At 37.9% G+C, this 288358-nt stretch overlaps 1 protein-coding gene across 1 annotated transcript; it reads left to right on the top strand.

Moving 5' to 3' along the window:
• Positions 1–8306: 8306 nt before the first annotated feature.
• Positions 8307–239226, top strand: ABCA12 (ATP binding cassette subfamily A member 12). Its single transcript, XM_036755721.1, has 53 exons — positions 8307–8375; positions 23351–23444; positions 82617–82770; positions 103008–103099; positions 105170–105270; positions 109846–110031; positions 111652–111830; positions 117447–117559; positions 121274–121349; positions 128949–129067; positions 130167–130273; positions 136279–136535; positions 136635–136747; positions 138354–138478; positions 142958–143131; positions 146875–147039; positions 149117–149330; positions 149619–149758; positions 152028–152147; positions 156045–156135; positions 159353–159532; positions 160634–160949; positions 163539–163653; positions 172526–172855; positions 174675–174744; positions 174830–174964; positions 177827–177973; positions 179364–179550; positions 180930–181148; positions 185143–185339; positions 186100–186260; positions 187365–187601; positions 187967–188120; positions 191880–192132; positions 193177–193263; positions 193673–193766; positions 196999–197126; positions 200047–200134; positions 201048–201153; positions 209579–209633; positions 210196–210373; positions 212658–212773; positions 213891–214050; positions 215758–216011; positions 216787–216991; positions 220593–220702; positions 221257–221398; positions 224697–224831; positions 230173–230276; positions 232829–232921; positions 234624–234729; positions 236965–237102; positions 239119–239226. The coding sequence occupies exons 1-53, from the start codon at positions 8307–8309 to the stop codon at positions 239224–239226; spliced, it is 7797 nt and encodes a 2598-aa protein (XP_036611616.1).
• Positions 239227–288358: the final 49132 nt, after the last annotated feature.

Below are 288358 nucleotides of genomic sequence, written 5' to 3' on the forward strand. Positions count from 1 at the left end.
GCAGGATATGGCTTGTGTTTGTCCTAAATGCTGCAATGTAAGAGAAGCATTCCACAAAATAATGTCTTGTTGCTTTTGGATGCACAGTGAAAACTAACTTCATCGATTGCTTTATTTGCTTCTCTGAGATAAGTATGTGAGGCATTCTCCCATTTAGCTGTAACTTTCTTCCGGTTCATTTATATTGGAAACGTCAATATTGATACGATTCAGTTTCTGCAGTAACATGTCCATTTGTTGGTCATGGAACAAGGATCTCACCTATAGGTTTAAAGCACCAGTAGTTAGTTAATTTTTATAGATGGTCTGAAAATTGTCTAATTCCTAGTAAACTAAGCCCGCTTTCCCGCCAGTCTGCCCTCATCATTGTAAAAGAGAAAGGGGCCAGCACGAAACCATTTGCCATTTTGTATCTTTCTTTGTTTCCTGCGATGCCATGGCCAAATAATCCATCACCAAGGGATCAGTCTACTAGCTTACCAGTGAAGAGCCTCTCTGTATTTACATAGACTGATCATTGAAAAGCAGACACAATCTGTTCTTGGGGCCATACTTAGAGCCTTTCCCAGTGTGGTAGAACCTTACAGGGATTGTCCTCTGATGATAGATCCTTGAGCACTGAGGGTCACTTTCGTGTCATGGTGAGGCATTAGAGAAAGTCTTGTAAAGGTACTGGAATACAACAACAAACATTTTCACCTCAGCCTTCTGGGACCTTACATTCTCCTTTGGGGATGGGGGTTGGGATCAGAAAAAGCTTTATGGATGAAGTGAAACATATTCTTACCTAAAGGAATATGAGGATTCTGGAAGATAAGAAGGGGGAAAGTGTTCAAATATCAGAGGTGGGAGACGGAACTTCATATGTGAGACGTTAGTAGTAGTCAAGGTCATCTGAATAATAAAAGGAAGAATGTGAAATAAGGCTGAAAAGACAGATTAGAGTCAAATTTTGAAGCACCTTAAAAACTCAGCTGAGGAATTTGCAATGTATGCCAGAAGCAGCAGGAAGTTGCTGCAAGTTTTTAAGCCAGTAATTGAAGTAGCCAGATCTATACTGTAGGAAGAACATTTTGGTCATTGCGTGGAGAATGGATTGAAGGAGGGAGAGACTGAAGCAGAGATACTAATTATGATGTTGGCAAAATAGCCCACGCAAGAGGTGATGAAGGCTTTATCATCATGTGGAGAAAAGTAGATGGATACAAGTGATCTTAGGACAGTAGGATAAAGAGAATATAGCAGCTGATTGATATGATAAAGAAGAATAAACCCTAGGGTGACTGGGAGTATAGTGGTGTTCTCCATAGAAATAGAAAAATTAGGAAACATGGTGGGTTTAGTGAGAATGATGAAATACATAAAAAGATACTATGATGATGACATTCCTTACCTATATGTGGTTTGTACCCTTGGCACAGTTCCTAGTACATAGTAAGTGCTTAATAAATGTTTATTGATTTGTTGATTCATACGCCCAAATTTCCTCCCACTGTAGTAAAGTTGTTATACTGCACAGCTGTTGTGTGAGATGAACAGTAAGGGACAAAATGTGGAACAGTGATGTAATCAGAGAAACCATTTTAAGTAGAAAAAGGATAGACTTAGAGGTGAGGCTTTCAAAGAAAAACAAAACTACACTACACTTTAAAGAAAATTTCTTGTGGAAAGCAACAGCAAAAGAGGAAACATGCCTTGCGGGAAGGCCCAGGTCAATGTTCATATTCCAAATTATTTATTTGTTTTTGAATTCTTTCTAATTGAGAATGTTCAGCCTCTCACTGAGCTAGAACTCAAAAAAAGGTACTGATGAGACGTTGCGCCAAGTACCAACATGTACAGATGTTCCCTCTCTCCCTTCCTGCCCTATCCTGGCATTTCCTTCTAGAAGAGAACTATCTTCCCAAGCAAACTGCTTCCTCCCTCTCCCTAGAAGGTCACTCTTCACGATTCCATAGACATCCTGAACCTCTCTCAGGTTCTGACTATCCCCCAGAGCAGAATACCTGTAAGGTTCCTTCCAGCTCTAAATTTATAATCCATTTTTTCATGACCCCCAGCTTAAGTGGTCACGTCACATGCAATGATATGGAGCTAGCTCATCATGGCTCAAATTGATTGTTAAATTTTCAGTGTAAGCATTTACACATTCAAAATCTGAAATACTACAAATCATGTCTTGATTTATTGTCTTGGTGATTGTCTAGACTTAAGAAGGTGATAGAAAAAATGTAAATAATGGGGGACAGTGGATAGAGCCCTGGCCCTGAAGTCAGGAGGACCTGAGTTCAAATTTGGCCTCCAATACTTCCTAGTTGTGTGACCCTGGGCTTGTCACTTAGTGTCCTGTACTTTAAAATTTTTTTTTGGAGAGGCAGTTGTTAAACATTTAACCTGCATACTCCTGCATGTGAGCCACCTTGGATCCGTCGTAAAAGTAGCTTTCTGCCTGCCTAAACCCAGATGCTAACTTAGCTCCTTCTAGTCCCTAATGTCTTCTGACCTCCCTTTCTACTCATACATACCAGAATCCCTCTTCTATTGATAAATTCCCCTTCATTATGAGGTATTTTTCCCATAGTCTTTCCATTTTCTGGTTCTTAATGAAACCTGACAAGGAATCTTATTTGGAACCTTCTCTAAGGTTAAATAACATGCAGGCCCAGGAAGAGGATATAGGATTCTCTTTGCTCCCCAATGCCATTTTCAGACCGTCTTTCTTGCACCTATCACTCAAAAGACCACTTTTCATCCTTTCAAGATGATTCTATCCTGCCTACATTCCCGTTATTTTCACCTGCAGGCTTCCTAGTCACCCTTGCTCAGTACGTAGGTCATAGTCTTCTCCACCCCAACCCTTGCCTCCTTTGGCTCAATAAATTAATCAGCAAACAGCTATTAAGCTTAAGTTCCAAGACACCATGCTAGACACTGGGGAAATCGAGGCAAAAATGAAACAGGCATGAAGGAACTGCCAATGCAAAAGCTCGAGATGGAAAATGTAATATCATGTGTGAGGAATAACAAAATGGTGGGTTTGGCTGAACCAATTTGTCAACTTCCCCAGCTCCCATGACCTCTGTCCCCAAACTACTTCAAGCATGCCTGCTCGTGGTTATACCTTGGATCTCCCCCCTCCCTCCAGGTTAACCCAGGTGCTATAATTCTCATTTATAATGCCATCCTTTCTCAGAATGTGTGACTGCAATGGGGAGATCTGTAGCTCATCCAAAGCTTTGCTGCATTCAAGCTTTTCTGCATCCTCTGCTCTGCAGTCGGGCTTCTTCCTCCGCCCTTATAGGCTTTAGTGTTTTTGTTCTAAACTAACTCCTTGTTAATTTGAATTTACCCAACGTGCCTCTGAGGGGTAATTACAGTAATAATAGTCTTCATTCTCCCTCTGTCCCTACCCTTTATTCCCAATCCAAAAGTTTTCACCTTTATCTTGTTACTTCCATATTGCGGTTGGTTTCATACAGGTAATCATTGGTAACCAGCCAATCAGGTAACCTGGACAACACAATGTTGACCTTGTTTAACATCCTGTAAATGATTCTGGGTGTACTGAAAACAATTTTAGTCTGAATCTAATCTAATCTAATCTCAATCAGAGTACCTCCTGGAGAATTGAAAAGCAATGATGGCATAGCAGAAAGGATACTATATTTAGAGGCAGGTGGCTTGGGGTTGAATCTTTGCTGCAATAAATAACTCCCTGTTTGTGTTTGGGCCCCTCTCTCTGCCTCAGTTTTTTTTTCCTTTGTGAAAATCAAGAGGTTGGACTAGATGCTGTCTACAATCCCATTCAGGTTCAATTCCTTTGATTAAACTTCCCATTTAACATGGGGACCAGGCAGTTTGCTGAGACGGCAGTAAGTGCAACATATCCTAGTTAGGACAACGGCGAGAGTTTTGGTATGTCACCCACACTCCTGGTAAGTTCTGAAAAACTGTAGATGGCTAGCTAAAGAAAAGTTAGAAATCTTTGGACATAGGACTAATCCTCAAGGATAAAATCACAGTTTGCTGTCACTTCTTTTTTTTGGCAGTACATCTCCCCCTTTTTAAGCTACTGTTTAAAATAGAATTTTGGGTTGGATGGATTTTAGCTCCATCTGGGATAATTTTGAATATTTTTGTAGCAAAGGGAGCTTGTAAAAGAGCAGATGAGCACACCCCTCTGTTTGGTTGCTTTTGGGAAACCTGAGAGGACAAACTTGATCTACAGAGGGATTTGATTTTCCTATACAGCCACATTGATTCTGAGATCACCTGCAAAGGTTTCACTTTGTTCTAATTCAATAAGGAGTTAGCTCAGAAGAACCCAGGAAGAATCACACACAGTGCCTGTCTTTTGAATAGATGGAGAACAAGAGTCCCTTTAGAACCTTAATGTCCCCAAAGGATATTTAGAGCATTATATAAGAAAAAGAGAGGTCCTGGGGCAGATTGGTTCTATTCTGGGAGTTTTAAGGAGAGAGAAGGGAGGACAAAAAAAGGAACGCCTTAGTGTAGAAAGAAAGAAGGAGATGGAACTTGTATTTCTTATATTGGGGGTATGTGAGAAGAAAGAGGTAGGGGAAGTGATCATCAGATGAACTCCATTCTTATCTGAAATAGAAGAGGACTGAGCACACACACACACATACACACACACAGATACACACACACACACACAGGCACACACTCACGCACATGCACACAGTGTTTGGGGTGGTAATATTTCAAATTCAACCAGGAAACAAAGAAGGGTAGAAAGGGGGATGATGCTAAAAAAAAAAAAAGGTGATAATACTTCTCTGTGAGGCAATAGCTTTAAGCCAAAAAAATTTTCTGATCCTGATGGGAGATTGGAAGGAGAGTGGGGAGAGAGAAAAGATAGAACTAATATTTAAGAGGATGCCTTAGATCACCTCTTAGATAATTGGGAAAGGGCTAAATAATTTGTGTTATATCTATCCATGTTATGGAATATTATTGTTCCATAAAAAATGGTGGCGACAATTTTAGAGAATCCTGGATATTTGCAACGAACATAGAGCGAAATCAACAGAACCATGAGAACAATTTAAACTAGGACAACAACATTATAAAAAAAAACAAATTTGAAAGACTTAAGAACTTCAATCAATGCAATAACCAACCATGTTTCCACCTCTATGTAGTGAGGTGATGGACACAAAGTCCAGAAAGAGACTTTCAATTTTGGACATGGTCATATACGAATTTATTTTGCTTGACTATGCTTATTTCTCATAATGTGATTTTTTTCCCTTTCTTTTTTGATCCTGGTTTTCAGGGAGTCCAGTAATTCTTAAATTGTCTTTGATCAATTTTCCAGATCAGTTGATTTTGATAACATATATTTTACCCTTTCTCCTGTTTTTTTCAATCATTTGATTGAAAAATTTCTTACTGATTGAGAAATATCTAATAGAGTCGTTGATTTCTGTTTAATCTATTTCAGTTTTCATGAGGCACATTTCTTGGGTAAGGTCAACTAATTGCTTTTTTCTTCTAGGGTATTTATTCTCCTAAGTCTTTCCTACAGAGTTTTATTTTTTTTTTTGAACTCTTGAGTCATTTCTTCTAGATATTCATTTCATCCTTGTGAAAGATTCATTTTTTTTTCCTTTGAGTTTGTGCTTGAAGTTGTTATGGGGTTATTTCTTTGGGGGGGTGGGAGTCTCTAAATTTGCAATAATTTTTGATCCTAATCAGAATTTAGAAAAAAAAAATTGCTAATCCCTCCAGCTATAGTTCCTGAATTGAGGCTTTGTGCAGAGCCTGTTACACTTTTGCGTGGGGTAATCTGCTTTGCTTGTGTCATTGTGTTGTCACTTGGATTCCTGTGCTAACCTCTACCTACCATGGTTAAGCTCCCCTGAAACTTTGAGATTCAGAACACAAGATCTTCAGGGCTAGATGTGAGGTGATAAGGGTCTTTACCAGGGTGGTGTCAGTCTCAGAGAGAGAAGGGGGTGTATTTGTGACATCTTGCAAAGGTGAAATCAATAGGCCTTGGCAGAGATGGGATATGGTGGGGGCAGGGGTTGGTGAGAGATAATGAAGAGTCCCACACTTGGGCTCAAAAAATCAATTTTGCCAGTATAAGAGGAGAGATACAACAGCTAGTAGGAAAAAGATTGAAAGGTTTTAGTGGATTGGAAGCTCAGTAAAAGCAACATTTTGAAAAATAATGAAGGCTTAAGATGCATTAACAGAGACATAGAATTGGGGAATGACTTGACAGTACCCAAGTACTGTGCTATGGTCAAACCACATTTGGGGTATTAAGTTCAATTCTGAGTATCGTATTTTTAAAAAGACATTAAAAAAATCTAAAAAGTGTCCAGAGCAAGGTAAACAGAATGTTGAAGGACTGAATTCATGCCCTGTGGGGTTTGATGGAAGGAATTGGGGATATTTACTCTAGAGAAGAGAATATCAAAGAAGGGCTTTCCAGTCTTTGAAGGGTTGCTTTTGGAAGAGGAAATAGATTTGGTTTTGTTTGGACCTGGAGAGCAGAAATAGGGACCGTGAGCAACAGCTGCGTATAGAGGTAAATTTTGACTTGATAGAAGGAAATGCTTTCTAATAGTTAAAGCTGTTTAAAAGAGAAACAGATGGCCTTTTAGAGATCTTTCGGTAAAAGCTGAATAATCTATTGTTGGACTGGTTGTGGAGGGCATTCTATGGCTGCTGATATCGTTTTAAATCCTGAAATTCTGTGAAAGTTATTTAGGACAATATCTTTTATTTACAATTTTTTCTTAAAAAACAAAAAAAAAATTGAAGACCAAAAGAACCCTACGAAGAAATAAAAAGCAAATAGAAGGTGTTCATTTAACATTGAAACACCCTTTTAATTGTAAAGTTTTGGTTCTCCTTAGAGTCTTTGCTCCTATATTCCACAAATAGTGCCTGGTTCATCACCTCAACTTTTTACTTTCCGGTGTGTGACCTAGTCATGTGAAGATTCATTCCTCACATGGGGGAGCAGCCCAAAACTGCATTGTCACAAGGAGCTTTAGGCTATAAGAAGTCTTTATTCCCTCAACTTCTCCATAATATCTGCATTTGTCAACTCTCCCCATCCCTCATTGTATTGTTCAGCAATAAAAATCACTGCAAATGATTCAAGAAGATAGCCTGGCTTTCTTCTATGCAAATTTTATATTAGTCATTCATTGACACCAGGTTTCTTCTCTTAATCAGTTTGTTTAAATATGGTTCTAACTTGGTTTTTAGGACACTGGACTTAGAACCAGGAAGACAAATTTCAAATTGCACCTCAGATGCCGACTGTCGTCTGAAGCTAGTGCTGCCAAATTCTTTCCCTGTGCACCATGCACGTCACCTAGTAGAGATCTGCAGATCTGTGGATTCACATTATAATTTCACATGAGGAGCCTGGTAAACTGTAATGACCCCAAATAGAGAAGAACCCCAGGCCATGAATTTATATCTTCAAATCATGCCTTAATATATTTTAGGATGAGAAATGTCTTCTGCCATAGTGACAAGCATTTAATACATACTTGCTTACTCAATACCCCTAAAAAACCAAAATAGTAGACCTAAAGAAGAAGATTTTCTCAATTACATTCAACAGTGTGTTAAAGTTCAAGATAGAGATTTCAGGCTTAACTCTGAGTTTATTGACTCAGAAGATATAATGCCAGTTCAATTAGTACAAAAGGAATTATGCCCAAAGCCAGTACTGGGCAATACTTTCTGCGTTATGCCTCTCCTAAAGCAGACGATAAAGGAAGGTAAGAAAATCCAAGACAAGTCATACTGGCCTGTCAAGGTTCCCACCTAATTCCTTATGACGCGTCTTATGCAGGTGACACGTTCTTGAAGGTGTGGATAGGCAGTTAATTTCATGTAGAGTAGGAGGTGTGTTTTGCTTTTTTTTTTTATTAACAGTGAGAACATTATCTGAATGATATTCATTCTCTTTGGAGCCTAACATAATGCAACTCACAGCAACTGAATACTATTCTTGAATGAGAAAAAGCCACTTAAGCCTCTGATTTTGCCTCTCTCTTTCTCTCTGTTTCTCTCTCTCTGGAAGCAGAGCCCATCAAGAATTTCTGTTGGATGAAAATTCAGTATAAGAAGAGGATAAACCCAGAAGAACAGTGCTGTGGATTTCTGTCCTGTCCCTTTCCCACCAAAGCTATGCCTTGAAGAGGGTTCAATTCTGCTGGACACTGCAAGTGGGACAGTGAATCCATTTTATATATAACTTTCCAGGAGTGGTGGAATAGAAAGAATTGTCTCATTTGGTGGTTTGAAAGATGGCTTCACATTTCCATCAACTACGGATTTTAGTTTGGAAAAATTGGCTAGGTGTCAAAAGACAGCCGGTAAGTAGAAGTTGGAGTATTTCTTTCAAGGCAGTCACAAAACCTATTGCCATCGGGAGGTCAAAAGAAAAGATGTGTGGAGTAGGCTAAGGAGAATAGCAAGTTCTTTAGAATTCATTCTTGTGTCTCTTTGTAGTCAGTAGGACAAGTCTAAACATGGAAAGGGAAAAAAAAGCTTGGCTCCCCATAGACTCAAAGAATCAGGCAATGCATTACCTCAGCAAAGGAAAACATTGTCCATTTTATACTATTTATTGTGGTGCATCTAGAGACCAAGTTAAACCCAATATGTAGAGCTAGAGATGAGTTCCAGTTTTAGGCCAAAATGCTTTTGAATATTTTCTTTATAAATTCAGTTAGAAACAGGATGAAATTAAGGAGTCTTATGCTTCTTCCCTGCAAAGGTACTACCTAAAAAGAACAGATTTGAAAACAAATGGGGAATAATATTCAGTAGAGAGTTGTTAGATCTGAAGTAAAATGAGGGGGGCATATAGGCAACTTAAAATCAAGACTTTCATAATAGGATATTTGAGGATTCTTAGAACCAAAAAATCCATTCTATGGAAATGACAAATAAAAAATCAAGATGGTCTTGCTGAGTGGCTACCATAGTCCTGTCTTCCTCATGATGTTCATTGCAAAATCCTTTTCTGTTCTTCCACTGATGTTTACTTTTCAAATTACAAAGTAGGCTACTAGATTCTTACCAGATAGTAACCCTGGAGACTGGGAGTAGAAATGGCCTGTGCTTATTACATGTCACAAATTCAGAAGAAGTATTTGAAAACTTGAGTAATTCAAAATGGGAACTCTATGTGCTTTGGTCAAGTACAGTATTTTTCAACTTTTGTTGAAAAACTAAAAAAATAGCTTAATAGATTATAGATTATGAAAAAATAGCATTTGTATGTATCTCTTATTTATTTCAAGGTATTTTTTTGTGGTGGACAACATATTACATAGGTACTGAAACATAAATATGCCAAGGGAAGGAGGTAACTGACCACTTGGCTTTCTGAATGTGGTTGAGTAAAGGTGGCTGACAGAAATTATATTTTCACTCTAGTTGATTATAGGCATGGGATTATAAACTCATTAGAAGTTTGGTGGCTTCTTTGCAATGGAATAAGTACCAAAGAATAATTCCCTCTATTTGTCAGGGGCAGCTACCATGGAGAAATTGGCACAGTTATTTAAGGGCAAACTTTAACTCTTCAAAGGGGTTGCAATAAGAGTTATTCAGAACAATTGTGCTTATGTGGGAGTGTGTTTGGAGGGAGGTTTGCATGAAACAAAGTTCTTAGTGTAAAGACGAAACAACAAGGTAGGGTCCTTCTTTAGTCCAATGCCAATGTCTATTAATGATAGACACTGCCATTAATAAACAGACCATTGAATGTAGACTCTTTCTTATAACCTGAGAGACCTATGAGTATTACCTCCTGGTAAGAAAAACTCATAAAGAAGAGTTTCTTTTGGTGACTGTGTTTCTGACATTTTGATAACAATATCCCTCCTTATCTGGGAAGTTGTAGTAATCTTTCTGTACTCTAGGGCCAACATTTATTTAGGCAGAGTAGATTGCTGTCTGCCTGATGTGATTTCAGCAGTGACCCAAAAGGTGAAAGGAGTCATAGGTGAAGGGGAAGAGAAGTTGGATTTGGAAACAGATGCATGCAATGAGGTTGGATGGAGAGGTAAGAGGTTTTAGAAAGAGATGAAATGTATGGTGCTGCCTCCAAATAACTCCCTCACCAATCTACCATTTTGCCTAAAATGACCACCTTTGAAGCAGCTCCAGAAAGTGTTGTCTTCAGAAAGTCTTTGGAAAACTCGCTCTTATTAATAACTTGGGAAAGAAAAATACATTCATCTCAGTAATTCATTAGGTTGAATTAGCTTATCAGATGGAGTGAGTGTCACATGGAAAGAGCAGGGTCTTAAGGGAATGTGACCAGTTTCGATGGCAAGGAAGAACCAAGGAAAGGCACAAAACATGAGGTACTTACTGCCAGTGAAGAAAAGACCTAAGTCACTTCAGGGAAGATCCCTTGTGAGCTAGGGGGCAGCAGAAGGGAATTAGGTACTTGGAGGAGGGGTTAGTGGTACTTTTCAAGGGAGGGACCCTGAAGGGGATAAACTTTATGTTTGAAATTTAAAAATTTGAAATTTGAAAATTTAAAATTAAAAAATTAAGGTAAACTGAGAGACAATGGCCCGAGCATGATCAATTTATTAGTTAGGCTAGCAGTAATCAATAGATTGGGTCAGTGGCCTCTTTCAGTGACCAAGGACCTCCCTAATGCCATGGTCCTTTTCAAGAACAAAGGACAAACAACAACCCTGTGAGAGGAGGAGGTGTCCCCCTGGAGACACAACAGAATTGGCCAGTTGGGCAATATAGATCTTTTCATTTCTTTCTTTTTTTCCCTTTGGAAACATCCCAAGATATCTTGGGGTTTACAAGGCTAGATTTCTTTCTTAAAGACCATTCCTTAAACCCAAATCACTCTGGCTGTCACTGATTGGCCAACAATAGGTCCAAGGCCAAACCCCACTTGGTCATTGTTTGGGCCCTGATTGACTCAGAATGAATGTAAGTAGGAATTGTTTCTATTTTGGCCAAAAGCCCTGAGGGTCTTCCCCTCCTAGTTTGATTTTTTTTTTTACACAAGGTTAAAGAGGCCATTCTTTGCTTCATTTTTTTTTTTCCTAGCCTTAGTCATGGAATGGGCTTTGCCTCAGACAAAATGAAACCTGGGAAAGACCTTAGCTTTAAGAGGCCAAGGTCTTCCACTGCATCAGGGGCCATCTCCAATCGTCCTTATTTGTATCTGGCCACTGGACCTAGGTGGCTCCAGAGAAGAAAGTGAGGCTAGTGACTTTGCACAGCTCTCTCTCACTTAAATCCAGTTTACTTGCAAGTCATGGCATCACCTCCCTGATGTCATGGTCCTCTTCAAGAATGAAGGACAAACAACAACCCCAATGTAGGACTCACCAGCCTTACAGTTTTGGGGAATTGTATAGGTGGAAGGGAGACAATATGATTAGTCACAGGGTAGAAAGAACCATGGGGTGTAGGTACATGATTGGTTAAATCAAAGAAAGTGGGCTAGCATACCTGTGTGGGCTAATGACCACCACTCTCTGACAATTAAGAAATGTTAATTGTTTTATGGGACCCATCAACATCTTGTAAGCCTTGTTAGTAGACCTGAATTATCAAATCCCTAGATTTGCAAAGAGGGGTAAGGATGAACAATATACCATTTTAAAAAGTTAACTTATAACTTTAAACTAACTCAAAGGAAAATCTGTATTGCTGAGCTTAGTTCAGTAAGGAGAAATGGGGCTTGAGCAACTATACAAGATGGGGCAGTAATACAGAATGGGTAGCTAGGTGGCATGGTAGACAGATTACTGGGCCTAGAGTCAGGAAGACTTATCTTCCTGAATTCAAATCTGGACTCAGATACTAGCTATGTGACTCTGGGCAAGTCACTCAACCCTCTTTTCCTCAGTTTCTTCATCTGTAAAATGAGCTGGAGAAGGAAATAGCAAACCACTCCATACCTTTACCAAGAAAACCCTAAATGGGGACACAAAGAGTTGGATATGACTGAAAAACAAACAAGCTAACAAAGAATAACTGAATACAGAATAGAGCCAATTACAGAATAGAATCAATTTTTAAATGATACAGAATAATTTTAATTTCCTCACTTGGAGGTCAAAGGGTTCCACCATTTTGGTGATGTATGTTTATATCTGTTAGATTAGTTGTAGGGGCTGTTTTATCAATAAGGGGATTCTTTACCTATTATCCAGTCAACAACACTGTTAGCAGCCTGGTGCAGTGGCCTTTCCATTGATTCTAGAATCAGAGGAAATGAATTCAAATCCATTTTCTGGCTTTTACTAGCTGCGTGATCTTAGGCAATCATTGAACCTCACTAGGTGTCTATGTCCTCATCTATAGAATGGTGACATTGAACTAAAGATGGCCTCTCAGGTTCCTTCTATTTCTACATCTTTGATCCTGTATCCCCATTTCCTCCCCCTGCCCCAAAGACTGATGATTTGGTGCATCTTCTTTGCCAAATTCTCTCTTTGTTCTTAATATACTTTGTGTTTATCCTGAAGGAACAACAGGACTCAAATATAGAAAAGTCTTTTAAAAGTTCTCTTCTAGAGACTGGAATGGAATTTAGACATGTGGAGGCAAAAGAGGATTGTGAAATTGATTTTCCTCTTTTCTTGTGTCACTTGTGGAAGTTATGGTTGCCCTAGTGGCTCATAAATCTCCTTTTTTTATATTTGATATCAGAGCATATCAGGTGTTCTTCCAGAGCAGTGGTGTCAAACACAAATAGAAAAGGGGCCACTAAACCATATATAAGGATCCCTTCAGGCTGCATATTAACTTAGAAAACCACATTTATTTTATTGCATTTTTATTTACTTTCTTAAATATTTCCCTGTTACAATCTAATGTAGTTTGGTCCACATTGTGTCCTTGTCCTTGTGTTTGAAACATCTTTTCTAAATCTCTGGTCAGATCTATAACAGTCAATAAGTTGTCTACTATCCCCATATCTGAGTACATGGTGATCCTTGGTGATCAGCCAGAAAGCTACAGAAGAGCCCGCATCAGAAAGACCAACTAAGCAAAACTCTTCCTAGTCTCATAAGCTGTCAAACCCTGTATGTGGAAGAATACAACAAGAAAGTTGGAGACCAGGTCATAGGATTGGCCAATCAACAAGTATTTTATTAAGCACCTACTCTGTGCCAGACACTAGGATTAATGCTGGATCCTCCGGGTCAGAGTGACTCCAGTGATCGAAAAAGACAGAGAAAATCAAGATTAAGATAGGTGAATTTGATTGGAAAAAAAGGCTATTGGGCAATACCACTAAGCTCCATTTCAGGCCAAGGATTCTCAATTTTTCTGCTGATTGTTATGACTGACTGCCAACAGGCAAGTCACTTTACCTCTCTTGGCTCAGTTTCTTCACTTAAAGATTAGCTCATTGGATGACATGACCTCTAAGTAGTCTTATACTTACATGTTCTACAGTTTTCAAAAGCCACCTCCATTTTTGGACATTGGGGAACAAAAAGGAATGACTGTTTTTATGTTTTGGCTTAACACAGTGCCTGGCATAATAGTGAGCACTCAATAAATGCTTGTTGATAAATGGATTGAAAGAAGGGAAAATTTTCATAAGGAGAAAAGAAATGGAAAATAAGGAAACCTCAGAGATAAAATTAGAGATGTTGGAGAAGGAAGGGAGATGGAGAGGTAGAATTTGGTCATGGGTAAAATGAAGACAACAGAAAATAGTGAAAGGGAAGTGTGTAAAGAGGTATAGAATAAATGAAAGTCTTGTTACTGCTATCATGCTTTATAATCCAGCAGGTAAACATATTAAAATGAAATAAACATAATCCCTGAGAGGGTCCTGAATTTGTTACTCCAAACAGAAAACAGGGCACTAATTTTTAGCATGCAGGCAATGATGAAATTGGGCTATAGCTGATAACAAAGAGCTGCACATACCCTTGCTTCATTATCCTCACACCAACTTGGAGTGAGGTCCTACAGGTGTTATTTACAGGTAAATAAACAGAGGTTTAGTGAAGTTGTGATTTGCCCATAGTCACATCGATAGAAAATGTCAGGGTCAGGATTTGAATCAAGGTCTTTCTTGACTCCAGATTCAATACTTTTTCCTCTATATAGTTATTCATTTTATCTTAAAGCAAAGCACCCTTTTATTTTTCAGTGAAGAAAGCCGGGGGAAAACACAAAATATAGGAACAGGGAGTGCAAGGAGGAGGACAATGAAGGAAAAGGGAGAAAAGGGACTGAACTATTAAGAGAGAGAGAAAGATCACGCCTTCATTCAAGGTCTTTGAGGGCAGGGACTATATTATTATTATTATTATTATTATTATTACTCTTGTGTCAATCCCTAGCCTGGCACCCAGTATATGATAGGAACTTAATTTGTGTTAATTAAATTGAATCGATTTCATCCATTCGACCAACAATTATGGAGCACAACCTATTTTTGGAGATAGTCACCGCTAGGTTCTGAACAAAGAGGCTAAAATTTTAAAGTGAAGAAGCAAAACTAATCATAATAAAAATGTCCCAGTAAATTGAAGATGATTAGGGCACCCAGAGGCAGCTAGGTGGTTCCATGAGTAGAGGGCTGGACTTGGAATCAGGAAGACCTGAGTTCAAATCTGCCTTCAGAAACTTATGAGCTGTATGACCCTGGAAAAATCACTTAAGCACTCTCTGCCTCAGTTCCCTCTTCTGTAACATGGAGATAATAATAGCACCCACCTCCCAAGGTTGCTGTGAGCATAAAATGAGATAATATCTGTAAACATTACACTTTGTGAACTTTAAACACTAGCCACTGTTATTATTGTTAAGGAAGTTCGTTTACAGTACAAATCCACACTGGATTAGAACAGTAAAGAAATAGACGGTTGTATAGATTGTCAAATAGAAGCTCAGTGATTGGAATTGACTGGTAATATTACTAGCTGAGGTTTATATAATAATATATATATATATAATATAGCCAAGTGATTTCCTCCCAATGACTTTATGATTTACACAAATCAAGTGTTACTATCTCCATTTTACAGGAGACTAGAAGTCAGAGAGGTTTGATGATTTCCCTTATTCACTCAACTAAAGGACAGGAGCAGGCCTTCTGACTTGGCTCAGGGCTCCCTCCACCATACCATGCCATGAGTGGGAGGGATTGGCAGGATCATAAGAGCACAAAGTTTGGAGCAATATTTACTTCCCAATCCTTCTTAGCCAGAAGACATCTTCCCCTTGTGTTAGTCATCAAGGGTATACTTTTACCTGTTGGAAAGGCTACAAAGATTACAGTCTGCTAATATTAGTTGTCAGGCCAATTCATAATTTTATGTCACTATTTACTTGGAAATGCTGGTAAAAATGCATCAGGCATCCGCAATATGATAGATGCTTTGTAATATCAGCCAGGCACAGCCCCCATCTAGTTGGGATTAATAGCCAGGCAGAAAAACAATAGGAGAGTAGAAATACATTCCAGGAGGAGGTGGGTAGCAATAAGGAGGCTCGTTTAATGAGGTGCTTATTAAAAACAGGAAACAGTCATGAGATGGCAGAGTTTGCAAGGTGAAAGACAGCAGGAATGAGACACAAGGTAGTCATCCTTAAAGAAAAATGGTCTTTAAGAGGAATACCAGGGGGTGGCTTCAAATCTTGGTTAGAAACTCTATCCAGTTCTCAACCTCTGACCTTCGGATGAGCATTTTCCTTCAATTATTTATCCTTTAGTGTAATTTAGATAGTCCTTCAATAAAGCCCAGAGTCTAAGACTTCCTTGTGACAGAGAGGTGAACCAGGATTCTCAAGGGTTATGTCCAAGGACCTCGATTTCTATCATAGTTCTCCCAAGATGGAAGCTCTTTGAATGCAGGTTTGGAGGAAGACTGAGAGTCTGTCACAAGTATTAGTCTGACTAAGCTCAGAGAGGTTGTTCAGCAGCTGTTGGATATTTTTGGCCACAGTGACTCAGGAAGATTGTTTCTAAACAGAGAAATTGTGGCCTGAAATGGTAAAGGGGGCATCCCCACTGATGAAACTGAAAACATTGAAGTAACTTACTGGACGTTTCATTCTTAGGGTGATAGTGGATCCTCTGAGTCTCAGTAGTCCAGTGAGTACTTCAGGTAACTCATTTTGCCATCAGCTTCTCTGCTACACAGATTACCTACAATTTAATAATACCCTGATGCTTTGAATTATTTTATCTTTCCTTCTTTCCTTCTTTCCTTTTTTCTTTCTTTCTTTCTTTCTTTCTTTCTTTCTTTCTTTCTTTCTTTCTTTCTTTCTTTCTTTCTTTCTTTCTTTCTTTCTTTCTTTCTTCCTTCCTTCCTTCCTTTCTTTCTTCCTTCCTTCCTTCCTTCCTTCTTTCCTTCCTTCCTTTCTTCCTTTTTTCCTTTCTTTCTTCTTTCTTTCCTTCCTTCCTTTCTTTCTTCTTTCTTTCCTTCCTTCCTTCTTTCCTTCCTTCCTTTCTTCTTTCATTCCTTCCTTCCTCTTTCCTCCTTCCCTCCCTCTCTTTCTTTCTTTCCTTCCTTCCTTCCTCCCTCCCTCCCTTTCTTTGTTTCTTTCTTTGTTTCTTTCTTTCTTTCTTTCTTTCTTTCTTTCTTTCTTTCTTTCTTTCTTTCTTTCTTTCTTTCTTTCTTTCTTTCTTTCTTTCTTTCTTTCTTCTTCCTTGCTTTATATCATATTCTTTGATAGCTAAGAATCTCCCCTGTCTTTTCCTTCAATCTCGGTGATCAATTGGAAAGCTAGGTAGCCTACATTTAGGTTGTTAGTGCTGGTTGATGCAGGTCTAAATCATAGGTGAGTCAAAATGAATTAGGGTCTCTACACATAGGGAGCCTCTCTCTGCTTGTACTGACTACAAACCCATTAGAACTCTTTAATTACCACCCAAATTTTAATATAGTCCTATGGTGACAAGAAAAAAAATATGGATGTTGTATAGTTAGGAAGTATCAGCCAATTGAAAGGCAAATTATTTAAGTATTTGGTAGAGAAATTTGATGACCTCATGAGGATCCAAGTAAAGTATACAGCTTCTAGCAACTTAGGATTCTGGCTGCTATTTTTTTAGTTGGTCATTGTGATTGGCAGGGAAACTCAAAAAAAAAAAGCCATAGCCATCCCAGATTGTAATGTGGACAAGAGAATGAGTAAAATAGAATCCAAAGAGTCAGGGGCTACAATTTGTAGCTAAACCCCAAACATATTATGCCAAACTTTCTTCATAATTAATTCCTTTTTTGGTAGCCAATTTCTTTTATTTTCCATACAAATTTATTAAGCATATGTTATTTGTTAAGCATAGGCTACCCCAGAGGGTATACAAAGATAAGATGGAATAGTCCCAGCCCTCACAGAGTTTACATTCTATGGGGAGGAAATCACCTAGACTGTAAAATCATATGATCACAAAATATATATCTGGAAGGAATCCGAAAAATCATCTGGTCAAAATACCTCTTGTCATAGGTAAGGAAACTGATTGTGAGAGGTTAAGTCATTTAGGTAGTAATAACAGTGTCATTTCAATAGTGCTTTAAGATAAAAAAAAATAACAAAGCACTTTACATGTGTTATCTCATTTGATTTTCACAACAACCCTCAGAGGTAGGTGCTATCATTATTCCCATTTTACAGGTAAAGTAACTGCGTCTGAGAGAGACTGAGTGACTTCTCCATAGTAACACAGCTAGTAAGTGTCTGGGGAGGGGGGAGCTTTGAACTCAGGTCTTTCTAATTACAAGTCCAATGACAGTCTTCCATACTGTACCACCTAGCTCCCACCGATACCCGGATGGTGCTGAGAGCATTGGTACTAGGAGTTGAGACCTAGTTTCCCACATTATTATGGACCAGTCTCTCAACCTCTATAGGCCTCAATTTCCTCATCTGTAAATTTTTAGAAAGTAATATTACTGTTATTGGGAATGAATGGGAAGCATTTATTTACTGGGAGAAAAGTGTGTTAAGTGCACATAATTTAAAAGTGGACATGCTTTGCATTTTAAAATCATTGTTTGCTAAGACATACACCGTGTGATAAAATAAAATTTTAAAACATTTAAAAAATACAAAGGGGAAAAATGAGGGGATTGAGCCAGATAAACTCTGAAGTACATCTTGACAAAAAAAAACCCTCCACAATCTCACTTTTTATAATGTAAAGCTTACTTTATACAAATCTTGAAGCATCTTGTTTTCATCTGATAGTGATGTCACACACATGCTTGCCTTTTAACATGATTTCGCTCAGAGTAAACAAGGGGTAGGGAAAGAAGGAACAAGATACATTTTCTGTGGGAAGCTTTGAAAATCTTTTCCAAAATATAAATCAGAAGTATTGCTTATCGATTAGAGGAAGTCAAAGACTGAAGTTTGACAAATGACCATTTATTCCATTTTAGGCTGTATTAATGAAAGTGGGATGATGGTAAAGAGCTGGCCTCAGTGCTAGGAAGATTCGGATTTAAGTACAATTTAAACACATACTGGATTATTGGACAAGTCAATCACATAGGTTCTTAGTGTTCCAGACTGTAAGTCTGGAATTTGCAGATTATAAATTGCTGAGAAGGTGCCAGTCTGCATTGATAGAGGGAGTTCACTCATCTGGGAGTTACCTATACCAATGAAATTATAGGTTTAGTCTCTATCCCTCTTAACGAAAGTATTAGTTTACAGACTGAGGGAGGTTACATTGTATCCTGTGCTTGCTAGAACATGTCTGCAAAATTGCCTTCCATTCTGGGCACAATAATTAAGAGAGATATCGGTGAATAAACTCACTGGGAAGCAAAGGAATGTGACATAGTGAGGGGTCCAGAAACTGTCATATGAAGGGCAAAGAATTGAGGATGTCTAGCCTGAGAAAGAGAAGACAGGGAGACTATGGCAGTTTTCCAGAGGCTGGATGACCAAATATTATAGATGTGAAATGTATAAATTAGATGCATGCCATCATTTCATAATTTCACAAATTATCAATTCAAAATGTACCAGTCACCACTAAAGGAAAATTTCCATGTTTCAGATATCCAGGATAGTAAGAGGACAGGGGATTATTTAAATATACAAATAATATCCCCATTTAATTTTATATTTTTTTGGGAGTTTGCTAACAAACTTGACTGATTAGACTGAATTATCTTTCTATTTCCCCTTTCAAACTCCCTTCTACCCCCAATCTTGACTCTGCTTGCCTGTAACAGAAGAGCTAAGGCTATTGCTGAAGTCATGAGTACAAAATGGAAGACTCAGACAGCCATGTGAAAACTGGAACACAGGAAGAGCTGAAATGGTGCATTTGGGTATTCACAGGAAAAAATATCAGTAGGAAGAATGCCTTTGGGAGGGCAGCATAGCATATAGGAAGACCACTGTACTTTGAGTCTAAGAAATTGGGTGCAAATCTTTGCTTTGGAACTATTGGCTGTGTGATATAGAAATCACTTCCCCTCTCTGGACATCAGTGTCCTCTTCTACAAAATGAAGAGGATTGATTAAATTACTGCTAAGTTTCCTTCCAGGGCCGTCTATGATTCCATCAGCCTAAGTTACAGAATTCTCTTTGATCTTTTTCAAAGTCTAGGTAAGAACAAGAATTCTAAGGCTGGCTTAAAATCCCAGTATTGGTATACACCAGCGGTGTCAAACTCATAGGACCACTAGGCTGCACATAGGAATTCCTGTGGACCACATCGTTTCAAAATATGTTATCTGTGTTTTTTTTTGTTTTTTTTTTTTGCTTTTTGGCAGGGCAGTTGGGGTTAAGTGACTTGCCCAAGGTCACACAGCTAGTACATGTGTCAGGTGTCTGAGGCCGGATTTGAACTCAGGTCCTCCTGACTCCAGGGCCGGTGCTCTACTGACTGCGCCACCTAGCTGCCCCCGTGTTATCTGTGTTTTATTGTATTGTTAACTATTTCCCAGTTATGGGCTTCATTCAAGAGTGTTGTGGACTGAATAGGCGTGTTTGACACCTCCCGACTATAGACTTAAACTTGACCTAGTTACCAAATAATTGACCTGTGACTTTATTGACACAAGGCTTATCACAATGCCTGGCATGTTAGAAAGTGTTTAATAAATATTTATTGACAACAAATAAGAAATATTTATTGACTGACTATTCATTGAAACAAAGCCAGTCAAACTTTATTTTTCATGGAACCTACCCTGGGTAGAATATTCTGGATGATGCCTTAGTGCCTCCAAGTGATTGTTTATCTCCCTAGCTTCTCCTTTTACAAATATTTTCCTATATTTTATTGTTCCTTCATTTTCAAGAAGTAGAAAAACTTTGATATGGGACAGGAGGGAAATGAACCCCAGAGAAATAAAAAGATGCAATAGACACTTTTCATAAAGCATAACAAAATGTTCTCATGTTCCCTGAAGTTAGATGCCAAGGGGCTGTGGGTTTGGAAGGCCAAATACAAAGTCTCTAGGGGAGATGTGGAAAAATTAGTTTTAGTTCAATTATAATATTAATTAACTATTTCCTCCAAATATTCTGAAATAAGTCTGATTTCAAGAAGTTTAATACCTAAACCTTTACCTTCTAAAAAATACATTGCCCAAATACACAACTCATAGATTTAATATATGAGTGCCTACAGGGTTCTTGGTACCACATAGGTCTCCGGGCTGTTTATGATCAAGGTCAGTTCACTTTGGGAATAATGCTGCTGTTAGGAAAACATTAATTTTTTTATTTCACATTTAAATTTGCAAGATCATTATGTGGAAGGCTGTATGTTTATTATATGTAATATACTCAGGTATGAACAGGTCCATCTAACCTTAGAATCCCGAGAGAAATCTACGGATGATGGGTTTCTTTATGAGATTTCTGGTGGTTCTTGACATTAACATAGCCTGGAATAAATTAAGGCAGTTTAATCATGTATAATAGCCAGTTTGTACTTAAGACCATATCTAAAACTAATTTAAAATTTATGAAAAATGACCAAATAAATAACCTGAGCCAGCCAAAATGGTGGCCTAATCGATGTGTCCTACAAAATTTGAGTCCTGTTTGTATCTGGAACAATGATATGTTGTTACTTATCTTATCTGAATTACTTTGTTTATTCTCAAGATCTTACGAGGTTATCATTGCTTGGAAAATGGAGAAAATATTAATATTGTTAAGAAAATTGCCTGAGGGCATTGAGGTTTAATGAATTGTCCATCATCTCTCAACTAATCTTTGTCAAAGGTAGGACTTGAAGCCAGGTTAATAGAACTCCAAGATCAGTCCGATATCTCGTATACCATGCTGACTCTCAGAGATTAATGAAAGTGAGGCCATTGAAACTGTTCGTTGTGCTTAAATAAAAGAAAGTGCTGTATATAATAGAAAACTAGAAAACTTCCAAACACACACAAATTAAAAGAGCTTAAATGTTTCAATGTTAATGGTACGACAATATGTCAAGAATCCTTGTGGGGGTAAATGCAGATTTCTTAGTGAAATGGAAGGTAGACAATAATGAATGAAAGAATGAATGAAGCATTTATTAAGCTTCTATGACATGAAAGGAACTATGCTAAGTGGTAGGGTGTGAATAGAAGAGTAAGACACAGTGCCTGCTCTCAAAGAGCTCACATTCCAATGAGGAGACAACATATATGGAAGGTTTCAATAAAAATGTACAAAACAAAACAAAGTTTTCATGTATATAAAAGTTTAAGTATACAAATAATAACCTCATTTCATTTTACAATTGATTGAAAGTTTGCTAACGAATTTGACTGATGAGACTGAATTCTCTATTTCCCCTTTCAGACTCCCATCTAACCTCCAACCCTGACTCTACTTGCCTCTAATTACTTTATGTACATAAAAGGTACAGTGGCAAAGCAGGCAGTAATGTGTTTTCTTTTAATGTCATTTGCACTGATAAAATCATATCTGTTTTTGATGTTGAAGCATTTAACATTGACCTGGAAGCCCTGATATTCCAAAGACTCTTGTGCTATCTTCATGAGGGTCTGAGCTGAGAAGGTGGTCAAAATGGTGTTATCCCTTACATTTTTCTAGGACTTAATAACTAAACATTTATTAAGTACCTACAATACACTGGCAGCTAGATGGGGCAGTGGATAGAGTGACAGACCTGAAGTCAGGAAGACTCATCTTCATGAATTCAAATCCGGCCTCAGATACTTACTAGCTGTGTGATCCTGGTCAAGTTACTTAATCCCGTTTGCCTCAGTTTCCTCATCTGCAAAATGAGCTGGAGAAGGAAATGGCAAACCACTCCAGTATCTTTGCCAAGAAAACCCCAAATGGGACACTTGAGATACAAATATAAAAATTGAACAGTCCCTGCTCTCAAGAACCTTATATTTCATGCATTGCTTTTCTATGTTACATCAAATTTGAACTCGTTGACAGTATTCACCTCTGATCCTAATTCAGAATACAATTGTGGTCAAGTGAATTAGAATCATAGAGTGGTATATCTGCCAGGGACCTTGGATGCTAATCAGTTAGTCTTAATCCTTCATTTTAGAGATGAAGAAATTGAACCAAGGTCACACAATTAGCTGATTGCAATAACCTAAACTAGAATTAAGGTTTTTTTTTGTTTTTTAGTTGAGCCCTCACAGGACCATGCTACTGCCACAGTATTGACTATGAAATAGAGGGCATAATAAAATATCCCTGCAAAGATAGTTTGGCATCAGATTGTGGAAGGCCTTGAATGCTAGGCTGAGGAATTTGTATTTTATTTACTAGGCCATGGGTTGTGACTGAAGGATTTTGTGTGAGAGAGTGATATCGTCAGAACTATACATTAGAAATATTACTTCTGAAGAGAAGTGAAGGATTTGTCGTGGAATAGAGACCAGAGGCAGAGAAATGTGTTAGCAAGTTATTAGAGTGGTGCAAAACAGTATTTTTTATAGTTCCCCTATGTTTCTATATCTGCTGCTGCACTGTAGCTAATCTTTTTGTAAACACATTTTTCTACTGCTCCTCATTATTAATTTTATAGATCTATAAAAATCACAAGCCGTTAGTGTCTTCCTAAGGGAATCTTCTTGGCGTGGGGAGGAAAAAAAAATTATTCATCCCACCTTGACTTTGAAATAATTCTTTCTAGAGAAGTTTCACTGTCCTAGACAGGATTGTGGTCATCCTTACATCCTTTTGGAAGGGTAATTTACATACTTTAGGACTCCCACCTATTTACCATTAATCATTCATTACACATTGGAGGCAGGCAGATGTCTAGCCCATGGTAGGAAGGTTATAGTACAATATACCTTTTTGCACTCAGGTTTTGTGGTCCATCAATAATTAAGACTTTTTAATATTATTTTACAGCTTTGGTCACTTGTCCTGATTTTATGGCCCGTCATTATTTTCATAATTTTGGCTATTACCCGGACGAAATTCCCTCCGATAGCAAAACCAACCTGTAAGTACCTCATCTAGGTTTTCTTTTTTTACCTTCTGGATTTGGTTTCAAATTCTCGTGACTTCTGTACCACTTTGGCATGTTATTCTTAAGTTGACTTCTTTAGAAACTAAATTTCACTTAAGCTTTTTTTTTTCCTTTATGAATTGTGGTTTTCCTTAGGTTATTTTAAATGGTCCAGAAAGTTGCCTTAGAAATATTTATTATCCTTGGTCGGGGCAGGGGCAGGGAGAAGAAGAAGCACAAAGATCCAAGATGTTTGCTTATTTTTAGTTATAAAATTTTGACTCATCTGTTATATATGTGCAATTGAAATTCAACTTGGCCTGTACAACACAACTCGGAATTCTTGAGAAGGATTATTTCCTACCTTTTGCAATAAATAAAATCGTATTTGGAAAGATTCAGCAGACAGCATTCAGATTGTCCCAGTAGTTTCTTGCTCTTGGAGCCGTAATTTAGAATATTGTGTTGGTGAAAATTAAGTGTGTGGGCTGGGAGAAGGAGGTGAAGAGTGGAGGGGGGTAGTATGTACACAAATTAGTTTGTGCTAGAAGTATAGGCATTCTGTCTCCCAGAGAGTCTGGTCTGTGCTCCTACATATGACTGATTGTTCCTAATACCCGGGGGAGGAAGCGGAGTGACAAGACTGAGCCTGGAAGAAGGGTACCATGGAAATGCAATTCTGGGTGTGTCAGTTTAATGGATGTGTAAGGGATTGGGAGGATAGTTGCATCACATGGTAAGGACTAGTGGAGGACAATGAAGTGCAGGTTTGTCGAGCTGCAGGGTGGCTATGTTGAGCAATTACCTCAACCCTTCTATGCCAGTGCCCTGAGGCAAAGCTCTGATCACTGCATCCTAGTTACACCTCTATTTGCTGTAAATGAAATTTTGAGAAGCATAAAATGTACTCAAGTTATCAGAGAACTCAGTTGCCTGGTCAGGACTTTTCCCACAGGTGTCTATGGTTAGGGGTGTAAAGTTGATGATTTATCTGTTCTAGTCCTTTTTATAGACATTTGGAAAGAAAGGGGTTCATAAAACTCTTAGCTAATGCTAAGAGAGAAATAACACTTTTAAAGGTATGTTTACCACTCAAGCTTTGACTGGTGTTGATCTTTTCTCTTAGAGTCAGCTAACTACAACCAATTCTCTTCCAAGACTTTAAAGCATATAAAGGAAATTGTGCCTTACTTCATATTAGGATCACAAAGCACTAAGGAAACTTTGGAGATCACCCAGTCCAATCCCCTCATTTTATAGCAAGGTTAAGTGACTTACTGAAGTTCAAGGTAGTTTCGGATCCAGGATTTGAGTTCAGGATCCTAAGTTCTCTGTCTTCAAATCCAAGGAACCTCTCCATTGTGCCATGTTGTCCTTCCAAAGACTGACCCGAAAAGGTTGTAAAGTTAAAAAAAAGTTGTGAGTAAAGCAAATTGTGTTTCAAATAGATGAAGAGAACTTGCAATTTAGTGGAATCTCTTTGTCCAGTAAACAATCACCACCTCGTCGTGTGTGTATGTGTGTGTGTGTGTAGATTGGTATGATAGCCATGATGTGAATATGGAAAGTTCAATGGGCTTGGGAAAGTCCCTTAATGTATTGCTTATTTGTTTCACTATTTCTCAAATAAAAAACATTTAGAATCACCAACTAAGTTACTTCAATGGGATGTGCAAATTTTGTCAAGCTATTCAGGATGACAGTCTATGCTATTTTATAATGAATACAGTCCATCTTAGCCATGATTTGTCAAAGATTACTCAAGTTTTTTAATGAAAATATAAATAAGAGGAAACGTGCTATCTGGGGGAAAGGCATTGGGCATTGAGTCAGAAATCTTGATTTGAGGTCTGTGCCTTGCCACTTATTGACTCTGTGGGGTCACTTAACTTACTTGGGCCTCATTTTCCTCATGTATAAAATGAAGGGGCTAGCTAGATGAACTCTGAGGTGCTTCCAGATCTAAATGTATGATCCTGTGAATTTGGATTTTAATAATCGCAATGTCATCTGCACAGATTTGAAAACCAATAGTGCATAGGTGTGCAATTCAGTACGCTTGCTTACTTGTAGATTTGTAGACCCACTGTTTAGTGCATGGCTCCCTAGAGGTCCATGACATATAATCTGGGGCCTAGTTCATTGAGCAGTATTATAGGAGATGACAATTGTGTCTCTAAGCCCTGAAACTAACAGGCAGAAATAGCATTTGCTTCCTTTTTTTTTTTAGAGTAAAAAATCCTTTTCTTTAGGAATATAAATGAATGGAATAATCACTTGATTTTCTGTGTACTTCAGATGAAAGCAAATCATTGGAAAACATTTTAATACATGTATAGGTTGGAATTAGCTTGGTTTGTTTTGGCAAATAGGATAAATCTGTTGTCCAATGGATTTGCTAATTCTACAACTCACTTTTTTTAAAAATTTAATTTATTTAATATATTTAGTTTTCAGCATTGATTTTTCACAAGAGTTTGAATTACAAATTTTCTCCTCATTTCTACCCTCCTCCCCACTCCAAGATGGCATATATTCTGGTTGCCCCGTTCCCTAGTCAGCCCTCCCTTCTGTCACCCCACTCCCCTCCCATCCCGTTTTCCCTTCCTTTCTTGTAGGGCAAGATAAATTTCTATGCCCCATTGCCTGTGTATCTTATTTTCTAGTTGCATGTAAAAACTTTTTTTTTTTGTTTTTGAACATCTGTTTTTAAAATTTTGAGTTCCAAATTCTCTCCCATCCCACTCTCTTCCCACCCACCCTCCCTAAGAAGTCAAGCAATTCAACATAGGCCACATGCATATCATTATGTAAAACCCTTCCACAATACTCATGTTGTGAAAGACTAACTATATTTTCCTCCTTCCTAAACTATCCCCCTTTCCAATTTTCTCCCTTGACCCTGTCCCTTTTTGAAAGTGTTTGTTTTTGATTACCTCCTCCCCCTATCTGCCCTCCCTTCTATCATCCCCCCTTTTTATCTTCTTCTTTCTTCTTTCCTGTGAGGTAAGATACCCAACTGAGTGTGTATGGTATTCCCTCCTCAGGTCAAATCTGATGAGAGCAAGATTCACTCATTCCCCCTCACCTGCCTTCTCTTCCCTTCCTACAGAACTGCTTTTTCTTGCCACTTTTATGCGAGATAATTTACCCCATTCTATCTCTCCCTTTCTCCCTCTCTCAATATATTCCTCTCTCATCCCTTAATTTGATTTTATTTCTTTTAGATATCATCCCTTCATATTCAACTCACCCTGTGCTCTCTCTCTCTCTCTCTCTATATATATATATATATATATATATATACACATACATATATACATACACACACACATATATATATACATACACACACACATATATATACATACACACACACACATATATATGCATATTCCCTTCAGTTACTATGATATTCATGAATCATACACATCATCTTTCCATGTAGGAACGTAAACAAAACAGTTCAACTTTAGTAAGTCCCTTGCAATTTCTTTTTCTTGTTTACCTTTTCATGCTTCTCTTGATTCTTGTGTTTGAAAGTCAAATTTTCTATTCAGCTCTGGTCTTTTCACTGAGAAAGCTTGAAAGTCCTCTATTTTATTGAAAATCCATATTTTGCCTTGGATACAACTCACTTTTTAAACTGGTTGGTACCACTGTATGCTGCTTGGATTTTGGGTACTCTGCTGTACATTAAATTCACATAAACAATTTAAAATTTGTATTTTCAATGTAGGCAACAAATACATATGACAGATGAGCCTTAAGTGCTATAGTCTAAGAAGCTAATTAAACAATTTACTAGTAAAATGAAGAAGGCCAAAGTAACTTGAATCAATTCGTTTCTGCTTTTCTTGCTTTTTTGGGAGAATTTTTATTTTTATAGAATTCAGAAAGGAAGATAATATCTGTGAGTGAAAGTTTTTAAAGTAGTCTGTCTCATTTAGAAGTTTTGAGAAGTGTGTGGAGAGAAACAGGGAAAGATCATGATACTCTACTGAAGTAACTGCTTTTAGGAATGAAAAAAATGGGGTAATATTTTTTTATAAGCTAGGAAGTCCTTCAATTAATATAAAGTGCCAGTGTATATACACAGTGTCTAGAAATGAAAAGGAAATGACCCCCATTCCTCATCACACAACTGTTATAATCCAATGATGAGTTCTGTGGCTATTATCTTTCTTTGAGTGTAGGAAGGTACAAAATTATAAGGTGATCGGTCCCCAAATGGGGGTTGAGTTAATATTCATAAAGTACTTTGTAGACCTTAAAGCACTAAATAAATGTTAGTTATTATTATTGTTAATCCAAATTATGTCTCGAGTTTTAAACTCATCAAGGAACCCATAAATTAAATGCTGGTGTGTGTATAACGTCACAGAGATTTGTCAAATTTTGGTATACTTTGTAGCATCCTATTCTATCTTCATTTCAGTATGAATTAAACATAGCTATAGGACCAAGTGCATTAATTACAGACTTGGGGTAGTTAAACCTCTAACTAGGATTTTTGGGGAGCCATCTGGGTGCTAGAAAAATGGAATTTAATCCTTAGATAAAGTGACGACCTTGCATTAGTGGCTCAGACTATGTGACAAGGAGAGATCTGTCCACATTATGTTCCAGAAGTAGCCAGACTGATAAACTGTTTGGTACAAATGAAATCTGTAGCCCTGACTTATTCTTTTCCTGGGCATTCTGTGGCATGGTGCTGAGGGTAGAGCTCTTGTTCGCACCTAGAGGATATAGATTTAAATCCAGGCTCTGATGCTTACTACCCAGGTGACATCGGGCAAGTCACTAGATCTTTTTTCTTATCTGTAAAATAAAGCAGTTGGATTAGATGACCTCTGAGGTCTTTCCAGTTCTCATTCAATGATTTTGGGAATCCAATGTCTAAGGTAGAGATCTGATAGAAAAAAAGTCAGATGGTTGAAAAGTACAGTTGTTGGTTAAAGTTATTTCTACTATATGGGGTTGTAGATCTAGAGATGGTCAGACAGGTAAGAAGCAGAGGCAAGATTTGAACCCAGATCCTCTCACTTTGAAGTTGGTGTTGTCTATCACATTGACTCCCTTGACTTCATCTCAAAACAGGATCCATATCCTGTGTATCCTGCATTTACTCCCTCTGGGTTGTGAGAGATGCTTTGGAAACCAGTACCAGCAAGCATAGTACATCAGCTTTCCAAACCTGGCAAGCAGGCTTTGAATGCTCTGAGGACACATAGGGAAGGAATTGGCAGAGGCATTGAGTTGGAAAATGTTCCAACCACTTGTACTCACCACATGCAGTGACTTGTCAACAGTCAAGAGTCATGCTGTAAGAGCTGATACAGCAAGCTAGGAAAGTGGAGGCAGCTGCTGCCTTCCTTGGGTCCTGGGATTTTTCTTATAGTGAAAACTACAACTTGGGAGAAGCTCAGCTGCACTCTAAGGCTGGGAGATTTTGCCTGAATTGCATCTATGTCTGAGCAACAAGTATGTCCACACAGAAAGGCATTTAAGTAACTCTTAATTATTCAGAGGTTGATTGTCTGTGGTAGAGTTGCCACCCATCCTGGTGTGACTCAACAGGGGGAATTGTGAGATTTCCCCATGTTCCTGGCACAACCTTTGCCCGACATGTTCTGGCCTTTGTCATTAGGGATGCAGAGACCCTTAGATTTGTGCTAGGCAGAGGTTTGGGTACCCATAGTGGCACTCATAACTTGAGAATTATCCATGCCTTTTGATACTCTTTTTTTCTCTCTTTTTCCTGGTAGTCTTTGGTTGGTTTCATAACTCATTAAGCATGTCTACCCCTTGGTGGACGCCAGGTGGAAGGAGGATTTAATCTATTGATTTTTCTTCTTGTTAGTAGCAATCATGAAGTGTCAACTTGGAGGCAGCAGGAGGGAGAACCAAGCTATTGGCTAACTGGAGGTTTGGGGATCCACATCACCAAGGATGATTAAAAGGTGGTTACCAACTCTTCTCGTGCTGAATTAGCTAATGATGCGCCTACACCTTGGAAGGGTTGTGGAAGCTAGAAAAACCGGGTCAGAGAGGTCATGTCTAGTTATGCTATTTCTGTGACCTCTTCTGTGCTACTTAGTGGTGAAAAAAGAGGGGACGATGGGGATGCATGGAATCCAATTCTAGAATGTTCTGACTCCTCTCCTGGGCAGATGGTTTCATAATAGAAATAAAGGGGCCCATAGTCAATAATTTTTAGCTTCATTAAAGAGAGTAGGACTAAAGGTAACATTTTTATTTTTAAAATACTATTACTAATACATCACTTTAAGATTTGCATGGTGCTTTACAAGTATCATCCCATTTGATCCTTACGACAGCCCTGAGAGGTAGGTGCTATCTTATCTCCATTTTACAGATGAGGAAGCTGTGGCAGACAGAGGTTAAGGGATTTGCTCAGGGTTACATAGTTAGTAAGTATCTGAGACTGGATTCAAACTCAGGTCTTCCTGACTGACTCCAAGTTACACGTTCTAGACACTGTATCACCCAGTTCATCACATTTCCCTGTCCTGTGAGTGTTCCCTGGTGGAGAAGCAGAGAGAGCCTTGCATGCCAGGTTGTGCTCCAACCTACTTGAAGTTGTAGGGTTAAAAGATAGGGAACTGGTTTTGAACATATGCTCTTCCAAATACCACCAGCTTAACTTTGAGCAAATCGCTTAACATCTCTGGGCCTCATCTTCCTCACCCTCAAAAGGACAAGCATGAACTATATTGGTGGAGGGGGTTTCCCAAGCCAATTGAATCACAGTGAAATCCCCCTTGGGCTGGACTATGCCACCTCTGCAGTCTCTTCCAATTCTTAATCTGCGATCCTATCACAGGCTTCCTGCCTGTATTTCTGCAATAGCCTCCTAGGGAATTTATTTAGCAATTTTTCTCTGATCTAATCCATCATCTCTATTGCTTTCGGTTCAATTCGGCTAGTATTTAATAAATACCTTCTAAGTGCTTAATAAATATGTGCTAATTAAGTACATAGCCGTAGTTACTGTGTTCAGTCCTAGAGATAAGAAGCCAAAAATCAGACTAATCTTCCTAAAATGCTTCAGAATCCAAAATGGCCCTATGTTGCCTACAACATCAAATTTAAACACCTTGGACTGGCTTTTTAGGCATTTACGGTCTACATATACCCCCATCTACGTATTTTTGTTTCCCACAACCCCTTGACCTGTAACCAACCATCACTCTAGTTGGCCTCACTGATGTTCCAAACGCATACAACATTAAGTCTAAACCAGCTTCTTTTCTTCGTACAACCTCAACTCGTATTATCTGTTTTTCTAAATCCTACTCATCCTTCCAGGTAACTCCGCAAAGCCTTTCCTAACTAGTTTCCTTTCCCCTACTTCTCTAAATTTATATTGTACTTAGGTATACTTACAGTACACACTGTATGATGCAATATAGAGTGGAAGTTTATGATTCCCATTTTACAGGTGAGGCGATTGAAGCAGGTAAAGGGACTTTCCCAGGGTAACAGAGTGAGCTTTCAAGTCTTCTGACCCCAAGGCCTATGTCCTTTCCACTACGCTATGGCTTTTGACATCATATTCCTTGTCCCTTGATGATATCCTCTTTTATGTTATTCTTCTTCTGAGTGTCTCCTGCACATCAGTTTCATCTCTTCAAATGGATTATTAGCTTCTTTTTTTAAAATTATACTTTATATATTTATTTTAACTTTTTAAAATTTGAGTTCCAAGTTCACTCCTTCCCTCCAATCCCTACCCATCTATTAAGAAGGCAAACAATATAATAATTATACACATGATGCCATGTTAAACATAATTCCATATTAGCTATGTTGCAAAAAAAGTTAAGAAAAATAAAGTGAAAAAAGTATGCTTCATTCTGTGCTCAGAGTTCATCAGCATTCTCGAGTTCCAGGGGCTCACAGAAGACCTGGGCTGAGGTAGCTGGGTGGCACCGTATATAGAGTGCTTGGCCTGGACTCAGGAAGACCCAAGTTCAAATCTAGCCTTAGGTAGCTATGTGACCTCGGGCAAGTCACTTTACCACTATCTGCCTCAGTTTCCTTATCTGTAAAATGGGACTAACAGCATTCACCTCCCAGGGTTGTTGTGAACATAAAATCAGATGAGATTTGAAGAGCATTATGCAAACTTTAGAGTGTATATAAATGCCAGCTAAAAAAAGAAAAATCCCACTGCTTATGCTTATTCACCTGTGTGACCTTGTACAAGTTATTTAGCCTTCTTGGGCCTCAGTTTCCTCATCTGCATAATGGGAGAGGTGGACTAAAGGGTCTCTGAGATCCCTTCTGGCACTAGATGTATGATCCCATGACTTCTGTTGTTTCTATGTTATTGCCACACTCCTGGTACAATGCTGAGTACAGAGATGTGTGTTCTGTCATTTCGGTGGTGTCTGACTCTTCATGACCCCGTTTGGGGTTTTCTTGGCAAACATACTGGAGTCATTTGTCATTTCCTTCTCCAGCTCATTTTACAAATGAAGAAAGTGAGGTAAACAGGGTGAAGTGACTTGCCCAGGGTCACATTAGTGACCTGAGGCCAGATTTGAACTCAGGTCTTCCTGACTCCAGAACCAGTGTTCTATCCACTGTGCCACCTAGCTGCCTGTGAGTACAAAGAAGAGCTCAGTAAGTTCTTGCTACTGATTAATACGGAACATAGCTTTCAGACTCTGATTAGAGTGATGACCATTTCCAGGAACCTACCCAGTGGCAGACAGTAGAGACCTAATATGAATCTGAGACAGGGGATGAACAGAGAGTGAGTCTGTGATACTACTTGGGTTTGATCTTTACTGCCTTGATGCACATAAAGCCTTGCTGTGTCTTCTGAGTCTTTTGTGAAGCCATTGTTTGGGTAAAGGGAACAGCGAGCAAAGCCCTTAGGAATTTCTACTATGAGTATCTATGCATGCACATGAAAGATTTTTGTGTGGGAGAGACTTTACCTTCTGGCTCTTGTCAATGAGAATCCATTAGAGACTTTACTATCTGGCTTTTGTCTGTGAGAATCCAGGAGATGTTGGAACAGTGTTAGAATTCAACGGGAAGGATTAGTGTGTTCTGTCAGTGGCAGTGCTGCAGGTAGCACGCTAGGCACTAGTGATACCAGTAATCTCTTATAACAACATGGAGCTTGTTAAAACTGCAGATAGGGATAGGGACTGGGTCTGTGATTTTGTAGGAATAAGGAACTCCCAGGTGAGGAAACTCGCTCTACCCATGGCAGGTCGGGGTTTTGGTATTAAAGCACTAGGCAAGGGTCTTCCTGGCTTCACAGCCAGCATTATGCCACACTTCCAGAGATGAGACTTAAAACAAGACTTCTATTCTTCATCTACTCATGCAACAAGGAAGAGTATGGAAACATGGAATGTGGGTGGGACTCAAGCTATCTAGCAGTTGATGAGATTGTTTCTGGAACAGTGGCCTTCTCTAGCAATTCTTTCATTGAAATTCTGGGCTTCATTTAGATAGTACAGATGGTCACACCCAATATTAGTTGCCAGGCCCAAAAGATTGATCAGTTAATACTCTCCTGTATCCCAACTGAACACCCAAAACAACAAAATCCCAACACTCAGTTATGTCAGAGAGAAACACATGACTCGAAGGGCTGTTGTTACTCAGTTGTGTCCAACTCTTCGTGATCCCATTTGGTATTTCCTTGGCAGAGATGCTAGAATGATCTGCCATTTGCTTCTCCAGCTCATTTTACATATGAGGAAATTGCGGCAAACAGGATTAAGTGACTCCCTCAGGGTCACACAACTAACAAATGTCTGAGGCCAGATTTGAACTCTGAAAGATGAGTCTTCCTGACTCCAGGCCCAGTGCTCTATGCACTATGGTATCACCTAACTGCCCAATGTGAAAGGCAATGCAATGCTAAGGACAAAGAGCTTATTCATAAGAGCGTAGATTTAGAGCTGGGAGGGAATTTAGAAGCCACCTATTCCAACCCTCACATTTTACGGATGAGGAAACTGTTGCTTGGAGAAGTTAAAGGATTTGCCCAGGGTTTCACAGAGCTAGTAAACAGGAAGACCAGGACACGATCCCAGGTGGCGGTTTCCAGATCCAGGATCCTTTCTTTCCCCTTGACCATTGAGACATGTTCATCCCCACTGCTCTTCCTGCCATTGCCGCAGTCAGGTATAGAGTCTTCAGAAATGACAGCCTTGATGTAACTGAGCGTAGGTGAGATGTGTTCACATTTGATGCTGCCAAGATACTGAGCAGAATTCTAGGATAACCTGTGACCTATATTTCTGTTCATGTGGATTTGATTATCAACTGAGATTCCCGAAAATACTTGTGTTATCTAAAAAGAGGGGAAAATAATGTTACGTTGAAAATTTTAGTCTTTCATCCGTGCTTTTGAATATAGGCATTAGTGAATTTTAAAATAAAATAGGGATAAAATAATATGCATATTTATCTATCTGTCTGTCTGTCTATCTATCTATCCCTCCCTCTATTCATCTTCCTTCCTTCCTTCCTTTGGACTCAGTAGCTGAGAGATACAACACACTGAAGAAAGGCAGCTTCTCCACTTCAACTAGGACACAGACATTGGAACCCAGCAGAGAGCTACTTCTTTCTAAGAGAACTTCATGAGAATTCCATAAAGGGACAAAACCAACTTCTAGGAGCCAGAGGCTGTGAGCTTACCCTTTGGCCACTTGTTCCCTGAATTTGAGCCTATCCTTCCCAGGAACTTTGTGTGTGCAAGAAGAGATTATACCCCTTATTTCTTCTGTGACAACTATCCTCCTATATTTGCTTACTAAATACTCTTTCTAAAAGGTAATAAATTCCTACTGATAATCTAAAAAAGTATGAGACACATTTACAACTTTACAAATAGGTTGCAGAACTGAAGGAGGATGGAGCTTAGGTAATTTAAGAATCATTGTTGTCATGTGGCAAATGGATTAAAGTTGGATGGGTCAGAACGGTTTATGATACAGCAGAAGTTCAGCAGAAAAGGGTGTGGGTACATAGCATTCAGTCAGGGCTAGAGTCCCATGAGGGCTGGCTCCCTTATCCCCTCAATCTTGAGCCACACCAGGGTAGCATAATGGGTGGTGGCCCAGACAAGCAGAGGGATTTGGGCTCCGCTCAAAGGCATGGCACCTTTACTTCCTTCTGACCATGTGATGGCCATCAGAGATAGAACTCTTCAGCAGTTGCTACGAGGTGTGCTGATGACTCCATACTACCAGAAAATTGTGTCAGAGCAGCCTATAAGGAAGTGGTCAGAATTTCCCTGGGTTGCCATCAATGTCAAAGGTTAATGCCAGGATGCTCCCCCACCCCTCAATTCCAGGATAACATCATCATCATAACAGACATCCAGGGGAATCTTTTTTCATTTAAAGGAAGTGTTCACATTTTTCAGATGAAGATGTGGAAGTGAGTATACCTTCATTTCAGCAGTACTGAGGGAATAGCCAGATTCTACCTAATTTTAATCACTCATTGATTTGGAATTACTGTGCTCAATGAAAAAAGTTACCACTGGGTTAGTGATTCATTCTTGTGTTTCTCAAGTAAATACCAAGTGCTATGGGGGGCACAGAGAATGTAATACCCCTCTCCGGATTTCAAGGAACTTATAATCAGTCTTTCTGGATTTATAAGAAATATGCGTGTGAAAAGTTAAACATTATAACACCACTTTCATGCTTCAGGGTTCTATGACTTCCATGGTATTGTATTCCATCCGCCTTGTCATATATTAATAGCACAATAATATTCCATATTACATCCATATACCCGAACTTATTCAGACATTTTGAGCCTACATGTGTATGCCAGAGATATGGACATATCCTATATACACATATAAATATAAAGTGAGTGAATACAAATATGTACAAATAATTAAACACAAGTTGGTTTGGTGGGGAGGGCATTAGTGCTTGGGGCAATCTGTAAAGCCTTCATGTATAACTTGATAAGCAGATATTAGTATCCCCATTTTGCAGTCGAGGAAGCAGAGGCTTGCAAACGTTGGATGACTTACCTATGCTAATACGGCTTAATACTAAGTATCAGAACGATGATTTGAACTCGTATCTTCCTCACTCCAAGCCCAGAACTCTGGTCACCACACTAAACTGCTTCTCAATGAGTTAATGTTTACATTCAAGCATTTTATGCACGTAAAATGCTTTACAAATGTGAGTTACTATGACCGGAGTAGCATTCCAGTTCAGTATCCTCTTCTCAAGCCATTTATCCTGGTAAAGATTTCCGTAAATTTTGAAAACAACCTTAAAGAGAAGCTGCTTACCTCCTCTGAATCCAATTAGCTCTTATTAGCTACTTTTGAAATAGCTTGCTAAACAAATCCACCCCCAAAAAGCCAGGAAAAAAAGAAATATAGTTTTGTGTATATAACCAAGCTCAATTCAAGGCATGCAAAAACTTAATGTGTTTCCTGATTTATTTTTAGTTTTATGTAGAAAGCTGGCATTAAATACCTAATCCAGAAGGTATATGATCTAGGGCAGTGAGTTTCATAGGCAGATTCATTTCTTGGGTTATTGCACACTCTGCGATAACTTTGGGTAATAACATTAACCTCCCAGAATGATGAGTAATCAGTTTTTCTTCAATTTTTACATATATTCTCTATTCGGTCTTACCTAAAATCCAAAACAAATAAGTAAGATTAGGATTAATATCAGGTATAAATAAAGATTGTTGAAGTTAATTTTAGTGGTGATTCTAAATCCCAGTTTCATTACACCCCAGTTGTTACTTAACTCAAAGGATGAATATAAAATTCTCAAAATCATTTTATATTTTGTTAGTTTTTTTTAAAAGAACATGCCACGTAATCATTTTAGAAGGAAGAAGACAATGTCAAAAGAAAGCACAATGTAATGTGCATAGGCATCACTAGCATGGAAAAAAAGCAGGATAATTACTAGGAAATAGAGTAATTGATCAATATATTCCCATTGCACATTTTATTGTACTATTCAGAGACTTTCATCGCAGGATTTGAAAATAACACTTTTTAGAAACATTAGCTTATTAACTTAACACTCAAACAACTTATTTCACACCTAGTGGAGATAGGATTCATTGAATATCGAGATGTTAAACTTGTAGCCCGAATGGTACACAGCATAAATAGGAAATCCTTAGCAGCATTCAGTTCTGAGGGATAGAACCTTGACCAGCGGCAAGCTCTGTAAGCAGTAGCTAGAGCTCAAAATTCAGTAACTACTTTTTACACACAGCAAGGGTTCATCTCTATAGGTCTTTTTTTATAGGCCCACATTCACAGACATGTGTTAATCATGGTCACTCATAATAGAGGATTCATAGATTTAGATTTGGAAGGGACCTTGGAGATCATCTCTCATTTTATAGTTAAGGAACCTGAGTCCTAGAAGTCACTAGGTGGGGCTGTGCCTGGATATTCTAAATGCATTTAATAGCTTTTCTCGATCTTCATTCACCTGGAACCTTTCTCTCTTCTCATTCTCTCCTGCTCTCCTTTTTTCTAGTTTTCCTTTTATCTGTCTTTCCCCCTCTTTTCCTGTCCCTGAACTGTTGGGGTCTTTTATTACTCACTTCTTGACTCTCTCCACTTCTTTTTCTACAGTCACTCCCTTGGGGAGATCATTCCTTCTCTTGATCATCTCCAGTGATTATTTCTCTGCTGCTAACTTGTAGAACTATATTTCTTCATCCTTATTCTGTCATCAGAACTAGTGTCCCGTGTTTTCAGTGAAGAACTAATGATTCTCTCTTCATCAAACTCATTATGTTTAAAATCAAACTTCCTTTAAAAAAAACTGGTACCATGATTCTCTTGGTTCTCTAAGCTCCAAATCATGAGGTCTCATTTCAATTTCTTCCTTTCTCGAGTTTTCTATATCAACTTGGCCAGCAAGCGCTATTGATTCTTCGCTCCCAATATTTGTCCCTTCTTTATTCCTAGTACATATGATTCAGGCAGGGCCTTCATCTCCCCAATTCTGTAGTAGCCTTCTAAATGCTCTATCTCTGGTGTCCATCTTGTGTGTTGCTACTGTGTTGGTCTGTTTTTCAAAACAGTTTTCATTGTCTATTTGGCTATTTCCCATTACCTATCCCATTGAGTCCAGGTTTCTTATTTTACTAATTTAAGGTCTTTCATTTTACCTATCCAACCTCCACTACTCCCTAACACAGACTTTTCATGTCAGTCAGATGATTTCATCATCCAGAATCCACGATTTTACTTATGCTATTTTTTAACGGAATGCCCTTTTTCACCTTTCTGCAAGTTCTATTTTTCTGCTTCTTCAAGACTCAGCTGAATACCAACATTCACTATCAAGTTTCCCCTAATTTCCTCAGTACATGAAGATATTTTTCCTTTTCTGAATTTCTGTAATATTTACAGCTTGTACAGCCAATTACATAATGCATTATATTATTCTCTAGTTGTTTTGGCCATCCTGACTAGATTGTAAGTGTCTATAGGGCAAAGGCCCTGTCTTTTATTTCTCTGGATTCCACGCATTGCTTAGCCTGCCTAGGCAGGCCATAAGTATTTAGTGAATGTGTAATGGTTGTATGTTTTAGGAAATATGCATGTCTTTGATTCTGGTTGTCTGTGCAGCATTAACAGAATGTATATAGAGTATTGGAGTTGGAGTAAGGAAGATATGGGTTTGACTCCCACTTCTAACACCTACTAGCTGTGTTATCATGAACAAATCCTTAATGCCACTTGGTTTATTCTGAAATGCAAATATGTATAATACCCACCTCACAAGGAGTCATCAGGCTCAGTAAGATGATGTATATAAAGTGCTTTGAAAACCATAAAGTGCTACATAAATGTCAGCTAATATTTATGTTTGCATGGGAACTGTATTGCATTAACAGCTTTCCCTATTTGTTTCACTCAAGTAACTCTGAGATGCTTAACTTTCTAAAGAGGAAAATGGACATGCACTTTGAATTTAAACTCATTTTCCCAAATGAAAAAGTGATTCTTTGGGAGACATCATGGGAATTGGCTACTGGTTTGCTTGTCCCAAGGCTCTAACCCTTCCATCCCCCAACCTTCTCTTTTCCTATGTTGTACACCTCTGGTCCTGGATAGAGGATTGTAAGCTATTATCATATGGTTATCTTTGGCTCTTTACCAGATAAAGGCTGACATTACTTTTAGTGGAGGTCATTACATGCTATTAAAGTTAAAAAGGCATTAATTTTTAAATGCTTATTATAAGCCCTTTATATAACCTCTCCCTGTCCGCCCCCCCCCCCACATTTCAAGTCTCTTTTACCTTGTTATGCCTCCCCACCATGTACTTTTCAATCCCGTGACACTGGCCTCCTTTCTGCTCAACAAGCAAGCTGTTGTATCTCTTGGCTCTGGACATTTTCTCTGGCTGTCTCCTACGGCTGAAATGTTCTCCCTCCTCACTTCCTCCTCCTAACTTCCTTCAAGTTCAAACTAAAATTTTACCTTCTATAGAAGCCTTTCCCAAGTCTTCCTAATTCCAGCACCTACTCTCTGTGATTTACCTCCTGTTTATCCTGTATGGAACTTGTTTGTGCCTATTTGTTTGCCTGCTATTTCTCTTCTGTTAGATTGTGAGCTCCTTGAAGGCAAGGACTATCTTTTGCTTTTTTTCATATTCTCAGGGCTTAGCACAGTGCCTAGCACATAGAAGGCACTTTATAAATTTGTATCAACTAATTGACCAGCATGCTATCATACTCAACATTTTAAAAACATATGTTAGAGAGTATGCCTATCTTCATGCATGACTAAAACTTCTCTCTTAATAACTTAGAAACATCTGTAAATGATGTTTCTAATAACTAGTACTCCCAAACACGAGAGAGCACAGTAATCCACAGGGGATGCAATTTTTAAGCTAAATGACAAAGGCAAACTGGGTTCAGATCTATAGTGACCAATTTTATGGAAGATGAGAAGGATATTGAGCGAAATGATGATGTAAGGTACTGAAGCACAGTGATTCAGAGATTTAGAGCCGGAAGGAACCTTAGACATGATATATAGTCCAACTTTTTCATTTTACAGGTTAGGAAACTGAGCCAGAATGGCAAAATTATTTACCCAAGGAGTCCTGGATAGTAAGAAGAAAGGTTGGATTTAAACACAGGGCCTCTTACTTTAGAAAGTTAGCATTTATAATCACTTCAAAGTTTGCTAAATACCTTAATGCACTTTACATTAATTACCTCATTTAATCCTCAAAATCACCTAGTGAGGCAGGTGGTATTATTATCCCCATTTTGTAGACAAGGAAACTCAGACTGAAAGAGGTTAAATGACTTGCGCAGGGACATATAGATAGTAAGTTGTTTGAAACACATTTCGAACTTGGGTCTTCCTGATTCCAAATCTAACATTCTATACACAGCACCAACTAACTGCCCCAAATCCTGCATTCTTTCGATAGCATTAACCTGTTGCTATTACCACTTTAAAAATGAATAAAATTTAAGTTTTTTAAAGAAGAAAAGAGTGTTTAGTAGTGCCAATGAAAGCTAATAGTAGGTGTTTGGACAGAAAGTGGTCATAAGCCAAAGTAACAGAATGATCACTAATAGTGAAGGGAGCAAAGGAAAAAGTGAAGGAGATGCTATAATAGAAAATGTATTAATTTAGCCAAGAGATCACTTAGAAATTATAGGGGAAAAAGTTCTACTGGACGGAAAGAAAGAGATCCAGATGCTAAGAAGAACTAAATGGTTAGATTTTTTAGTACATTTTAGACCCTTTAGGTCATGTGTGTTGTGTGCACATGTTTATTGATTTAATATCTTATATATAGCTAGGTGATAAGAAAACACAAGTAAAGGATCACCCTGAAATGATTGGTCTCTGAGCATTTTTTTGTGGGTTTTACTGACTCAACAATTGGAATTTGGATTGGAATCAGGAGTCAAACCAGGAATCAAACTCTTGGGTTTGTTGAAACACATCTAATAATGCTGAGTGTTTAGTTTCTGTTGTTTCTTCTATACTTATTATGTTCACTGATAATGCACAATCTTAACAGTTGGCCCTAGTCCAGCCAGAAGCATTAGGAGAGAGAGCAGATAGAAAGTAAAGGCTGCCATTCCAGCAAGCATGGATGGCAAAGAGTATTCGTCAATAAAACATAGAGCGTATACTATAGAATGTCGGAAAGAAGACCCAAGCTCAAACCTTGCCTCTGTGACTACTAGCCATGTGAACCTGAGCAAGGCACCTAACCACTTTGTGACTCAGTTTCTGTAACTGTAAAATGAAAAAGTTGAACTCAATGGCCTCTGAAGTTTCAGCTAGCTCTTAACCTATGAGCCAATTAGACTATACTTTTGCTAGTAATAGATGAACAAAATTAAGATGAAAAAGGGCTGGAGAATACCTCTTTTTTCCTAGGTTATCAGGGAAGATGAAATATTCCTTCAAAGAATGGAAGACAATCCACCAATAAACATTCATTAAATTCCTACTATGTTTTAGGCACTTTGCTAAGTCCACAGGATACAACAAATATGAAAAAGAAATACGGTCTCTGCTCTCAGGGAACTTTCTAATGGAGGAAGACAACATATGTACTTAAAAGCGATAGCCAAGAGAAAAAAATTATCTGAGGAGGTATAGGGAAATCATAATCTACATTGGGAAGTCAAAAGGTAGAAGAATATGACCCAGAGGAAAAAATATAATGAAGATCACTGAAACTTTGAACTCTGTAATAGCTACAAAATTCTTTCCATAGAGACTGGAGCTCGAAACAATTTCTTGTGTTCCAAGGAATGATTGGGTGTATCCATTATGGAAGAAGAAGAGATGGGTTGTAGCAGTTGACAACTTCCTGCTGGGATATGGAGGTAGTCACATATGTTGATCCCACATGATGTATAGGGAGGTATGCTGTCTTCCTGAGGCATTTATCTAGGGCATGAGAAAGAGACTCCCTAAACCAGTCAGACTTGATAACCTCTATCTACTTCTGGTGATTCATGTATGGATGAATGATACCATCATAAGAAGACTAAAAACTCATTGATAGGAATTATAAGATCCTTGGCAAGAAATCAAAGATATTAGGTGTACAAATCTCATCTTCATTCCTACTGTCGACTGAAGGAAGGAGCTTCAGAAGGCATAGACAAATTTAAGAAGTGAGCAGCTAGATAAGAAGATGGACTCTAAGAAGATTTGGATTGTAGCAATGATTGATTTGTGATCAGGAAGTGCATCTCATAAGGTCTAGCAAGATATATTTGTCTTGAGACACAAATATTGTGAAGAGAGTTCTGAAGTGAGTTAAGAGAGGGAGGAAGAAATGTGCCTATATATATACTGCCAAACTAGATACCACAGAGAATATGAGGTGGAGATGACTAGCCAGTTTCTGGATACAATATTCAAGAATATGGGCAATAATAAATCCCAACATTTCATATTTCTAGACACTATTTTACAGATCATGGGTAATATGCTTCCATTCTTGACACAAGGAGGTAAATTTGACCTATTAGGTAACAGCTGTGTTACTTTTTCATGCCAATGAGGTAATCCTGAGGTCCTTCACTAGAGTGTTCTTGAAGGCCCTGAAGAAAGAATTGTATTTAAGACTATGTTAGCAAGCTCTGACAGACCTCACCAACTCAAGGACTATGAGTAAAGGTATGTCATTCAAAGACCAGGTTAGCTGATTTCAGAATTGTTCATCACCAGATTGAACACTAGATGATGAAATTTTGGTTCATCAAAACTTATGAAAGCTTTCTACTTGAGTACATGGAGAAGGGCTGTGATCTCTTTTAGCAGAAGATATTTGAGATAAAGCATCATTGAGATTTTGTGGAATATAACTTGATTGCATGAAAGGAAGTATATCCCTTATTCCAAAGCAATAGATTCCACCACAGTGGTGGTGGAAGGGCATTGTATCTTAAGAAATTATATGTATATATGGAAATCCATGAGCTAGAAGAGGAAGCATGGTGATAAATATTTAGGTGCTGATTGGAAAGAAACAGAACTTATTACTGGCCACCTGACCAGATGGAGGTAATAGATGATAAATCTAGCAAACATTTCACAAACCTGGCACAGCAATTTAGTGGAGCAATTATGTGGATATCTCCTGTTTGAGTTCTTGCTTTGCTAAAAGTAGAGGAGCTGATAAATTCTTGATAGTTCTGTTCTTTAAAAATTTTTTTTGTTGTCATTGAGTCATTTCAGTCATGTCTGACTCTTCATGACCCCATTTGGGGTTTTCTTGGCAGAGATACTGGAGTGGTTTGCAATTGCCTCCTCCAGTTCATTTTACAGATGAGGAAACTAAGGCAAACTGGGTTAAATTACTTACCCAGGATCACACAGCTAGTAGGTGTTTGAGGCTGGATTTGAACTCACGAAGATTAGTCTTCCTGATTCCAAGTCCAGTGTTCTATCCACTGAGTGACCTAGCTGCTCCCTCTTTAAAAGGTAGAAGGGTAAATTAGGGGACCTGCTGTTCTAGATCTGATTCTGATTAATAAGGAAGAACAGACTACTGAACATTAAACCTTACCCGCTTCCAAACTTTCTTATAACTGTCAAGGGCATCACTATCATCCAAGTATCCCAGGCTCACAGCCCAGATGCCATCCTTGGTGACTCACCACCTTTTATCCCCCACTCCCACCCCCAACATCCAGGCTGTTGTCAATTTTGGCATTTCAACATCTCAAATATGTCTTATCCCTTTCCCTCCTCTGATACTGCTACTACTCTAAATCATTGTATTTGGAACACTGAAGTTCAGTATGAACTGAGGAAAAGCAGTGAGTACCAAAGATAATAAAAAAAGAGTTCGTAAAAGGGTTAATATCACTGCTTTTAGAGATGAGTGGGATGAAGAAAACAGACAAAAGAGGGAAGTCAGAACTATTCAACTATTATTTGACTTCTTTTTTCCTTACCAAAGAAGACAATATTGAGGTTAGGGCAAACTTGGTTAACAGGAAGTTGAAAATTTAGAAAAGTGAGGAGGTAGCAAGTGAACACATAGCTGCCTTCAGGGAAATGAAGTCATTAGGCCTAGGTGAACTCCATCCTGGGATGCTAAAAGCCTTGGGAGATATGATTACTGAGCCACTGTCAGTGATCTTTAAGTAATCACGAAGACTCCCAGGGGTGCCACAAGACTGACGAGAGGCAAAATGATGCCTTTATTCTCCAAACTTCAAACTATGGTCCAGTGAGCTTAATCTAGACTTCTGTCAAGGTTCTAGAACTGAATGGTTAAAGAGATACTTCTTTAGCAATTAGAAACGGATGTAGTAATCACCTGGAGTCAGCATGGCCTCATTCAAGAAAAAGGGATTTGTTTTTTCTTTTTCATGGTTCCTATCATTCGTTCTAATTCTTCTATACAACATGACTAATGTGAAAATATGTTTAATAAGAATGTATATGTAGAACCTATATTGGATTGCACACCATCTCGGGGAGAAGGGAAGGGAGGGAGGCAGAGAAAATTTAAAACTTATGGAAGTGAATATTGAAAACTAAAAATAAGTAAATTAATTTATAAAAAAAAGAAAAGGGGGTGACACATTAAACTCATTTCCTTTCTTTTGACAGGGTTTCTTATGCCTAGAATTCTGGGTCAGGAAGATCTGGGTTCAAATTGTGCTCCTAACACTTACTAACTATGTGACCTTACTTTAAACAACTCCATAGGACATATCTACCAAATTGAGTACAGATTGTACCCGAATTTCCAATGCCAGGAATTTCCTTTCTGTATTGCATATTCATTATATGTATAGATCTGTGGGTACTATAGACTGGAGTCTTCAAACCGGAGGCCCTGCAGCTCAAATGAAGCCCTATCCAGATTAAGATGTAACTGGGAAGCATTTGGCAAAATAACTAAAAATACAATAAAACATAGATAACATTACATCTTAAAAACTAATTCAGTATGTGGCCTGCAGGGATCCTTATGCGGATCAGTCATGCTCTTTCTATTTGACACCTCTGGGGTAGACATGGTATTTGACTATATTTCAGAAAGGCACTAGAACAAGTGTTTATAATGTCCTTATGTATAAAACTAAAAGATAATAATAGCTAACGTGTATAGAGCACATATAAAAAAGTGCTTTACAAATGTCATTTCATTTATCCTCTTGAAACCCAGCTAGAATTAAAGGCTATTATTATCCACTTTACAGATGAGGAATCTGAGTCAGACAGAGGTTAAGTGACTTGCCCAGGGTCTCCCAGCTGGTATTTGAGGCTAGATTTGAACTTAGGTCTTTCTGATTCCTGGGAGTGGGGAGGGGGAGCAGGTTTGGTTGGAACACCAGGCCTGGAGTCAGGAAGATCTGAGTTCAAATCCAGCCTCAGACACTTCCCAGCTGTTTGGTGCTACTTGCCTCAGTTCCTCATCTTTAAAATGGGGATATATTGAAGAAGGAAAATCACTCCAGTATCTTTGCCAAGAAAATTCCATGGACAAATACATGGGGCCATGCAGAGTCGGACATGATTGCACGACGGCAGCTTTTTGATTGCAGTTAGAGGCTTTATCCGCTGTACCACCTAGCTGCCTAGACTAAGCTAGTCGGTTGCTGAAATTCCTTCCAACTCTGGAGATTTCATGATTCTATGAGATTGGGGAGAGATGTATTGTTTTTCACTTGGGGAATGTGGAGGAATCATTAAGGGTCTTGTGGAAGAGCAGATCCTTGAACTGGGTCCTGAAGGAAGAATTGTTTTTAAGACGTTGATATGCAGAAGGAATTCATTATAGGCAAATGCACCAAAGTAGGGAAGAATACAGTGAAATTTGGGAGTGTGCTGGAAGCAGCTCAAACCTGTTCAGAAGAACAGATTATTGTATTTTCAGCATGAGTCTTTATACCTCAGAAACTAGCAAACCAAATCATGGCTTGTTTTGTCGTTTTTTTGATTGCCTAGACTTAAGAAAGTGATGGCGAAAATGTCAATAATATAGATTAAAATTAATGGATACTTTTTTCTTGGAGAGCCACTTGTTAAACATTTACCAGCACAGCACTGGAGCAGTACAATTTGACTGCAAAGAACTACATGAAATAGAAGAGTGTGAATGTAGGAAAAAAAAAGAGTCAGAATACAGTGGACCATGAATGTTTGGAGACGAAGATCATATTTTACGGGCGGCTAGGTGGTATAGTAGATAGAGCACCAGCCCTGGAATCAGAGGTACCTGAGTGCAAATTTGACCTCAGATATTTACCAGCAGTGTGACACTTAACGCTGATTGCCTCTAAAAAAAAGAGAGAGAGATTATATTTTATCTTATGGGTGATAGGGAGCTATCAAATATCTTGGAGTGGGGGAGTGACCTGATAAGAGTCATATGTCAAAAAAAAATAACTTTGGCAGAAAAGACAAGGCTGAAGGCAAGGAGACCAATGGAACAACTATTACAATAATCCAAATGAGAATTAATGAGGGACTGAATTAGGGTGGTATTAGTGGGGGTGGGAAGGAGGTGTCAAATTGCAGGCCTATTGCAGAGGTATAGAATCTATCTGGCCAGATGCAGGGTGGAGTAGGGTGGGAGGAGGGGGTGGCATGAAGAATTACTGTCATTGCTAGGAATTTCTAATTGCTCCACATTCTGTAAGAATATTAGCCCCTTGGTATTTGTGTTTATGAGAGCCTGATACTTTTGCTATCCTTTAACTCCCCTAACTTCCCACCCCCCTTTTTCTATGTTTCATTAAATTACTTCTCGGTGTCTCATTTTAGTCTTTTTATAAAGGACAAATATTGCTTGGCTTCGAAGGGCAGACCTGGCAGTAATGGGGTAGCTTTGTTGCCAAACCCTCCCACTCAGCCTATGCAGTGCATTTAAAAATAGTTTTAGCAACTAAAACCTTATTACTCTTCTATACAAAATAAAGCAACCCAAGTGTATTGACTAGAGGAACAATTAAGGAAATGGGTAAAGTAATGCGGCCTATGTGGGCTTGGTAAAACCTAAAGGTGCCAGATTGTTCTAAAATAAAGATTCCCTCTCTGGTACCCTTGAAATATTAAAAGTCCTTGAAATGTTAAAAGAGTGTGCTTAATGTAAGTTCAGGGATCTAAAAATGATATTAGGCACCCCTGAGATTCATGGAGAGATACCGTGGCACGGTGGCTAGAGAGCTGTTCTTGGCATTAAGAAGACTTGGGTTCAAGTCCTGTCTCTGACATAAGCTTCCTTTCTGACCATGAGCAAGCTACTTAATTTCTCGATGGCCCCAGGAAATTCTCCAAGACTAAGTTTTAGAAGAATTGCTTATCTGCATCAACAGAGACAATTTCATCCCTAAAAGCTCTGTAAATTACTATCTGGACCAGAAAAAAAAAGTTATATAAAGCTAAATTAGACAGTAAGTTCTCCTATATAGTAGTCAGGCAGATCAAAGTTTGAATCTAGCCTCTGACCCTTACTAGTTGTGTGATCCTGCGCAAGCCGCTTAACCTCTGTTTGACTCAGTTTCCTCACCTATAAAATGTGGATAATAACAGCACCCCCTCTGCAGGTTTGTTGTGAGAATCAAACGAGGTAATGATTGTAAAGCGCTTAGCACAATTCCTGGCACGTAGTAGGCACTATATAAATGTTCGCTACCAGCTATTATTATTATTAATTATTAACTATATATATATATGTGTGTGTGTGTGTGTTGTTGTCGTCGCGTGTGTGTGTGTTAACATAATGATACGGTCTATGATGACTTCCTGGCTCAACAGTCAGCATTTCCCTCATAATGATAAGTAAACATGTTAACCTGGAATATGAACTGATGAATGATAACAAAGCTTCCCTTACTCCGCTGAAAGATTTCTCTGTGGAGCCTTTCCCATCACCCTTGGCTGTTACATTTTTTTCCTCTTGAGGTTATGTTGCATGTATTTTGCATTTATTTACATATGCATTTATGTTCCCCGAGTAGAAGGTAAGCTTCTTGAGGGAAGGAACTCTTCCTTATTTATCTTGATATCACCAGCACCCGTCAAAGGGCATATCATAGGAACAGGCGCTTGTTTCCGTTCAATTAAACTAAACTTATTGTCATTCAACTGTTTCAGTCGTGTCTGACTCTTCATGACCCCATCTGGGGTTTTCTTGGCAGAGATACTAGAGTGATTTGCCATTTCCTTCTCCAGTTCATTTTAAAGACAAAGAAACTGAGGCAAACAGGGTTCAATGACTTACTCAAGGTCACACAGCTACTAAGCATATGAGACCAAAATTGAACTCAGGAAGATGAGTCTTCCTGACTCTAGGCCTATCACATTATTCACTGCACCACCAGCCTGCCCTAAACTTAGTAATTGTTAATTTAAAAATTTAAACAATTCCACACTCTATGATTTGCTAGCTAACTCACAATTCTACAAGTGCTCCACTAAGAGAACGCTTAATCCTCGTCTCCCCGATAAGGTGTCCATACAAAGAAAGGAATGTAGGGCGACTCCATTTTTTCAATGGTTCCGTCTTCACCCAACAATTCAGTCTTTTACTTTCAACTCTTCTTTCTTCTTTCTTTCTGCTGTCTTTGTTCTCTTACCAGCCCCATCTTGAATCTAGATTATCCCCTTATGGTTCTGCCTTCATTCCTGGTGTCCTGACCTCTTCCTCTTTTGTAATTATAGATCCCATTGCTTTGATCTGCACCAGAGCATGCTCTGTTTTCTTTTGCCTTGGGTGTCAGCCAATTCACAGCTGCTATTTAATGCCTTTAGATATAATTAAGTCACTCAGGGAAGTTGTTTGGAGCTTTGTTTGGCACTTCAGCTGGATCATAAATGCCTCATGGAATGGGAGAGATAATATGATAACACAGGGAATAGGTCGATGGGGACAAGTATGTGCCAGGACATGTTTTTCTTGGGCATTTATATAGACTCTTGGTTCGAATATTTCTTGACTCACTATAGTTCTAACTAAATGTAAAATTTTCTATTCAGTGCTAAACAGTATCAATCATATTTACTGCAAGCCTCTTTATGAAGAAAGGTCCATACTCAAATTGAGCTATCTTATAAACAAACTTAATTCTTTGGCAGGATTTCTGTTGTATAGCATCAATCAAACAATAAAGATTTATTAAGCACCTATGACATGATGGGCACTGAACTAGGCCCCGAGGAAACAAAGTCAAAAGTCTAACATGCCTGCCCTTAAGGAGCCTACAATCTAGCTAGGAGAGATGACAATGTATATATATGAATGTGTATAAATATACATATATATGTGTATATATATATATATATATACATATATATATAAAGATACAAGGTAAATTTTGGAGGAAGGCACTAGTAGATCGGGAAAGGTTTCCTATAGAAGCTGATGTTTGAGGTGGGTTTTGAAGGAAAGTAAGATTTTAAGAGATGGAGTGAAGAGGTAGCACATTCCAGAAATGCCAAGGCAAACGGATGGGCATGGGGTATCACGTCTGAGGCATAAGATGAAGGCCAGTTTGGCTGGACCATCATGTTTCTGAAGGGAAATAATATGCAATAATGTTAAAAATGAAGTTGGGGCCCACGCTGTAAAGTACTCAAAATGTCTAACACAGGAATTTTTATTTGACCCTTGCAGCGAATAGCAAGCCCTTGGTGTTTATGGGGTAGAGAAGTGACATCATTGTCTAATCCTCTGCTCCCTCACATATCTTGGAAAAATACAGAATGTGCAAGTTACTCCCTAGACCATTGAACAAATGCTCAATTATCCTCTTTGATGGGCTTTGAAGTGCTACCGTTTTTCTAATCACTTAGGCTCGGCATCTCAGCCATCCTTTATGTCTCTTTTCCCTTTCTCTCTGTCCCTAATTCAATGTTCTATGGATTATTCTATTATGATACAAACGAGGAAATTGAGTTAGACAGAGAGTCATAGAGCTAATAAATCTCTGAGGCAGGATTTGAACTCAGGTTTTCCTGATTTTAAGTCCAGCATTTTAAGTCCACTATGCCACCTAGCTCTCTATAGTTATTTGCATATAAATTTTAACTGTCTGCTTAGATTAGCCATTCTCAAAGTGTGGTCCAGAATCCCCTGAAGATCCCCATGACCTTTTTAGGGTCAAACTATTTTCACAATAATACTAAGACATTTTAATTTCCAATACAGTAATTATTGATAGAATATCTCACATAGATAAAAGCCCTTTGAGGTCCTCAATAATTTTTAAGAGTATAAAGGAGTCTGGAGACCCCAAAAGTTTGAGAACTGCTGACCTAGATTATGAGCAGTGCCTCTCATACGTTATAGGCTTTGTCAACGTTTGTTTAATGAGTAAACAAATGAATAATAAAAATAGAAAATAGGTTTGCCCCAAAACTTATGATATAATCGAGAAATACAAGACAATAGTGGATGAAAACAAATTAATATTTGTAAATAGTAACTGTTTCTCTTTTGGCCAGCAACCCTGAGGACTATTGCCTCCCAGTTTGATTGGTCTTGTCCTATTAAACCGAATATCACTGGAATGGAAAATTGCACCATAATAAAGATTTCTAAATCCAAGCTATAAGTTCACTTATTTCAACCACTACTTGATAGCATAAGATTCCAGTCCCTGCAAAAACTTTGGAAATCCCCTAGAATTCTCTGGAGTGGCATTTGACCTGTATAGCACAACTTCAGTACATAAATATTTAGAGCCAAAAATACCTGGGCACCATGACAGTACAGAACCTTTGTTTGCTACATTCTATTCATAGAAAGCCTATACTAAATTGGAGTCAGAAATATTCCATTCCATCTATGTGCCAAAATTGGTTTAGCCATTTCCCAACCATGGGCATTTTTGTATTTTTTAAAATAAATTTTATCTCTATCTTTTGTTTTTACATTGCCTACATTGCTCAACATATCCTTTCCCCTCTGCCTTCCAGAGAGCCACTCTAACCAATAGAAAATATGTACCCATTGGTACATATTATCAGGGACTTTTGGGACTGGTCTCACCAAGCCACCCCTTGAGTCTAGCAACTGGTAGGGCACATTGGGCATGATCTGAGATGGAGCTCCTATTGCTCAGTCCTTGTTATACTCATAATAAGAGGATGAAGACTAGACCTGGTATTTCATCAGCATAGGGAAATTTAATAAAAAAGTCAAGAGTGGAAAAAATAATTTAGCAAAACTGATGACCTTCTCAAAAAGCATAATATAATAATAACAATAATAATAACTAGCAACATATATGCGTGTATGTACATGTATACATACACATGTATATGTATGTGCATGTGTGCGTGTGTAGTTTTAAGGTTTGTAAAGTGCTTTACACGTGTGATTTCATTTGATTCTCACAATAACCTTGTGAGAAAGGTGTAATTATTACTGCCATTTTACAGAAGAGGGAAACTGAGGCTGAGAAAAGTCCAATGACTTGCCCAGGGTCACACAGCTAGTAACTAAGGAAGGATTTTAATTCAGGTATTCTTGGTTCCAAGTACAGAGCTCTATCCACTGTCTCCTATTTGTAGTACTCCACATTTACATTTCCCTATTGCTACAAACAAGGAAGGGAGGTACAGTTTCATATTTCTTTGAGGCTGAACTTGGTTAGTCAATCAACAAGCATTTATTTAGCGCTTATTATATACCAGGCACTCTGCTTAGCACAGGGAATACAAAGAAAGGAAAAAAGGAAATACAACCCATGCCCTTAAGGAAGTCATGCTAATTAGGGAAACAATATGTAAAAATATAAAATATATGTACAATTCAAACTGGACAAATATTATGGGGAGAGGGAGGGACAGGAAAGACCTCTTGCCTAAGATGTGATTTGACCTGATTCTTGTAGGAAGCCAGAAGGTGGAGGTGAGGAGAGAGAGCATTCTGGGCATGGGGGACAGCCAGTGAAAAGGAATGGTGTTGGGAGATCCAGTGTTGTGTTAAGGAACATGGCGACTAGGGTAAATGGTCCTAGGGTATGTGGAGGAGGGTCAACTAAAAAAAAAGACTAGAAAGATAGGAAGAAATCAAATTTGGCTTATAAAGCCAAATGGGATTTTATATTTGGTTCTGAAGATACTGGGAGCCACTGGAGTTTGTTGACTGGAGGAGTAACACAGTCAGACTTGTACTTGAGGAAGGTCACTTTGATAGTTGAGTGAAGAAAGTATTGGAGTGGAGAGATGCTTGAGTCAAGGAGATCCTAGTAGCCCATTGTGGTAGTCCAGGTATGAGGTGATTAGGACACATATCAGTATGGCAGCTGTGTGAGGGGAAAGGAACAGACAGATATGAAAAATATCTCGAAGGTAGAAATGATGACTTGGAAACAAATTGGATATGTGGGATGACTGTGTGTGAGGAGTTGAGGATGACCCCAAGGTCAACTGGCAGGATGGTGGTACCCTTGACAGTAATGGAGAATTTTGGAAGATGAGAGGTTTTGAGGGGAAAGATATGGAATTCTATTTGGGACATATTGAATTTGAGATACAGGTGGCAGATCCACTTCAAAATATCCAATGGACATTTGGAGATAGGAGACAGGAAGTCAGGAGAGAGTCTGGGGCTTGATAAGCAGATCTGAGAATTGTGAGGATAGACATAATAATTGAACCAGCATTCAGTTTCAGGTTTGTTATTGTTGTTTGTCTTTTTACATTGTTATAGTCACTGTGCATATTCTTTTCTGTATACTTGACTTTGCATCAGTTCACCTAAATTTTGTTGCTCTCAGTATTTAATTCATCATTTCTTAAGAGCAAGGTAAGGATTCCATTATGTTCCTGTACTATATTGTTTAGTCATCCTCCAGTTGATGCAATTCTATTTTGTTTCTGGTCTTTTGCTAAAAAAACAATCTGCTATAAATATTTTGGTGTACATAGCGCCTTTATTTTTTTTAGTTATTGATCTCTTTGAGATATTTGCCCATCTGTGAAATCTCTAAGTTTAAGTATATGGATATTTCTCTTTGCCTAATTTCTAATTGCTTTTCAAAATAATTAGACCAAATCAGAGCTCTGCCAATCAGTCATTAGTGGACCTGCCTTTCTATAACACCTTCCAACATTTAACCCTTCCCCTCTTCTATCATCAACAATTTTTTATGTGGAAGGTAAAACCTCAGAGTTCTTTTGATTTCCATTTTCTTATTATTAGTGGTTTGGAGTAGTCTTTCAAATGGTTGTTAATAGTTCTCACAAGAACTGCAAGTGTTTGTTTATATCTTTTTACTGCTCACCCGTTGGAGAACAGTTCTTGATCTTCTATACCTGTTAGTTCCTTATATAATTTAAATCTAGGTCTAAAGATTTTTAGTGATTTGCCCAAAGTCACACATGTGGCTGAATAAAAGATTCAAACTCAAGGTTTGGTGACTCCAAGTTCAAGATTCAGAATTCAGCTCTCTTTCCATGATGCCATGCTTGAGACAAAACAGAGGAAAGCAAATGCAAAGTAATTTCATGGAGCAGAATATTAACAATTCTGGTGTCAGTAAAGACTTCATATGACAGGTAAGATCTAAATGAAGCCTGGATGGGAATTAGAGATTTCAAATGGCAGAGGTGAGGATGGAGAACGCTTCATATATGGAGAAGGCAGGGAAGCAGGAGATCGAATATTGTTTTTAGAAGCAATGATAGACTGGTCTTTGTAGCTATTCATTTTTACATCTTTCCTTTGTCCCTAAAGGAAATGGAAGACATTGCCAACCAGGCCAGCTCTCTATGATAATTAGAAATCACCTGTCCTCACATAGATCAACAGTTGATAAGCTGAATCATGGCAATTTTTACGATGAATGAGCCAGTGTGAATTGTAAATGTGAACCAGTGATTCATGAGTGATTCATGTGGAAAATTGCAGATTGGTTTCTTGAGGATCCATATGTAGAGAGGGTGGAAAGGGAGAACAACTATAATTATACATAGAAAAATTACAAAACACACACACACATCCAAGAGCCTCATAGGGTGTGCGTATGAGAGAAAAGTTGAATAAAATGTCCCTACCAGAGAAGTGACATTAATGGATGAATACTGCATGGGATGTATACTAATGCCAAAGTGACTGGGTTGAGCAGCAAGTTTTCTGTTCCCTTATAGAAAGAAGGTGGGGAAGATAAAGGAACAAGCATTGCTGAAACACCTGCTGTGAGCTACACTGTGCACAGGACATTATGAAAGCCCTATCATTTTCTTACAGAAAGTTGAAGGATGTAAATTCAGGAGGGTCATTGAAGACTTGGTTTTACTGGATTTTTTGTACAGGTATTATTTCGTGTCACATATAATGCAACCTGAATCTCTCTGCCTCAAAGCCCCTATATTAGGTCAAGGTTCTAAGTTATCTAATGTTCTCTTGGGGTTCTCCATTGTGAGATGGCTGACATGCTTCATTGTCACAGCGAAAAGCGAAGTTATCACTCCAAAGAATAGTTGGTTGGTTGTTGTCCTTCGTCCTTGAAGAGGGCTAAAATGACAACCCTACGCTAGAGTCAAGATTCAATGTGTCTGACCATGGCTGATCAGGCCAATATGAGCTCAGAATGTTCTACCACAGGTTGGGCACAAATAGTCTGTGTGAACATTTGGGGTGGATGCTCCAAACTTGTGCAGCCTGCATTTCCTTTGAACTACTTCAATTCCGCTTTGCTCATAGAGCACAGTGCCTTCTCTGATGTGGGCACTCTGTGCTGAGTGGTCCTGTGCCAATGTCTCGCGTATCACACAATCAAAGAATAGTTAAGCCTTCTAGAAAAGCCAACACTATTCTAGTACTTTCAGTGTTGGAAAGGAGTGAAAAGCAAGAGCTTGCAAACCCAGGGGCCTTCCATAATGAGGACTGAATACGGAATCCTACTGAGGGGTGCCCGAAAGTTCTCATCTTCATTCTGATCAATGCTTCCTGACCACATAATCACCCTCTCCCTCTCTTTTGGATTTCAAGTTAGGTCTGAATATCTCTAAGTCATCCCTGTAAATTGTTCCATGGTTGACCCAGGTCTGATATGGTGAAAAGTGCCCTGACAGTGGCATCAGAAGACCTGTCTTCAAATCCTATCTTTTGACCTTGGACAAGTCACTCAACTTATTTGAGCCTCAGTTTCTCCATCTATATAATGAGAGGGTTGGACTAGATGACTTCTGGGATTCTTTTCAACTCTAGAACTATGATGCGATGATTCATGTTTTGGAGTGTTAGCAAAGCCTCATGCTCTGGTATTTTCCCTACATTATTTCTTCATCAGAACTTTATTGTCCCCCGCCTCATTACTTCAGTCACGTACTCTCTGGTAAGTAATAACAGGAATTAATGACTAGGAGTCAATTAAACCCTCCTGAATCGTTAGGTAGCTAAGGTCTTATAGTATCAGGCAACCCAATGCAGTAGCTTGATTCAACTGTATCTGAGTCAGGGCAATACAGGGGTAAAAACACCGGACTTGGAGTCTGCAGAATCCTGGGTCTACCACTTACTTGTTGTGTGATCTTAGGTAAGACACAAACTCTCTAAGCCTTAGTTTTTTCATCTGTAATATAAGGCAGCTAGATTAGATGACCTTTAAAATGCTTTCCAGCTTTAGCATTCTGTGATAGAACTCTGGAAGTCCCTAAAAGAAGTCACTCTTATGTTGGGAATCTAAGACCCATGGCAAACTAGTAAGGGAGGTATTGTTAATTGGGTGGGCCTTCTAGCAACTCTAAAATGATACCACAGAGACAGGTGCTTACTGTAACTCTTTTCATTATAGTGATGCTGCAATGAAAAATAGCATGAATGACTTGTATATTGTGCTCATTTTCAGTAATAGGTTCCAATTTTCAGAGCTATAACTAGCTCAAGGTAAACTGGACTTTTCTCCAGGGTGTTGATGTAGGTCATGAGAGCATACTATTTGCTCCACTACTGGAAGAAAACTTCCAAGACCCTGTTCTCATTTCAAAGAAGGGTAATGTGTTCAGATACGGGAGCTGTAGTTTGGGTACCTAAATTCCAAGAGAGAGCAGATGGTTCCCTTAATAAAAGCCCTATTATTTTCTTGCAGAAAGTAAAATTGTGTAAATTCAGGAGGATCATTGAAGATTGGGTTTAACTGGATTTTTTGAATCTCAATTAAGGCAATCTCAGTAAAAACATATACACAGAAGTTGGGAGATCCCTGTCCCCAACTAGAAATTTAAACCAAGAAGAATTGTTATGGAATACCAAAGATGTATGATAGATAACTAAGTGACCATTTCTCTGGTTAACTGATGAGAGGCAGAGTGGTGAAGTGGGAGATTTCTTTATTTTGGTACTCATCAAATTCCAGATCATTTTAAAGAAAATTATCTCATAATTTAGTGAAGGTAATGGATTTCTGCTCCCATATAAACTAAACATGGGCACTTTATATGAAATCTATTTTGGGGTGGGTATTGGGGATGGAAATTCTCATGCAGAGGACATTATGAAAGAATAGAATTATGAAAGAATTATAGAAAAGAATAGACACTGTTCACAAGCAACAAAATGGAGTCACTGAAGGTAAGAGCATGGTGATTCCTGCTAAGGCCATCAAACTAATCATTAAAAAATCATTAAAAAAAACATTGGATCCTATTTTGGGGTACATGTGGTATGTGGCTTTGGGCATATCATCTTTGTGTCTTTCAATTTAAAAATGCATATAAATCATTTTCCTTGCTTTCCTGCCCAGGGCAAGCATTGACCAGATTTAAGAATCAGTCTTTTCTGGGGGAAACTTGAACAGAAGCAACTTCATTTTGGAGGGGAAAAAGACATTTTCATAAATCATGGTAATTGGCATCATCTTTTTGAGGGGCAAGAAGATCAGAAGAAGGTTAAAGACTCAGATTTTTGAGCAGCATTTTAAAATTTATTAAAATAGAAGAGTAGATTTAGAGCTACAAAGGACCTCACAGGTCATCTAATCTAACTTCTTCATTTTACAGATAGAGAAACTGAAGGTGAAAGAGATTAAGTGACCTACTACCAAACTATAAATATATATGTTGTATACTATAAACTATAAAGAAGCAGTCATTAAAACTACTTGGTACTGGTTAAAATAGAAAAATGAATCAATAAAACAGTCTAAAAGAGGGAGAATCAAAAATAATAGAACTTGCACAATAAACCTGAAAATATAAATTAGTTAGGAAAGAACTCTCTAGTTGGTAGAAACTGTTGGGAAAACAGGAAAGCATTTTGGCAGAAATTAAGCCAGCAACTTACACTATATTCCAAAATGAATACATCATCTGAATGTTAGTGATGATACCATAAAAATTAGAAGTGAAACAAATCATATGCTGTTCACAGCTATGAGAAGATAAATTTTTAACCAAAAAAAGGGATAGAGACAATTATAAAATATATGTTTGATGACATGAAACTGAAAAGCCTTTGTACAAGCAAAATTAGTGTATTCTAGGATATAAAAGGAAGAGTTGCCTGGGGAGAAAACATTTTTGTATCAAATATCTCTGGCAAGTGTATGGTATCCTCAACATAAAGACAAATAACAAAAATACATCTAAACAAAAGCCATTTTTAATAAATGAATGGTCAAAGCCTATGAAAAGGAGCAGGAACAATCGCACACTTTAAGTACCATATGAAGAAGACTCCAAATCACTAATAGTAAGAGAAATATAAATCAAAACAACCGAGAAGTTTCGCCTCTTACCAACAAATGGCAAAGATGACAAGATGGGAACAGTCAATGTTGAAAGGGTTGTGTAAAGACATAAACACTGATGCATTGTTGGGGAAATGTGGATTAGTCTAATCATTCTGGAATGCAATTCAGGATTCTGTAAATAAAGGTTTTAAAATATCCATACCTTTTTAGGCCAGAGATTCCACTGTGAGGCATGTGCTTAAAAATAAAGGCTCCATATATATCAAAACATTTACAGTCACACTAGAACCAGTAGAATTTGAACCCCAGTCCTCTGACTTCAGAGCTAGAGTTTTTTCCACTGTGGATATTGAGGTAAAGCAAAGTCTTTGATTGATATAATTGGGGGCAGGGAGGAGGGGAGGAGTTAAATATGGGAGAGGAGGGTTATGAACTGGCTAAGAGTTAGATTAGCTTCTTACTTGAGGATTTACAGATTCTAGGTCTCCTATCCTCACTACTAGAAAAGTTTTCTCTTATTAAAAAAATTTCATACTACACTTGTTTGTGGCTGAATGTCAAAGGAAAAAGCTAGATATTTAATGAGGGTTTTTTTATTACTACATACAAAGCCTCAAACCAAAATAATGCTCTTCTAGGCACTGAGGTAATTTTTCTACTTTGGCTGAGGGCCAGTAAGAATCAAATTAGAACTAGCGAGACTGAAGCTAGCTGGTGATTGTTTCTGGAGGCATCCTGCTCCATTTGCTTTTTGTCGTTCAGTCTTTTCAGCCACGTCTGACTCTTCGTGACTTTATTTGAGGGCTTTCTTGGCAAAGATATTGGACCACCTTGCCATTTCCTTCTCCGGCTCATTTTACAGATGAGGAAACTGAGGCAAATGGGGTTAAGTGACTTGCCCAGGGTCACACAGCTAGTAAATGTCTGAGGTTGGATTTGAACTCAGGAAGATGAGTGTGATTCCAAACCCAATGCTCTATCTACTGTGCCACCTAGCTGCTCATTTGTGAGAGCTCTAATTGAACTTAAAAATCTATCTCGTAACTTCCATCGTTTGGTCCTAGTAGTCTTGTTTGGGTCTGAGCAGAGCTTGTCTACTTCCTCTTCCATGTGGCAAAGCATCAAATAGAGAAGATATCCATTAACCTCTACCTCTCCCCACAACATACCGTTTTCAGTAGGCTAAGCATCCCTGGTTCCTTCAATGCACCCTCATCAGCCCAGTCACTCACCTCTGGCCATTTTGTCTGTCAGCTTTGAGAAATACTTTGGGATCCAGTCATTCTTCATCTGCTCCTACTTGTTTATTTGACTTCTAATTCCGGTTCTCATTCTATGAGGTTTAATTAAGACTAACAATGATCTTATGGCCATTGACCTGGAAGAAAACTCAGTTGCTACTTAATCTAATCCCCTCACTTTACAGATGTGAAAACTGAGGCCCAACAGAATTAGCTTACTTTCCCACAGTCACACACGTAGTAGGTGTTAGAGGCATAATTTGAACCCAAGTTCTTTGATTTAAGGGAAGGGGTTCTTTTCACTGTGCCACACCACCCAGACCTCAGATAGGTGGAACTTAAAAATCACAGTCCATTTCATAGGAGGACAATACATTAAACAATGTGTAGCGCATGAGGCTGACGTGTATGTAAAAAGGAATAGATATTTATTGGGATGTCTTAGTGGGAAAAGCTTGTGATTTACAGAATTGCACAGAGCAAGACAAAATTGGCCAGATCATGAAAATGAAATGAAAAGATGAGCGCAACCACCCCCAATTAAGCTGCTTCTCCTGATCCTCGAAGCAGTCAATCCTAAAGCCACATGAGAGGTCATCTTTGAAATTGCAGGTTAGCTTTGAGGTCTCATTTCCATTATCTACCAATATGCCAAGGTGTTGGCATTCTAGCTTTGCTGATCAATATTTTAACAAGGCCATATCCTTCATTTACAGGTCAAGATATCTCATAAAAAGGAAGAGAGGGGCAAATATTTTTCCCCCTGGCACTTAGACTCTTATACTTAAAACATCTATACTAGCTAAGACTGTATCTTTGCTGTAACTTTTGCTTTCTTACAGTCAATCGTGATTTCACCCGAAAGAAAACTATTTTATCTTTTAAATTTTTTTATTTCTCTCTTAGTTTTTGCAAACTGTCAAAGGACATTACTACTCCACACCATCCCACTTTTTTTTTTTTAACAAAGACTGTGATTGTGGATAGAAAGCGGACCTCAGGGCTGAGAAGACCTAAATTCAAGCCCCATCTCTGACATGTCCTGGCTGTGCTGCCCAGGGCAAACCCCCTAACCTCTCAGTTTCCTAAGCAGCCCTCCAAAGACACTAAACCACAGAGACCTCCATTGGCAGAGGGTTTTCTTATCTGCAAGTTCCTTATCTCAATAAAATCGTGAATCCAGTCCCTATTCTTTATCTTCATTTCCAAATATCTTCATTTCCAAATACATCCCTTCTGTCTCCCTTACTCTCAGCAAGCCATCTTTTGTACCAAAGAAGAAAAAAGTTTGGCAAAAACTAGTGAACACATTAATGGAGTGTTATGATATACCTAATATCCACACTAATAGATCCCCACCTCTGCTGTGAAGGGAGGGTCAAGCAGAAAGCAATCACTTTTTGGTTTGTGCTAAGTTTTATTCTTGTAATTATGCCTAGGACACGTTAGATACTGAAGAGAAAGAAAACAAGGGAGAAGCTGGTGGGAAGAACGTGATTTCGGCTCTTCTCTAGGCCTGAATGCGGAGTATCTAAAACTGCTTAATTTCCTTCTGTTGCTCTCCATGCTATTAGGCTGAGACTCAGAATCCATGTTTCCCATAGACAGGCCGCCCCAGAGTGCCCAAACAAAAACAAAGCCCATTAAATCTGGAAGAAAAAAAGAGAGAGAGAAAGAAGAAGCAAAATGCATTCATTTTCTCATTTAATCTACTTCCTAACTCATTCCCCACTTTGAGCTCCTCTTAGGTACCAAGTTTGCTAGCCGGAGCTGCTTTTCCTGACTGTACTAGAGGCTTCTTTTCTCCTGGGGAGTGTGGATGCCAGTGGGGCAGCCTCAGGAGGTGGAAGATAGAATAACGGTGGGGTTGACATGAATTAGATTTTATTCTTAGAGCCTCATTAAGGCAGACACTGCAAGTTACACTTTCCTATATTTCCCTATGCAACCTTGCGTTGCAGTGAAAAGACTGCTAGATTTAGAGGTGGAGGCCCTTGGGAGCTGAATCCTGATGCTGAAAATTACTGTGTGACCTTGGACAAGGACAGCTCTGGGTACCCTCTCTGGGCTTCAGTTTCTCCATCTGTAAAATGAAGGACTCGGACTGGACGATCCCTAAGGTCCCTAAAGCTTCATCTCTATAATCCTCTGATTGTGTAAAGCACAAAGTATATACTTAATAAATATTTGTGGAATAAAGGAGTGAAACATTATCTATTGGATTTGGAATTAGGTGTTGCTGTTGGTCAGTCATTTCAGTCATATCTGACTTTCTGCTACCTCATTTAGGGTTTTCTTTGCAAAGATATTGTGATGGTTTGCCATTTCCTTCTCCAGGAATCAGATCTGAGCTCGAATTCTAGCTTTCCTATTAGCTACTTATGTGACCCTGGCCGTATCTCTCTATATCTCCAAACCTCTATTTCCTCAATGTCATTATTAACCCTAATAATTATTATCAGGATGCTAGGTGGAACAGTGGATAGAGTGCTGGGCCTGGAATCACGAGGACTCATCTTCTGGAGTTCAAATCTGGCCTTATACAGTTACTAGTTGTGTGACCCTGGGCAAGTCACTTAACACTGTTTGCCTCAGTTTCCTCATCTGGAAAATGAACTGGAGAAGGAACAGTCAACCACTCCAGTAACTTTGCAAGAAAACCCCAAATGAGGTCACAAAGAGTTGGGTATGACCAAAAAACGACTGAGAAAGAATTATTAATAGAAATAATATAATTATCAAAAGAGAGAAGTCTTTGGCTTTGTGATCTCTAATGTGCTTTCCAGATCTCTATCCTATGATCCTATGAACGGCCCTTGGATTCATCGTTACTAGCCTAGGTCAATGAATTGGAATAATCCCTTATCCATCAAGCAGAGGGTCAGAGATTTGCATCCATATGAGGGGTAGGGGGTGTATAAAGATTGGGTTTTGAAAATAGTATGGGTTTTGAAGACTGAGTAGCCAAATGTACAATATAGGGACAGCAACAAGACATTTCCAAAGTTGCCAGGAGGCTGCTGAGGAAACATGCAGAGAGAATAAAAGCTGAAGTCAATGCGGTCGCTCCCTGCATCATTAATCTCTGCCCTATGGGGGAGGGGCAGTTGCTTTGAGATTGCCAATGCAAGTGGGCACAGCAGCAGCAGCAGCAGGTATGGGATATTAAAACAGAGAGCTTGTAACAACCAAGGGAAATGAAACTGCAGTGTCTCCCTAAGTGCCACACGGCTGTTGCTTGAAAAAAATGACAGAAGGAAGCTGTGGAAAGAAACGGAGCTGCTGATAAAGCCCCATAATTTCCCATCAATCACTGGCACATCTCTAAAGAACTGCCAGCTGGCTAATGGCTAACCAGCCTTTAAAAATGAAGGGAGGGAGATCCTGGGAATTACACAACCAGCTTCTGCAGAACTTTCCTTTAGTACAAGGAAAGCCGGGGGAGGGGGGACCCTACTATCTATTCGGGCTTTTAAATTGAATAACAGGAAATTGTGTTCCTCTAATATGATAATTTTTCTTTCTTTTGACTGATGTTCATCTTGACATCGCTCTTATTTCCCTATATTCTCCTCAGCTTCAAGTGTTACCTTGTGAAAAGAGAAAAGCAGTTATGAAAAACCTACCAACATAACGATACTTTCCAACACCGTATGCAAAATTCTGCAACCGTAGTCTCCCACCTTTTTAAGAGAAGGGATTTATGCTTCATCCTCTCTTCTCTGGACCCAAGATTATTCACTGCAACTAATCTGAATTCCCTGATGCTAATTTTCTTGAAAGAATTACCTAAATATCTGTAGTTAGACAAACCAGTGAGTAGCATATCTATGAGTGGTCTGTTAAGGCTCGGAATGAAATTCCCACGAGGTAAGTTAGGAGACAGTGTGATACAGTGGAATCATATCTATTTGGGGGCCACATAAAGAGTAAAAAAAATTCTAAAATGAATAAGGGATATGAGGAATATGTTGATAGAAGTACAATACAGGAAATGGCAAGATAATTTTTGGATACTTAGCAGCAGTAGTATTCTTGTAGTAAAATCTGAGTTGGTTGAGGGAGACCTGCGTTCAGATCCTGGCTATGTGACTTTTAAATAAGTCACAACACCCACTGACTCTCAATCTTGTAAAATGTTGTGACACTTTAGCCTACTTGTATCACAAGGAAGGTGTTTATAAATAGTAAAAGAAAAAAAAGAAAAAAGAACAAGGGAAAAAACAGTATAAACTGTGAGCAATCATGGTTATTATTAAGGGATTTATAAATATGGAATGAAAAGTCAAGGCCCATAACAAGTTAAACCTAGTTAAGAAAAAAAAATGAAAGGTAAGTGTCGAGTGTGGGTAGAGGTTAAATAAGAGATTCCTTGTAAGAGACCTAGAAATGAGTACATTAACATATTTATTAATATTTAAGAAGAGATGCAAAGAAACGGTTTTTTTGCCAACAGTACAAAATCACTTAAGTTATTCAAAGCTATGGAGGATTTTGAGGAAATTCACAAAGGACTTAATTAAACCAGGTAATGGGGTAACACAATGGCAGATGATACTCAATGGAGATGAAAGCAAGGTAATATATAATGGAAGACTTTGCATTTGTGCACATTAATGAGCTCCAAATTGGCTGTGCCTCTCAGGAGGAGAGATCTCTTAGTAAACAGTTTAAGGGGTACATAAGGTCAAAAAGTTCCAAAGCTTTAGTCAATAAGTTACATGGGAAGTGGCCAAGCCAAAGCATTTTTGGGTTTATCAAATAGAAGATCCTTATGATCACGCTTTCCTTGGGCATGTTAGTAAAGCTGCCTTACAGCGAATGAGGGCCCTTTGTGACTGTAGTAGCTAAACCCAGTGTGGCATGCTGTAGTCAGGGAAGAATGCTATATTTGCAATCACTTCATAGCTCAATAGCTTCAGTCATTTCAATCATGTCCAACTCTTCATGACTGTGTTTAGGGTTTTCTTGGCAAAAATGGTAGAGTGGTTTGCCATTTCCTTCTCCAGCTCATTTTACAAGTGAGGAAATGGAGGCAAACAGGGGTAAGTGACTTGCCCAGGCTTTTATAGGTAGTAAGTGTCTGAGACTGGATTTGAACTCAGGTCCTCCTGACTTTAGGCTGGGCAGTCAATCCACTGTGCCATCTAGCTGTCCCTGGCAACCATTTATCCTATTAAATAAATCCTGGTTCTGCTTTTCACTACCTGTGACCTTGGACAAGTCACAGCATCATTCTGTATCTAGAACTGCAAGGGGCTTCAGTGTCTATCAAATCCAATCTATTCATTTTTTCACCTAAAGGAACTAAGGCTAAAAGAAGTTAAGTGACTTATCCAAGATCACACAGGTTTTAAGGTTGAGAGATGGAATCTGAACACTAGCTGATCCCAGATCCAGCAAATAGATGAATTTACCATGTGCAAGGCAGTGTGCTAAGCATTGGGGATACAAAGAGAAAAGATAGTCACTGTTTTCTGAAAAAGCAACTATTAGGTGCTTACTAAGGTCCAAAGACAGTCACAAGACCCAGAACAAATATAAAATTGCTAACAGTCCCTGCCCTCAAGCAGCTTGCTTTCTTATAGGGGGAGATGATGAATATCACCATCAGAGCAGATGGTAAAACCTACAGCTTTTTCCACTATACTGCACCCTCATTTTCCTCTCTGAGCTTCTGTTTTCTTCCCTGTAAAATAAAGAGGTGAATCTGGATGAATTCTGAGGTCCCTTTAAGATCTACGAGCCTATGAAGTCCAAGACAAACTTGACTTCTGCTCAATTCTGCTCAATAGCATGTTGTATTAGAATGAGTTTCCTGTGTTATTTTTTGTGCATGAAATAATCTTTTCTGGATTGAGGGAATGAAATATTAGATTTCTTTAAACATTTTTTCATCTTGCCATTAGAACTTGAAAAACCCTGCTGGTTGTTCTTTGCACAAGAGGGCAATGGATTTGGAGGAGAGCGGCTTGATGTCGCAGGAGGAAGAGACCAGTAGCCTTGGCTGTAAGGCCAGAGGTCACCCAGATTGTCTCTTTACGGCTGGCAAAGGTCTGGGTAATGGAATCTTTTGTCTGGGAGGGAAAATCAAGTCTGACAGGAAGACAGCCATGCTCCCTATCAGCGGCTCCGTTTGAAAGAAAAGGTTGTGACATACATTTTCTTCTGGCAGGTTGTGACATGCTTCTGTTTGTAGATAGACATCACATGAATACCAAAGACCTGGGGATGGTACAGGCTGTTGAGAAGTGATGGGATCTGGAACCCGACTTCAGGCTTCCCAAGTGAATATGCCATCTGTTGAGTAAAAGAAGTTACTGAGCTCTGGCTTCTTGGGAGAATCTTTAATTTCAGCCACAATCCCTTCCATTAGACTTTATTATTTTTTTAAACATAGAAAAAATTCTCCACGGAATTCTCCATGGAATTATCTGAGTTGAAGATAACCTATATATTTTATAGTGTATGATTTATTCTCCTTTTTGAGGTACTAGGTTCATTTGTAATTCACATAGCAATCATGTTAGATAAATCACAATTATTCTTATAGGACAGTTGAGAATATGAGTCACAGTAAAGAGAGCAATTTGTCTATAGTTGTATAGTGTGGCATTTGCAAAATGAGGATTACATCAATTTTTTTGACCCTGTCCTTTACTCACTAGCAGCAAGGGTTTAAACCCTTGTCAGTAAATTATTACAGGCAGGTGAAAATGTAGAGAAAGTCAGTGTTCTTGGGCATAGTGAAACAGCCTACGAGAAAGCTTGGAGGTGGGAAATGACTGGACTATTGCTTTACTCATCAAAGCAAATGCATTCCAGTAGGAGTTGGAGTAAGTGTGTTCACATGAATTGTTGTTTTTGCCAACCCCTAACTAACCCTGTACTGTTTTCCCCATTTTTCTTTAGTATGGTGTTCAGTATCAGAATGTAAGCTTTTTGACAGTCGGGATTATTTGATTCTTTGCACTTAGATCCCTAGCACCTAGAATAGTGCCTAGCACATGGTACGTGATAAACAAATATTGAATGATTGATTAGTGAAGTGTCAAGGAAATTCCAACTTGGCACCATTTCCATTATTTACATAATGAGGGAGCCTAAAGCTTAGTGTATGGACTATGTTGGTGCTACTTAAACAGTTTTGATTTATATCAGGGACAACTTTGGACACTAGTAGGTAGTGGTTCATGAATCCTTCTATCTTTCCTACTTAGTAGAGAGTTTTATCCTAGTGCTTGAGGTGGAGGTTAAGTGGCCCCAGATGGAGGGTCAGGGCTGTGGGGACTCAGGCTGGCTTTTACAGAGTCCTCTTCAGTTGGTGCTCTCCACTAACATGTAAAACTAGCTCTGGGACACAAGGTCAAATTCAGTGTGTGAGTAGGGCACAGGGAAAGAAGAGATGAGACAAAAAGCTGCTGACCATATATCCACTTTCGTTTGCCACCCAAAATAAAATTCTTCAATATATAGAAATAGTTGGGCTGATTCTGATAAAAGAACAGTGAACTAATACCTGTCTTTTTTAAACTAAGGATTTTTTTTTAAATGGGCACACATTAACAATTATTTGCATGCAAGGCACTATTCAATGCTGGGAATACAAGATCATGCCCACAAAGAGCTTATGATCTAATGGGGGGAAGAATTTTTTGGTCCACACCTATTATGTAATGGTAGTAGGGAACTTCCATATGTGAAATCTTTTTTAACTGATATAGATAAGGAACTAGTCTATACTTGCAGTCTTACACAGTTGCCTGGCTCACTGATAGTTTTAGTAACTTCCCTGAAGTCCCAGAGTATATGAAGAGGCAGTATTTGAATCTAGGCTTTCCTGACTTCAAGGCTAGCCTTCTATCACCTATGCCACACTGCCCCTTGGGGGTTTGGAATACAATGTAAACACACAGCATGACATAAGGACAAAGGAGAGATCTAGACAAGGTCATCTCTGATCAGTTTCATCCAAGATAATTTAGGAAGGGAGAGATCATTTTCACCTGTGTGGCAGGTAGAAGGTGGTGGTGGTGGTGTTGGTGGTGGTGGTGGTGGTGGTGGTGGTGGTGGTGGTGGGGGTGGGGGTGGTGGGTGGCTCAGAATTAGGGAAGACTTCACAGAGAAAGTGACAACCTGAGCTAGGCTATGAAGGATTTCAATAAATATAAATACAAAGGGAGTGAGTTCCAGGCATGGTGGAACAGCTTATATGAAGGCTCAGAGGCATGAAATAACAAGGTGAGAGGTCAGGAATAGCTGGCAGTCCAATTTGGTTGGACTCTAGATTGTATAAAAACAAATAGAGTTGAAATCAGGCTGGAAAGGCAAATTAATAATTTTAATTAATAATATTTGGACTTTAGTTTCCTAGTCTGAGGAATGAGATGATGACTTCTAAGATCACTTCTTTTGAAATTCTTAGACTCTCTAGTTCCCTTCAAATTTCGATTAAAACATTGGCTCCTACATAAGGTCTATCCTTCTAAAACCCCAGCTTCGAGTGCCTCTCCCAAATTACCTTATATTTTTTGTATATATTTGATGTATATATGTTGTCTTACCTGAAAGACTGTAAGTTTCCTGAGGGCAAAAATTGTTTTGTTTGTCTTTGTAGACTCAACATCAAGACAGTTCACATAGTAGGTATTTAATAATAAAAATTTGTTCATTGATGCTTTAAACATTTATAGCACACCAGGTTGACCTGGGGTATCTAGGCTACACACCGAAGCCGACTGGACTGGGTGGCATCAAGGGTGGTGCTAAAGTGGCCTACATGTTTTACTGACGAGTGCTCAGCTTCTGAATTTCCTAATTCTAGGTGTGGCCTTTCAGAGTCTGCAAATTGTTCAGTCGTGAATCTGGCTACTTTCCCATGTCTACTTAATTCTGATATTACTCATGAGTTCATTCAATTGTAAGGACCAATTGATGGGCTCTTTGCAGGAGAGAGGGGAGGATGTTTTTCCAAAGGCAAGGAATCATTTTTCATAAGGTCATCTGACCTTTAGCTGTTAGAACGTATAAAAGCTTTCAGGAGAGCCAACTGGAGCTAATGGTAAATGACTCAGTTGACCTGACCTGTCACTAAAATTGTTCCCCTAATTTAGAAGATGAAGATTTTTTTCTTTTGTATGCCTACATCATTTATAAAATGATTCTCAGTTATAAGAGGAAGAATAGATTCTGCCAGCTCAGAGAGTAGAATAATGAATTTAGTATATCCTGTTAGCCTTTGGGATGTCAAGACTAGTATTATCATAATTACTCAGCACTGATTCAGTGGAGAATTAGGGGTTACTTTTCTTTGTCTCCTCTTGGCATTTGAATAGAAAATGAAAGAGTAATAATAGCACATTTATGTGAACACTGGTGAACCAGCTGAATTAGACCTCATTGATGGCAACACTTCTTCCATGCCTTAGCAGATGGTATGAGTTACAGCGACTAAAATGTTCATAAGCTGGTAACCAACCTAAGATGATGTGCATCTCTAAACTGGTCTTCATATAATAGATACAATCCACCTTCTAATTTGTTAAGACATAAGATAATAGGATAATATTGAGCTGAAAAGACTTAGAAGCTACTGAGTCCAACCTTTTAATTTTACAAATGAGGAAACTGAGACACAGACAGACTTTCCCAGGGTCATATTGCTAGTAAGTAATAACAAGTTTTGTAGAATGGAAGTTCCTTCAGGGCAGGGTCTTACTTTTTATTTTTGGTCATTGTATTCTAAGGCCTAGCACAGTGACTGGTGTATATAGTAGGCACTTAATAAATGCTTATTTGATTAATGACACTTCACTGTTGCCTAAACTGTCTAGCTTTAATATCTTGGCAGAATGTGTGACCAATTCTATTGTAAACTTCTTAGATTACATGGTTTTTTGCTGTTTTTCTTCTCTTTAGGCATATTCAGTTTCACCAGAGATATTCCCTGATTTTGTTACTGAAAGATCAGTGCAGAGGTAGAGCTGTGTAATGGAATACTATAGGTCTTAGAGACAGAAGAACTGGGTTTGAATGTTGGCCTTTCCACTTACCAAATAAAGTTTTGCAAGCTACTCTTTGAACCTCGGTTTCCTAATCTGTAAAATGAAGATGAAATATGCCTATTTTTTTACCTCATAACAAGTGGGGGGAGGATCTATATGTAAATAACTGTATTAACAAATAAAAAATAAACCATTAACTTTTACTTCCATTTTGTTTCATTCCATTTCCATAGTTTTCCACTAACTTTTAATTTCATTGTTATCTTACTTGTTTCTTTCTCCTTCTAACTACTCCTCTCTTCACCCATACGACTTGCCTCTTTATATTTATTCCTTCTTCTGTTCTCCTCTCTGTACCTTTCACATCTTGGTCCATCTCCCCAGAACATGGTCACTCTCCATTCTTCCATATTTGTTGTTCAGTAGTTTTTCAGTCAGGTCTGATTCTTCATGACCCCATTTGGGGGTTTTCTTGGCAAAGATACTGGAATAATTTGCCATTTCCTTCTCCCATTCATTTTACAGATGAGGAAACAGAGGTGAACAGGGTTAAGTGACTTGCCATTTCCTTCTCCATATAATTTTACAGATAAGGAAACTGAGGCAAACAGAATTAAGTGACTTGCCCAGGGTCAGTCAGCTAGTAAGTTTCAGAGGCCATATTTGAACTCAGGAAGATTAGTCTTCCTGATTCCAGGCCAGGTACTCTACCCACTGTGCCACCTAGTTGCCCAAAAGTTGACGTGTCAGAGGTAGGATATGAACCTACCCCTCCAGTTTCCTCTGAACAATCAGTAATTCCTTCAATAAAACTTTTCAGTGAATCTGTTCTCTAGGGAAGGATTCCTAGCTTTATAAAATAGAATTTTTGTATCCTTGTGGCTTTTGTTGGAGACATAATAATCAAACAATACCGTACCGCTAGCATATTTAAAGTGATAGTACATCAATATTCTTGTTAGATCTTGAGAATTCAGATCTCTGCGTTGTCAGGGCAGGTATATAGTGGAAACGTCCCTGAATTCAAAGCCAGGAGATGAAGATTCTAGTGACAGGACTCTCACTACCTATCATACAGAGCTGCCACAACTCTGAGGCAACTTGTTGGCACAGTAAATATAGAACTGGGCTTGGAGTCTGGAAGAACTGAGTTCAAATGTGACCTTAGACACTTACTAGCTGAGGGCCCTAAGGAAATCATTTAACTTCTGTTTGCCTCAGTTTCCTCAACTGTAAAGTAGGGATAATAACAGTGCAACCTCATCAAGCTATTGTGAAGATCAAATGAGATATTTGTGAAGAGCTTGGTACAGTGCCTGGCACATAGTAGGTGCTACATAAATTCCCTACCCCATAAGGAAAGAACTCTGCAAGGCTTAAAATGGTATAGAAGTGTGAGTTAATAGTCTTCTTCTTCTTCTTCCCTCCCTTCTACAAATGAAGAAAATGATACCCAAGGAGGTCCAAAGTCACACAGCTAGTAAGTCCCAGATCTAGAATCAGAAACTGTGTATTCTCTTTCCTTGTTCATTGTTCTTTCTGCTATTACATTCTGCCTCTGTGGATAAATAATAACTCAACGATTCTACAAACGTTAATCTCTTACTGTGTGCAAAGCATCTGCTTATACAAATACAAAGAAGGAAATAATTCCTGTTCTCAAGGAGCTTCCATTCTAATGGAAGATTATACATTATTATAATATAATTATAATTTTATTATATATGACTATATATAATATATAAAAACATTATATATTATATATTGTATAAAGTGAATAAATACAAATAAAAAAGTAGTAAATTATAAGGAGTTTGAGAGGAGGACACTATTAGTTCACAAAGATGTGGAAGATGGTATTTGAGCTGTGTCCAAGGAATAGAGGGATGCTGAAGCGGGAAATACATTAATACATTCCAAGCATGGGAAATGGCCAGTGCAAAAGCACCAAGATTTGAGGAAGAGGGAAGGTTTTTTTGGTTGGATTGCAAAGTGAAGGAAGGAAAGTGATGAAACATAAGGTTGGAAAGATAGTTTAGAGCCACCATGTATAGGGCCTTAAAAGCTAAGCAAAGAAGTTTATTGTTTATCATATATGCAGGGGTTCTTAACCTGGGGTCCATAAAATTGGTCTTAAAATATATGTATTACGTATGTTTTGATCATTGTATTTCAATATAACTGGTTTCCTTTGTAATGCTATGCATTTAAAAACATTATTCTGAGAAGGGGTCCCTAGGTTTCATCAGACTGCCAAAGGGGTCCGTGTCACCCCAAAAGGTTAAGAAACTTTAATTTACAACCTAGAGACAACAAACTACTGGAATTGCTTAACGGGGGAGTCACAGGGTCAGATCTGCACTTAAAAATAATTACTTTGGCATGTGTAGGATGGGCTGGAATGGGGAGATAATTGAGAAAGAGAGGCTAATTAGGAGACTGTGGTAACAATGCAGTGAGAGGTGATAAGGACCGGTACTAGGGTGGGAGCTTTGGGATGGTAAAGAAGGGCTTGGTTGTAGGATATGTTTGTGAAGACAGAAACATCAGATTTTGGCAACTGATTGGAAATGTGAAAGGAAGGAGAGAGAGGAACTGAGGTTCACATCTAGGTTTAGTAACCTGGGAGACTGGAAAGATTTTTTTTGACAAAAATTGGAAAGTATGAAGCAAGGAAGGTTTAGGAAAAGAGGTAATGAGTTCAATTGTGTACATGTTGAGTTTAAGATGAGAATGTCAAATGATAGTTACAGTTCAGTTTGAAAGTGAAACATAAAATATATTTTGAGGAATAGTATGAAATAAGGCTAGAAAAAAAGTTTGGACACAGATTGTGGAGGACCTTAGTAATAGCTTACATGTATACAGTACTTTCCTCACAACAACTCTTTGAAGTAGGTAGTGAAATAGTGTATTCGTTTTCAAGGTGTGAAAACACAGGCATCAATCAGAGAAGCGATTTGTTCAGGATCACAAAGCTAGGAAGAATCAGAGTTAGGAATTAAACCCAGGTCTCCATATTCTTTGTCTAGCACCCATCAAATTATTGAAGGAGACATCTACTACATCCCCTACCTGCACAAGCATTTCCTCCACAACGTACGAGGCTTTTGCTTAAAGAAATCCAGTGAGAAGAAACCTATTACCAAAGGGTACAGCCCATTTCATGGGGATAGGTCTAAATGTGAAAGTTTTCCCAGTATCAAACCCAAATTTACCTCTTTCCAACTTTCTACCCATGGCTCCTGGTTTTGCCCCTAGGGGCCAACTCAAACAATTCTAATATCTCATCACATAACAATCCTTCAAATTCTTAGAGACAGTTTTCATGGCTGCCCCACCCCCCCCAATTCATTTTTTTTCCAGGATAAACATTCACAATTCCTTCAACTAATTTTCATCGCATTATCTTGAAGCCATCTTGACTATCCTTCTCTGGACATTCTTCAACTTAACCATGTCCTTCCTAAAAGGCAATGAAATACCCAAACGTGTCATCACTGCTAGATGAGTCTTTGTCTCAACTTTGGGGATGGGTCCCAAAGGTCATTCATTTCTCAATCTCTGGGGCATCAATGCTAGGCTATCTGAAAAACACTCCAGTAACAGCTCAACTCCCAGATTCCCAGGCCCTCCAACAACTCACTTTCCTGATCTTTTAAAACTTACAAGGTTATACCATTCAACCTCTTCTCTCAAAACAAAGGAATAAATGCGGAGGCATAGAAGGAACCAAAGGGGCAGGGTACCAAGTGCATTCTTCAATACCTAAGAAAACTTCACAAAAGTTAAAAAGAATGGACATAAAGTCAGATTGGCCAGTTGATAAAATGACATTTTTTTTGGTTTGGTTGGGACAGTCCCAGGTTTAGAAGACCTTTATCAAGTAGATAAATGTACCAGGTTATATATTCTGGTCTAGAATAATGATGATGATAATAACTGATACTTACAGTGTGCTTTAAGTTTTACCCAAGTACCTCACATATATGGTCTGATTTATTCCTCAAAATAAACCTACAGTGTTAGGTAGTATACATATTATTCCTCGTCTGCAGAAACAGAAGCTCTAAAGTAATTAAAGTTCTTCAATGGCATCATCCACATGTGGTTGCAGACAAAGCCTGAGCTGATCAGTGGAGATTAGCTAAAATGACTAAGCTCAGGTGGTTTTTGGAAAGTTTACAAAGTAGGAAATTATGCTTTATGGCTTGAAGCATTTCTTTCTTGAACAAAACAAGTTCCCCGTGTTGGTAGTGCAGAAAGAGTGCTGATTTTGAGGCAAAGGATCTAGGTTTGAATCCCAGCTCTGCCAATTACTACCCATGTGGCCTTGGGCAATTTAATCCACTCCTCTGGGCCAGTTTCCTCATCTAGATAATTAGGAAATTGAACCAAATGACCTTTAACTATGAAGTCATGATTACTAGGAAAACTACTAGCTACTTCCAAGGACTCAAGACCTTTTCTTGTCAGGTATGTAGGAAGCTATGAGATTCCATGGCATTTATATCTATCAGTCACAGTTGGAGTAAGATCTGGGTGCTTTGATGAAGATGGAGGATCTGATTCTCTTCCGAGTCCCTCCTGGACAATCAGAAACATGGCTACTTTACATAAATATCCAGCTGGCATATGTTTGGTGAGCGTCTTCTAAGGAACAAAATATCCCTCGATGGCTTTTTTTTAACAGAAGAAATCTGCTTTCCTCTGGCTGTAATTTTATTTGGGCCCATTTTCCTCCTTCCCTTTGATTGAATCTTGGAAAAGGAAAAAAAAAAACAAAGAGAAAAGGATACTGAGTGTAACAGGGCTATTTGCAATGGCTATAGCCTAGAGATTTTTAAAAACAGTTGAGATTTTTAGGGCCACCCCCATCAGACAGGTCCAGATATCCCCCCAGAATTGTGTCTTGAGGAGACTGAAAATCAGAAAGTTTTGGACATTTCATAGAAAGCTGATTAACATAATGCCCCATTGCCTTCTCTATGGTTCGCTCAAGAATTTGTTGTTTGCCTTACCTATGTTACTATTCTGCCTTCTGAGTCTTGAGTCAAGCAAATTTATATAACACATTAATAGATTAGGTCATGGTTATTTGGAAGGAGCCCACAGAAGGACTTTTTTAACATACAGCAAGCATAAGACTGCGTTCTGTTGCAGAGTCTTTCCTTTAGCTAGGAGCAGAGCATCACTCTTGACCCTCAGTCAACTCAATTTTGCAACCAACTTACTATGCATGTTTTGGGTCAAAGAGATCAGCTCCAAAGAAACTGAAAAAAAATATGGTCCTGACCTGCACTGCCACATTCTCACACATGCCAGAAGGAAAAGGGAACCAGCAGGAACTTGACCCTCTTCTTCCAGTGCTCATAGATAAGTTGCCTTTGACATACCTACCAAGACATTTCTGATTGTGGGAAGTAGCAGGGTTAGTGAGGGAAGTTATGGAAAAGGACTTGGGATCAAATTGCACCTCCACTGCTATCTGTGAGACTTTGGCTGAATTTTTTAACCTCCCCGAGTCTCAGTTTTCTCATCTGTAAAATAGGAGGGCTATGGGGTAGACCAGATGGCTGCTTAGATCTCTTCCAGCTCCTGATCTAAGATTCTTTGATCTATGATCTTAGGGACTGGGAATAGACTAGATTTGTGATTTTATTGGTATAGGGAACTCCTAAATAAGGAGACACTCTCTATGAATGCTCATACGTACCTCGGAGAAAACCAGGTGGCTCAGTAGATAGAGCCATGGATCTAGAATCAGGAAGACTTGAGTTCAAAACCAGCTGTAGACACATACTAGCTGTGTGGCACTGAGCAAATCACTTTACTTTGCCTCTGTTTCCCCAACTGTAAAATGGGTCTAATAATAGCACCTACATCCCAGAGTTGTTTTTAGGATTGAGTAAGATATATGTAAATCACTTGGCACAGTGCCTGGCACATAGTGAATAGTTGTTTCCTTCCTTCCTTCCTTCTCTCCCACTTACAGTCTTAGAGTTGCCTAGGGCACTGAGGGGTTGAGTAACTTTCTCAGAGTCATTCAGCAAGTACACGTCAGACCTAGCTCTTCCTGGCTTCAATGCCCACTCTCTGCCCATTATGCTATATTGCCTGTGATTCTATGGAATGGAAATTTTAAAATCCAATCTAAGCCAACAATCATTCATGAAATACTTACTGTGTGGCAAGCATTGCATTAGGCATTAGGGATTTGAAGACAAAACAAAAATATACTTCTTTTCTTCAAGGAGCCTACATTTAGCCAAAATGTAAATTTGATCAGAGGACTTTCTCTAAGTGGAGTGAGGCATGATTGTGTTCCTTACATTTGGTTACCATTCCACACATGCGCATATAGAGGGAGTAAGTGTTTGGAAACTAGGACCTTCTGATCCACTGTTTTAAAGATTCGCCCCAGGGCCTCGTCCCTACCGTAAGCCAAGGAAGTCCACTTTTTGGTACCTGTGCCATGAAGCAAGACTTGCCTGCAAAGAATTAGTTAGAATGTGTCACATCACCACACCCAGAGTACACACCAAAAATTGAAGGTCTATAATAGTTATGCAGGTGCTAATTATGAATTACCCGGGAGAAAAACAGATAACATGCTACTTTTAAGTATTCGTTGGGTACAGTCACATAGAAGAGACACTAAGAAGACTATCCAACCCTTGGCTACTGAGTGGTAAACAAGACAAATGATGAAATAAAGTGTCTGATTAGCACTAATAATTCACATTTCTATTGGGCCTTGTTTCTTCAGAGTTCATAGTGTTTTTTTACAAGCATCATCTCATTAATCTTCATAATTTCCTATGAGGTGGCAAGTGATATCATGCTTAATTTTATAGATGCAGAAATATAGACACAGGGAGGTTAAATGATTTGTCAGCTTCATTTAGTGAATCAGCAGCAAAGTGAGACGTGGAGCCAACTCTTTAAACTCTCAGCCAGGACGTGTTCTATCCACGTGATGAACTTGAGTCACAAACAGCAATCGAGAGGAAGTGAATCTCCCTGCCTCCATTTCTGTTCAGTATGTTTATCTAGAGTACCCGCAGCGTGGTGTAGTAGTAGCCAGGGTGGTCGAAGGCCTTGTTGTCAAATCAGATCCCTTCTCTGATACTCATTAGCTGGTGTGACCAAGAGCAAGTGTCTTGGTTTCCTTCTCCATGAAATGGCAATAAAATTACTTGCGGTACCTACTTCAGTAACTTGTTTCGAAGATTTCACAAGATAATACAGGATGTCTCCAAAAATATCAGTACAGGTTTAGTCTTACTGTAAGACAGCAGCTCGTATAGACCAACATGGGCAGCTAGGGGGTGCAGTGGAGAGAGTGGAAGGCCTGAAGTCAGGGAGCTCAAATCTGGCCTCAGACACTTATTAGCAGTGTGCATAGCTGGTAGAGTATAGCTGCTAAAGCTTAAAATTGTGCTGAAATTTTGGGGACGTTTTGTGTGTGTGTGTGTGTGTGTGTGTGTATACACACACATGTATGTATATATATGTATATGTATATATGTATATGTATGTATATATGTATGTATATGTATAAATGTAAACTATTATTATTGACAACATAAAAAGTAAGTGGCCCCACCATTATGCATTATACAGAACAGAATTATATTTGCTTTGAAAAGCTGAAGCCATTTAAAAATGTTACGAGTGAGAATATTCCAATCCTTCAAAGATCTACAATCACACCAATGCTTCTCCACCAATGTAACTGTAATCCTTAAGTCAAAGTCATCCCCTGCATCCTTGACCACTGCCGGTCATCTTGACTTTTGTCTTGCCACTGGACTTTGATGACTCTGGAAGAAAGAGTGAGGCTGACAACTTTGTGCAACTTTGCCTCACTTAAACCTAATTCATGGATCTGAACTCAGGAAGGTGAGTCTTCCTGACTCCAGGCCTGGCCCTCTATCCCATTATCCACTCAATCAGTCTTTAACGATAATTACAAAAGGGGTACAAGACAGTAAAGTAGTTAAACGGAACTCAATTGACATGTTGCCCCATAATACCAGTTTGCATATATTGTAGATCTAGCCAATGCTGTTTTATTTTTCATTAATTCCTGAAGCTGTGGAAAATTCTTTTCTGAATTACGTAAATAGACAAATATTGTCAGGATCTGCTATATAAAGTTATTCATATCTTATCTTGATAGTGGAAACAGTAAAGCATAAGGATAGAAAAGTCTCTATTTGATTGAGTCTGAAACTTAACTCCACCTATTTCAATCACTCATGTAGTTAACAAGCATTTATTAAATATCATGTCTGTTCCAGACACTGTACATATAGCTGTGGGAATCATCCTCATAGAAATGATGATTAAATCCATAGCACAGAGGAGATCACCAAGGGAGATAGTATAGAAATTAGTCCTAAAAATGGCAGACTCTTGGGAAACACCATGGGTTAGTGGGCATGACATATAGGAAGAACCAGCGAAGAAGATAGAGAAGAAATAAATGGATAGGAAAGAGAAAGATGAGGAGAGAGGTAGATAAAATAAAGGGGAATCTGTAAGCATATATCGAGTTCAGAGAAGAAGAGAAAGAGAAAAAGAATAGGAGGAAAAAAGGAGGGTAAGAGATGAGGAAATGAAGAGCAACTGAGATTAGTCCCCTAATCTTTCAGTTCTCCCCTTCCCCCACCCCTCCTTATCCTATCCACCCCAGAAATTCCCTTAACCCTCCCAAAAAGTCACCTTTAGTGTACTCTATTGCTGATATCATGTTGGGCAAAGGCCTTTTCACAGTCAGGACTCCACAGTCATATTCACTATCTCACTATCCCAGTCATCCCTTCTAAGGAAATACAGTCAATCCTCAACTTTCACAGGGGTAACATTCCTAGAATATGGCAGGAAAGCCAAAAATGTGAATGTTGATACATTGAACCTATGGGAAATATGGGGTTAAGTTCCTGCAACTACCAAAAATTGTAATATTTTGCTGGAAATTGCCAAAAATACACTTTTATGCATACAATTCTTTGTAACAAAACATTAATTCTGATAATATGTACTTTTCATGACACATTTTACCATGATATAACCCATGAAACACAGCACAGAAAATAAAATTGGTAATATGCAAAACTTTTTTCTCCCTAAAAATTCCCTAGAATTCTGTGACCCTTTGTGCTAACATCTCAATTAAAAAAACATTGATTTCAGACAATATTCACATGAAATCTACAGTACCAGAAATACTATATAGCAAAATAAAATTCTTAAAATTAAAACATTTTTTTAACCTGAATCTTACCTTCCACTGTGTCAGATGATGGTATGAGAGCATCGTACTCTTATATTCTACTGCTATAAATCTCTGTATGTTGGCCATCTTCTGAAAACCAAGGGGAAAGGTTACTGGAACTTTAGTCACTACTGTAAAAAGATGCCAAGACTGGTGAGGTCTTGACATCACCTCAGAGCCCAAAGGACTTACATTACACTATGCTTTGGATACCTAACTGCAATACAAAATTTGAGTTTGAAAGAAGGCAAACAATGAAAATACGCACTGAAAGTATGGGAAGGTCTTTACTCTAAAATGGTAGGGCCAATAAAACCAGGGAAACACCTAGTAGGATACCAACCACTCCACAAACTTGTCTTCATTGTACCTATCACTTTTTTCTTTACTGCCCAAAGCTGCGAATGTGTGCAATTGCCAATGCAAAAGTGAAAATGCAAGTTCTAATAAAATCAGGCTAGGGCTTGAAGTCATGAAACTTAAACACACAAATGTTGAGGATTGACTGTGCAATTATGTTTCTTGGTTTCTCAATTATCTACCAAGTACTTAAAATTTTTAAAATGGTTGACCTCGAACTGAATCCTGTTTTCAATAAGAACTGGTTTAGTTCAGGCTAAGCAAAGAAAAAAATCTAATATTTTAGTTTAGTTTAATTTGCCATTCATCAAATTAATACAGTTTGTTCCAGTTCATGGTTTATAGTTTGGTTTGGCTCAAGTCCTGAGATAATATTGGACTGTATTGAGTGTTGTCCAGGAGGATACTTTGGGAGCATGTGTAGGGGTATTCTTTTCTCTTTCCTTCATTGTATCACTTGGAAGTCTAGTATTTCAGGCCTACAGGCATTAAGAGATAACTTAAAGCCAGAATCAGATGTTCCTGAAAGTCTACACATGGTCTCACTATGTCAAAACCTTAGAAAAAAAGCAACAGCACGAGAAACTCCATTTTCCCTTTTGCTGAGGGAAATGTGAAGTGTTAATTTTGTTGTCAGTGATAGTTATAGGAGTGTGAATTTTACCTGTAGGATTACCAAGATTCATGACATGTTTGGTACTCTTGAGGGGAGGAGTAAGGTGATGGCTGGCATGATCATTGCTCTCTGTGGTGCTCTGAACACCAGTTCACGTCTCTGGAGTGGCCACTCATATGATTTAGTTAGCTTTTGTTTTAAGCCATAAAGAGAATTCTAACAGTGCAGGCACCTTTGAAATAGTTATATACTTTGTGAGAGCACCTACAACATCATGGCCCAAGTCCCAACACAGTCAGATTGCCTCAGAGTGCAACAGAATTTCCTTAATAACTTTGTGAACTTTTCTGAGTGAGTACAGATTTTATAACTTGGATGGCGTTACTGGCCTTTGTTGCAGGGCACTAGATTGGTATAATTTAATAATAGAACTCAAAATATTTCTTTAGTGTGCTGAACTTAGTACCCAATTTGCTGTTGTTCAGTTGCTCAGTTGTTTCTGACTCTATGGGACCCCATGAAGTTTGTCTATGGGGTTTTCTAGGCAAAGAGACTGGAGCAGTTTGCCATTTCTTTTTCCAATTTGTCCCCATTTTAGAGATGAGTTGAGGCAAATAGGGGTTACATGACTTGCCTAGGGTCACACAGTAAAATCCAAGGCTGGATTTGAACTCAGATCTTCCTAAATCCAGGCCTGGTACTCTAGCCACTGCACCACCTACCTTCCCTTAGCACCTAATTGAGTAAAAACAATTAGTTAAAATAGGAAGTTACTAGATGTTGGAGTCAGAATGATAATAATAATTAATAATAATAAATAGGTAGCATTTCTATATTGCAAACTGCTTTACATTTGTTATCTCATTGGATATCGTGGAAAGATTGCTGAATAGAGAATCAGATGATCCAGATTCAAATCCTACCTCAATTACTTAACTATATTTGTGACCCTGAGCAAGTCATATAAGCCATATGCATCTCAGTTTCCTCCTGTGTATAACTGGAGGTATGAGGCTAGGTAGCCCCCATAGACCTTTCCAGGTCTAAATGCATGATGTGGTATTGGGCTGAGGTGACAAGATCATAGGAACATAGATTTAGTTCTTTAAATGGCAGAACCAGGATAAGAACCTAAGGCCTCTGACTTCAAATTCAGCTTCAAATTCAGGAGTTTCGTGGGGATTTGCCTGACTTTTTACATGAATATAGGTTGACTTTTTTAGAAACTGTATGAAACCTTTGAACTTTCCCTTATCTCCATATTGGTACATTAATCCAGCATAAGCTGGACCACCTTCTATGCAGCAGTTGTATTCCTGAAAAGTTCTCTGGAAATCATATTTTGGTCAATTTGATGGCATTTCAGAGGCACCAGGGAATCTTGTTTTTTAAGGGAACACTGAGAAAATTTCTTTGGTGACCAAAGACGCTATTTATAGTAGAATAATCACCCACTGAAAAATAATGATGGTATTTCTCTCTAAAATGATAGTGTTGGACTAGATGGCTTCTGATGGTCCTTTTAGCTCTTGGGTCCTATGATCCAGTCCATAAGTTTGGATTTCTGAAAAAGAGGAATGCCTATCCTTACATATGTCAAGGAATATTTTAGGGCTGCTTACTCACTTGGAGCAAGTTTTCTTAAGACGCTCCCTATTAATTGTGAGCAGTGCCTGCCTGGACCTGCCACAAATCTACGGTCCCTGCCTTTTCCTTGGTGCTCTACTCATCACTGCTTTCCTTGACCTAATATTTCTTACCTGTCTTCTTGCTGTCATATGTTCTTCCTGAGCTCCCAGGCCCTTCTATAGCCATCCACTTTTCAGGCACCAGGTTGGGGTGATGATGGTGATTCTGCTGTACCTTCATCTTACACCTGGAAAACTAGAAACAGGTGGGAAGGAAGCAGTGTGTATTGGGAGGTGGGGACACTACACACTTTTCTTTTTACCCTCCCAGGACCACACCCGAGGAGAGTGGCACACTAAAAACCAAAGCCTTGTTACAGCTCCAGTAACCACTGCAGACAAAGCATTACAAAGAGTATAAATATGTTGAACTTTTACTCATATACACTCCACCATAGTAGAATTTTGTCATAAAGGGGAAACGTGAGAGACAGACCAGGAACTTGGACTATTGTCTTCTGGCCTAAAAGAGAATTTTGTCATGGTGGAAAAACACAGAAGAGAATTATTTTTGGTCCACTGTGGCTTGGATTTAAGTTGATTATGAATCAAGAATAAGTTTTGCACCAAAATTGTTTGGGTGAAGCATTGGGCTTGATGGCAGCAGGAGACAATGGTTGCCTAAGGTCATCAGGGAAAGGTTATGTGGGCATCTGGTCACATGGACTTGCTTCCGAGACTGAATTTTATAACATTCATTCACATCAATATCATTCTTCATTTTTTCCCTCATGGTTTTTCTTTTTCCTCTTGATCTCTCCATATCTCACTTCCTTTTGTATCCAATTTTCACTTTCTATTACCTAAAGCAATTTTTATGTCCACATGTATTTATCGTAACTTGGATCAGATTTCCTTTTTCTCTTCTCCCTTCTGGTATGTGACTCCCCACTTAGCTGCACAGTTCTTACCTTCTTCTAGTCTTAATTTTTTTCTTCAAAGATAAAAAAGACTTCAGTAACACCTTCAGCAACACTCTCCACAACTCATCTTCAGATCCATAGCATCATTCTAAGAATTTTATAGAGGGGTTTTTGTTTGTTTTAATTTTCACTTTGCTCACCAACCTGATGTTTCCCTCAATTCTGAAACCAGCACTATTGAAACTTCACTGTCATGGTGCTGTCCTATGTTTGTTATCAAACAATTGTATAGAGACTTGCCCAGGATTACATGCTACTAAGTGTCTGAAGTTGGATTTGAATTCGCATCTCCTGATTCCAGGCACTGAACTTTGTCCACAGCACTACCTAGCTGTCTCACCATGAAATGCCCTAATACAAGGGAAACAGACATGTATACATAAGAATAATTAATCAAATAAGGTTAATTAATTAAAAGGAAATAATACAACATTAAGTAATATTTCTAATTGGATGAAAAATTAGGGACTTTCCAAGTTGAGAGGAGGAGCATGAATAGGTACAATTCCCTGAATTCAGAAACTGAGGTATTCCACTCTTCCCGAGTGCTTGTAAACAATCAAAAGAACATGGAAACAAGAACTGATTGATCAGTATGGGCTAGTTTTCAGATAAGACATATGGGTTACCTGAGATGTATAATTGTGAGAAAACTTGCAGTCTTTGGATCTGACCAGGTTTCTGGTCAGCATAACCTAGGTCTTTGGTTAAGGGTCTCCAAGCAGCAGGAAAAAGTGATCCAGTTCCCCAGCCACACAGGGCTAGGTTCAAACAATACAATTCCTACAATTGAATAATGTTTTCTCAAAAGTCAAAAATTGGACTAGATTCATAATGGATAGAAAAGGAACTGAGCTATCTCCAGAACTAAGTCATGAAATGGAGTCAGTGTGGTTTATTCAATTCCCACAATTAACCATTTGCCATCCTAATCTCCTCAATTCCCTGAATGTCCTCAAAGAGAAGGCAAAATCAGGAATAATTAAAACATAACAGTATACCCATAAACCTGCGTCACATTTCCCCACAAGCAGACAGTGCCTAAGAGGGAGAGTGGACTCTAGTTGGCTGATTTCAAATTATTTGGTAGGGGTGAAGAATAGACTTGCCTATCATCAGAAAGAATGGCTACATTAAAAAAAATCAGATAACTCAAAAGCCCTTCTATCTCTCTGTCTTTAAGGGAAATGTTTATGTGGAAGGATGTACTACTGGGTGGAACAGGTTTTTCCTACCTCCAGAAAGAAATTTGGGGAAAAAATTATTTTTGTATTGCTTTTAGTTTCCAGAGCACGTTTCTCATGCCAGATAAAATAATGAAACTATTTTTAAAAATACTATGAATTTGTTTTCAGGTTACCTTGCACCTCGAAACCTTCCTAGCACTGGCTTCTTCCCATTTCTGCAAACCCTACTCTGTGATACAGATAGCAAATGCAAGGATACTCCCTATGGACCACAGGACCTACTCCGCAGAAAAGGAATTGATAGCACCCTTTTTAGAGAAAGGTAAGGACATTTCTTAAGCACATTCAGCTACTTGGAGGCATAGATATAGGTATCTTATTGCAATATTTCATCTCTATGTGGAAATTTCTATAATTATAAGACAAGTCCGATTCTCTATATATCAACATTTTTATCAGAGCTTGCTATTCCTTCATTTGGAACAAGACCTCCAGGTCCACTAGAGTTTCTTTTTTTTTAATTGCCAAAACATTTCTGGTGGTAGATGTTTATAACATGGTGAAGTTGGCCAGAATTTACGATCTTGCCTGGACTTCTTTGAATGAAAAAACGAATCTCAACAGTAAAAATTACCATTTAAAAATCTTTGCTATTACAGTCTCTGCATTTTCTGGATGCTAACAAACATATTTTCTTCATAGCAATGGTTAACAATTTTTTTTACTTACCTTTTTCCTGTTCTTCTTTGAGAAGCCTATGCTGCATTGTAGAGGATTAGCAATCTACCCTACAGCTTCCAGGTCCATTTAGAGGTCTTTGTTTTCTAAGAACTAATTAGGTTATTTTGCCGCAACAGTTTGTCCATTCTTGATGTCATTTTAAATTTTTTAACACACTTTGAGCTTTGTTATTACTGGTCCTATTTCATTGTACGCTTAAACAAGCCTTGAAATGGTTAACCGTTATATTAACAGCTGCTGCAATATCTCTAACAGTCATTGAAGTGTGCTTTATAAGAGCTACAAGGTTTACCTGTTTCCCTGGAGGGTTGTTGTTGCTGTTGTTCAGTCATTTTCCGTCACGTCTGACTCTGTGATGCCTTTTGGGGTTTTCTTGACAAAGATATTGGCGTGGTTTGCCATTTCTTTTTTCAGTTTATTTTACAGATTAGGAAACTGAGGCAAAGAAGTGTCTTGCCTGAGGTTACACAGCTAGTAAATGTTTGAATCCAGATTTGAACTCAGATCTTCCTGACTCCAGGCTTGGTACTCTATCCACTGCACCACCTAGCTGCCCCTTCCCTGAAGTAACACTCCTTAAAAACCAAATATTTAAAAAACAACAAAAGAAAGCAATGAAACATGTATGAAATGAAATTCAACACTCAGATGACAGAGAGCTAATAAAAGGTAGTGGACCCAGAATAATACACTTTTAATTGCTCAAGTTGAACATTCTGAGTCAGCCTAATATTAGTAGAAGCACAAATGCATGACCGTTGTGGTCATAAAGTTAAAATGTATCAAATTTTTACTTTTTTCAAGTGTTTCCCACACTACTGTAGTCAGTTGGTCAATAAACATTTGTTAGGTGCTTTCTATATGCCAGGCATCATAAGCACTAGAGATACAAAGATACTAGAGACACTGCTCTCAAGGAAAAATAGGACCAGTAACAACAAAGATACCAGAGATACAACGAATCTGCTCTCAAGGAGTTAATATTCTAATTGGAAAGAATATGTTAAAACATTATATATAATATATATGTATATATACACACATACATATATAAACACACATACAGATACGTGAATGTATGTACACAATACAAATATATACATATACGTTCAGATGTGTATATGCATGTAAATGTACATATATGTGCATACACACATATATAAACATACATGCAATGCATGTATATGTATGTATTATACGTACCTATTTACACATACACACATATACACACAGATGTGTATGCATGTAAATGTACCTATATGTGCATATACATATATAAACATATAGATATACACACATACATGCATATATATAGTTGATAGAAAGTAATATGAAAAGCAACAATAGTGGGGGCAGGGGTTAGAATAAGGAGTTAGGGGAGGGAAGGTTGTTGGGCAAAGGCTTCCTGCAAAATATAGAATTTGAGCTAATTATTGAAGAAAGCCAAGGAATCCAGGAGGTGGAGGTGAGGAGAGAGAACATTCCAGGTGTGGGGGACAGCCAGTGAAAATGCATGCAGTCAGAAGTTGAATTGTTATGTATAAAAATGAATGAGAAGGCAAGTGTTCCTAGGTTGCAAAGTACATGGAAGGGAATAAAATGTAAGATGCCTGGAAAGGTGGGAACAGGCAAGGTTGTAAAGGGAGTTGGTTAAGTAGGAGGTGATATGGTTAGATTTGAGCTTTAGCAAGATCACTTTGGCAACTGGATGGGAGATAGACTGGAGTGAGGAGAGATTTGAAGCAGGGCTATTGCAGTAGTCTAGATATAAAGTGATGTGAGCTTATATGAATGGAAAGAAGGGATGTATTAGAGAGATGAATATAGAAATGAAGAGACTTGGGAACAGATTGGACATGAGGAGCAAGAGAGAAGAGTCAAAGTTGAGGTTGACACTGGGGTTGACAGCTTCCGTGAGTGAGAAGGTGATGGTGCCCTTGACAATGATAGGAATATTTGGAAGAGGAGAGGGTTTGAGAGGAAAGAGAATGAGTTCTGTTTTAGATGTGTTGAGCTTAAGATGACTATAGTAAAGGTAAAATTCACCAGAGAATGAAGGACATGGAATCTAGATTTAGCTTAACTGGAAGGTTTCTGAGATTGTCAATATTATTTCCAATTCTGAAAAGATTCCCAAGAATCTAGTCATTAGGTGAAAATTTACTTTCCCTATTTGAAAATATTGACCAAGATGGTGGAGTAAGGTAGGACTGGCCTGAGCTATCTTTAATTCTTCTCCAAACAATATTAAAATAATGCCTTGAAACAAATTCTGGAGAGGCAGAATGAATACAAGGGCGGGATGAAATAATTTTCTAGCCCAAGACAATTTAAAAGGTGGGCAGGAAAGTTCTGTCTCACTAGGGGCGGAAGTGGAGCACAGTCCAGCTCAGCCTGAGCCCTGGCAAGTATATCATGAAGGCAGAATTCATGATTTCAAAGAAAATCATATACATGCCTGAATGGTTCAGAACTGCAGGATATAAGGAATTCTCTAAGTAGAAGGCAGAGGAATTAAAGCATTTACTCAAGCTCCAAAGTAGCAGACCCATGGACCAGTGTTCCCAATTCGATATCCTGCACAAAAGTTTCCAGGCCTAATAAGTCCGACTCACAAGAGTAACCAGGAGGTTACAGAAAAACATTATGACATTAAGCCAAATCATATTAGTGCTTCCCCCCTCTGGTAAGAAGAATACCCACTGGCCTCAGGCCCTTGCTGAGCACTCTTTGGTCTGCACTGGGGTCAGTCCTGCTATCAGCAGTGCCTGCTGCTTCAGCTCCTTCTGCTTCGGATTCGGCTTTGGCTGCCACTGTTGCCGCCAATTCTCCTGCCTTCTCCACGCCTCAAATCTCCAAGCTGTGTTCTCTCTTTTTATACAGTTTCAGATGTCATCAAAAGTCATCTGAGCAACCAGAACTTAAGCTCCTATAATTGGTTCTGGTCTTAGCACCTCCCCTTAGCACCTGGGGCCCCACCTTAAGCCTATTCAAATGGGTGGGAAAGATCTTTTCATTTACTGATTGCCTTAACAGCAAGCCAGCAACAGGCCTTGGGAGTAACTGAATCTCCAGAGGTGGTCTCCCCTAGCTCTTAGCTCACAGATGGTAAGGGAGTCAGACAATTGGTCAGAAGGAGATTACAGGGGTCCCTTTGCTCACACTGGCAACAGGACTCTGTTACTTTGCTCATGTGTGATTCTGTGTTGTGGTACCAGGGCAAAGAAGAGTGCTAGCAGGAGTAGGGACCTGTTCCTTCAAAAGATAAGATTTGAGCTAATTATTGACCATAGTTCCATGGCAGAAAAGAGTACTTGTGGTCACTCACATATCGGAGCACAGGCCAGGAGAGCAGTGGCCACACCTGTCTTTAGATCATACCACCTTGGAAGAACTGAAAATTTGCAGACCCCCAGAACTATCTCTGAACATAGCAGCACAAAAAAAAAAAATGAAGCTTGGGACAATGTCTCTTCCACCCCAGGAACAAAACCCAACTTTAACATAAAGTTAAAAGTCAAGAAACAGCAATGAGTAAAGCAGGAAATAGAAATGAGCAAACAACAACAACAAAAGAACCTGACCACAGAGAGTTACTATGATGACAGGGAAGACCAAAACACAAATTCAGATAAAGACAATGAAATCAAATGTAAAGCTTTAAAGATTAATGTGAATTGTCCTGAAGCTCTGGAAGATCTCAAAAAGTATTTTAAAAATCAAATAAGTGAATTAGAGGAAAAATTGGGAAAAGAAATGAGACTGATGCAAGAAAATCATGAAAAAAGAGTAAACAGCTTGGTAATAGAGGCACAAACAAGATGCTGAATAAAATAACAACTTAAAAAATCCTGAACAGATGCATTCATTCATTTGTTTATCTATCTGTTTATTTTTGCCTGCAGTTTTGACTCTATAAATATACAGGAACTGCCAGAATAGAACATTCCATCATGGGTGCAGATCTATAACTCTCTGTAACTTACAGTCTTTGAGAGTTTCCTGGAGGCATTTAGTGATTAAATAACTTGCCCAGGGCCAATAGGACTATATATCTATTCTGAGATAATTATATTAGAAGTAAAGATAAAAGTAATCTCTGGGAAGAGACATATCTATAACAGCCAACGAGTGGTTATTATCATTTAGAATCAGATTTGGTAACATGGGGTCTGACTTCTTTATCATAATTATTATCATATGATATTACATGCTTCCTTTAATACAGAGCCAATGTAAATTGTATGGCACTAGGTTCGAACAGCTCTAGAATTGTTCCGAAAGATGCCTGGGGACAGGCTTGGGGACAGGAATGCTACTTTGTATTGGTTTTGTTATTATAGTAAATTAATTTGGCTTGACATTTTAAAATCTTCTTTCAACACAATTACAATTTCCTAGGCATAGAAAATTAATTAGTACTTAAACTAGCACTAGATAAATATCACAGTAGACAGGCCAAGAAAGAACTGGGCTTTTCTTCTGTTTTCCCCTTTGGAAAGGAAAGGGGAAGGGTGGGAATAAGCATTTATATAATACCTACTGTGCGTCAGGCATTGTGCTAAGCCCTTTACAAATATTATCTCATTTGATCCTCACTACAACCCTGGGATGTAAGGGCTGTTATTATCCACATTTTACAGTTGAGGGAACTAAAGTTAAGTGACCTCTGGGGTCAGACTTCCTGACTCCAGGCCCAGTGCTCTATCTACTACACTACCTAGCTTGTCCTTTGGGGAGGAATAAGTAAGTTTGTAACCTGGCATTCACAAATCTGCTCATAAAATCTTTACCATGCACTGACAAAGGGCCAGACCCCCAGCTAGTAACCACCATTGCTCAGAAATCTTTCCTCCTTTGAAGTTCACAGTATCAAAATTTTCCATCCAATTCAAATGATGGCACCTGTTATATAAAGGTCTCAAGATCTTCCTGTCTCCTGGAGAGGTGGGAGAGATTACTTGTCAGTAATTACTTCTCAGCTTCAATTCATAGAACTTTAATGTTCAAAGAGACCTCAGATTCCGACCCCAAAAGTGAACCGAAATACACTCTACAATATACCTGACAAGTAAGTAGTCATCCAGTCCTTGATAGAAGATGTCAGGAAAATCCTTGAGGAGGAATCCAGTCATGAGGCAGCCCATTCTCTTTTTGGACAGCTCCAATTGTGAGGATATTTTTCTCTTCATCAAGCCTTAACTTGCAACTATCTTCCAACCAAGGCATCTAGCCCTTTCGGTCAACTCCCTCTTCTGGTGACAGTCTCTCAGATAGTTGACCCCAGCTATTATATTTTATTCCTCTTCTTTCAAAAGTCTTCTTTCTAGGCTTAACATCACTAGTTCCTCTGATCAGTCTTCATAAAACATGAAGTAGAAGCTCCTTGTCATCTTGGTAGCCCTATCCTGGACACGCTTCAGCTTATTAATATTCTTCCTGTTGTAAAATGTGGTGACCAGAGCTGAACAGAGTAATCCACTTATGACTTGACCATGAACACAATAAGGCAGGACTATCATTACCTTACTTCTGGATATTTTTGCTCTTCTCATGTAGCCTAGGATTACATTATATTTCTTGTCTGTCATATCTGATTGCTAACTCATATTGAACATGCAATTAAGCAGCACTCTCAGATCTCTTTTTAGGAGAGATATGGTCTAGTCTAGTCCAACATGAACTTGCGATATTGAAATTTTGAACCCAATACAAAACTTTTGAGTTTTATAATTCAATTCTAGTATGATTCAGTCAACAAATAAGTATCTGCTAAATACCTACTATGTGCAAGTCACTGTCCAAGAACTTGAGAAGTAAAACAAAAAGAAACACATATTAGATTACAAACCCTCAAGAATTTTATAATTCAATAGGAGATGTATCATAAGTACATGATTAGGATTTGAGATATAATATAAATGAGCCAAAGGAGAGAGCTGGATAAAATGCTCTGGGGATATTCAAGGAGAGAGAAATCAATCTAGGTCAGGAGATAACATTTAGAAGTTTTCTAATCTGGGGCTTGAAGGAGGAAGAGTTCAATACAAAGAGGAGGAAGAAGATGTCTACAGAAGGAGATGAGAGATAGTGGGTTTTTCCTTTGGGAGATCATTGAGCAAAGATGGGATGACCGATCACTGAGTACGTTGTCGTTGAGATCCTTGTTCAGGTGTGAATTGATCTCGATGGTCCCTGGGATTTCTTTTGACTCAGAGTTTCTATGATTTTGTGTTTCATCAGAGGAAAAGCACATGTGATGTTAAGGAGATGGGAAGTGTAGGATAACGTGGAGGGAAAAACAGCTGGTAGACCAGTTTGGCTGGAATGAAGTGCCTTATGAAATAAGGCTCTAAAGGTGAGCTGGCGCTAGATCACACAGACCCTCAAATGCCATAGTAAGGAACCTATATTTTATCTAATAGACAATAGCTGCTTTTCTCAAACTCTTTGGTCCTAGAACCCCTTTATACTCTTAAAAATGATTGATGATCCCAAAGTTTGTTTATGTGGGTTTTATCTACAAATATTTACTATATTAGAAGTTAAAACTGATAAATTTTTAAAATATTTATTCACTTGAAGTAATAAGTTCATTATACATTAACATAAATGACATATTTTCATGAAAAAGAACTATATTCTCCAAAACAAAAAAAAAATAAGAGAATAGCATTGTTTTACATATTTTTGCATATCTAGTGTCTAGCTTAATAGAAGACAATTGGATTCCAATATCTGCTTCTACATTCAATCTGCTGTGATATGTTATTTTTGTTGAAGAACACAAAGAAAATCGGGCCTTATATAAATAGGTAGTTGGAAAAGGGAAGAGTGTTTTAATATGCAAATAGCATATTATTGTTATTATGAAAATAGTTTTGACTTTGTGGACCCTGTGAAAGGGTTTTAGGGACCCCTACATATCCTCAGTTCACATTTTGAGAACTGCTGAATAATAGGGAGCTACTAATGATTTTTGAGGAGAAGAATACATGGTCAGAAGGTCATTTTGGAGGACAAATTGGAAAGGGGAGAGACTGGAAGCAGGGAGACTAGTTTAATGGATTCATCAATCAATAAGTATTTATTAAGCACCTCTGTGCCAGGCACTGAGCCAGGTGCTTGGGATTCAAATGCAAAAGTGATGTAATCCCTTCCTTTAAAGAACTTATATTCTACAATGAGAAAGCTGTTACAAGAGTCTAGATAAGTATTAAATTTGTTGGGGGAAAGCATAGGGAGGGATATAGAGGACACAGGATACTGCATATGTCAGCCTCTTTTTCATATTTTTGTTAGCTTTGCTGAATGTGTTTATTCTTTTTCTTTTTGTTCTTTGTTCCAAGGGATGTCTCTCTGGGAGGAGGAAAGGGAGTGATACAATGGGAAGTAGAGGTGATATCGAAATGAAAGATACCAAAAATTATTTTAAAATATCTGAAGCAAGAAGTGACAAAATCTTGATCTAGGTTGGTAGTCATGAATGTGAAGATAAAATGGGCAGAATTTGGCAACTGATCGGATGTTGGGGGGAGTAGTGAGGGAGAGACAAGAGTGAAAAATGATTCTAAGGTTTTGATACTGGAAGAATGAAGGTGCCATCAATAGAACGGTAAGGGAAGGAGAGGCAAGATCAGTTTAGTATTGCATATATTGACACTAGTGCAGAAGCAAGGTGGAAATGTTGAGCAGGCAGTTGGCCAAGTAGAACTGGAACTTATAGGAAAGACTGAAGATATATTGTGCTCATCTTTACAGTTTCTCCCTCTCTGTCTCTCTGTCTCTCTGTCTGTCTCTGCCTCTCTCTCTCTCTCTCTCTCTCTCTCTCTCTCTCTCTCTCTCTCTCTCTCTCCCCATCCCTCCCTTTCCCTCCCATCTATCCATTTCATTTTTAAAGTTTTCAAAGACCTTTATAAATATCTCATTTGATCCTCACAACAACCCTATGAGGCAGGAGCTGTTATTTTCCCCATTTTTAGAGATGATGAAACTGAGGCTGAAAGAGAAGTAAAGTGATTTCCCTAGGTCATGCAGTTAGTAAATAGGATTTGAACTCTGGTCCTCTCAAATCCCAACCCAATGCTCCCATGTTACCTAGCTGCCTATGTACTACAAGAGATAACTCAAACCACAGAATATCACCTATTGAGTAGGTTGTAGAGCCAAGATTAAATTTAGCTCTGCTGATTTTCAGTGTTCAATTGAACTGAAATGATGCTTGTTGCTCAAAATCAGAGATTGTTAACTTGGAGTCTACGAAGTTTTCTAAAATATATATTTTGATGTAATTAGTTTCCATCATAATCCTGTGCATTTTATTTTACTTATTTAAAGGCATGATTCTGAAAAGGGGTCCATTGGCTTTACCAGACTGTCAAAGGGGACCATGACACAAAAAGAGATTAAGCCCTGATCTAGACTCATCCTTCTATAATTTATCAGTAACATCTATAACCCAGAGCTAGTTAGTTATTCTGCATCAATTTTCCACTTCTAGCATAGTCAGTATTTTCTGGAAGTAGCAGGTAATTGGAACTTAATTTACAAAATTAACTACAACAATAAAACTGCATTAATGCTATTTCCCACCATGCTATTAACTTTTATGCCTTATATAGCCATGCGGTAAAGCTGGGTCATATAGCTGCTGTGTTAAAACCATTCCTCTGAATTCTTTCTCTTGGGTGAATTTGTGAGCTAAACCAAAGTACAGTGTTACTTCATTTAGAAAGCAAAACGTTTGTTTCTTTTCTGTTTTAGAAAGAATAAAGGAATATTATCTTTGGCAGTGAAGTGAAAGGAAATCCACCATGTTCATTTCAATGACATGTTCATTGGGAAGCCACAATTACACTCTACTCCCTCCTTGCTGGCCAGTTGCCAAGGTTTTTATGCACCTTGCTACCCTGGCACCAGATTTCTGTTATTAAGTTCATATTGCTTTGGGCATCAGCTTTGGTATGATCTGTCTTTTAATAAATAGCATAATTCTCTTCCCATATCATATCCCTTGCTACTTTGAAAGCAAGCACACCTTTAAGTTTTCCCTTCTTCTGTCACCCTCGATGATCCTGGCCTAAAAAACTCACCTCTCCTGTCTTTCCTCCCCCACACTTTAGGGACATCTCAGAACAGTGTGACACTCTATAATTGTTCATGTGGTTGGCATATGGGAGGACAAATCTGTGAGTAATCTAGAAGAAGTGTGGGGTTATTTAAGAAAGAGTCATTCCTTTCCCCACCACCACCCCTCAGAGGATTTACTGCCAATGGATCCGCTGCTGCATTTCCATCATTGTGGCACTATTCCCGACCCAATAGATACTAAAATCATCACTCTGCCCCTATTGACTTTGCTGCAGAGAAAGCTTGACCGATCTGATTCACACAGGAATCGAGGAACATCAGATCTTTGACTTAGAATCTAAAAGATGTAAAGTAGTATTGAGAGGGCTATAAGCAACATGTAGCATGGAGGTATCATTACATGACTCAAAAAAAAGCAGAATAGACCTCTTTAGGCTCTTTTCCCCCCACCCATATCCAACGGAGACTTATTTCCTGTCAGGAGGGGAAAGGGAAGCAAGGAGTTGGGGTGAGAGGCCACTCTGCTCTTGTCAGAGAGAAGGGCTACTAGGCTAGAATTCTGGCTCTCTGTTCCTTTAAATATTGTTAGGCTAGGGAATGTGATTTTCAGATTTAAGCTAACTTCTAGGTGTTATTTCATTAATTGGGGGAAGCAGGACTCCAGACATTATATCCAAGGCTTTGCCCCCTTCCAGCTAAATAGCAGTCCCACAATACAAACACACATAGCAATTATCAAAGATATCCATTTATCTAAATAATAGCAAAACAGAAATCAGAGGAAGTATACATATGAGAATATATACCAGACAGTACAGAGTGAAGGAGCTCTCCCACTGGAAGTGAGATAATTCAGCTCAACCAAGAGAGAGAATCCTAGATCTCATGAAAGGGGAAGTTTCCCAAAGTCTCCAGTGTAGCAAGCTGAGGATAGGGACACGGTGGAGACTGCCAGCTCCTTTCACGTCAGCCTCTACTCAGTCTTCTGCTTTAGCAACCTGAAGTGAGGTTGGCATCTGCCATCTTCTTTCTTGAAGCTAGAAGCCTAAAGTGCCTGATTGCAACTCAGAAAAAGCTTGAAGACTTAAGATTTACAAAGACTGAAGAACTCTCCTCTCTCCCACTCTCACTAACTCTGTTTCACCTCCCACACAGGTGTAGGATATTGTTCACCAATAAGGGGAGAGGCCCATGCCAATGGGCTTTGGAATTCAGATTATTCCTCCTGGGGGACAAAAATCCTTGCAGTCCCTTGCAAAGGTCAGCCGGGGCAAGTCCCAAACTTGTAAACATATGTTATAAACACAAGCATCAGTACCTTAAAACCACAAAGATGACTTTCCTGGTATCTCAGGTCAACAATCTTAGGTACCATTGAAAATGAAATAAAAGAAATGCACTTTAACAGCACATGATATAGACATGGCACTATTCAGAGCATCACCTAGGAGGATACTACAGTGACAACATACAAGATATATAAGACATGCACATTTCAGAGGTACATGCATAGCTATATAATACTAAGCATTCAATCAAATGCAATAATCATGGTTCACTAACAAAGCAAAGCTAGCCAGCAGCAGCCATGACACTATCAAGAGGCCTTTATATAAAATACAATTTAACCAGAAGCAATAGGTGCAGTGAATAGAGTGCTAGGCCTGGAGTCAGAAAACCAGAGTTCAGATACCCTTCGACGTTTACTAGCTGTGTGAACCTGAGCAAGTCGCTTAACCCTGTTTTTACCCTCAGTTTCCTGATCTGTAAAATGAGCTAGAGAAGGAAATGACAAACCCCTAAATGAGGTCACAAAGAGTCAGGACCGAAAACAACTCAAGAACAATAATAGTGAATATGTAAAACATTAACAAACAGACAAGGCTATAGCAAGGCTGTAACACAAAACATAGTCAAATAAATATAACAGCAGAATAAAAAACAAGCATACTCAAACATGAGGTAGTTAACATGTACAGCAGTAAACATGCAATTACATGCAAGGAATACTTCACATGGGCAATCTCTAGTATCATTGCCTGGACACATCTATAATTGCATCCTCAGGTTTATCTGTAACATCATAGCTTAGCCTAGAATCTGGTCCGATAGACCTAGTTCTCCTGTCACTGAATGATCTCTCTGTTCCTGTACCAGAGTTAGTAGTTCGCAGAAGCTGACCATCATGATCATTGTAGACTTGTGTGTCTCTACCTGGCCTGGCAGCCGTGTCAAGTTGACTATCAGTATATTCGAGCTCTGTGGGTTGAATCTGTATCCTCTGTAGTAGTTTTGGGAAGGGAAAGGATTTGCTTTTAGGTTCAGTTTTTCTGCCTCGTAATGATATATATAGTCTCCCTCCTGGATGCATCACTTTTAGCATCCATATCTGGGTCAGAAAGTCTTTGTACTGCTGGTGAACAGTCTCTTTTTCTCAGCCTTTTCTTGGGTGAGCGTCCATTAGTTATCTCCACCTGCCCATTGAAAAAAAGTCCATCTAACTCTTCTATGGACAACAGGTGGTTGTAACAAATAGTCTTGACAGGGCCCCCTCCAATCTGTGGGGCTTTTTTGTAAACAGGCACATTGCCCAGTCTCTCCATTACTTTGTGTGGATTAGTTTTCCATCTGTCAGCTAACTTGTGAGTCCCTTGAATGCCGAGGATTCTCAGTAAAACTCCATCTCCTTGTTGAAGGTCATGATGGTATGCTCTGGTACCATACTGTCTTTTGTTTCTGTCACACGTCTTTTTTTTTAATTGTTAATTTATTTTTTATTTTTAGTTAACAACACTCAGTTCTATATTTGGGTTCCAAATTTTCTCTCCCTCCCTCTCCTCCCCTCTTCCCCCAAGACAGCATGTAATCTGGGGCAGCTAGGTGGTGCAGTGAGTAGAGCACCAGCCCTGGAGTCAGAAGGACCTGAGTTCAAATCCGGCCTCAGACACTTGACACATGTACTAGCTGTGTGACCATGGGCAAGTTTAAGCCCAATTGCTCTGCCAAAAAAAAAGACAGCATGTAATCCAATGTGGGTTCTACATATACCTTCACAACTTTTTTACATAGAAGTCCAGTTGTAAAGAAGAATTGTAATCAATGGAATCAATCATGAGAAAGAATCTGTGGCTAATTAGAAGTGTGAGTAGATACATCACCTCCTTCATGTGAAGTACCAAAACACAAATCAATAGGCAGGTGCAGTTCTCATTTAAATATGAGTAAGTATGATATAAAGCCCATAGCATCATTCCAGGTGGAATTGTAAGCATGAACTTGAAATAAGACCATTGACCGCTGAACCTTTTGTTCTGATCTCAATGTTCCCAATATTTTCAACAGTGTGTGGTTAAAATGTTCACTTTGTGTGTCTCCTTGAGGATGGTAAGGAGTAGGCCTAGACTTTTCAATACTTGTCCAGGCCAGCATTGCCTTCAGTACCAGGGAGCCTTGAGACTGTGGTTACAGAAGAGTGAAAGAGGCAAAAGTAGAAAAGGGAAAGTCATTCATGTTTTGCCCTTCAGATTCCCATTTATCAATTTCATTTTAGTTTTGTTTTGTGTTTTTTACCAGAGCATTTGGTCAAATCTCTAGCCCTTTGATCTTTTATACAAAGATGGGATGAAAAGTGATGTGGAAATCTCCCTTCGTACAGGTGAAAATGGAAAAATGACTTGACTTTTGTGTAGGCTTAGACATTTATTTCAGATGTGCTGTGCACAGGATACCCTCTTAGACACTATGAGAAAGTGCCTAGACAGGCAAGAGAAGGCCTGGTTCCCCAACCTGAGAAAGATGGCATATTAGTACAGAAAAAGGCTTGGGGCAGGAAGCTATTTCAGTAATATATAGTATGATGTTGCAATAAGTAGCAAGGTGATTATGGCCCCAAATAGGGTACCATGTCTAGAAACTGTGGTAGAAACAATATGATTTTTTCTTATCTGTAAACTTTATTTTAATTTCCATTGCCCAGAGCAAATATGTCACTCTCCTGCTAAAAAAAATCTTCAGTGGCTCCCAATTGCTCCTAAGATGAAATATTCTTCCTTCAGTATGCATTTAAACCTCTATAATCTAGCTCCAACCTACCTTTCCATTCTTATTTCATATTATTCCCACCTTTAGGGTGCTCTATATTCCCTGAAATCAACATTTCAATCTTCTGTCTCTTTGCCTCCATAAGGGTTATTATTTTCCCTTGCTGAGGATATACTCCCTCTTCACCTTTGCCTTTCACCATCCTCATCTTTAGTCAGGATTCAACTCAGGGGCTCCCTCCTGAACCACAAACTCCCAAGTTGTTAATGTTCACTCCTTTATCAACTTATCTTGTATTTCATGTTGTATTTGTCTCCCTCCACCTTTGAGGGCTGGGGTTGTTTCATTTTTTTGCCTTTGTATCCTTAGCACTTAACACAATGCCTGGCCCATAGTAGGTGTGCTATAAACATCTAAATTGAATTAAATTCAAACACATGTATAAAAGGTATGAAAAAGAAACAGTAGCATATGGATACATTTGCAGTATATCTCACTATTTTTGTCCTGCCCCCTCCCTGAAGTGGCTGAAAGGAGATGGGCAATTCCTAATCCATGTGCTTATTTCTCATTTCTATCAAATTTCTATGAGAAGAAATTAGACATATATTGAAAGTATCTTTGATGAAAATGTCCTTGATGAAAAGAGAAGAGGCAGGATTTTGAAGATGATTTCCCACAATAAACTACGTTTTTACAATTAGACAATGGATGAAGGAGTTTAGAAAATGCAATATATGGCTGTGGCTCTTGTTTCTTTTGAAAATTTCTTTTTAATATTTCATTGATGACTTTTGTTTTTACAACATAGTTCTTTCCAGATGTGCCCTTCCCCTGATCCCTACCATTTCAGTAAACTGTTCTTTGGAGAAAGGAAGGAAGAAAGAAAGAAAGAAAGAAAGAAAGAAAGAAAGAAAGAAAGAAAGAAAGAAAGAAAGAAAGAAAGAAAGAAAGGAAGGAAGGAAGGAAGGAAGGAAGAAAGAAAGAAATGAAGGAAGGAAGGAAGGAAGGAAGGAAGGAAGGAAGGAAGGAAGGAAGGAAGGAAGGAAGGAAGGAAGGGGAAGGGAAGGGAAGGGAAGGGAAGGGAAGGGAAGGTAAGGGAAGGGAAGGGAAGGAAAGAGAAGGGAAAAGAGAATGAGTCAAACAAAACTATCTCACAGCATCCTCTTCAGATAGTGTATGTAACATTCCTCATTCATTATTTCTTCCTGAGGACAGATTGGGTGTTGTTCTAATATTTCTTGGTGTCTCATTGAGTAATCGATTTTTCTTTCTATTCTAGTTCTTGGAGAATCCTTTTCTTAGGAAAAGTCTACCTACCACTTTTTGATGTTTAAATTCCTTTCAATTCTTTACTTTTTAGTGCTTTTATTTCATTTAGCACTTTCAATTTCTTTTCTCTTGCTTCATTTTTTTGACATATTCAGGTAGTTGTTATGAAAAATCTATTTTCCCTTTGAGTCTCTGCTTACATTTGCATTCACTTTTTGTTTCTGAGAGATTTGTCAATTTGCCATCATTTTTCTTACTTGTAGGTATTTTCTTTGATTTACTCATCTCTTCTATTATCCAGTTTCTGAACAGAAGCATTATTCTGGGCAGGCTCTGTCATTGGGTAGGTAGCTTGGTTCAGCTTTGTTCCACTCTGGCTCCCTTGAGTTCTGTACTAACTTCCAACTCTTGAGGTTAACCCCTTCTTCTCCTTTCTTTGAGGTTCAGAGTAATAATTTTTCATTGTATTTCCTTTAATCGCTATTTGGTCTGTCGCAAAGTGAAGGATTTTGCTGGAGTGTGTGGGAGCTAGTCAATCTAATCATCTCTGATCTGGGCAGTCATCTGGGAAGGAAGTCCCAAGACTGAATACTCTAATTACTTAGGGTTTGGATGATTTTTTTGTTCTTCTTCTTATTTACATTGTTATATTGTCATTCAGTTATTTCAGTTGTGTCTTCATGACCCCATTTGGGTTTCTCTTGGCAAAGTACTGGAACGGTTTGCTATTTTCTTCTTCAGCTCATTTTACAGATGAGGAAACTGAGGGCAAATGTGGTTAAGTGACTTGCTCAGAGTCAGACAGCTAGTCAGTGTCTGATTTGAACTCAGGAAGATGAGTCTGTCTTCCTGCCTCCAGACCCAGTATTCTATCCGTTGTGCCACCTAGCTGTCCCTAGCTTACATTGTTATAATCATTGGGTATATTATTTTCCTGGTTTTACTCTCCATCAGTTCATACAAATTTCCCCATGTTTCTCTGAACATCTCACATATAGTTTCTTAAGGCACAATAATATTCCATTAACTTCACATACCTAAATTTGATTAGCAATTCATCAATAGATGGGAACTGTCATTGTTTCAACTTGATACCATAAAAATGCTACTATAAATTTTTTATACATACAGGATCTTATGTTCTCTAATTTTGAACTCATTCAGGGAATACATAACAAGAGAGCAGTGGGAACTCTGGTTGAAAGGGTCTGAAAAATTTTGTAAGTTTTCTTACATCATTCAAAAGTTTTTGTTTTTTTGCCCAAAATGGTTGAATGACTTGATAACTCTGCCAATAGTATACTAGTGGATCTATTTTCCCTCTAATATTGATTATTTCCATCTTTTGTTACTCTTACTGAGTTGCTGAGTGTAACACAAATTCTCATCATTATTTTAGTTTTCATTTCTCTGATTACTAATGATTCAGAGTGATTTTTCATGATTATTGACAATTTCCTTTTATTTTGATAACTGATTGTTCATATTGCCCCATTAGATGAATGGTTTTTCATTTTATATATTTGTGTTATCTATTTTTATTACAAAAAAGTTGAGTTGTTAGAGAAAATCTAGCCTTTGAGGCTCTTCTAAGACAAAATGTCTTCCCTACATATATTAAAATAATAAAAGATTCCTTGATAAACCCAATCCTCAAAGATAGCTTTGCTTCATGATCTTTCTATTATCAAAATCAATTGAGGCATAAAATGGGGAGAAATATGCTCACCAGGGGTCTTCTACAGTATTATTGACAATATCATGTACAGGATCCAAATGGAAGAAGGATTCCTTTTGAATGGGGAGGTTTTCCAAACATATTCCTATTTTCATTTGACATCATGATAAATCTCTTCATTCTAATTCTAATGTTAGGGCTTTCTTAATGAGACATCCTTATCCACTTAGGAGTGATTGATGCAGCAATCTACAAGGGGGGAAAATTGGATGCAAGATCATGGCATGATATATAAGTGAATAGGCAGTCCTTTGAGTTTACAGATAAGCACATATATCTTGTACAAGATGGGCAATGAGCTGGCCAAAAATTGAATAGAATAGGCTGGTTTGTATATGGGAAATTATTCAGTATTGTTCACGATCCCAAGTTGTTTCCTTGTATGAAATCTCATCATTTAAACACCAATATTCTCCTGGTGATGTTATGAGTCTATAAATCACAGAACACCATGATTTCCTATGAATCAAAATCATGAGGCACTAAAAGGAAAGTCTATGGTTTGGTATAAGTAGGCCGTTTTATCAATTGCACTTGTGAGCAAAAAAAGGACATAAAAGATATCAAGGACATGCATGACAAGAAAAGGAGATGGGCTAGTTACACAGTGACAACAAGGGATAACATAGTCAGCCCAAGATGATGCAAGTTCCCCTGCCCTATTAAGACCTACAAGAAAGTCTCCAATGTATTGGGTAGACAGATTTATGGAAGGATGGGTATAGGAATCAAACAAGGTGAGGAAACATGAATGCACTATAAACAAAGTATTCACATCCTATCACTGATCCATGAAAGTATATTATATTTAGTTAAGTTAATACCTTAGCTAAATAAATTTACAAAATTATCTTGCCAATCAGCTAGCAAAGCCCTGAAAGGTTGTGGCAGAGAAGATGTAAATTTTGATGGGGTCAGGGAAGAGGTTGGAGGGAAGGAGAGGAAATAGATTATGCCTTTGGAGGAAAAAGCACAAGTGGAACATGATAGGGAAGGCAATATAGCCAAGAAGCAACAGGAGATCCCTGCATCCCTGAAATTAGTATGTATTGAAAAAGGGGGGGGAGATAGATAGATAGATAGATAGATAGATAAGATTAAATTAGATAGAGATAGAAGAGAGAAAGAGAAAAGGGAGAGGGAGGGACAGAGTGAGGGGGAGAGAGGAAGAAGTGGGGGAAGAGAGAGAGAGAAAAAGAGAGAGAGAGAGAGAGAGAGAGAGATAGAGAGAGAGAGAGAGAGAGAGAGAGAGACAGAGAGAGAGAGAGAGAGAGAGAATACTTATAAATACTTATATACCCGGGGGGAACTGTGCTAAGTGCTGTGGATAGAAATGCAAGCAAGATAATCCTTGCCCTCAAGGAGCTTATATTTTAATTGGGGAAGACAACAAATAAAGGGGTGCTGGAAGAAGGAGAAGAAAGTGGGAGGGGTGGTGAAGAGAAGAGAGGGAAGTGTTGTGGAGACCTGGATTCCTGCCAGATAAAAAGGATGCTCTACAACATGCTTTGGAAATGCCTTTCAATGAGCGTGCGTGTGTGTGTGTGTGTGTGTGTGTGTGTGTGTGTGTGTGTGTATTCTCTGAGGAAATAGTGTATACACACATGTATGTATGTGTATGTTATTATATTTCAAATAAAGTCCCATTTTTCACCACCAAAGACATCTGGCTCCCTACCCTGTAGATCTTGAAGAAAAGAATAAAGAGTTGTTTTTTCCCTCTGAGATGGCTTAATTAAACTCCATCTGGAAGTAAAAAGATGTACTAAACGGCTTCTTAAGGTCTTTCCTAAACTTGTGTGTTTTCATTAGCTTTCTTGGTCCCTTATGATGATTTCTTTCCCCTATTCTTACTCCCCTCTCCCCTCTCCTCATCCTATTTTCTACTCAGTTTCTATTTCTTTCCTACCCTCTTTTTTGCTCATCTCAGCCTGTGTCATTCTTACTGTGTTTTGGTTTTTTATTCTACTTAATCAATCAACAAGCATTTATTCATTGCCTACTATGTGCGAGGCACTGGGGCTATAAATACAAAGAATGAAACAATTTCTACTCTCAAGGAATTTGGGTTTTTATTCTTGGGAAAAATCTCATGAGAACAGCTGTTTTTATGATTTAAAATTTTTATAGTTTTCTAGTCTTTCTTGCAATAATCCAAACTGAAAAGCACTGAGAAAATAGATAGCCAAGTGAATTCAAGTTTCTCAAACTTTCAAAAACTTCAACTTGAGGAAAGGAAAAAGGTTTAGGTCAGTTCTTATTTTAATCTTGCCTAGTTTTCCCATCCCAAACAGTCAGCAGAAGGAATGAGCAAGGACTTTAGGGAGCAGTATCTAGTCATGAATAATTCACATATACCTTATGAATGAATGCAGAACTTTGGCTGCACCTAACACACTTTATAGGAAGAGACAGGAAAAACATTAAGGAAGGCAAACAAATGCTACTTTCTCTTTAGTGTTTTAGAAGTGGGCACAGAAAGAAAGGAAATGATCCAAATTTTAAGAAGAAATCATCTAAATTAGAAAACACCCAAGATCTGGTATAAAAATTCTTGTCTGATTTTCAAAGATTAAGTCAAATATAACAAGAAGAATTAAAGGAAATTTTCCTCTCCACTATTGACATGGAATCTCTATACACCTTAGCCAAGCTCCTGTATTAAACATGGACCAGAAACCTTCACACACACACACACACACACACACACACACACACACATGCATGTGCCACACAATACTTGTCCAAATCTAGAGGTGAAGTCTATATTTTCCTTAATACTTATGTTTTTCTCTTTTCTCCCAAATGATCATTTTCCCCAGGCCCTTGTATTTATGTAAAGATTGGCTCCTACAAAGATCCAAAGTCACTGTACCTGGGTCCATATCCTGCCTCTGAGGCTGATTACCTGTGTGACCTTGAACAAGTCAGTTTTCTCATCTATGAAATGAAAAGGTTGGATTAGATAGCCCAGTTCTGAGGTCCCCTACCAGCTCCTCCTCTATGATCTGATGATCTTCTCCCAAATCTTGATCTGATCAAGTCCTACTTTTGTTCCCTATGGTAGAGTAATCCTGTTTGGGCATTTAATTATCTTGTAAAAATTTAAAAACCATTTATATGAAATGAATTTACTAAATGTACTAACATGCTATCTTATCTTACTTGCAAGAAACATCTTAGCATTTATTTGGATGTGTGATAGAAATGATGCATCTTGTGCCATATTCAAATCTCCTTTCAAATGTCTTCGCATGGAAAGATATTTTTCCTTTCATGTAAAGAAATAAACAGGTTTCATGTACCCTCCTCTGCCCTCAAATCATATTTTTGTCTAGTCTCTAGTAAAAGAATACATTATCATACAAGCTTTCATATTTCATTATAAAACCTTTCATCTTTTTTGAGAGCTTAATACAAGGTTAAAGTAAAAATAACTTTTCCTAACTATCTTCTGGGTCATTTCACATGAATAAAAGTTCACCTTTTAAGAATCTTTACATTGGTCATGTAAATCTTGGTGTGTTCATCCGTTAAAATTCTGGAGAGTAGATTAAGGGAGGGAGGAGGGAAAAGTGATATCACATCCCTGAAACCTGCTATATGATACATTGCTGTAACTTCAGTGGTAAATTAGTGTGTATGAAGTTACAGGATTCTTTCTTATCCCTCTCTAGTGAAATCCAGAGAAAGTCATCCAGCCTGGGAAAGGACAGTAATTCATCACCTCGGAGTGCTAAATTTCCAGAAAGAAGGAATACATCACTGGGTAAGCTATTCTGTTCTTTTGGCAAAGCAGGTGAAGGTCTAATCTTTTGAAAGTCTATTCTCTAGTCTAAACTTTCCAAACTGAAATGGAATGCCCAGAAGGGTACAAAGAGACTGAAGCTTCCTTATATTTGCCTGGGCGGGGTGGGGGGTGCTCTTATATTAAGCTCTTGAGAATACATAGACATCAAAGCCTTCTTCAATTGACAGAGTTCTTAATAATTACATGGGCAACCTTCACATTGCTCTTGACCAGATCAGATTAGGGATTGTGCCAGTTCCTAGGGGCCAGGAGGAACTCTCAAATATTGGGAGATAAGAGTATAGTTGCAAACAAAATGATCAGAAACTTCATCCTCTCTGTCACAATTACTCAGGGTGTCTTCACTGGTTGTCTACTGTAGAATTTCATAAATTGAGAATATAGTTATGATTGCAGGCCTGTTTTCTGTTGTCATTTAGAACTGACAATATTTGAATGGTTAAGATACCGAATGATTTCATGGCGATGTTGGTGGGGATAAATGAATAAATGAATTAATGAATGGATCTGTGATTTTTGTCAACATAGAGAACCCTTCATTGATCTAGGGGATTGTTTATGATACAAAAAGGCTAAGTGTGTAGCCTAGGGCAACATAGGTTATGTGTAAGAGGTAATTTTGAACCCAAATCTTTGCTATTCAAATAAAGGCTGGATGACCACTTTTGGGGTATCATGTATTAGTCCCTTCCCACTATCAGATTCTACTATTCTTGTCGCCCGGCTTCATGCTCTATTTACTATGGCACTCTGCCTTTTGAAAGAGGGAGACCTTCTTTTCACATAGTGGGGTCAAGGTTAGTCTGTGGTGAACACACAGACACAGGTACTCATCTGTGGTTGCTTGTTTAGCTGTCTTTGTTGAAACACAGATGTAAAGAAGCTGGGGTTACATGAGCCATGGGGGCTGACTATCTGGGCTCTTCTCCATGGCCACAGACAGCACTTTTCATCTCATCAGGGAATGACATGGTTACAAGAGGGGCATCAGACAAGAGATGTAAATCTATCAATTCCTTATCACTATTGGAGTAACATTAAAAAAAGGAAAGAAAAAAGAAACTCTCAAAACACATACGCTATTAATGGCTCAGAACATCATTTTAAAATACAGTTGGTATTTTTGCTGTGAAAATGAGATTTCTCAGGCCTTAGTTTGTAGAAGAGGCTGGTTTGATGAATATACATTATGAAGATATGAAGGCTGTCCCACTGAATGGATTCTACAAAGTTAGGGACGGGTATCACAGTGGAAATCATACTTCATGGAGCTTCTTTGAATGTTACTTAATGGAGGGAGAGCATTGCATTCTGGGATGATTATGCCAACCTTTGACTTTGAATTGAAATAATTATGATGGATCATTTTAGGAAAGAATTTCTGGTTTTTACGTTTTATTCTCCTAATTGAATATTTATAAAGAAAATCATCATCATTTCACGTATATTGGCAGGTCTTAAGAAAGATGTCTAAAATGATGGATAAAAGAACAGCAATAATAACCATAAGGATAGCTTAGCATTTACACAGTACTTCACAAATATTATTTCATGTTATCCACACAGCAAACTGGGAGGCAGTTGCTAGTATTTCCCCCCATTTTACAGATGAGGAAACAGAAGCAGATAATGGTTAAGTGACTTGCCCACACAGCAAGTTAAGTGTGGGAGGCTGGATTTGAATTAGGGGCTTCCTGAATCTAGCATTCTATCCACTGGGATTCACCTAGAAATTTTAAAGAAGGCATAAATAGAACTTGATTGATTGGGCAAAATAGCAGTAAAGAAGTGTAAGGATTTAATCTAGAATCAAAACATCTGAAAGATTGCTTGAGAGTGAGGGAAAACAGTCAGAAACTTGTAGTCATTGCTGGTTTTTGAGTCAGGATGAAATTTCTAAGACAGACACATATCAGGCATTGATTTTGATGACTATGGTATATGAAGGTGCTTATGATCCCTAATGGGTTAATAGCCATTCTCCAATTGTTTTTGCTTAGCATACTAATTCTATCATTATTTTCACAGTCTTTTCCAGCTCAAGACCTAATTTAGAAAGCACTGTAACAGATTCCATCCCCATATTCAACAGCAGTCAGATGCTTGCATGGATTCTAGATTTGGAAAAGGTAACTTTGGCATGCACACCATAATGAATAAACTGTAGAGAATAGATGTGGGGTTCAATGAGGCACCCCATACAGGACTTTGGGATGGATATTTCTATATGAAGTTAGTAAAAACTTTCCATCATTACTTAAGGCTTAATGCAAGGTGAAGGTAAAAATGAAAATTCACCTACCTCTGGGGCTTGTTGTGAGGCTCAAATGAGATAGTAATGCAAAGGTCTCAGAAAACCTTAAAATGTGCTCTAAATGTCAGTCATTACAATCGATGGTTATGATTCAGGACCATTTCTCCTGAGTAAAAATTCCCCTCCTTCAGTGCATTTGTCCATTAAAGTCCTAAAAAGCCAACAGAAGAAGAAGCAGAAGCAGAAGCAGAAGAAGCAGAAGCAGAAGAAGAAGAAGAAGAAGAAGAAGAAGAAGAAGAAGGAAGAATACAGCCCTGGAAACTTTTTTATAATCAATACATGACTTTAGCCTTTTATTTCCTAGATAACGTGGCCCTTAAAGTCTCTAGAATTCTTCCACTCTGAAGCCAGTGGCCAGGATGGTATTTTCATGAGATATTTCCTCATGAGAAACTGAATTTGGAGAATTCCAAACTCCTTTGAGTCTCCTATATTTGTTCCCTTTTTTGCTAGTTCATTTTTTGGTCCCCTGGCAAGAGGGAGGGTGTCATAAGATACGATCCTCTAATCCCTTAAAGAGGGAAAGAAAAGAAAACCAGGCTAAAATAGTACACCAAACCTGCTGACTCATCTACAGTGTTGCCTCTGGAAAAATGAGAGTGGCAGATTCTTGCTGCAAATCTTTCCCCAAAGAGGGAAATGTTCTATCCTTAATAACATCTTCTGGAAATCTTACCTGTAGAATTTCTACTGCTAATCTTTTATGTGCATCTGTTTACTTTTAAGTTTCCCAAACTGCAAGATGATAGATATAACTTTGGGGACTTCAGATATAAAGAAAATACCAGCTTTGGACATTCAAAAACAAGGAAACCTTCCATCAGGACCAAAAACAATGTTGCTTTTTTTCTAAAAGTGTGGTTCAAACTGTCCATACAATTAGCTCTATGGCATTTTTGCTACAAGGTCCAGATGTATAATAAATTTAATGCTAATTTAAGTAAGAGGAAATGCATTTAATAACAGAGTTGTATCTGAGGTAGTATGGCATCATTAAGGAAATCCTATATTTAGAGCCAGGAATACCTAGATTAAAATCTTAACTTTGACCCTAACTAATTGTGTAATCACGGGCAAGCCATTTAGGATCATCAGTTTAGACCTGGAAGTGACTCTTAGAGGCTGTGAAGTCCAACCCCCTCATATTAGAGATGAGGAAACTGAGACCCCGAGATAGTAAGTGACTTTTCCAGGGTCACATAGCTATCAAGTGTCCCAGGTAGGATTTGAACCTAGGTCTTCCTGACTCCAAATACAGCACTCTATCACCACCTTTTACCACTCCGAGCCTCAGTTTCAGTATCTGTAGAATGGAGAAAATAATATTAGGTTGTAGTGAAGCACAAATGAGATGATGTATGTAAATCATATTTACAAACCTTAAAGCACTAAATAAATATCTATTATTATTAATTTTTAGGAGGAATGCCATGATTGGAGTAAAAAAAAAAGACATGGGTTTCAACTTTATCTCTGACACCATCTCTGTAACTTTTAGCCAGTCACTTCACTTTTTTAAACCCAAGTTTAGTCATCCATAAAATGAGAGTAATAATGGTTGTCCTACCTACTGCTCAGAAGTATAGTGCAGGGATTCATTGTTATTCTTTGAACTACAGGACAATATACCGGGTGTCCCAAAAGTCTTAGTGCAGATTTTAACCTCTTAAACTTTAAACAGTTTACATTTTATTAGCTTAAAAGTGAACTAAGACTTTGGGGATACCCTGTATTTGGCTTTAGATGCTATTTAGTAATTAAATCCATCAAAAATGTATATGTTTATATAGGTGTATATGTTTATATATGTTTATATGGGGGTAAGCTAATTCTTCATGTAGTGTAAGCAGCGCAATACTTATGCTGGTCCATAAAGGGCACATTGAAATACAAAATAAGTATGGCATTCCCTGCCTTGCTGCCACCCCAACAGAAGTTTCTATAGAACAAAATACCCATATTAATGATGATCACTCTAAAGAGAGGTGACTGTTGTCATTTAGTCCAATCCTGTCTCCGGAGATCTCGGTATCAATCCTGGCATACTATGACGTATCCAATCTTTCCTAGAATCATCCTAAAATGGCAACTCCATTCTGGTCTCAAGGTGCTTGAAGATCAATGTGTAAGCTGGGGGAAATGATATTGTCTCATTTGATCCTCTGCTAAAGCCATCTTGCATTTTAGTCAGATAAATGGCATAGCATCTCAAAATGTTCTATGTGTTTGTACAAGATTTGTTTATATGTTTGTTGTTTCTGCTATTAGATTGTGAGTTCCTTGAGGGCAGGGCTATCTTTTGCCTCTTTTTTGTATTCTCGGTGTTTAACACTGTGCCTGGCACAGAGTAGGTACTTAATAACTGTTTATTAATTGACCGAAACCCCACCATAAGACTATTCAATAGTGATGAAATTCCAAGATTTTCTTAATTTGCATGAGATGATATGTTTGGAATTTGTCTAGTAGTGTCCAGTAAATAAAGAAATCAGTAATTCCAATAAAAGAATTCATAATAATAGTTGATATTTATGCGGTATATTTGGGTTTGTAAAGGCCTTCCCATAAATTATCGCATTGAATTCTCACACTAACCAACTGTGTGAAGTAGGCAGTATAGTTATTATTAGTCCCATTCGCAGATGAGGAAATCGAGCCTCTAAGAGGTTGAATCGACTGTTCATGGTCACACAACCAGTATTACAGGTGAGATTTGAATGTGGGTCTATCTTAAGTCCCAGATCAGTTGTCTTTCTGCTATACCACACATGTGGTGAAAACTAGAGAAAGTTAAAAGTAAAGGAAGCAGGATGCCAAATTAGTCCCTTTGCAAACAATCTTGACTTCTACTGTTGTCCCCTTCCTCCATTATTGTTTTTGTTGCCCTTCCAGGAATGATCAGATGAATAATCCTAAAACATGTTCGTGTATATTTGTATGAAGTAAATGTCAATAGATGGAAGCATAGAAAATGCACCATTCAGAGTGCTTTCTGGACTCAATTGTTCTGTCTTTTCCTATGATATTTAGAGCCAGCAAAGGAGAGAGAGGACAATGGATGAATTTTGTGTTGATCAAGCTCATGCACTAAATTCTTGAGCATTGTAGGAGTTAAGTAAAATGTGCCTCTGCAAATGCTCTGTTGTTTAATTGATCACAATGAATGTGGCCAATTTTAAGGCTGATAAGAATGGCACATCAGAGACGCCCCTGCAATGAGAATCCTTTGGGATTCCATTATCAAAACTTTTAACTTAAGAGCATCTGTTAATTATAAGCACTTTGATTTGGTTCACAGACATTCCTAGGCTCCTTGTTGCTTTTCATAATGATGAAGAAAGAGCAGAAGAGTAGAAAGAGATCCGGACCAGGAGTCAGGAGACCTCTGGTTTTGCCAACTTAACTTGTGTGGTCTTGGACAAGTCACTTGGAATGTTAGACTATTGGAGCTGAAAGAGCTTAGAGCTCTTCCAGACAAAACCTCTCATTTTACAGATGAAGACTTTGAATCCCAAAGAAGTGAGGTGACTTTGTCCAAAGTCTCATAGCTCTTTCATGGTAGAGGATACAGTCCTACAGCTCTAGAATCTGAGCCTCCCAAGGGCCATGCCATGGTCTTTCCACACTAAACTTAACTTCTCTGAAACTCATGATTTTCATCTGTGAAAAATGAAAGCGTTGGATTAAATAATCACTAAGGTTGTTTTTGACCGTAAAATTCTGTGATCCATGAAGCATCCCAAAGGAGGAATAAGTCAAAATTCAGAATTCGCAAATAAACACATAGTTCTTAGAACACGCATACTTGGGGTCCTCCTTTTTCAGTCCAGTTCAAAGATAACAACATCTCCTAGGCAGTCTCACATGTAGGTGTGCCTCCTGAGTCTCTCTGGCTCCCTGCTAAGAAAAAAAGAAAGAAAATTTCATGCCTTGAAAACTCCCTTTGCTTGCAGAGATTTTTCATTCCGTGGTACATTTAGATTATTTAGTTCAGAGAAGGAAAACTAATTTATTTAAATGTAACTTATGTAAATTCTGTATTTTTATTAGTGACAAGAATTTCCCCAAATTCTCTCCCCCTTTTCCCTTCTCTCTTCTCCCTTCCCTCTCTTTTTTCCCTCCCCCCATTCTCCTCTTTCCTCTCTCCCCCTCTCCTCTTCTCTGTCTGTCTGTCTCTCTGTCTGTCTGTCTCTGTCTCTCTCTGTCTCTCTCTCTCTCTCTCTCTCTCACACACACACACACACACACACACACACATTCCTTCATATATGTGCTCATTGTATTCAAAATATTATTCTAAGTGAAATTATTTGGTGTTTCTTGAATTTGGCATTTTTTAAGACAGGTCAGCTTTTGTAAAGATCTGCTATTGCTGTCTCATTTTCTCTAGCTGCTAAAGCAAAATTCAACTTCAGAAAACCTAAGAAGAGAAATCTGTGAGAACCATCCACCCTACACAACGGATGACACCTTCTCATGGAACACTCTGGGGAAAAATATTTTCAACCAGTTTTGTCTTTCCAACATAACCCTCTTGGAGTCATCTCTCCAAGAACTAAGAAACCAGCTGTCTCAGGTAAGTTACGTATGCTTGACTAGCAGAGTCAAAACCACCTGTTTCTCATTCTGCCTCTGCCACTGAGTCACTCTGAGTTAAGGGGCCAGCGGTGACCTACATCAGTTTTGCAATGCTCATGGGAATGTTTCCCTGCTTTCATAATATCTACACCTCACTATTGTAGGGGTGTCTCCTCAGTGTTTTCCTCAATCGTCTCATCTTATGCAACATCCTCCCTTATGAAAGATTAGCATAATTTCAATATTGAATATAAAAGATTGCAGTGCTGTTAAGGCAGACCTGCCCCATGTGTAATGAGATAAGGCTTTGTTTCAGTGTGGATTGGGGTCTACATGTGTTTGAGATCTTTACGAGTATACCTCAGGATGTGTGACATATGAAAGTGTAGCAACAATAAAAAAAGTAACACATAATAACCTGAAATGGGGCATTAATAAGGAAAGTAATTTGAAAAGTGGTAGAAAGAGCACTAACTGGAATCAGGAAATCTGGTTTCTGGTCCCAGCTCTGACACTCTGTGGTTTATCACTTCTTCACTTCTACAATCCTCAGTTTGGCCATCTGTTAAATGGAATCTGCTACCAGATGATCTCCAAGGTCCCTTTCAGCTGTAACATTCCCTGATGGATCATAAGTTGGATCTGGTCAATGTTCCCCTTAAAAATATTACAGATTATCTTCAAGAGTATTCTCTTGTGGTTCCCAAAGAAACAGTAATTCAATTCAATTATCATCTATTAAATGCCTACTATCTACAAAGCCTTGTTCTAGGTATTGAGTATATAAAGAAAAACCAAAACAGTCCCTGCCCTCAAAGACCTTCTATTCTGTGCACCCAGATAAGTAATAAAAAGTGTATTCAAAGTGATTGGGAGGGAGTGGAAGGGCTGGGGGAGTGGAGAATGCCTTAAGGGAGAAGGAGGAGAAAAAACCTGAGGAGAAGCCTAATGTAGGAGGTAGCACTTAAACTGAGCCCTAAATTAGGGATCTAAACATGATATTTTATACTTAAGACCATTCCCTTATGTCTAAGGAATCATTTTCCCTTCTCCATGCATCCCAAAGAGATGTTAGCAGTCACTGTATCTATTTTTAATATTCTTTGTAGAATAAAATAGTAAAAAATCTTTTAAAGGGATGTAGATTAACAACAATTTAGTAATTTTCAGTATAGCTGTAGTGGTCCAGCCCTAAGTTTATGATCACTAAATCAATAAGGATTTGTTAAGTGCATTTTAGCCATTATACTAGATCCTGAGAAAAACAAAATGCCCCTGCTCTCAAGGAGCTTAAATTCTTTTGGGAGATAATAATAATAAATATGTACCCATAAGATAGGGTGGAAGAAAGCAATTTTGCCTACCCTATGCTACTGCAAGCACGTTGAAGTCTACAAATACAGAAAAAAAATAATTCTATTGTATGTAAAAGTATCATAGAGGGTTGGGACTTTAAGAAATGAGAGACCCTTGGAATGGAGTTAGCTCTGAAAGAAGTGTGTGTTTTTTTTAACATTCTAGATTTTTGACACTTTCCACATCAGTGAGTGAAGAAAATTAAAACTGTCCTAATATCTTCTTTGTTCCTTTGGGGATTCTTTCTTTTTCTTTTTTTTAGATCTCAAATGATCCAAACAAACAAATGATAGTCTTCCAAGAGTCAGCCAGAGTGCTATCATTCTTTTCACAACTACAGGACCAAACTGTGTTGTGGCAGTTTCTCTCAAGTGTCCCCAATTTGCTCCAAGATGACACAAAACTAAAGGAGTTATTGGATATCCTCCATAAGGCAAACAGGTAAGAGAATAGGAAACTGAAACACGATGAGGAAGTCACCTATGAAGGCCACTGAAGGGCATTTAGTTCATTAAAATGGCAAGCATATAATCCTACACCATGTGATCACAGATATTAGGCAGGACAGAGGCAAGTTGAGTGAAGGTTGATTTAGACAATGTCCTGTAGATCTTGTGCCAGAATGTTCTTCACAGGGTGTTTTCAAGTACATGACATGGTTCATTCAGTTTTAAAGGTCTGAAATGTAATTACTATCCTTTCATTCCTTTGCAAAATTAGTCTGCCTTCCCAAGAATATGGTACTGAACAGTTTTTGTCAGTTTCTCTTCTATTTTATAGTCTTCTTTCTTTCAGTGTGAAAAAGCAGATGCATTAATAGGAAGAAAGTGCATCCATTCTTTAACGGGTAAGGGATAGGGAGAATCAGACCTGTGATTTCATTGGTATGGGGAAAAACCTACAAGGGGGAAGTCCCTCCACCAGTTCAGGTTAGCACTTTCTCTGTAACTTTTGGTCTAAGAGTGTGGTCTGGAGAAATGAGAACTTAACACAAAGCCAACATGTATCCAGGCTCCAAGGCCAACTCTCTATCTCCCATGCCAGAGATGTGAGTTGCAGAGCCCTTGGGGAGCCCGCAGCCCACAGCATTCCAAATCAGATTAAAATGTAATTGAGAAATATTTAACAAAGAAATAAAAATTTAATACAACATAGATAATGGTAACTTGTAGTTTTCTAAGTCAATATACAGCCCCCAAAGATGCTTATGTATAGTTCAGTGGCCCCTCATTTCTATTTGAGTTTGAGACCACTGTACCAAGCCACATTGGTAAGAAAGAAGTAGTCAAGCTAAGAAAATGAGCTCGTGCTTTAGGAAAAAAAAAGCCAAGTAGATAGAATTCTCACATGAATATTCAGTGTTGTTGATGTGTAAGAGAATGACAGACACTAGGACAGTAGATAGTAGGTTTCTGAATGAAGACCTGGGTTTGAGTACTGGGTGAGTGACCAGGGGGCAAGTAACTTAATCTCTGTGTGGTGCTGCCAATTCTTTTTTTAAAAAAAATTTTAAGAGAAAAAAGAGATTAAAAATTTATTTTTTCTCTTTTAAAAATTATTTATTTATTTTTAGTTTTCAACACACAATTTTATAAGATTTTGAGTTCTCAATTTTTCTGCCCCACCCCGCTCCCCTCCTCCCTTCCTAAGATGGTAAGCAACCTGATATAGGCTATATATGTGCAATCATATTAAACATATTTCCACATTAGTCATTTTGTGAAAGAAGAATCAGAACAAAAGGAAAAAAACCATGAGAAAGAAAAAAAAAGAAAATAGTATGCTTCGGTCTGCATTCAGCCTCTTGGTTCTGCCAATTCTTTAACATCATAAGTTACAGAAGACTTGCTGGTTTGCTTCAGTGTAGGGAGTGTACACATTTGAAGTTTCCTAACACTGATGGAATCATAAGTCTAGATAAAACAAACAGACAAACAAAAAAACCTCCTATGTGAGTTTCATGTGGAGAAACGAAAAATCTCTATACGCTATCCCAAGAGAGTAAAACATGTAGAAAGAATTTATTATAGTGAGGCAACCAGACAGCAGCACATTCATTGGACCTGGAGTCAGAAAGACAATAGTAAGACCTAAGTCCAAATTCAATCTATCTAGCTCAGTTTCCTCATTTGTAAAATAGGAATAAGAAAGCTACCCCCCTATCCAGTGTTATTGTCAGGATCAAACAAAAATATTTGTAATATACTTTGCAAACCTAAGATTCTGTATAAATGCTAGCCATTATTAGCATTATGTTTTTTTAAAAAAATTGATAGGAAAATGTTATTTATTGTAATTATGTAATCTTATGGATTATATGGATAATAGTTATAGATGCCATATGTTACCACATGACAGAATTTTTTAAAGAAAAGAAAAAGCAGCAGCTTATAAAAAACAAAGGTCATTTGACTGTCTTATCTGGTCCTAAACAACTGTTATTCTTTAAGTGGCTACTTAATTGTCCCCAATTTGTAAAGATTTTTCTCTACTTGGGCCTCCTTTAATTAATGTTTCTATACTGGCAAGGTGTTCCTTAAAGAGCTATCACTTTCCTCAAGCTTGACAATATTTATCTCCTGGCTTGTGGCCTCACTGCTCTTGTCCTGGTCTTTAGTGAACAAGTAATAGGCACAAATGAGCCTCATAAATACTCTTCCTCATTTCCTCTGGATTGTTTTGTTCAATGATAAATGGCTCCAAACCCCAAATCATCCAAATCAGATTTCAGTAATGTTGCAGTTGCGACACAATTGAGCAAAACGGAGAGTGCCCGAAAGCTATACAAGGGAAGGTCAAAGACAATTCTGGGCCTGGACATACATTAGCAAGAGTGTGCCATTCCCTTCCTTTCATTTCTTCACATTATTCTTACGGATGTTTTAGGGAAATTTCTACTTTAAATAAATGAAGAGGAGAAAAAATAGTTTATGGGAGAAAATGTTTCAAATCATCACCCATATAATTAGTTGTGGAGAAGCATTGGGGCAGGGAGGGAAGGGAATAGAAGCGGAGCAAAGAGAGAAGGATTTTTTTAGTCTTCATTTGTTCAGAGAAGAAAACATTGACATCCAGGCCAGAGAGTGAGCTAAAGATGGACAGAGATCCCAGTGCAGGACCAACAAGCTGGATTTTAAGGTAGAATTCTGAAGTCAAACTCTATGAATCAAAAGATCAAGGTAAAGGTGATTGTCCTAGAAGACATTGGGTTGAAAGACATGTGAAGGCTACCACAGAGTTGGAAAGACCTGGTTGAGGCCTATGTCTGAGAGTTACTGGCTAAGTAAAACTAAGTTGTCTAAATAAGACACCTCTCACTTTCTCCTAGGCAATTCTCTAAAACAGGGGTTGGCAAGTTATTTATTTATATTTTAAGCTTTATTTAGATATATAAAAACCATTCTTAGCCTTGTCCTAGTTTGCCAATTCTTGCTCTGAGACAGTAAGTTGTAGGACAGGAACTAATCTTTATCATTAGAGGGATTTCCTTAGGTAGCTTTTCCCTTCACCAAATGCAATGGAGGGGAGGAATATTGGAGAGGAGGACATAGTTTCTAGAACTAACACTCCATGACTGCATTCTCACTGAATATGAGATCCATTCACTTGAAAACATATGTTATTGTATATATAGTCTGCCTACATGCCTTGGAATATGAGAAATGAATAATATTTTATACCCCAAAGAGCAAACATGCACCGAGAGGACTTGGTGTGGGAAAAAAGGCCAATATGAAGATTTACTATAGAATTATAAATCACAGTGAGTGAACCTGTTCCTGGATTGTCAACCATCTGTGAACTACTTAACAATATAAGATAAACTCAAGGCACTTAGAATCCTTTCTGCACTTTGAAAAGGGGAATAAACATTTCTATAGTACCTACTATGTGCCATGAATTGTGATAAGTGTTCATGTAAATACTATCTCATTTGATTCTTACGACAGTCTTGGAAGTCGGGTGCTACTGTCACCTCTGTTTTACAGTTGAGGAAACAAGTCAATTACATGACTTGCCTCAGCTGCTGGTGCCTGAGTCCAGGTCTTAACTCAGGGCTTCCTAACTCCAGGTCCAGTGCTCTCTATCCATTACACCACCTAGTTGCCTACTGATTAAATCATACATAGGGATCAGAGAATAGGCATTTTGCTACTTTAGACTAGAATTGTACCTTCTCAATTTACAGAATCAAATTCTTTAATACCAGTGAGCATCAAAGTATTCAAAGTTCAGAGATCATTCTCATTCATGCTTTAGACTCTTTCTAAGATTTAAGACTATTGTGTATGCCTTTAGACAAGTTTTTTCACTTCCTGTTGTCTTACTGTTATGATAGATGGTTTCCCCCATTTATTAGAACAAATGTTTTACCTAGGAGTTATTTCCTTTAAGTCTTTTGAAATCCCTTTTCAAAGGTAACTGAAACCTAGTGTCGCCCCAAATAAATGAGTTGTACATGATCTGAGCCACCTGTTAGTCCAGTGCTTCCTTCAGATTTTAAATAGCTCTTCAGTTTTTTCTAGGAAACTGGGATGAAAGTGTTGCTTAACTGGATAATATCTGCCACCACCATTACTATTGATAATGATGTATTTTTGTACAGAACTCTACCATTTATAAAACTATTTCAGAGCAATTTCTTCCAAGGAATTGGCATCTTATATTTGATCCTTGTAACAATTTTGTAAGTAGAGAGGGCAAGGCATTCTTTTCCTCATTTAACAGATAAGTTGAGGTTCAAAGAAGTTGAAGAATTTGCCCAAGGTCAAACAGCTACATAATGGCAGAGACAGGAACCTTACATAATGAATATATGTATATACATATTCACCACATTATATCCACATATGCAAATATATGTAAATATTCACAAACATTTGCATATATGCAAATCTCACAAGATATACCAATTACAGGTTAGTTTCTGCAACAGAGAACAATTAGAAAATTCATCAAATGTATGAACTTAAATCTCAGCTTGTCTGCCTAAAGGTGATCGCTTAATAAAAGCCTTTTGTTTTGATTACCACTCTAAGTAAATCAAAATGTTAAATGTCTGTCTCTTTGATAAGTGTTTTAAAACTCACTACTTGTAAAATGCAAACATACCTGTAGATCTGCAAACATATTTTCATTTATAAATTACTATCATCAGGAGAAAAGAACTTTCTTAAGCAATCCATTGCTTTGGAAGAGAAAATGTAAACGTAATCACAATGTGTGAATGTGCTAATTGTTCTTCTTGCCTGTCAATAGTCTTTTTAGTCCTAGCAGAAGCAGAAACAGGTTCATGCTAAGTGTTGTAAATTAATTAGGCCCTTAATTTTTAGCTCTAATCAAGATAGAAGAATTCTTGGTGGAGGGGATTTCCTTACCTGAGAGTTCTTTGCACCAATGAAATTACAGGTCTGAAGGGGAAAAAAAAGTCCCTTTTAAGCTAAACATTCTTTGTCTATATTCTCACTGACCATGAATGAGTTAGAAGGTCTTTGGCTAAAATATGAGTCATTTTGAAAAAAAAAATTGCATTTAAAAATGTCATTAAATGCTTCAATACTCAGTATTCTTTTCATGGGCCTTACCTTAGAGCAAAAGACTGTTGGACTCGATGACCTCTGAGGTCCCTTTTGGCTCAAAATCTGGGATTCTATGATTCTGTTATTAAACCTTGGACATGATTTCCAATCTTTTCTTGTTTCTTTTAAGAAAAAAAAATAGTTTTAACTACCCTCTCATTTGTAATCTTAACAGCAGAATGTCAAACCAATGTGAACTTTACTTACTTCATTTTTTGGCCTTTTTAAAAAAAACAAATGCTACTTTGAGGCTGTGGGTTTTCTTCAAATGTCATGCTGCACTCGGGCTTGAGAACACCATGCTGGGATTTTGTGCATGAATAGGCAAACAAGTAATTAAATTACAAAGGCAGCCTCTTGTCTGTTATGTTATAGGAATAATTTCCTACTCTCCAGCCATTTTCCACTTGAGTAACCTTTTGTTTCTGTCTGTAAACCTTGAAACACAATCTGGTTTAATTGTTTTTCAACTCGTTAGTGCTCTGTTGGTAGTGCAGAAGGTTTCTCCACATGTCACGAATAACGAAGGATTCAAGACCATCCAGAAGTCTATTAAGCATCTGCTCTACACTCTGGACTCTTCTGACCAAGGTATTTCACTTTAATCTTACTATGGTCAGTGTGTTGTTGTATGGCCCAATTATAGCTTCAGACTGAATGAAATAAAAAACTGATAGCATGTAGCATTGGGTTTGTATGTTGTCTATGGTATGGCTGAACACTATTCCCAAATAATGTTCAGAATATGGGAAACAAAGGGAAAATAGATTGTGGGTGGTTAGGTCTTTGTTTAACATGGAAATGACCATCATTGGTACATGAATTTGTACTTTTTGATGTAAAATGTTGCTATCAAGGATTCCACCTCAGCAAAGAAACTTCAATGTGTTGAAGGTAGTGATTAGGAGAGTTCTCATTTAATTTAAGCCTTTTTCTGAGGTGAGGAAAGCCTAAACTCAACTGAACTCTACTTATCTTTGTTACTGCCCCCTTTACCCTCTTCCCTCCCCCACACACTTTGATCAATAGGTGGAGTTTGGTCTTTAGCAATGACATAATAACCCCCTGTCCACCCTTCTGAATGTGTATCTTTTTGTTTTAAAGAGGGCCAAGTCAAGGATGGGAAATCAGTGCTGATCCACCATCTCTAGTAGGAAAACAAATCAAAACCCATGCACTCTACTGGTGGATTTTTTAATAGGACAGCATTATATATTACATGCACACAGACAGACAGACAGAGAGAAAGAGTTTGGAATTTGATTAAAAGAATTCCTGCTTCACAAACATTCTTGTTCTCACTTGTTTCTACTGTGTGAACAAATGAAGGAATTTCACTCTGTCATGTGACTTTTTCCATAGGTATAATTTCTCACTTTGAAATATTATGTAGTAGTTGGTTTTTTCAAATTTTCAGACAACAATGAAAATGATATTAGCACTTCTTCCATGGTTCTAACAGGCTTACTTTTCTTTATCAACCCTGAACACAGCTATTATCCTGTTCAAATGAAAAACAGGAAGCAAAGGAATTAGGAAAAAAGCCAGCAGAAAGTCTAAAGTGAAAAGTTTTATTAGTTCTGTAGAATCTTTCTTTCTGTCTGATTATAGTATTAATGACTAGGGGGCAGGATTGGTGTTAGAGTTTAGCTACTTCGGCATCATGTGTCTTTTAATGATCTTGAAAAACATCAGCAAAGAGCCCAAGCTGTCAGAGCCTAGGTCTAATAGTCACTGCCGCTTCAGTAACCTATTATCAGTTATTTTTCCTGGTGTTCTTTCTATTTGCATTTTAAGGTTTCAGGCATCTTCTTCAATTCCCTCCCTACTATTTTTTTCTCTTTTATCTTCAGACTCACACCTTGTAATTATAGAGCAAAGTGATAAAGTTATGAAATTTCACGAAGGACAAAAGTCTCAAAAGCTCTTCAAGTGCTTTTGAAGCCAAAGAAATAAGTAGTAGTTGTGATTGACAGCAAAAGATATATAAACATATATATGTATGTATTGTATATGTACATGTGTATATTATAACTCAATTTTTCCCAAGGAATAATCTTATCCAACCAACAACCAGGCCACATTCCTTATTGTGATAGTAGACTTTAATAAGTTTCAGGGAAATCATTGAATAGACCCAGAAAGGAGCAAAAACTATCAAAGAAATAAGTTTAGTTAAGATATCTAAATGGGCACTTCATAGTTTTTGATGTTGTTTGGGTTTTTTGAGTTCTTGAATTCTCATACAGGTAATGAGATTTTTGGTATTTGCAATTTGTAATGCTGGGATTCTCAGGGCAAAGTTTACCTTGGTAACTCATTGACGTCTGCTTTCTAACAAAATGTGACATTTTTCTGTTAGATAGTAAAACAAAACAAAAAAAACCCACAATCATACCCTTCCCCACACAGTGGAGGTTATTACTGTGCTAGATTTTTATGTATACTCTTTCCAAACATGTCTGATCCCACCAGTGAAAAAGAAGTAAATTCTAACTTGATAAAGGTCCATTAAATTTTGCACTTCATTAAGATCTATTTAGTACATAATTTCTTCAAAGATATTTTATATTCCCTTAGGGATGAGAGACCAAATTTGCCTTCAGAAAGTCAATTTATTCCCTCCTTGGCATCAGGGTCGGGGCCAATATTCATATGTTAAAAAATCATTTCTCCTAGTTATTCATTTTATCAATTGAACAAGGAAGAGAAATTCCATTACTCTTTTGTAGACGCAAGCAAAGTAAATTTCTTAGCATCACATGGGAACCTGGTGGTAGATCCAGAGGGAACCCTAGAAAGAGCGATAAAAGCTAATATACAAGCAAAGATCTTTGCAAATCTTAAAGTGCTGTATAAATGTCAGCTATGATTATTATTAGTAGCATTGTAAGAGCTCACTGGTCTACCCCACACATTCAAACATGTCTACCATTTGTGACAGACAATTTTCTATCGAGAGCCTCCTCATTCCCAACTTTTAATTTTAATTGATATTTCCTTTATCTTTAGAATTAATTATTGCAATGGAGTAATCATTCCCTATGCCTTGAAAAGAGCCTGGGAAAGTCTTGCCTCCTGACCAGGAAGGTTTAAACTCTGAGTAGGAGATCAGAGAAAACCAAAGTTGTTACTAAACAGTAATACCAGAGGCAAGCACTACAGAAACATGGGCAGGATGAGAATTTGAGACAGAGCCTTTTGAAATTGTGGAGCTATTTTTATTTAATACAAGAAGTTAAGCTAGCTATATTGATTGGCAGAATGTACAATAACACCATATTGTGGCAATAAGAGCTCATAGGCAATTTTAGAATATATTAACTGGAGAAAACAAAAGAGCTATTAAAGCCAGTAATAAGACATCCTATTGAAAGAGATTAGGTTGAACTTAAAAGCTGCAATCACTGAGATGTATTAGTTTCTTTATAAAGAATGAAGAGCATCTCAATAGTAGGTGATTGGAATGAGGAGAAGCACAGTGATATCATTTCACCAAATGGGATAGATAAAAGCATCAAAGTAATGCACGGCTTTTATTTATGGTGTGACCATTGAGAACATTTTCATTTTTAATGTTGATATAATGCTATTGTGTATTTATGCTTTTTACAATATCACTTTCCACAGGAAGTTGAATTAGTAACACATTTAGCTGCTAGGGCTAATGCAAGGTGTGGGATTAAATCTTTCAACATCCAATATGATTTGCATCAGCCCGACCTCTTTCCCAATGCATCATGATGATATTTGAGGCCAGTCAAGACAGATCTGCTAACATTGCCCAATTTGCATTTTCAGCTGCATTCAGAATAGATCAGGGATTGTGTTTAGGAAAGGTCAGAGATGTTGTGAAGCAACAGACAGTAATGTCTGTGGGCACCTAAGCAGAACTGGGTGCAGCTGAAGGAAGAACATCTTCAGGGCAGAACCCCAAATGCTGAGTTACCCCATTTGATCTTACTTTTATTATACAATAGCCACTTATGTTTCTAGGCCTAAGAGAGAATAGATTCTTTGACTCTAGAGTGAAACTAGAATTTGTTAGAAATATGAAGCTTTGATCTTCAAGGCAAGTTTGTTTAGTATGCATATGTGTGTTTTTCTATAAATGTTTCTAACAGTCATAAAATCAAAGGTGTCTCATGATTTCCTTAGGAAAAAAAACTCTCAAGATTTTATTCTTGTTTCATTAATTCAAAACAGATTCAGACAGCTTCTACTGCCAGTGTAACAACAACAAAAAAGCTAATAAATATTAAAAAAAATTTTAAAGTGCAGTCAATATCAGTGTTATTATTTCAGATGGACCAGGCAATGCAACATCTCGTTGGAAGGAGGATGGTGAAGAAAAGCTATCTCCAAGCAGTCTGGCTGCCCAGTAAGTCTACAGATATTCTTCCATAACTGAATAAGTACTTTGCCTGAGCAATCAGAGTAACTCATAAAGGTAATGGTCAACAAAGGTATGGCTTTTTCTGTTCAATGCCATTAAATATCTTCCACGTGCAAGGCATTCTACTAGGTACTAGGGATAGAAAGAGACATGTGGAAAAAAATAGCTGCCCTCAAGGAGCTTTTATTCTTTTGGGAGATAAAATATTTAGATTCATATATATACACATATATATATATCTGTATGTATGTGTATGTATGTACACATACACATAGGCATATATGCAAATATACATACATGTATACACATACATATACATGCATACACACACATGCACATACATATATATATAGATAGATAGATAGATAGATACATACATACATACATACATACATACATACATACATACATATACATCACAAGGTAATTTGAGGTCATAAAGAGCACTAGCAATCAGGGAAGTCTTTGTGAAAAATTTGGCGCAAATGCCAAGCCTTTGGAGAAAGATAAAGATTCCATCAGGCCAAAGAGATGAGGGAGTATTTTTTAATCATAGGAGATCCCTTATTTGAATGCACAGGAGAGGGAGATAGAAATTACAAGTAGTATAGTTTGAAACATGGAGTGCATGAAGGCAAGGAACATGAATCAAGGCTTGAAAAGTATAAAATCAGACCATGGAAGACCCTGAATGCCAGGCTAGAGGTGCAATTTTAACCTAGAGACAATAGGTCATCCCTGAAAGCCTTCGATAGAGCATTGACATGATCAGACTTGTGCCTTAGGAAGACAATTTTGGTAGCCAAGGGAAAAGACTGAAGATAGTGACCATTTAGGAGGCTATTACAATGATCAAAGAGATGAAATGATGAAGGGCTGACCTAGGGTGATGGCTGTGTAAGTGGAGAGAAAGGGCCAGATTCAAGAGATTTGGTGAAAGTAGAATCAACATGACTTGCTAACTAATTGCATATGAAAGGCCCAGCAAGAGAAAAGTATCACAGCACCTCAGAACTGAAAGGGAATTCATTGGGTTCTTAACCTGGGGTGTGTGAACTTACTCTTTTTTAAAAAAAAATTTTGATAGTTGTATTTCAGTGTGATCAGTTTCCTTGCAATCTTATGCATCTTATTTTATGCATTTAAAAACATTATTTCGGGAAAGAGTTCATAGTCATCACCAGGCACTGCCAATGAAGTCTGTGACACAGAAAAGGATTGTAAAGAGCAGAAAGGAGTTCAGTGTCACTGGGCTGCAAAATGCCTGGAGTAAGGTATAAGAAGACCAGAGAGGTGGGGGGTGGGTGGTGGGGATCAGGTTGTGAAAGGTTTTCATTCAGGATTCAAAAAATTTTAGCCTAGTATATTAGACTTGATCTCATGAGGTCAAATTCAACTGGGATAAATGCAAAGCCTTGCAACTTGGATTCAACTACACAGATACAAGAAGGGGAAAAGAAAGGCTAGATGGCAGTCCTCTGAAAAGTATCATGGGGTGTTAGTGGCCTATCTAACACATACATGAACAAGAATCCCCAATGTAATCTATCCACTTACTGGTCCCTCATCATTTACTTGATGTATTAAAAGTATGTGTGTGTATATAGGGAGAAAGAAGGGGAGGTTGAATCACTACCTCAAGGACAGACCATTCTACTTTTGGGCTGCTCTAATTGTTAAGAAGTTTTCTTTACATCAACCCTAAATATGCCTCTTTTGCATCTTCCACCGATCGCTCCCAGTTCTGTCCCCTGAGTCCAAGCAGAATTCTTCCACATGAAAGTCCTTGAGATACTTGAAGATAGTCACCATGACTCCCCATAAGTCTTCCCTTCTCCAATCTAAACATCCCCGTTTCTTTCAAGCAATCCTCATACGGCATTATCTCAAGACCCCTCGTTATCCTGGATGCCCTCCTCTGGACACTGTCTAGCTTATCAACCTCCACCCTCAAATGTGGCACCGTCACTGAACACAGTGCTCTTCAGGAAGTCTGACTCATGCAGTGAAGTAGGATTGTCGAGTGCCTAGGGTGGTGCTATGCATCTTTTAATGGAATCCAAGACTCCATTGGCTTTTTTTTTGTTGCTGTATCACACATGACTCATATTGAGTTTCCAGGCCACTAAAACCCTCTGATATTTTTCAGAGGAACTCCCATCTAGCCTTTTCCCCCCTTCTTGTACCTGTGTAATTGAACCCAAGTTGTAATGCTTTGCATTCATCCCAGTTGAATCTGACCTCATGAGATCAAGTCCAACATTCTAGCCTAAAATCTTTCTGAATCCTGATCGTCTTTTACAACCTAACCCCTCTCCTGCTTTTTCAGTTTTCTTCTACCTTACTCCAGGTCTTCTGCAGCCCAATGCCACTGGCCTCCTTACTGTTCCTCACACTCCAGATCCCGAGCATTTTCACTGATTGTTCCTCATGCCCAGAACACTCTTCATCTCTTCCTTCTTGCTTCCCTGGCTCCCTTCAAGGCCCAGCTAAAAGCCCATTTTTTTATGAAAAGCCTTTCGTGATTGCCCTTAATCCTAGTGCCTTCCTTCTCTTGAGCATCTCCAATGTATCCTAGGCAGTTATTATTTGTACATAGTTGTTTGCATGTTGTCTCATCCATTAGACCGCGGGCTCCTCACGAAGAGAGACCTACTTTTACTTTTCTTTGTAGCCCCTGTACTTACTTAGCATAGTGCCTGGCACATAGTAGGCACCTAGTAAATACTTATTAGTCACCCCTCCCAGTTTTGTGTCTTCTGACAATTTGATATGTATAATATTTATGTCTAAGCATGAAAGATAACAGTGAAGTTATGAATTTGAATTTGGGTAAGTGGGACAATAATTATCCCCTCAACAGAATAGGGAAGTATAGAAGAAGTGAGGCTTTGGGGAGGGAAGATAATGAATTCTGTTCTGGTTGAATTGAATTTGATATGCCTACAGAACATACAAATGTAAATACCTATTAGAGTTATGGGATGAGAGTTCAGGAAAGAAGTTAAAACTGACTGATTGGACTTATAGATTTGAGAATCATCTGCATGGAGGTGATAACTAAACCCATGGGAGAAAATGAGATAACCGAATATTCACTAGAAGAACATTGGTAACCCAAGCATAGGATTAATGTCTTCCTAAATCATAGCAAGTCTAGGACCTATTCTTTTGGGAATATAGTCTCAGATTTAGTTTTGTTTTGGATAGTGCCAATAAAATATACTTTTCTTTTTGAAAGTTGCATTGTCAGACTCTGGTATGCAGGAGATAGACTGGAGTAAATTTATCTTGTGAAAAGTAAGAAAATCCAACCTCAATGATTGGGATTAATGAATTGACTAATCTGAGATCCTAAGGTCTCATGCTGTAGCTCTTCTAAGGACTTGTTATATGTATAAGGTTTATCATCTTCCCTAAGCTATGAAATAGCTGAAGGTGTCAGGTCCATTGCATGGGTCCATGTCACACCTGAATTAAATGGCAAGAGAATGCAGTGATACTTTTACCTAGAATATTTAACAGGGGTCAAATAGTGGGAAGGAGGTGGCAATACCTTGGATTGAATTGCCCTCTGCTTGGTGGATAGGAAGAGTCTAGTGAGAAAAATGCAGTGAGGAGAGGAGATAGGGCTAGGCAACAGAAGCCTCTCTGGTGCTAGATCCTCAATTTTTCTCCCATTGTGATGAAGAAACACTTTCATAGATGACAATTTCTTTCCAACAGTATGGCTCGTGTTCCTCTAGAGCCCACACAACCTCCATGCACTCTGCCATGTGGCTTTTTATATATTTTGTATATATATATATATATATATATATATATATATATATATATATACTATAACTAGTGTAATATAATATACAACATTATATTTCCATATATATTTATATATTTCACAAACATTAATATAGTTTAATGTAGCTAGTTCAGTCAAAAAAAGAAAGAAAACAAGTATTTATCAAGTGCCTGCTACGTGGCAGACACTGTGCTAAGCACTTTATAACTATGATCGCATTGGATCCTCCCAACAATCCTGAGAGGTAGGTGCTATTATCATACCCATTCCACTGTTGAGGAAACAGGCAGACAGAGGTTAAGTGACTTGCCCAGGGTCACACAGCTCGTATGCCTCTGTGACTGAATTTGAGCTCAGGTCTTACTGACTCTGGACCTGATTCTCTACCCACTGCACCCCTCTCTGTTGAGCTAAACTTAAAACCATGGTACCTGAGTTTGAATGATGACCAGTTACTTATGATCTGTGTGCCCTTGAGGAAGTCACTTAATTTCTGTGTGCCTCAGTTTCCTCACTTGTAAATTGAGAGAGTAGGATTAGTTGACCTCTAAGGTTCCTCCCAACCCTACATCCGTGTTCCTATGATTCTCATCTTTCAATCTTCTTAAGGATCCCCTCAACACCTTTCCCACCTGTCCTGAATTGTCCTGCCTGAAAATTACTTTCACCTGACAGTCCTTGCCCTCTTAAAGATTTATCTAACTTTCCCATGGTGGGAAACGCCCTTAGTCTACAACCCTTGTTACTGAGAGGGAAGATTGTGGATGAAGAGGGAAGAACTACATGGTAAGGGAAGGGAAAGAAAGAAGGTAAGGAAAATAGGTGGTGTAGTAGATAGAGCACTGAACCAGGGGTCAATGAGACTCATCTCCATGAGTTTAAATCTAGCCTCAGACGCTTACTAGCTGTGTAATCCTGGGCAAGTCACTTAACCCTGTTTGCATCAGTTTTCTTATATGTGAAAGGAGCTGGAGAAGGAAATGGCAACCACTCCAGTGTCTTTGCCAAGAAAACCCCAAATGGGGTAACAAAGAGTCAGACATGACTGAAAACAACTGAACAACAAGAAATCTGTAGTAGGCAGAGTGGTACAATAGAAAGAATGCTGGGTCTGGAGTCAGGGCCTATATGACCTTGAGTAAATCACTTAACCTCTTGGGATTTGATCACATATAAAATGAGGGAGTTGGAGGATCTCCAAGCTCCCTTCCAGCTCTAATTTGATGGTTTTATGAACTCCAGAACCTGGGAACAAATAGCTGATAGGTTGTAGGTTGTTCCTCAACATTCCACTATTTGAGAGTACAGAGAGATTCTGTGGGCCCACTTCTTAAAAGAGATGACCTGAAACTCTGCAGGGTTGTTTCTACTGTCTTTGAGATCTGCAGTCACCCCTTACAGCTCAAAAAGAATTAAGGGATAAGGCTTATGAAATCCAAGACATCTGCCCTCCAGAGTACTCCTATGTTTAGGGTACAGAATAGAATATAACTGGAAAGGATCCCTATTAGAGACCATCTAGTTCAATACTTTTGTTTTATAAAACTGAAGCCCAAATGACTGGCCCAAGGTCACAAGAGTTACCCAACAGGACTTAAATTCAGGTGTCTGGACCTCAATCCAGTGATCTTTGCATTTGGAACCCTGCTGCCTGCCTCTTAAGTTCTGTCTTTCTGGGTGATTCTGAACATTTCCTACAGCTAAAACATAGATCATTTATCATTAAATTTCTTGGCTGCCCCAGGATTCCCCCCTGAACCCACACCTTGAGAAACTCTGCCCTAGGGCAATATGCTCTAAGTACATTTTAATCACATCAGAATCCTGTAATAACACAGATCATTATGGCATGGGTTCAGCAATCAATACTGCCAGTCAAATCACATTGCAAGCAACAACCAGAAACAGAAGAATCCTGATATTACATGGTTAGCCTATAAGCCAGGTGTTAGTTCTGTCTCCCATGACAACAGAATTGTAAAAGGTCTATGGGCCATTTCATGATAAATGAAGGAACAAGTTTTGTATATTTCTGTACATAAGCACACCCAACAATCTGTGGGTCTCAGAATCATTAAAGTCTGGGTCTTATCTGGAGATTTTTTTTCCTTTCAAATTAGAACTTCTCAAATACCTAGTGTTGTTGATTTCTATCAGAGTCCCTAATCCTAACGGTCTAGAAATAGTGATAAGCTGTGACTTCTCCAGAGTTTTTACCTTAAAAACTGTTCTGGTCCAATAGATAGCTAGGTGGCATAGTGATTAGAGTACTGGACTTGGAATTAAAATCTAGTTTCAGACACTTACTAGCTGTGTGACAGTGAACAAGTCACTAACCTCTCTAAGCCCCAGCTTCCTTATTTATAAAATCAGGGTAGTAATAGTTTCTACTTCACAGGCACATTGTGAGGTTCAAATGATATATGCAAAGGACATGAAAACTTTAAATTTAAGGTAACAACTAAAGAAGCATTTAGTAAGTATTTACTTTATGCTAGGCTCTGTACAGGGAACACAGATTCAAGTAGAAAGACATTCCCTGTCCTCAAGGAGTTTATATTCTAATTGAGGGGTATAATACATTAAAAAGTAATTAAAAGAAGAAGGGATGGGGGAAAGAGAGATGAAGGTATTAGGAATGGTAGCAGAGTACAAATTCCAGAGATTCAGGATTCCAGTCTGGAGAGGAATTGAAAACATGGCTGGCCTGGGCATCCTCCTTAAAATGGAAAAATGGAAGTTCTGAGAAGAACCAACCAATCAGAGAGAGAGGCTGCAGGGTCAGAGAGTTACTTTCGCTGTGAGAAGTCCAGGGATGGAGTGATCTTCTAGAGTGAAGACATTTCTTCGGTAGGGTAGAGAAAGTTGGAAGTGCAACCTGGAGAAGAAGGATTACTGAGTATATAGTGCTTTCTATAATCCTAATATGGCACTCCCATTCCATTGTAACACAATTTAACACAAGATCAAAGTATACATCTCTTGGATTTTGTTGCAAAGCAGCTGTCATAAAATAATTAATATTTATTATATACTCACTGTGTGCTGATATATGTGCTGTATATGGTAAAAGTGGGACTAGGAGAGAAGAAAAGATGAGCTACTCCCTTCATAGAGCTTATAATTTGTTGCGGGATAGATAACACACATTCCCACATATGTGCACATACACATCCCAATTAAAAAATGAAAGACTTATGCTGTGATTATCTATCTATGCCAACTAAATTTTTAAAAGAAATATTTTATTTTACTAGGATAACTAGTATCTTTGAAAGAAATTTGTAAAAAGTTGATTTCCCTAGGTTTCTTGACCTATGCTGACTACAACTTGGCTTTAAAAAAAATTAGTCACTGAATTTAATAGTATGTATTTTCAGACTTGTTTGTGTATATAGAAATGTCTATAAGAAGATTTACAAGGCAATGGACATTTTATATTTTGATTAAGGATGCAGTTATAAATTAATATGGTATATATCAAAAATGTAAGTGCTGAGTGAATCCCAAGTAAGGGAATAATTCTTTTGTTGGGATCAATCATGTAAGCCTTTTGGGGAAAAGTCAACCTAACCCACCAGGCAAGTTACTTGAGCTCTTTGTAAAAAGGAGTTGGACAAAATAACCTCTGAGATCCCTTCCAGCTCAAAATTTGTGTTCTGTCAGTGTTTTCATTGGAAAAATCAGTCAACACAACACAAAACATTTTAAATTTCTCAGTTGTATGTCTTTGTTTTGTATTTATTGTAATTTGGTGCTTTTTTACAAAAAAAAAAATTCCACAGGCTCCTAATTCTGGAAAACTTTGAAGATGCCCTCTTAAACATTTCTGCTGAGAGTCCTTATGTACCCTACTTGATGTGTGTGAGAAATGTAACTGACAATTTAGTCAACGAGTCACCAGGTAATACTCTTCTTAATGGTAGAGACATTATTCATAATTTTTTAAACCTTTTTCATACTAGAAAGCCCATCAAATCTTTAACCAAAAAAGAAAGACTTATTCACCCACATTCATGAATTTGGAGCTCTCTTATATAAAAAGAAGTGTTAAATACAGGGGATTGTTATTTTCCTAGTATTAATATAATGATTCATAATAACAACCCATGTTTGGTTTCTAGAGATGCTAAATGTTGTAAACACATTCTGACCTTCTTTATTGTCTTTAAAAAAATGAAAAACAAAAACAGTGCATATGGGTGATTCACAGTCATGTCTGCAAACTGAGATACAAGTTACCTTGGCTGAAGGAGTGGCAGTGGTGATGGCACACCATTTGGCTTCCTACTCTCTCTCTCTTTTTCATTTTCAATTTTCTGCTTGCATGGACAACCATGAAGGTTGCATTTAATCAAATGTTCCTTTCCCCTTTCTTTTTTTTTCTTCAAAGGTTTTTTTTTTTTGCACTCTTCCCTAAGAGATATACTTTCTCTCTGCCTGCTGAAAAAAAAACAACTTGTCACTAGCAAACAAAAAGTCTGGCTTCTGTTTACCAGGAATGAATTAATCAAGGTTGGAAGGACGTTTGATTTCTAAGTGATTATGTACCTGTTTTTCCAAAAGTATTTTAACTTAAAAATGTAGCGAAAGATGTCACAGATAAATGTATATTATAAGCAACAAAAAGTCTCCCGTGGTAGCTTCTTGCTTGAAATAGATTTGTCTCTTTATTGTATATCCAAGAATACTGTTAAAATAAACCAAGTGCATATTTTCCCAGTATAAAGAGGTCTTTTTTTCTAACTAATCTCAGTGGTGTAAGGCTTTTGTTTTTTCAAAATACCTTTATAACAAACCATACTTAAGTGTTTCAAAAGAAAGGTTTCCTAAATGATCCTAAGCCGGGGGTGGGGAACTTTCAGCCTCCAGGACTCATGTGGCCCTCTAGGGCCTCAAGTGTGCCCGTTGAATCTGTTTGGATTCACTTGAGGACCTGGGGGGCCACATGTGGCCTCAACCTAAGCTCTCTCTAAAATGACATTTCTTTTTTTTTTTAATAGAAAATCTAAAACTTCTACAATCCACCATTCGGTTCAAAAAATCTTTTCATCGAAATGGCTCTTATGAGGACTACTTGCCTCCAGTTTCAGAAATCATAAGATCAAAAGTAAGACTCCAAAAGCAAAACAGAAAAAAGCCCCTGACATGGTACTTTTTTTCTTTGAAGAAACATCTATTTAGTTCAGGTTTCAAATTGGTAGCATTGCAAATGGTATTTCTTGCTATTCTTTTGATTCAGGAATGCTGGGGAGCAGAGAGAAATGTGGATTCTCTGATTACCTGCTTTTGTTCTGAGGGGTTTGAGGTGTTTTTGTTTGTGTGTGTGTGTGTGTGTTTGTGTGTGTGTGTGTGTGTGTGTGTTGTATGCATCAACATGCATTTATTACCTAGGAAAATCAAGAGTATGAAATGACCTATTCCAGCCTCTTCTAAATTGCACCTATTAATCAAGTTGTGCCTAATGATACAGTCATCTCATTAAGATGGTGCATTCAATTGAATTTAACCAAATGTGTACAAATGAATCTGGTTATTTGAAAGGTCCCTGAAATTTGGGGTCTGAATAACTGAGTTTCAAAGCTGATATGATTAGACCTCACAAGTGAAACATTTTGATGGATCAAGTCATTTCCTCTTTAGTGCTTCCATATTGAAGAAGTACAGAATACAAAAAAAAAGGAAGAAATAAGAGGCATCAGCACGATATTTAAAATGTTGGTGATTTCTGAACTGCTTTCTCTGGATGTAATAGGATTTATAATGTAGGTTATTGTTCAATAGTTTCAGTTGTGTCCGATCCATTATGACCCCATTTGGGGTTTTCTTGGCAAAAATACTGGAGTTGTCTGCCATCTCCTCCCATTCATTTCACAGATAAGGAAACTGAGGCAAACAGGGTTAAGTGACTTGCCCAGGGTTACATAGCTAGTAAGTGTCTGAGGCCAGCTTTGAACTCATGAAGATGAATATTCCTGATTCCAAGCCACATGCTCTATCCACTGCACCACCTAGTTGCCCAATGTAGGTTATAATACACTTAATAAGCTATGATGTCATGAAGTCCACCAGATCTTAAAATTTGAGGTAGTGAATTTTAAAAGCAGCATTCCTTAGCAAGGAAGTCAATAAAATTAATTGTTTTTAATCCACCATCACCAATAATAATAATGGATATTTATATAATGCTTTAATGGCTACAAAGTGCTTTACACACATTATCTCACTTGAACCTCACAGCATCTTTGTGAGATAGATGACACAGGTATTATTAGCTTCATTTTGCAGATGATAATACTGAGGCTGAGCAGCTTGCTTATGGCCACATAGCTTGTAAATGCCAGATGTGGGATTCAGACCAGATTTTCCTAACTCCAAGCAGAGCACTCTTTCTACAATGCCCTGTTGCCTCTGAAGTCATATTGGCTCTTAATGGCCAATCTGGCTTTTTCCCATTTAACTTATTTATTGCCCTCACCATAGAGTAACCAGTTACTGTATAAGTCCAAATATGAATAAAATCTCAAAAATGAAATCTGGAAAAAGGCACTGGATTTGGAGCAAAACAAAAACACAAACTGGTCTTCAAATCCTGGCTGTGCCACCCATTCACTCACTGCGTCAGTTCTGTGGCACAACTGTGTAACCTTGGACAAGTCACTTCAACTCACTGGGCCTCAGTTTCTTCATGTGCAAAGTGAAAAGTTTGGACTAAGTGACTTCTAAATCCCTCCCCACTCTAAAATTGTCTATGATCTCTTCCAAAGAGAACTTGTGTGTGTGTGTGTGTGTGTGTGTGTATACACACACACACACACACACCTATGAATACAGAGAGAAGAAGAAGAAAAATTAGGTAATATTGCCATATGAAAGAAATACAGTTAACTGACTACAAAAGTTGAATGTTTGGACAGTTGAGGAGGCAAGGCCTTTGGTGGCATTAGTGGCATAAGTGGTATTGGTAGCTCTTTATAGACTCATATTAGGATGAAGGAACGACATAAGACCTATAGAGACTGACTACAAATTCCACACTCAATCCCCCTCATGCCTTACATAGAGACAAGGCAGACAAAAGCCAGGGGTAGTGGGGTGACTGGTTGTACTTTGGTTTTGTATGAATTCGTTTTGAGGTCTGGGGAGTAGACAGAGAGAAAAGACTGTGGGAGTGGGGAAGGAAGTACAGTATAAATAACAAATACTGTAGAATTCTAATGCCTCCTTATAATGGTTATGCTCTTTGATGGGTCCCATATCACTGACTGTGGATTTAATTGCTATTTGAAAGCACTAAGCCTAGAGCAAGGTGGCCATCTTTTAGTCCAGCCTGGAAAAGAGATCTATCAAACTCAGTGGGTTTGATGAGAACTCATACTGGTTTTCCCTGAATGTACTCTGATCATTACTGTTGCTTATCCTTTTAAAATACATATACATGATTATTTCTCTCCATATTTGGTTGAAAATATTTGTTCTGTCCTACAAAGACCAAATCTGAATTTCAAAATATTAAGGTACCAGTATGTCTCTCTTTCTCTTTCTTTCGATAACCACTAGAAGACTGGCCCCCAGACATTGCAGGGATGGAGATTTGCGTCTCATGGTGGAAAGAGAACTGGACTTGACATCAAAGGGATCGGGTTCAAGTTCCAGTAAGATGGCATTTACCAATTTTTTTTTGCCATTTGTTCCTGGTAAAAATCATTCATCCTGTACTAAAATGCCAATCTTTCCACAATGACATATAACCATGCTATATGAAGACTAGTTCTAGAAAATGGAGATGTTTAGCCTGGGGAAGGAGAAAACTTATGGGGACTTGATAGCTGTCTTCAGTTATTTGAAGGGCTGCTACAGAAAGATGGATTAGAATTATTCTGCTTTGGCCCTAGGGGGTAGAATAAGAGTGATGACTAGAAGTTTCAGGAGATGAGTTTTGACTTGATGTCCAACAAACCAGCCCAATGAATTTTTGTTCAGTTGTTTCAACCAAGTCTAACTTTTCATAACCCCATTTAGGGTTTTCTAGGCAAAGATAGTGGAGTGGTTTGCCATTTCTAGCTCATTTTACAGATGAGGAAAATGAGGCAAACAGGGTTAAGTGCCTTGCCCAAGGCCACACAGCTAGTAAGTGTCTGAGGTCAGATTTGAACTCACAAAAATAAGTCTTTCTGACTCCAGGCTCAGTGCTGTATCCACTGCACTACCTCATAATGAATAGAGTTCTCCAGAAAATGTAACGGACTGCTTCAAAAAGAAGGGATTTCCTCCTCATTGTATATTATCATGGATACCATAGAAAACTGGCCTCGAACTTACCCTACATAATGATCCATACATCTATATGTTGACTTAGAAAACCACAAATTAACATTATCTATGTTCTATTTTATTTTTGTTTATTTTGCTAAATATTTCCCAATTACATTTTAGTCTGGTTCCTGCTTTAATAGGGCGTGTTACAACATGTGGAATCCTTTGTTGTAGAGGGAATTAGTATTTAGGTATCAGTCAAAGTACCTGAGTTCTGAGGTTCCTTCTAATTCTGATATTCTGTGATTTGGTGTCATTTTAATTCCTAGGAGACAATTTCAGCAAGTTTTCTTGTAGTCATAAGTGGCTGTTATGGCCAGGGAGCACTAGAGCCACGTAACTATTTTATTCCCTTTGAATCCCTTAGTATTTTGAATGATATGAAATCTTACAGTTAATATGCTACAGGGATTTCTCAAGCTGCATTTGTAGTCATATAACAAGAAAAGTATGTGTTCTCACCATAATGACATATAATTATATACTATAATTCCATATTATATCCAAGGTCATAAAGACAGTTTTACCCAATGAAAAGAGGGTTCTCCTTGCAGTCGCAGGAAGACCTTAGCTCAACTCTTCCTTCTGACACCTATGACCCAATGATTTTGCTAGGAATTTGATTTTTAGGATTCCATTTTGTCTGTTCTGGTCTATTTATTAGCACCATGATCCTTAGAGAGCCTTCTGCATTATTGACAAGGTTGCCACAGATGGAGACATAGTCAGGATGGAAATTGTTCTGTGAGTTTCCCTGTAGTTTAAAATGATTCTTGGCTGTTTGTGATTTTATCAGTGTTGATATTTCAGCACGATGCTGATTTGAACCCACTTTGCATCCTACTAGATAATTTCATGAATTCTGCTACAAAATAAGATAATTGGCCTTGTAGCCAACTTTCTGATGATGAGCTTCTCAACAGGGGAAGCATTAAGCATTTATGAAGCCCTATGTGCCTGGCATTGTGCAAGATGCTGAAATATAAAGACAGAAACAAAATATTCCCTTTCCTCCAGGGGGCTTATATTCTATTGGGGGAAACAACATGTACACATAAAAGGCAATGCAAAAATAAGTAAATTAAATAAATTACTTAAATTTAAAAATAAGTAAATAAATAAAAAGTAAGTAAAACAAGATAATTTCCAACATGGGGTCAGGTGGGGGGAGACACTAATAGCTGGAAAGGCCTCATACAGGAGATGACTCAAGCTGAGCCTTGATGGGGCCTTGGGAGTCTAAGAGTTAGAGATGGGCAGAGCATGCACTTCAGATATGGCAGGCTGTTTGTACAAAGACATAGAAACTGAAGATGGGGGCATGACAAGTAGGTCAGTTTTGGCTGAACCAAGGATCTTAACATGTGTAAGAGATGTAATGTGTGACAAAGTTGAATGGGCTGGAGCCAAATCATGAAGAGTTTCAAATGCCAAATACACGTATTGGCCATATGGAGTCATTGGTATTTTTTGAGTAGAAGAATGACTTGATGAGCCTGGGCTTCAGTGACATTGCTCAGGCAGATGGTGGAGGATGGATTGGAGAAAGAAGAGGCTTTAGGAAGGAAGGCCTATGAGTAAGCTACTTTAATAGTTCAGGCCAGAGTTGATGAATGCTTGCCAGGGTGAGGCAAGGAGGGGACACATGCAAGAGCTGCTGATATCTTCCTAGCTTGATTACATACACTGGTATTTGAGAAGCCAGAGTCATCTCCACACCTTGATGAAGCACTGGAGTAGGGAATTCAAAAGGAGGTCCTTACTGTCACAAGTGAACAAAATATAGCTTCCGATCGGAAATTGTTCTTAACTCGTCACAAAGATCAGCTGAGAACTTTGTAAAATTAAGATATAGGCATGAATTATGTACACTTTAAATTTAAATGACCAAATACAATTCTACTTAATTTAGTTGAGTAAACATTTAGTGAACCAGAATACATCATGGTAAGAAATGTAATGTGTGACAAGGCTGGCGATATGTGCCAAGCACTGTATGAGGCCCTAGGGATACAGAGACAAAAATGAAACACTTCCTGTCCTTAAAGGCTTACATCCTACAGAAGGAGGCAACATGTACATAAAGAATAAATATCAAATATAGAAACAGCAAATCCAAAGTCATTTTAGGCCATTGTACAAGTCAAGTTATTAAAGGCTTCCTGTAAGAGGTGGCACTTGGCCTAAGCTTTGAAAGGAATGATAGGCATCTTATGGGATGCTAGTATATTGAAAAACACTAGACAGTGATGGTAATTGAATTTTTTTTACTTATTTTTCTTTGTTTTCTTTGTTTAATCACTTTTCTTCCCAAATATATCCCTCCCCTCTCCTCACCTAGCAAGCCATCACCTGCAACAAAGAAAAAGAAAGAAAAAAATCAGCTTAGCACATCTGGCAGTATATGCATCACACTACATCTGTATTTCCTCACCTCTTCAAAAGAAATAGGGAAGTACATTTGGTGTTAATATTTTAAGTGTCTAACAGGGACAAGGATAGTAGAATGACAGATTTAGAGGCTGATGGGGCCACCTAGGTCATCTATTTCACACTTTCCATTTTACAAATGAGGACATCAAAGTCTAAGGCGATGAACGACTTCCCCAAAATCACCAGCGTAGTAAACTTAACTGATATAGTTTGAGTCCGGGACCTTTAACTCAGAGCTGGTAAACAATCTGCCATCTCCAGACTTTCCGTTGGCTGACTGCACACATAGGTGCGGCACATAGAAAGAAACAATTACAGTACTGAATTCTTATACTTTGCCATCACTTTTGTTGTTGTTTTGAAAAGCTGTTACAACTCCGAAACGTGACCAAACTTCTTTGTGAATCTGAGACCTTCAATTCGATAGAAGAAACTTGCCAGTTTCCTAATATTAGCTTCGGAAAGCTATGCGAAGGGAGTCGCTTCCACATGCAATTCCTTGAAGCAGCTGAGCTCGGCACAGAAATTGCAGAAGGCTTACTGAACCATGACAATATCATATCTCAAAAGCTAAAGGATTTGCTTACTGGGGATCCAAACAAAATTAATTTAAATATGGATCGGTAAGTTTCTCCATTGTCTTTTCTTCACCCTGGCAGAATCTTTCTATAATTATTGAAATGCTCAGTTGAATTTCTTATTCTCTTTCTATTTTGTTTCAGGTTCCTAGAACAGGTGTTGCAAATGAATTACTTGGAAAATATCACAGAGTTAATACCAGTCATAGAATCCTTGCTGCATGTCAATAATAGTGCGATGGCTTCCGAAAAACCAGGTGTTTTCCCATCCATATTTGAAAAGCTGACTTATTAGCATGCATGTGCTTCTTAGACTGCAGCTGAAGAAGGGATGAGTCCATTCAGTTTTTGAAGCAACTTAAACAACTTCCTTGGCTATCTACTGTTACATGTGAAAATCCTAGGCTTTGAAATATTACCTTACTTGCCCAAAGTCACCCAGCAAGCTTGGGAGTCCGGAAGGGGGAGGGGAAGGAGGAAGAGGGAGAGAAAAGAGTGCATAAAGATTTTAAGCCAAGAACAAATGATATTTTTTTAAAATGTATTACTTCTTCCGCTTTGGGCGATTTTTAATTGGCTGTATTTAAGGGGAACACACTATAAGCCATTTGCTTTTACAGGGATAAAAAAATCAGATGCAGCTAATTGTCTCATATGTAAAAATCTGAGGAGGAAAAAAGCAGTCCTGCCTAAAGACCTCTTAGCTCAGACCTTTTCATCAACGTCCTGGTTCCTGAACATTTATTTTTTTGTAATAGAATTTATTCCTCCTTAGCATAATATCTCCACATTGAAAAGTAAGGCATTCAGAATTTTTGTCAACTTGTGGCCAGCTATAAGACTGGGTAGACCCAAAGTCCAAAAATAAAAGAAAGTGCATTTCCATAAGAGAAGCATGATAAAAATAATAAAAAAGGTATTTGCAGAATGGAGATTGTGATCTGTTGAGAAAGGGGAATACAATTGTTATTATTTTATTATGCATGCAATGGGAAGGCAATTATACCCAAACAAAAGTAATAATTGTAGTCACTGCCTTAGAACCATTTTGAGTTTCATATATTTCTATTCATATTTTGAATGTGGTAGCCTTTGACACATTTCGAGTGTGTTCCGAAGACTGTGTATTCTTCAGTGTGGAGAGATAAAGTGAAATCATAGGAATCAGGGCTTTAGAAGGGATTTTAGAGATCAGACCCAAATCCCTACCCAATATATGGTAATAATACAAACTTGGGACATAAAGTAATTTGATTTCCTGTGATTTTTTTTTGAACCAAGAAACATTTGGTGACTTCCAGCTTTGTCAAGGCATTTCTATTTTCTGTGAGGAACCAACCGCACATTCTCTGGATCATTAATGACTTAATTTCGGGCACTGCATGGAAATTCAAATCACAAACCAATCTGTTTCCTTGAGATAATAATAAAAGCTGACATTGATATAACACTATATTTGTATATGTGCGTATGTATAATCACAATTGATTCTTGTGGCAATTATGTGATGTAGGTAGAACAAATATCATTATCTCTCTTTTATAGATGAAGAAGTTGAGAGTCAATAAGGTTTCAGGGCATTAGGATTCAAACTCAGGTCTTCTAACTAAATCTAGTCCATCCATTCCTCCCCCCTGACCCTCCCATACTAGAATGCCTATGGATAATGAGATTTTCATAGGAATCAATTAGCATGACAAACCATTTGCCAGAATTGAGAGACATTTTGTTCATGGTGCAGGATATCTATGTAAACTTTACTCTTTAAAAAAAATGTGGAGGGTTCTACAGATTCAGTGGAGCTAAAAAACGAATAGAGGAATGGTATTGTAACCCAAATCCAATGTGCTTTTTTTCTTAAAGGCCAATTAATAGATATGTTTAAAAATATTGACCAGCTGAAAGTAGAGCTCCAGAGAACAACAGGAATGTCTAATACAAGTATCGATACACTGTTGGCAATGCCCATCCCTGAAAACAGGACGGAGGTATGCTATAAAAGATTTTGTACCCATTTCCAACATCTGAAAAGTTGAAGGTAATATTTGGCATTTGTTACAGACTAATGTAATCCTGCCCTATAGGCAGAGAAGTATCCCCGGTTTATCATCTAAGAAAAGATTTTACAGTACCCTGAAGCAACTCTGTGAGCACTGAAGTCCCTATTTCTATTCCTTTCTCAATGGATTATATACAGTTCCAGAGCTGGAAGCAGAGGCCCCAGAGAGAGGAATAGACTGTCCTTTCCTCTCTTTTCTTGTCCCCTTCTTGTTCCCAGGAACCCTTTTGGAAGTTTCTAGCTTATGTCTTACAAGCTTCTTAAGGCTCCTCTCATGGGACACATTATTTTATATCTTCATGTTTTTTGCCGTTGACTCCCTTCTCACTTCTACCTCTTAGAATTCCTAGTTTCCATCATAGGCTGGCCAGCCTATGTGCCACCTGAAGACTTTCCTGATGCTCTCATCTCCTGGCGCCCTCCCCAAATTACCTTCCCTTCATTTTGTGTGTATTTTGTACACATTCATGTAATGGGTTGATTTGTGGAGTTCAACACATGCCTTGGCTCTTGTCTGAATAGTATGTGCCTTGTTGAGGTAACCCAACTCCTGATTGTCAGAGATGGAATTTGCTTAAGAGATGATTGTCTATAGAGTCAGGAGTGGGCAGATCCTCCTGACTTTGTGGCCAATTATCTTTTAGCCATGAGCAAGACCTTATTTCCCACTCTAAGGATCACCTTCCTTATACAGTATGTACATATTATCTCCCTCAATAGAATATTAGCTTCTTGAAGAAAATAACTTTCATTTTAGTATTTTTATCCCCACACCTAGCACAGTGACTGACTCATAGTAGCCCTTAACAAATGTTTATTGATTGCTTTTATACAACTGATGCATCTTTGTACATGGTCTCCCCTTCACACTGATGTAGACTATCTCAATTAAGTCAAAGCCCCAGTGTTCTAGTGACCTAATTAAGAGAAATAATCCTTTTCTATCCCCAATGCAACTTAGTGGAACAAGCAAAAAGAAAATATTAGAGACCATTTAAAAATCTAGGATGATATTATGTGGCATGAAGTTGTGGTTAGAATCAAATTTTTTTATAAGAATATGGTTTTCATGAAAATCCATGTTGGCCCCCAGTGCCATATTCTAGCTGTCTGCGATTAGATATATCCTTTAGTTTTTTTCCTTGTCTCTTTGGTGGGAAGTGAGTTAGAAATTTTAAAAATAAATAAATAAAACAAGAGACAGAGGTACCAAGGTTAAAGGCACATTCATAAACATGAATGACTTTCTGAAGTCCACTCCCTTGCTGTATGCCATCAGAAAGCCACTGAAGTTGCCTTTGGAAGAAGTCTCAACGTACAAAAACACAGAAGTTTCCATTTACTCATGCCCTGCTAATGAGTTCCCCCAAGAAAACTCTAACCCTGTAGTCTGTACTCTGCTCTCCCTTGTGATAGCAAACACCATCCATCTGGTTTTTCCCCTTGAGTTCTCCTTTGGCTTATATGAGCCTAAGTTCTAATTTCAGTATTGATTTTGCAATCATGTTTTTTGCTTCTGAAAAATAGAATCATTTTGATCTTGTTTTAAAGAAACCAAGAACACATAAATGAGCAGCAAGAGTTCTTATTATTCTCAAAAGCTGTGAGGAAATCGCTTTCCTGGAGCACTTATTTTCAAAAACTTTCTTTTTCTAACTGGTAGAGAAAAGAGAAAGGAGAAAGGAGAACTCGTCCATATTTCTACAATTCATACTCTTCTCTTTTCACAGAGCTTAATTGTATCAGGTACTTTATTCATTTCTCTCTTTCTCTTTGTCTCTGTCTTGCCCCCATTTCTCTGTCTCTCTGTTTGTCTTTCTCTGTCTGTCTCTGTCTCTGTCTCTGTCTCTGTCTCTCTCTCTCTCTCTCTCTTTCTTTCTCTGTTCTCTCTCTGTCTATTCTCTCCCTCTCTCTCTTTCATCTCTCTCTTCCCCACCCCATCCCCCTTCTCTCTGTCTACTTCTTTCCCTGTCATGTGGTATCCTTTGGATCTCCTCCTATCTTCCTTTTATCTTTCTGATTCCCATAGCTCAGTCTACAGAGTCTCTATCTCCAGAAGACATAAAATGGCACATAATTTGAGTTAACCCATGATACAAACACACTTCAGGTAGTGTAAGACTACCTCAATTTCACACTACTGGGAAACTCTTGGACACAGCCAAGTTGAGCAGGAAGTAATTACCTTCCTTGTGACCCCCAGTTCTCTGAGTTGTGCTTTGACTTTCTGATAATAATTCTGGTGTCATCATAGAATATGATTTGTGTGTATGTGTTTGTGAAATGTGTATCCATTACGGGACAAGTTTTAGGATCAAAGGACAGTAGATTTAGAGCTTTTGGTGGTCAAAACAAGCTAGTCCTGATAAGTCATGCTGGCCTTCAGGGCAATTTTTTAATTGGCTCAAGTTAAATGCTTTGCCTTGTGATGATAACGATTTTTGCTTCAGGGGTTTTTATTTTCAAATAAGAAACCATCTAGTTAGACCCCTCAGGGATTACTTTTACAAAGTAGGAAACAGGCCCAGAAGGGAGTGTGAGTTCCTTAAGGGCAAAGACCAAATTTTTACCTTTCTTTGATCCTTAGAACTTAGCTGGGCCCATAGCAAGCATTTAAAACATGCTCCTCATTGATTGACTAAAATGCCCAGCTGAAGTTCAGACAGCTAGTAACCGTCAGAGTCAGGATTTAAACTGAGGTCGTTGGACTCAAAATCCAGGCAGAAAACCTCTTTTTCTTTTTAATTCAATGCAAATCTAATAGAACTCTAGAAGTTCCAGTGGGGGTACTTTGAAGAGGCCAAAAGGCTTTACTTTGACATAACTACTCCTTAACTAGTAATTTGTGGTACAAAAGAACATGACAAGGCTGGTAAGAGTAATTGGTCCTGGTTCCCCTCCATTCTCAAATAGTCCTGCATTTCTGCTCACATGTTATATGTAAACAAGTCGAATGGAAGACCCTTGAGGGCAAAGACTAATTTTTTTGGTTTTATCTTAATACCTCTATTACCTAGCACAGCATCTTGAACACAATAGGGATATATGTTTTTTAAATGCCTGCCTCAAGTCTCTCCTTATTCTAATAGTAGATTAGCTCCAGTTTATCCTGTATATATCTTGTTTGTATGTAGTTGTTTACATGTTGTCTACCCTTATCAGACTGTAAACTCCTTAAGGCAGGGACTATTTTTACCCATCTTTGCATCCTCAGTGCTTAGCACAGTTCTTGGCACATGATAGATGCTTAATAAGTACTTCTTGCGGAACAAAGAGAACACAGGTCTTAGAATCAAAATACTTGGGTCTGAGTCCTTATTTCAATTTATGGGCTGAATGACTGGAGAAATCATTTAACCTCACCGAGTCTATTTACTCATCTATTTAAAAAAAAAAAAGGAGTATGATGACTTTAGCCAAGTTACTTAAATTTCCTGAGCCTCAGCTTCCCAGTAAGATGAAAAATTTGCATTAAATGGATTCCTAGAGCCTTTCTACCTCTAAATCTATGATTCTATGAGAATAAGACACTTGCTCAGTTGTTTTCAGTCATGTCCAACTCTCTGTGACCCCATTTAGGGTTTTCTTGGCAAGATACAGGAGTGCTTTGCCATCTCCTTCTCTCCAGCTCATTTTACAGATAAGGAAACTGAGCCAAACAAGGGTTAAATGATTTGTCTGAGGTCACACAGCTAGTAAGTGTCTGAGACCAGATATGAACTCATGAAGATGAGTCTTTCTGACACTAGGCCTGGCACTCTATCTACTGTACCACCTGGCTGCCCATAATAAAACACTAGCCCTAACTAATTCAGAGATATGTTGGAAGGAAAGTACTTTGAAAAACCAAAATACCTTATAAAAATATGAACTATTATTATTACAATTACAACTCTGAGTTAGCACCCAGATATGGCAACATGGTGGATCTGCATCAGATCTGAAATATTGCAAGCTTAACAATCAGAAACCCCCAAAGATCTTTTTTACCATAATTTCCAAATCCTGAAGTATTTTCATATGTGTAGAATCAGAGAATTTCTATCTCTTTATGTCTCCCTATTTGTCCTTTTTTTCTCTCTCCCTTCTTTCCTATTCTCTTTTCTCTATATTCTTACTCATCTCTTATTTTTTCCTTTATTTCCACTTCACTTTTCTCTACTTTCAATGTCTAGTCATTAGGCCTGCCAGTATTACATATGGACACTACTTAGCTCATGGTACTGAGAACTAAAAAAAAAAAAGGAACAAAGGGAAAAAAAAGACATTTAGGTCCCTGATGATAAAGTATTTGCTGTACTTTAAAGCTGAAATATGATAGCACAGGAAAGACTTTCAAAATGGGAGGATGAATGAGTCATATTAAGGCAGGCTAATGAAAAAATATTTTTTCCCCTCAAAACTACAGATCATTTCTCATATATTCTGGCTGTATTCTTGTGATTCTAATGTCACTGATCTGAAATTGGAAGTCGAAATGATGGAATTCTGCAACCTATCCATTCCAGAGAGGTCTCGCCTGTCTTATCTCACAGGAATTACACTTCTTCATTACCTGGACATTTATAACTTTACCTACAAGGTAAATATTGTTTGTGTTGTCAATTAGCTGTCTTATGTCCTTAATTTATTATATTACTATTTAATTACTCACTTATGTTCTTGACAACAGCAGGAAAGAGGTTCACTTAGGCAACTATTAGATTATTGCTTTGGAAACTCCCAGACTTTCATATCTCAGATGCATCTTGACTCAATCCCAATATAGGAAAACCATACCTAAAGCCATTAATTGGATATTTTGTTTTGTTTCTTGTTGAGTCATTTTCTTCCATATCTAACTCTTTGTGACCCCATTTGGGAAAGATACTGAAAAAGAGCTTGGCAAAGATATTGGAGTGGTTTGCCATTTCCTTCTCCACCTTATTTTTTACGACTCATAAATATGAGCTGCATTCTTAGGAATCCGAAATTCAGTGCTCTGAGAGTTTAAATTAGGTCTTTGAAGAGATATGAGACTGGAAGAATTTTATAGTGATAACAATGATTCCTTTATCATCCTAACTTCCCCTGCCCTAGCTTCAGAGACCCATGATTTTTCCCCTGAACAGGGAAAACACATTCCATTCCATGTCTATTGGTGTGCCTAGTAGCCACAAGAATAAGGTAGGAAGAAAGGGAAAAGGTAAAATAGTTCAGTCCCTGGTAAGATCACAGAATCACAGAATTTTAGAGGTGGAAAGACTCTGAGTGACCATCTGGTCCAACCCATACCCAAAAAGTAATGCCCAGTCCAACATATACACTTAATAATCTAATCCAATCCAATAGACATTTATTAAGTGCCTGCTATATGACAGGCATATAGTGCTAAACCCAGGAGATGCAACTAATGAAAAGAAAGATAGTCCCTAACCTCAAGGAGTTTATAATCTAATGGGGGAAGATGATATACAAGAGGAAGAAGGAAAGCTGGGAGTGAGGGTAGAGCGGACACCAGGATATTTTCTTCCAAGAAGTTGAACCCCAGCAGAGCAGCAGATGCAGATTAGAGTGAGCCCCAAAGTCCAGTTCCTGTCCTCTATAAAGGAAGGTATTGGGAGGAGTTTGGCACTCCACCCTCCAGCCTTCCAATCAGAGGGGAGAAGAGGCTGAGGGAGATGGTATCTCCAGGCTTGAGTCAGCAGCATAGTGATGAGATTAGAGGTGAGGAGCTTAACCTGGGATGGGCATGTTGTTCCATGGAGTTGAAACCAGGAAGGGCAGCAGATGGAGTGGTCCACAAGTAGGCATCCAAACTTTTCTTGAAGACTTCCAGTGAGAAAGAACCACCTTTCTTAGGTAGTTCATTCTTTGGGATAGCAATAAGGATTAAGAAATTTTTCCTTACATCAAACCTAAATCTCTTTTTTGTAACCTTCCAAGGCTATGCTTCTCCTTGCCAAACTCTGTGTTTCACTCTAGTACATTGCATCCTATGAGTGGGAGATGCCAGCAAAAAATGGCGCCAGCCCACATTCTCTACAGTTGGAATGGAGGCCAAGGTAGGCGGGGTGGAGTAGCCTATGTTGGATGACTGCCTTCTGGGATTTGTTGATGCTGTCTAAGAACCATCCAAACAGGATTTTCTAATTGGCCCAAGTGTTAAGAGCTCCAAGACGCCTATTCTTCGCTCTCTACTAGTCAACAATTATGATCTCTGTTTCAAGGGATTAACCAGCAATAGAATGAGGCTCTTCTGCTTTCTGGCAGGGGCTTGGGTTAAAATATGCAGCATGGTACAGGGAAAAAGTATTGAGCTTGGAGTCAGAGGGCCTGGGTTTGAATTTCAGCTCTAGACCTGTATGATCTTGGGGAAATCACTTAATCTCTATGGATTTCATTTTTCTCATCTGTAAAAACTGAGGTCTGGCTTTGACCTCTGTGGTATCTTTTAGCTCTGAATCCATTAACTTGCAATTTTGTAAAATTTATAGTGAGGCAACATGTATATTGAAAAATGAACAGCAAATGTCTCTATCATTCTAGGGCTGAAATTTTTCAGTAATTAGTATACTCCCCACTTAGGAGGTACGAAATGCATATTTATGTAGGGAATGAAAATATGAAGATTACAAGACAGATATGCAAACTCAACACCAAAAAACTATCTTCACTATATATTCCAGATCCTGAACTATCTATATGAGGATGTCAGCCCCTTGAGGACAAGGACTGTTTCATTTTATTGGTCTTCGTATCCTTAGCACCTAGTAGAGTGCTTTGTACACAGTTACACTTTTTTGTATGTTTTTTTATGCTGACAGAATTGAATTGATTAGAACAGTAACACTGAGCAATCACAGGACTCTGAATCTCCATTTCATAGGCTCATAGGCTGTGTGGCATAATGGACAGAGAACTGTACTCAGAGTCAGGCAGATCTGGCCTCTAGTCATTTAACCTGTTTGTGCCCTAGGCTGCCCTCTGAGACTAGAAGGTGCCTAGAATGTGCCAAACTACATTGGTAAAGGGAGTTTTCTCATCTGGGAGTTCTCTCTATCAATGAAATCATAGGTGCATCATAGAAACCATAGATCCTTATCCTTTGCTTTCAGTGTTCTCCCCAACCCCAAACACACACACAGACATACGGGGTGGGGGGGGGGGGGAGAGAGAGAGAGAGAGAGAGAGAGAGAGAGAGAGAGAGAGAGAGAGAGACAGAGAGAGAGAGACAGAGAGAGAGAGAGAGACAGAGAGACAGAGAGACAGAGAGACAGAGAGACAGAGAGACAGAGACAGAGAGACAGAGAGAGAGAGACAGAGAGACAGAGAGAGAGAGAGAGAGAGAGAGAGAGAGAGACAGAGAGACAGAGAGAGAGAAGAGGCAAAAAATGGGTTCTTGAAAATAGTAGGGATTTATAAGCCTAAACCTGATGGGATGTTTTGGGGCAATAGAAGACTAAGAATGATAATGTTTTGGTTTCCTATTTCTAATGATTTATAGCTGAAAACATTTTGCACAAAGTGCAGTCCAAGACACATAGAAAGCAAAGCTGTTTTCTTCATTCCATCATATTTATTTCCTTCCCTTACATTTCCATTTCCTTCTCTGTAATGCTCCTGCAGAGCAGAAACCAGATATAGTATTTCTTGTGGGAATCCAGTAATTAAGCCTCTCTCTAATTTTCCTAGCAGATAAAGCCTGGCTAAGGTGGTAATCACGTTCCTATGGGAAAATCCCAGTGTTGGACTGATGAGTATGTGTTTGACAAATGGAGGATCACTATTTAATGCATCAAAGATACTGACAAGGAAAGAAAAATTAGCCTCTGGCTTTAAAAAAAAAGAATTTATTCATATCAACCTAGAAACTCATAATGTTTCATATAAAAGTGGGGATCAGTAGTGAAATATATTGATTGACTATGGCTTAGAAAAATGATGTAGGAACCAATAGCCAGCATTCTAGGATAACTGTAGTTCCTCTTATTTAAATATAATCAATAGTGGAGTTTGGCCAGTTTACAGTAGACCGGGTTAGAGCTGATTTTAATTATCTGATCATCTATTAAAGAGCCCAAACTAACATCTGATGGCCTAGGAATCTGCCAGTTATAAAGCATAGTATAACTTTCCCAAATTTCTTTTAGTATCATACAAGCAAAATAATAGAAATATTCCTGAATAAGGTGAATTGAGTAGATTATTTGAAGTATCCAAGATTTTCTGCTTTCTTGGTATACAGTGCATGATTATGAATGACAGGGTACACAGTGAATGATGTAGCTGGCCAGCACTTTATAGACTTTTTCAAATCATTTGTTTTGCTTCCATTTTTGTTAGGTATTTTTCCCTAGGGAAGATCAAGAGCCAGTAGAAAAGATGATAGAACTGTTCATAAAACTGAAAGACTTTCTCAATCAGATGGTTACGGGCACCCGTCCACTACTTGACAAAATGAGGTCACTGAAACAAATCCATCTGTCTCGAAGTGTACCACTATCACAGGTATGAATAGGACTAATAATGGTCTCTCTGTAAAATCTCTTTAGGAATATTACCAGTGGTGTAGTGACAAGTATTTAATAAATGTCTTCCTGGGGAAAAAATTCACCTCACACATTTTTCTGCTTAATCTGAATCATTAACCTTTTTCTCCATCACTTTCTTAAATCTAGACAATCCACAAAACAATAAAATCAAGCCCTGATTTATTCTGTTTGCTGATTCCTAAGGTTTAGATGCTCACGCTGACAGCTTAACAATTGTATCTCGTAAACAAGTTCGAGCTGACTCCAGTGATCATTGAATATTATCCACCGAGCCACACACAGCATCTGCTGTATATATGTAGGCATAGTGTGTTGAGAGCTGGGACTGGAGACAGGAAGACCTGACTTCTAGCTATGTGACCATTGGCAAGATACTTAACCTCTGTCTGCCTCAGTTTCTTAAACTGTAAAATGGCAATAATTCTAGTGCCTACCTCACGGAGTTGTGAGGATGAAATATTTGCATATATGTATACTATATGTGTGTCTGCGTGTGTGTGAAATATTTGTAAAGTGCTTAGCACAGTGCCTGGCACATAGTAGGTCCTTAAAATGTTTGTCCTGTTCCTTTTACCAACAACTCTGAAGAGTTGGATTTTCTTACCTGGTTAACTTTTGATTTCACAAAGAAACCTAAGTTGGTGAGTACTAACATCGATGTTTGCATCTCAGATGTGGGATGGAAAGAAATACAGCAGCAAAGAAAGGGGCTAGACATACACACACATATATGTATATAGATGTGTACACACATGTTTATATATATATATATATATAAACATGTGTGTATGTGTGTATTTGCAAAGCTCAACATGAACATAGGCTGTATATAGTTTTTGTTCTTGCTATTTAGTGTAGACCTTGACACAGGGAACCAATGCTAAGAAAACTTTCTCTACAAATGCAGATGGACAGCTCTTTACAACTCATAGTTTTAAAGAATTTCCTGTTGATAATAAGAGAGTAAGTGGTCACAATGCCAGTATATGTCCCAGACAAGCCTTGAACTTAGTTCTTCCTATGTCTGAGTTCCACTCTATAGTCCGTCTACACCACACTGTCTCTCTCTGATTATTTTTCATCTTGTCCTCATATTTTTGGTGAAATTCAGATTAAAATTGTCCCAGGGCAAGTCATTATCCTCCTATCATTTTTTTTAACATTTAATGTTTTTTGAGCTCTTCTCCTGGTAGATAAAATAGCTGCTTTTTATAATTCAATAAAAGCATTGAGGTGTTAGTTATTCTTCTGTAAAACATCGCAAGCTTCTGATATTGATTTCTTGCTCCCAGGGCACGTCTTGCTAGGTATTCAGTAGGTGTTAAATTTTGTTGTAGCTGATGGTGAAGTGTTGAACAGTATTGACTGTTTCCATGTATAACTTGCATTGATCAATGAGTCCAGGCTTCTTAAAGAGAGCCCTTCTCTAATTTCTGGTGGCAATAACCTAGTCCTGAATTGCTGTCATAAACCCCTTTATTTTATAAATCCATGTGATTCAACCATTTGTCTGACACTTCTTTGTCAGCATATTGTTGGTTGAGTTTTTATGGATGTAGCCTATGGAAAGCCTTTAGATTCCACTCTTGAAACTTAACTGTTTCATAGGTTTCATCTGGTTGAAAACTTTATTCAGTTACATTCAACAAATCCAGTGCCATGTACTTGTTTTGAAAGGCGTCTAGGTGGTACAGTGCATAGAGTGCTGGACTTGGAGTCAAGAAAACCTGACTAGTGGTATGATTGTGGGTAATCCTCAGTTTCCCCGTTGTTAAACTACAGGTAATGATAGTACCTAATTCACAGGGTTGTTGTGAAGATTAAATGAGATATCGTGTAAATTACTTTGCAAACCTTAAAGCACTACATAAATGCTACCTATTATTTACTGTTACTTTCCTTATTTTGATTTGTCTATATCATTGTTGGTATTGTCATACGAAACTCTTCAAAATCTAGGGAGTTGTTAATGCAGCTGGGCTCTTTTCAAGTTATTTATTCTAATTAATATGCTTCTGATTTTTCTCCCACAGGCAATATATAGAAACCATCGTGTGAATGGCCCCGAAGGATCATTTAGCACCATCTCCCAAGCCCTGTGCTCTCAAGGAATCACTACAGACTACTTAACAGCCATGCTGCCCTCTTCACAGAAGCCTAAAGGGGGCAACAGCACCAAAGACCCTTTAACTCACAACTTGAGTAAAAAACAAATTGCTTTAAAATATGGAATTCCTCTGAATTCAAGTAAGTGGGCTTGAAATGAGCATCCCCAAAATGCCATTATCAAGGAGATTCATTAGTTTAGGGTTTCTCAGTTGTTTCAAAGTGGGTTCTAATTTCATCTAAGGTCAAAGCATTGTAAATACTAGCCAAGTGAATCATGCAACAGAAAAGAACCATTTCCCCCGCCCCTAAAGTACAGACATTGAATTTTTGAAGGTGTAGGCTCATTGTAGTACTCTGAGCCAATTTGTGATCGAGAAATCACTTAAAGCATGTGCATTTAATTATTTAATTTCTTTCTCCTTGCAGCACCATTTTGTTTCTCCCTTTATAAAGACATTGTCAACATGCCGGCTGGACCTGTAATTTGGGCTTTCTTGAAACCAATGTTGTTGGGGAAGATTATATATGCACCATATACCCCAATCACAAAGGCGATTATGGAAAAGGTTTGGCCCTGTACCTATTGTTGCTTGTGATTTGACGAATTTGTAAATCGGTTTGTAAACCTAGACCATTAAGAGTTGCTCCAATACTATCCTCCTTCTTCATATGCTATATGTGATGCCTTGAGAATCACAAGAATAACTTCCATCACTAACTCTGCCCGTGGAAAAGCAGTGTAATTAATCCTTTGAAAAGATGGAAATCATGTTAAATAACTACCATGGTCAAAATGAAGTTATTGCAAGTGAAAAGACCTCAAAATGTTCAACAAACTGAGAGGCAGAAAATTTGTCTCTCGCCCTTGCTTAATATAAAAGCAGAACATTATAATGACGATAAAATAGTAAAAAATAAAAATAATAGCATTTATAATGATATAGAATATATTATATTAGCTAGCACTTTAAAATCTGCAAGGCTCATGTTACATATGTTATTTCATTTTATTCTCACTACAACTCTGTGAGGTAGGTGCTATTATTAACCCAATTTTACAGATAAGGAAACTGAGACTGAAAGACTTCAAGTGACTCATCCAGGGTCACTCAGCTAAATAAGTGTCTGAGGGAGGACTTGGACTCGGGTCTTCCTGACTTCAAATCTAACCACTGTGTTGCCTCTAAAACTAGTTTGACATAAACGCTTTCTATATTACTGAATCTTCACTTCGCATAAATTTCAAAGTAGTAAGACACTTGGAAATTATCCAATACAATCTCATCCTTTCACTGGAAATAGAGGCCCAGCAAGTTGAAGGGACTTGACCAAGCCCATAGATAGAATTATAAAGCAGATTTGTTAGACTTTCCTCTGGCAGGCTGAAAACCACCTGTGTATAGCCTAAATTGGATTAAAATGGAATTGGGAAATGTTTAACAAAATAAAGAAAACTACAATATGGCATAGATAATGTTAATTTGTGGTTTTCTAAGTCAATATGCTGCCTTTAGGAATCTGTTTCTATTTGAATTTGACTCCATTGCTATAATTACCAGAGCCGAGAATTGAACCAGGGTCTTTGGGATCCAGGCTTTCCCCACTAAATTGCTTCTGAATTTCAAAAATTGGTTCCTTATGTTAACAAATGAATTAACACATAGATTTGAAGACATGGGAGAAAAGAGATGCAGGAAGAGAAAGAAAAAAAGAACCAATGGAACCCTTCTACCCAATTCCAAAATTATGGCATTTGGGTTTTTTTTTTTTTGGTTTTTTGGCAGGGCAATTGGAGTTGAGTGACTCACCCAAGGTCACATAGCTAGTACATGTGTCAAGTGTCTGAGATCACATTTGAACTCAGGTCCTCCTGACTCCAAGGCAGATGCTCTACTCACTGCACCACCTAGTTGCCCCCCAAATTATGGCATTTTAAATGCATCTTTGAAGTTGAATGGAAAAACCACACTATTTCTAATGTGTGATGTGCTAAACTGATGCTTTTAAAAGAGAAAAACACCTGAATATCCCTAAACTAAACTAACAACTAGCCATGAAAAGTACTCTGTCTAAGTGATCTTTCTTTAGACATATGTAGAAATTCTTTGAGAATCACTTGTTCCTAAGATACCTCTAGATTATTACAGAGCAGTTTATTATATGCTAAGAATCCTAAAGTAATATGATGTTTGCTTTCTATACTGGAAATAGCAGTATATTTATTAAATCCCCAGAAAAGATATTTAAAGATCATTCATCACATTAGTATATGAAAGAAATCTTTAGGAAAAGTTCTTGCTATATTGGAGTCTGAGGTCCTGGATTTGAATCCTAGCTGAAATTCAAACCCAGACTGAGCTTCTCTCATTGCTTCCTCCTCTGTAAAGTGATGGGGATGGACTAAGGTTACAAGTCTCTTCTAGTTCTAAATATATGATTCTAAGAGTCTTTGGAATTTTTATGAATAATACTTTGCTAGTTTAAAGGAGCCTAGAAATATTGGCAATAAAGGAAATTATTTTGACTTTAATTTCGCCTTTTAGACCAGAAGTTCTTAATCTTTTCAGTATCATAGTCCCCTTTGAAAGTCTGGTGAAACCTGTAGCATCCCTCTCTAAGAATACTGTTTTTAAATGCATAAAATAAAATGCATAGGATTACAAAGGAAACCAACTGTGTTGAAATAGAGTTTTCAAAGTTTTTTTAAAACAGCTCTCCAGGCCTCAGGTTAAGAATAACTGTTTTAAACTAATTGCCATAAAGTTCATTAATATCTGACATGCTAATGTAGGAAATCCCTAAGAGATTAATTTTTTTTCTTCTTTGTTTTTTTAGTCTAATATAACTCTGAGACAACTGGCAGAATTGAGAGAAAAATCTCAAGAGTGGATGGATAAATCACCACTGTTCATGAATTCATTCCATCTGTTAAACCAAACAATCCCCATGCTTCAGGTACTCTTGTATGGTTCTGTCATCCATCTTAATAAGCAGGACAGCTATTTGAGATGTTAATTATTTATTATTATTATTATATGAACAAGTAGATGGTACCTAAGGAAAACTTATGGCTTATAAACTACACCAAACAGATTAAAATGAGCAAATTAAAAGAAAAAAACAGAATCTGAGAGTTAGGAGGAACCTCAGAGGCCATCCCAGAGGGTACAGGAATCTTCTTTATGCCATATCGAACAAGTGGTCATCTAGCCAACTACTTCCTAAGGAAGCCTATTTGTCTTTGGAACCTTTCTAATCATTAGAAAACATTTCTTTAAAAGGGTCCCTGAAATCCACCTCTCTTCAATATCACTCTACTACTATTAATCCTGGGAGCCAATATGGGGCCACTGTAAGGATCCTGAAAACTCAGGATCTTTGCCGCTAAAACATGGATCTTAACACTAATTGTTTCTTGTAATCCACATCTTAGTAAGAAATATTAGTTTCTTACTATAATTTTCCAGTAATAGTAATGACTTACCTTGCAAGATATGTATGGGAAAAGAAGCAGCCAATATCTACTTAGAGTTAGAAAGTGCTATGTCAATCAAGTCGATAAGCATTTATTAAGCACTTACTGTGTTCCAGGCACTTTGCTAAATAGTGGGAGTAGACAGGCAAAAAGATCAATAACCCTTGCCTTCAAGGACCTTACTTTCTAAAGGGGGAAGACAATACAGAAAAGGAAGCAAGAAAGGGGTGGGAGTGAGGAGAACATAATGGAAGAAAGAAGTCCAGAGAGTCAGAAGTAAAGCCCAGGGAAGGATGAAGGAGTGAACATGGTTGGGCTGGACACTTTCCTTAAATTAGAGGTTTAGGGAGGAGCTTGACCAGTCAGAGGAAGGGTCACAAGTTTGGAGTGATCTTCCAGGGAGAGAATCCTTAGAGAATGACTGTTATATTGTGGTTTTTACCCTGCCCCCCAAATTGTGTTTTCCTGTTACAACTAAAGGAAAGCTTTCGACATCATTAAGCTAGCAGCAATCTGAAAACCAGCCATGACTTTTGGAGTATCTTGGGTTGTTATTATGTGCCAGGTAGTAGAATTCAGTATGAAAGCCAAATATACTTTTCCACTTTTATTCTCATGGGTTATACAGCCTCTGGGTTCTCAGTTAACATTTTAGGGCTTACCTAATGTAAATCCGATTTTCCTAGGAGGAAGATTAACTAGTTTTCTATGGTAAGCCCACTCTTACAGACTCTCCAAGATGGAAGACTCACCAGGGGCCATCTGGTCTGACCTACACCTGACCGGGAATTCTCTCTGCTAGCCTCTCCAATAAGTGATCATCTAGCTTTCTCTCGAAGAGGTTCAGTGGTTTCTCATTAAACTTTTCTTAGTCAAATTGGCAATGGACATATTCTACTCACATGCTGCATGCATAGAATACACACTGTAACCATGTTCATCCAAGAATTAATTAATAGAAAAAAACTATTGCTGTACTCTAGACCAAAATAAATCATTTATTTACATATCCATTTTTACTTCCTGAGAGAGTAAGAGTAGTTTTATAGGGTTCAGGCTGTGGAGTAATAACTTATTACTTATTCTATTTCTATAGAATATGAATGTTGGGAAAACAGAAACTATTTCTCTTTTGATAGCTTGATAGATTCCCATAATGCCGAGAGGAATGAGACACAAGAGAAACCGGCAGTGCATTCCTAAAATCTGCCCCAAGCAAGTCCTGAAAACTCCCATGAGGCAGACTGCTTGGATTCCACCTCTATATGCTGTATTCTCATTAGAACTGAAGGAAACCATTTTTATCACTACCTCTTGTTGGAATCTCAAGTCAGACTTAAGTCTCATTGTGACACACATGTAATTAGTTTTGTAACCTTTTAAAAAATAAAACTTGCAAAGGTTTGGAAAATAGCTAGATATAGCAACTAGTACAACGTATTGCCCACAGAGATGCTTAGCACACACTGAGTCAGACTTTCCCTTCTGCATGAATGCCTTCTAAGTAGAAAACCTTTCTGCCAGTGTGGTAATATTAGCCATGCATACAGAGGAAATGCTATGCAGGTGCTCTCTGTACATATGGCCAACTGGGTGGTATAGCACATTCATTCTGTTCCCAAATACGTACTTTGAGGATGTTATTCAATCCTTCTACCCACAAGCACAAAAGAAACAAAACAAAACAAGGAAATTGAGAGACAGAATTTTGTTTGCTACAGGAAGAGTATCCTAAGTCTAACAAACATTCCAAGTTAACGAGCTGTGTCTCAGACACTGGGCTAAGCACCAGGGAGGCAAAAACAGAAGTGAAACCGCTCCCTCAAGGAGCTTACATTCTAATGAGGAGACAACATGTATAGATATATAAAACGAATAGCAAATGATTATAGGTGGAAAGGCAGTAGCATCAGGGGTACCAGCCTGCAAAAAGCAAGGTACCTCATTAGGTCACTTAAATTGTTTAGATGAATTAACAAGTGTCAGGAAAAAAAATAACAAAGGTGTTTGATTTCTAGTTTTCAATAAGGTTGGACCACCTCCATAGAACCAGACAGGCAAATTTCAATGATGGTATGCACATGTTCTAGGCACATCAGACCATCACTTTTCCCTAATTTCATTTGTAAAGGTGTCTATTCAGAGAAGTCAAATCTCATTGCTTGTATGTTCTACATTTAAAAAAAAGCCTAATTATTGTAATTTAGGTGTAACAGCCTTTTGCTTTTATGAGTGGTACACCATAGGCTCCCTCCCTTGCTGTGACCAGTCATTACAATATATTTTCTGTCAAGAGTTTTGCTACCCTTTTGCATTGCTAATTGGTTTTTTACAATGCATTTTTAAGTATAAATACCCATCTGATTTTAGAGAGTGCTTATCAAGCCATTTCCACTGACAATCAGTAATTGGGAAATAGAAGGTTTTCAAAAAAAAAGTAGAAGATTTTCTCTAGTTACTGTAATTACCTTTACTTATTTAGCCAGACGTGCTAAGTTTTTCAAAGCCGAATAAAGTTTTATGTTAGCTAACCTGACTCATGTCTTCCTAGACAGCAGAAATTTCTAGGTGCGAGAGAAGAGTTTCCAACTGTGATCCTTGGAATTAGATGTAAAAATCTGGGAGATTAACAGATATAAGCTAACTTCCAGAGCATAGAAAACTGAAGTACTCCAAGTTGAGACTCAAAAGTTATGGCCTTGGGCCAAAAATATGACTGTTTTGGTGAATATATTGCAAATCTAGTCAAACCAATAATCTCACCCATCTTTTGTCTACTTATCTACTACATCCTACCAATTCCCTTAAACTCTAGCAGCATTCTTCCTACATAATGCCTCATAGTCATTTGAAAATGTACTTCTTTCTCCTTATTTCTCCATGGCCCTTCTTTATTTCACCTATTAGCAAGAAGGAAGAAGAGGAGTAGTTCTAAATGCTTATCTAGGCCTTTCTTAGGTCATTGCAGTACATCATTATTAGTCAAGCTCTACCTATGTAAAGAAGAATTTCCCATTTCATCACACACACATGAATTGTAGCATTCATTATGTAGGGAGCAGAGGAAGGTTATGAAGTGAATAAAATTCCCAAGTCTTGCACATCATAATGATATTTAGCAACATTGAAATGGTGCCTACATTCTGAAGTTTGCTTCCTTATAGGACTAATTAAACAAAGACCCAACTCTTCATTACCAGCGGCACACGCACTCTCTTCCTTTGTCAGGGATTTGAATGTAAGCCTTTGTAAGATGATGCATTGGTAATGCACAATGGCTGTTACTGCCTCTCACTGTGGGTGTTATTAGGGAGACAATGATTAAACTTGTTTTGTTCTTGCATTTAAACTAATTCTCTATTATTATTGTTTGTTAGAATACTCTGAGGAACCCCTTTGTGCAAGTTTTTGTAAAATTCTCTGTGGGACTTGATGCTGTTGAGCTCCTGAAACAGATAAATGAGCTTGGTAAGTCACTGTTAGACTATGCAGTTTCATGGGACCTTTTTTCCCAGATCCTGTCAGGAAAAAAAATGCTATCCTACACTAGAACTCCTTTCCATTTTGTATTCTGCACTGTTTCTTGCTAGGTTCTGGTTATTCCATTACTCTAAGGGAAATAAATCCTCTGCCAGGTTTTCCGTCCCCTGCCTCCTCAGTCAGGTCTACACTTACTTAAAGTTGTTCAGTCATTTTTCAGTTGTGTCCAATTCTTTGTGACCCTATTTGGGGTGTTTTGGCAAAGATACTAGAGCTGCTTGCCATTTCCTTCTCCAACTCATTTTATGGATGAAGAAACTGAGGCAAACAGGATTAAGTGACTTGCAAAGGGTCACATAACTAGTAAGTGTCTGAGGCCAGATTTGAACTCAGAAAGATAAGTCTTCCTGACTCCAGGCCCAGCACTCTATCCATTGGGCCACCTAGGTGCCACACAATTTATAAGAGGTGCTAAACTCTTTTTTGATGATTAACTTCTCAGATAGCTAACCTCTCTCATCATGGATGACACAAAGCACTCAGAAATAACAATAATCCAAAATAAAACATGCAAATGCAGTTTCCCCTTTAACCGACCACAGATGGCTTTCAAGTTTCTGATATAAAGTATTGTTTTTCATTATACGAAGTTCTTAACACAAAGCAAGTTCTTAATATCGATGCACACTGACATCATGATAAGTTGCTGGCTGTGGATGAGGGCAAAATAATTCATTAGTAACCACTGGCTTTTAACATTTTATGCCTACTGTTGAGCCACAGCTAACACACAAGTGGAATTTGTGCATCAGGCCATGAGTAGAAAGACAAAGGTGATGGATTGGCTCAGAATGAAAACAAACTAATAGCTAGCGAGGCAGGGATGGGTCCTTCTCTTTCAAGGTCATTTAAAAGGATGTGTGAAGAGGATGAAAAGAAGCTGAGAGAACTTAGGCATTCTCTCTGCCACATCCCCACCTTCAACCCAGAGGATGCAAGTCATCTCATTCAGTCTATGTCTGATGTGCTGTTGCTATGCAACCCCTGGAATACGAGCATCGATATTAGGAAGAGGTAGAGTGAAAGAAAGCACGTCCTCATGCTAGGTAGTAGCCCTGTTTGGGGGGCTGCTTTACTGGTGGTATAGGCTACCAACTATTAGAAAGGAACCATGCCTAAGTTTAGCCTCCAAATAATATCTAGGTTCTAGGACATTTTGATGCCCAATACCTGTTTATAAGAGAATCAGTAATAAAAGATTTTCTGGCTCAAAAGAAATCACTTAAACTATCATTTCAGCTAAGAAATATTTTGAGTCAAAGATAAAGGATAGTCAAAGGATCAAGGACAAAATAATTTTCAGTTCTGAAAATTTTGGAAGCATGTAGAGGTAAGGTTTAAGGTTTAAAATATGAGGGGGATGGTGGTCTAACTTTGAGACTGATGGTCATAAAATTATTACGCAGTTTAAAGTTTGTCGTAGTAAGATCAAAGAGAACATTTTCCATTTGGAATGGGGTAGGAGTCAGGAGAAATGTGTTATTCTCCATTTATCCCCATTGTATTTTAAATTCCAATTAAAGATCCCTCAAAATTGCAGGAGATTCTCTGCCTTAGATTGCATTGTATTGATTTTCTACGGCCACTGGAGGCCACTGTTCAACCATAATTTTCCCCCTCCCCCACCATTTTTCACAACAAAAAGCCACTCTAAATTCTAGTGCAAAATGCTTGCAAGTAGTTGACTTTTCTAGAGAATTTAATTTTGCTTTAAAAGATTTGGGGGACATTTGGTTGGTTAAGAAGAATTCGTAATATTTAGTATATTTTTATTCGTGACAATCGAGTCAGGAAGTGAAAATTCAATCAACCATAATGTTATATTCATGTTTGTTTTCATATAAATGTTCATAACAATAGATTATATTGTAAGAATACCACAAAATCAAAGAAAAATTAGCTCATCCTTCTTTCATAGTGGAACAGCTGCCTAAAACAAACCCATCCATCCATCCATCCATCCATCCATCCATCCATTTATCCATCCATCCATCCATCCACTTGTTTATTAGGTTCCATAAATTTTAGGCTACTTGATCTAGATTAATATCAAGGTAACTCATATAGTTCTTAAATAATTTAATTATATATGCAAATATATGCCATATAATGTGTACTTTTCTTTAACAAATATCTCCATAGCCTGTTTCATTTGCTGATTACTCTGTTATTGTTCTCATATGCTAGTTATAATTTCCTTTGTTCAGTTTTGCTCTATGTTTCCATATGCCACTTGTTCAGTTCATGCTAAATTCACCCTTCATCTACTATAGCAACTTATAGATAATAATAATAGCTAGCAATTATTTAGCACCTTAAGGTTTGCAAAGCACTTTACATGTGTAATCTCATTTAATCATCACCAAAAAATCCTGAGAGGTACATGCTCCTGGTATTCCCATTGTACAGATGAGGAGACTGAGATACAGAGAAGTTAAATGATTTGCCCAGATAATAAGTGCCTGTCTGAACTTAGGTCTTCCTGCCTTCAAGTTCTATGCTCTATCCACTATGACAGCTCATTGTCCTCCCCTGTCCTGTGGGAAGGAAGAGAGACATCTGCATGTTGGACAATCTTATTGAACTACTCAAGGTTATAGGGATAGGAGATAGGAACAAGACCTGTGATCTCACTGATATCCCTTCCCTCCTCACCTTACAGATAAGGAAAGTGAGCCCCAGAAAAGTTGTGACTTTCCCAAGGTCACATAGCCAGAAATGGCAGAACCAAGATTTTAAACCTGTGTCCTCTGATTCTAAATCTCATGTTCTCTCTATTGTCTCAGACTGCATTACTGTGACATTTAGTTTCTGGAGCTTAGATCACTATTCAAGATATTATAATGTGTAAGTTTTTTAGTTACCTTTAATTTCATCTTGGCATGATGTTACTTTAACAACAACTGGATGAAAATTCCCTTTGTTGAATATTTGTGTTATGGAATAAATTTTGCCTGATGCGCTTCTTTGAATTTTTCCATATTATAGCACATTTCCCCCATGTCTTAAATTTTCTAGCACTTCCTTTTATGTGTAATATTTAGTGTCAAATCAGTGCTTTTGATGCGTCATTATGAGAATCAGGATGGTGATGTTTTCTTTTTTCCTTCCCCCTGTTGGCTTTTGTTTTGCTACACTTCTCCAGATATTCTAAGGCTAAAATTACAGAACAACATTGGCATCATTGATCAGCTTAATACACTGTCTGCCCTGACAGTCAACATTTCCTCCTGTGTATTATATGATCGCATTAAGCCAGCAAAAACTATAGCTGAAATGGAGATGGAAGCTCAAAGTCTATACAAGAACAATGAACTTTTTGGAAGTAAGTTCAACTCTGCTTTTGCTTGAACCATCCATTGGCAACACGCAGATTCATCCCAATTAAATTCTCAAGGTGCTGTCCATGTTCTCCATGCCAGAGACCTCAGGCAACTGAACAGCACAGCCTCTTACACAAGAACTGGCACAGTTATAGCTAAAGGAACTATACTTATAGTCAAAAAAGGAAACAAATGCTTTACAGTCATGCAAGCCCAGCAAAATGAGAGAAAGGCAAGATGTTTGAGCTGACAGGATCTCCAGATGACCCTTATCCCTGAAAACCTCTGTATACTCTGCAGCATATCTGAATAGTATTCATTCAGCTTTTACTTGAAGCCCCGTAATGAGGGGGAACTCATTTCCTTCGACCCTTATGTCTGTGCACATGCTTCCCAGTTCTCTGTGTATGGCCTAGTGGGGAGATAGAGTGAGTCTTGTGTGATTGGGCTGTGCTACTGAACTGCCTGAGGTTGTAGGGATGGGATTTACATCGATGTTGGTAGTTCCCACAAAGGGACCATGCAATTCCTACTCTTATACAGTTGTCTAGAATACAGAAAGATATGACTTGCCCAAGGACACATAAGTAATACACATTAGAGATAGAATGCCAACCCAGATCTTTCTGGTTCTGTATTCTATGCTACCTGAGATGGTAAGATGGAAGAAAATAGAGATCTGCCTGAGCTGAATATATGTCACAGGTTCAGCAAAAGTGATGCCTATGATGGGATCTTCTGAGTCATCCTTTTCTACTTTAGGACATGGTAATGTTAGTGGTCACAAGACTGACAGTTATTTGGCCAAATTAATTACATAATTGTAATAATTTTATGGCATATTTATAGATAGTGGGTAATAGCTTTAATCTGCTATTGAGTGTTTTATTATTTTTCAGAGATTGAAACTTCACAAGTTACACCTTCAAAAAATCTGCCATTTTCTCCCTTTCTTATAAATTAAGATCCCTGGACCTCTTGTCTTACTGTTAACCCAGATGGGAAAATGTTTGGTCGTCCTCTTATGGAGGCCTCCAAACTACAGCAAGTAGCCTCAACCACTAAATAATTTTTCTTTTTTTCTTTCATCATATTCATTTTAGGTGTTATTTTCAAGCTTCCTTCTAACAGAACCAGGCAGAGAAAAGACAATCTTGATGGCAGCTCCCTTCCTCCATTAATAGAATACACCATCCGAATGAGTCTCAAGACAGCACAAACAACCAGCAGCCTTCGGAACAAACTCTGGGCTCCCGGTCCACATAATTCTCCATCACAAAACCAGATCTATGGCAGAGCATTTATCTACTTACAGGATAGCATTGAAAGAGCTATAATTGAATTGCAGACTGGGAGGAATTCACAGGAAATAGCAGTTCAGGTCCAAGCAATTCCCTACCCCTGTTTCATGAAGGACAAGTGAGTCTCAATGCTTTAAGTTACTTAATAAGGTGCAGCTTCTATGAGCATCTTTTGGTATCAGTTCAAATATAGTCCTTGGAATCAAATGCTTAGTACAAGCCTTCGTCAAATGTGATATTGTTGTTCAGTCATTTCAGTTGTGTCCAACTCTTCACAACCCCTTGTGGGGTTTTCTTGGCAAGGTTACTGGAGTGGTTCACCATTTCCTTCTCTAGTTCATTTTACAGATAAGGAAAATGATGAAAACAGGGTTAAGTGACTTGCCCAAGGTCACACAGCTATTGCATGTCCAAAGCCAGATTTGATCTCAGAAAATGAATCTTCTTGATTCCAGGCCTCCAAAGTGATCACCATGCCCCCCCTTAAAGACATGCTTAATTATGGCAATACCTTCTCTTAATGGATTAGAGGTGATAAGTAGGGAAGAAAGACCACTGATATAAACAACAAAAAAAAAGAAGTAAACTGAATGCTACCTCTTTACAATCCTTAGTTCTCTCTGAAAATAAATGGGAATCCAGATAGAGAAACTTGAAAATAGAGAGAGAGGGAATCTTTGCCTGAATTGTTCCTCTGTGATAAGTGTTCTAAGAAGCATGTCAATGTTCCAAGAAGAATCTGGGACAACTTTATGGAATAGTGCCTTTGCCAAGGACTCTTCCAAAATCTCGAATGGCTTTGCAAATGATTTTTTTAAAATTAAAGATAACTTTTGCAGGCAGTAAATTTTAATGTTCATTAAGTCTGCCAGTCTGCTAGAATAAAATGACTCCTACTTCAATAACAGTTTTAAAAAAAAGATATGGGAAGATGTGCTCGAGCCCATTCACCTACACAGGAGTTTGAGGCATGTGAATATTACTCTAAAGTAACAGAACTTATTCAACTCAGCCCTTGCAATTGTTACACATTTGGGGCTATTCTGTTTTTCTGTTGATGCCTCTCTCTCTCTCTCTCCTCCTTGACTGCTTCAAGAACTCTAGATGAGATGACGTTGTAACCCTTTGTTGAACAATGATAAGGGGAGACAGATGAGAATTCTTTCTAGTGGATTGTCAAGGTTAGCTGCCTCTATTATGTAGAGCAGCCAGGACTAAGCTGCATGAACTGTGTGTGAACCTAAATGGCCAGAGGGAATAGGAAAAAGATCTGAGGGAGACCTGTGGGATAAATTAAACTGAAAGCCTCATCTGATTTCTCACTATTCCCTACTCATTCCCTCTCCTTAGATTTGGATACGTTCTTTGAGTTCTAATATAGTTATAGCTGGTACCCTATCTGAGCATATAACTCAATCCTTTGAAATTAAAGAATATGGAGATTTCAAATTATCAAATGAAAAGGTTCATAGAGTTGATTTTGATGGCAGTCAGGAGCACCAGCTCTAACCCTGGGCAAAAATCAAGAAGTAGGAAACTGTACTCTGGACAATATTTCCATCCCCATGAGAATCCACATTGTATGCAATAAACACATTAATTACATGATATCATCATGAGTAATGATGACTTTAAAAGGTTTACAAAAGCTTATTAGAAGCTATGCCTTAGCTCCAAAAAAGGGATAATAATGGTGGGAATTTCAACCACCATGACAGGCATATAGAGGTTATGTCCTGGGGGAAGGTGGCTTTTTTGGTCTTCCTCAGGTTACAGCTGCACATGGGCAGGCCAGCCCCCTTGCTGTAGCATGGACTCTGAAGACCTCTCTCAGTGTTCGTCAAATTACCCATAGGGATCCCAGTAAATGTTGTTGCCTAAATGTTTACCCTGGGATGTTCATAGTTATAAATTTCAATTGAGGCAGTATTAGCTAAATGCTTCTTGAGAGCAGAAAATCATTCTTTTGATTAGATGAATTGTTCAGTGAGATAAATGGAATGCCATCCGCTTTTTCTCTATTCTATTCAATTTTGTATCAGCCAATGAGATCTTGATTCTTAAAGATTACAAGTTAACTTTCTTACCAAAACTACTCAAAACCATTCTCTAAAACATAGCACTGCCTATCTGTGGAATCTTAAATTGTGCTGACAGCAGGAAAGCATGGAATTCAGAGGACCTCTTCCCCAAGCAATTTTGCTTCAACAATATTAGATTAATAGAGAGGAAACTTGGAATAATTGATTGAGGGTTGATCTTGAGGTCATAAAAATGTGAATTCAAGTCTTCCTTTTGCTCCATGCCATCCCTGATTAATTCTTTTGTGTGTGGGGCGGCGGGGGGAGGGAGGCAGTCAGGGTTAAGTGACTGGCCCAGGGTCACACAGCCAGTAAGTATCTAAGGATTTGAACTCAGGTCATCCTGACATAAGGGCCAGTGTTTTATCTATGGTACCACTTAGCTGCCCCTCCTCAACCGATTTGTTAAGGTACCAGGCAATCTATGTGCATTTGGGAGAAAGTTTCTCAAACAAGAGTTCCTGATATTGGTAGAATCATATATAAGTCTAGACTTTTAAAAAATGGTTACTCTTATTTTCAAACAGGCATATGTTTTCAATGTGAGGGAAAGGATATTTATAACGTTATATTCTCCGACTCTGCCATTATCCACTTTGGTGAATGCTATCTTTTGTTTCCCCCAGCTTTTTAACCAGTGTTTCCTACTCACTTCCTATCGTGCTTATGGTAGCCTGGGTTGTGTTTATAGCAGCCTTTGTGAAAAAACTTGTTTATGAGAAAGACCTGCGGCTCCATGAGGTATGTTGAGAATTCTTATGGTACCCTAAAATTTCAAATAAGTTCATTTCTTATTAGAATGAATTGCTGTGATTTCGTTTAGACCAGCGTGAACATGAAAAGCTTAACCACACAGTGTGAATTAGCTCTAAGGGAAAACCTTTTGAGAATTATAATGAAAATGGATAAGCTTTTTCTGCATAAACTCACAACCTCTTGCTTTCCTCCCCCACCAAAAAAAAAATGCAAATCCACTGAGCATTTATTAAATGCTTACCATGTGCAAGGCCTTGTGTTAGGCAAGGGGGATACAGACAAAAACAAAATAATCCATGCCACCAAGAAGCTTACATTCAGCTGAAAAATATACAATATGAAAACAGAAAATAATATAAATGATAATTTGAAGAGAAGAAAGCCCTACAAGCTTGAGGAAAGGGGGTACAGAATGTTCTTCATGGGTTTTTAAGATATATAGCAATCCAAATACATAATAATTATATTATCATAAATGTAACTGTTACTCAAGAATAACTCCATTACAAGTGGGATAATGGAAGTCTGAACGGTAACTCCCAGAATTGGAGGATTTTTAGCATAACAACCAAATGGAATCCAGAAATAGCTGTTGGAGCCACCTCTTCTGTGCCTCTACCTTGTATACAATGCCTCTTCAAATATCTAGGAAATAATTCCCCATCTTAGAAATTCCTTTTCCATCAATCACTGCGTCTTTCCCCTGCCCCATACGCACACCTGCTCCTGATGTTTCTAGGAACTTAAAACACATCCTGATCATCATAATGATATTACTGCTGTAGAAAAACAATCTAGGGCATATTGGGTCATATTCTGTTTTCCTGTTATTGTTTTTCTCATATGGAATGAATGAATGAAAAATATTTATTAAGCATTTATTTAGTGCAAAGCTCTGAGGATACACAAAAACCAAGATAATCTTTGTTCTCAGGGAGCTCACATCCCAGTACAGGGAATGTAGAAAATTTTGGCCGAAAGTTGGTTGAAAAGGCCTAGTCATTTTTAGAGTCTATGACAAAGTAAATGGGAATACATCTATAGTATCATTTCTATGGATAACAATATCCATTTCTGACATGGAGCCACTTGTCTTTGGGGCTAAGAACTTTCTTTTCTGGATCTTCAGTAGTTTTAGTTACTGAGTAAGTAGGGACTGTGGCACTTTCAGAGGCACTAGGTTCTATCTCCATAATGTTAATGGCCTGGACAATGGCCACAAGGTCTGGTCTGGAAGCAGGGATGCTGGTCTAGGGAGTTCTGCTGTTCTAGGTCTCATCTACCCTTCACTGGCAGTTTGTCAGCCCCTGGTGGTATTGGTGTTAGAGATGTCAGCCTCTAGTCCCCAATGGTTGCCTCCCTTAACAATGGTTCCAAGCATCAGGCTGGAAGAAGAGTCAGTGGTTTGGGTCAAGGGCTGGGAAGGGATGCTGCTATTATGAGGGGCTCTTGATTTTAGGATCCTGGACTGGGAAGGTAGTGGTCAAGGTGAAAACAGTACATTATTTTAAAGTTTTATTTGTTGAGATTCTGTTAGAATGCGAAGTGTGCTGTGAACATTTCTATATTAATGGGGGCACTCTTATACTCCTAAAGGAGAAAAGAAAAGAGAGTAATTATTTCAAGCAAGCTAGGTTATTAGAGTCAGGCCTAGAGGGTCTGGATTAATTACAAGAGTGACCTGAGGACCACGAATAAGTTTTGCAGACTGGTGTCCCTATGCATGCAAGTGATTGGTCAGCTGTCTCTTTGAGAGCTAAACAGTCTCCCATTCTTGTTAGGAAAGCGTCACACTTCCTGCATTACCCCTGTGTATAGACTCAAAATGATGATGACATGAATGGTCTCTGGGTGTATCAGGGTATTACAGAAAGGAGCAAAGTATGACTTGCAGACTTTTCCAAACTGAAGACAGGAAAGGAGTGTGGCTGCAATCATTCTACTCTGCAATTTGCTTCTCTGCACTGCAGAATTACATAGAATCTCAAAGTAAGCAATCTTGTATCAGATTTTTGCAAGCCCCAATGCTTGGTCTTCTGTGACTATATTTTCCAAGGAATAATGCTTGGATGGAGTTTGATGTCACATTGTCACAAGACTCAGGAAGCCTCCCAAAGGGCATGTGGTCTAGTCTAGTTCATTTCCAATTTGTCATTCAACAAATCCTTAGAGAGGGTACTTGCTCTCTAAGCAAAATCAATAACATCTTTCAGCTTGGCGTGATGGCATATTGTCTCATACAGGTTTATTTCCTTGCATAGTTAAGTTATTAATCTTAAATATCATAAATTCAGGTAACTTTGAACCTGAGGGCAACCTGGAGATTATTTCATCCCCCTTATTTTATGGGTAGAGAAAGCAAGACCTAGAGAGGGAGTGAATTGCCCAAGTTCAAGTGACTAGTTAATCGCAGAACCAGGATTGAAACCCAGGGCTCTGACCTCACCTTCACATCTCTTTGCCCAGCCAACATTCTTCTCCAAATAATGCTGCTTCCTCACAGCCTTACCTTTGTTGCTTGTGCATTTTGATAGCATAGACATCAACACCTAACAATTCCAGAATTAGTGACAAAGGGGTTTTTAATAATAATCACAGCCTACTAAGTTGAAAGGGTTTTTCAGAAGGCTAGAATAATTTACCAATATTTGCTTCCAGGTCTCTGGACTACAGCTTTGAATATACAGTATTGTCCTACTTACGAATAGTCAGTTTTCCAGGAATCTCTGCCAACCAGTCTTGGGTTTTTCCCTCAATTCAGGACAAGGTTATAACATTATTATTAAGTTAGTAGCCTAATGTAGCTGCTAGTTCCTCATTCTCTGGCCTTTCCTAAGAATCCTGCTCCACTGAGTTCACCAGACTTTCTAATGAAATTATTACACTCATTAGCACATGATAAGATCCTTTGCAGAAGCAAACCAGTCAGCAAGTTTTGAGTTTGGGTTTTTTTTCCCATTTGTAGAAAACCTGCTGCTTGTGTCTTTTCTTCACTGTAACCATTTAAAACAACTAAAACAGAACATAATTAAAATAAATATTTTATGGATACTTTTTATACAACTATCATTTCCCACAAAACCATCCTCCATAAAACCCTCTTTTTATAACAAAGAAAAACAGATAAGCAAAATAAAACCAACCCAGCAACTGTCTCAGAAAGTATAGGTGACAATATACATCCATAGTCCACAGCCTTTCTAGAAAGGAAAGTGTTTCATCTTGAGATCTCTGGAACCTCTTGTTTCTAATTCTGCTCTACTAAAAAGAGTATTACTCTGATGCATTAGACATTATATATAATCCAAATCCTGATGTCTATTAATGTTGCTTCTCAGATACGTTATTACAGTAATTATATCTATTGTCCTCTTCATCCTGTTTTCTCCAGTCTCAACCTCTTCCTGTAATCTCATTATACACCTTATCTTTCTCCAAATTCCTTGCTTTATTCTTTTGGGCACCATATATTCCATAGCATTCAGATGATATAAGTTGTTCAGCCATTTCCCCTATTGATGGGTGTTCCTTTCGTTTCTAATTCTGGACTGCTATAAAGAGCGTCGCTATGAAAATTTTATTACATATGGGATCTTGCTTTCTGTCATTGACCTTTTTTGGGGAGCTCCATATTATGGAACTCCATATGTGGAATGGTAGGATCACTGGGCCAAAGAATATGAAGAATTTAGCAATTTTTCTTGCATATTACAAATTGATTTCCAAAACAGTTGCCTCAATTCACAGCTCTACCATCAATGTATTAGTATGCCTGTCTTCCTACAGTTTCTTCGACAGTAACTATTTCTATTTTTTATCATCTTTGCCAATTTCATAGGTGTGAGGACAAACTTTGGAGTTGTTTTAACTTAATTTCTCTTACTGTGATTTGGTGTGTTTTTCATGTAGTTATTCGTAGTTTTTTTTTAATTTTGAAAATATATATCTTTTACCTGCACATCTCTTGGGCAAGAATTATATTCTTGGTCATATATTTATGTCAATTCTTTAATTATGAATATCAGACTTCTGTCAGAGAAGTTTGATGCAAGTATTTGCCACTTGCTTTATGGTTCCTTTTAAAATTTCTAGCCATATTTGTTTCGTTTATGAAAAATCTTTTTTGTATTTTAAACATTTATTTTTAATAATCATTTTTTAATAAACTGAGTTCCAAATTCTCTCCCTTGTGCCCTAATATGATATCAATTATACATTTAAAATAATGCAAAACACATTTCCATATTAGTCATGTTGCAAAAAAAAAACAAAAAACAAAAAATAAAGAAAGTGAAAAAAGTATGCTTCAATCTGCACCCAGAATTCATTGGTTCTATCTCCAGAGGTAAATAGCATTTTTTATCATGGGTCCTTTGGAATTGTCCTGGATCACTGTATGGAGTACCTAATCTTTCACAGTTGATCATTGTTACAATATGGTAGTTACTATATGCAATGTTCTCCTGGTTTTGTTAACTTCACTTTTATGCAAAATCTTTTAAACTTTACATAATCAAAATTTGCCACAAGTGGATTTTTCTATCATGTTAGGTCCTTCCTTGATCTTTTCTGACATCGTGAGGATACCAGAAGAACATTTGGGCTGTCCATCATTTCCACATATCACATGAGTAGCGTATCTTTTTTTTTAAATCACATATTTCTTTGAGGACATCCTTCAACCTAGTTCTTTATGATTTCTTTTTTGTTATTTGTTGCCAATCATGCTCCTACCCATCATGCATCATTCCATTGCCCTCTAAGTGATACTCGTGGTTACTATAGTCACAGTGAAACATGATTCAGAGTCATGCAGAAACTTCTATGATGAATTTATGAGATGAAATGAGCAAAAATCACACTAGATAGCTTGGGATTTAAATTTGAGGTGAGAGGAACATCCTCATCTACGATATCATGGATCACTTAAGTATAATCAAGACGATCTCTCCAGTCTTTTCTGACTTTCTCTTTACCTTACTTGGTGAGAAATTCTCTCCCTCGCCATTAGTCTCTCAATATTCTTGTCAACGCTCAAGCTTAAAATTTCCACAGCAATTGCTATAGGTCTATCTGACCCTGACTGGACTATCTTTCTCTTCCTCTTGTCTTGCCCTTGACTGGGCACAGAACTAGTGGGAGCAACAGATCAAGTTTGGGAAGCAGATCAATCATTACTTTGGGTAGTTTTAGGAGACAGGACACAAAGCTGATTGTGAAGCTGATCCCAGAGCAGAAGACTTAGGGAAAACAAAATGTAGCCAACACCTTTCTTTGTGAGTCATCTTTCACTAGGATGATGGGTCCTTCCTTCTTACTGTAGTGATTTGGGCAGTGTGTGCAGATAAACCACTGTTTACTGTGATCGCCCCTCTTCTTTTGGAATGCCTGCTGTATTCATTGTTAGCATTCTGATATTGCATTGATTCCTAGAGAGGAGAAATAACTACCCATATCTATTTTCTAACAACTATCCATAGCACCAAAATAACTGTGTTCTTGTGAAGACCTATGGTCAAGACGAAATCTGGGAAATGATGCTCTAATCCTGAGTTTTTAAAGCTTACAAACCAGAGTTAAGTGAGTTTAGTCTGTTCTTCAGGTTTGCCAAATTATCTTCTCATAAGTCAGTAAGTAAAGAGATTTCTAGATATACAAAAGGGTCACACTACGAATGGCAACTGTCAAGGAAAAAACCATACAATGCGTTTATACAGAAAGTCAGCTGTATTTCATGACTCTGATAATAGCCTAGAGATTTTATACCCAACTTAGTGAAATATGTTGACACATCTACAACTATCAGATGTTATCTCTAAAAGGAAGGTTTTTTCTATTTCCTGGTGGTGAATATTTGAAAATCTCAATTAATTTCATGTTTATGTAGTGTCCATTTAGTAAATGAATTGTTTTAGAAATTTCTAACTATATAGTAAGGCATACACATTCAAATCAGTTATGATAACATCCTGACACAGTTACATGCTAAACTAAATACAGTCATCTTAACTTTTCATCACAAAACATGAAGCCTCTGACATATCATGATTGACTTTTTAATATTTTGTTGATATTATTGTTTTTAATAACTGCCTCTTCCCATGGGATGTACCTCCCTCTCCAAAGTGCACTCCCCCACATAGGAACCTCACATGTAACAAAGAAGGAGAGATAAGTAAAACACACACACACAAAACCACAAATATATACATTGGATTGTACTTATAGTCTATCACCTCTCTGTTAAGAGGGGGAAGATATGTTTCATTATCAGTTCAGAGCTGAAAATTGAATCATGACTGTCAAAAAAATAAAATGCCCTTTTGTTAAATTCAAGTCAGGATTCATATGCCCCCACTTTTATTATCTGCCCTGTAAGAGCTGTGCAGTATCTCATACCTAGTAGGAACTCAATACATTTGATGAAGTGAATTGAATTAGTAAGGAATTTAAATTGGCCTTTGGGTCTCTTAGATCATTGGAAATTAACACAATTTCTCTGCAAATGAAATTAAAAACAAAGATGTTTATCCTAATAATTTGCCTTAAAAGAATACTAAAATCCTGCTTTCTTTTCCAGGATGGATTTGGGGATAGAGAGGAGGGGTTTTTAATAGTGGCTCACTCCATTAGATGCTGAATATGAGGTTTGAAGTGATGACTTTGTCTTAGTCTCTATTTTGCTTACTGAAGCAGTCTCAGTAAAGCTACAAAAAATACAAACAATGGGAAATAAGTAAAGAAAACGTTCACCTAAAGTATCTCTGCATGTATTTCATTGACTGATGAGCAACCTTAACCCCAGTCAGTCTTGATGAATGGGGTGGGGGTGGGAGAGTAAGATTATAAGCACTTACTGTACCAAAATGGAAAGTGCCCCTATTTGCTGACAAAGGACTCAGCTTTGAGTTCAAATCCTGATACCTACTATCCATGGGATCTTAAGTGAATTACTTTTCTTCTCTTGGGCCTCAGTTTCTTCATTTATAAAATTACAAGATTGGACAGGATAATCTGGAAGGTCTTTTCCAATGACAGAGCCCATGAATGCCCCTAAGGGCTCTTCCAAGCCAACATTTTCCTTCCAGTGACATTGTACTTGGTATATGGGAGAAACTTGTAACCTCAAAATGTCCCTTTAAATCAGGAAGTCTTGTTTCAGGTTTCCATTCCTATGGAGACTAAGGTTGAATTTCCATTGTATTGTGTCACAAGACCATGGAAGAAGAGGGTGAGGATGAGAGCAAAGTTAAGAGGAAAAAGTCACAAGTTTGGTTGTTGTTGTTTTGTTGTTTTTTGTTGTTTTTGTTTTCACCCAGGGATGATTAGCTTATAGCCTGCAGCTTAGGCTGTTGGCAGTCAGGTATCTGTTTCCATGGGAACAAGAGGAGCAGCAGTGTTATCAAAATGTGATAAGTTGCAAAGAATAAAAATTCACTACTGCAGTGGTAGACCAAAAGATCCAGTGAGCTCCCTGTTATTTTCCCCCTTGGCAAAATTGAAAAGGGGCGGGGGAAAAAAGAAAACATTTGAAATACCTTGATTTTGCAAAAGAGAAGGATTTCATAAATGCTTATGGAGGTATTTTTGCTGTTGTGGGAAGGGAAAGTATTGGGAGTGAAATGAATGAAAAGAACAAACAGAACCAAATAGGCTCAAGAGACCTAATATGTTTTGAAAATTATTACAAATTCCAAAAGAGAGGGCCCAGTTACTTTCCCTTTACCCCCCAACTTCCCCCACATATATACATACCCTACAATAAAAGATTACATATAATTGAGAAGCAGATCATGATGAATTTGTTTTTCTCCCGGGGTGAAAAATGTTTTGGACTCTGGGGTAATTGCCAAGTCATTACTGGATCACATAGCACAGCTCCTCGTACACAGTAGGTACTCAATGGTTGTTTAATTGAATTAAATTATCAACGGATATCAATGAAGAGGGAAATTTAGAGGATGCTCCATTACATGAATTCAGTCTAAGTGTTAAAAGATATTTTGGAAGCTAAGGGCTACAAATTTACCCTGGACCATCAGTAGATTTCAAGGATGGAGAATTGGGGAAAAGAGGAATACTGTTCCTAACAAAACTTTTATGTTTTAATTTTTAAAGATATGTCCTATGCCATTTCTTCAGATTTTATTGAAATTAGACTTTATATTCATGAATATTTAGTATAATAATGGAGTTATTTTATTAATACCAATTCTAATGTCAACTCCAGACAAAACACAGTTTCTTTGAATTATTTATGTCAACATGTACATTACTGACATAAATATATTATCCAATTCTATATAAACTATATTACCAAATTCTACATAACATAGCATTGATTTAAAATTTTACCAATAGTTTAATTAGTAATGGTCGTCAGACTAGATTTGAACAAATTTAACTTCTAGTTCTAGATCTAACCACTAAAAGATTGTGTCCCCTCAGTCAAGTCATTTCCATTTTCTGGTCTCAGCTTCCCCATCTGTAAAATGATGGGGTTAGACAATATAATGTCACAATCCCTTCTGCCTCTAACATTCTATGGTTCTATTTACAACCAAGCTATAGGATAGGATTAATATAAATTATGTAACTATCACCGAGATAATTGATTCCAGACCATGCCCCTGAAGAATATCATCTGACAGGTAAGTCTAGCATTGGTAATATACTCAGACAAATAAAGTTAACGTGATGTTCACATAAATTAATAAAATGCATAGATATGCAATCATGGTGACTAAGAGAGTAATCCTTATTCACCAAGAACATTTGAAGCGGTTTAATAGTAGCTTTGCTGCTTTGTGATTGAACAGTTTGAAGATTGGCCATCCCTTTTCTTTGTTCCTTACAGTACATGAAGATGATGGGTGTGAACTCCTGTAGCCATTTTTTTGCCTGGCTCTTGGAGAGCATTGGATTCCTGCTGGTTACTATCATCCTTCTCATTAGTATCCTCAAATTCGGGAATATTCTCCCCAAAACAAACGGATTCATCTTGTTCCTGTATTTTTCGGACTATAGCTTCTCTGTTATCGCCATGAGCTACCTCATCAGTGTCTTCTTCAACAACACCAATATTGCTGCCCTGATTGGAAGTCTCATTTACATCATTGCCTTTTTCCCCTTCATTGTTCTAATTACAATTGAGAGTGAATTGAGCTTTATAGTCAAGACATTCATGGTGAGTCTATTGTGGAAATTGCCAGGGTGTGACAAGTGGATCATTTTTGTTCCTAGACACTTCAATTAAAAGTTCACTTCCCTAAATTTAAAGCTGAGGTGGCAGGAAACCAAACTCAGTGCCCAATTTTGTCCTACATTTTTATATAGTTGTGTGTCCCAATTGGCACATGATTTTGTGAAGACAATTTTAAAGACAGTTTCAAAAACTATTTGACCATCTTTTCTTACCCTTTCCAGTGTCTCAATGATGAAATATATTTATTTTGTGGTAATGAATATCAGTATCCTTAAGAGGAATGATATTAATGCCGTGTAACATTGGATGACCATTTTATAAATAGTCCAATTCCATGTAGGCCCTGCAGCCTAAAGGCCTAAAATACACCTATAGTGATGGCACACCATGACTTAGAGGGGCATCTATGCTAAAAAGAGTGGGAGTGTTGCCTATTAATGTTGAGGTATTTGTAGTTTAAGAAACTTGAGCTGTTCTCTATTTGCATGGCACTTCTTGTATGAGTTCTAATCCTTATATTCTAAAGCACTGGCCTCATTTGTGAATTTTTGTAGCCTTCAGCCTTAACAAGTTCCTTTAGAATTTGGAAAGTAGAAGTTGAACACATCACTCATTCACAGTCAGATTAAAATTTTGTCTTGGATGTGTTGCTGGTGGAATGGGATAAAACAGAGTCCATTCAACAATAGCTATTTTGGATTTAAATTTGAAATCTCTTAAAATTATAAGCATTCAATTTCAAGTAATTGTCTTCCCCTTTTATATTTGTGCAATAATGATGCTCTTATGTGAAAAAAGTTCTTAAATTGAAAATGATCCTTCATCAATTAAGTTTTCTTGATGATATTTAAGCTTATGGTTGTTCAGTCATTTCAGTCATGTCTGACTTTTCATGACCCCATTTGGGGTTTTCTTGGCAAAGATACCAGAGTGGTTTGCTGTTTCCTTCTCTGGCTTATTTTACAGATGAGGAAATTGTGGTAAACAGGGTTAAGTGACTTTCCTAGGTTTACATAACTAGTAAGTGTCTGAAGCCATATTTGAACTCAGGTCTCACTGACTCCATATCTGGCGTTCTATTTGCCATGCTTCCTAGCTGCCCTTATTTAATCTTAGTACTATAATATTCATGGGGGTAGGAGAGAGGCATCCACACCTGTGATTTCACTGGTGTAGGCAAACCTAGTACAAAAATTCCCCCTTTTGAGGCAAATTGGCAACTCATCAGTAATTTACAGTCTTAGAGAGTTGCCTAGTCCATTGAGAGGTTTAGTGACTTGTCCATGGTTGGCTAGTACATGGCAAAAGCAATCCTTCAACCCAGGTATGCCTAGCTCTCTACACACTTCACTATCTGTCAAAACGCACATTAGGTATCTAACATAATTTTCAGAGCAATACACAATGATTTGAATTGTAACTGGGTCTCATGGGAGATAACCTACATGTAGCATATTCCCTTTGGCAGCACAATGAATAATGATGTTTTCCCTATTCATATTCCTCTGATTTTTTCTTGGTCTGTCAAAGCGTTTGCTTTTATTCCCTGTTCTCTTGTGTGGTAATAGTAGTAGTGGTAGTAGTAAAGTAATAGTAGTGTAGTAGGAGTAGGAGTAGTAGCAGCAGAAGCAGCAGCATCAACAGTAGTGTGCTTTTAAGGGGATATTTTCATATTTCAAGTATACCTAGAGAGCGTCAGTTTTCTATATACCAGTGTCTAACTTTTAAGTATTTTAAGGTCCTTCTGGGTGAAATATATGATGACTATATGAAATATCACTGCTATTTGTTTTTCTCACAGAGCCTACTGTCCCCAACAGCATTCAGCTATGCCAGTCAGTACATTGCCCAATATGAGGAACAGGGTATTGGTAAGTTCACTTTCTTTAAAACTGGATCTTCATCTTTCACAGCCATGATATGTTTCACCGAGCAATATCTGTGTTTGTTTTGTAGGTCTTCAGTGGGAAAATATGTACAGTTCTCCTGTCCATGATGACACCACCTCATTTGGCTGGTTGTGTTGCCTAATTCTTGTTGATTCTATCATTTACTTCCTTATTGCGTGGTATGTTAGGAATGTTTTTCCAGGTAAGAACAGGATTTTAGCAAATAGTCTGATGTTGTGATTATACTAATTATAATGTCTGTAACACATTACATGAGATGGGCTAGAATAGTGATCATTAGAAAGTGTACCCACATCCATGATATTACAGAGCCATTGGTGTTTTAAGGAAGTCTATGTACATCAGTTCTGGGTATTTTGCAAATATTTACATGACTGGGTGGAAGAGACAGGCTTTCAGATAATGTGTGCATATATTTATATATGCACATTTACATGCATGTATATATGCACGTATGTGTGTTTGTGTGTGTGACTATATATGTACATATGGAGGAGTGGGGGCAGTTTAGGCCTGGGATTTCACTGGTGTAGGCAATTCCTCGTGAGGAGATTTTCTCTTTCCATGCAAATCAGCAGCTGTTCTACAACTTGTAGTCTCAGAGTATTGATGGACTTGGTTAAGTATCTCATATGGGGTCATGTAGCTAGTATGGGTCAGAAGCAGAATCTTCCTGATTCTGAGTCATACTATCCACTATAACATTCTGCCTTTCAAGGGTAAGTGATACTATATAGGGTGGAAAATGCCTGCTAAATGTCATTTCTAAAATTAAAAATCATTCTCCTATTATTCCCATGGTATTTCCTAATTGGAGAGTCTCAAGGAATGTGGAACAAAATCAAATCAATTCAGGTCTTTCATATCCCAGGAATGAGATCATTTGAATGGTTTGGGGAGATTTCTGATTATCCTAATTCTGCAAACTGAACATATAAGACCCTTTATAGAACGGGATGACTTAGGATCCTTACTTCACTATGCATCTGAGGTGATATGGTATATATCTGTGATGAACTTTAATAATTTCTTATTTATCCCCACGTAGAGCAGCAGATGATTCAGTATTGATATTATGGCTGTGTAATAAGAGAGACAGTATGGCATCATGGTTTGAGTGCTAGACTTGGGTTCAAATCCCGCCTCTGACATTTACTTATTAGTTGTGCGGCCTCGGTCAAGTCACTTCTCCTCTCTGAGCCTCCATTTCCTTGTCTGTAAAATGGGAATGATATCATCAATAGAGCCTCCCTCAAAGGGCTGATGTAATGCGCTCAAATGAGATAATATGTGTACAGTCATTTGCAAAAGTGCTCTATAAATGTCAGTTTATTGTGTAGTTTCAAGAGAAGAGATTTTGCAAGGCAATGTCATCATATTTATTCCTTTTTAGCATTCTTCCCTTTTGCTTGGTGGTTTTCAGAAACATCAGACACCTCAAGGATATGCCTTCCTTTCCCACCAGCTAGAGCAGGGGGTCTTAACCTTTATGTGAGTCATAGACCCCTCTGGCAGTAGGTCTGATAAAGCCTGTGAGCCTCTTCTCAGAATCATGTTTTTAAATTCATAAAAGAAAATACATAAAACAACAAAGGAAACCGATTATATTGAAATAGTTACCACTTTTTAAAGTTCACAAATCCTAGGTTAAAAATCTCCGAGTTAGCACAAGACAGCACATTGTACCAAATACTGCTTACTCTTGCTTTCTGAGATTCCCTAAACCCCAGCATCTCTGTAGAGGAAAGATCACAGTGCACCCTTCTGTCCCCTGACTCTCACCTACTCTTACCTGGCCCACTAATAACACACCACTTTCTTAGCGTTTTAATAAGCTTTGCCAAGAAGCATTACAGAAAATCATTTAGTGGGGTGGGTGAGAGTGGACAGAGCGGGCACGGTTATTTAGTAATAGTTAAACATGGGGCAGTAATACAAGTCACACAGGTCATTAATATAAATATCTTGGTCCTCAACAGCTTTTATAGGTTGCGTTGCTTTGCTTCCTTCCTACCTACCTCATCTCCTGTTGCCTAGGCTCGGCTTTGCTGTTGACTCAGTTCTAGCCACGTTGCTACAGACTAGCCATCTAGGGCTAAGATGCCACAGTCCTCCAGACTCTCCTTCTCCCTCAGTTAGGAGGTGGGGGAGTTGGAGAGGACTTGCCTAAGGCCTCCTACCTTAGTTTATGTTATATAATATTTCAAGATATTACATAATATGAACAATATATGTCATATATAGCACACATGTAACATATGTATTATATATGTGATATAACTAATATGTTCTATTAGTTAACTAAACTCATTTTAGTTATTCTTGGAATACCTCTCTGACCAGCTGGCCATGGCCTGGGAAATTACCACTTAATCCCCTCAAATTACCAACAAGAAAGGATTTTTTTCTCTATCTGGGTCCCAAAGGCACTTCCCCTCCATTTTGGGATTTGACCTTAGTCATCTCAACTTCCCTCCAGGGTCTGAATGTTCTGTCTTCTTTGAAAGCTACTCTCTTTTACTTTACTCTCCCCCTCACCTCCCCACCCCCAATCCTCTCTCCTGACTTGGGCCTAATTCCTTGCTCTATTAATGAATTACATAGAGTGTTGAGAAGTTACATGACTCACCCAAGGTCACACAGCCAGTAATGTGTCAGAGGTGAGATTTGAACCCAGGTCTTCTTGGCTTCAAAGCCAGTTCTCTATGCACTACTATACCATGATGACTCTTACCTTTTTTTTTGACAAAAAATATAAATAGCAACATCAATCTTATGATAATGTAGTATCTTCTCCCCCTTGATGCTATGCAGGTTAAAAAAATGAAAGGTAGTTAGCATTTTCCATTTGACATTTGGTTTTATTTGCACATTATAAAGCAAAATGGACTCAGTGATTTTGAACTATTAAGCTGGAAGTGACTTTATAGTTCATCTGATCAAATTCCTTCACTTTATAGATAAGGAATATAACACTCCTTTGTTCATTTCTGGATGTTTCACATTAATGGTTAATAATCATCACTCTTTATCTTGATTCTAGGAACTTATGGCGTGGCCTCTCCATGGTATTTCCCAGTTCTTCCTTCCTATTGGAAGGAGCGCTTTGGATGTGCAGAGGTAAAGCATGAAAAAAGTGACGGCTTTCTCTTCACCAATATTATGATGCAGACTACCAGCATCTCTGGCAGTAAGACAAGTAAGTTCATAAAATTATTATTTTATTAGAGGGCTGATCCAAAGAGGGATCATATGACTGATGCTTTTCATTATATTTCTCCAAACTGTAAAATTATTATCCTCTTAGTCATGGATGGTTATACCTACACATATGTATATGGACCCTTATGGGGGTTAAATTATGACTCGGACTAGGCTCATTAACTCAGAGAATTAGCATATGATGCTAATCAGGGTAAGATTCCAGAACCACTTCTGGATCTAGTTAGTCTTATAGAGAGAAAAGATTATTTTCCTTAATCAATATTTATTAAGCACCCAACATATGCTAGGCACTGTGCTAATTGCTAAGGCTACAAATACAAAGGATAAAATAATCCCTACTCACAAGGTTCTTATATAGACTTCATCCCTAATTGCAGCCAACTTTCTTTTGTCAAAGAGCATCAAAGTTTAAAAAAAAAGAGTGTGAATAATTTGGCATCACCCACCTTTCTTATTATGAATACAAATGGTCTTCCAAGGACAATTTTTTTTCATTTTTGCCTCTATCACCAGCATCTAGCACATAGTAGGCACTTCATAGATTAATTTGCTTGATTAGAAAAAACTAATTCAAGGTTCCAGTCCTGCTGAAACCTGCACAGAGGAAGGATGCCATATATACATTAGGCTGCAAATTAGAATAGAAAGCACACCAAACTTTTCCAGTGGAGTTCATCTTATTTTGACAACTACCTCTATCAATTCCTAGTTGTATGCCAATGGCCTGCTCATCTATTATCACAGTTTGTTTTGAGGAGAGTGCCTTATAAACTATAAAGTACTATATAAAGCATTGTAGTCTTAATGGTGGCCTCATTTTTATTAATTATAATACACAGATTATCTTCCAGTGCATGTACAAGGCTTGACTGTAGAATAATGAGATGGATTCTATAGGCCACCCAGAAAAATCTGCCATTTTTCTTTATGGTAATGCTTGCATTTGTTTGTTTCACACATTGAGATCAACCTTTCCTTCTGGTTAATAAAAAAAATCCACCTTTGTCTTCCCTAGAAAAGAATGGCCTTCTCATATTTGAGAGCTATTGAATAAACGAGAAATCATCATTTCCACACAGTGTTCAAGGACACCTTTCTTCAAACAGATTAGGGACATAAAGCTTCTAGAATGGTATGGGTGGTTGGGTTCTTTTCTTATTCACTTTTAAATTAGATGACAAGGCCAAAGGCTATAATAGAGATGATTCAAACAGATATCTGCTGACAACTATCTTGAAATATAATTTAAAATTTTATAATTTTTAAATATAATTTAAAACCTGAAGTTGTATTTCTGTGATATTAAAAAGATAAATCAATTTTGCTCACTGATGATTTTTCTCTGACTTATCCAGGTCCTGAGTACATCTTTCCCTCTAACCTGGAGCCTGAACCAAAAGATCTCACCATTGGAGTTGCTCTCCATGGCCTCACCAAGATGTATGGCTCCAAAGTTGCAGTAGATAATCTCAATTTGAATTTTTATGAAGGGCATATCACTTCATTGCTGGGGCCTAATGGAGCTGGGAAAACCACCACCATGTAAGTTTCTTTTGAAGGGCGTATTTTTATCAAGGTAACCTGCAGCATGTTACTTAACATGTGCTCACCTTAGCACGTCCTCACCTTCAAATATAGAAAGGAGTTATTCCCTAATCTATATATAGAAGAAAGATGAGCCACTTCATGGACCATATATCACCTACCTTCATGAGGAATTAATCTCTCAGAAACTGCCATAGACCCATCTACCATAGCCTGAGGCAATAAGGGAAAATCTGTTTATGCTCACCTTGATTCTTGAACTACTGTTGCTACGAATAAGTGTAATACTATATAATATATCCAATTGTCGATCGGTAGGCAGAATCCCAGTGGGGCAGGAGGTAAGGGTGCACAGGTTGTCCCTTCTCTCCTCCAATCTTACCTAACACTTTCTCATGTGAGGAAGGATCACATTCTCCACTTACTGCTAACTTGATAGTTTATTTCTAAATTCTAGTGACTTACCTCCAATGTGACTCATCATGTGTGGTTGATGAGTAAGATTTTTGACATTGTGGGAATACATGGAGAAGAATTGCGCAGAACATGCAGGCATGGATAGATTACTCTCTGCCTCTTTTTTTTTTAATTGAATCTCCCTACTTCTTAAAAAAAAAAAAAGACTGGGTCTCCCTATCTCTGTGCAGCTACATAGCACAGTGGATAAAGTGCTGGGCCTGAAGTCAGGAAGACCTATCCTCATGAGCTCAGATCTAGCTTCAGACACTTACTAGCTGTGTGACCCTGGACAAGTCACTTAACTCTATTTGCCTCAGTTTCCTCATCTATAAAATAAGCAGGAGAAGGAAATGGCAAACTACTCCAATATCTTTGTCAAGAAAACTCCAAAGCGGGTCATGAGCTGGATGCAACTCAAATGACTAAACAACAATTCCCTATCTCTCTCTCAGGCTGGAAGTGAAAGAACAACACATGCCCCAGTGCTTCTCTGTTTGGCATGGAAGCCTAAAATAACCTGGGCTCATTTGCCCTTCTTTAGGCCATTTACTAGACCTCTACTCCCAGGAGAATCACCATATCCATGCAGAATTTTGTACGGACAGCCACCCTGCAGCTCCGAACTCCTGAGCTCACGAGATCCACCATTGTTAGCCTCCCCAGCAGCAGGGACTACAGACATGTGGTACCACACCTGACTCTGATCTGTGCCCTTGAAGGAGGCTCCCAAGTAGATAAGACCACATATCCATTCTAGTATTTCCTCATGCTTCATTTCATAGCCAGGTCTTTCCCATTTACTCTTTCGAAGGTGGTATGCTCAAATATAATTTGCAAATGGATGTGGCAAGTTTAGCAATATATGTTCAGTTTAATCACTTGGTCCATGCCTAATTACTCTTCTTATTTATTTCCAGCTCCATGTTGACTGGGTTATTTGGTGCCACGACAGGTACAATATTTGTCTATGGAAAGGACACTAGAACTGATCTGAATCTTATCCGGAAGAACATGGGCGTTTGCATGCAGCATGATGTCTTGTTCAGTTATCTCACAACCAAGGAACACCTTCTTCTCTATGGCTCCATCAAGGTTCCTCACTGGAACAAAAAGCAACTCCACGAGGAAGTAAAAAGGTATGGAACATGGCAAAGTAATGTAGCACACAGCGAACCACATCTCTTGTGTTAACAAAATGTTTAATAGGAAGATTTTTTTCTCATTAAACTATTTTTAATCCTTCCTATGCTGCCATCTGCTTACAAATCTTTTTCTCTGTTTGGGGTTCCTCATCAAGGAGGATTATATTGGATCACTCTCCTTCCTTGGCTTTTGCAACATTAAAACCGTCCTGCTTTTCTACTTAAGATGATAATGACGATAATGATAGCTAGTATTTGTATATTACCTACTATGTGTCAGGCATTATGTTCAGCACTTTACAAATATTATCCCATTTGATCCTTGTAACAAACCTGTGAGGTGGATGCTGTTATTATATCCATTTCACAGTTGAGGAAACTGAGGCAAACAGAAGTTGAGTGACTCGCCTAAGGTCACACAGTGTCTGAGGCTGGATTTGAACTCAGATCTTCCTAACTTCAGGTCCATCATTCTATCCACTGTACCATAAAGACCCAAGGTTCATAAATGTGGATGGAAAGAGTGTTCTATGCACCGAAGAAAGATAAGCCACTTCATGGACCATATGTCACCTACTTTCATGAAGAATGAGTCTCTCAGAAACTGCCATAGAAAACCAATCCTCTTATTTTACAGATGATGTAACTGGAGCCCACAGGGGTCAAGAAACTAGCTGAAGGCCATGCAGACAGCAAGAGGCAGAATTAGGATTCAAAACCTCCTTATTCCAGACCCAGTGCACCATATAACTTCTTTGATTTTTCTGTTTTCATTCACTGGATTGTCATAATTCTTTTATTGACCCAATTCTGAGCTTTCTGGGTTCAGTAAGTTCAATCTTTCACCTTTTTCTCATCTCTCTAGACTCTTTGTAGTTCTCTTCCAACACTGGCTTTGACTATCAACTCCATGCTGGCCACTGCTAAATATAAATACCCCCAATCCCATGCTCTGAACTGAACTTGAAATGTTCAGTGGGCAGTTTGGAAGTGCAAGGTTGAAGTTAGGGTAAGAAGACAGGATTGGAGACATCTTCAGTGTCATTTGTCAGTGGTCAGCATAGAGTTGATTGTTAAAGCCATCGATGAATGAAATCTATAAAATGTAGAGAGAGAAGAACAGAGTGTAATAGAGTGAGCCCTAAGGAAAGTTCACAAAATTAGGGCAATAAAAACATAGAGATGATCCAGTGAGGGAAACCAAGAAGGGAAAGCCAAAGGTAACATTATACAGTGGGAAGAGCTCTGGAGTTAGATTTAGAATTGTCTTGCCTTTCCTTCAAATTCAAAATGTCTAAAACCAGTTACCTCTCCCAACTTCCCTGTCTTACCTCTCCCAACTTCCCTGTCTTTGTCAATGAGGACACCATTTCCCCAGCTTGTTGTCATCTTTAATTCCTCTCTTACCTTCATTACCTTGATCATCAATAACTAAATTCTACTAATTTTTACACTGAAGTGTGTCTTGTCTCCATCCTTTCCTTTCCATTCCTAATGCTACCTCTTTTTCTAAGCTTTCCAACAGTCCATAAATGGTACTAATCAGGATAACTGAAATGAATAAGCTTCCCATATTTCCTTCTAACCTAATCTTTTCCCTTTGTGATGTAGTGTAAAAATAATATTTATAGTGTGTTTAAAGTTTTCAGAGGGCTTTCTTCACAATTATCTCATTTAATCCACACAACAACAGAGGTTAATTGACTTACCCAAGGTCACACAGCTAGTAAGTGCCTAAGATAGGACTCATACTCAGGTCTACCTGACTGTCCACCATTTTGTCCACTATACTAAACAGTTAATTCTTACACAGTCTAATCTTTTAGTAATACTACTTTCTGTCACTCTGTTCCAAAACCTTCAAGAATTCTCAGTTAAATAGTTAAAGTTAAAATTCCTCTTCCTAGTTCTTAAGGGTCTTCAAAATCTTGGTTTTTCCTATTCCCTTATTTCCTACTACTTCCCCAAATTTGTCCTTCACTCAAATTATGCTACTCTTCTCATTACACCATGAGTACACCATATCCATTTGCAACTCTGTTTTTGCTCATGTTATCTCCCTCATCTGGAATGCTCTCTGCTTTCCATTCTACCTATCCAAGTCTTTTCTGTCCTTCAAAGCCCAGATCAAGTCAACTTTTCTAGAAAGTTTTCCTCAACCAATTGTTTTAATAATCCGGCTAGCAGCTCCTGTGGGGGCGTAAGATCCCCCCCACAGCCAGCACCCAGGAGGCTGCCAGCAGGCAGGAGGCTGCTGGCACGTCGGGAAAGCACAGGTTCTTTTTTATCTGCTTAAACAAGGAAAGCATGGTGAAGGGGTTGACCAGCTTACTTTAATCCAGCATTCAGTTAGCATACAGACAACATTCATTTAGTTCAGGGGGAAAACGCCAGCATTCAGTTAGCATTCAGTTAGTTCAGGGGAGCATACAGACAAGCATCAAGAGACAGACCAAATACAGATTCATTCACTTACTTCAGGGGAAAAAGCCAGCACCCTGAGGTTCAGAACATTCATTTAGTTCGGGGGAAATGAACCAGTACCCTGAACTTCAAAACAAAATACAAAAAAATTACAAATATCAAGAGACAGACCCAATACAATTCATAGTTAGCAACATCTGGGCTCAGCCCGAGAGCAAGGGCTGGCCCAGAGTCACGCTTGCCACTGCTCCCACGCCAACCAGAAAAGGAAAGAGGAATCTTCAAGCCATCTTTTCCCCTCTTATAGAGTTTTTGACATCATCAAGCGCCGCCTGAACAGGGCCGATTGGTTCTTGAGTTGGCCCCTTCCCCTAGGTTAACACCCAATAGGGTATGGCTCTGGAGTCAACACCTCCCCTCAGCCAGCCCTATGACTCATCACACAGGAAGTTCTCTGCTCATAGACATGGGTCTCTGGGCTTCCTGCCCCGGAAGAGGAGTACCAGGCCCAGCACCCAATGAGATAAACTGAGCCACCCAAAGAAAACAAAGGCCACTCTGGTCACACCAATCCAGCTTTCATCAATCTCCCCTTTTTCCTCCTCTAAATTCGTATCACATTTATAGTCTGTACCACATGATTTAACATTTAAGTGTATGTTGTACCATATGAGGTACTATTGTTTTATGGAGGCTATCATTGATAGATGATTGTAATTAGATTGTAAGAATCTTGAGGGCAGGGACCATGAATCATATTTCCTCTCTTTGCCCATAGTCTCAGTATCTGGTAGGTGAAAAAAGACCTTATTTTTTAGCCTGGATTTCCCACTTATTAGCTGTATGACCTTGAACAAATAACTTAAATTCTCTGAGATCCAGTTTCCTCATCTGTTGCATGGGAGTTATAATACTTAACAACACCAACATCATGTGATTGCTATGAGGAAAGTGATTTGTAAATTAAAGCACTAAAAATGTGACCCTGAGTAAGTACTCGGGTATCCTTAAAGATAGATTAATATGTATATTTTTCTTATTTAAAATGTTTTATTAATGTCTTCTATATTTATATCTGTCATTTCTAAAATGCTTCCTTCCCCTCCTCTCAGAATCAAATCCTTCCTTGTAACAAAGAAAAGTGGTTGAGCAACAATAACCAATATGGTGCCTTTATCTGAAAATGAAAATAGCAGTCTATCTTAGTGGTCTCCCCATCTCTCTGTTTAGAGGAGGGAGTTATAATTCATCATTTGTTCTCTAGGATCATTATTGGTTTTTCAATTACTCTAGATTCTTAGTAATTTTTCCATTTGCATTGCTTTAGTCATTCTCTATATTGTTTTTCTGATTGTTTATTTTACTCTGCATCAGTTCATATAAATCTCCTCATGTTTCTCTGAATTCCTCATGTTCACAATTTCTTGCTGTATAATAATATTCTCTTATATATGTATGTATTTTTATACATACATATATATGTGCATATGTAGATATACCACCTTCCATATATTCTTTTGGAATCCCCAAATTCTTATTTTCAAATATTACATTGTTTTTGAAGGACTTTAAAAGACACTGGTCTGTATAGTCATCGGCACAAGAGAGTTGGAACATTATCAGGAGGAATGAAGAGAAAATTGTCCATTTCCATTGCCCTTATTGGTGGATCAAGGGTTGTAATTTTAGATGAGCCTTCCACGGGAGTTGACCCGTGTTCTCGTCGAAGTATATGGGAAGTTATCACAAAGAATAAAACAGGTATGAAACTCCTGTTATTTCAGAGATAAAACACTAATAGAATAAATGATACCTTTAAATGAAAACTGTTGCCAGACATTTTACCTTTTTCTGGCAACAAGTAAACTCAATAGTTTAGAATGGAAAAATTGGGACTACTGATAAAATTACTCAACATTTATTAAACGATCACACGCAACAGAAGGCTCAGCTAGGCTTTTGGAGGCATGTAAGTGAAACCAAAGGCACCTTCCCTAGATGAACTTGGAATCGAATTAGAGATATAAAATATACACAAATGAAAATATACTGAAAACAGACTAAATAAGTGCTAACAGAATGTGAAGCAATCAAAGTGGAGTGGAATTAATCAGGGAAGAATATTCACAAACCTTAAAAATATTTTCATATTGTGGAAGATAGTAATAATGAAAAGTGGAGCTGACGAACCAAAGTTAAGATGGATACAGTGATAGGCATCTTGGTATGACCATGCCCACATTGCCTATATTCTGTGAAACAGAGTAAGAGAGAAGTCTACAAGATACAAATCAGAATCAACATTTCGTTTCTTTCAATTATATATTAATTCAAGAGATTTTTATTTTTTAGTGATCACTTTACATCCTCTTAGGGACTTATAATCAATTGGTTTCATTTTAGAAAAAAAAAGCCACCTTTTCCCCTTCAAAATTCCTGTTTTGACACATTCTTAGGCTTTCTCTTGGAAGACGCCTAACTCTTCATTTCCCAAAACAAATTGTCTTCGTATGCTTTTTAGCAAGGACAATCATTCTGTCTACACATCACTTGGACGAAGCAGAAGTGCTCAGTGACCGGATTGCCTTCTTGGAGCATGGAGGCCTCAGGTGCTGTGGGTCACCCTTTTACCTCAAGGAAGTCTTTGGTGATGGCTACCATCTCATCCTCACTAAGAAAAAGGTCTGTCATTTGATGAGGCTAGAAAAGGATTTTCACTAATTCACCTGGGAAATTTAAATGACTTTTTGTTATTGTTGTTTGAATCAAATTTACTTCAAAATGTGAAACTGAGGTCTTCATTCGTTATTGATAAAATTCATTATATGCTAGAAGAACCAATGAGTCATACCCCCAAGGGAGTGACTGAGAGGTTTCCACAAGGTTCTCATGCTTTAATGTTTCCTAACTTTTAAGTAATAATTCCAGAGTGAGGCTTTTGGGTCAGAAAGAAAAAATCTGAAGAATGACACCAGACTTGTTTTATTTTTTAAAAATCATTTGAGAAATTTTAATTTACTACCCACAGAAATGGAGGTGTGTAAAGTATTACAGAGAGGAAAAATGGAATTACAATGCCATCCCAATAATGTCTATATATATAGAAATTCGATTATATCGACTAAAGGTAAACATTTCGTTTACCAAAATATTATCAGACTTTCCAAGGCTGTATCTTTTCATGATCTTAGGCTAGTTATGTCTCTTCCTGATTATTTTATTTCTACTAATATTGATATGGGGTGGTGAGGTGACACCATGGATACCGTATTAGGCCTTGCGTCAGGAAGACCCAAGTTCAAATTTGACCTCAGACCCTTACTAGGTATATGACCCTGAATAAGTTACTAAACCTCTAACAGGGTCAGATTCCTCCACTGTAAAATGAGGATGATAAAATCTCCTACGTCTCAAGGTTGTTGTTAGGATAGAATGAGATAATGACAGTAAAGTACTTAGCAGAGTGCCTGGCACATATAAATGTCAGCTATTATTATTATTATTATTATTAATAGGCCTCATAAATTTAAAAATTGTACAAGTTTTTTTTAATAATTAATTGAAAGTTATGTTCTAAAGAAAGATAGCAATATGTTGAAATCTAATTCTTGTTGACTTAGGGTCCTTTTATACAATGTTGAATATATATATATACATATATATATCCATATACTTATATATGGATATATATGTGTGTGTATGTATATACATATGTGTATATATATATATGTGTGTGTGTGTGTGTGTGTATATATAAAATTACTGACACTGTTCTGTCTTTTCCAGACTCCAAATCTACACTCAAGTAAAATATGTAACACATTGGCAGTGACCTCCATGATCCAATCACACCTTCCTGAAGCTTATCTCAAGGAGGATATTGGTGGAGAACTTGTCTATGTGCTACCTCCATTCAACACCAAAGTTTCAGGAGCCTATCTTTCTCTCCTAAGAGCTCTCGACAGTGACATGAGTGACCTTAACATTGGCTGCTATGGGATTTCTGATACCACTGTGGAAGAGGTATGAGCTTACATCCATTTATTAGTGAAAGCTAGGATGAACTTCAGGAAACATCAAGGAAAATACACATTTTTTAAGGAGGAGAAAAACAAAAAGAACCATTTAAAGTTATGTTTCACAAAATCATCCAGTCCTAAATAATAGGTTTTCAGGTTCTTCTCCAAGTAAAAGTCACCTGAGAGAATAAACATATTGACGTGATCAGGAAGCATATTTTTTCATTCCTGAAATAAAAATGTTGCCTTAAAGAAAATGGAAAACATCTGTTTCAACACATGTAGGACTCATGCAAAGTCAAAACCATACCTCCTGGGAAAAGAAACGCCCACTATTCCATTTATGAAGTAATTTGGATTGTTTTGTAGGTGTTTTTGAAACTGACTAAAGACACGCAGAAAGATGGAGAGATGAGCACAGAACAATTCGCAACAAAGAAAATTGGAGTTACTTCAGTCAATGGCATAATGACCCCTGATGATCTTTCTATGAGCAGCAGCAGTATCACCACTGAAAGAGATGGTACATATTTAATTTGGTTTTGCTCTTGAATTCAGTAAGTGAGATGAGTGGAAAAATCTGGAGGCACATTCTTAACATGTTACTAAAAGAGACTTGCAGACACTAACTCTATGGTTTGCTATTGCTAATTGCAAATTATTTTTAAAATCCTTCCTCCCTCCCTCCCTCTCTTCCTTCCTTCTTTCCTTCCTTTCTCCCTCCCTCCCTCCCTCTCTCTCTCTCTCTCTTTCTTTCTCTCTCTCTCTCTCTCCCTCCCTCTTTCTTTCTGACTTTTTTCTCTCGCCATTGTTCAGCTCTATTAGAAATAAATTTTTCAAAAGTCCTATGAGAAGATAATGTAAGAGATCTTCCTTATTAGTATAGAGCAAGGATCCTCAGCCTTTTTAGAGTCATAGGCAGCAGACTTTGGCAGTCTGTTGAAACCTATAGACTTCATAGAATATTTTGAAGTGCTAAGATGAAATATATAGCATTACAAAGGGAACTAATATATTGAAACCACCTAGGCAGCTAAATGGCAGAGTAGTTGGAGCACTAGACCTAGAGTCAAGAAGACCTGAGTTCAAATCCTGCCTCAGACAAGCTATGTGACCCTGGATAAGTGACTTAAACTTTGCCTGCCTCAGTTTCCTCATCTGTAAAATTGGAATAATAATAGCACCTACCTTCCAAGGTTGTTGCAAGGGCAAAATGAGATAATATTTGAAAAGCTCTTTGTAAGCCTTACAGCATTATATAAATGTTGGCTACTGTCATCCTTGAAGTAGTAATCAAAATATTTAAAACAAATTCACAGACCCAGGTTGAAAGTTCCTGGTATAGAAAGAAGACTTAATTATTAAAAGGCTCACTCGTCTTGGAGTCCAAGGACTAGGTTCTTGTTGTAGCACTGACACGATAGTTGTATGAACATGTATAAGTCACTCATGAGGCTCTCTGAGCTTCAATTCCCTCAGTTGTAAAATAGGGCTTATGAGACTTGTAGTACTGCCTGATTACTACTGGGAGGAAAGTGCTATGTAAACCTTTAAGCTCTTCAATTTGGAACTATGCCCAAAGGGTTATCGAACTGTGCACACCCTTTGCCTCAGCAGTACCACTACTAGGACTGGATCCCAAAGAGATCATAAAAATGGGGAAAGGACCCACATGTACAAAAACATTTATAGCAGCTCTTTTTGTGGTAGCCAAGAACTGGAATTTGAGGAGATGCCCATCAACTGGGGAATGGCTGAACAAGTTGTGGTATATGATTGTGATGGGATGTTATTATAGCTATGAGAAATGATGAGCAGGGAGATTTAAAATAAAACCTGAAGAGACTTACATGAACTGATGCTGAGGGAAGTGAGCAGAACCAGGAGAATATTGTATAAGGTAACAGTAACACTGCGATGATCGACCATGACTGACTTAGCTCTTCTCAATGATACAATGATCCAAGACAACTCCAAAAGACGCATGATGGAAAAAAAGATATCCACCTCCAGAGAAAGAGCTATGTAGTCTGAATACAGATTCAAAGCATGCTATTTTCACTGGGGTTTTTTTGCTTTTTGTTTTTTCTTTCTCATTTTCCCCTTTTGTTCTGATTCTCCTTTTATAACATGGTTTATGTGGAAATACGTCTAATGTGGTTGTACATGTACAACCTATATCAGTTTGCTTGCTGACTTGGAGGGGTTCTGGGAAGGAGAAAAATTTGGAATTCAAAATCTTATAAAAATGAACGTTAGAAACTATCTTTACATATAATTTGGGGAGAAATTAAATACTATTACATGTTAAAAAAGAAAAAAATATGAAGAACAGGAAAAAACCCTTTAAGCTCTTTAGAAATATGATTTATAGGTCTAAAGATGAGACCTGACACTAGAGAATAGGGACAATGAATTCCCAGATGGAATAACTTTGGTAGAATTATAAGAAGTTAGACTTATTACATTCAAATGTCTTTATGTCCCTTCCAACTCTCTAAAAGTCTGTAATTTCTATGGTCCTGGGTTCTTTACTGAAGGATGTCTGGGAACCAGTTTGTAGTTTTTCATGAAGAATTTCAGCACTGGGACCATTTTGGAAGCAAGTATAAAATGAATTATAAAAACATAATGAATACATTAGAATAATGCAGGATTGCAAAAAAATGACAAAATTTGCTGAGATTAGGAAACATTCCTGGAAGCAAAACTTTTAATTAACTATTTGTCTTACTAGGAAACTTTTAAAAGATAATCCCTGATTTTTATACATTTCTGCAACTTCAGTCTCATTTGGCCCTTGCCATATTACTCGTTTATAATCTTTTTGGGGGATAATAGCTGTAGAGTCAATGGAATTGAATACTTTGATTAGCAAATGACTGTCTGCTTCAGAAAGTCAATGTTATATATTTGCCTCTGCATTTGTTTCACAGTTCAGAACTATTCTTCAGTCAAAATGTTCCCTTCATTGACATTATCTTCTAGAAAGCACATTTACCCTATTTGATACACCTGTAAGTCATCCACATGTAATTTCTCAAGGAATAGAAAAGCATACTAATTAACTTAAAATATTCAGCTCCTTATACTATTCCCTTTTGAGGAGATAGGAGTTTGCATTTTAAACTTGTTCACTCTGTTTAATTGGAACCCATTTTAAATTACACAGCTTTGTATTTCCCTTATCAGCTAAATGAAGATCATGATTTCTGCATGGCATAATTCATGATGTAAAATTAAAAAATCCACTGCATTGTCATCTTATCACATGTTAAGTGCCTTGCTGCAAGTTTTTGTGAGAATGTCATATTTGAACCTATGGGGGGGTACAGAAATTATTAGTTAGGAAGGACTCTACTTAAGAAGTAATATTTTATGGTTTGCACAGCTGTTCTTGACTGTTAGCAGCCATGGAAATTTTCTCAGCACCTGTATACCTGATTCAGAGTCATGAGGTAGAAATTTTGAACTGATGAGTTCTTTTTCTGCTTCTCATAGTAGAGTAAGCATTGAGCTTTGAACACCATGGACATGTTTCACCATTCTAGAGAAAGGAGAGTGAATGCATATTTGGCATGGTACCTTGGGAAAAGAGAGATTTTAGTTTTTACTAGTTTGTGTTAAACGTGATTGACCACACTTCACTATTCATTCAGACCTAGTAGTTGGTTAACTCTCAACAGGGAAGATGATTCCACACTTTAAGAGTTTTAGGATGTTCCTTAAGAGTAGGTTCCTATGCTAGTTTCTTCTTACTGTTTATGAGCTCTGTTCCTAAATTGAGCTCATGCCCTAGCTTCGTTTTAGCATTTATGAACTTCATTCCCATTTGGCATAGTACATGTTGAGCCCACATAAAATTATCTCAATCTTTGGGGACTACCAGGCATGACCTGCCTAATGTTATTAATTGGTTTTAGGGAAACATGACATTAAGAGAAATAACATTACAGGGGGAAGTTAATAGGAGAAATGTCATAAATATGGAGTGAGGTCAAAAACATAATGAGAGTGCATTCAGCTAAACGGCATCACTGTAGAGTTTGGTTATAATGGATTAACAATTTTATTGTAAAACAAGATTGATCAGGGCAATGCTAGGGTCTGCCCATGCAGTTTTCATATTAATACTGAAAATGCTAATGCGAATATAAAAAAAATATTTCATACATACTTGACCACTCAGAGTTTGTTTGCGTCTTCTACAGCTTTTATACATGTTCCTGGAAGATGTATTTTCTGATTTGACCAACAGATCATCTCTGTTTCTCTCAAATAGACAAAGTCTTGACAAGAGCAGAGAGGCTGGATGGGGTGGGGCTTCTGTTGAAGAAGATCATGGCAATTCTCATTAAGAGGTTCCACCACACTCGCCGAAACTGGAAAGGCATCATCGCTCAAATTATCCTCCCAGTTGTCTTTGTAACAACAGCCATGGGTCTTGGTACACTGAGAAATGTCGGCACAGTCTATCCCGAGATACAGCTTTCTCCATCTCTTTATGGCACCTATGAACAGACATCTTTTTTTGGGTAAGTGCCTTTCTTAAAGTAAAGCAACATTTCTTTCCAATTTCAACCAATCAGCAGGCTCTTAGTAAGTATTTGTTAAGTGCAATGCACTGGAGATTACAAAGAAAGAAAAAGCCAACCCTTCCCCTCAAGGAGCTTACATTTTAATTGGGGAGAAAACATGTCAATAATTAAACTCCATACAGAGTAGATGGAAGGTAACCTTAGAGGCAAAGGCTTGATTTGTTTCAAGAGGCTTGATGTGTTAAACCACATGCAAGAGAAACAATATAAAACAATACTTAGAAGCAACAAAATCTAATCTCATTAAAGCAATGGTCAGATATTCATTCTAGCATCAGCAAGGTGGACACTTGTAATGGTAGAAACACTTTAACCTCAGGAGCTAATGAAGCTAGGGTTACATGCATTTTTGCCCTTTGATGTATTAACACCAAGATCCCCCCAAATAAATCATTTTAAAGAAGGATAGTAATGTACACTGGATGAGGAATCAAGAAACCTGTTTTTAAGTCCTGGCTCTGCTACTGGCCATTGACTGATCGAGTGACCTTAGGTAATGATTTTAATCTGAAGTCTCTAAGCACCATGTTGATGGTTCTTTAAATATTAATAATAATAGGATTATATAAAAATAATATCATTATTTAAATTATATATTTATAGGATTGGGATTATATATAAAATAATAACAATAGGATTATATCTAAATACAATGCTTTGTGCAGGCTAATCAATCAGTTTAGAGAGTCATAAATCAGCAGAATGTTCTGAATATTTAGAGACAATACAAAAATGTGTGTATAACCATCTATAGAATGCACAGCAATATATGTTGCTACATATCCATATTTGTAACACAAAGTTTCTGGAATAGATTGTTTCCTATGTATGAAGGAAATGTATGTATAGCATGCACAGCCTTTTCAAAGTGTGTGTGTGTGTGTGTGTGTGAGTGAGTGTGTGTGGGTGCGTGTGTGTGTGTGTATGTGTGTGTAGTCAAGGAATAATGGAAGAATCATAATGTATTTTTTCATCTTTTAGGAACTCTCATCCAAGCACAGAACCATTAGTCTCTGCAATGCTAACTTTCCCTGGAATAGACACCATATGTTTGAATACCAGTGAAACGTAAGAAGATCTTTTTTCTGTTTTCTTTCTTTCCTCTTCCTTCCTTCATGTTTCAGCTTCCTAATCTAAGGAAAATGTACTTGAAAAAAAATGGGAAATTTGTCTAAGTCCTTCTTCCACACTATTCATCAGTTTTCTAAATCTCCCCTAGTTCATTTTATTGCTGTGCCCTCCTAATAAACTTCCAAGATGCTACAAAGCGCAGGGTAATTTGGCTTAGTGCTTCTTAAATAGTTAAAAGCTCCCCTTGCTCATCCTCCAAATTATGGGATGTATAGAGCTATAGCGTGTTAATTTTAGAAAAATTCATAAATCAACTCTGAGACTAGTTTACCTGTGTCTATATTCTAACATCCACCTTATCAGGAGGCAAAATGACAACTTACCTCTCATTTATTCTGACTTACAGGAGATGTTTAAAGGAAGGCACTTTGGGCCAATGGAATACCAGTGGAGAACCCATTACTAACTTTGGCGTTTGCTCCTGCTCAGAAAATATCCAGGTATTAATGAATAAGGTTTTAGTGAAATGGAACATCTGAGGCATGCAAGATAGAAGCAGGTTACAAGGTTGTTGTTGTTGTTACTGCTGCTTCTGCTACTTTAATACAGGAACCAAATAAGTCAATAGGATTGGTTCTGGCCGTATCAAGATATTGATTTTCACCTACAGGTGAAATCACCTTTTCCTACAGGTCCTTGGTTTACATCCATCGTGGGTCATATGTCTAAAGGGAAGGAATTTTATGATGGTCTTTTTCACAACTAACAAAAAATGAATTTTTGGTCTCAGTTCAGCTATATCTAGAAAACTCTGTATGACACAACATGTCAGCATAACTGTGACACTTGAAAATACAGCAACTCAGCTCCTGTAATGCTCAGCTGAAATGGTAGGTAGGGATATATATATATATATATATATATATATATATATATATATACACACACACACACACACACACACACACACACACACACACACATACACACACATATATATTATATATATATACATACATATATATATACATACATACACACACACACACACACACACACATACACACACACATATATCTCTTGGTAACACCTCCAGACTATAATAAAAGCATGTTTACTGAAAGAGGCAGAAAACATTACTCTGCCTTCACTTCTGCCCCTATTCCATAGATAAGCACTTTGGTTTCCAGGCATATCAATTCAGCACCTTTTAAGAGTCCCAAATTCACTGGGGAAATTAAAGATGGTTAGGGAGAAAAGGCATGTTATTTTCTGAGATTCACTATATTGTCAACTTACCTTCCCATGGGTGGGGGGGAGAGATCTAAATATATTTTCTTCCAAATGGCATATAATCACATCCTGCAACCCAGATGGTTATCTATTGTATTGCAAAGGAAAAATACTTTCCATAAATACAATTTATTAGTGCCATCACTCTGTGGAGGATGTTACTGATAGTAATAGGCAGGATTCAGCAATAATTTCTTGATTATTAGACAAAGAAATATTTGTGGTCAGCATTCTGACAGGTCCCTTATAAAATCAAAATCTAATCATAGAGTATTTTAAGCATTTTAAAATTCCTCCTTGTTTCACAGTGATGATACATTTATCTGCCTTTGAAAACTTTCATCTGAATTCATTTTGGGTCTCCTTCAATGTACTCTTCTATACAATTACATGCATCCAATTTAGTTGCTAAAAGACCACAATGGAGAACTCACACTACACAGAAGTGAAGTCAATTTTATTATGCAAGAATGTTATGCTCAGAAGTGACCTTAGAAGTGACCTCTCATTTTACAGATAAGGAAACTGAGATCACCTGGTGAATAAATGGCAAAGATAGGATTAGAATCCATTTCTTCTGATCCTCTTCAATGACAACCCCCACTTTCCACTATATCACACATTCTCTTGTACTAAGATTCTTAGGAGGGAATGCTAATAAATATGAGAGATGCTCTTAAATTAATTTAACTAATAAGAAATTATAAGTCTGTTTCAACACATTCACTCATATACGTGTACAATGGATATATTGATCGATGAAACATACATGCAGTTCTTTTTGGAAGCTTTATATCAAAAGGAAAGAATATATGATTTGGAAACCTGTGGTTGCAGGGTCTATTTTAACTAAAGTATTAATTCTGCTGCAGTAACAAAGTAGTGGCAGCTATATTTGCTCTAATGGATTGGGATTTTAACATATGAAAATAGTTGGAAAAATAGCCTATATTTATCTTCTTACTACTTTCTAATGAATAATATATTCGATAAGCATACTGAAAATTTCACATTTAAAATTTTATGCTGTATTCATCAGAGCTATTGTTTGGGGTGTTTAATTTTGACATCTTTGAAGTTAATGGTTCCAAGAGGTGTTTGCTAGTTTGATATGACACTGCTTGGCCAAATGCAGGAGACCCCAAAAAAGGGATGGATTCTCTTTTCTACCCAGTCCATTCTGTCTGTTGATTTCTCTGCAGTACTCAAGGATTAGGAAATGGACAGTATGTAGATCCCATCTACATAGACATGTAACTCTGAGCCAAGATTCAGAAGCAGGAGTATTACTCTCAAAATAGCCAGGGAGCAAGAATGGGAATGCATTAAAGAGTACTTAGTTGTCTTTCAAGCCTCTATTGTCATTGAAACCAGAAGAGAAGAAATGGAAGGACTCTTGTTTTATTGATGGAATGTTTCATTAATGAATCTTAGATTTTTTTGACTCCACAATAACTTACTCACAGCTATCTCTGCCCCATCATAATACCTTCTCATATTTAAAGAAAACTTTTTAAAAGTTAAGGTAAGAAAGATAGGATGATTACAACTAACTACCATCCCCAACCATAGTCCATCACCTGTTTACTGGAAGGAAGAGAGTGTGTTTAAACAACATCATACCTCTGAGAGGAACAGTGGCCATTGCGTTTGATCTGAATTCATTAGGATTATTTTCCATGCTGTCTTCACTTATGTTGTGATTGTTGTAAGGATTGTTTCTCCGCTTCTCATTTCTTTATTCCACGTAGATCATACAAGCCTTCCCAAGTTTCTTTGAATTGTTTATATTCATCATTCTATACAGCATAATATTCTGTTCCATTCCTATACCACGATTAGTTTGACCATTAACCAATAGAAGAATTTTTGTATTTAAGGACCTACAAGTGCAGAAAATTAAATTCATAAATGGTGGAGTTGTTCTTTAAAAAAATGCCTCTTGCATCTGAGCTTGGCACCTAAAACTATTAATGCTATTTTTTTTCAGTCCCTGATAATGTGCCTTGAGTAGCTTACTTAAACTAATATTTTCCTTTTATTTTTTGGCAACCTTTTCTTTCTTCCCCATCTATTACCTACCAAGGGAGCTCAGAATCAGTCTAATATTTGTTTGTTATTTACACTGCAACCATATCAAACTTGTCAGCACAATTCAAGGGATGTCACATACTAGTTAACCTGTGTCCCTCCTGCTGGCTGTACGACAAATCAGAAAATAAAGTGTCTTCTACATAAATAATAGCTATTTGTCCTAATTTCTTGGCACAAACGAGTTGACTTCTTTCCAAGCTCTTTAGAGTCAGGAGACATTCTTATCTCATTGGAACAGTTGCAATGGAAGACAAACCGTGAGAGGGTAGCTTCTTGACACTTGTCTGTTTGATTTGTTCAGCCTTGGTCAGAAGTAACTTTAATTTTTTTAATTTGCTCTTTCAGGAATGTCCCAAATTTAACTACTCCCCACCTCACCGAAGAACATATTCTTCTCAAGTCCTTTATAACCTCAGTGGGCATCACATGGAAAATTACCTCATTTCAACAGCTAATGATTTCAGCCAAAGGAGGTAAAAAATAAACCTATTAATAACACTTTACAATGTTATCATAGAGTTTTAAGGTTAATTTTTTCCAGTACATGATAATATATCTTGAGTAGCTTATTTAAACTGATTTTGTCCTTTTATTTTTGGAGATACTTGCTACCTTCCCCATGCATCAGTCTAGTGTTTGTTTATTGGTTAAGGAGAAAGGGACAGACTGTATGTCAAAACTGCCATTGGTATTTTACATGGTTCCATTTTCTTTTCATTTTAACCTAAATCTTCAATATCTTTTCAGAAAGAAAATATAATGGAAGTGAAAATTGTAAAGATCATTTTTTAAAAGTTCATTTTCACAAAATATCAATTAAATTGTTCTTTGGAAGCATAATGTTTAATACCCGAAGTTGATTGGGAACAACACAGGGCAGAAAGAGTGATATAATGAAAGTAGCACTGGATAAAGGAAAGGAGGACCTGAGTCCTAATTATAGCTCAGCTACTTGTTAAATCAGAAAAGTCATATCACCCCTCTTAGCTTCACTTTGCCCATCTGTGAAGTTAAGACATTGGTCTACATGATTGCTGACTACATCCCTAAAACCTTTGCTCCAAAGCTAATGTTAAGTTCAAACATAATCACTTGGACTATTGACACTTCTTTGGAGTTCCAAAGAAGAACTGTTGATATCAACCTTAAGTTTATATGAAATAGTATTTGTTAACAATTGGTCCTAACCATAATTCCAGAGGACTGATTATAATCTATGCTCCCCACCTCCTGACCGAGAAGTGATGGATTCCAGATGTGGAATGAGAGACAATTTTTTTAACATGGATAAAGTGAGAATTTATTTTGCTTGACTATGCATATCTGTTACAAGGATTTTAGTTTGTTTTTAATTGGAGAGGGGAAAGATTGGAGGGAGAAAAAATAAATGCTTCTTAGATGAAAAATAAAATGAAAAAATAATAGTTGATTCTGGATCCAAAACTAACACTTATCAACTATATAGAAAGCATGTTAATTAAGATCATGCCTTCTATTAAAGCAGTATCCAGGCTATATAGGACCGTGATTATATGGCAAGCCCAGGCAGTAAGTATTTGTACAAAGCTGGAAGAGCTGGCTACATCTTAATAACAGTTTTAGGATTGTTGATTAGCTAGTCAAGGTTAAGACTTACTGATAAAAACAATGATGACAATGGGCGGTCAACCCAAAGAATCAAAAGGCTTTCTTGAGTCCAGATCCTATGAGATGAAGACCCACCCATTACATAATGTTTATGAAAAGGAAGGAGGAAAGGTAAGGATTTATTTTGCTTGTCTGGGTATGTTTGGTTTTGTTTTCCCTTATTGTTTTTTTTTTCCAATAGGGATGGAGTGGGAGAGGGAAGAGAGAAAGAGACATAGGGTGTGGAAAAAGGAAGGAAGGAAGGAAGGAAGGAAGGAAGGAAGGAAGGAAGGAAGAAAGAAAGAAAGAAAGAAAGAAAGAAAGAAAGAAAGAAAGAAAGAAAGAAAGAAAGAAGGAGGGAAGGAAGGACAGAGAGACAGAGACAGAGATTCAGAGAGAGACAGAGAGAGACAGAGAGAGAGAAAGGAAGAGAGTCTTTTTTTAAACTGCAGAGAAAAGGAGAGAAGGAAGATCAGAAAGAAGCACAGACAAATGGGACAGTTTTAGAAAGCTACAAATTGTACTTACATACTTAAAAAGAAAAATAAGCTAGAATAATAGATCTGCAGCTTCATGTACAATCATTTTTTTTCTGTCATGTATATAAAAATGCCCTTTTGATTTAAGTTTAGAATAAAATAACTTTTCACAAAAGAAAAGGAAAGGTGATCTCAAAATGAATGAAGCTATATGGAAGGAGAGTTAGTGAATCTGATTGATCACTGATATATACTAGCATTTTCCTTGATTTTTTGTCCTTTCTTGACAGAAAATGTCAAGTTGGAGATCATCTATTCCAACACCCTCATTTCACAGAAGATGAAACAAACTCAGAATGTGTTACTTTTCCAGTGTCACATAAGTAGTTCATGACAGAATTAGCATTTGAACCTGGCTTTTATTGGTTCTGAAAAAAAAAAAGTAGTGAAGAGATTAGAATGATAAAACAGAATCCAAGAAAAAGAGTTAAGGTTCTGAAATTATTTGGTTTAAAGAAAGGAAACTAGAAATATAAAATGTATTCTAAGATTTCTAAGAATATCAGCTATGAATCTGAGTGGCCAGCACGGTCAGATACACTTCTGCCAACCAGAGTGGAAAAAACAGGACAAGAATTGAAGTCAAAGTCTCTATCTAAAGTGTAAATAAAGTAGTATTAGCATATGACGAGTGTCAAAAAAGTTGCAGTCAGAGCAGTTAGTATAGCTCAAGCCATATTCTCTCACTATAAGTTTATCTCTATATCAAGAGTTAGGGAGAACCCTGTACTTCTCATGAAACACTAAGAAAAAAAATCAGATGAAAATATCAATCAATTAGCCAAGGAGTGTTGGGGAAAAAAGCCCCCACTACATATTCAATTGAATGGGGATAGAATCCATGCAGATAGCTGAGTTTTCCCCAAAAGTCAGTAACTTGTTTCTAGCCTAAAAGTTAATGGAGAGAAATGGTTAACAGATCTGAGTATTTTTAAAAGGCATAAAAGGGATTTTTTAAAAAGTTGATAGGACTACAGACTTATTGAATACAGAGTTGAAAGGAACTGCGGAGATCATATTATCCACCTCCCTCACTGTACAAATGAGAAAATGGGAACCCCAAAAGAGACAGTAATTCATCCAAAGTTTTTTTTTCCACAATTGTATTTATAGGAGAAACTCAAGACTGGGAGAAGATAAGCATTAATTCACACTTTATGCTTTCTAGAAGGGAATAAAATATAACCTTTTCCTACTAAAATAAATATAAACTTTTTTTTTCTCATAGGTATGGAGGTTGGAGTTTTGGCTTACCTCTGACTAAGGACCTTCGTTTTGATATAACAACCATTCCTGAAAACAGAACACTAGCCAAGGTACTTTCTAATTCTTGCCTCATACTTTACAAACAATTGAAATCCAAAAATTTGCAAGGTAATCATATAGCATATAGATGTGCCTCCATTTACACAATCCTTGTGTTTCTGAAAAGTTTGCCCACAAGTGCAGTTTTGTAAGTTGAGTCCTATATCCCACTTGGCTTACGTAAAAATCTCCAAGATGTTTTAAGGCTACTTCTAATTCATGTTCTAGTGGCATTTTAATTTTAAATTTCTCTTCTGTCACAAGGTCTCCAAAATTCAAAAGAATGACAAACCAGCAAATGGAGGAGACAAAAACACTACTTTGAATGATAATAATACCCTAGTAAATATATTTTAGGACGTTTAGTTTCTAAAATTGAGGCACATCTGCTCTTTAAAGCCTGGAGTCTTTTACATAGACTATATGGTAATTCACTACATGGTTGAAGCTCAGATAGGAATAACAGATTGATTGATGAAGGAAGAAAAGATTGGGAAGTAAGGTGTCTTTAATACTAAAATAAACACTGGTTCACAAGAAATAACAACTTTCTTTGCTATTTTTTGTTTTTTCAACACAGTTATATGAGAGATATTATTGGAAATCAGTTCTTAGTTCTAGTTCAGCATTGCTAATGACCCATCATGGAGACAATGATATTTCCCTAATTTTTATTTCAAATTTATAACCCAAGTTAATGCCATCTCAGAGCATATGCTTTCAAAATCCATGGGTTGAGACAAATGGAGGCATCTGTTTTCTGTACTTTGAGCCACAATTTAAAATCTCATGGGCTACCAAGTTGGATTTTTCAAATGCATTAGAAATTTTGTTATGCTATTTGACAGTTCAAGTTAAACATGAAGCTTTCCTAGTTGATCTTTAGGCTAATGATGATCTTGTCTTGTCTTGGAATTGCAATAGGTGTGGTATGATCCAGAAGGCTACCACTCCCTTCCTGCTTACCTCAACAGCTTCAACAACTTCCTTCTTCGAATTAACATGTCAGACTATGATGCCACCAGATATGGTAGGTTTCTTACAGGGAAGCTCCTTGTATTGAGACTTGCTAAATGAAACTTTCTATTCTTTCCAGATTCAAAAAACTTTGCTATTTTATTGATTATCTTGAGTCCATCCTCCATGTACACATGTATATACATGCATGTATATGTATTATGTGTGTATGTATATGCATATGTTTATGTGTGTATTATATGCATACGTGTACTTATATATGTATATACACAAATATACATACACATATAAATATGTACTATTTATACATATATGACTTATTTGTACATAGTTGTTTCTATATTGTCTCCCCCATTAGACTATGAAATCCTGGAGAGTAAGGGCTTTCTTTTACCCTTCTTTATATACCCAGTGCTTAGCATGGTGCCTGGAACATAGTAAATCGTTAATAAAGACTTGTCGACTGACTCTTTATTCTAGCTTGGAGGATATTTTTCATCATCTAAATCACAATTGAGAAGAAATGTGAAAGAATGAATAGAAAGCGTGGTTGGCATATGCTTTATCTAGTAGACGAAATGGTAGACATACTGATGATGGGGAAATATGCTTTTACTTTGACAGTTACCTAACATACCTATGAGTTAGTAACTAACATATTATTTGTGCAAAAATAGGGTATCAAGCTACAGTATCGTAAAAAGGGAAGATTTTTCCTTCTACTTCAAGAGGAATTGGCCTGTAGTTCCTTTTTTCTCACGTGTAGAAATTCACTGAATGAAAAAAAAAATGAATGATTAATATTTGCCAGTTGAAATACTATTAGTGTATATCTTAAGTTCAGTGCGCTTCACTTTCAATCAACAAACCTTTTTTGAGGTAGCATGATGTAGTGAGTAGAGCTCTGGGTTTAGAGTAAGACCTAGCCCCAGACAGCAGCAGTGTGATCCTGGGTGAGTCATTTAAATTCTCTGAGCTTCAGTTTCTTCATCTATAAAATGGAAGAAGGTGGGGGCTGGACTCATTGACCCATTTCTTATCCTGTGATTTCTCTTCAATCTGTCTTCAGCTTCATGATGACTTTCCTAAAACTTGGGTCTAGCCATGTCGTTTCCCCACTCAATAAGTTCAAAGAGCTGCCCATTACCTCTGGGATAAAATATACAGCCCTCTGTTTATATTTGTAAAGCCCTTCCCTTAACCTCTTTGTAACTTACTTTCCTTATCTGTAAAAAAGGAGGGCCTTGGACTCATTGGCCTCTAAAGTTCCTTTGTCTCTAAATCAATGATCTTCCTATCCATTTATTAAGCCTCATTACTACGTATGAGGCAGCAGAGATAGAAACACAAAGCCAAAACAGTCCCTAGTCTCAGGGAGCTTATAATATAAGTCAGGGCAAATCAAAATATATTGTCTATTGTTTCTATAAAAGCCTAAGTTTGGACAGCCCTGTTCTAAATGAGTGTGTGTGTGTGTGTGTGTGTGTGTAACCTTTATACAGATAAAGCAATACAAATTATATATGCAGTAAATACAAGGTCATTCCAGGGGTTAGGCCTTGACAACTGGGCAGGAGGTTATGAGGGTTTGGAGAGAGATCAGGACAAGACCTTCAAGCGGCATTAGAGTTTTAAAGATAGCTAGTAATTTTAAGACTCTTGAGATGGGGAAGGAGCAGTGAGAACTTAACTCATTTTGAGATTCTAATAGAGGGGCAGCTGGAAAGAGCACTAGTCCTGAACTCAGGAGGACCTGAGTTCAAATCTGGCCTCAGATACATACTAGCTGTGTGACCCTGGGCAAGTCACTTATCCCCAGCTACTGAGAGAGAGAGAGAGAGAGAGAGAGAGAGAGAGAGATATTCTAATGCTTATGAGTCATTCTTCAGATAAGCATAATTTAACCCAATCCAACTAACATTTCTTAAGCATTTACTACGTGTAAGACACTGTGTAAGGTGGTAGAAATACAAAGACAAAACACAGACTAGTCCTTGCCTTCAAAGAGTTTACATTTTTTTTTTTTTGCGGGGAGGGTGGGGGGAGAACATGACATGTAAGAACAAAAGCATGTAAGCGATCATTTCAGGAAGGAGTCCATGAGCTGAACCTTGACTTCAGCTAGGGTTTCTAAGAGATCAAAGTGAGATGGGTATGAATTCCAATCATGTGTTTCAGCCTTTGCCAAGACATAGCAATGGAACATAGAAGGCTGAATTCAAGCAACAGCAGGTAGACCAATTTTGCTAAGTCATAAAGTACATAAAGGGGTGGCCAGGTGGCACAGTGGGTAGAGAGCCAAGCCTGGAGTTAGGAAGACTCCTTCGTGAGTTCAAATCCGGGCTCGCACACTAATTAGTTATGTGACCCTGGGCGAGTCACTTAACCCTGTTTGCCTCAGTTTCCTCATCTGTAAAATGAGCTGCGAAAGGAAATGGCAAACCGCTCCAGTATCCTAGCCAAGAAAAACCTCAAAAAGGGGTCACAGAGAGTCAGATGTGACTGAAAAAAATGACTGAACAAAGTATATAGATGGAAGGAATGTAAAGAAGGAAAGCCTGTAAAGGCAAGGTGGAGTCAGGTTGTGAAGGGCTTTAGATGCCAAGTCAAGAACTTTGTATTTTAGCCTAGAGGCAGTAGAGAGCTTCTGGACATAGTCAGACCTTTGATTTGCTTTATAACATTATTTTAGCAGCTCCATGGAGGATGGATTGGAGCGAAAATGGATATAAAAAGTCCAATTAGGAATTTGTATCAATGATTATTTTTTTCCTTTTTGCTAAGAATTATCGATATTATTCTCAAATTATTTTAAAAATATAAATAATTGCGAATATATCTCTGCATTTAGAAAGAAGATGGGGGCATTTAACTGGGTTTATTAGTCACCAGTTTCATGAGGTGCCACATCATTTTCAAAATAGGATTGAAAGAGACTAATTTATTTTTACCAATGCAATTACTGCTCATCCAACCATTCTCTCTTCTTCTCTGGACTCTTTCTAATTGCTTTCCCTTACCCATCCTAGGATTAAGATGGAAGAGAAACTAAGGGTAACAGTTATTTGTCAATATTGAATTTTTAAATGAATAACTAGTTTGAGCAGGAAGAAAGGATACAATATATTCAGAAATGTTAATATCTACCTTCTTTCTCCTAAATTCCAGTACCGAGTTCTGATTAGGGTGTGCCACATTAATAGTGGCAGTTGTTAGAAGCAGTCTATGGAAGCAAATCTTTATTCTAACAGCCAGCTCTTCAGGAGCCTTTTGCTCTGAGAAAAATAGTATTTTTTCCCACCCGATTCAGCTCTTTCCTAGCAGGAGAAACCATGGAGAAAATAACGTGATTGATGCCCCTTAGATCTAGAACATCAATAAAGGGCATAGTCAAAAGTGATAAATCCAATTAAATGAGGACCAAAGTCAGGTGGGAATGACACAACCTGGTTTGAAATACAGGAAGTCAACTTTCGGGAGGATGTCTTACTTAGAAAAAAAGCCATTTGTTGCTCCAACAAATAATGACAGGATGTACAAGAACCTCAGAAACGACGAGATAAAAATATAGCAGGCAGGCCTGCAGCCCTGTGAAAGAGAGACTGATCTTGCTTTTGATATTGGAACAAGGCCTTTAAGGGAAGCACGCACAGGGGATAACCTTCCTATCAGAGCTCTTTTTCCCAGACTGAGAAAAGATCAGTAATTCTAGATTTAAATGTGCAGACTTCTGCATTGTGAGTTGGACAGGTTGAATGATTAATACTGAAAAAAAACTTGGTTTTCACCCCCTCCAAAAACTTTATCTTTCAATAATTTTTTTTTAAGAAAGTCTTTGGCTTACATGGCTAACAGATTTGCAACATTTTAGTTTCTTTTTAAGAAAAGAAATTTAGAAAAAGAAAACTAGATTTCATTCAAAGTTGAAAATCTGTTAGCCTTCAACTGCATTTCTATTGTTTCATAATCTATAGGTTCTCTAATATTAATATATTTAAGAATGTAACTAATTATATTTCTCTAATATATTAATACATTTATGCTAATATTAATATATTTAAGAATGTAACTAATTATATTTCTCTAATATATTAATACATTTATGCTAATATTAATATATTTAAGAATGTAACTAATTATATTTTCTCTCTCCATAATGTACTTGTTCTTAACTCATCTTTATTATATTCTCTATGAACCGGGAATCTCATTTAGCCTAAAAAAAATTGATTTTCTTTGAATTCTCTAGTGCTAATAAAAATACTTTAATTAGCTTTGCTTAGCCATATCAATACCTATTATATACACGTGGTTCCCTCTAGTGGTTAATTTGACATAAAAATTCCTTTTTTTCTTCATTGCTAAAGAGACATGGTGAAGACTTGCCTTCATTTACTGAATACCAAACAATTAAGGTTTTCCTAAACAATGCTTATAGATTGCCCATTATCTTTTAATGTTTTTCTTCTCAATAATTAGTTTGCTCTTTGGAGATATTAATAGGACCATTGTAACCTTGGCTTATAGATTACAAAACAATAAAACTATGCCAAGGACAAAGGGGCTTCTTTCTTTGTATGGAATGTTATTACTTTCACAAGTCATTAGGAAAATTTCTTTTTATGACTAAAAACTAGAAAGCATAGTTGTTTAGTGGCTAGAGGACTGGCCTTGGCTTCAAAGCTTCATAAAACCTGGTTCTGAGAAATGCTAACAGGGTAACCATAAGCAATCATTTAACTTCTCAGTATCCTAACTTAAGTATCCTATCTTAACAATGTACATGACAGATGAGTTAATGATTTGCATTTGTGGAAAGAGATTCCCCCACATTTTTTCCTGGCCCACAGGCCTGGATCAAAAAACAAAATTCAGCAGAAAAAAAGGGATGAGGAGGAAATTAAAATGTTACGTAGCATCCCAGGAAACAAAAGGTCCATTTCTCTTTTTTTAGAGAAAATGTTTTTAGAGGGTTAAAATCAGTGGCCACTAAAATGAGAAGCATCACAAGTAAACACTTACAGATATTGCTTTGGGTGGCAGATAATTTGTCCCATTCCTAAGAAATGTTTTGAATGAGCAACAAACAATTGGACATTTCAGACTTGCAGTGATCTTTCTTATTAAAATGATCCTGAATACAAGTTTGGAGAATTGTCTTGGCTTAACTGTAATAGAAAAATGGTTAGAAAAGAAATGATAATATTAACTGATATTTTTATCATACTTTAGGGATTACATAGCACTTAATATAAGTGATTATTGCAAATGATCTTGGAAGGTAGGTTTTGTTAACACCACTGTACAGATGGCCAAATGAACTTTCCCATGGTCTTAGAGCTAGCAAGCATTTGGAGGGTTTTCCTGGATTTATAATAGAGAGATACCATTGCATACTATAGTATCTCTCAATGATAAATCCCTCTTAGAAAATATAAAATATTTAATATCTTAAAATATTTATATTTATACTTAAGCCCAAAGGAGAAAAATGAAGAATCCACTACACTCTATCTTCCTTCAATAGTAGAACTAGAATAAAAAGTATTATTTACATCAAGTAAGTATTGAGCCCAGCAAGCTACCCAAGATGTATGGACAATGAATGACAAGCCTAATGATAGAGCTCTAAACATATATTAGATTCCTTAAAAAAATGGAGATGGGATGTCATGCCAATTTTCCTAAACCGTAGAGTGCATGAAAGGGTATAATATATACTAGGGCTGGAAAGGTGGATTGGGGCCAGGTTCTGAAGGGCTTCAGATGCCGAAAGACATTGGGAATAGGAAATGCTTCAAGTTTATGGAGTGTAGGACTGACATGGTTAGATCACTGCTTTAGGAAAATCATTTTGGCAGTTGTATGAAGGACAGATAAGAGAGGGACCACTACATCATATAGATTTGTGTGTGAAGGGACCTTCAGTTCAATCCCCTCATTTTATAGATGAAGAAACTGAGGCCCACAGAGGTTAAGTTGCTTGTGTCCAAGGTCAGGAAGCTGAGACAAAATTTGAACCCGGGTATTTTTTTACCCCAAGTACAGTGCCTCATAAGGGGGGAGCCTGGAGGCAGGATTGGAGACCTATTAGGTGACGATTGTAATAGTCTAGGTAAGAGGTGATGAAAGCCTGAACTAGGTGGTAACTGTGTGAATAGAGAGAAAATGATCTATGCAAGAGATGGTGTGGACACAGAAACAGTAATGATGGACAGCTGAGTTTGTGGGGTGAGGGGAAGTTAGGGATGACACCGAGGTGATGAACCTAAGTGCTTGAAAGGACAATAACAGAGAAGTTCAGAACAGGGTGGGTTTTGAGGGAAAAGCCAATGAGTTCTATTTTGGATATGGGACTTGCAGATGGGATTTTCATTTTGAAATGTCTACTCGACAGTTGGTGATATAAGACTGAAGAGCTTGGGAGAGATACTAGGGCTGGCTATGTAGATCTGGTAGTCATCTACATAGAAAAATCTCATGAGAGCTGATGAGATTGCCAGGTAAGAGCTTATCTACAGAGAGAAGAAAGCCAAGGCAGAGCTTTGAGGTATGCCGCAGTTAGGAGACATGATGTGTATGATGATTCGGTAAAAGAGGCTGAGAAGGAATGATTAGACATGTAGGAAAAAAAATCAAGAAAGACAAGGATCCCCAAAATCCAAAGAAGAGGGAGGATCCAGGACAAAATGGTGATCAACAGGAACAAGGCTACAGGGTGACGGAGGAGTAAGAAGATTGAGAAATGACCATCAGATCAGACAAAGACTGCAGTGTCAGTTGAGTGGCAAATGACTGACTAATGAGTGGAAGGAGGGGACCTGGAAGCAGTAAGTTCAGACATCTTTTTCTAGAAGTTTGCCAGAAAGAGAGGAGAGAAATATGACAATAGCTTAAAGAGATGATAAAAGTCTAGTGAAAGTTGTTTTTGTTTGTTTTGTTTTAGGATTGGGGAGATTTGGGTATATTTTTAGGTAGCAAGAAGGAACCAAAGAAGAGAGACTGACTGAAGACTAGAGAGGGCAATGATGATTGTGGGAGCAATCCAATGTAGAACATGTGGGGGAATAGAATAAAGGATCCATGTAGAGGAACTGGTCATGGCAAGAAAACAAGCCACCTCATCAGAGACTTGAGTATAGGAGAACAGAATGGCATCTGATGTTAAAGGTTCTGAAGTGCAGAGAGGGGAGAAGAGAGAGCTCATATGGCCTTTGCTGCTGCTGTTTATATTTTGTTCTTGAAGAGAACTATGCCATGACAGACAAGTAAATTCGATTTAAGTAAGCGAGGGATATGTAAAGTCACCAACCTCACTTTCTCCTCCTGAGCCATCTGGGTCCAGTGGCCACATATTCTTTCTGTGAGGAAAGGTCCTCAACTGAGAGGGTGGGCAGAAATAGTGGTGTGGGAGGCTTAAAGAAGGAAGAAAAAGTTTAGCACAGCCACTACAATGAAGATGGTGAGCTAGATGAAAAAAATAAGCAAGGAGTAAAAGGATTGCCTTGCTAACTTGAAAGCCCAGTGGAGATTAGATAATAGTTTATAGAGGACCCAGGCAGAATGGTTGATTGACTATCTCTAGCCCTGTTCAGTATTATGTCAATAGGATTGGAGAAGGTGGATGGTGGTTCCAAATTAGAATGTGACAGCTCAAAGGGAGTCAAGAGATTCACGAGTGGAGGGTAGTACACAGCTGAACTGATCAATTCAACTCAATAGACATTTATTTAGTATCTACCGTGAGGGTAGCTAGTAGAACAGTGGATAATGCACTGGGTTTAGAGTCAGAAAGACCTGTCTTCATGAGCTCAAATCCAGCCTCAAACATTTCCTAGGCAAGTCACTTCACCCTGTTTGCCTCCGTTTCCTCATCTGTAAAACATGCTAGAGAAGGAATTGGCAAACCACTCCAGCATCTTTGCCAAGAAAACCCTAAATGGGGTCACAAAGGGTCGGACTTAACTGAAACAACTGAACAACAACAACAAATGTACCAGGCACTCACTGTGCTAAATGCTGAGGATACAAAAAGAGACAAAAGATAGTCTTTGCCCTCAAGAAGTTTACAATCTAAACTATAGAATTCAACCAGTTGTGAATCTACATAATTGTACTATCATGTACTACTTATCCTTTCATCTTTTATACAAGAATAGCATGAGAAGCTTCCTCAAATACTTGGTTTAAATCTAATTATGCTACCAGTCGAGTAACCCTGTCATTTTAATATGGATTTCTGGAATCCCTAATAAGCCATGGAATACATTTTTTACATGTGAATACCGAATTTAAAGTGTTACTGGACTCATTATGGAAAATCATTTTTCCTATCAAACAGGACCATGAAAGCAAAGAGAGTCAAATTTTAGCTGTTCAGATAAGAAAATGTCATGGTACTTCTTACTTAATGAGGAATGGACATGTCAGCATTATGTGACATCTGTTGATGATAACCATTGTTTTCTTCTTTTAAGGCATTGTCATGTATAGCCACCCATACCCAGGGGTACAAGACCAAGAACAAGCCACGTAAGTCGACACATTTGTCGCTATCTCCCTTTGTTGTAATGGATATCTAATAGAAGAGAAAGTTCTATCCTTTGAACTCACAGACATATATAAATGAAGGTCAGACAGGTGGAGGTGGTGAAGAGCCTCCCTTCCTTCAGGGATGCAGAGAAGGGTTCCAAAGAGGAGCTCCTTGAGAGCAGATCAATAGAGCCTTTGTCAATATCGTCCTTAAATGTCCCAGCACTCCATCTTTGCTCTAAAGCTCTAATGACTCTCTACTCTTGTGAAGGATGTGTCCTTTGCATATGTGGTGTAACCCAGGGAGCCTCAGCTCTTTTCCATCCCAATTCTACTTACACACTCTTCAGTCACCTTTATTCCAGGGTTGTAGCAGTTTCAAGTAACAGATGTCATCTTGGCTACCTCACCTGAAGTCTTTTTTGTGTCTTAGACAGCTAAGCAAGCTGTTTTCTTCATGGTTTTAGGCATGAATTTTTTTCTTTTCTTTTCTTTTTTTGGAAGGGAATGAGCTTCCCATACTGACCCTTGTTCCCTTCTCACCACCTTCTTCCTGGCATAGGATTAGCAGCTTAATCGATATTTTAGTGGCTCTCTCCATCCTGATGGGCTACTCTGTCACCACAGCCAGCTTTGTGACCTACGTCGTAAGGGAACATCAGACCAAAGCTAAGCAGCTCCAGCACATCTCAGGCATAGGCGTGACCTGCTACTGGATCACAAACTTCATTTATGACATGGTGAGTAGCTCAAGCAGAGTCAAAGCAGGCATGGTGAGAGGGATCTGGGGGAGCAGCATTACTTGATTCTGATTTTAAGAATCATTATTTGGGTTTGTGAAAATATGGCCACAAACCTGTAGGTTCTTTTGGCATTCACCTAACATTGAAAGAATTAGAGCTGGAGTTCCTAATCTGGGACCCATGGACACACATACACACGCATACACACACGCACGCATGCACACACATGTATATACACACATATATACATACACACATACAGATATATGTCTATAACTGATATACATATATAGGATAAATGAATGGATGATAGACGATAAATAGGTAGATAATAGATGGATAGATAGATAGATAGATAGATAGATAGATAGATAGATAGATAGAATGGACAGGTTGATTGATAGAAAAATAGGTAGATAGATAACGTGTGTGCAGGCAGACATAAAGATAGGAGGACGGACAGATTGATAGACAAAAAATAGGTAGATAACATGTTTCCATATAAGATGGTGAGAGATAGATAGAGATAATACACATCTAGATGGACAAACTTAAGATAGGTAACTGTATTTCAATTTAACTGGTTTCTTTTGTAACCTTATGTATTATGGTTTATGCATTCAAAATCATTATTTTGAGATGAGGTCCATAGGCTTCACCAGACTGCCAATAGTGTGCAAAGTTTAAGAACCCCCAAGTTAGAGGAAGGGCCCCCAAAACCATGCAGTATAGTGGATAGTTCACTAGACTTGGAGTGTGAAAGATCTGTCCCCAAAATCCCCCTTAGACATTTAATAGCTGTGTGACCATGGGCAAATCACTTAACCTTTCTAGGTCTCCATTTCCTCATATTAAAGTGAAAGAATTTGAATCTGATGACCTTTCCTTAGTTCAGTTCCAACCTTAAATTTAAAGCAGGGTCCTCAGTGGTCTGAGTAAAGAGAGTCAAAGGGGAAAAAAACATAATTTACCCTCTTCAAATAATCTTAGAACTGCATAGAACTTTAGAGGTCATTTGAACCATCCCTCTTATTTTACCAATGAAACTGAGGTCAAGATGGAACTGAAAATAGGTCCCTTGATTCACTGCCTGCCTGGATAGAGGCGAGGAAGCTGCCATTTGAGAATATCACTATTAGTGGAACAGTGCAATTTAAATTTGCTTAAATATATCATCAACTAATAAGGAAAATTCAAGAAATAGCTTGTTTTATTATGGTTTTAATTGTAGTAAGGGCAGGAAGAATACATTTTCATTGGTAGCAAAAGATGGTCCTGACTGTAAGAGCTATTCTTAACTTTAACCACAGACACTGTTGGACAGGAGTCTGGGAAGTGCCTGTATTTGCCTGATGATCATAATGAGATTGGGTGGGCAGCTCACTGTAAAGATCATTGGCTTAAAGTGCTTGAGAGTAATTAAGTGCATATCCATTTTGCAAATGAGCCCAGTGGGGTTTGAAATGTGTACATTTTATAAGTCAAAACTAAAAGAATGGTGATGGCTTTTTTAGCCTTGATAGTATCTTTTATGTGTGATAACTATTAAGAACATTTACATCATAGGTGCCTGAACAAATCTACTTATAGCTCACAGATTCTACAGCTTACAGATCATTTCTGTCCTCATTCTCATTCAGAAAACTTCTCCCCCAAATTAAATTGAGGTCTCCTTCAATGGTGTGCATCTGGCTGCAAACTGCTTTTCAGCATTTAATACCTTTCTCTTGTTGAGAAAATGCTGCATCTTTGTTTATATACCTATGATTCTAAGAAAATCTGGGCTCCTGTCTCCTGCTGTTTTATCATAGAATGACTCACTCTGACAGGTAGAAATTGTCAAGCAATTACCTGAAAGAACTCCAATAATCAAAATGAAATCAATATTCTCAAGACTGAATCTGGTACCAAGACACTTGAATGTCTTATCTTTCTCAGTGAACTCCTGTCTACAAACAATCTCAGGTTTCCAAATTTAGAGGCAGGACTATCAGAGATTACTTGCAGAGTTTGCAAAGTTGAAGACTAACTTTGCCTAATATTGGAAGAGACAGATTCTAAAGTGGAGGCAATATGCATGTAACAAAAAGCAGAAACTTCAACTAAAATATATATGTACTATATATTTATATATGTATATGTCTATGTGTTGTTTGAGACTAAAAGGTTCATACCTTTGCATGTCAATTTGTTGTGTTCTTCATGCTTAAGATTTATAGGATAATAAATTTAAAAAAATCTTTTGCATATATTACACATCATATTTTACATCTTCCCACAGGTTTTCTATCTGGTGCCTGTTGCAATGTCCATTGGAGTTATTGCAGCTTTCAAGTTACCTGCTTTTTCCAGTGAAAATAATTTAGGAGCAGTATCTCTCCTCCTTCTGCTCTTTGGGTAAGCATCCTTTCCATGGTTGAAACAAAAATCTGTAGAATAAATGGAAATGCTGAAGAGGATCAGGAATGAGACCTAATGCTCATTATCCAATTTATGATCCTCTAAAAGATGAATTTTATGACTGGTGACTAAAATAGCATGTTACACTTATATACCTTGTTTTAGCCATGTTTTTAAAAACACGGTACAAGGACAAATTACTCCTTAAGATGCCTGAGGGAGTTTGCATTATTACTTCCTTGACACAATTGTTAAAAATAAGACCGAGTAGAATATCTGAAAATAATTAAAATCATGTGTGCATTTAAGTGTGGCAATGTGTATCATTTTCATATCATATTGCAACTTGCAAAAAAAACCACACACACAGTGATATGATGCTATTTTCTGTATTCAAATTTGGTTGAAATCACCAGCTATAGCTAATGGATGACCAATTTCTATTATGCATTGTCATACTGGAGCAAAGGCTGTTCCATTGTTTTTGCAAAGAATGAGTGCCACAGTTTCTGAAAATATAAGATATATTCTATCTATTACATTCCACCATAAACAACTCTGCCTTTATGTGTATATGTATGTGTGTTAACATCTCTAAGTAACATAGTGCCATTTAGAATTTATGCCTTTATGTGCTTTGATCCTTTGGTTATATATTTAATTGTTTGGGGAGAATATCACCATCACTGTTGTCACCAAAAAGTACTCATTGCAGGATAGGACGTGTTATCATTATTATTTCTTACGTTGCTCTTGAACAAGGAACACATGCCAGGATCAACCTGATATTAAATCAGTAAAGTTCTTTAAACTTTTGTGACGTTTAAGAAAAATATTATACAGTCTTTGATTTTTCTTCTACAATAGGAATGGGTGGGACCCAATTATGAAACATGGCAACCACCACACTGCACCATATCATTTCAACTTTGAGCAATTCAATTTATTTGTAGAAATTAAATATTAAGACATGACTTTAAAATTCTATTTTATAAGGTTTCTCTCTCTGGGGGAGGGGAGAAGGGATATAGAATGATATAAAAACAAAAGATATCAATGACAATTGATTTTATTAAAAGACATAATTTTAATTCTTGCTATTGCTGACCCACAGATATGCAACATTTTCTTGGATGTACTTGTTGGCTGGGTTTTTTCATGAGACAGGAATGGCCTTCATCACTTACGTTTGCATCAACTTGTTCTTTGGCATCAATTCAATTGTTTCACTGTCGGTGGTATATTTCCTTTCCAAGGAAAAGCCTAATGATCCGGTGAGATCCTTTATTAGTCTCTTAAGTTTCAGTGAATATATCAAAAGGTTCAATGTTCACAAACCCAAATTGGAAAAGTTCTTTATATTATGAGACCTTGGGATAAAGAAGGAAAACGTTACTGAGGGAGTGCTGTTTTAGAAGAAAGATAAAGTGGAGTTTTTTGAAATGGCTTTTAAAGCTTGCTTCCTGCCAAAACCATAGCTTTCTATAGTGCCAATTTTGGTTTCAAAAATATTTTTAAATATTGGTTCAAGAATATGGTTCAAAAATTTGGTTTAAAAATATTTTAAAATATTTTGGTTTAAAAATATTCAATCAACCAACTGGTCAGTCTACATTAATTGAAATGTTTGTTTTCCATCGATGAAGGGGTTGGAACAAATGGCCTCTGAGATCTTTTACAGCTCTATATCTATGATTCTGTGATCTATAGCTAGCAAATACAATGGTTTTTAAAAAAGTGAAGCCCTAATAGTTCCAAATAATTTGGAGAGCAGGAGTGATAATGATGATGAAAATGATGATAATTTGCATTAATATAATACTTTAAAAGCTTCCCCTATCATAACTCTATGTCTAACCCTTGGCCCTACAGACAACAGATGTTTAATAAATACCCTTCACTTGCTGAGTAGTACACATATAATTAACCTAACTTTACAAATAAAGAAACTGAGTCCCTATGGTGACATAATTGCTCAAGTGGTCACACAGTTAATTAGTGCCAGAGGTTTAAGGTTTGTTTAGTGCTTTGCATATATTCCGATGAGAAGGAAGAAAATCCAATGAGAAGGAAGAAAATGGTTTTCTCAAACAATGAATGATGCAGAAATGAAATATTTTCTTCCTATTGAGATGTAGCACATCCGTTGTCTCATACAAACACAGACTCACAGAATGGAAAAGACCTCAGAGATATGAAGTAAGCTGCCCAAGGTCACACAATTCATTTGCACATTTTTCATTGCACATTTATATTCCTTCTTTTTCCTGTCTCCCCCTCACCAAATAAGAATCAATCACTTTGGATCTTCCAATATTAGAAGTTCCAGGATGCATTTAGCTCTGGCCCTTGTGTCAAGAAGATCTGAGTTCAAATCTAACCTCAGACACTTCCTGTGTTGACTGTAGGCAAATCACTTACTCCTGTTTGCTCTAGTTTCCTCATCTGTAAAATGTAAACTGTAAAATGAACTGGAGAAGGAAATGGCAAACCACTCCAGAATCTCTGCCAAGAAAACCCCAAATACAATCACAAAGAGTCAGACACAAGTGAAAGACTGACCTATAATGACAAGGGTGAAAAATTCATCATCCCATGGCTAACTTGGTGATGTGTTTCTGGACTTAACTAGGTTGATCTTCAGAAAGAAAAAAAAGGCACACAGGCCACTATTACACTCATATTCAAAACCTTTCCAGCTTAGTAGACCCTGCCAGAATTTGTGATTCATTGGCATTCTATCAAGAATCCAGGGTCCCCACCAAGCCATGATGAGATATTGGAGAAAGACAGTGAAGAATAAGAAATGATGTTACAAAAGTGATCATTAGTATCATTATCTCAGAATCTTATAGAAATAGAGTAGTAAATGCTGCTCCTACTTTCTCATACAAAATTAACCAGCACCAGGTTTTAGTCTTTCCCACTCTGTTTCCTCAGAAGTAAAAGCCCAAACTCATTTGGTATTTTTCTTCTTTCAGACTCTGGAACTTATCTCTGAAACCCTTAAACGAATTTTCCTGATTTTCCCGCAATTCTGTTTTGGCTATGGTTTGATCGAACTCTCTCAACAACAGTCTGTCTTAGACTTCCTGAAAGCATATGGAGTGGAATATCCCAATGAAACCTTTGAGATGAATAAATTAGGTGCAATGTTCGTAGCCTTGGTTGTTCAAGGCACTGTATTCTTTTTCTTACGACTCCTCATCAATGAATGGATAATTAAAAAAATCAGGTAAAGTACTATGGAATAGCTTGTATTTAGAACCTGTGAAGGAACAAGAGGTAGAATGGATTGGGAAGGATCAATGTTCTTGTCTTTGTTCATGAGAAGTAGACAACTTATCAGCTCAAGAAACTTTTAAAACTCCTTTGAGGATGTGATCCTGTGACTGAAAGAATCATTGTGTCAGTAAGCCTGATGTGGAAGTGAAAAGAAGGATCTTAATTGGGGTGGAAGGGCAATTAAAGAGGTAGAATAGGTTTAGTTTTAGTCATGACAAACTTGAGAAGTTGCCCTCCCTGCATTGGTCATACCCCAGGTAGCATATTACATTGAAAATAGGAAAATGACACTCACTTTGGTGATAAGGAGAAAGAACAAGTAAGACAATGTTGGATGTGATTAGCAGTTTGGCTGTTTGGGCTGACAACAGAAATCCTGAAGGCCTTCTTATGCACTGGCATTAGAATTAATGGTCCCAACAGTGATAATAAGCAAATATGTTTAAAAAAAACCCAAGAAGATATTTATTATCACAGGTCCACTGGAATTACAAACATTTCATTACCATATCTCCCAGTAAATTTGTAAATCCAAATACTCATTCTTATGGTTTTCAGATCACATAATAAATAACAGATTTAAGAGGAAATAGTGATATTGTACTTGATAATGTTCTTTTCAGGAAAAGAGACTTTTTTTTTTTTTGCTTTAAGCCAATCGGATATAGTCCTTGTCCTTTCAAAAGCCATCTTATTGACACAAGTTCATCTTTGCTTCTGTTTAGAATCTTACTCAGAGATATGAATTCTTCATCTCTGCTGGAGGGCATAGAGGAAGACGAAGACGTTCGAGCAGAAAGGATACGGGTGGAATCTGGTGGCGCTGAATTCGATTTGGTACAACTCCATCGTCTCACGAAAACCTACCAACTTATCCACAAAAAGATCATAGCCGTAAACAATATAAGCATAGGCATACCAGCTGGAGAGGTAAGTTACTAATTCTCTCTCAATAAGGGACAATGTTTTCATTTTCTCTACTAAATCTTTTATTACCTTAATAGCAAAAGCAAAATTCATAACAGATGAAACAAAGATAGTAAAATTCACTTTTGCCTCTGGAGTTTTCAGGAGTTATAAACCATAACATTACAATCCCTGATCCATTACACAGTAGAGTTTAAAAGGCACTGGATGTAAAAACAGATGATCTAGGTTCAAATCCCACTTACTTCCTGAGCAAGTGACTTGACCTCTCTGGCCTCAGTTTCCTTATGAATAAACTAAGGAGGTTTAACTGGAATCAATGACCTTTTTCATGTCATAGGACCCCTTTGGCAGTCTGGTGATGCCAATGAACCCCTTCTCAAAATAATATTTTTAAATGCATAAAATAAAATACACAAGATCACAAAGGAAATCAATTGCGTTGAAATGCAGTTATCAAAATGTTTTTTTTAAAGTTTACAGACTGCAAGGTAGAATGCGTTAGATGATTTCTAATCCTCTAACTCCCAATTCTAAAGCTATGATCCTATGATTATCTGTATTATCCATGTATTTTGTGAATTATTTACTTCACCAACCCAACTCATAGGATTCTGCCCAGCTTACAATATTCCTTTTGCCAGATTTTCTATAACAAAACATGTCCAGATAGTTCCCCCCAGCTTTTTTTATCCTATACTACTTTCTTCTTGAAGGAACAACAATTTAACAAATATGAAAGCCTTGGAATAATGGAGATAGCATGGGCGTGAGAGACTGGAAAATCTGAGTTCAAGACCCATCTTTACATTTAGGATCAGTCAAATCACTTACCTTTCCTGGCCCCAAGCAATATTCTAATACTGTAAATTATAGGAGAGTCTTGAATATGTACTGATAGAAGGAATTTCCCTTCTATGTCAGTCAGAATGACCAACTGGTTCTTTGTCCCATGGGGTGGAGTTTCCTATATCAATGAAATCACAGGTATGAAATACCCTCCCACCCCCACGGTGAAAGGCATGGCCAAAACAAAGCAAGTTTAAGGGCTCCAATTGAGAAATAGCAGAGCTAGAAAAGACAGGAAAAGCCTGCAAAGACCCCTGAGTAATAATGGTAGGTTCTGAGATAAGTCATTACCGAAGAGCAATAGTAGGGAAAAGAGGACAATCATATATCAAGTGCCATTTTACACTATGAACTTATAACCTTCTCTGATAGCACAGGGTGGTAAGAGTTGGCAGTGACTCTGCTCATCATCTAGGCATTTGGAATAACTGAACTAGAGATTATCTCCTGTCTTGGATTTATGATTCTCCAAAGCAAACAAAATGATCGGTTCAACATCAGAGTCTATTTCATTTTCAACTGGCAGTGGCAGGCGAAATCCTTGCCTGTCTTGACTATTAGATTAGGAGTCCATCAATGAAATTTATTGAACCCTCTTCTGTACAGAATACTGCACCTGTTCTAAGAGGGGAGAGGAGAGAGAAATACACACACACACACACACACACACACACACAGAGCCTTCTGTCAGTTGCCATTGAATGCTGGTATGAAATTCCTTGTACCTTGGTTTCTTCCCCATTAATAAGATGTTAGAACATAACTAAGATGTTTATAAAATGTTGGGGGAATCTTAGAAACAGTTAGTGGAAAGTCATTCTTTATCTTGACTGTGTTATTGTTCAATCATTAATATGCTGGGAGGACAACAAGGAAGGATCACTGCATTGCTACATGCATATCTCCACTTCCATCTCCACTGAAAAAAAGAATTCTAAAGAAGAACATGGATATTTCTGCTTACTTTCTTCCATTATTTCCACTTAGGTTTCCTTATTGTAAACTGAGTGGGTTTGAAGTGAACACCTACATTTGTGGAATTTAGAGAACAGTCAGTCAACAAGCATTTATTAAGCACCTATTATGTAGCATACACTATGTCGAGGCAACTAGGTGGTAGAGTTGATAGAGTGCTGGACCTGGACTCAGGAAGACCCGCGTTCAAATCTGCCCCCAGACACTTACAAGCTATGTGGTCCTTGATAAATCAACTAAACCATTGTCTGCCTCAGTTTCCTCAATTATACAATGGGGACCAAAATCGCACCTACTTCAAAGGATTGTTGTAAGAATCAAATGAGACAACATCTGTGAAGTGTTTGGTACAGAGCCTGGCACATACTAGAAGCTAAAGAAATGCTTGTTCCTTTCCCTCCCCTCGCCCCAGCCCCAAACATTAGGGATACAAAGAAATCCAATACCAGTCATTGGCCTCTTGGAACTTAAATTCTAAATAAATGGTACAAATAGGATACAGATGGCTTGAAGGGAAAGGCTGTAGCAGCACAGAGAAATTGCTAGAGTGAACCATTCAGCAAAGTGATGATTTTGTCAATGAGAGGCAACTTGTAGATCTTCATTATTTTAGTCAGGTCAGCAAATCCTTTTTATAGTACACTCTCAAATGAGGTGTTAGAACATAACTTTCACGAGAGTATTTCCTCACATAAAGTACAGTTGTTTTTAGTCATGTCCCACTCTCTGTGACCCAATTTGGGATTTTCATGGCAAGGATCCTGGAGTGGTTAGCCATTTCCTTCTCCAGTTCATTTTACAGATGCAGAAACTGAGGCAAACCGGGTAAAGTGACTTGCCCAGGGTCATGTAGCTAGTAAGTATCTGAGGCTGGATTTGAACTCAGAAAGATGGGTCTTCCTGACTTCAGGCCTGGTGCTCTGTGCACTATGGCGTCACCTAGCTGCCCTAAGTATAGTTGTACCTTAACGTAATATGCTAAAGCGGCAAACTTTAACTGTGTATGAAAATGTTTGGGTAATTAAAATGAAGAAAAGCCTTCATATCCTGTGATGTGTGTGCCTTTTGGAAGACTCTTTCTCATGTCAGCTCACATATCTTTTGAGATTAAGAAAACTAAGCAAAATTGTCCCACCCTTCAGTGGATTTGCCTAAAAACTGTCCATAATATGACATATAATTCAGGATCAAAAGAGCAACTAGTATGTGATAACACACATATTTATCCTCAACCAGGACCAAGTGCCTTAAGTAAATGACTCTATCCTCCTATTCTGGAAGCTGGATATGGCCAGTGACCGATGCTGTCATTTGCTTCTTGCATGTTGAGTTAATAATAAACGTATGCCTGATATTTTAAACTATAAAAAGTATATGTTGGGGGTGGTTAGATGTCACATGCCTGGCCATTTATCTTGACATGGAAATCACAAAGCTATGAAAAAAAGCATCAATCGTTTATGTTTCTGTAATTTTTTAAAGTTTATAGACAACCTTGCCATAATAACCCTGGGTGATATGTGGTGTGAAAGATATTATCCCAATTTTACATATCAAGAAACTGGGACTAAGAGAGATGTTTTGTTCATTTATCACATAATTAGTAAGTATCAGGGCTGGGATACAACTTGAATAACTATTTTTCACCATCCAAAAGTATTTCCATTACTATTTGCTTTTCCAATAACTGACCTTGTCAAAATGAAAAAGAAAGAAAAGATATCATATCATTGCATTCTATAAATTCTTCATGATTGTATAAATCTTTTTCTCAAACCAGTGCTTTGGCCTCCTGGGAGTGAATGGAGCGGGGAAGACCACTATCTTCAAAATGTTGACTGGGGACATCGTTGCATCAAGTGGAAAAATCCTAATCAGAAATCAAACTGGGTATGAAAAAACTGGTATTCTAAGTAGCAAAACACAACCTTGATGAGAGATAAAACTGAATATCTGATTCCCCACTTGGCTTTGCTGATGGCTTACAAAGATTTAGATGCGGAGCTATTGAAGTGAAGAAAAATATGTTCAATTATTTTAGTAATGAGGATGTAGGCTTTTGTTGAGAACACTGGACCTGGAGTCAGGATGAACTGAATTCAAATCCAGCCTCAGACTAGCTATGTGAGCCTGGGAAAGTCATTAAAAAACCCTCTGTCTACTTTAGTTTCCTTATCTGTAAAGTGGGGATAACAATACCCCTCCCCCAGAGTTGTTGTGAGGATAAAATATGTTAATATTTGCAAATGCTCTTTGCAAACCTCAAAGCACTATATAAATCTCGTTAATATTATTATTAATATTCTTCAGTAAGCTAGCCACTGACTACATAACACATTTCCCCCTTTCAGCTCATGTAAGCTAAGTAAGCTATAAAAGGAGATTATGCCTATTTAAGCTGCTCTCTCTCTCTCTCTCTCCACTCCTTTGATCCCATTATTCAGAACCCTTGGTCGAGTTGATACACATTATTCATCAATTGGCTACTGCCCACAGGAAGATGCCTTAGATGATCTGGTAACTGTGGAAGAACACCTGTACTTTTATGCCAGAATACATGGAATTCCAGAGAAAGACATTAAGGAAGTGAGTATGTGATTGAAAAGCTGAGCTCATTGGAAAAACCTTATTCTTCCTGTTCCATATTCCCACCAATTTGACAAATGAAAACTATTGCATTTGCCAGTGTAATGAGAAGCCAAGCTTTAATAATGCCCTTAAGTTTTATGACATTACATCATTTTGGAATTTGTTCTGAATGTGCTTGCTGAAATGTTTGCATTCCCAACATTAGAAGTAAGGTAGGTGACTGGCCAAAGCTATAACAGTATAGACTTCATTTGGGCTTTAAATATCTTGCAAGGGTTATATTGAAAGATGAAATATCCATCACTTTCCAGGTTGTAGGTTTCAGATTTGAAAACTCTCTGAAAAGCATCCACTTGGCTCTCCTTTCTCAAACGCCAAATATAAAGGATCACATACCTACAGGGGTCCTTAACTGAGGTTTGCCTTGGTACTTATATATAATTTAGTACTCAGATCTGTTGTAGGCACTAAATTTTGAGACATTTGAATTGGCCTTAAGATTCTTAGCCCATGTTCACTACTGATTAGGTCTCTGGGGAAACTCTCTGTAACTCAGTTATGGAACCTCAAAAAAACAAACAAAAAAAAAAAACCAAAAATAAATCCTACAACTTTCTTAGCATCAAAAGTACCAAGCAATTCTTTAAAGATAGAAGTGACTACTAAAATGAAGTTAAGATATATTCAGAATAGGCAATAATTTCCCCAAGCAGTTAAACTATGTGGAAAAGGAATTTCAAGTCAGGATTTAAAATTTTGGCCAGAGTAGTTTCCATTTTGATTTTGGTAATCAACTACGCCTCTTTACTTATTAAAGGCAGAATGGATTAGTCTACAGATATGTTTGTCTCCTGTTAAGATTCAGAGGGATGTACCTTTTTTCAGGTTGGAATCTCTTTGCTAGCATAATTTCACATCAGAAATAGCTACAAGCGCATCCCTTGGGTAGATACACACTGTAGGTAGGGGTTGGATTAGATGACTTCAAAGGCTTCTTCCACCTCTATCTATGATATGATTGTATCACTCAAAATGCATAAAGAAATCCAAGTTTACCAGAACATAATACATACAAGAACATAAGTTAGACACACATACAACACACATACATATAAGTGTATATGTACATATACTTATATAACATAGCTAAATTTTAAACCTTTTTTCCATTTTACTAATTCCTAAAATCCAATGTATTCCTTTTGAAAAATTGCTCTTTAGTCCCTTACTAGAAAAGGGAGCCACCGCTTTTCCATGTAGATGTAAGTTCGCACTAAGAATATCAGGATTTCTACCTAATATTGACCTGTGAGGTTGTTATTAGATTCTGTTAGGACTTATTCATGTTTGTATCTACTACCTATTTGCAATATTCCTTATTTTAAACATACGGGGCCATCTCTAGTCATTCTGATCTATATTTTGCCACTGGACCCACATGGCTCCAGAGGAGAAAGTGAGGCTAGTGACTTTGCACAGCCCTTCTTCCCTTAAATCCAATTCACTTGCAAGGCATGGCATCACCTTCCTGATGTCATGATCCTCTTTCAGAACAAAGGACAATCAACAATATTTTATATATAATCAACTTTTTCAAACATTCATATCTTTCCTTGTAATTATTTGTACAGAGCTTCAACAGTTTCCAAATTTCTTCCCTAAGGTTTTAGATAGGCTGAAAATGGTTCTGAGGGTACACTCCACAGACAGGACAAATGCTGAATGGATATGGCACATCGGATTTCATGGTGCCATTACTATAGGTCTTGCAACAGAGACTTAAACATACTTTATGGGCATGACTGCTGCTGCAGTGTGATAAAGTGTCGACAGCCCTAGGTCATTTCTAAAAGAAAAACCTAGGAGTGAATGGGTATATATTTTCTGATCATTGGTCCTGAATCCTAAGATGTGTATTGAAAGATGCTTGGAATGAAATATTAAAAGTAAGGCAAGTGAAGGATCAAAACTAGAATAGTATAGACTAGACTGATTTGGGGCTTGAAATATGGGAGCTAGGTCATACAAAAGGAGATGCTCTAAACATCTGAGTCAGTCAAAGGAAAATGACACTGAAGGAAGCCTCTGGCCATGTTTACTCATCATCTCAAGAACGATTACTGAAATTCCTGGGCTGAAGAATGATCAAATAGAGAGGATTTTTTTTTCAACACCAAATACTCAGTTTTTTAAAAATGAAAACATTATAGTTTCTGTTTAGTTGGTTCAGCAAGGCAGGTTTGCAAAAGTAGTAGGCAGAAAGGCACACTTGATAAGACAGCTGGCCTCAGAATCAAGAAAACCTGAGGTCAAACTATGCCTCTGACACATTGGCCATGCCACCCTGGCTCTGTGTCACTCTGTGTCACTATCAGTGTCCCAGAAGACTATGATTATAAGCTACAGGGGAGGCGCGAGTCTGCACTGATAGAGGGAACTTCTTCCCTAGAAATTCCCTATACCAATGGAGTTACAAGTCCAGTCTCTATTCCAGCTCCTTACTATATTTTGTGGTTTCTTATTTATTCAGTTGAAAACATTCATTTCAAAGCTAGAACTTTGTGGAGTAGATGGTTATAGGGAAGGGAAAGGAAGGGAAGAGAACAAGCATTTATACAATGCCTACTATGTGCCAGACATTGTGTTAAGTACTTTACAAATACTATCTCATATGGGGAAAAAAGAAATCTACATGATAATTTTGTTGTATATTTAAGAGAAATAGCAAGTTGTGCATAGTAGACTTGCAGTTTCATATATAAACATCTTTTTATTGTACTGTTATAGAAATTCTTATTTTATTCCATCAATTAAAAATAAATTAAAAAACAAATATTATCTCATATGGTTATTTTAAAAAAAAAAACACTTTGTGTTTCTGCTTTAAAACTTCACCACCATCTGTTATATGTCATTTTAAGTGTTATACTCTGGTAATCATGGTTTTATTAAGGTTTTTAGGATCACCGGATCATAGGTAGAGAATTAGAAGGAACCTCAGAGGTAATCTAATTCAACTGCTCCCCAAATCATGGAGTCCTTTTACAACAGCCCCAACCAGTGTACACTGAGCTCCCGCTGAAGCTTTCAAGCAATGGAGAATTCTCTTTGGGATGGCTTTAATTTAGGGAAATTTCTTCTTACCATTGACCCCCAAATCTGCCTCCCTTTAAAATCCAATCATCACTTCTAGTTCTCTGTCTGCTCCAAAAGACAAATTCTTTTACTACTTTTTGGTAAAGTGCATACGTCTGTATAAAGGTACTCTAATTTCCTTTTGATTTTTTTTCTACAGATTGTTCATAAACTTCTTTGGAGACTTCAGCTGATGCCCTATAAAGAAAAAGTCACATCTATGTGCAGCTATGGCACAAAAAGAAAATTATCAACCGCAATAGCCTTGATTGGGAAGCCATCAATTCTGCTGCTGGTAGGAGAATAATTTATTCTCAGGCTGCTAAGCTTTCGAGAAGGCAGATCACATTTTCACAAACTTACACAGATCACACTTTTTTGTCTACATATTTCATCTAAATCAATTAACATCAGAGATCAATTTTGCACTCAAACAAGATACCAGAAAAGATGCTTTCTTTTGAAACTCTAGACTTCTGTGTGGATTTCAGCAGAGCAACAGAATATGTCATGAATAATTCCCAGGAATTCAGACTAGTGGACTTAAGGCCAGAGCTTGATAGGATTTAATTCCTAGTTAATGAAAAGGTCATCTTTCCCCCCTTTTCCCCTTATTTCCTCTCCCTACAGATCGCAAAAGTTCTTATAGTTTAATCATGATCTTCCACTAGCTACAGAATATATCCTAGTTTTTTTTGTACAGTCCTGCCTAACTTCTTTGATGCTAACCCAGTTTCTATTTCAATGCTGTAGGATTGACTACCTTGAGTAGCCCTTCATAGCCTTCAGGAATCTGCTTTTTCAGACCTCAGAGTCTGACTGTCAGCAAGGACTTCTCATTCTCCTGATTCCACCCACCTTGTTCAGTCCTTCTGGTCCACTAGCCATGAAGTCTATTCTTCACCCTCCTCCAGTTCTCAGTAGTAAATTAGTTCCCCTCCAACCCCCACCATCTGGACCCTAGCGGTTACTTCCCCTAAATTCCCAGCTTTTGTACCACCCTATGTTGTAAGTCTGCATGCATGGTCTTTAAGAGGCTGCTTGCCTTCTCATCTCACCTGAGTCTCTGTCCTGCTTAGATCTCTGAAGCAGTTCTATAACCTCGGTCTTTTTGTCTAGTTCATCTCCCTGGATGGACAAAATCATTTCCAACTAATTCATGTAGGCTATAATCAGGAATCTTCCCTTTATCATTGCTTCTTTCAAGGTCTCACTTTCCTTTACTCTGAAAAATGAAAGGAAATGAGATTGGCTAGAGATGTTCTACCAACACTTGCTAATGAAGACAGGACATTTTTTAAAAGAAAATATTTTTATCTGACTTTGGATATTATGAATGATTTACTATTAAGAGGTATAATGTATAGAGATAATTTGGAATCCAGATGACAGGGTTCAACCCTGACTTGCACACTTACTAGCAGAGTGACTCTGGGAAAGTCCCTAATCCCTATGGGCCTCAGTTTCCTCATCTTGTAAAATAGAAGTGTAATACTTGACTAGATTCTAAAGTTTGCTTCCTGGTCTCAATCTATGAAACTATGATTCTGTGATAATATACATGATCTTACCCAAAGTTATATAGTCAATTAGTATTTAGTAAGTATTAATAAAATGGGTTGGCCCCGGCAGACCTATTTAGAGGTAAAGGAGTTTTATACCCAAGTATGACAAGCTTCACCCAGGGCAGATGACGAAAAAAGGATAGAGGGAAGTGGATCAGAGTAGACCTATTATCTAATATTTTGACATTTTAGTTAACTTTTCTAGCTAACTAGGTGTTAATCTGTTGTTTCTGTAATGATCAGAGATGGCAGGGGCTGTCAATGCCATCCAGATCTAATGCTTTCAAATGTTAATGCTCTGTGGTAAAGCCCTGTTCACCCCCACCCTAGTGATGGCTCTCATCTTTGGACATACAGATGATACAAACAATGGAAGGCACAAAGCTTCCCATTCATCCAGAAGCACCTATACCATTTATTCACAGGGATCCTCTTCTTTCAGAGACTTCTAAATCTACAAGAGCCCCTACAATGTCTAGGGTTTTGTATAATAAAAATCTTACAAACTAACTTGAATTTAATTATACTATGGGTCAAATAGTTCTCTCAAAGGGCTGAACTAGATTCAAAGAGTTTAAGTTTACAGATAAGAAGATTTCCGCTCAACATAAAGCTCAATTTTTAACAATTAAAGCTGGCCAACAGTGGAATGGGCTGCATTGTGAAGTAGTAAAGAGCCTATCACTGGCAGTATTTTAGCATAGGCTAAGTCAGTCAACAATGTTTTAGGAGACATTCCTTCTAAAACTGAAATGGGACTAGATGACCTTGATGGTGCCATCCACTTTGTGGCCCTATGAAATCAGACCCCAGAGGGTCTTAACGAATACTGCAGCTCACTGCAATTCCCACCCAGAAGCTCATTGCTGAGGCTCTATCTCCCTCAACTTCAGCACTATAATGGAATCCTAGGGGCATAAACATTTTTTAAAAATGTAAACAAACCAGCCCTAGGGTCTCCAAGGGGATGAGAGACATAAGGGCTTTGAAAAGCTAAAAGGACTATACAATGCAAGGCATTAATGAATCTGGCTGAACCTCATCAGATATGGTGAGGAAAAAGGTGAAATGTTTTATGTGCATTTGTATAAACATAGCCTTCAAAAAAGATGAATGGCCCTTGCATGGGAAAAGTCCTATTGGGTTTTACTGATTCCTAAAACTCTTATATCTCTTTATAAAATGGCTTTCAGTGGCCAGTTAGGTGGCATAGTGGATAGAGTACCAGCCACAGAGTCAGGAGGACTTGAGTTCAAATCCAGCCTCAGACATCTGTTACTTATTAGCTATGTGACCCTGGGCAAGTCACTTAACTCTGATTGCCTTACAAAAAATAAAAAAAATAAAATGGCTTTTAGCCCTTTACCTAAGAAGGGAGTGAATCAACACTTATTCTATGCCTAAGTAAGTATATTACCTATATAATATACTATATTACCTGAGTAAATTCCCTCTAGAAATAGCTGTATATCTACCTACTGCTGGCCTATGATAGTATGTTAGGATTTATTACTTTCTTTGGCAATTACCTATTTGCTATATAGAATCCATTTCCAAAACATGACTTGTACATTTTATCTTAATTATTTGAGCAGAATCTATTTTTCTTTCACTTTTATGATCATTCAACAAACATTTCTTAAGCAACCACTGTGCTAGATGCTGGTGATGCTCCAATGAATCTGTGATTCATTGGTATGGGGTATTCCTTCCAATAATATAGATGGCAGCTCATCCATTCTGACCCTTCCTGTCTAACTCATATCCATGTCATCCCACAAGTTGGTCACAGGGCGTCCAACCTAATGTACCATCTTCCCTTTCTGGTTACATTGCAAGGATACTGGCAGAGCATGTGAGTTGTCTGTTGGTTCTCCCTTGCTCTTGCCACATTCCCAGCCCATCTCTTTTGGTCATTTTGATGGCATCCTTTATGTTAGTCCTTCTTCATAGTTCCTTATATAGTCTCTGTTGTATCGCCTACTCACATTCACCATGTGCCTCACCACTGCCTTCTGATTGAATCTCTAGTGTTCCATAATTTATAGCCATATAAGGCCAATAGAATATTGATATTTAAAAAAAAGAACCTTTGTTTCAGGAAGAAGGTGGGCATTATTAAAGCAGTTTTGCAATTTCCTTGCTTTCCTTCTTTTGTTTAATTCCCCTTTACTTTAATTTTCTTTAATGAATTATCTTTTGCTATTGCAGGAGTCTCTTAAATGGTCTTTGTACCTGAAACCTCTCTACCCCCTAATCCATATTCCAGATACCTGTCAATGTACTTGCTGTTCCTTAAGCACAGGTCTGACCACATCATTAAAACTCTCTTACTCAATAAACTCCAATGGCTCCCTCATATATCTAGGATCAAAGACAAACTTCTATTTGGAATATAAATACCTTCTCGACCTGGTTCCAATATACCTTTCATGGCTTATTTTACATTACTCCCCTTCACATTTTATCATTAAGTTAATATTAAGTTAAAATGACTTCTTGTTATTGCTCCTACACAACATTTACTCTCCCATTTCCATGCCTTACCACAGGCTGATGTATTCCCATTTCACCTCTACCACTAAGAATGCCTAGCTTCCCTTAAAATTCATAACAGCTCAAAGACTACTTCCTTAGGGAGCTTTCCTGATCTCCCCAGCTGCTACTCCCCCCTCCTTAAATGACTATGTATTCTTTTTATATATTCTTGCATGAATATATGTTTTCTTCCCCAATCGAATTTATTGATGGCTGGACCTGTGTGATTATTGTCTTTGTACTCCCAGGGAACTTAATAAATGTTTGTTGATTGACTGGGTTCAACCTGCCTATTTGCATTGTCTGTCTAACATATAGATAAATTGACAGTCAGAAAGATAGATATACATAGATATAGCTATATGGATACATAGATAGAGATATGTATATATCTATACACATGCACTTGTCTTTGAGCTCATCCACTGAGTGCAAATATTTATACATATGTGTATATTATATATGTGGTGCATATTATGTTATGTATCTATTATGTATATATGCATATATACACAATAGATATATGCATATATTATGCATATTATATGCACTATATATATATAATACACACATCCATTTAATATTATAAGACAAGAAAAATGTAAGTTCCTTAGGGGCACATTCATCTCTTGTACATTTTCTTTGCCTTATAACACTATCCTGGCACAATAAGAGGCATCGTGGCATAGAAAGAACACTGGGTATAGAAATGTCTAAATTCAAGCTTTTTCATTGTCACCTGATTGTTTGACCATGGACAAGTCCTTAGCCTCTCTGAGCCAAATGTTCCTCATTTTAAAAATAAGGGTAATATTTTATATTTCCTGGCACACTACAACAAAAATACTCATTCTACCCATCTCAGAAGGGGCATTGTAAAGTAAGTGCTGTCTAAATTCTAAAGCACTAGGCAAATGTGTACTATTTTTGTCAAAATTATCATAGTTCAATAAATAATGCAGAATTTTTAAAAAATCTTTCCAGGTTTTAACTGGGAACCAGTAACAACTGTCATTCCAAAGTTTCATTACCTTTCCAAATATTCTCATACATGCTCCCATTTCTTTCTGTTGCAACTATAGAGTATATTCTCAGCAACAATAACAAATAGCTCTGCATTCAGAAGTGAACTGACAATTTGGCTCAGGCCATGTGATATGGGGACAAAGCCTGGCATTCTGGCCCTCAGATCTGGACCTGACCATGCAGGGAGAAAAGTGCCAACCTTATTTTGTCAGGCAATGAGGTAGAAATTTGACCAAAAAAACAGAAGAGGCAGGTGTAGAGTAACAAGGTGTCATTTTTACATAGTCACTTTGGGGACTGGAACGACAATTTAAAATGATTAATCTTGGTGCTTTCTGACAGCTGCAAAAACAAGCCTGTGGAACCTAAAATGAGTTAGTCATAGGACCTCGTTAAGGGAGTTCAGGTCTAGGGAAGCCAGATGTGGTGATGATTCATGTAAGGCATCTCATCCAAAAATTAATTAATTTGATTAATTACTTTTTCTTGTGATTTTTTTTTATTAAGGATGAGCCAAGCTCTGGAATGGATCCTAAATCTAAACGACATCTCTGGAAGATTATTTCCGAAGAAGTACAAAACAAATGTTCGGTGATACTTACTTCTCACAGGTAAACTGAATTGTAGAAACTTGGAGGTCTAAGAACATGACCTCTTTGATCTATCCTCATGATGATATTCAGGAAAACAATCAGTTATAACATTTACAATTCATTAAAACAATAAGAATTTGTTGACTGCCTTTCATATATGCACAGCAATGTGCTAGGAAGCATGTGTGGCAGATTGAAAAAACACCTTGGAGATATAGGACCCAAGCCATCATCTATTTAAACTTAATTATATATTTGTTTAGCCTAACCATCTGCTTAAATTTAATGTTTGTTCAGTAGTTTCTAAGGTAAGTATGTAGTGTAAACCTAAGCATACATTTAAAGATTAGATTGAAAGTGGATGTGGATAACATATTCTTTAACATAAAGTAATTATATGCTAAGGCCATACTCATAAACTTTAAAACTATAGAGAAGGCTGTTTGAGGTATCATAGAAGAGAGGCTAGAAAGCTGGCCTTGAAGTCAGGAAGACGTGGGTTGAAATCTTGCCTCTGAGATACTGGCTGTGTGAACCTGAACACCCCATTTAACTTCAGAATGTTCCAGCTGACTCTCTGGGACTGAAAGTTGCAAAACAATTGCTGATCTGCATTAATGTATGGAATATTCTATCTGGGAAATTCCTAAAGCAATAAAATCACATACCTGTTCCCCCTCAAACCCAAAGTGTCTTTAGCCCTTATTTAATAATATACTATCCAGTATTAAGTGCAGAATTTTTTTGCAAAACAATTAGTTATTCTATTCATTTAAAGGCTGGAATTTAAGGAGGGAAACTTCTGCTTTCTTTATCCACGTTATTGACTAAAGGAGCTGTCCATCAGCACCAGACCAGTCAATATGGATTTAATTGGCTCTTTCTTAGAAGAGCCAGGGATAAAGGGATCCCACAACACTAGATACATTCTCTGCTTCCCATCTTTAATGATTGAACAAAAGAAGGTACTCCTGGGCAGTGACCTGGCTCACTGAATAGAGCTGGACATGGAATCAAGAAGACCAGGGTTCAAATATGTCCTCAGATACTTACTGCCTGTGTGACTCAAGGAAAGTCACTTAACCTCTTCTGCCTCAGTTCTCTCTTCTGTAAAATGAGGATAACTTAGTGCCCAGAGTTGTGTGAAGCTAAAATGTGATAACATGTATGAAGAAACTCTTATACAAAGCTCTATACAAATGCTAGCTATTAGTATTATTACCATCATTAACATTATTATTAATTTGAGTATACAAGTAATCACTGTTGCTTCAGAAATGCTAAAAAAAAAAAAGCCACTTTCCTTATTGGATCCTGAGGCTGCTGCCTGGGGCCTCATCCCATAGCCCTGATAATTAACTGGATAGGGGAAAGTTTTATCTAGGAACCAAGCCTTTCAAAATAGGCCAGTACCTCCATAAGTCTCAGTGTTCCCATGGCTCTCTTTTGGCTTTCAACCGGTAAAATTCAACCAAAAGATTGCTTCTAAGTTAATAGATTTTGAAACAAATTGGGGAGCGAGGAAAAGAAAGAGAAAATTTTGAGAAGATGATCATAGACCTAGAGTCAGAAGGGTCCTCCAGGACCATCTAGTTAAACTTCCTCATTTTACAGAGGATGAAACTGAGGCACAGAGACCTTTAGTAACTTGCCCAAAGTCACACAAGTGGTAAGCATCTGATGAGGTATTTGAATCCAGGTCCTCTGACACCAGAGACAATGATCCTCCACTTTTGGTGGAAGGTGGAGAAGGAAGCTGAAACAATGAGAAGAAAAAAGAAATCTCTTTCAGCACCAAGGGAAGATTCCACATGTTGCTATGGAGGGCAGCTCTTCCCCCATCCCACCGTAGCCTCCAGTTTTTGGCACATCCTATGACTCTACCACTCTAAAATATAGTCTATCCTTTACCCTTACTCTCTCTTATTCTGATACTTCCACTGTTGACTCAGGATTACTATGCTAGAATAGCTTTACCTATCAACCTCTGCCCCTGCACAAAGCACCTTAGACCTTGCAACCCAAATCCCCATGCCCCTAACTCTTTAATATCAGATCTCTTAATAAAGGTCTGCTTCTGTTTCTCCATATTCATGCTCACTTCCTAGGGAACCAAGAATCTGCAGGGCACAGGAAGACCTGATCCCAGTGATATTTAGGGGCCATAGATGTCTTCTCTCAGGGGATCAAGAAACTATAGTTCCTTTAGCTACTATTAAATTTTAAATTTGGAAGGCAAAAGTTAGAAGGGAGATACAAAAGAATTCTTTGGAGAAAACTCTGAAAAGATGAATTGGCAAGTGTTGAAAGAATTAATAGACTCAGGCGGAGAATCAGGGACAGATTCTATTGGGAAGTGATGATAGCAGCAAAAGCACAAAGGTGGGATCAAGTAAGATGATAGATAAAGAGGAAGGTGGTCAACATAGCAGAGACAATCATCACAATTCCAAAAGTCCAATAATGAAGTCATTTTTTTTAGCTCATTAAAAGATGCAGATAATCTAAGTTAAGCACTTAATTATATCCCTGCTATAGAATACCGAAGATTTTTCCACTTTGTTTTTCAGCATGGAAGAGTGTGAAGCCCTCTGTACCAGATTGGCCATTATGGTGAACGGAAGGTTCCAATGCATTGGTTCTTTACAACACATAAAAAGCAGGTTAATAACCAATAGATTGTTTCTTAAATGGATCTAGATATGTGCTGGGCTCTGCTTCAAGGATTATCTCAGTTACCTATTATACAATGAATTGAAATGGAATGGGAAAGCCAATCATTTGAAAGAAATTAGTATCTTCCCCTAAAATTTAAAAAATCCTTGCTTTGGGTTTATTTTACTTTTAAAACCTGACAATAGGGAACACCCAAAGCTTATAGAAATTGTTTTTTCTCATGATATGTCTGAGGAAATATATATATATATATATATATATATATATATATATATATATATATATATATATATATAGGAAGCAGACTAAGGCATTTATACCGTTATTTTTAACTCGAGTTGAACTTTGACAAATGCATTAAATTCTAGATTTGACAGCATGTTAATTACCACTTTCCCCAGTTCTTCCACAAATTGCTTTATAGTTTTGTTACATTTGAAGCCTGTAAGGAGGGGGAAAAATCTCATTGTGGAAATAAACACAGGAAGAATCTTATTAATACTAAGTAATACTAAAATTTCTAACCTATGATCACCAGACGCTTTATATGTATGTGTGTGGGCAGAAAGCTAGGTGGTGCCATAGCACTCAGTGCCTGGCCTGGAGTCAGGAGGCCATGAGTTCACATTTAAGCTCAGAGACTCAATAGCTGTTTGACCTTAAGCAAGGCACTGAAATTGTTTGCCTCGGTTTCCTCAACTGTTAAATGGGAATAATAAAAATCCCCCCAGGGTTATTGTGAGAATAAAATGAAATAATATTTGTAAAGTGCTTTGCAAGTGTTAAGGCACTATATAAATATTGTCCATTATTATTACATATATAGTCACAAATATATATGTAAAAATCAAATTTCAAAATATTTCTTCCTACTTTATCTTATAACAATACCGCTTTCCTATAGCATAAGATGGTATTCACCAGAGAGAAGGGAGGATGGATGAAAAAGGACCCTAGAAGCTGTCCTGGCTTTGTGGAGTTTATTATTCTTGCAGTTTATGTTAAGAGTTATATCCCTAGAGACAGCTTAGTTGGTGTTTGTTTCGATTGGAAGTGATGATAGCAGCAAAGATACAGAGGTGGAAACAAGTAAGGTAAAGGGTTAAGAGGGAGGTGTTAACATAGCAGGAAGGATGCAGTGTTGGACATTCCCGGAAGGAGGTTAATTCTGCTTTCGAATGTTTTCTATGCTCCTCCATGAGCTAAAGGGAGATATTAAAGACCCACCATTTGTGTGTTATACAATTCCAAAAGACTAATAAAAAAAGTCACTATTCCCTGAAGAAGGAAGAACAAAACTATTTTAATTTCCTCTACTGATGGAATTACTGAGTCTCTAGAGAAATGCCTCTCTAGTTACTAATTCATCTTCAAATTAGAAATGTCTTAAATCTAAAATTGACACAGAAAAGCCAAGAGTTTTGTAAAATATTGATATTTTCTAAATGTAACTTTTATTCGAAGACTCTGATTGTGTGTCAGTGTAGATATATTTTTAAAATCATGTCATTAGAATCTTTTCAGGTCAAAACCTAGTCTGATTGTCCTAAAGTGAAAAAAAGCATTTTTAAAGGAAAAATGTGATGGTCAGTTTGCAAACCATTAAATCGTTGATTATCAACTAGTTTTCCAATGAAAACATTTCCCCCAAGCATTGCTTACATGACATTTTCCAATTTTTCCTTCTAGATTTGGAAGAGGATTTACTGTAAAGGTTCATTTTAAGAGCAGTAAAGCAAGTATGGAAGCTCTGACACAGTTCATGCAATTACACTTCCCGAAAACATACCTAAAGGTAAATATGTCACTGAAAAGAGGGTGATTTCAAATGGGATATAGACTTGGGAGTTGATTGGATAATCACAATATGGGCATGGACTTAGAGTCAGAAGTCCTGGCTTTGGCATTTACAAGTTGCATGACTTTGGGTAAGCCACTTAATTCATTACTATTATTATTATTATTAACTCATTATTCCCATTTTACAGATGTAGAAACTAAGATTAAGTGGCTTAAGTGGCTGTAAAATGGGAATAAACTTACTTGACCTTAGAAAGCTGTTAGGAATAGAACATGTTATATACTGTAAAGCCCTATAAATATAAACTATCAGTATCTATATTATCTAGTAAATATTTTCACAAACATATAGAAGCCAGAGTTTTCAGCTTGTGGTAAAAATTGATATTAATACCTCCATTGGAGGCAGAGAGGGAAGATATGAGGAAATGGGATGGTGATTATTGCCTTAGCTTGCATGCATACATAATATCTATCTAATGTATATATATAATATATATGTGTGTGTATGTATGTGTATATATATGTACATAAGTATACTTTATATACACATATGGAGGCAGCCAGGTTGCTCAATGGTTAGAGCACTGGGCTTGGAGTCAGGAAGAACTAAGTTCAAATCCAGCCTCAGGTACTTACTAGCTGTGTGACTTTGGATAAGTCACTTAACCTCTGTTTGCCTTAATCCACTGGAAGAGAAAATGGCAAACTATTCCAGTATCTATGCCAAGAAAACCCCAAATGGGGTCATAAAGAGTCAGACATGACTGAAAACAGCTGAACCACAATAATATACATATATGTTTGTGCATATAGCTATATAATTGCCTGTATATATACATGCAAATACATACATGTACTATATTTACTAAGTATACATAGACTATTCAGGTGTTATATATGTATGGATCATACATATGTTGTTATTGTTATTTAGTCATTTTCAGTTGTGTCCAACTCTTAGTGACCCTGTTTGGGGTTTTCTTGGCAAAGATACAGGAATGATTTGCCTTTCCTTCTCCAGCTCATTTTACAGATGAAGAAACTGAGGCAAACAGGGTTAAGTGACTTGTTCAGGGTCACACAGCTAGTAAGTGTCTGAGGCCAGACTGGAACTCAGGGAGATGAGTCTTCCCGACTTCAATCCTGGAACTCTATCTACTGTACCACCTAGATGGCCATAATATACATATGTACATTATACATACTATTCACATATTCACTATACATACATACAATCTATCTATGTGTGTATGCCACAAATATATAACATACACACACACATATCTATCTATCTATCTATCTATATAGTCTTAGGAAGGTGACTCTACCTGAGATAATCATCTCAGTTTCATTACTTGCAAAAGGAGATTTTTCAAAGTAGTCTGGTTGTATCCTTATTGGCTTATAGATCTTAAAAAAATGAATGAATATCTAACCATCTGAAGAAGATTCATTAGTGATAAAAATGAAAATGTGCTAACATTCTGAGGGAGTATAAGAAATTGGACTTGGCCTTAAGTATTGAAAGTAATACAGGCAAGAGGAAAGGTAGTATTGTCCAAGCATGAAAGAAGTAAGGAAGCTCTTATAGGAGAATGATGAATTTAGGACATTTCTCTTGTTGTTTCTTGATGCAATTCTGTCATATGATTTCAAATAACTGCAAAGAAAAGCCTGGTATTATGGAAAGACAGAGGCCAGGATTAGGAATCAAGATTCTGGTCTGAGAAGATACTAAATGCTGAAAAGGTCCCTTTTGCCCCAGGGGTCTCCATTTTCTTTATCTGTTCAATTAGGATAAAAGACGAGCCCTATATAACTAGGTGTCCTACCCTAAACTTTAAAAAAAATCTAGTGTTGACAGAGACAAAAGAAGGCAGCATAAAATTTCCAACTCTTGGCAACTTTGAACAATTCTCATAGAAAGACACTAGTTCTAGAAGTGATGTCTATAGGATCTTGGAATGAATGTTTATGTACAGTTAATAGAGGACACTTCATGATTTTCATTAGCTTTTCATTTTGCTTTTTATCTTTTAGATTTTGTGAAAACTTTCATTTTATCTTTGCACACCGTTATTTTATAATACAGTCAATATTTACTCTGCAACATCATTTACTGGGGGGAAAATGTTTTCAGTTTCCTTAGCCCTTGCTAATGTTATGTCTAGACAAGTCAATACAACCTGACATCCTAAAATACATTATATTCCTTTGACTCCCACAGGATCAGCATCTTAGTATGCTGGAGTATCATGTGCCAGTCACAGCAGGAGGAGTAGCAAACATATTTGATCTGTTAGAAACAAATAAGGCGGCCTTAAATATCACAAACTTTTTAGTGAGTCAGACAACTCTGGAGGAGGTAAGAGAAATGTTGTGATTTGTTCCTAGAACTTCGCATGCTGTTGAATGTGAATGTTGTCTGTTGAATGTTCCATTTATATCTTTTTAATGACATAGAATTGGGATTTAATTAGAATGGTATCTTTGTAACCACAAATCCCAGCACAGCTTTTGATCCATTTATATTTGAATTTGGGGGGAAAGTTATTCGTGGATTTTCTTTAACTAGAGGTAAACAATTATGTCTTTAGCGGACAACTGATGACTTTCAGTTCTAAAAATGCGTATCCGTTGGTGAGAAAGTCTCCTGTGCCAAGAATGCTCACCATCCCTCCTCTTTCCTTATCTCTGCTCATTCATACTCTTCCTTCTCATCAAGGTCACACTTAAATACCATCTCCTTAATGAAACTTTTCTGACTCTTCCCAACTGGAAGTGATCTGTCATCACATCTTATAATGGTTTGCATTCTTCCTTTGAACTTATAATCTAATTTGTATGATCATTAACATTCACATGTTCAAACATATCTTATCTCCGTATTGGATTACGTGGTTCTTGAGGCCAAAAAACCATTCTCTAGCCTTGTATCTCCTCTAGTGACTAGCACAGTGCATTGCACAATAAAAGAAATATTTGTTGAATGAACAAATGAATGAAAGAAGAGTGAGCAGATACCTGTACAAAACAACAAGAAATTTTTATTCAACTTAACAAGTGAACTTGCAGTTAATGCTTTACTTAAGTTTCCACTTGATAGAATTCCAAAATAAATGATCTCATTGGTCATTTTTATAAAGTAGAATCCAATCAACAGTGTGGGCAGGGATATCAAAACAGATGCTTCATCCAAATTTGGATAGATTTGCAAGATTGAGTCAATTGGGGTTTTGCGAAGAGTGCTCTCCATTGACATTTGCATCATCTGTCTTGGTATAAGGGCTTTGTAGAGCAGCCTTTAATACTGTTGCTTCCTTTTAACTTAGTATAACTTGCCCAGCTCAATGTTATGGAGAATCTCAGCGCATCCATCATGAAAATGAGGATGGAAAGTGAACTTTTAATTTTCAAGCATCATGTTTATATGAGTATAGTCCAGTGTCTCAGTGTATTATACATAGGAGGCATTCAAAAAGTGTTTTTATAAATTGAATTGAACCAATACCCCTGGATTTTTTTTTAACAATGACTTTGCCTTTATCCTCAATGCATACAGAAATTACTTGAGCTTCCATTTTTTTTTCCATAGGAGATTTTGACCTAATATTGTGAGGCTTAATTTGTGTCTTTTTATCTGGGACCTTCCATTCTTCCCTCAGCATCAACACCCTCACCACTCCTTTGCCTCCCCCCAAAAACCCAGCATTAGCTGGTGTAATGAACTGTTTTAAAAACTGTAAAAGACTTGGTTTTACTTAATACATATTGGTTGATTGATTGAAGAAAAGAAATAATATTGAAATATTAAGATATAAACTGACCTGTGACCCTGGTGAAATTTCTGCCAGGGATATAAGCATGTGGGAAGATAAAGCCTGGGTCCTCTTGACTCATCTTGGCAGGCAGTCATTTTAGAAAATCCAAATTTAATTAATTAAATAGCCTATTACATAAAAATTACATACTATAGTGGGAGCTTGGATAGGCTCTGAATGGTGCCTCCTTCAGTTCCTGATTTCTTTTTAATTGACATCCTTTTAATACTAGTTTTATGTGCTTTTAAACTTAAAATATTAATTTTAATTGTCCGTTTATGGTTAACAAGTACCATTTGCATTTTTACAAGAAAAACTTCAAATCTGCTGGAATAGGCCACATTTTAGGCATAGGCTATAACACATTCATAATTATCTTATTACTAGTTAAGATAAACAATTTCTGATGAAGTATCTTGAACATGCGTCTGTGCACTTCTTACGTTTTCTTGGAGGAGCACCATGCCTAATTTCTTCTGCAGTGTATTTCTGTGGGTATCCCACTGCATTTTATCTAATTTGACCAGAAAGTAACCATTTGCTTTCCTTTGAAACATCAGGTTTTCATTGACTTTGCCAAAGACCAAAAAGCCCACGTGAACCTGGAGACAAGCAGCCAAGGTTCCAGCATCAGTGGAGATTCTCAGGATGAGCACCCTGAGTCTTAGCGGCTGGACTCTCACTCCCACCTGCTCATCGACGATGCATTCATGATGAAAAAAAAAGCCACTGAAGATGCCATTTCCTCGTTGTATCTTAGTGTTAAACTGTTCTGTTGCATGAAAACTTAGAATTGTGTGAGACTAGCAATGTAACTGAACCGTGGAGTCTGAGAAGCCAATCCACAGTCACTACTGAAATGAGCGCATGCAGGCAGGATGCTAAGAAGGGTAACTTGTTTTCTGTGAGGCTTCTCAAACAAAATGCAAAGCTGCTTGAGGGTGGATAATGATGTCTTCCCTTGTTTATTTAAATGTTTAAATTAAAGCATAAGAGATGTAGTTACTAACAGTCCAAAAATCAAGGTAGAAGAAAACTTGAGATAACAGGAGATAAAGAAATGTCTTGTGATTGTGTAAGAAATAGAAGAAAACAACAGGATGGGCACCTTCTCCAAAGAACGCACCCACTCTAATCCATACTGAGTGAGGATCAGATTCACATCAATGCCAGACTGTGGCCAAAGAATGGATGCATGGCACTGTGCCCTGATAAGTAACCTCTGCACCTGTTCACAAATGGGGATACATTGCCACACACATACACCAAAAAAAGTGCATTTCTGCAAGAATGTGGCATAGGAGAATAGTTTACCCTGGTGGTAAAGAGAATATATGCCCATTTCTGACCTGTCATCCCTGCCAATGAGGAGACTTAGGGACCAAAAAAAAAAGATACCATTTCAGGAAAAAGATGGCTGTGTCAACCAGGCAGACACTGAGCCTGGAAACTGGGAAAGAATTCATGTGCTGCAGGCAGGCAGTTTTCTTCAGCTATTGATGGAGCCATTTGGCACACCTCTGCCCAGGGAGTAACTTTGGGGAAGAAGGGCACATTCAAAGATTACTTTTAGCCAAAATGCCCAAGCTGAGTCAGATTACACATGTGGCTATGGGACAGGATCCTTGATAACACCTATCGTTAGGGTCCCCTATTAGGGTGTTTTCTATATATGAATTGCTCAGTGTAACATTTTGTATATATATATATATAATATAAGGATGTCAGTGTTGGCACAACTGTATCAATGTTGAAAATCAATAAACGTGAAGTTAAAAAACAACAAAACACAGAGACTCATAAGCCGTTTCTATTGTTGAGGGTTAGCTCAAGGCCTAGGAGGGAACCAAAAACAAAACTGTCAGGACCAAAGCATTGTCAGGGTGAAGGATTTGCTCGTAATCTCTGTCATCAATCTTAAAAACTTCAGCATGTGCTCTTGGGAGAAATTGTGGTGCAGTAGAAAACATTTTGGGGTTTGAGGGAGAGCATCTGGGTTCAAATCCTACCTTTTCCGCTTGCCGGAAACTCTCTGGATCTGTTTTCTCACATGCAAAATAAGGATAGTAGACTACTCTGCAACTGAAATGACATTGTCTTACCTACATTGTCAGTTCTGCTCTAACAGAAACATGCATTCTTAGAAATCGCTGCACTATGCAAAATCACAAAATAAAAGCCATCAGGACAGTGGGAAAAATAAGGTTAGGGGCACAACACTCAAAAACTTCATTACCGTTTCATCCAAAATTTCATCAGACATAAAAAATTATAGGAATCTACTAAAAACAGTGACACAGTTGTATACACGTTAGATGGTTGAGATACATACAAATGCTGCAATAAAGTGGAGCCACCCATGGCTTCTGGCTCCTGTCTGGCCTGCACCCAGGTTCCCATATGGGGTAAGAATTGGCAAAATCAACAGCTGTGGAGAGATGGCAGCCCCTGCAATGGTGGAAGATAGGGAGCATGGAGTGCATGGGGGTAGGGACCAACCTTCCTCCACCTACAGCTCCTACTGTATCAGAAGATCTGCAATGAATATGGCACTTTATTTGGGAAAAAACACCTGAAGTTTGCTTGTGAAAGTAACTTTTGAAAGGGTTGCAGCTTGTGAGTTGTGAAGTAGTGCAGTTTTTCTGCGTTCTTACTGTTTCTCCTGGATGAAATTGTACATAAATAAACTCAAAATTCAAAATTCAAGTTATGCTCAAATTACTCTCTAATGTATAAATCACATTTCTTCATTTTCAAATCAAATGTTTTAGTAGAACTGAATCTCTACATTTCTATCTCCTATTTGATGTAGTTCTTTGCTTTACATTGGGATGTGCCACAATATTTTTTTACTGTGCACTTTTTTTTACCATCAAAGCTTATTAACATACATTGAAACTATTCGTGCAGTACCCAGGCCTTGCATTGTCTACATTTCTAAAGAATTTGCAGTGATTTGAGGTGACACAATTCTCCAAATAAATATATTCACTCTAGATAATGCCCGCAAAAAGGAATTGCTTTATCTGAATTACCTGAATTGCCTATAAAGACTCATCTAAATTTCGATTCTGCCGTGGAAAACTGCTCTTAAAGTAGTATCCCCAATACAACAAAAAACAAAATTGAAAGAGCAGGGAAAATATATCCACTATGATCTCCTCCAATATATGTTCTCCACCTCCTCCCTTCCAAGGAATATACACCATCTTCTCACCTTGTTTGAGATAACCTATTGATGATTAAAAAACAATTGATGGCAGGAGGCAGGAGGTCATCAACAAAAAGAAAGGCTCCACACGTGTACCAAAATATTTATAGCAGCACTTTTTTGTGATAGCAAAGAACTAGAAACAAAGTAGATCCCTGTCAACTGGAATATGGCTAGAAAAATTCAACTGTTCTGAAAAGTATTAATATTAAAATCAATCACCAGAATCGTTCATTGTTCAATGTAATTACCATAAGTGATTGCAAAAGAATATTACTGTCCAGTAAAAAATGATGTGATGAGTAGAGATTAGGATGGGAAGACTTACATGAACTGATACAAACTGAAGGAAGTAGAACCAAGCTAACAATATACGGAATGACTACAATCATGTAAACAGAAAGAGCAGCTACCACAAAACAATCAAAATTATGTTGCCAAAACATAATGAACAAACTTGGCCCCCAAACAGACTGGTAAGAAGTTACTTTCCCCTTCTCTTTTCCAGAAGTGGAGTAGAGGGGAAGAGAAGGTTCATGGGCTTGGAATATTATGCATAACATTCATTTTTTCTATATTAATTAATTTTGCTAACTTCCTTCTTCCTCTTTTTAAAAAAGGCATTATTACAAGGAACAGCTCTTTGGAAGGAAGGAAACAGAAAGATAGAGGGAAATCAAAATGATGTAGAAACAAAAAAGATAAAAGTCGTTTAATCGATTATACCTTCTTAGGCCATGGTCTAAGAGAAAGAGGTTATACCAATTTGTTTGCCTTCTGTTTTTTTTTTCTTTTTGAGGGAGAGGGGCAGAATGGTACAGAAGAAAAAAATGTTGGATTTAAAGTAAGAGGAATTGAGTTAAAATCCCAGCTCTGCCACATACTACCTATATACTAAGGCAAGTCAATTAACCCTTTTGGGTTTCAGTGTCTTCAGCTATAAAAGGAGGGAGGGAGTGCTATGTTAGATGGGCACTATGAACCCTTCCAGCTCTAACTCTATGTTCTAAACTCCTGCCCCTAGGAAAACAGAAGGTTTGTTAACTTACACTTAAACATTTCAATAAATGTTATCAGTTTGGGTACTCCTTCCACTGGTAAAAATTTACAGACCAATAGTCATATTTTCATCCTGTCCAGACAGGATGTTTGTCATATTTTTTCTGCAAATTGTACATAGAAAATCTAGTCCCACAATGAAGGACTAGACAGCACCCAAGCTTGTCCATCTGTCATCCCTCACTCTCACTACAATGCCAGCCATATATGGGATCCTGGATGTAGTGTTGGAAGAGACTTTGTAAGTCTTTTAGTTCAACCCCTCCCCCGACCCTGCCACCTTCTTTGACAGATATGGATACTGAGATACTGGGAGGCTATGACTTACCCAAGGTTACATCAGTAGCAAATGCCTGAGGTGTAATTTGAAGCCATTCCTCCCAGGGATGGGGAAGCTGCAGCCTCCTGACCACATGTGGCCTTCTTGGTCCTCAAATGTGGCTCTTTGAATCCAAACTTCACAGATTTGTTCTGTGAAGTTTGGATTTAGTCAAAGGGCCACATATGAGGACCTAGAGAGTCATACATGGCCTCGAGGCCGCAAGTTCCCCATGCCTGACTCCAACTAGCACACCATCTACTGTGCCAAATGGCCTCTAGCCATTACCTTTTCTGTACCTTCTTTGACCCACGTCATCATAGGTAAGATCCTTCCACTTATTAAATCATCACCATATGCCCTTCCATTGCCCATCAAGTCACCTGAGATTGGGATTGTTCTTACATCCATTTCCCAAAATAAATAAAGGAAGGAGGAGGGGAAAGAAGGGGGTATGTAACTATTACAACTGACTGTCATGTTATTTTTACAACATTATTTGATATTATTGCTTTTTTTGAAGTCTGGTGTTGATACAGAAATTTATCTAATGATTTTGTTTTGCTCATTTAAGAATAGGAATTAAGACATTCTAGGATAAAGTTAATTGCTGGGGAAAAAAATGTGCTAGTGGCCAACACTTTAATTTAAAATGTTACTGCTCCATGATAAGATGCACATCATTAAAAATGCAGTGCATTTGGGGCTGCTATTAATTTTAGTAATGGCAGTGCCTCATAGGGTGGTTTTTCTCAAGGAATTTAAGAAATAGATTTGATTCATTCTACATCTGCCTGCTAAAGGAGAGACAGAATGGATTATACCCATTTTATAAGTGGGAAAACTGAGACAAATAATGTGACGGCAGCAAAAACCACAACTTGGATATGATAGTAACTCACATTTATATGGAATTTCAAGGAGTTTTTTGTACAACTCTGTGAGGCAGGCAGCATAAATTATTATTTTCCTGATTTTACAAATGATGAAACTGAGGCTGAGCAAAGAGGAAATTTGGGAGGCAGAAAATTGTAGTAGAAAAAGATAGTGACTCTGAAGTTGGAGGACCATAGGATCCAGAGATGGAAAGGACCTCAATATACCCCATGATTTTACAGATGAGGAACTGAGGCCCAGAGAGGCTGTGACCTTCTCATGTTCACACAGGTAGTCAGTAGCAGAGTCAAGATTTGAACCCAGTAGCTCTGACTACAAATCCTTTATTCTTTCCACTGCATCATAGTGTTTACCAACCTGGGTTCAAATCTAACTTCTGATACTCACTGCACCTGTGCCTTGGACAAGTCACTTTTTCTGCCTAGTTCTCAACTTTCTCATCCTCATGAGAGAACTAGGTGGCACAATGGATAGAGCCCTGGGCCTGGAGTCAGGAAGACCCAAGTTCAAATCTAGCCTCAGGCATTTACTAGCTAGGAGATCCTGAGAAAGTCACTTAACCACTATCTGCCTCCGTTTCCCCAAAATAGGGGGGAATAATAGTACCTACTATTCATAAAATATATATGTATATATAAAATAATATTAAATAATAAATATATACATAAATAATATGCAACATAGGATTGTTGTGAGAAACAAATAAAATAAAATGTATAAAGTTCTTAACACAAGGCCTGCCACATTTTAGGTGCTTCATAAATGCTTTCGGCTAAGGTGGCCTGGGGTCAGGAAGACCTGAGTTCAAATTTGACCTCGGACACCTATTAGCTGTGTGACTCTGGGCAAGTCAGTTAACTTTGTTCGCCTCCATTTCCTCATCTGTAAAAAGAGCTAGAGGAGGAAATGGCAAACCTCTCCAATATCTTTGTCAAGAAAACCCCAAATGGGGTCACAGAGAGTCAGACACAGATGACAATGATTAAACAAAACAAATAATAGTAAGTGCTTGCTCCCTTCCCTTTCTGCCCCCACCTGTAAAATGAAGGGAAAGGAGTTTAGGTGGATGGTCAGTTAGCAGCTATTAAGCCCTGCTATATGCCAGGCACTGTGCTAAGTGGTCCTTCAAGGAGGTCACTATCTAATGGGGCAGATAACTAGCAAACAAAGGCATACAGATAAACTACAAGAAAAGGAAAATGCTAGAATTAAGCAGGGTTGGGAAAGTCTGTGGGGCAACTAGCTGGCTTGGGGCTGGACCTGGAGTCAGGAAGACTTATCTTCATGAGTTCAAATCTGGACTCAGACACTTGCTAGCTGTGTGACCCTGGGCAAGTCACTTAACCCTGTTTGCCTCAGTTTCCTCATCTATAAAATGAGCTAGAGAAGGAAAAGGCAAACCACTCCAGTATCTTTGCCAAGAAAACCCCAAATGGGGTCATGAAAAGCTGAACACAACTGGGGAAAAAAGATGACTGGGGGAGGATATAGGAGATGGAAACTTAGCTGAGACTTGAAGGAAGGAGAGCATTCCAGGCATGGGGGAAAGCAAGAGAAAATTATGGGAGCCAAGAGATAGAGGGTCTTGTTTCTGGAAAAGACTGGAGGCAAGTGTCACTGGATTGAAGAATACATCTTAGAAAGTAATACATAACAGGACTGGAAAGGTAGGAAGGGCTCTGAAAGCCAAATGGAGCGTTTTGCATTTGATCTTGGAGGGAGCACTGGAGTTTATTAAGTAAGGGGGTGACATGGTTGAATCTACTTGAGGAAAATCACCAAATGCAGGTTGGACTGCAATGGGGAGAAACTTGAGGCAGGCAGGCCCCAAATATATACTACCTACTCTGTCACACACTGTGCTAAGCACTTTTCAAATCACTTATTTTTATCCTCACAATAACCATGGCAAGTAAGTGCTATTATTTTCTCATTTTACAGTTAAAAAAACTGAGGCAAAAAGGAGTTCAGTGATTTGCCCAAGATCACAGCTAGTAGGTGTTTGAGGTGGATTTGAACCCAGGTCTTGCTATCTCTAGAACCAGTACTCTATCCGCTGTGTCAATGAGGTCCAGCTTTTGAGCTATGATCCTATGACTTGTACAGGGTCGTGCAATTAATTAACGGCATAGCCTCCAGGCCTCCTGACTATGAGTCCAGTGATATTTCCTTCATCTCATGTGCAGTCTGTCTACTACATAGGAATGTATTCCTGGTTCGGTGGCTAGGCTTGCCAGCATAGATGGGAGCTTTCTATTGTTATCCTAACCAGGTGGTTAGGTACCAAAACAGTTTCCAAAATATACATTCCATCTGTTTCTGTCATAATTGCTCTACCTTTCTTGTTTTCATGATACATAGTACAGACTATTATTTAGTGCTGAATTTTCCTTTCGGGAGAAGCTTTGTCTCAGCTCAATCTGAGAACCATTTAAATCTTACCTAACATTTCAATTAAATACATTATGCTACTGTATCCATGAGCAAGAACTGCCAGAAAAAGCTGGGTTTCCACAGTAAATTGATTACTTACAAGGAAATGGTAGCACAAAAGTATATTCTCATCCCTGTAGTTGTTGCCAGTAGAAAAGCAAGTGGTTCATTACAATATTTCAGCAAATTATAATTCGCAAATTGACACCCAATTTGTTGGAAAGGAAACAGCTTCTTTTTTCCCAGTAAACAAAATGAAAAGAGTGTTAAAATATACTCCCTGAGTACAGAATCATGGAGGAGTCCATGGAGTCAGACTCTTCTCTGACTAAATCATGTCTGCTGATACAATAACTATAGGCAGTAAAAGCTTATCATAACCCGGTTAGACGATATAACACAGGCATGAATCCTGTCCCCAGTGAAGGTGTTTTAAAGGGACTTCCTAAGCCTCATTAATTTGAACTCCATTAATTTTAAAGTCCACTAAAGTCCTCTTCTGAAGCATCAAGCTAGTATGGAGGTGACCCTGGGCTTTTGAAGGCTGTGCCTGCAGAGTACAAGCTCTAGCAACCTAGAAAGTTTGGGGAGAGACTTTAGGAAGGCAAAGCGGGATGGCAGCAAGCATGCTGGTTATCTGCATTACCTTGGAATGATAATGACAATAATAGCTAGCATTTACATAGCTATTGAAGGGTTGAGAAACATTTTAATGCGTTATCTCATTTGATCCTTACAACACTTTTTACAGGATAGGTGCTATTATTATCCCTATTTTACAGGTGAGGAAACTGAGGCAAGAAGACATTAATTGACTTGCTCAGGGTCAAAGACCTAGTAAGTGTCTAGAATCAGATTTGAACTCATGTGTTCTTGACTCCAAGACGAGGGACCACTGTACTACCAAGCTGCCACCAAGAAAAACACATAGGCTGATGTTAACTATAATTAAGTTGATTAAAGAAATTGACACAGAAGTATAAATAATCAAGTTATTCATCTGTCTATTGCATTTGTTAACCTAAAGATGGCACATTAGATTGAGGCTGGGTCCAAAGACAGGCAGACCTGAATTCAAGTCTGGCCTCAGACACTCAATAGCTGTGTAACCCTGAGGAAGTCACTTAGGCTCTGTCTTCCTCACCAGCTGTAAAATAGGGATTAATAATAGCACCTATATCCCAGGGTTGTTATGAAGATCAGATGAGTTAATATTTGTAAAGTACTTAGCAAAATGCTAGCTCATAGTAGGTACTAAGTAAATATTTGTTTCCTTCCTTCCTTCTTTCTTTCCTTTCTTCCTGCCTTCCTTCCTTTCTTCCTTAAGTGGCGGCACAATGGATAGAGTGCTGAGCCTGAAATTAGGTTCCAATCTGGTCTCAGACAAACTTACTAGCTGTGTGATCTTGGACAAGTCACTTAACCTCTGCCTCAGCTTCTTCAACTGTAAAATGAGGATAATAATACTTAGGAGGGTGTAACACCCCTGCAATAGGAGGGTTGTTGTGAGGATTAAATAAGATAATATTTGTAAAACGCCTAGCACACAGTAGGTGCTTCACAAATGTTTTCTTCCTTCTAAAGTGGCTAAATAATATGTTTGGAGATCATTTTTAAATTAGGAAACCTGTTAGTGCCCCGCCCCCACCCCAGGCTTGCTACCACCAAATTAACCTGCCAAGAAAGAAATTACAAGAAATCAATATTATTTGATAGCATGAAGCCAGACAATACTACCTACCCTTCCTCACCTTCATAATTGATTCTCTAGTCTCATATGTCCTATTAAAAACAAAGAGCATTGCTTTGGGTGAACAGAATGAATAATCAGAATTGAGAATGAAACTCACTTACTGCAAAGGATTTCCTATATTCTGAATGGGAAGGGGGTAGATTTGCTCAGTGAATCAACAGTGGAAAACAGGATTGCAAAGGAAACATTTCCAAGCACTTTGAAGACATTAGCAGAACAAAACAATTATTCTCTTAAATAAAAAATTATTCACAGCTGGTTATTGAAGTAAGTACAAGACAACCTCTTGGCAAGACATCTGTAGCAGTTAGTTCATGTCATCATATGTACCTAAAATCAACTGGACTGTATTTCTTTACCAAGATTTTATTATTCATTTTTTTTAACTAATTCCCTCTGGCCTTCCTTCCCCCCAGTTATTCTAATAGTGAGGTTTTACCATATTCTTGCAAATAGTATGATTTGCAAATATGATATAGTATGAAATAGTATGATATGCAAAAAGTATGATTAAGAGTATATCTTTCGAAGATGCCAGAGTAAAGGCAGAGTCTCATCTGAGCTCTCTCAAATTCTCTTCCAAACAATGTCAAAATAACACCTCAAAACAAATTCTGGAGTGGTAGAACCAACAAAAGGATGGGGTGAAACAATTTTCTAGCCCAAGACAATTTAGAAAGTTGACAGAAAATGTCTATCTCACAGGGGTGAGAGTGGAGTGCAGTCTATTGCAGACTGTGCTACCAAAATCCATGCCCTGGCAAGCCAATAGCAGGCCTTAGGGTTAACTGAATCAGCAGCTGTGGCTTCCAGAGCTCTCAGTCCACAGATAGGAAGGAGATCCGACAACTGGTCAAAAGAAGATTACAAGGAACCCTTTGCTGGCACTGGGAGCAGGACTCAGTTGCATTGCCCCCCACGTTGTTTTGGGTCATAGTCCCAGCGGGAGGACTAGTACTAGCAAGAGCAGGAACCCTGGTCACACACAGTTCCTGGGCTGAAATGAATACAGTCCAGAGCATAGACCAGGACAGCAGTGACCACATCTTTCCTTAGATCATAGTACCTTGGAAGAACTGAAAACTTACAGACCCCCCAGAACTACCTCTGAAAACAGCAGCACAGAAAACCTGAAACTTGGGACAGCACACCCTTCATCCTGGGAGTAAAGCCCAACTTTAACATCAAGGTAAAAGTCAAGAAATAGACTGGGAAAAGGGTGGATTCAAAACAGTATAGTACTGGATAAGGAATAGAGTGGTAGATCAGTTGAACAGATTAAGTGCACAATACACAATAATAAACGACCTCCATTATCTAGTGTTTGATAAATGCAAAGATCTAAGCTTTTGGGACACAAACTCACTATTTGACAAAAACTGCTGAGGAAACTGTAAAGCAGTTTGGCAGAAACTAGATACAAACCAACATCTCACACCATCTACCAAGATAACATCAAAATGGGTACATGATTTAGACATAAAGGGTGATACCATAAGCAAATTAGGGGAGCATGGAATAATTTACCTGTTAGATCTACGGAGAAAGGAAGAATTTATGACCAAACAAGACACAGAGAGCATTAGGGAATATAAAATGGGTTATTTTGATTACATTAGACTAAAAGAGTTCTACACAAACAAAACCAAGGCAACCAAAGTTAGATGGAATGTAGAAAACTGGGGGAAATTTTTTAAGCAAGTTTCTCTGATAAAGGCCTCATCTCTCAAATATATGAAAAACTGACTCAAATTTACAAAAATTCAATTCATTCTACAATTGATAAATTGGGCACTTTTCAATGAAGAAACAAAAGCTATCTCATAGAAAAAATGCTCTAAATCACTAATGATTAGAAAAATGCAAGCTAAAACAACTCAGAGATACCACCTCACACATATAGGATTGGTTAATATAACAGAAAAAGAAAATGACAAATGTTTGAGGGGATGTGGGAAAATCGGGACATTAATGTACTATTGGGCGGAGTTGTGAACTGATCAACCATTCTGGAGAGCAATATAGAAGTATGCCTAAAGGGCTATAAAACCGTACATACTCTTTGACTCAGTAATACATTGGTAGGTCTGTATCCCAAACAGATTTTTTTTAAAAAAAGAAAAGGACCTATATGTACAAAAATATTTATAGCAGCTCTATAGTGCTGGCAGATAATAGGAAACTGAAAGGATGTCCGTCAATTGAGGAATGGTTGAACGAATCATGGTATGTGATTGTGATGGAATACTATTGTACTATAAGAAATGATAGGCATCTTCTCAGCAATGCAATGATCTAAGACAAGTCCAAAAGATTAAAGATGGAAAATTCTACCCACATCCAGAGAAAGAACTATGGAGTCTGAATACAGATCAAAGCATGCTATTTTCTCTGTGTTTGTTTTTTCTTTCTTGTTTTTTATTTTTTTTTTGGTTCTGATTCTTCTTTGCAACATGACTAATGTAGAAATATGTTTAAGATGATTGTACATACACAGCCTATATCAAATTACATTCTGTCTTGGGGGGGGGACGGAGGGGGAAATTTTAGAACCCAAAACCTTATAAAAGTGAATGTCAAAAATTAAAAATAAATAAATAGATGAAAAAAAAAGAAAAGATGAGCAGGATGCTTTCAGAAAAACATAGAAAGACATATACGAACTGAAGCAAAATGAAGTGAGCAGAACCAGGAGAACACTGAACATAGTAACAGCAATATTGTACGACGATCAACAGTGAATCACACACAGCAACGTCAGCGACTTAAGGATCTAAGGCAGTTCTGAAGACTTATGATGAAAAAATGCTATCTACTTCCAGAGAAAGAACTGGTGGAGTCTAGATGCAGATCAAAGCATACTTTAAAAAAAACCAACAACTTTATTTGGGGGTTTTAAAAAGTTTTCTTTCTCAACATGACAAAAATGGACATATGTTTTGCATGATTTCACATGTATAACCTATATCAAATTGCTCGCCTTCTCAATGATGGGGGAGAAGAGGGAGGAAAGAAGAGAGAGAATTTAGAATTCAAAATTTAAAAACCAACAAATGTTAAAAATTGTTTTTACATGTAATTGGGGGAAAATAAAATATTTTAAAAAGATTTTAAAAGATTTATTGTCTTCACTAAAAAACCAAATGGATGAAGGACACCTATTGTTCAGACTACAGTATGTAAGTAGTTGAATCACCCATAGAGCTGGATCATCTGTGCCTACATCATGGACAGAGATGTTGCAAATAGACCACAAACACTGTCTACACTGGGCTTTGGTCTTGGGATATAGAGACAAAAATGAAACACTACCTGCCCTTAAAGAGTTTAAATTTGTATCTCCTTGATGATGGCAGGTATTCTTCCTTTAGAAGTGAATTTAATCTGCTCCTGACCCCTTGCCCTTCCTATTTACCCTTACTCAACATAAGCAAATCAGTTTCCAAATTTTCTTGATTCTTCCCTTGTAGCATCTCTCCCAACTGACCCCCTTTCCCTATTCAGTGGGCCACCATTGTGATCCAGGTCTTCATCACCTCTTAACTGGAACATTATAATAGCCTCCTAATCGTTCTCCCTGCCCCCATCTGATCCATCTGGTCCATCTTCCACAAAGTTGCCCAAGTGACTCTCCTAAAACAAAAAGCCAAGTCCCTCCCCTACTTAGCAAACACCAGGGGCTCCCTATTACCTTTAGTATCACACACAAATTCCTCTGTCTGGCATCTAAAGGCCACGATAGTCTGGTCCCAGCTTACCACGGCAGCATTACTGCATTGTTAATTACTCTCCTTTCACACTCCGTGGTCCAGCAAAATCATCCTTCTTAACTGCTCCTCACGTGTAACTCTCCATCTTTTGTCTTGGTACTGGCTGTCTCCTACACTTGGAATGCACTCCTTCCTCGCCTCTGACTCTTAGTATCTTTAGTTCCTTTCAAAATTTAGCTTAGTACCACCTTCTGCATGAAGTCTTTCCAGATCCCCTTTGGTTTTAGAGCTCTCTCCCTGCAAATTACCTTTATTTTATATGTTTTGTATATATCTCTCTATATGTATCAAGTCTCCTCCAATAAAATGTAAGCTCCTTGTGGACAGGTTTCATTTTTTCTTGGGATCCCCATTGATTACCAGTGCTTGGCACATCGTAGGCGGTAAATAAATGCTTCTTGATTGTTTCATTCCCCAGTGGATGTCGTATTTTAAAATAACATATTATAAACATATAATTTGCATTCCTCTGGGAGACACCCTTCCTCATTTCCTGCAGCAGAACCAACCTTTAGATAGGTCTGTTTCTTCTCCCCCGCTCATAACCAGATTCATCCCTTAGCCACCATAACCAACATAATTCCAGGAAAAAGTCAAGTGGTGGCTGGATGGCTCGGTGGGTAGAGTGCTGGACTTTGAGTCAGGAAGACTTTAGTTCACCTCTGGCCTCAGATACTTCCTAGTGATGTGACCTTGAGTAACTTACTTAATTTCTCAGCCTCAATTTCCTCATCTGTAAATTGGGAACAATAATAGCACCTCTCTCCTAGGGTTGAGATGAGAATCAAATGAAATAAACCCTGAAGTGCTGAATAAATGCTGGCTATCATTATTTGGCACCAGAGCTACTGAGGAAGGTACATGGTCAACCTGATAATACTAATTTTGTCTTAAAACAAGAAGTGACAGTAAAGTAATGAGACTGGCCCCAAACAACCAACCTGAACTTACCCACCCAAATGACTGCTATCCCTTTAGAGAAAGTCCCTTGGAAAACCTTACATTATTGCAAAAGTAAGGTCCTCATGGGGCAGCTAGGTGGTACAGTGGATAGAGCACGGGCCTTGGAGTGAGGAGGACTTGAGTTCAAATCCAGCCTCGGACACTTGATTCTTATTAGCTGTGTGACCCCGGGCAAGTCACTTAACTCCCCCCCCCCAAACAAACAGTAAGGCCCTCATTTAAAGCCTTTTGGGGGGAACGGGAGAATGAATTTCTGAACTAACGACTTATCTACTTGAATTCTTTGATTCATTTGGAGCCATGTATAGTAGGGGTGATCAAATTGAAATAGCATTTGGGCTCTGCAATGAGATGCGACTCTAAGGTCTAGACTAGACTTATAATGGGGAGTTCCTCTGATGCTCATGAATAAATGTAGTTAAGTGGAGGTAGCAAAGCAGGAGGACAATGCTGGGGGTGGGAGGAGAAGGAGGAGGAGAGAAATCTTAGGGACAAACCATGCTGTGGTGTGAGGGGAAATTGAGGTGCCAGGTTTTTTCCCTGTGAGAAGGAAGAATTCACAAGAGTCTCTCATGAAAGGCCCATGTCACAAGGATGGTTTGCCCCAAGTGGGCACAGTCATACTCAAAGAGGAGGTGGCCCCAGATAGTGTATGGAGGTGTAAACGCTATCCAGGACTGCTAACAGAGAGGAAGCTCAGATCTCTGATGTCTGGCAGAGGATTCCATCATAATTATAGCATGAATTATAAGCAGTTCTCACTGAGAAGTTCTAACAATGTTTGAAACAATGGCCACAACATTGGAATAGTTTATAACCTCCCAAATTATGAAGGACCACACCCATTTGGGCAGTAAGCTGTGGTTGCTAAAAAGTAAAAAAATAAATTTCATTATTTGATAGTCATAATTCATATGGAAAAGATAAAAATCTTTTCCCTAGACCAGGACTGTTCAAAATAAGGCCTGCAGGCTGCATGCAGCCAACCATGATTTATGCTGCTGGCCTACAAACATAGAAATTTACATAAATGCTTTAGTAAAGGAAGCTGAGCTATCCCAGAGCTCTCACTAAAATGGCAAAGCAAAATATATTGTCTACTGTTTCAATAAAAACCTAAGGTTGGACAGCCCTGCCCTAGACTAAAAGCCCTTAGAAAGAAATCTGGCATGTTATTATATAATTTGATACAATATGATAAGCATTTATTAAGTTCCTACTAAGTGACAGACAACGAGGATACAAATACAGAAAAAGAAACAACCCCTGCCCTTGAGGAGATTACATTCCACTGGATGTTTCTATAATGTTTAAGGACATTCTAAACCAGGTTATTTTCTCAATCAATTTAAATTGTGTTTATGCACTCCAATGTGAGCTCACCATTGGCCTTTCAAAGTTCCAAATTCTTTGAACATATTTTGCAGATTCATTCTTTGTTACGTTCTAGCTTCAAACAGAAACATTTTATGGAAAGGACTTTCTGTAGTTCGGTATGTCCCCAAAGGTACAGAATAATAGAAAAGTCAAGACTCATCATTCAAGAACAAATGATTTCCTCCTTCAATTTAGCAGGGAGAAAACTTTCTGAGGATAATTCTTTCCTTATCACATCAATCTGATGTATTTTAACCTCTTCAAACTATATCATGGTCATGGAGATTTTTAGACGAAGAAAGACATTGGTCACAGGTAACTTCTAAGTAACTACATTCATGGCATAAAGATGTGAATTAAAACAGCATGTTCCCCTTCCCAGTGTAAGACAAATACTGAGACTTGTACATGAAAGTAACAAACAATTAGACAAAATTTCTAAAAGCAGCTAAGGTCATGAATTCATTTTTGTAATTGGCTTCAAATTTTACACTAATAGTAGATATCTCCATTTGAAAACTCCAGTTTCACTTTCATATCTGGGAGAGTTTTCTTTATGTGTACCTGCCCAACATCGTCTTTCTTTCCTCCTAACTGGAGGAATTCTCTGGGAAAGAAAGAACCATCCCAAAAAATGTGTTGCCATTTTAAAGTTATTAAGCTTGAATGGTACCTATTATTTCATTTATTTAAATGAATTACTAGTGTAAAAAATTAATTTTCATGTCAGAAGTAGTTCATATCAGATAGCTTTTACCCAATTGTTTTGTTCAGCTATTATTTTCAATAAAATATTCTTTTTGTCAACATATTTTCAGATGTAATTTATTCATAGACAGTGACTTTTATCAGATTGGGCACATTCTGGAATTAGACTAAAAATACTGGGTCAAACATCTCAGAAATAAATAACCATCTGGTTGGGGAAGTGAGGCTTGGGGGCAAAATATGGATTTAATTATAGGTAACTCATGTGGAAGTATTTTTTTAATGCAAAACATTTTGAACAGCAAGAAATTTTTATTTTGTTTTGGATCATTTTTTAAATAGTGCCTATGCTTCAGGGCATTAAAACCCATACACAGAGACAGCAGCTATTACTATTACTGTTCAGGTGAAAAAAAAAAGTTCAACATTTTAAAACTAGATTTATTTTTCCACAATTTGTATCCAAGAAAGAAAAAAAATCGAGTAAGGTATTTGTGGAGTGTGTGAAAATGAATTAGATACTAATGAAGAGCATTAGGAAAAACTGGATCTTGCCATTGGCTTAATGGCTTGGCCTCTCATGAGTTCTGTCATCCAGAATGAGAGCCCAGGAGCTACTAAGAGATAGTATGCCTGAAAAAACTGTGTACTCACAGGCTTGGCTGAATGTCATTTGTTCATTCCCTTGGCTCAGATTGGCAATTGGACAGAAAGTTAGATGTTATTTGGGTCTTTTAAAAAGCTTTAAAAAGGATCAATGAGGATATTTAATTTCTTCTAAATAATGTTGTCTTGAAGGAAAACAAAATACAGTGGCACCAACTTATTTTTCTTTGAATGGATGGAAGAGAAAGTGAGGTTGGTGACTTGGCACAGCTCTTCCTCACTTAAATCCAATTCACTTGTATGTCATGGCATCACATCCCTGATATCATGGTCCTCTTTGAGAATGAAGAACAAACAAGAACCTTGAATGAGTCATCTTGGGGCAACGGGGTTTGGGAGTGGTGGACAGGGAAGAGGATATCAGAGTTGGATGAGACCCCAGAAGTTGAATGCACAGAAAAGATAATGTGTTAGACTTAACGTCAAGAAGGTGTAAGTTCGAAACTTGACTCTGAACTTACTAGCTGTGTGACCTTGGACATGTCATTTAACTTTTCTCAGACTCAATTTCTTTACCTGTAAAAGGAAATTATAGTAGCACCTAACTCACAGGGCTGCTATAAAGACCAAATGAGATTATACATGTAAGCTTTTGCAAACCTTAAAGCACTATAGAAATGCTTGATATTGTCATTATTAAGCCATCTAGTTCAATCCACACCTGAAGTAGGAATCCCCTCTACAAATGCCTAAAAAGTGGTTATCCCCCCCAAAAAAATAAAATGAAAAGTGGTTATCCCCTCTGCTGGAAGCTTTCCAGTGACTCCTTCCCTCCTAAGATACACATTCTATTTTCAGACATCTCTAGTTCTTAAGAAGATCTTTTTTGCAATCATTCTAAGCCTACCTGTCTAGCCTCCATGAATTAGTACCATACCATAGCTTTAAAAAACATGAAATAGGCAACCATTATCAGCTTGGGGTGATATGATGGGCTCTTCCTGGTTATCTCCTCACTTTCCTGCAATCTTCTCACCATACTGCTGGCTCTCTGGCCATCAAAGTCAGACCCCTCTTACTGGAGCCTTCCATCCTCTGGGTGTGTAGGCTGGGGTCTAGGCTTCCCGGTCACTTTCTAGTCATCTCCTCACTTTACCTGGTGTGAGTAAATCTCATCTTCCTGATTGTTTTCTAGTATTCCTTTATGTGTTGCCTTCCCCCATTAGAATAAAAACTCCTTGAGAGGAGGAACTATCTTGCTTGCTTTCTTGCTTGTATTTGAATCCCCAGCACATAGAGTGTCTGGAACATAGGAAACTCTTAAATGATCTTTGTACTTATCCCAAACCTACCTTTCTATAGCTCCATGCATTGGTACCATGTACCATGGCTTTAAAAATACATGAAACAGGCAATCAGCAGCAGCAGCAGCTTGCTGTGATTTGATAGGCTTTGGGGAAGATTTCCTTACCCCAAAATATCACCTGAAATGCCCACATCATGCATTCAGATAAAATGTAATGTTGTCTTGGAAGGAGCTGGGGGGATTCACTGAGCCATAATTTGTCCATAGATCAAATTAATTTTCTAGATAAAGTAGCATCATAGAAAAGAAAAGGGCCTTGAAGAAACGGAGAGTTAACTTTGATGAGGTTGAAGAAGACATCTGGTGTAGGAGGCCTTGGTTTAGGGAGGGAACGGTTGCAGGGAAGGATGCAGGAATAATAACAGCTAACATTTCTGTAGTGCTTACTATATGCCAGGCACTGTGTCTCATTTGATTCTCATAACAACACTGGAAAGAAAGTCTATTGTTATTCCCATCTGAGAGATGAGGAAACTGAGACAAATGGAGGCTAGGTGACTTTCTCAGCGTCATCTAGCTAGTACATATCAGAGGGCAGATTTGAATTCAGGTCTTCCTGACCCCGGGTTTGGTGCTCTATCTACCATGTCAGTAGCTGCTCCAGTATCATAGAGTACTCTAGGAATCAGAAGAGCAGCATGAAGCACTGGGTGCCTGTCTGGGAGATAGCAAAGCCTAAGAGGATAAAGAAAATACTTAGCAAATTGCTGAAAATAAATTTCATTTGCCAATTCTGCCAAAAATGTGTAAGATACTGTGCTGTTATTGAGTCATTTTTCAAGTTGTTTCCAACTCCTCGTGACCCCATTTGGGGTTTTCTTGGCAAAGATACTGGAGTAGTTTACCATTTCCTTCTCCAGTTCATTTTACAGATGAGGAAACTGAAGCAAACAGTCTTAAAGTGACTTGCCCAGGGTCACACAGCTAGTAAGTAAATTTGAATTCACAAAAATGAGTCTTCCTGACTCCAGGCCTGGGGCCCTATCCACTGCACCACCTAGCTGACTGTAAGACAGCATAATAACACCTAACCACACAGAGCATATACTTATATCCAGTGACACTGGCCTCCCTACCATTTCTTACACAAGACCCTCCATCTCCTTACTTTGGACATTTTCATCAGAATCCCCATGCCTGAAATTATCTTCCTTTTCCATTCATCTCTTGTTCTCTGTGGCTTCCTTCAAGTCCCAGATAAAATCCCACATTCTAATTTTCCTGATCCCTGTTGCTACTAGTACCTTCCTTCTGTTAATTATCCCCAATTTATCCTGTATATATCTTGTTTGTATGTAGTTATTTGCATGTTGCCTCCCCATTAGATTGTGAGCTACTTGAGAGCAGGGACTATTTTTTTTTCTTTTCTTTGTATCCCTGGTGCTTTGGAAAGTATCTTATACACACGAAGAACTTAATAAACGCTTGTTAATTGATTGACTTTCTAGCATCTCTTCATTAGGCAACTATCATGTGAAAGTTACCATGCCAAGCTCAGAAATCTTTTTGCAACTATACACACACACATACATACATACACACATACATACGTATGTGTGTATGTATGTATACAGAGAGAGAGAAGCTATACCTTTAAAGTATATTACACTCTACCTTGTGCTATCCTTATTTGTGTACCTATCCTATTCCCCCCATTAGATTGTAAGCTCCTAGAGAAGCAGGACCCTAGTTCTGGTCAACTTTTTGTACTCAGTAGGCATTTAATGTTTCTGAATTGAATTGAGTAACAAAATCAATAGGTAATATTTCAGGATAGACAAATGGCCCCTTGAGAAAACACTGGGGAGAGAAAAGATGTGAGTCACTTTTTGTCCCTGTATCCCAGCACCTAGGACAGCTCTTGGCACCAAACTAGATACTTAAGAAATGCTTCTTGATTGATGCAATCTTCCATTAAGATAGGGCTAGGTCATTTTCTGTCTCTGAAGGATCTGAAAAAACAAACAAACAACAGCAACCTTCCCTTCCCATGGGATTCATTGCTCACTTTCCCCACTCATCAATCAGAGTGGCATGAAGAGGAAGCTGGAGAGAAGAGGGTTAAATTACTCAAGGCCTGGCTTCCTAGACTAAAGTAGGCTGCAGGAGCAATTTCTGCATGATGTCTGGGAGCAAAAGCCATTTGTTGCTCTGAAAAACAGTGACAGTTTAAGCCCATTGAAATGGCCAGATAAAAGTGAATCCTGTTCCAGCAATTTGAATGAGATGCCAATCCTGTTTTTCAGGGTTAAGTTAGGCTCCATACATATTTTTTTTAAAGACACATAAAAGAACTCTTTAACCTGTCACTAAAGCAAATCTTAATAGATTTAGACTTAGGTATTCATTTATTCCTCCCTTCACCTCCTCTTAAACGTATTCTATTGAAATGGAGATTTTGACTTTTAGAAGAATAGAGAATATAAAAAAGTCTTTATAAAAGAAATTAGCAGATTAATAAAATGGTATCTCTCTATTTTCATCAGGAGAGTGTATTTTTAAATGTTTCAAGCCAAATTGTAGCATACTTGTTTTCATCAGTAATGCTGCTTATCTCTTGGGGGTTGTTCCTTAAAAATATGCCTTAATTATTTTATTCTCCATTAATCACTAATTAATTATAGTCATAATTGTATGATTCTTGAACTCGGGAGAAACTTTGAAGCTTTCCTTTGTCTTGGGTTAAAATAGAGTTGGCATTGGGTTTCTGCTCCTTTAAACAGGCCTATTTCTTGCCTCCATTTCCTACCGCTACCAGAAACTCTTTCTATCTGTAAAATGAGGAAAATGCATAATTAGCTGTGTAAATTCAGCACCCTTTGTTTAACTAGTGTATCACAAATCTTTCTAACATTGTGAAAGAAACGTGTTTGCTTTCTTGTGGTTCTATGACTAGAAAACCGTAGGAAGCAAATGATGTCTTTAGTCTTCTGTCATAAAAAGATTTTTCTGACCACAGCCCAGTACAAAGAGTTCTGAGCATACCTTGCCTTCCTCTGGGTCTGCCCCAATGCTTCATTACCTCATGTACCTCATTCCCAAAAGGCAACATGGCATCCTTGTTATGTCCTCATCACAGGGTGTCAATACCTAGCCCCACATTTTGTAGGTTTCATCCCATACATGAGCCTTGGTCGACTGATTTGTTTGATGCGACTTCAGGGGCCACAGTGTGTCAGCTTCATGATCCAAACTCCCTTAGTATCATCTTGCCAAATGAGTTTTAACATAGATCCATTTTTTTAGCCTTAAATGAAAATAGTAATAATCAGAGAAAATGAGGGACTTTTCTCTGTGCCTTTTCCTGTACCCAGCATTCCTACTCTAGGAAATGCAATGTGTCTTCCCAAGAAAGAATTATATAATATTACCAAAAATATTCATGCCCTTTGACCCTGAAATTCTATTTGTAGGCTTATATTCTAAAGAAGTTACTAACAAGGAAAAGACCCATTTGTACAAAAATATTTATAGTAGCACTACATGTAACAGCTCCCAAAAGAGAAACTATGCGCTCAATGACTGGAATATCAATGGGTAAGTGGACTGCCACATATAAGTGTAATGAAATATTATTGTACCATGAGGAAAGACAAATATGAGGAATACAAAGAAATACAGGAAGTGGCAAGGAAGGTGGCATTGGACAAATTGGTGGCTCTTCTATTGCCTCTTTCCTCTGGAGTGAGAGGATCTGGGTACAAATCATACCTCTGTAACATACTATCCAAGTGACCTTGACTAAGTGACTTCCCTTAGCCTCCTTGGAATTCAGTTTCCTTACTTACAAAATGAGGTTATTGGAATGGGTGGTTTCCAAGGTCCTTCCAGCTCGAAATCTACGTGCATGCATACATACATACATACATACATAGGCAGGCATTTATCAAGCACTTATGTGCCAAACTCTGTGCTAAGTACTGGGGATACAAATGCCAGAAAACAATATGGTGCCTAAAGGGAGTGGGGGTCGAAAAGAGTACTTGCATTGGGGTAAGGCTGGCGGTTAGAAGGTAGAGCAATCTGGAGAGTTGAGCTGGGCATGTGAGCATGACTGAGATCTCTTATGAAATGGAAATCTCAGCCAGGAATTCGCCAATCAGGAGTTCAAGTCCCAGAGTTTCAAGTTGTGCAGATCTGTGATTCTAAGTAATTGTCGAATGTATGTGTGGTGGGGGGGGGGGGGGGCGGCGGCAGGGATCAGAATGAAAAGAGCAATACAAACCCTGACCTGTAGCCATGTAAATGAAGACAACATCAGCCAGCAACAAACACTCAGAAAATACAATTGGCTTCTTGGTACTACTTTGTTTAGGTTAATTGATTCTTTTCCCAATATTCTGGAGACATTATGAATTAGTAGAAATTAAAATAAAATTTATCAATAAAAATTATTTCAAAAAAAGAAATATGAGATGCCTTCTCAATGAAACAAGCCCAGTGAGAAGCCCTGATTTACTGTCACCCTCTGCTTCCCAAACTAAATACAGTCTAGTTTTGCTTTGAACAAAACAGGTGCACCAGCTTTTCTGTTGTACATCTGTTGTGGAACATAATTGTAGCATCTGATGTCGATTTAATCTGATTGGTTTCCATTGTGAAATTGGCTGTACTCATCAGAGATTTGGTCCCTAATTATTTTACTAGTCAGTCAACCCTGCTCCATTTCAGTGACAAAAGTTTGCTTTATTTTCTCCATTTCTTGGTCTTGCTTTTTATCAGATGACATGATAATACTTCACTATAATTTCTTTCTATTTTGTGATAAAGAGAGGTCTAATTTTTTTCTCAATTTAGCTGAAACTCAGAAGGTATAATTGGGGTTAATCTGTCAGGCTTTTTTAAGTGTATCTCAAATGGAACCAGTTTCCTAAACCAAAAATAATAAGAAGAAATTATAATTGGAAATAAAATTATAGTTAGTCTCAATGACCCCCTCTTTTTTTTTACATTGACATTGCTTAAAAAAAGTCATTTGAGTGACTGGTATATAATTTGGTAATCATAACATACTTGTACTACTGTGCCAGGCCCCGCCCCTATGAGTAAGAGAAAAATTCCATTGATATGCGCTTCCTGTGTATAAGTGAACCACTTCCAATAGAAACAAGGAGGCATGCCATGGGGTTGAGATGTCTTGGAGTCGTAACTTGATATTAGCAATGGGATCCTCAACACATTAGAAGACCAGAGATGTAAACCTAAAACCTTGGGTCATCAGTACATGGATCCCTCCCCAACCGAAGAAAACCCAAAGGATTTCAATTTAAGTACAATGAAGAAAGAACAGTTAGATGGTGGGGTAGGGGAGCCATATAGGGTCTCTGGGAAGATATAGCATGCTGGGAGCAACATAGAGAAAAGTCAGACTCAAGGGGTGGAGTCACAGAGGGTTAGCCTCATGGTCACAGACCCCAGGACCAAAACTAGTCTAGGGTAGTAAATAGAATAGGAAATCTCACTACCCAGAGCAGGGTCAGCTGCAACAACATGGCCATGGAATTCGTTTTTGTCAGACAGAGCAGAGAGAAAGAATGAGCAGGATAGGGTCAGAGTGAGAGTATTAATATCACCCAAGAAGGATGAGGGAAGCAGAATCACAAAATTACAGACTCTCCATGAGTTGGAGGAGACTTCTGAGGCTATCTAGTAATTAGTCCAGCTAGTAAGTGCAAAAGCACCTCTTTAACAATAAAACTAACCAGTGGACATCCAGCCTTTGAACAAAGACCTCAAGTGAGGGAGAACCCACTACTTCCCACGGTAATCCACTACACTCTCAGACCATTCTAATTGGCAGAAAGTAATTTTGTTCCATCCAACCTAAATTTATCTCTTTGCATCCTCCAGGCATTGCTTCTAATTCTGTGCCCCGTTGCTTGAGAGAATGTCTAATCTCTCTTCAGATTCTTGAAAACAGCTGTTGAGTCCCCACTACGTCTTTTCCCTTCAACTGCTCCTCTTCTGGCATGAGCTCATAGCCCTTTATCTTCCTGATTACACTTCTTTAGGCACTCTTCGGATTCTCAATATCCTTTGGAATAAGCCAGAATGCTGGAAGCTCTGGGGGCAAAGAGCTCTGGAAGACCCAGATGGGAAAGAGTCTCTCTCACCAACAGAAGGAGAGAGCAGGAACAGTTGCTAGTGAATTTAAGGGAGAAACAAACACTGCCAAATCTGGGCAGAAAGCCTGAAACCCAGAAGAAAGTGTTAGGAGGGAAGCGCTTACCAAACATTCTGGTTACCCATATCTGGACCCAAAGACTGGGGAGACAATCTGTGAGGATGAGACACCAAGCATACTTACCAGACTGAATGCACCAGTGAAAGAACCAGAAGTGACCTAATGTGAAGGAGAAGACCTGGTATAAAGGGCTTAGCCAAGAAGAAAGAGGGTATTGAGAAAGAAGGCAGCACTAATTCTCTGCAGTTGGCATCTAGGACCAGGATTAACTCTGAGCACCATAGCAAGCTTGTAATCTTCTTGTTTGGTTCATGCATCCTCCTTGATAAATGTAATAATCTGCAAAATCCCTAAAAAAAGAAACCGAAGGAATTATTTGCTATTGTCAAGAGTAGAGTAAGAGAAAAAGGAAAAAAATGACTATGTCATCATCTGTAGTCAAAACTAGAAAGTGGGAACCCATTCAGTCAATCAACAAATGTGTTAAGTGCCTGGTATGTGTGAAGCATTACCCTGGAAAGGCCATATAAGCCCTACTTTCAAAGATCATAGAATACTATGGGAGGAAGAGAGAGGACAAGGCAAAAGAGCCCTGATACAAAGGAAAATGAGATAAAGAAAGGTCCAGGAAGAAGGTTTTAAGAAATTTTAAGAGGGAGTTATAAATTTCACCTAAAGAAAGGGTTTGTGGATGGGGGAGGGGAGTGAGGAGGAATTGGTTAGGGAAAGTTCTATGACAGAGACATTATCTAAGGTGGGCCTTGAAAAATAGATGGTGAAGGAAAGCAAGGGAATCTATTCCAGGAATGAGAAGAAAGATGGTAATTAAGAAAACAAGCAAAACAAACAAACAAACAAACAAAAAAAAACAAATAGCCAGCCAATTAGGGCTTGCAATTGGAATTAAGAATTGTGATAGGCATGTTGTAAAATTATAATGAACAAACTTAGCTCCAAAAAAGAGATAGGAAAAGACATCAGGGATGGAGAACATTGAATTTACTGTCAATTCTTTTTAATGTGCTGATAGGTTTTGTTAATTTTTTTCTTTTTTCCTCTTTTTCTTCTTTTTTAAAACTTTATTATATACGGGATGGCTTGCAGCAAGGGACAAGGGAGAGGAATATGGGGGAACCTTTAAGTGATACAAAACCAAAAGATATCAATAAAATTTTATATAAAGATGTCATCAATCAGTTAGTATTCTGCAAGTGTGTCTTTGTACCAAAATTATCTTTGCCCCTATTCTGCAACAATATTTGGTTGAATGAAGCTTAATGTTTTCAGGTACCGTAAAACTCTCTTCTGCTAATTCTGGGATAATATTGCCAACAACAATCACTCTGTTTTGTTCTTTGGTTTTTGTTTTCCCTTTTCCTACAGCCCAGACTCCAGAATCTAGCTTTAATGAGATTTTATCCCCCAATACATGGCACCAACTACTTGACTAGAGCTTCTATGTGGAGTGGTTTGAGGTTTCCTATCATTTGGCTCAGATTTGGCTCAGAATTAGAGATATAGCCCTTGAAAATCTCAAGCACATTAGATTTCAGGCACACTTTTTTTTAAATCAAGGACCTGACTATCGAAACAGCACATGCCCACAGCAACAATACAAGCTGCAAATTGCTGGTGAGACTCAGGTCTTTAGATTTGTCTTTATGTATTCATTTGAATACAGCATTCTTTCTGAACAAAAAAGGAAAAGATGCTGTAGTTGTTTCCTTGTGATCTTTGCCATATACTCTGAAAAGACAGGCTTCTTCTTATGAGCTAATACAGCAGACAGCTAAGTAATTTATAAACCTAACAAACCCTGCCAACACTCCACAGTAACTGAGTTTCCTGATTCCTGTAAAGCAAAAAGGTCAGAAGACAGATCCGAGTAACCTGCAGGTAATTTGGCTGAAGAGAGTTTGGCTGGTAGAAGAAAGTAAACAACTCTTTTGCTAATGTAGATCATTGGGTGATCGCCTTGATAAATTTATCATGTGAGTTGAGTCGAAGAAATAGGATGAGGATTAATGTTGAGAAAGAAACATGATTTTCACATTAAAAAGATTAGGGAAATCCCAACCTTTATTATAAAATACCCGTGAACCTATAAAGATGATTTATATTACTGGAAAAGTCTTAGCCATTGCTTTTGGCTAATGCTCATGGGAGCCTCTGAAAACATAATCCAATTTACAAGGGGCATACAAAAGAAACATGTTTTAAAATAATTGCTATTTAAAACTGTAACTTTCAGAGGGCTATTGGCATCTCACCACAATAGAGGGATTAACACAAATTGTGAAAATGCTACTTGTCTCTGAAGGCATTTCTGTGTCGTGTCTTCTATAGCCTATGGCATGAAATAAAGAACCAATAGAGTAAAATAATTTTTTCAACTAATGCCCTAACTATACTGAGGCTGAACCACCACGGAGTGGAGAAAAACTAATGTGAAATCATAGAGTACCTGAATTATTAATTAAACTTCCTGAAATCCTCAAACTGACATTATCAGGAAAACAAGCTGGATGGCATACACAATTTTATGTTTCTTGCAAGCATGTTTTTTTCCCTGTGGCATTTTCTCCTAAGGAAATTTGGAGGCACTATGGTCCCAGGATTAATTTTAGGACTATACTAGAGCAATATGGGAGATGTATTTACCTGTCTGGTTCTTCAGACAGTCTTATTTGTCTCTTAAGCAGTGGGATCACAGGTTTCTTGGAGGTTTTTTTAAGCTATGAATTATGTCTTAGGGAGAAGGGAGCTCCCCAGAATTTGACTTACATCTGCTTTCCTTCTAACTTATTATAAGCCCATAGGGTATTTTCTTCTTTGCCAAAGGCTGCCCAGATAGCTTAGTCCACTGTCCCAGACCAGAGCATTTGATTTACACAATAAAGGATGATCATAAAACCATGGATTTAGAGTTGAACAGGACCATAGAGGTCAATGAGTCCAACACCCTCATATTACAGTTGAGGAATCTAAACTCCAAGTTGGAGCCAGGTCATTCTTGTATCGTCTCTCTTAGTAGGAATGGCTTTTTCATATCCAATTTAAAGCATGATCAGGCAAGTGCCCTGTGAGACCATTACAGCTACTATGTTTACCAAGACAGAATACTACCATGATTAAATCAGAGTATTCAAGAGCTAGGAGGGACCTTTAGAGGTCACTTAGTCCAACCTCCTCATGAGTGGGTTGAGGAAATTAAAGCCCCCAAAGATTACATGATTTGCCGAAGGTCATGCAACTAGCAAGAGGCGGCCACTGGGCCTCCTATCTGGGTGCGTTGACTCTCTGTCCAGTGCTCTTTGGCTTATGTATCCAAACAAGCTGTCTCACAGCCAGAAAATCCTGGCAAGCATTCATCTGTTGCTAATTGTTCCAATATTCAATGACATCTAATTTCATTGGAGAGGGTTCTTTCCCCACAGATGCAGAGCTGAACTTAGTAGAAATCACTGAGAATTACTATGGGTTAAAAGAGAAAAAAATCACCACCCTAAGGACAATCTGGTGAGAGGAATCAATGAATTTAACTAGGCTGGGCCTTGGAGGGTAGATACATAATCCTTCTGTGAGTCTGTACTCCTGCCTCCATAGCCCAGTGTCACCTCTATACCACAACAGTTGCAGCAGAATTGGAATTCAACGGTGGCTGGCATTTATTAGCTTAAAGGCAATTAGGTTGTGTAATCAATAGAGTGTTGACCTGAGTTGGAATTCTGCCCCAGGTACTAGTTATGTGACCTTGGGCAAGTTCTGATTTCCATCCTCATCGGCAAAATAGGGATAATAACATCTACCTTCCAGAACTGTTGTGGGGATGCAATGAGATATCATATAGAAAGCATTTTGCAAAACTTAGAGCTCTCAATCACTACCATTATGATTTTTATTATCATTCTTGTTATTTCTAATGACATTTTGACACAACCAGTAAAAAGTAGATACGAATGCAAAAGTTGACAATATTCTCATTTGAATTTACTTAGAAGACTGTCCTCAGTAGACTTCCTGACTCAAAATAATAGCCTGGTTTGGGAATATAATGGAATGTAGATATAAGTTAGGAATATGAAAGGCATTGAAGCACTGTCAAATGTGGGACTTGGGTCTCTGAGACCTGAGTTCAAATCTTAGCTCTGATTTCTGTATGACCATGGACATGTTAAATTCTTTCAATTTTCTAATATATAAAATGAGGTTATGATCCCATAGAATCATTGCAAGGCTGAAATGAGAAAATATATTATATAAAACACTTTGCAAACCATTGAGCAAAATGTAAATATGAACTTTAATTATTATTATCAATATGACAAAAGTCTTGGATCACAGGGCTTGAAGACAAGGATTATTTAATTTCTCCCTTTGCCTGAATTTAAGCCATCCTAGACAACTGGAAATCTGCCCACGAAACAAGATGAAAAGAACACGGTTTATTTAGCCAAAAGAGGAGAAAGTTAAAGACAATTTAATGTCTTTAAGTACATGAAGGACTTTATAGGACAAGGCTGCAGATCAATTCTGCGTCTACAACAAACAGAAGACAGAGTTAAGAACTTGCAAGGTGATTTAGGGGAGACTTCCTTAACCACTGGATTAATAAAATATTATAATGGGAACCTCTAAGGAGGTTGAGTAAGGGACAGTGAAAAGAATGTTGGTTTTAGAGTCAGAGATTCATATACATTCAGTTGTTTTCAACTCTTTATGACCCTACTTGAGGTTTACTTGGCAAAGATACTGGAGTAATTTACCATTTCCTTCTCTAGCTCATTTTACATGTAAAGGCAAACAGGGTAAAGTGACTTGCCCAGGGTCACACAGCTAGTAAGTAACTGAAACCGGATTGAACTCACGAAGATGAGTCTTACCAACTCCAGGTCCAGCACTATCCACTGTATCACCTAGCTGCCCAGAGTCAGAGAACTTGTGTTCAAATCTAGACTCTGAGGCTTACTTCCTATGTGAGATTAGGCAAATTATTTCCCTTCTTAAGACCTTTTCTTGATTTTAAAATGAGGGGTTTGGACTACATGGCCTCTAAGGACACTTCCTTCAAGAATCCATGTCTCTGGAGATCTTTAGAAGAAAAGGAGACCATCTGTCTGGGAGAGTTTAAACATTCATCTCCCAAAAAGGGGCGAGGGAATGGATATGAGGGAATGATCTGTCTCCATCCTCCTGACTGTTTATTTCTTTTATTTTGACCCATCCTTCTTTATTTATTTTTAGTTTTCAACATTCACTTCCACAAGATTTTGAGTTCTAACTGCTTATTTCTTAAGGTTTTGGTATATGTCTTCTATGTCTCTCCCAAAGGGAAAGTACATCCTTATGCCTTCACAAAATAATCCCACTGAGGCCCAGGAATCCAAGGCACCGAAGATCAGAAGAACCAGAAGGTGACTTAAAAGTAATTGAAAGATAAGCCTGATTGGATTCTGCAGGAAAGTGGGAAGGTAAGAGAGATGATTTCTTAAAGTGCATATCTCTGATTAAGACATTCTTTTTCTTTTTTTCCCAACCTCTGTTATGTTCCAGCCAGAAAGATTTACCTGGGGGATAAGAGGAAACTTTACAGAGGAACCAAAAACCTTGGATGGACACTCCCACGTTTCATCAAATAGAAAATGTAATTGCCCATCATCATCCATATGCATACAATTTGCTGCTAAGATGTTCTTTCTCCCTTGGAGAAAAAATTTTGAGGATAACATTAAATTTGATCATCTCTCTCTCCCTCAGTGTGCTGCACTGTTTCTGCCCACAGCTTCAGTCACAGAGCAACTCCCCTGAGCTTAAGTGGGAAAAATCTTAAAGAAAATTCTTTACATTATCCCAGCTGGGCACTCCATGTCACTTTAACAAAGCTGGGAGACCTCCAGGCTGGAAGAAGCTTCCGAGTTCATCCTATTCATTCTATCTCTCTGTTTTTGCTTAATTCAACCTAGACTGATTTAAGTGTATCTTTTAGGGCATTTACTTGGAGGAACATTTTGAAATTTATCTCTACCTTGTCTGACAATTTGGACATTTGTGAGTGAGGTCTTACGAAGCGGCAGTTCAATGTCCCGGGCAGTTTAGACATTCACTTGCCTCAAGGTGAGGAATGCAGTAGATGATCTCAGCAAGTCCCTTTTTAGACTGCTATGCTATAATTTAGTAAGCTAGCTAACTTTGCAAAAGCAGTCGATTTCTGAGCTGGAGCATGCTTCAATATAAAGATGCTCAGAAGGTATTTTTCAGGAATACCATTGATGAAACAAAGGTCATCCCATTGCCTGGCCAACTTTTTCCCATATTCTTAGTTTAAAATTGATTAAAACCCTTTAGGAAAATAGAACTGTTAAAAAAGCATCACTACCACCTTTGCAAAAGTCTAAAATACATTTTCAGTTTGAGGATTATTGTCTTTTAATTATTAATCAAATCTCTCCTTTTGATTATTACCAATCTTAATATAGAAGACTATGTAATCAGAAAAGTTTAATAGCAGAAAAATTATTAAATCCTCTAAATATTGCTGTTGCTAAGATACACTGATTCTTTTTGAGTATGTTCCAAAGACATGTAATGGTTTAAATTAAAATTAAAGACACAGAATAATTCAGACTTTTAAAAATGACAAAATTGTAAAAACAAATTTCAAGTGTCATTAAAATCCTTTATTCTAAAATCCAGCAATCACTTCTTAGTCACTGACCATAGGCAGAAAAGTGTCTTAAATACAGTAGGTGCTTAATAAATGTTGGTTAGATTTGTTGTAATTGTTCAGTCATGTCTGACTCTGTGACCCCATTTGGGGTTTTCTCAGCAAAGATACTAGAGTGCTTTACCATTTCCTTCTCCAGATGAGGAAACTGAGGCAAACAGGGTTAAGCGACTTGCCCAAGGTCACCCAACTATTAAGTATCTGAAGCTGGATTTGAACTCAGGAAGATGAATCTTCCTGACTCCAGACCCAGCACTCCATCCATTGTGCCACCTAGATGCCCTGTTGGTGGGATTACATTCTTAAAAATGTGCTAGACCTTGAGGAAAACAGAAAGTAGGAAATGATATCTAGCCTTATACACCTTACTATGTAGTAGGAAAATACTCACGCGAATATTTTCAAAATTAATCAGTTTCCTTATTGTATATACTTTTTTCTGCCAGTATAGATCATGGAACTTAGTAGATGCTATCATGAGTTTCTGGGACCCAAAAAGTTATCACTTGATGCTGATGAGCCTCTATAAACTTATAAGCCTGGTCCTCAGACAAGAAATAATTAGCCTACACCCAATGCCTGTCTTTACAGCTTGGAATGATCAATCTGCCTTCTGGAGTTTATATTCTGATGATATAACAGCCTTCAGGAATGCAGAGTTCCCTTCATACTACAATGAGAAAATGGAATAGGACTTTAGTGAAAATTGAGTATGAAAAGAATACATCCCAGATAAATAAATAAAAAAATAAAAAAATGGCTAGACAAGTTGTGGTGTATGATTGTGATGGAATACCACTGTGCTACAAGAAATGATGAGCTCAATGATCTTAGGAAAACATGGAAAGGCTTGCACGAAATAATGAAGAGTGAAACGAGCAGAACCAAGAGAATGCTGTATACAGTAACAGCAATATTATTTTAAGAAAAACTCTGAGTGACTAAGTCATTTTGACTATTAGAAATACCCAAATTAAGTACAAAGGACATACAAAGGAAGACACTACCTGCATCCAGAGAAAGAACTGATAAATAGAAGTATGTATGGAAGAATTTTACATGTATATACCTATTTGGGTCTAATGGTAGCCATCTCTAGGCCAGGGAGAAACAAGAAAAAAAAAAGAAATTTACATGATAATTTTATTATATATTTAAAAGGAATAGCAAGTTGTGCATAGTAGATTTGCAGTTTCATATGCAATCGTCTTTTTATTTACATTGTTAAGGAAATTCTTGGTTTATTCCATAAATTTAAAAAAAATTAAAAAATAACACATAATAAGTGCATAAGATGCCCAAACAAAATGCAAAAGACATAGCCTGGTAAAGTTTACTTTTTAGGGGAATCACTAAGACTTTATTGTTAAAGAATGGAATGATCATTCTACATAAGGGGAATTTTCCAGATAACTGAAGTCCCTTCATAGCAAACTCTTTTCATTTCTTTTTCTCTTCTCTTCTTTTCTTTTTTCTTTCTTTCTTCTTTCCTTTGTTTTTTTCCATTTTAACTATTCTGGCTAGAACACTTTTTTAGGTGTATCAATACTTTATCACTAGCACAGTGCATATTTATTGTGTAGGCTTTCTTGAAATGGAAATTTATTGCTATGTATTTTGAATCCTTTATGTTCTGCTGTGCACATGACATGCTTTTTTCTCTTTTCTCGTTTGTATTGAAGCTTCAATATTTAAGTTTGTAATATGTTCCTTTTTCTTTTCTTAGTGTATATTTAAGTTTTAGTATTTGTCCAAAATAATTTAAAAAAAAAATACTTTCTCACCATCCGAAACAGAGAAGACTGAACATTTAATCATTAAACTCCAAGTCATCATTTTGAACATCATACAGATGTAATTCAGTGATACCTGGTGAGGGAAGTGGGGCTGTGTGCCTCATGAAAACTGCCCCCCCCCCAAGATGACTAGGCTTTTGGAATTCTCCATCTGATTTTTAAAAAAAAAATTTTCTATGTCTTTTCTGTGTTAGCTGCCATTTTCAGTTAGGGAAAGAATACAAACCCAAACTTTTCAGAATTGTATGCAAATTAAGAATAAATAGGCTCAAATGAGGGCATAAGGGTCTTATATCGGTAAAGCTCCTGAGTTTTATTTAGTGCATTGCAAATAGAAGATACTTAATACATGTTTGCTAAGTAAAATAGTGCCCAGTGCTTAGCACAGTGCCAAGCACATAGTAGGCACTTAATAAATGTTTACTGAATAAATGAATGAATGGATGAATGAATGGACTCTGAAATATACTTTCCTGCTTAGAGTTAGGGTTTGGGTGTGTTTTAAAAATTAATTGTTTCTGGCTGACTTTCTGAATTCTGGCTATATTCCATATAGATGAGGTTGCCAGATAAGCGGTGTTCTATTTTAATTTATGAGGCACCTTCAATTTAATAATCTCAGAATGCCTTACAGGCAGAGATATACAGGCCCACACATTTTACCCACCCACCCCACCAACATAGCAAGAATGGGTTTTTCAGATTGGAAAACAGAGGCATGGAAAAGTTAAATGACTGCCCAACATACAAGACCATTCAATTTGTCCAAAAAATGCACATGAATTGAGGCTAGCCAAAAGCAAGCAGCTGCTTGACAGTGGGGAGTTTCCAGTAGAGCTAATGTAGCCTATAGTTCCACTAATTAAGGCTCTGTCCTTGCTGAGAGCACAGCTATGCTTGGCTACCACTTCTCTACACTGTTGAATCTAGCACAATTTCCATCAACAATAGGGATGAGGATTTTATTCAGGCTTCATAGGGACCAAAAAGTTGAGTCCTTCCTTCTTCCTCCCTATATTAGGAAGGCAGAATTTATGATTTCAAAGAGAGTCTCATATGTGCCCAAAAGGTCCGGAACCGCAAAATACAAGGAATTCTCTAGGCAGAAGGCAGGAGAACTAAAGCATGTATTTACACTCCACAATAACAAGCCCACAAACCAGCGTCCCCATTTTGATATTTTCATCAAAAGCTTCCAGGCCCAATAAGTCCGCCTTACAAGGGTAACCAGGAGGCCACAGAGAAGCGAGATGGTATAAGGCAAAATCGTATACATGCTTCCCCTCTACGGTAAGAAGATTACCCACTAGCCTCCAGTCAGCTCTGCTACCGGCAGCTCAGCTTCGGCTGTAGGCGTCTCTGGCTCCAACCGGAAAAGGAAAGGAGGATCTTCAAGCTGTCCTCTCCCCTCTTATAGAGTTTCTGACATCATCAAGCGCCGCCTGAACGACCAGGGCCGATTGGTTCTTGACTTGGCCCCTCCCCCAGCGTAGACCACGTTAACACACTTCCCCTCAGCCAGCGCCACGACTCATCACACAGGAAGCTCTGGTCCTGCCCCGGAAGAGCAAGCCCCAGCATCCAGGGAAGCTCAACGAGGCAAGCTGAGTCATTCAAAGAAAACAAAGTCCATTCTGGCTACACTCCCCTATCCACATAGTTTGTAATAAGTTTCTTCTGGAGATCTCCAGTTTACCCTTCACATATACATACATAATAGTTTGTATGCTGTCCCTCTCATTAGAATGCAAACTCCTTGAGGGCAGGAACTCTTGGCTTTCTTTGTATTCCCGGGGTTCACCAGTATTTATCAGGATACTGGCATGTAGTAAGTACTTAATAAATGCTTTTTGGTTTAATTTGACTCGCCTTGCCTGATGATGTCCAAGCTAGGAAAGGATATGGTGACAGATTGGTTCTCAAAACCTTGGGGAAGAAACTAGTATCCAATGGTATGCAGTATCCCTTCTTTTGAATAATGAACAAATAATAATTGTTGATTACTAATTTTTAAAAGCCAATTACTATGCCCATTTCTTGACAGCCTAGGAAGCTGTAAAGAATATTCTTTTTGTGCCTTGGCTGAACTGCTTGTTGGGGATTGAGTTACCATCCCTGAATCAGCAGATATTTTTCTAGGGAGCAGATTTGTGGGCTGGTATTCTCCCAGTTTATGTTGTAATTCATCTTATGCACACATTCAATTACTTATCAAGGAAAAGGTTCCAGAAAGTTCATAGAAGGCCAAAAACAAAGCCGTGAATTTAGAAAATACATATACCATAGTTTTGTTAATTTCCTTTCTAATTTGAGTGATAGAGGAAGAAAAATTCAGCAATGATATAATAAGCATATTTGTGCAGGCTTTAATGACATTTGTATAATCATTTTTAAAAAAGTTAAGCATTGGTCTTGATATCTTTGTCCCACATTTGTGGAACTATATAATACCTTCCAGAAAAAAAAATATGCATTGTGTAAAAGAATCATAGAATGTTAGAAATGGAAAAGAACTAGAAAATCAAAAGAGAGGCCAATCTGTCTTACAACCACAACAATCTACTTTACAACTGAGGATAAACAGAGGCCCAGATGAAGTGATTTATCCAAGGTCACACACCTACTAAGCAGTAATTGTCCTTCCACGTCACTTTAATATATTATTTTGCTGACTATTTCCTACCAAAAAAAAAAGAAAGGTCTTGATTTAGTATGAAACAGTCAAGAGGTTATGTCAGGGACCTATGAAGAATGAATTACTATTTCCAAGTAACAGGGGAAGCAGAATTTAGGTTAGAATAACATACTATAGATTATTATAGGGGTCAGCAGCCTATTTAGCTTTGAATGTCAACAGCAATACAGCTAACAGGACTGAGGCATAAGGGATAAGGAAGAAGGAATGAGAAATAGAAAAGAATAATTGTAAGAGGTTGAGAAAAGAAATAAGAAAAGGTAAGGAAAAAGGAGTAGTAGTAAGAATAGTAGTGGTGAGGTGGTGAGATACTGTAGGAAAAGATACCTTCATACACCTCAGGTTTCAGGGCTGATGGTTACCTAGCCTGGTCAAGTAAGGCTCATGAAGCAGAGAGAGTTGTGCAGCTCAGTGGATAAAGAAGCTCTAGGCCTATAGTCAGAAAGACTTCAGTTCAAATCTGACCACACTTACTAGCCGTGTGACCCTAGGCAAGTCGCTCAACGTTTATTTGCCTCAGTTTCCTCATCTGTAAAACAGGGATAATAACAGCATCTACCTTAAAGGGCTGTTGTAAGGATGAGATGATACTTCTAAAGCATTTAGTGCTGGCACATAGTAGGTGATATATATATATATATATATATATATATATATATATATATATATATATATATATATATATATATACACATATATATGTATATATATATATACATATATATATGTATATATATATATACACATACATACACAAATTGATCACTCTGAAAGGCTGAGTATATTTGTATTTGTACTAAGAGGATTACAGGGGAAATAAGCACGTGTACACACACACACACACACACACACATATATATACATATATATATAGGGTTATTGGTTTACATATATGTATGTACACGTGCTTATTTCCCCTGTAATCCTCTTAGTACAAATACAAATATACTCAGCCTTTCAGAGTGATCAGTTTGTAAACTGTGCATTGTCCTACGATGCTGCCTGAAACTGTCAAAATATCATTGGAACTCCTTGTCCGATGGCTTTCTGAATGCACGGCACATTTTCTGAAATATCACTAGGATCAAATCAATTATCTTCAAGAATGCCTCATAATTAGCTACTTTGTATTTATTCTGCATATACTTACATATGTTGTTGCTTCTCCAATCAGAATATAAGCTCCTTGAGAGTAAGGATTTTTTATTCTTTGTATTTTTATATCTAGTGCCTAGCACAGTGCCTTGCATATAGTAGGGACTGTATAAATGATTCCTGATTGATTAATTGAATTTCACGATTTCTGGAAATTGTCAAAAGTAATTTTATGCCAAGGACTGTTGAATAAGATGGATGACCAAGCATGCATTGGGTTGGGAATATTAAAAACAAAGTATAATTATAAACTGGAGTTATTTTCCCATATCAGTTATAACTCTCCTCTGAAGGCAATTATTACAAAGTAAGAATTCTAACAATATTGCTCAGCTTCCTTGCCTGTTAAATAAAGGTGCTGGACCAGATGATCGCTCAGGCTCTTTTCCAGCTCTAAGGTGCTAATCTCTGAGGGTAGAAATAGGGACATGGTGATGGTGAGAGATGCCTCAGTGAAAAAATGATCTAAGTCCACTAAACAGAATGGAGGGAGAAGGGGAGGCTGGAGTGGCAGAGTACCATGGAGACATTCAGAGGCAGTGGGACTTACTGCCTCTATATGATCATAGAATTTCATAGGTAAGAAAAGGGACCTCAGAAGTCATTCAGTGCAGCCACAAAGTGATTAATTCCCTCTACAATATACCTGACAAGTAAGTGGTCCTCCAGGCTTTTCTTAAAAACAACTAGAAAAGGTAAATGCACTGCCTCCCCCAGTAGCCCATTCTGCTCTCAGACTAGTGGAATTGTTAGGAAACATTTCCTTACATCACAACAAAATCTATCTCTGCAGCTTTCGCTCATTGTTCTTGGTTCTGCCCAGTTGAGCCAACTAAAACTTATCTAAAACTGCTATAATTCCCACCTAACCTCCTCCACTCCCACCAAGTCTTCTTCTCCCGGTTAAATGTTCCCAGGTCCTTCAACTAACATTTATGTGGCAAGATTTCAAGTCTTCACCATCCTGGTCACCCTCTCCAGGAGGACCTCAAGTTAACCAATTTAGTGTTACATATGTGTGTGTGTAATATATAGTGTGTGTGTGTATATATATATATATGTGTGTGTGTATATATGTGTGTGTATGTATATACACATATATACACACACATGTATATAGTATGTAATATATAGTGTGTAATATATAGTATGTAATAAATATGTGTGTATGTATGTATATGCACACACACACAGATAGTCTCAGTGCAGTTCAAAACTTGAATAGGGAAGGAAATAAGTACTTATATAAGTACCTACTATGTGCTAGGCACTGTGGTAAGCAATTGATAAATACCATCTCATTTGATCCTCACGAAAATCCTGTGAGGTGAGGGCTATTATTATTCCTCTTTTTACATTTGAGGAAACTGAGTCAAACAGAGGTTAAATGATTTGCCCAGGGTTATGCAGCTAGTAAGTGTATGAGTTCAGATTTGAACTTATGTCTACCTAACTCCAGGCCTAGCATTTATCCACTGTACCATCTAGCTGCCTTAATATTAATAACTTAAGTAATATCTAATGGCTAAAAACTGCATTAAGACTTTTGGAACACTGTGTGTTTTTGTTCCTGTGTGCATACACACACATATTATATACACGTGTGTATATATATATAATCTTACCCTTAGGTTAAAAAAATCAACTTTACAGGTAGAAGATGGGGAGATGAGTATGTGTGTATATACATTTATGTATGTATATATGTATGTGTGTGCATGTATATGTATATATATATGCATATACACACATACGCTTACCCTTCAGTTTAAAAATCAATTTTACATGTAGGAGATAGCAGAGACGGATGTGTGTATATACATTTATCTGTGTGTGTGTATATATATATGTATATGTATGTATACACATATACAAACATACATATATATACATATACATATACATATACAAATGCATATTCTTACCCCTTGGTTAAAAAATCAACTTTACAAGTGGAAGAGAGCAGAGGCTTAGCTAAATAGCAGTTTATCTGAAAATGATCTGGGGATTTGAGTGATCTTCCAGTTAAATATTAATCCACAGACTGATATGGCAGCCAAAAGAGAGCTGATAAGAATTTAGACAACTTTAATTGAGTTGTCGAATCCAATGCCAAAGAGGTGGTAGATAGACCCACTGAACTCTGACCTTGTCAGACTGGAGTATTATGTTCAGTTCATGGTGCCATAGATTTGAAAGTACAGCACAGGGGTCACAGAATCCAGAAGGTGAATCAAATGATGGAAAACATCTGCTATAGCTCCTAAATCTCTTCTCATGACTGAGCCTTAGTCAGCAGTGCCAGGAACTAGTTTTTAAACAATCTGTTTTCTAGATGTTCTCATATTAACCCTGACAGAGCATAGGTTCTATGAGTATCTCATTTTTCTTTGGGAATTATTCCATCTATAAAATCAAACATGAGACTGGGGAGGATGGAAAGCCCTATCCTTCTCTTGGTGGAGCATGGGGGTGGGGAGGGGGGGGCGTGGAATTTTGACATACTACCAAATATCAGCAGTCTTCTGGTAAGTACTTAATTTATTTCACATATACCCTCCCCACAAACAACAACAACAAAAACAACCCTTCCATAACCTTCAGAGATACTTCCAAGGCATATGATTCTTATTTATAGAGACTGTTCCTAGTGATGAAAAACTGTAAATAAATGAATAAATGAAGTGATTACCCAGTGGTTTCATTACATATCTTCACAGATAATGATCAAAAGAATAAATTCCAGAATACCATTTAGAAAAAAAAGAATTATTCAGAAACCAAATTTTGAATGGGTAAGTTAATAAGTAACTGAGTCAGTGCCATTGATGGGACCATAGGTCTACTGACCAAGGCTCAACTCAGCTAAGTTTGAATGGGAGTCATCATCATGTTGGCAAGCCTCAGGATGATCAATTTTGAAGCACAATGATTTTTAAACACCAGTTACTAAGTCATAGAAAGATTGTGATCAATGGAGGAAGTAGCCACAGCAGTGAAACAAAAAATTGTCAAAGTATGGAAGTGTATCTTCTCTGAGAGAATTTTTATGTATCACCATTTAATAAATAAGGAAGCTATAAATAGTTTTGAGCTGTAAACATGAAGATTCTGGTAAAACTCCTGATGAGCTAAAAGGAATAGCTTATTTGGGGACAGTGATGGAAAATCAATCAATAAACATTTATTAAGTGCCTACCTACTATGTGCTAGGCACTGTGCTAAGTACTGGGGATATAAAAAAGGCAAAAGATAGTCCCTGCTCTCAAACAGCTTACAATCTAATGGAAAATTTGGTGTTGGTTTGACCAATGCAATTACAAGGACCAAGGTTCTTTGAGACTATCTGGGTTGCTCTTCCCCTCTTTACTAGCTTCCTGCGTTGAAAAAGCAGCATCCAGAAAAGCATGAACTTATTTGTACAAGAGAGATAGCTTTTCTCAGGCTCAAGAATTACATACAACAGTAAGCTGTTTTTGCAACTAAAATATTAGGGGTCCTTCTGGTACTCCCTATTCTGTCCTCCTACCATTATCATCACTCTCCTCCTATTCACCTCCCCCAAGCACTCTTACATTTTTTGCTATTGTCTCTCCCACTATAACCAATCCCTGGCCTTGAGTGCCACACCCAAGGAAATTGTTGGTACCAATGCTGATGGCAACCAGTCCTCCCTCTCCCCTCGCCACCACCATCACCCCCAACAGAACTCCAGAAGATGAGACTGTCTCTAGCTTGAGTCATTTTCATCTTGATAAAGGGTGGTAGGGTTTTTTCCTGCCTGGTCTCATTTTCTCCTTTTCCAGTTCAATTTTTTTGTTATAACTACTTGCATTCTTTCACAATGGGGCAGGGAGGAGGGCAGGGAGGAAATCCATTTTGTGAAAACTATTCCTAAGGTGAAACTCCAGATAACAAAAACTTTATTTCCACTCTTGTGAATAAGGAAAATTATGGCATGTTCTTGGACCTCCTCCTTCTTTCACACAAATTTGCCCAAATAGTAAACATCTAAAGTAACTGTCCAGCTCATTGGAACTGGCAAAAGAAGAAAGAGATTGTATGTGGGCGTTGAGTTGGCAAGGGGAGAAAGCTGAGTGATTCGGTCTACTACCCATGGTGAGGTGCTCTGCTTTCCAAGGAAAACTCCATGGAATCATCATCTTCAGTCAATTCTGAGGTGAGTTACAACAATAAGGTAAAAACTGAATGGTAATAAGACAAAAAGGGGGCTTTTATAGTTCATATTTTATCAAGCAAATGAATTAGCAGAAGACTGAGAAGCGGAGGCACTCGGTAAAGTGGACCTTCCTTCTAGACTGTGTACTTCGTTCCTACTTGTAATCTGTCCTGTGCCATCTGTACAGAGGAATTTAGCCATATCAATCAATCCACAATTATTTATTAAGTTCTCACTATAAGCCTGGTACTATATATACTAAGTACTGGGGATAGCAAAAAGATAGCAAAAACAGTCTCTGCCTTCAAGACATTTTAGTGGGAGACACTACATGGGTATAATTAGATGCATACAAAATACAGAAAGAGTAGATGGAAGGCATCCTTTGAGGCATTGTGGGCACGTAGAATGGTTATTATAAAAGCCTGGAAAGGGGAGATTAAAGTGTCATGTTCAGGGAACAGCAGGAAGACCAGCATGACCAGCATGACTGGATCATAGAGTGTGTAAAGAGGAAGTGGAGGGAACACTGGAAAGGTAGAAAGGGACCAAGTTTGAAGAGTTCTAAGTGCCAAACAAAGACTTTATATTTGATTCTTTCCTTTCCTTTTTTTTCTTTGGAAGCAATCAGGGTTAAGTGACTTGTCCTGGGTCACACAGTTAGTAAGTGTCTGAGGCTGGATTTGAATTCAGGTGCTCCTGATTCCAGGGCTGGTGCTCTATTCTTTTTGCCACCCAGCAGCCCTTACTTTTATATTTGATTCTAAAAGTAATTAGAAGCCACTAGAGCTTTTTGAGTAGGCATCCAATCACTTACTAATCTGAGGATGAATACTCATTGCTTCTCCTCTCCTTTCCGTTAGACTCTGTGTGATCTTAGGCTAGGTATTTAACCTGAGATTTAATTTCCTCTTTAAGAGTGGAAGGGAGTGGTGGAGGTGGGCATGTGTGGTGGTGGGTAGTGGTGGTGCATCTTGCAGACTATATTTTTTTTTACTAATTTACAAACCAGAATTCCTAGCTAAACTACAAAATCAACACATTCTCACCTTTTTTTTTTTTTACTCCACCCCAGTAATCATGAAATGGGTCATTTTATGACAAAGATGCTAATTAGCATTATTATGAAATAGTCTCAGAGAGAGAACTAGTGAGAAAGAATGGGAGTAGGATGATAAATCAAGGGGAGGAGCAGTGGCTTCCCACCCTTTAATTCACACCCACCCACTAAATCCGTTCATCCAGGAAATGCTTAATGCCCCTCTGACTCCAAGAAAACAGCATGTCTCCAAGCAGCTTCCAGAATTTCATTTGGTGGACCAGGCTATCTCTACACTGGGCTCAATAAAATTCCCGGTCATGAAAAATGGGTCCAGCATACTCCTCTGAGGTAGTCTGATCCTGATGATACATGACATTAAAATTGGAAAGAGACCTGAAAAACATGATTGCTTAGGGATTTTTGTGTGCTGTATGTGTTTGCCATGGGTTGGGTGGCTGTGAATGGAATTCAAATCCCTCGAAGTAGTAGCCTAGATACTAAATCTCCCAGACCACAGGTCTGCAGCCCTGCAGCAAAAATAATCATAAAAAGACTTGAAAATTCTGTTGACACTTCTAATTATAAAAATGCACAATTGAATTATAAATACTTTAACTTGCTGAATCCTAGGCAAGAAAACTATTATTGGATGATCTTATTATGTATAATAATAATAAATCATAGAGGGTAATGATGGAGATCTTATATTTTTTGAGAGTTGGGTGTTTTTAAAACTTCCTTCCCCAAAAAAGTCCTTTTAAATTTTGATTATTACTTTAATGCTCTTTGGGTCCTACAGTTATTGGTAGGATAAAACTAAAGTGATTAGGGAGAGAGCAGGAGAGTGGAGGTAAACAGAACAAAAGGTTTAATGCTGTCTAAACCTTAGCCAAAAAGAATGGCTTAGTTCTTTGCATCTGCTCAAGAATGCTTCCTTTCTTCAACTAAAGGCACAAATAGATACGCAATTTCGTTTTTGAGTGACTTAACATAATAGAAATTTATAGGCAAGAATAAATGTTTCTTTCTGCTTTATTTCATCCTGCTATATTCCTTGTATGAAATTGCTACTTCTTGTCTAAATGCTCAATTTGTGATTGAAACCTGAATAAGAGAAAAGGCATTTTAGACTGCATAACTATAAAATTACCTCCATTTTGTATGGCGCTTTATAATTTTTGAAGCTCTTTTATACATCTTATTCACCCCCAAAAAACCAGTACTATGAGATAGTTATAATTATCACCATTTGACAGGTAAAGAAAATGAGCCAAGGAGAGGTTGAGTAATGCCTCAAGGGTCACACTGATCTAGTGAGAGGCTAGGGACCATATCCAAGGTCTCCTAATTCATAATCCAATTCTCTTTCCACTCTTCCAAGCTAGCAGCATAATGTAAAGAAAAGGGAATGTCTCTATGGGAGGAGAAGGAAGGATACAAGAAGAAATTTAAGTAAAAACAAAAGATATCCATAAGAATACTATTTTAAAAAAGGAACAGGGCATAGTGGCACACTCTCTGCTCCTAGGGAGGCTAAGGATGATGAACCTCTTGAGCTAAGGAGTTCTGAGCTGCAGCAGGACTAAAGCTGAGTGTCTACACTGAGTCCATCACCATTATGGCGAACCCCTGGAAGCAGAGGGCAACCAAGGTGCTTAATGAGGGGCAAACTGGCCAGGTTGGGGAAATGGCACAGGTTAAAGCTTTTGCACTGATCACTATGGGGATGGGCTCACCTATGAGTGAAGATCTGGGTTCTACTTCAGGGTCCATCACTTAGTCAATGTGTGACATTTGGCAAGCTTTAATTTCTGTAAGCCTCCTTTTCTTTTTCTGCAAAATGGAGATATTAATACTTACCTTACCTAATAGAGTTATTATGAGGTTCTGAAAACAATCAGAATAAACTATTACAGTGCCAAATAAATGTAAGCTATCTCACTATCTTGTGAAATGTTACTTTTTTAAAAAAAATGGAATGTGGATAAAGAAAGTTTCAAAGGAGTAAGATTCAAACATACAAATTAATGAATTTTTTATAGTACCAAGGTAAAGGAGACTAGCTGAAGCTACAAAATTTAATGTTTAATAAATAGATAGAATTGTAAATAGATTATCAAACACTTAAAACATTATCAGCCATCTCTAGGGAGGGAGGGAAGGAAAAAAAGGGAAAATTTACATCATAACTTAATTATGTATTTAAAAGGAAACATAAGTTGTACATAATAGATTTGCAATTTTCATGTACAATCTTTTTATTATATTATGTTATGTAAGTGCTTTCTTTATTCCATAAATTAAAAACAAAATAAAAATTAAAAAGAAAACCACTATCAGTCATAATTTTTGCCATCAGAATCTTCTATCCTTCATAGCATTTCTCATTCTAATCCCATCTCTTTACTCCTCAAGACCTTCCAGTCACAGAAACAGGGATATGCTTTGCTTAACCTACCAGTCCCGCTCATCACAGAATTTAGTAACCTACCATTCCTTACTGAACCTAGTTTACAGATATTTCCTAAGTCCAGCCCTAAAACCATAGAATAATTTTAATATATGTTATATTAGCAGCTAATATTCCTATATGCCTTAAGGTTTACAAAGTGATTTTCTCACAACCCTGTGAGGCAGGTAGCACAACTGAAGGTTCAAGCTGAGATAACAAGAGGTTGTGAGCTATCCAAGGTTCTACTGGCTGTAAGTGGCAGAGCTGGGTTTTGAACCCAATTCCCCTCCTTCTAAATTCAGCATTCTTTCTGCTGTAACACACTTTCTCTGAATGGGAAAGAACAACTGTGAGAACAACAAATGTGATCTCTCTGGGTAATGTATACTGAATGGCTCACAAACTCTAAATGCCCTTGGCCAGCATAGGATTTCAAATTAAATGTGCGGTTTGGTCACGGGCTCAACAAATTTTCATTGAAGATCTTCCCATGTAGGGTTTCAGGATAAGTGCCTAAAAGCTAAAAATTCCTAACTAGGGTCAGACTTAAGTGGAGTTATAATTCATTGTCTTTTGTGTGATAAGATTTGAGGGGTAGGTATCCCAAGCCCCACTACCTGTATCTCCCTCTGCCATTACTCACCTAATTGAATAGAATAATAATGGTGGGATAATTATCTCCAGAATGCTCTGTTTAATTGGAAGGGAAGAGAAGGCATATGGAAAAGGAATTACCTAGCCTATTCACCTCAACACAGAGTAACTTATTAGTTAAGTTCAGCACCAAGATGAGATACAAAACAGACAAATATCAATGTAGAGGCAAATCATGGGAGTCACAACTTTGTGTGGTCAAAAGTTATAAGGTGCCATTTTTTGAGAGCAGTCCTGAGGATCTTAAGATCTTAGACTTACAGCTTGAAGAGACCTTGCAAGTCCAATGTCTTCATTTTAGAGATTAAGAAACTGACACTGCCCAGAGTCACATGGTATCACAGGCAAAATTTGAACCCAAATTTTCCTAGCTCCAACTAATAATAATAATAGCTAGCATGTATATGGTGCTTTAAAACTTGCAAGAAAATTGAACAAAGGGGGATAGGATAGGAAGGAGCAAAATATAGTTAGTCTTTCACAACATGAGTATTGTGGAAGGATTTTACATAATGATACACATGTGGCCTACGTTGAATTGCTTGCCTTCTTAGGGAGGGTGGGTGGGGAGGGAAGAGGGGAGAGAATTTGGAACTAAAAGTTTTAAAAGCAGATGTTCAAAACAAGGTTTTCACATGCAACTAGGAAATAAGATATACAGGCAATGGGCCACATTGTTCCTCAGTATCAGAGTCATGATTTGAACTGTGGTCTTCCTGGCTCTAAGAACAAGGCTCTATTTACCAACCTTTCTGCCTCTAGGTGAGGCAGAATTCACAATTCACTGGAGACACTGTGTATGTTTCCCTGGGGCAGCCTAGGCACACTGGATCAGGCTAGACTGATAAGGCACAAGATTATGGGGGAATGCAGTCCTCCCTTAGAAAGAGGGAAGAACAGTGAAGACCAACTTGGAATATTTCACAATTTCACCCAGGGCCAGCCTTGCTATCAGCAATAAAGGACCTGGGCAACTATGAATAACAGGATAAAAAAAAAAAACTACCACTTCCTTCTGAGGCTACTGTAGGGGAAAAAATAAAACTAACAACCACTTTGTAATGCCTAGATTAGGATATCACATGCATTGTGCTGGAGTCTTGCTAGCATGAATTGGCTATTTGATTCTATTCAACAATAGCCTCTAAATTCTCCAAGTATCACAGGCTGGCTCCACTTGTTAGAGTCAATGGGAGGCCCAGGGAATCCACAGGTGCACTGGAAATGGTTGTTGGATTTGGGGAAAGTGCAGTCACCTGAGAGCAATGCTCTAAGCAATCAGAGTCTTGAAGAGAAGAGTGGGGTGGACAAAGATGGGTTAGGCGCATACAGGCTTACTAATGAGCAGAAGTCTCCCAGTCCCCCAGAGTGCAGGGGAAAAAAATTAAGTACTGTACATTAAGTAGAGACATGTGAACAGATGATGTCTTTTGTCTCTCGGACTGAGGCTGCTTCCTCGTCTCATATTAGATACAAAGCAGACTGATGTCTTTTTGTGTGGCTGGCACTCAGGTCTCATCAAGAATTACCCTTGAATTTTCTTTTAACATTTAGTAACAGTTGCTTAGCCTCTCAAACATCTAGTTTCCTCATCTATAAAATGGAGATAATACAGATGTAGTGCAGAAGGTGTAGAGCCTGCAGTCAGAAGAAAGCCATGTTCAAATACTACATCCACTATTACTGGCATTGTGACTAGAGGCAAGTGAATTAACCTTTCTTAAGCTTCAGTATAGCAGCTGGGTGGATCAGTGGATAGAGTGCCTAGTCTGGAATCTGGAAGACTCATCTTCCTGAGTTGAAATCTGACCTCAGATCTAGCTGGGTGACCCTGGGCAAGTCACTTAACCTTGTTTGCCTCAGTTTCTTCATTTATAAAATGAGTGGGAGAAGGAAATGGAAAACCACTCCAGTGTCTCTTCCAAGAAAACCCCAAATGGGGCCACAAAGTCAGGGTATGACTGAACAACAACAAAGCCTCAGTATACTCAGTAAAAGGGGAATCATTTACAAGGTTGTTGTGAAGATCAAATGAGACAATGTATGTAAAACAATTAGTAAAACTAAATGAGCTATATAGATGTCAGATTTATTACCTTATATGTCGATATTTTTCCATGAATAAATGTGAGCATTTATTACACTAGTATGTACATGTGAGTACTTAGTACAATAATGTTTATTATACTAACATCTAGTCTTGAATATGTACGTTGCAAAGACACAGACAAGCAATTCTGCATTAAGAGGAGGACCATCTGATGGTGACTGATCTATAAACTGGCACAGGAGAGATGGCCAAATTAATTGAGAATGTTTAATTTGGAAAAGGGAACAAGAGGATAACAAGCTCTCTACAAACACGAAGGAACTGGGCATGTTAAGCAGAGAGAAGATTCAAGGATGATATGAGGGCTGTCTTCAAGTATTTGAAAGTCTCTTGTGTGAAAAAAAAGAATTATTTTTTTCCGTCTGGCTCCTGGAAAGCAGAACCAGGGGGAACGCTGCAAAAATTGCAGCTGATTTAGGCTTGATGGTCAAGACAAAACTTCTTAACAATTAGGGATGTGCAAAAGTGAAATGGACCACCTCCAGAGGTAGTGGGCGTTCATTCTTTGGAGGTCTTCAAGCAGAGGCTAGATAACCATTGGTTGGGTATTTGTCATGAACGAATTGGACTAGACGGCTGTTGTTACCCCTCCCAACTCTCAAATTTTGTGATTCTATAGTAGTGAAGCTGCTTTCCACATGTAGCTTGGGGTTGTCATTGTGTAACTCTGAGGGAAGCAGAATAGACACCTTTAGCAGAATAGACTCCTGCAAGGGAGGCTTTAATTCCTGCCTGGAGGGGAAGCGTGAGGTCAGGGCTGGAGGCCACTGCTTTATTCTCCTCAGAGAGATGGGCACTGGGCTAGAAATATTTCCATCTGTTTCCTTAAATATGATTAGTCTGAGGGATGTAGTTTTCAGTTTCAAGCTAAACTTCTAATCATTATTCATTAACAGGGAAAGGATTACCTCAAGTTTTGTAGCCAAGCCTTGACTCCCTTCCCACTAAACACTAGTTCCACAATGAATATATATATATATATATATATATATATATATATATATATATATATGTATATGTATATATGTATGTATATATATATGTATGTATGTACATATGTATAGCAAACAGCAAAGAAACCCATTTATCCAAGTTGATGGCAAAACAGAAATCAGAGAAAAAAAACATCAGAGAATATATACCAGACAATACAGAGTGAAGGAGCTCTTCCATTTGGAATGAGGCAACTCAGTTCAACCAAGAAGAGAGGCCTGGATCTCGAGAAAAAGGAAAATTCCATGAAGTCTCTAGTGTAGCAAGCTCAGACATGATAGAGACTCTCAGCTCCTCTCATGTCAGCTTTTTCCCAGAGTTTTTTTCCCTTTCTTGCCTAAAGAGAGAATGTGGCATCACACATATTTCTCTTAAAACTAGTAGCCATAAGAAACCAGAGGATGATGAACCCAAAGCAACTAAAGAGCCAACTCTGTTCCTACAACAGTCTTCCAGTATTGATCTCCACCAATGAAGAGAGAGTCTCCCACCAATGGGCTTTTGGGGCTCAGATTACACTGTGAAAAGACAGCGTGTCCCTAAAGTCTTTGTGCAGGGTTAAGCCACTGCAGTAGGGCTCTAATGACTTCAACCTGCATGAAGACTTTGGGGAATCATTGTATTTTAAGAGTTATCATAAAGCAGAAGAAGTAGAATTCTGTGCAGCCCCAAGAAGACAACTAGGAGTATTTGCTGGCAGTTGTGGGGAGAACTTGCCCACAACTGAAGCTGGTGCAGAACAACATTAGAACTGACTGTTCTGTAAAGTCTTTCTAGACTCACTCCTCACTATTGGAAATCTTTGAGCAGATCCTAGAGACAATGCCTTTCCTGTCAGGAATGCATAGAGGGGATTACTAAATGCAGTAGGGGCATAGGATCTATGACATCTAGAAAAAATAGGGACCTTAGGAAACCCCCTAATCAAAACCTTTTATTTTACAGATGAGGAAACAGTGGAAGTGACTTGCCCAAGGTAACACAGGTAGTAAGGGGCAGGGCCTGTGATTTAAACTCAGCTCCTATGACTCCAAAGTCAGTTACTAGAGAGGATCTTGAAGGGTCCCTTACAATTCTGGAGTTCAGTTTCTAAGACATTACCATTCCTGAGCTGGCCTTTTTGGTCCTTTGTGAAATGAGGGCTCCAAAGTCATGTCTCAATGTGGTCCTCCCAAGATCCAACCTGTAAAAATTTCAGTATTGAATAGGGTTCCCTAACCCATTCTCCCTCTCCCTACCCTCCCATATGGGTTGGGCTAGATTTTCCCAAAGGATGACAAAGGTTGGACCTCACTGCCTTGACACAGCTTTCTAGTAGCTTCTGATTATATTGATAAGGTTTCCTGGTCACCT

This window comes from Trichosurus vulpecula, chromosome 4, assembly GCF_011100635.1.
Source record: "Trichosurus vulpecula isolate mTriVul1 chromosome 4, mTriVul1.pri, whole genome shotgun sequence".
Classification (NCBI taxonomy): domain Eukaryota; kingdom Metazoa; phylum Chordata; class Mammalia; order Diprotodontia; family Phalangeridae; genus Trichosurus; species Trichosurus vulpecula.

Bases quoted from the DNA above. Each gene is read 5' to 3' on its own strand.
- ABCA12 (XM_036755721.1), top strand. From the start codon at position 8,307: ATGGCTTCACATTTCCATCAACTACGGATTTTAGTTTGGAAAAATTGG. The intron at 111,831-117,446 runs GTAAGAGAATAG...TCAACTCGTTAG, and splicing joins ATCCTCCATAAGGCAAACAG to TGCTCTGTTGGTAGTGCAGA. The intron at 193,264-193,672 runs GTAAGAAGATCT...TCTGACTTACAG, and splicing joins TGTTTGAATACCAGTGAAAC to GAGATGTTTAAAGGAAGGCA.